Source organism: Lissotriton helveticus, chromosome 3_1, assembly GCF_964261635.1.
Source record: "Lissotriton helveticus chromosome 3_1, aLisHel1.1, whole genome shotgun sequence".
In the NCBI taxonomy this organism is placed as follows: Eukaryota; Metazoa; Chordata; class Amphibia; order Caudata; family Salamandridae; genus Lissotriton; species Lissotriton helveticus.
In genome coordinates, this window is record NC_136061.1 from 892,902,790 (window position 1) to 893,191,147 (window position 288,358).

Below are 288,358 nucleotides of genomic sequence, written 5' to 3' on the forward strand. Positions count from 1 at the left end.
CAACAAGAAAGCCTCCTGGTTCACCAACGACCTCAAGAACTCCAAGAAAACCTGCCGCACCCTCGAGAAAGCCTGGCGCCGCGACCAGACAGCAGAACACATGACAGCCCTCAAGAACGCCACCCGCAAACACCACCAGCTGATCCGCACCACCAAGAAGACAGCATTCAAAGAACGACTGGGCAACAACACCCACAACAGCAAGGAACTCTTCAGCATTGCTAAGGAGCTCTCCAACCCCAGCGCCTACAACAACGACATCGCACCCTCGCAAGACCTCTGAGACTCACTCAATTCGTTCTTTCACCGAAAGATCGCAGACATACACAACAGCTTCGGCGCACAAACCACGCACCCAACCACCGAACTAGCGCCCCCCCACCACCACCCTTTGCACCTGGACTCCTGTCAGCACCGAAGACACCACCCGCCTGATGAACACCATCCACTCCGGATCCCCGCCGACCCCTGCCCTCACCACATCTTCAACAAAGCCGACTCCATCATCGCACCCCAACTCCGGAACATCATCAACAGCTCCTTCGCATCCGCCACCTTCCCGGAGAGTTGGAAACTTGCCGAGCTGAGCGCCCTCCTGAAGAAACCCACCGCGGACCCCATGGACCTCAAGAACTTCCGGCCCATCTCGCTCCTCCCCTTTCCAGCCAAAGTCATCGAGAAGGCCGTCAACAGACAACTCTCCGCCTTCCTCGAGACCAACGGATCCCTCGACCCTTCACAATCCGGTTTCCGAGCAAACCACAGCACCGAGACTGCCCTCATCACAGCCACCGATGACATCAGGTCCCTGCTCGACAACGGGGACGCTGCTGCCCTCATCCTCCTGGACTTCTCAGCAGCCTTCGACACCGTATGCCACCGCACCCTGATACATTGCCTCAGCAACACCGGAATCCAAGGAGCGGCACTGGAGTGGATCATCTCGTCCTCGCCGGAAGAACCCAGAGAGTCCGCCTCCCCCCGTTCCGATCCGCGGCCACCGAAGTCATCTGCGGCGTTCCGCAAGGATCCTCACTCTGCCCCACCCTCTTCAACGTCTACATGAGCCCTCTCGCAGCCATCGCTCGCCAACACAACCTTAACATCATCTCCTATGCCGATGACACCCAGCTGATCCTCTCCCTCACCAACGACCCCACCACCGCCAAAGCCAGCCTCCAGAAAGGAATGAAAGACTTCACAGAATGGATGAAGATCAGCCGTCTGAAACTGAACTCAGACAAGACGGATGTCCTCATCCTTGGACCATCTCCTTCTGCCTGGGACAACTCCTGGTGGCCCCCTGCCCTGCGCACCGCACCCAAGCCAACGGACCACGCACGCAACCAGGGCTTCATCCTGGACTCCTCCCTCACGATGACCAAGCAAGTCAACGCCCGTCTCGCCCACCTGCTTCATCACCCTGCGCATGCTCCGAAAGATCTTCCCATGGATACCCACCGAAACCAGGAAGACGGTCACCCAGGCCCTCGTCACCAGCCGTCTGGACTACGGGAACACCCTCTACGCTGGAACCACAGCCAAACTCCAGAAAAGACTTCAGCGCATTCAGAACGCCTCAGCACGACTCATCCTGGACATCCCTCGCCATATGAATAATGATTGTTGAATAGAAATAGAGTGAAGAATTATTGATTTTAATAACTTGTATACTTTGTGACTAGTTTTGAGCATCTATTGTTTGCAGATGGCAGCGTTTTCTACCTCTCAAGAGTTATCTGGCAAGGTAAATTACACACTGTAAGATGGCGCCCACCAGGCACACCCCATTTTAATCACCCTGGCCATGGCCCCTTGCGAATCACGAACTAAATATCACAAGTCTAGTTATGAAGGACCCTCCTTCATGAGGCATAAGTAGCAGAGAATAAAAAGGTCTCCAGAGAATAACTGGCATAATGTGATAAAAATCGAAATCGGAACTTTTACAAATAAAAAATTAGATAGATCGAAAACACCAGCAGGTACGCGGGAGTGATAACATATGTATAATATATACACATAAGCTCTAAATATCGGCTTAAACTCTCACGAATAAAACGTCTTTTACTTCTCAATAGTCACCTTGCAAGGTAAATTACAAACTCTAAGATGGCGCCCACAAGGCACACTCCATTTAATCACCCTGGCCATAGCCCCTTGCAAATAACGAACTAAATATCACAAGTCCAGTTATGAAGCACTTTCCTTCGTTAGACATAAATAGTAGTGAATAAAAAGGTCGCAAGAGAATAATTGGCATAAGTTTATAAAAACCGAAATCGGAATATTTACAAATAAAAAATTCGCCAGATCGAAAATACCAGCTGTTATGCGGGAGAGATAATATATGTATGATATATATACATAAGCTCCAAATATCTGCTTAAATCCCTAGAAATCAAACGTTTTCGCACCATACAGAGGTAAAGTTGATAGCTCTAAGATTGAGGCTCCGCGCACAAATTAGTGCATCATGACGTTCATATGCGGAAAGACACAGCGAGCTCGCGAGATCTCGCAAGACAATCGGGTGGTTGCCGTTTGTGGTGCCAAAACTTACACTTAAAAAGGATGTCGGTGTAAGCTAGCTTAGCGGAGTAACCAGGCATGACGGCAGGACCCGACTTCATATCATCTCTCAAGTAGACAAGGTAAGACCGTAGGGGACCCCTATTAGAACGAGTCCATAACGCTAAGAAAGGTTAAATCATATCGGAAGTGAAACTAATGGGAGGAAATAACGTTTTATGCCCTTAGAAAACTCTGCAAAAGGCACAGAAGAATTTCTCTGGGAGCCGGAAGTAGTACAGATGCCAAAAAGCAAAAGTTTAGAAATGAGATCGGTGTAAGCACCCGTAGCGGAGCCATCTAGCCTGACTGCAGGACCTAGTATTACAACGTGGTCTGCCATTACACAAGGTAAGACGTAAGGGGGAGCCCTTACGTAGCAAGTTGAAAGCGCAATAATAGAGGAGTATCCTATCATAGCATAAATTAATGGGAGGAATTTATTTTTATGCCACAGCAGACATTATAAAATTTTACAAGGAACTTATCGGAAGCCAGCCTTGGCACAAGCGTCAAGGCAATACATAGAACTAAGGACCCCACATGGAGTGCTGTCATTGCATCCCCTAAGGTATGGAGAGGCTCTCAGTTAATAACCTAGAATTAGAATGCATTTAATAGCAAGAGTAGTTGCCTTACATCGTCGGTTGATTACATATGTGCCTTTACCCTCTACTGTATATCTAGCATCGTTGAACTCGAGAGAGGCAACCTCCTAGTGACTGTAGTCCACCGGTGAAGCCCTACAAGACAACATTGGAGAATGAAAGATATCTAGTATTAAGGTATACCGCTATCCAATGTTGTGCCTATAATAATTACAACATTTAAATAAAAATAGACCACTAACACTGGCACTCATATCATTTTCCCTTAGATAACCTTTTAATAACCTGACAAATAAGAGAAGTCAAAATCCTATTGAATTAGGAACGGAACGTCACAGTGCTTAAGCCCCTAATCCAGGTAGTATGTTGGCTTATGTATCTTACAAACTAGGCATCTAGAGAGTAATGAATATAATTTTTTCCACTAGGTTTAGTCAAAACCGAATAGCGTGAAATTCGAATCTCGCTCCAATCTGACCGTAATCAGAGTCTGAGAATCTATCTCTATAATACAGGTATAGCATATTCTACCCTAATGTTAGCAATGAAGTAAGCCTCTATGTCTTATTAATTATTAGCTCGGAACTATAAGATCTAGACTTCCTAGGCATGCTCTCTTTACCTTGTTGTCCATTATCAGTAGACTATTATGGCCTCGCCTGTTCTATTCAACTGTGTGATTTTCACACAAATTGCCCTTCAATTTTTTCCATATTTCCAACATAAATTCTAGGTTATTCGGCCCGTATACCATCTATGATCTCAGCTCCCATCTGCAATCATTAAAAACAAGTAAAATCATGGTATTTAAATAATTGTTGTAAATATTGTGTATATATATGAAATTGTGGTTTTAAGAAGTCACAGATGAGAAAATAGTAAAAGCTTTGTTTTTATATGTATAGTATGTAGATAATGTATTAAGTATAATCCAGCCCAGTTGGTAATGACCCCTGATCAGTAGGAAACCATTAGACGTCAAAAGTGACATAGAGATAAAAAAGGAAAAAAAGTATATGTTAGACGTTGTTTGTATTTTGTAAGTTTATATTCGATTCACTAAACTAATATTTTTCATAATTGTAGAATGAAGTACATGCAGTATTCAAAAATACAGATTTCCTGAGGAAGGCTACAAGCCGAAACGCGTTGGAAGGGAATATATGCTGTATTTATAAACTCAAAATCAGAAATTGCTAAGTGATGTATATCTAATTATAAACTGTTATCTCCTTTGAACTGTTTTTTTTAACAAAATTGAATTGTAATTTTTAAGATACATATGTATGGTTGTTACACAGAGATGAAATGAAAATATATCAATGCACGTTTTGCACAAAGGGGAAAAAAAACTAGAGGAATAAAAATAATAAATATAAATAAATAAATAAAAACATTTCCAAATCACGCTAACTCTGTGTAAGTTAATCTATCAAACTGCAAAGTCTAACTTACTTTAGAGTTATTGCACACAAAACCCGGTGTGCATGGTCAAATTTTCAAATAGCATCCCTCGCCACAGCCACATCTCTGCCCACCTGAAAGACCTGCACTGGCTCCCCGTTAGGAAGAGGATCACGTTCAGACTCCTCACTCACGCACACAAGGCTCTCCACGATGCAGGCACGAAGTACCTCAACAGCCGCCTCACCTTCTACACACCCACCCGCCAGCTCCGATCCGCCAGCCTCGCCCTCGCCGCCGTCCCACAATTTCGGAAATCCACAGTCGGAGGAAGAGCCTTCTCCTACCTGGCAGCCAAGACATGGAACTCCCTCCCCACTCGCCTACGGCTGACCCCGGACCATCTCGCCTTCAGGAAAGAACTCAAGGCCTGGCTGTTCGAGTAGTAGCGACCCCCCCTTCAAGCGCCTTGAGACCCTTACGGGTGAGTAGCGCGCTAAACAAATTTTTGTGATTGATTGATTGATTGGATGACTCGGATTACAAGGTTGCGTTCGTTTGCGCGTGTTTGCAGTTTTGTTTTAGTTAACATGTCTGTTTGTATTGATCATAAAATTTTTGTGTGATTCTGTGTCCAATTAATTGGTTTGAAATCAGGTTTTATTAATTCGTAGAGTGGTTTAACCCTCTGCGTAGTTTAGAATGTAAGTTCTTCTGAAATTCAGGAACCTAGAATTGATTGTAAGTTTTTCAGCGTTCTTGGAGCTTGGAGTACTACACACTTCTCTAAGAAGTTGTCTGCTAGGCTTTTGCCTTCACTTGATAACTCATATCCCAAAAATAGGACAGTGAGGTGGGCAATTTGTGACTTCTTAAAGTTGAATTTGTACCCTTCAGATGCGAACCTAAGTATAATGGTGTTCACTCTTTTCAAGTGTGTCTCCAGGACATCGTCTGTAAGATAGATGTCATCGACATAAGATAATGCCTCATCATCATACATTTGTAATTTGTAATTTGTAATTTGTAATTCTGTTACCCTGGGTGAAAATAATCCTGGGCTGTTCTTGAATCCCTGAGAGAGATGACAAAATTGCTTTTGGGACCCCATACAGGTGAAAGCGGTCAAATACCTGCTTTCTGGTGCAATGTTTTGGCAGAAGAAACCATTCGAAATATCTAATGTTGTTTTATATTTTTTGCGCACAATGTTATTCATTAGTGCTGCACTGTGTGAGTTTTGTACTGCAAATGTTTTGCAACAAGAGTTTAGGTGTCTGTAGTACAAAACTAGACGATATGAATCGTCTGGCTTGGAGACAGGAAACAATGGATTGTTCATTTGTGAGGTGCATGTTTCAATCACCCCCTGATATTCAAGTTGATCTAAGATCTCCCTGACTTGTTTTTTAGCTTCTTGCTTAACAGGATACTGCCTCTGTGCAGTAGGTTGATTTTATAACTGAATTTTACGATGAGGAGAATCCTCATCCCATCCTACATGATTTTTATATAATGCAGGGGCTTGGGCCACTGCCCATTTTCTAGCATATGTGTATTTTTTATGAATTGGAATGTGATTTGAGAAGGCAGGCATAATCGTTTCTTTGCCATGTGGGCACTCCATGACAAACTCTGGTGGCCAGTCTTTCTCTGCTAGCAGGATATCATAGCCTTTAGATAGGTTCTCCCAAAAGAGACCTCTTATTTTCCTAGTTTTGTCCCCCTCTATACGTAATGTTATTTCATATAATTTATGGGGTAAACTAACTCTGGTGTCTGTAGTTTCCACCTGAATGTATTCATTTGTGTCCACTGGCTCCAGAAGATTCATCAGGATCTTGCGAGCTATGGTCACTTCTGCTGCGCTGTCTAGCATTGTCTGGGCCCATTCTTGAGTTGTGTCCTCAGAATCCTCGGCATTTTTTATTTTAATACTGGCTACCTTCTTTTTTGGAAATTGTAATTTTTTACTTTGATGAGCAGGTTCCTTGTCTTTGGACTTGACGCGCTCTTCTTTATGTTCTGACCGTCCTCTTCTTTCCGATTTCTGTGAGGAGGTCTGAAAAGATCGAGAGGGACGTGTATCATTATTTTGATATCGGTCAGGTTTTTTTTATTTATCCCTATCTCTAAGGTTGTATCTTTTTTCAGAGGGCTCCCGTTGTGGAGACCTGCCCCCCCCCCCCGTTCTGGAGATCTATTTCTCCGTTGGGGATACCTTCTTCTGGACTGGAACAGTTTTTTCTCTGGGAGTGGTTTGTTTATTACCCTCCCACCTCTTTTTTGGAGTATTGAGATTATTTGTGATAAAGGTTTTTTCAGGATTTTAAGTTGGTTGTGGTTTTAGTGGTTTCCCACCCAAACTATCTCTTCCTAATTCTTCATAGGATTTTTCAATTATTCTGGCAAGTTCAAAAGGTTGTTCTGCTATATCTGTTTCTTTCAATTTTTGGCGGATCGCCACAGATGCTGCTTCTCCTTTTATGTTGGCTAGTTGCATAGCCGAGACTTGTTTGAAATCTTTCAGTAATTTCATGCCTAGATTTAAGGCTGGCTCTGGACCGTATTCATTTTGAATCTGTCTTAATACGTCTGGTATAACCGCCATAGACGGAACACCATGTGTTTTTGTGTATATTGAAGCAAAGACTGTTCCCCAAGTGTCACAGTCCTCCACATGTGGTGCGATCCCCATTGGAAGACAGATTGTCAGAATTCTGTGTTTCTCATTAGGTGTAGTATCAGGAAATACTGCCTCTATTTGAGTAATTTTTTGAGCAAACCAGAACGGAATTTGTTTCCGTTTTGCTGGTAATTTGCCAATGACTGATTGTATAGTCTGTGGTGTAATTTTATTTGTGTTCCCCTGGTGAGGGGTGTGCTGTGGAATTTTTATTGCTGGTTGGACTGTTAAAGTCCGCATGACATATTGGACCAATTGTCTATGTATTTTAATTAGTTGTTTTAGTTGAACTAAGAGTTCTCCGCTTGACATTTTTTCAATGTCAGGATGTGGTGTGTAGCCGGCTAGAACTGGCCATGTGGCTCCTGGTCTACTTAGTGGACCGATCCTGGTGAAGTGATTTTGATGTATTAGGGCGCCATTAAACCAGAGCTGATGCTCTTGGCAGATTAGTGGAATTTCAATGTCCTCAAAAGGAACGTATTCCGTTGGAGATTCATCTATTTTGCAGTAGTGAAAATCGCGTGTCACAGCGTGTGCTGCTGGAAAATGTATCCAGGAATAGAATACCTCTGTCTGCCGATATTCATTGCCTCTACCACAAATATAACTGTACCACCTCTTGATGATACTCCATTTTCTATAAGTTTGTAAGCTACACTCTTCCTTACATTGACTGGTATTATTATAGCCTTTGGGTCATCTTGCCGGAGACTTGTGTCTTCCGCTAAAAGTCGAGCTGCTATTCTAGCTCTCTCCCTTTCATCGTCACTTTCCGACATGTTTTCTGACAGAAAGTTTGCAGAGCAAGTTTGAAGGAAACAAAGATTAGGTGCACAATATTTTGGAACACTGTATACTTCAACGTTGACTAAACCAAAAACTAATACTTATTATTCTCGTCCTACTAAGTTTTGGCGGATATTAACCTTTCACCCACTCCAGACGTCTATTGGAGTTTTTACGGGAAAAGGGGTCTGTGTGAAAAGCACGACTGAGTTGCTCTAGTATCTAGCGTTAAACTATCGCCTTAACAGACGTTGTGCACCATGTAGTGTAGTTCCTATATTCCCAATAGGTTCTGCGCATTGGAATAACATAAACGATAGTTTAGACGTAGGACTGAGGTCAACTAGGTCTCTATTGAATGTGTTAGACTTAATTATGAATGCCAGCTAGCTCAGAGGTCACTAGAAACGTTCTCGAGTAAACAAGAAGGTGTTAACTTTCCTGAATAGACAAGAAGGGATTAGTTTCTGACAACTGCATAAACATGACAACTTTGCTCCCTCCAGAATAAGGAGTATATCTCCAGAGTCGCGGAAACAATAGATAACTATTTCACTCAGTCAATCGTGCATGCTTAGTTTCACCAGAAGCGCAGAGAAATAGAGAGACGGGTGTTTTCAATAAAAGAGGTTATTTATTGAACACTCTTCTTTCTCATGCAAGAGAAGTGAGTTGCCACAATTGCAATACTTATTATAAAGTCAAGTGCGTACAGTAAAAGGAGTATTACAAAGTAATACTGTAAAAGCATGGTATGGTTTCTAAACCATACAGTGTTTGAAATAAATAAAATATATACATATATAAAATCATGACTAAACGTACTCAACTGGTGCTTCTAAGATACGCCTACCCCGGTGTACCTAACCTAAGCCTAGTACGTGGGAAGGAGTAAGTGAGCTGCAGTTTAAGTTAAGATAGTTTTGCCAAGAATCTGAATCAAGAATTCTCTACGGGTTTAATCAGCTCCATACCTTGTTTATAGAATGAAGGAGGTCTTGTATCTCGTTCCCAGGACTCGATCTCCCAGCAACCCGCAAGGGTGACTGGAAACACTGGAGCTGGATTTCTCGGCAGGAGAAAAGACAGCGTCTCTCTCAGTGCGTCAATGAGAGGGTCGGCTTCCTTCAGCACTTGCTACAGCAGGGCGTCGGGCAAGTAGGAGCTGGATTTCTCGGCAGGAGAAAAGACAGCATCTCTCTCAGTGCGTCAATGGGCGAGTCGGCTTCCTTCAGCACTTGCTACAGCAGGGCGTCGGGCAAGTAGATAGCTGATCTGCTCCAAACCACCGTGTGTTTGCTAGGGCAGCTGTTGGTATATTTATACCTGGAAGGTTCCGAGTTTGACATAAGGTTGGACATAAGACGTCACTAAGAACTCGCAGTTCTTTTTAGGACTCCAGGAGTTCTAGGACAAATCAATACAGAAGCAGGGGGAATTCCCGGGCTGCTGGAGGCTTGGTTTGTTTAAGAATGTGTTGTGCTTTCTAGGAGTCTATGGGAGTAGCCTTGCCGTATTTGGACTGCAATGGCTATGACTAAATATGGATATGATTCTTATGCCTTTATAAGGATATGATTTGTTATAACCACATAAGGGCATAAATCGGGAATATTTCAATAGGGTCCTAGATGCGTTCACAATAGGCGCTGCAATGTCTAACAAGCACCCGTAGAGGGGCTCTTTATCGGAGATCTTTTGTTCCTGCCAGTTGGTGCATGTGGGTATAGGGGCTTCAGGGGGAGTATAGACGTGTGTGAAAATGGTGAAGATTAAAAAAGGTTAGTGAATCCAAGGTAATCTTTATTTGTGTGGTTCACCACCTTGCTAACAACAGTGAGGCGAAGATACACGCTGGTGCAACATCTAGCAGTGTGTGTTCTACCTAATGGTCAATATGTTTCATGCTATGAGAGCAATTCGTCAGGACCTACAATGAAATAGTGCTACACAGTGAGGAAGGGGCGAATACTACCTTCCTCTTGAGGTAGGAGCGCAGGCCGGAAGGTCCTGCTCTGTCTAGGTAGGACCTAAGAAAGGGCGACATAAAGGGATAAGAGATACCCCTCAGTGTGCTCTGTGGTCAGTGAAGGTCACCACAGCTCGGTTACAGTGTATAACACAGTGAACATGGGGCAGGGAAATACCCACTCTGTTCAGTCTAATAAAATTAGTAAAGTAAGTAAAGGATAAAAAATTGCATAGGCAATTGGTACGACTAAACTTTAGGTTACTGTAAATGGTGACATCAATCGAAAAAGATGAACTGTTACTAGATAATCTCACACTATTAAGACCCAGAAAAGGCGTCACCGGTCTTCTCTAGTGTGTTGGCACCAAGGTGGAAGGTTTTTAAGCAAAAGAGTACTGAGTTCCCCGGGGATAGATAAGGCAGGAGGTGTAGGGATATGGAGACAGAACAACGGCAGGGAACAAGGTGTTCCCTTGTTGGAACTAGGAGACCTCACACACCCAGAGACCTAGGTGTCATGCTTCATCATTGGTCTCCTGCTCCTCGTCAGACTGGCGCTGCAATGTCTGACGGGCGCCATAGGCGCTCTTTGTTGGAGATCTTTTGTTCCAGCCAATGGTTTGAGTGCGTGTGAGGGGTCTGGTGAAAGTGTAGTCGTGAGGGAATAGTGAGGTTTAAAAGAAGGTGAGTCAGTCCACAGGGGACTTTTATTCGAGTGGCTGACTCCCTTATTAAAATGGTGGGAGGGGAGAAAGGAACTGTTTAATTTACAGTGGACTAACTCAACCCTCTAAAAAGGTCGACATGTTTCATGCCTGTCTGGCAATTCTTCAGGACCTCGAGTGTTGGGTACTACACAGTGAAAAATAAGAAAAAAGTTAAAAATAAAGATACAACCTCACTGGGTCAATCAGGGAGCAGGCCAACTGGTCCTACTCTAGAGGGGAGACCTTGAAAAAACATGTGGAGGAGAGCCAATTTAGCATTAATAAAGGCAATTTCTTCTAAAACTAGGTTCCAAAAAAGCTCCATAAAACATACATAAACCATACATGAAGTGTATTCCTAGAATTACATCATAGTGGGCATATTCATGGTAATACGTCCACTCCTGACATTTGGGCAGTGTAATACAGGGTTGAAACAGATTGTAATGTACAAAAAACACGAGACGAAGAGATTATCACAGCACTAATTGATGACTGGGTTTGTGCTTACCCTAAGAACAACCCTAAAGGGCCCCACAGTCTGTTCCCGTGGGGCTGTTCGGAAAGGTAGAATACCTGTAAAAGAGGAACAAATACAGGCACCCAGAGGGTGTGTTCATATAAGGCATACCACAAAGGTGAGGCCAAGTAGATATGTAGACACATGGCCTAACTAGAAGGACTGGGAGTCAATGAATGGTGGAACCAGAGAGACTCATCTTAGTCCCCCTCTCTACCCAATTGGTCAGCCCTGCCGATGGTAAGCCCTGCTTGACATGCGTCAGGACCACGCGTACAGCCGACCCCGCCTCTGAGCCCGGGGCCGGACGGGTCCGCAAGGTCAGCGAGCACCACAGACCCATGTGGGGAGAGTGTATCATAGCTGTCCCCGGTATGGTAGGCTGACTCTGACTACCCGAACTAACCGGATTAAGTGCCGTCGAGTCGGACCAACCCGCCCGATCCCCGGCAACAGAGCCCGGACCGTCAACACACCCCCGCCCCTGATGCGGAATATCTTTGCAGGGCACCAGATGGCTAGGGGCATGCCCTCCAGGCCAGAGCTAAGGGTGTCCGCAAAGGTACTCTCCCTGGTAGAACCAATCACGTTGTTACAGTGCCAACTGCAAGTAAGACCATAGTGCCGCGACCACGCTTACCTGTAACACGATCAGCCAGGGTGAAGAACCTACCCCCAACGCGAGGCGCCCCTGCCGGTAGCGCGGAACAGCTGGTCCAGTCCCGGAGTGGACATCAGGACTAAATTCTGTTTGACCGCGAATCCGTGGCGTGACGCCTCATCAGACGTAACCCCGGCCGCGCCTGCGCGGCAGCATGGATGCGTGTAATGCGTCTGGGTTGGGAAAGAACGCCCCGACAGTGGCGGCCATCTTAACAAGGGGTGACTGTAAGGGGGACAATGCCCTGCTCGATGTATCGGATGGGAAGTGGACCGAAAAACATGTGGATAATGTGTTGACTGTAATATTCGGCAACAGTGTAAATAATCACCTATAAATTAAGAGGCCATCACTAGATAGTATAGAGAGGGAGGGAAGTTGAACCGTGACCAGGAGAAGGTTTAAAGGCAAGGTCTGCTTAATTTAGTTAAAAAACGGACCGTGAGGATCAACCAATGTAAAGGGGTGGATAGGTCGTGCTTGATTGAGTGCAGGCCAAGGTGGATAGACCCATACTGCTGGAACCAAGATTATTGTGTCCTCCTAACTTTAGATGTGGAGGCCCTATATACGAACATTCCACAGCAGGCCACCCTGGAAGCAGTTGAGCACACCCTCCGGCTGGAGGATTGGAGCTCACCAACACCCATCTCTTTCATTATGGCATGTGCCAGCATAGCACTAACTGAAAATGTTTTCCAGTATGGGTCTCAGCTATACCACCAGATCCAGGGGACCTCTATGGGTTCGACTTTTGCCCCCAGCCTAGCCTGCATCTATATGGCCACTTTTGAAAACCTCCACATCTACTCAGAAAACAACCCCTACAACCAGAACATCACACTGTGGCGCAGGTATATTGACGATATTCTGGTTCTATGGCATGGGAACCGGGAGAGCTGCGAAGCCTTCTGTGTGTGGATCAACCACCAAAATCAATTTCTTAAATTCACAGCCACGATCTCAGATATCAAGATACCCTTCCTTGATCTCACAATCAGTCTAAATCAGGAGGGACTGAGTACCTCCCTGTATAGGAAAGAGACGGACAGGAATAGCTTACTCCTCTTTGGTAGCAATCATCCTAGATCTCTACGGGAAAACCTCCCCTTCGGACAGTTTCTGAGGATTCGAAGGAACTGTACCACAACCTCTGATTGCAAAAAAGAATCTATAATGCTTCAACATAAACTGCAAGACAGAGGCTATCCCTCTAGACTGGTTAATAATTCACGCAAAAGAGCCCTCAATAATCCAAGAGAGGCCCTGTTGGTGACACGCCCAAAAGAGCCTGATGACGTAATCACCTGCGTGACTTGTTACACACAGAATTCCACATTTCTGAAGAAAACAATCAATAAACATTGGGGTCTACTGAACACAGGGGACCTAGAAATACCGCGCCCTCGCTTTGCCTTCAAGCGTACGGCCAATTTAAAAGACTCCCTTATTCACACACGCCCCAAAAAACAAATTACCACCAACCAGAGTACCCTGTGGAGGCTTCCACTGGTGGTTGGTCACTATCCTTGTGGGGGTTGTGTTGTATGCCAACAAACAACACAATACAAAGAGATCAAACTTTCAGAAAATTTTACCTGGCACTTGAAAAAACACACAAATTGCAATAGTTCAAGATGCATCTATCTACTGACCTGCCCTTGCAGCAAACACTACATAGGCATGACTATGAGACAAGTAAAATTAAGAATTATGGAACACAAAAGCAACATCCGTTGCTCCAAAACTCACACCAGATTGTACGAACACTATGCCCAACATGGCCACCAAGCTGACAACATCAAATGGCTGGTTCTTGAGTCCCACGCTTCCATCACCCACCAAGCACTGTTCAGAATCGAACAGCGATGGATACATCGCCTCCAGTTGAACACCCTGGGCCTTAATGACTCTGTGCCTTGGACATTATTAGCGAGATAACTTCACTCTCTGGCATAGAGTCATTGTTTTTGCGTGACTTATCCCCATCCATTTCGGTCCTTTGGCTCATGTATCCCTCTACAACACTGAGAACTACTGTGAGTTGCTCCTACAGGACTCATATACATTGAGGAACACCATAGTCTGCCACTACAGCATCTAGGTACATTATTGTACCGTTGCGAATCCTTCCACTGGCATATACAGCCACTCTTCCAATACTATACTGTCCTCTTTCCTCACCTCAATCTTGACCTTGTTCCATGGGGACATCCAATTGCCCGTGCTATTACAGCCTGATCAGTGCTGGGAGACACTAATCTTGGTTCCAGCAGTATGGGTCTATCCACCTTGGCCTGCACTCAATCAAGCACGACCTATCCACCCCTTTACATTGGTTGATCCTCATGGTCCGTTTTTTAACTAAATTAAGCAGACCTTGCCTTTAAACCTTCTCCTGGTCACGGTTCAACTTCCCTCCCTCTCTATACTATCTAGTGATGGCCTCTTAATTTATAGGTGATTATTTACACTGTTGCCGAATATTACATCCGATACATCGAGCAGGGCATTGTCCCCCTTACAGTCACCCCTTGTTAAGATGGCCGCCACTGTCGGGGCGTTCTTTCCCAACCCAGACGCATTACACGCATCCACGCTGCCGCGCAGGCGCGGCCGGGGTTACGTCGGCCACGCCCACTGACGAGGCGTCACGCCACGGATTCGCGGTCAAACAGCATTTAGTCCTGATGTCCACTCCGGGGCTGGACCAGCTGTTCCGCGCTACCGGCAGGGGCGCCTCGCGTTGGGGGTAGGTTCTTCACCCTGGCTGATCGTGTTGCAGGTAAGCGTGGTCGCGGCACTATGGTCTTACTTGCAGTTGGCACTGCAACAACGTGATTGGTTCTACCAGGGAGAGTACCTTTGCGGACACCCTTAGCTCTGGCCTGGAGGGCATGCCCCTAGCCATCTGGTGCCCTGCAAAGATATTCCGCATCAGGGCCGGGGGTGTGTTGACGGTCCGGGCTCTGTTGCCGGGGATCGGGCTGGTTGGTCCGACTCGACGGCACTTAATCCGGTTAGTTTGGGTAGTCAGAGTCAGCCTACCATACCGGGGACAGCTATGATACACTCTCCCCACATGGGTCTGTGGTGCTCGCTGACCTTGCGGACCCGTCCGGCTCCGGGCTCAGAGGCGGGGTCGGCTGTACGCGCGGTCCTGTCGCATGTCAAGCAGGGCTTACCATCGGCAGGGCTGACCCATTGGGTAGAGAGGGGGACTAAGATGAGTCTCTCTGGTCCCACCATTCATTGACTCCCAGTCCTTCTAGTTAGGCCATGTGTCTACATATCTACTTGGCCTCACTTTTGTGGTATGCCTTATATAAACACACCCTCTGGGTGCCTGTATTTGTTCCTCTTTTACAGGTATTCTACCTTTCCGAACAGCCCCACGGGAACAGACTGCGGGGCCCTTTAGGGTTGTTCTTAGGGTAAGCACAAACCCAGTCATCAATTAGTGCTGTGATAATCTCTTCGTCTCGTGTTTTTTGTACTTTACAATCTGTTTCAACCCTGTATTACACTGCCCAAATGTCAGGAGTGGACGTATTACCATGAATATGCCCACTATGATGTAATTCTAGGAATATACTTCATGTATGGTTTATGTATGTTTTATGGAGCACTTTTGGAACCTAGTTTTAGGAAAAATTGCCTTTATTAATGCTAAATTGGCTCTCCTCCACATGTTTTTTCTAGGTCTCCCCTCTAGAGTAGGACCAGTTGGCCTGCTCCCTGATTGACCCAGTGAGGTTGTATCTTTATTTTTAACTTTTTTCTTATTTTTCACTGTGTAGTACCCAACACTCGAGGTCCTGAAGAATTGCCAGACAGGCATGAAAAATGTCGACCTTTTTAGAGGGTTGAGTTAGTCCACTGTAAATTAAACAGTTCCTTTCTCCCCTCCCACCATTTTAATAAGGGAGTCAGCCACTCGAATAAAAGTCCCCTGTGGACTGACTCACCTTCTTTTAAACCTCACTATTCCCTCACGACTACACTTTCACCAGACCCCTCACACGCACTCAAACCATTGGCTGGAACAAAAGATCTCCAACAAAGAGCGCCTATGGCGCCCGTCAGACATTGCAGCGCCAGTCTGACGAGGAGCAGGAGACCAATGATGAAGCATGACACCTAGGTCTCTGGGTGTGTGAGGTCTCCTAGTTCCAACAAGGGAACACCTTGTTCCCTGCCGTTGTTCTGTCTCCATATCCCTACACCTCCTGCCTTATCTATCCCCGGGGAACTCAGTACTCTTTTGCTTAAAAGTTGACTGGACATATACTCTGGACCCCGTTAAACATTGTCCACCTCTGGTTCCTAATTTTGTACTGAATACCAAGGTGGAAGGTACCTTAATGGAAAGGGGAGATAAGATCAGAGTCAAGGTCAATGGCTATGCTGATAAGTACCGTGTGCAAACCACAACAAAGGGGCATCATTATGTTCGCCCCGGTTGCGAAAAACCAACCCTACATTGCTCACGTGGAAGGTATCAGAGGGTATGTCTCATGAGATGCTCTCAGAGCGGTTGCGGGTAGCAGTAGAGGACCCGCGCGTGACCAAGCAGATCCCAGGGGACTGCCGGGGGCCGCGGGCTGAACTCACGGTGCAAACGCTCCCGCTCGATGCATTCTAAGGACGTGGCTGCCATGTACTCATGGGACAATAGAAGGAGGCATGTCGCATCCGTGAAGCACCCAGAGTGCCACCCTCGTATATGTGCGGCGCAGGTACGGCAGCAGATAAAGTACCCACCCTTAATACATGGAGATTAAAACTATCTAAGATACAAGGGATGTAAAAGAAATATATATTAAGATCACTAGCAGTGAGAAAATATGAGAAGAATTGGAGTGTGTTTGAATGCTATTTCCTCTGCTATTACTCTTTACTTTATTAAAGTTAAGATCTGGATCATAACTGCTGGTGGGTCTAGTATGTTCCTAGGAATGTATGTACTTATGTATTTGATTAAGAAATCACTTGCACTTTAATGAGTTCAATTCAACACCTCCTTTCTTACATAGCACATTTCACTTTAAGGGAATGATCTTTTTTCCATGATTAGGAACTGTGACTGCACTATATAGTACCTGTAGTTTGCTATGTATGCATTTTGCATTTTGTATAACTGGAATTTTATATGAAACTTATATGTATTTTATATTTGTGTCTATGAACTCTCAATAAAAATAATTAAAAAACAAAATAGAAATAAATAAATATAAAAACACACTACATATCTTAGGGGGATAATGTATCCCCTGCCAAGCTGTGTGGCTGTTTATAGGGAATACATTCTGATGACTGGTTTCACAATGTGCAATTCACCCACTAAACTAGCATGCTTCCCTACCCTTTTACATGAAAAATTATGGTATTTGTTTATTTTTTTCGTACGCTGTATTACATAAATTAATGCAGTACATTGTAAATAAAGTTCACATACGAAGTCTTTTCAGAAAAAAAAATTGGAAGCTATAATATGGAAAGTAGGTGTAAGAAACTAGATTATTATTAAGGGTGGGCGCCTGCCCATCTAATTGAGTAATCGTAACTCTTGTCAGAAAGAACCTTTAAAGTCGCTAAATTAAGATGAGCTCAGCCCAATGGTAGCATTGGGACAGAGCAAACAGGTTTAACTTAGCATAATGTGTATTTATGTAGTAACACAAAGTCATAAAGCAACAAAAATCCCAAACCAAATTTAAAAAATAGAATAATATTTAATAAACAAAAGGACCCCAAAACAATAAAAAAAATCCATTAAGGGGAACCAGAAATATGTATTTCTAAAGTTTAAAATAGAAATAATGCCGAAAAGCTCAAAGCCACATTTATGGTCTATGGAAGAGGGAGAACTGGACCAAGGTGCGATTTGGGACTGAAGGCAATGGAGTCCTGATCAGATACAAAAAGCAGATTGATCCTGGTGAAAGTTTGGTGGTCAAAAAGCTTTTAAAAGGTTCTGTAAGTCCAAATGCAGATACAGACTTTGTCACATTATTGAAGAAAAACATTGACAGTCCTTCTAAATCACAAACTATCACAGAACACTAGTTCTAAGACCCTTAGCACCTCAGAGGAAGGCACTTAGAGACTCACAAGGTATTAGGCAGAGGCCAACTGCAAAGTCAATCTGCTTCTTTTGTTTTGTACGGCCAGAAAGTGCTCTGAGAAGGTTCTGGGAAGTTCCACAGCGAGGGTGACACATGGGAACTTCCTAGACCCTAAGCAATGGGGTAAAATTTCCCGGGGGCAACCCAACCAATATTTTTCAGTAGTTCCTGTTTGCTTTACTTCAAACACGTCCAAAATGCTAGGTGCCAGAGCATCTTTAAGATGGTGAACATCTTCGGCCACACTAAACTTGGCATCTGAGGCTGGAAGTGTGTCTGGGTGTGCCATAGGGAAATCAGCAGTGTCCTCCTAAATCTAACACTAAAACCCAGTTTGAAGCTGGACCCACAGCAAACCAGGAGTCAGAAGTCTGGTAGGAACAAGCATACTCCTGTGGCACCCAGACAAGGGGTTATTCAAGAATTGTCCAGACATTCCAGTTGGTCTCTTTCAACAGTGTCAAAGTTTTATATGTGCTTCAGACACACCTGTCAGGCAGGATTTGACACTGTTGTATGAACAGAATGTTCACAGCTCCTATCCTGAATATTCTGCTATGCTCAGGGGAGTCATCTTTTCCCATTCAGGCCAACCCTATGAATCAAGTTGACCTACTGTGTAGATCCTGTGAGGAATTTCAAACCTCATTCACACCTCATTCGGCCCAAGAACAGGCTGAGATTTGCTGGAGATTTAGTGTAAATTAGCCTCCAGGAGCTCCAGGCAGGGTAAAGATAACTTTTTAAAGCTATTTTTCTTTAACATTAATCAAAAATACGACTTCACTATTAAATTTGACTTTAAATAACTATTATAAATAGTAGTTTAAATCTTTTTCTATCTGATCCTTTTCCTGGGTTAGCAGTATGAGCTTCAGGTTTCTACATAGGACAGCTACGCCGGTCACAGTGAAACTAGTTTTTGGGGCCTTGTCACTGCAGGGACATGGTAATATTAATGTTATGCCTTTCCCATTTTTAAATACCATGCACCTTGCCTTGTGGGCTATCAGGCCTACTTAGAGGTGGCTTAATAATATTTAAAAGGGAGGTCTTAACTTATTAAAAGGGGTTATATTGCTTACACCACAGCAGTCAGGCTACACAGTGAAGGTCTGTAGTCGTGTTTGCATTGCCACCATAGTGAATGGCACAATGTGTGCTGCAGCTCACAGGTGGTATTTGACTTCCAGGCCCCGGTCGCAATTTTATACATCATATACTAGGGACTTACAGGCAAGGTATATGTGCCAATCAGGAATAAGCCAATTAAACCATGTCTAAAAGGGGAGAACAGACACTTTTCTCCTAACTAGCAGAGGTAAAGTGTGCGGAGATGAAAGGGTAGCTCGTTCCATGCCTTCAGGGGATTGCCAACCTCTATGTACTAGGTATTTGGTCAACAGAAATGCATATCTTACCATCGAGAACTGTACTGAGACCTTGATGTTACATTATGGGGACCAAAGAACTGTCAAATACAGTAGACATCAGATCAGATTGAATTGAGCTATTCCCAGGCCTTGCAATAATTTAACAGGCCTACCATCTTATGCAGATAGCAGGCATCAGTTCACCAGGAAAAGGATGTTGGTCTTAACCTTACTTTACAAAAGTCAAACAGCTGTCATTGATAGTAAAGAATTAAATGGAGATCATGATCTGACTTTAAAAAGGACAAACAGCTGACATATTGTATGCCTATCTGAAAGTAGGAGTTGAATGTATAATTCAGCCTTATTTCAATATTGACGAGAAGATGGCCTGTTTTGCTAACACCCAGTTAAAGGTAAGTGGATGTAGAACCCTATTTTATAAAAGAACATGTAATGTACATCTTGTCATCGGAAAATTAACTGAACTGAGTCCTCAATGATGTATGATAAAACAAGAGAGTAGAGACTAAAGAACAGACACATAAATTTGACATCCGAACAGTGTAAATTTAACCAAACACAAACTATAACTTAACATAACCCTATACCTATAACGATTATTCGATGAGCGTGATCTGAAGTAGAATTTAACCTCACTTTATAAATGTCGAACACTTCTCACCAAAAGTGAATATCTGATAATGAGATATTTGACAAAGACTGCTACCTTTACAACAGAGAAGCAGCTGACTGGTGCAGTAAATATGTGGTCACCTTGTTATTTTATTTTATTAGCATTTATAACGTGCAAAGCTACTCAATTGCTGAATAAATGATATTTGTAGCTGACGTTCAGTTATTATGAATTGGATGTAGTATGTAATCTTACAAAAGGGGGAACAACTGCCACTTGCAATGGACATTTTATCATCCATAATTGGACTGAAATACAAATGATTGCAGCTTTCCCTTAGAAAGGTTGAACAATTAACACAGGAAATGAGCGTGTTGTCATAGCAAATTCAACGAAGAGTGTAACCTTACCTTACAAAGCTTAATCGATTGAGACATGAAACGAACAGATGGTCATTGAAAATTGTAGGGAGAACTCTATCCTATAAAACGTAACTCATTCTCAAGATTCTCTCATACCACAATGGATTGCATTTGAACGCTGTTTACTAATGGATTTTCCATTTACTGATGTAGTTTATATGTCCAATTATACTTTTATTTCCAAAAACCTGATTCTAAAATATTCCCAATATCTGCTGTATACAATATTTTTTGCGGGCTTGGATTTTTATCAATGTGTTTTAGCGCCTTCTATTTGGTACAATAGGTTTATAAAATTATCCTCCTGACTCTGCACCTCTCACACCATTGACACCATTACATAATATAATATCGTTAATGATTCAATTCCCAAAGCTGCTTATTTATATATAATTTTATTGTGCCACCACTACTGTACGATCAAACAATTACTGAATTACCATGGGAAACTTACCGCTCTATGTCATTCCCAGTTCATCTATGGGACAAAATATGGCTTAAAATATTTACAACCTCCATAGCTGCACGCATCAGACAATCTCTTTTTTTATTTATAATAGATCCCTTCTTCATGATAGCTTCTTTTTGGAAAAAATGATAAATTAGGCTGACTCACAAGTCCAGGCATTTTTAAAGGAGGCAAAGTTACCGAAAAGGACAAGATATAAGACTATTAAAGATTATGTATTTAGACTACAGTCCTTTTTTAAAAAAAATCTTAGCTCCTCAGCTTCTCAGTTTTTAACGATTCGAGAATGTGTTGGTTTGGGTCTTCAAATTAGCAGTAGCCATATAATGAACAAGGAAAGAATGGGATTTCGGGAGATAAGGCACTTCTTTGTCCAGGACAGAATAATTACATGGCAAGAAGTTCTGGGTAGAGTAAGTACTCCCGGGTCTCCGCTGCTTCTCGAATATCTACAAATTGCAAATTTTTTACGGAACAATATAGGTGATCATTTAGATTTAATAAATGGGATGATGAAATTGTTGTATGAAGCCAAAAGTTGTGGGATAGGAAACTGGTACAAGAAGCTTTCATGTGAAGGACAACTCCCAATTATAGATAGCCATTTAGTTAAAATTAATGACTTAACACAATGCAACCTAACACGTAAAGATTGGGAAACGATTAGTCGGTTAGGTAATAGGTCATTGCGTGCCGCTAATTTTAAGAGAATGTCCTTTCTGTCTCGTTGGCTAGCATATTGAACTCCGGAGGCGTTGGGAAAGAGGTTTCCGGAGTTAGGGAATAAGTGTTTTAGATGTCTAGCTGACGGCCAGGGTAGGTGGCTCCATATTTTTTACACCTGCCCCCACTTGAATCTTTTCTGGGAGACGGTCTTTATAGACATTGAGGCAGCGTTAGGGAGGGCACTTTTGCCCTCAGCCGAAATGGCCCTTTTTGGGATTTGTCAAAATAGAGAGTGGTTTAAGGATGCTGAGGAAACCTTCATATTTATTTCTTGTACAGTTGCACGATCGTTAATCCTACAAAAATGGAAATCTAAAGAAGCCCCATCACACCTGAAATGGCTTAATAAAATGAGAAGGGCACGAAATTTTGAGGAAGCATATTCAAGCAGAGTAGGGGCTATTAGGAGATTTGAAAAGAACTGGTACTATTTGGAAAATTTGGAGGAAGCAAGGGGTCTCAATTGTGAACTTAAACTAGGAGTATTAAGTAGTCTCGAGGCTGGGGCAAGCTGAATATAATTGGTGTTTATGCTCTAGCACTTTGGGATATTAAGCACTTTAGGGGTTTTCAGCATTTGCATTTTAGGACTGCTAAGTTAGTATAGTACTGTATTACATCTGCACTTTAAAATAGTAGAGGTCTAGTTTCACTCGACGGTTTGTACTGTATTGTATTGCATTAGCACTTTAGAAATTTAAAATGAATGAATGGTTTTTGCACATGTACTTTAGAATCGAAAAGTAAAATATGGATTGTGCACATTTCTTGTATATGAATTAACAGCTATATTGATTGCTTTTGGTTTTAAAAGGAGGCTGTTTTTTACTCATCTTGCAACTTGCTTCTATTGGATGGACTGTATCGTACTGTATTATACTTCCACTTTAGAAAGTGAAAAATGTATTAATGGTTTGTATACTTGCACTTTAGATTGGAAAAGCAAAATATGGACTGTGTACTTTTTTTGTCTATGAAGTAATAGCTACATTGACTGCTTGATTGTTTGTGGTTTTTAGAAGAAGCTGTATTTTTCCTGTGACTTCTCTCCATTATTTTAAAGATTGGTTTTTATCCTTCCTGTACCTGCTTTCTGTTGTGCTCAATAAAATTTTTTATAAAAAAGATCCCTTCTTACTCCTGAATCTCTCTCAAAATTTGACCCAACCTCTTCTCCATCATTTTGGTCTTGTTCTACCTCTACTCGTACTATAACTTATTTGCTCTACTATTGCTCTAATGTGCTTAATTTCTGGAAAGCTATAAGGTCCAAATGTTCAAAGCTCCTTCAAGGTAGGATCCGGGTAGTTGCCTGAGCGCTCTAGTGCTCGGCTCTCACATCAGGTGAGCCTTTACTTAAGGCGAGCACTCCTAGTTGCTCGTCCTTTGGGAAAAGGGTGTTTAAGTTTCTTTACGCGCGCAGCGCTAGCGTGCTACCAGGACTGCAGCGCTACTATACTTTTTAAAAAAACCCGTTTTTACTATTTATGTTAAATTGTGTTATTGGCCCCTGTTTTTAAAGCTGACCATCGTGCCCTCATACCTGCACTTTAAACTGTGCCCTTCACCGCTTGTAGAGCGGATTACCTCCCTTTCCTGCAGCCACTCGAGGCGCCTCGCCGCCATCTTAGGGGTGCTGGAGACTAGGATCCGGGTAGTTGCCTGAGCGCTCTAGTGCTCGGCTCTCACATCAGGTGAGCCTTTACTTAAGGCGAGCACTCCTAGTTGGTCGTCCTTTGGGAAAAGGGTGTTTAAGTTTCTTTACACGCGCAGCGCTAGCGTGCTACCAGGACTGCAGCGCTACTATACTTTAAAAAAAAAAAAACGTTTTTACTATTTATGTTAAATTGTGTTATTGGCCCCTGTTTTTAAAGCTGACCATCGCGCCCTCATACCTGCACTTTAAACTGTGCCTTTCACCGCTTGTAGAGCGGATTACCTCCCTTTCCTGCAGCCACTCGAGGCGCCTCGCCGCCATCTTAGGGGTGCTGGAGACTAGGATCCGGGTAGTTGCCTGAGCGCTCTAGTGCTCGGCTCTCACATCAGGTGAGCCTTTACTTAAGGCGAGCACTCCTAGTTGCTCGTCCTTTGGGAAAAGGGTGTTTAAGTTTCTTTACGCGCGCAGCGCTAGCGTGCTACCAGGACTGCAGCGCTACTATACTTTTAAAAAAACCCCGTTTTTACTATTTATGTTAAATTGTGTTATTGGCCCCTGTTTTTAAAGCTGACCATCGCGCCCTCATACCTGCACTTTAAACTGTGCCCTTCACCGCTTGTAGAGCGGATTACCTCCCTTTCCTGCAGCCACTCGAGGCGCCTCGCCGCCATCTTAGGGGTGCTGGAGACTAGGATCCGGGTAGTTGCCTGAGCGCTCTAGTGCTCGGCTCTCACATCAGGTGAGCCTTTACTTAAAGCTCACCCCAACCGCGCAGCGGTTGACGCGCAGTGGGAACGCCTGACTCGAGCCTGAGTCTGCCCGTCTGCGCCCGTCAGCGCCAAGGAGGCGTGAGAGGCGGGAGACTCTGACCATTGTAAGGTTGCTGCTCATCCGGACATCATGGCTTCAGGTATGTCACGCGACTATCTACTATCATTCCAAGAGCCCCAAACATCTTGTAATTGTGTCATATCTCCTCCTAGTTGGCAGGGTCATCCCTGCTATACTCAGTGTCACAGGACTCTATCTCCTGAACCTCTGCTGGAATCATCTACAGGAAACATATTAGTACGGGGTGGATTAATTAATGCTCGCTCTTTAGCGAAGAATGCACAAAACATATATGATCTTATCACCGAATCACACCTAGACTGGATACTAATTACAGAAACATGGCTTAAGCCGTGGTGTAATCCAGACGTTGTGATAGGCCCTTCCTCCTAATTTTTGCATCCTACGGCAGGATAGACATGATAAAAGAGGAGGAGGTCTTGCTATCATTTTTCGAAATACCCTCAAATGCTCTATCCAAGAAATAAAGGATATAAAAAAGGCTGAAGCACTAGCCTTTTCTTTGAAAATTCATGACACTTTTGTCTTCTCTGGGGCTTTGATCTATCGCCCACCGGGCCCCCCCGCTAAATTCTTGGACACAGTAGGGGATGTGCTGAGTGACCTAACACTTAGGTTCTCTAATTTCTCGCTGTTGGGTGATCTCAACATGCACCTTGAGTCCCCCAGTGCTCTTGGGGTGAGTTGCTTTATGGACACATTTGAAGTGTTGGGTCTGACCCTTAGGAACCGTGAACCCACCCACCAGGCGGGACACCTCTTGGATTGTGTCTGTTCAAACTATCATAACTTGATGATTAAACCTCCTTGTCCTCAATTGTGGACAGATCACTACTTCATCCCTTTTAACATACTTGGAGCTCAGAGACCTAGTACAATTTCTACAAAAGGTAATAATTGTCGTAATATTAACACCATTACAGACTGGAAGGCACTAGCCAGTAGGTCTGATGTTATAGAAAAACTTAAGGATAGTATGCCAGTCATGTCTGGTAATACGTTAACAGACAATCAAAACCTCTCCAACTGGGTGGCTGGAGCGGGTTCTTTGCTAAAAACGGCAAGAAATCAGAACTTGACTCCTAGAAAAAAGAATGCCCCATGGTTCTCAACAACTTTAAAACTTGAACTAGGTGAAGTCAAAACTCTCGAACGCAGGTGGCGTAGAAATTATGACATTGACGCTCGTAATATCTACATAACAGCAAGGCGGAAATACCATATAGGAATTAAGTTGGCGAAAAAAACCTACTATCTTCAGGCCATATCTTTAGCAGGACAGGAACAAAAAACAATTTTTAAGCTTGTTAAGGAGTTCATGGACCCGTCAGCTCTATCGCAGGAGATTCCTCCCTCACAAGAGTTATGCAATGCGATATCTGATTACTTCGTGAATAAAATCCTCGACATTACTATCACTTTCCCACCAGCACCTACTACAACGATGGTGGCTGAAGTAACAGTGAAGACGACATCTTCTTCCTGTTTCGATAATTTTGTTCCAGTATCCTTGGAGGAAACTGCTAAACTGATTTCAGCCAGTAAATCGGGATCCCCTTTCGATCCCTGCCCCCCTCCTGTGTTGCATCTTTTAATTGAGATGGTGAACCCAATGATCAACCGGATCATTAACTCCTCTTTAGAGACGGCATCTATCCCTAACGAATGGAAACTTGCCGCTGTTAAGCCACTCCAAAAAAAGGCCATTGCCGATCCGACTACTCTTGCCAACCTACGCCCGATTTCCCTATTACCCATCTTATCCAAACTGACTGAAAAGGTTGTTAATAGCCAGCTCACCAACTTCTTGGAGAAGAATAACATTCTCCATCCTAATCAGTCAGGATTTCGGTCAGAACACTCTACCGAATCTGCCCTACTTTTTACCGCAGAAACATTAAGGGCAGCAATGGATCAGGGAAATAAGGCTGTCCTTATCCTATTAGACCTGTCGGCAGCCTTTGATACGGTCTCACATACCATCTTAGTGGACCGTTTGGCTGCCGCAGGGATAGGAGGACAGGTTTTGGCATGGTGTAGGAACTTCCTCACCAACAGACGCCAAATAACAGTGCTTGGCCCATATCAATCTGAGGTAAAAGAAGTCAGGTCAGGGGTTCCTCAGGGCTCTAGTTTGAGCCCGGTTCTTTTCAATCTTTATATGGTGCCCCTGATGAAGCTGATTGTGTCATTCAATATCAGCTCTATTTCATACGCTGACGATACCCAATTGATATTGGAGTTGGATAGGGAGCGGCCTGGTGCCGAAGAAGATCTCAAGGACTGTCTTACAGCAATTTTTAAGTGGATGACCATTAACCACTTAAAGTGCAACACCGGAAAAACTGAAATCCTTCCTGTAGGCAAGAATAACCTCTTTTCCCCAATAGCCTGCTGGCCAGCAGAGGCTGAAGTCCCCCCTAATACTATCATATCTGCCCGCAACTTAGGCATTAAATTTGATCACCAGTTGTCTTTTAAATCCCAGGCCGTGGCAGTAGCAGGTATGTGCTTTCAGATCATCAAAGCACTAAGGAAGTTTTTTGATCTTCTCCCGTTACCAGCGAGGAAAACTGTCGCAGTGGCCTTAATTAGTTCCAGGCTAGACTATTGCAATGGACTATATGCGGGAGCAAACAAATCTGTTCTCCATAAGTTGCAAATGGTCCAAAATGCGACAGCCCGCTTGGTATTACGCCTGCCTCGTAGGTCATCTGCCTCGGCAGCCCTAAACACTCTTCATTGGCTGCCAATAGGGAAAAGAATTCTGTTTAAGATTCTCTTAATCACCTTTAGGGCATTTCATCAACGTGGCCCAACCTATTTATATAATGGGTTCAAAAGATATCAACCAACTCGGTGTTTAAGATCTGCCCATCAGAACTTACTTACCCCCCCTCATTTTAAGCTGATGACTAAGGGTGGTAAATCCCTTTTTGTTTTAGGAACAAAGGCCTGGAATAAACTTCCTCCTCAGCTGCGATTGATCTCCCAGGAAGCCCCATTCAGAAAATCATTGAAAACTTGGATCTTCTCCCTGCCTGATTCCACCAGTGGAACCCTAGTGTAATGTGTGTATAGAAATTTAGTGACATTTTTCTCCCTTTCTTCCAACTCCTCCATCTGAGTTGTTTGGGCGCCAAGATACTCCTTGGAGTGAAAGTTGCGCGGTAGAAATGTCTCTTACATTACATTACAGGTATATTCAGTTATCAATTCAGAATGTGTTCATTGGATCCATGGCATCTGATTTTGACCATCTTTCACCAAAACCTATGTTGTTTGAGCTTTTTTTTGGCAGGCACGGCCGGTACAGGTAAGAGCAGTGGGGCAGTGCGGTGGGGAGGGGGGGGGGGGGGGGGTGCTGAGTCGACATACAACAGGATAGGGAAAATAAAATAAATAAAAAACTTAAAACCACTTCACTTGTGCTCATATCGCTGAGTCGGCGATGCAACTAGCGCAAGGTAAGTTGTTTTATTGATTTCTTTTATTTTCCCTATTCCGTTGTCTTTTGACTTCCCGCCCTACCCCACCGCTCTTAACTGTACCAGCTGCATCTGTTTATTGCACTTTCTTTCAAGGTTATACTTTTCTATTGTAAGGATTATTTGATTTGTAAAGAACATAGTGAGCCAATGTTTCTTTATTATCTATTTATCGAAAGATTAAATCAGATTTATACTTGATTACCCGTAACCACATACTTATCCCCTCACTTACCTGTAAATTGGCTCTAATTCTTTTCCCCTTCCCTTCATCTTTCTATACCTTTTCCTTTCTCTTTCTCTCCTCTTCGTTTCTTTTTTTATCTTTCTTCTTTCTTTTCTTTTCCCTTCTCCACTTTTTCATTCTCCCGCTGCTTTTTATGAAAATTAAACTGTCGAATTTATATTCATAATCTCATGTTACTGAATTTGTTATCTTTAGTTATTGTACTACTATGTAATTTTTATTGTCATGGTTTTGCATTTGTTATATATTATTGTTGATTGTTTAACTCTTCCATAATTTTTTTTTTATAAAAACATATACCCCAATAAGCTTACTCAAGCTGCACATGCCTATTTTAAGGAGCTGTTCTTAGACCTCAGTATAACTTTGTGCAGGACAGAGTTCTGCCACGCTTAATGGCCTGGGAATCGGAGACATACCTTAGCTCGATGACTAACACCAAGCCGCCCAGCTCGTTGTCGCTTCTTAAAAATAACTGCACGCACACACAGATTGCAAAGCACGTACACCCGTGCTCCCACTTTTCTTGCCCCGTAAACAAAGCCTTAAATCAGACAGCGTGAACACCTGCTCGAATCCATGAAACCCAGGCACGCACTAAATACATTTGACTACATTTCCAGAGCCACCTGTCACACCAGTGCTTTCATCTGGCGCGTGGGAGAAAGATTTAATTCACCTCGCTTTGATACAAAAGAAAAAAAAAGAATACAAGTCAGGATCCCTGTCCACTGAGCAATTTGTATTTCGAGAAGGCAGACTTTTGAAGCATTTCCCATTAAAATGTAAATTTGGTGAAGTTGGGAGGTATCCCATTTCCTGCCATACGGCAAAATGCATACAATATTTTCCCCCTCAGGCTTTTTCCTTCCAGTTTGAGTAAAGAGTCTGGTTAGAATGCACCTTCTTTATATTTCATTTAAATTGAGTATGACAGCACAACAGGGTTTCGCATCACAGAGACACATGCGAGGCTAATTCCATTCATTTTAACGGTGTTATTCTGCACTCGCATGATCTGTGAAGAGGCTTTCGTTTACAAAGCGCTTCGACGCCTCGCCGGGGGTAGTAAGCGCTACAAAAATACAATTATAATTACTATTACATCGGGGATGGTTTCCTTTTTAGGGTCACCCAGATCGTCTACGTCGATCAAAATGGACGCCTAGCTAAAAACAAACGAGGTCCGGGAACCTGCCTGCTGCCATCTCAGCGAGGTAAAATGATCATCTTTGTTAATGATGATATCCGGGGACTCGTATCATTGTAACTGCGGTAAGACAGAGGCATTCAGAACTAGGTCAATGGAAAACTGTCATCTGAATGGCAATGATTTTGCTTTAAAACATGGACTGCAAATAGAGCAATCTAAATGGTGAGGGGGGCGGAGGGGTTAGGAGATTAGGACAGGCAACATGCTAGGCATGTTCATACATGCTTTGTTTACCTTTGCCTAACACTGTGACATGAAAGAAATAGAGTAGCATTTGATGGCGCATATAAAGTATTTAAAAATGTCCTGACTTCGCATTTTCACACGTTCTCACTAAAATGGAAAGACATGTATTACCTCTTTATGAGCACAAACAATATCACTACATAGAAACAAGGATTTTCCATGCAATAGGGCTCGCATTTACCAGAGTTTGAGTTACTGGCATTGTAGATTACAATGCCTTTTATTAATGTCTTGGTTTTTTAAACAAATAGATAAAAGGCATTGTGATTTACAATGCCAATAGCATAAACTCTTGCAACTGCGAGACCTATTGCATTGTAAATATACAGGTTAGGCGTTTCCCTACAAATACAGTAGCTGGGGCTCACGACAGAGCGAAGTTACTACCCCCATTAAGAGGGTCCCCGCTTGAGGCTGTGGATTGATTATATCAGGTCGACCGGCCTCGGCAGGAATTACAACTCACTCGACCCGCTAATATTCAAAGTGTTCCTAGTAATTGGAATGTAGTAGACCCTTAAGACACTTCAACACAACGCCACTTCACCTGCTGCACAAATGATACCTACGCAGTTGAGAACATTGAGCAAAAATGCCCTGTTATGGGGAAACTGCTTTTAAATGGGAAACTATTGTGGCCGAAGTAGTCGTAGGCTTTGTAAGATGTCTACCCTAAAGAATCACCTTCAGTGTTCACCGCGTGAGAAACGATCAATGATACAAAGTGGAATGAGTGGTGTTCTGCAACCCCCACTCCAGCAGCTGAAGCGGGGGTGCCGCTTGGCTCACGTGCTGGTGAACTGGGTCCCACTAAAACTCTAATTGGCTGTTCCAGAGCCTCTTCCTTCTGCAGGTTTGCAGACCCTGGGCTCATAAATAACACTGTTAAGGAACACCATGAGTGATGGGTGTAGGCCTTGGGCTGACATGTACAGTAAAGGAAAGAGAAAAAGAGAAGTGATGAAATTGCATCGAGAGAGGAAAGAGAAAGAGTGACCAGGTGAAAGAAAGTTAAAAATACAAACTAAGGATGGCAGGGATAAAGATGGGTCGATTGGGTAAAAGGAGAACGGGGGGACAAAGGAAGGAAAAATGGACATGTCCATGAAATAAGCAAGAAAAGTGAAAGGCAGGATGGAAAAGAAAGAGAACGATGAATTGATGAAAAGGTGAAAGAATGGATTGATGGAACAGTCAAAGGACAGATGGAAAGATGAGAAGAAAGGAACCAAAAGATTAAAGGACAGGTGGAAGAGGGAAAGGACCATTGGCGAAAGGGTAACCAATGGATGGTTGAAAGTAAAGACAGATGGGTGGAAAGCATGGAGGAAAAAAGAGTGAAAAGATGGATGGGTGAAAGTATGGATGAATAGACAGATCCAGGGATATATACCGATAGGTAAATAGATGACTGCACATATGGAATGATGGATGTGTGGAAGTATATGGATTGGTGGGTGGAAAGGTAAATAGAAGAACAGTTAGATGGAGGAATCGATGGATGGGTGAAAGGATGGATGGAAAAGTATGCAGGGTAGGTTTGCTCGTTTTGCGAGGTTGGTGTTATTAGAGGTAAGTTTCAAAGAGGGTCTATTTTATTTTTCTGCTTACTCCCTTGCTTGGATTTTCTCAATATAACATAAAATACAATTTCTGTTCTGTGACCTAGTATGGCTGACAACTGGCCCCCTGGCATGAAGCTCATTCTCAGATATTCGTGATTCTAAGCATTCTTCGACTAGGGGAGCTGTTCTTGTAGGGGCAAAGCTGAAACTACACATCCCAGCATGCATAGTGTGAAGTCTGAATCGCCAGGGCTGGCTGAAGGTCACCTTATACCATAGGAGCGGCAGCAGCTGACATCTATAACATAATAATGACTTCTGTCACATGTTATATTTTGTCTTGAGCCCAATGGGAGCAAACCAAGGGTTTTCAGCAGTCAGTGATTTGCATACTACGTTTAGAAAAACATTTGTAATTTACCCCAGGTGTATAAAGTACCAGAGAGCTCCTTAAATTACTTGTATCCTCGGGCGGTGGGAATATGTTACCATAGAAAGAATGAAAAGGCACTTATTGTTTCCTAGGATGCATGTATGCTCTTAGCAGCACCTCCTGGTCGCAGCAAAACCGTTTGTGTTAAAATAATGTATGGGCGACTTAGTAGGTATGATAACATCAGAGCAGCACTCGTTGGAAAACATGACAAGTTATTTTGCATATTCAATTAGCTGTGTCCTATTTCTTTGTTTAGACGTGACCTTCACTCTCCTGGCCATTTACATATGGAACATATTTGTGATTTTTCACAGCTCTTACATCAGAGGACGTTATCAAGAGTACACACTCCTGTGCGGTGTATGACGCTACCTTTAAAGTGAACAAACCCAAAACTGTATATGTCTCTAAGGGACAGTGTTCTCTAAACCCAAGCCTAGATAGAAAGCTCAAAATGTCATAAAAAATACCAAGGATTACTGCAACGCTTTGTATGCAGAAATCAATAAGGGCCTTATTCAACGCCTTCAGAGCGTGCAGAACGCTGCGGCGAGGTTTGTGTTGGATGTTCCCATGTCCTTTTCTGCCACCTTAGCTAGGAAGAACCTTCACTGGCTCCCGATTCAGCACAGAATTGTTTTCAAAATTCTATGTCTGACTTTTGGAGCACTTCGGATAAATCCCTCTGATGCGTTGGGCTCCTTGCTAACCTGCTATCTTCCAGTCAGGTGCTTGCGCTCCTCCACCTTGAATCTTTTATGTATCCCGCGCATTAAAAAATCCAGATGGGGTGGTAGGGCTTTTGCTATCGTGGCCCCTCGAATGTGGAATGCCCTTCCTGCCGACATTAAGGCACAACCATCAATGTCCCTTTTCAGAAAAGCATTAAAAACGTGGTGTTTCACTAAAGCCTACCATTAAGCTTGCTTTGGGGATATCGATATATTTGGATTAGGCGCCTTGACGCCCTTTGGGCTTAGTAGCGCATAATAAATCGGATTTCATTCATTCATTCAAGTATTTAATATTCATAATTTCGGCGAAAATAATGAGTATTATACAACCTGCTTCGTGAGAATTGTACGGGAGGTATGCTCTGATGTACACCATACCTGCTCAATGCATTGGGCGTTCATCTGCGAGAAATATTATACTAAATGCATGTATAGGTTCTAAAGTCACAATGCACCCGACCGCCACGCACATGCAGTTTCATAGTTTCGGTAAGGCATTTGTCACTCAAACCGGTCTTCCGCAGGAGAAAATAACGCAAATATGTAACACTAGAAAAAAATACAACCTATGTGAAATACGTGCGCCCCAATAATTGGAATACACGCAAGATTATGTTTGCTTAATACAAATTAAACTTAGGACTCACAACGTAATGGTTTCCTTTGTTCTCACAGGGCAAAAACGAAAACATTAGTGGAAGGTGCCCAAGCAGTAATCGGTGTAAATTCGAGTTTGTCCAGCGTGTACAGCACATTCTCCCTGTCTTCATGTCAGCGTTTTGACATAGTTTTAAGCAAGGTATGCATAAATAAAATGACAGGAAAAAAACTCTTCATGAACTTTGCTGAACAGAGTAGTTTTCCTCTCCATCCTCAGTCCACGCACCCGCCTCCCCATCTGCAAGATGTCCTTGAAATGTTGATACAAACTACTTGACCGGGAGGTAGGCGGCCCCAGGGAGAGCTGAATACTGTCTCACAGTGGACGAGAGCAGATAAACACGGCATGTACCCACCCTCCCCCTCCCACCCACCTCCAATCAGAAAGGTATTTCGAGGACCTTTTGCAAGGTCTTGTAATTTCAGAGAGTCTTTCTTCTAACTGGACTTTAAACTAAAAGAACACAATCCGGCTATCTCCACATGTGATGATAAGCACATTACCGCCAAAGGGATTCAAAATGGCGACGTCCTTTCTGGGCTTTTTTTTTTTTTTAATAAATCTGCACTATGTGTCTCTTTGTGATTCCAGTCAAATATGCTTTCATTCTGCAGTTGAATCCAGACAACATTAAAGCAGCGGGTGGTGCAACCCCTTCAATCTGATTTTACTTTTGACATGAATAAAAGTTAACAAGCGATCGCTATTGTAAAAATAAACAAGCCCTCGAGTGGTGCGCGCGCCACTGCGATGCATATGTTTTTAATTATCGCACCTGTGTCTGGGCATGATAATTGAAAACATATGGGCTTTGGTGCGCCTAACAGACACCAATAGGCCATGGGTGGAGCAATGCGCACGCTTTTGGCCTATTGCGTACTCTGTTAAAAAAGCACACGTACACAAAGCCCAATAGCAGAACCCGAAAGGAAAAGCACACGCACGAGCGTGTGCGATTCCAGGGTCCGTTTTCAAACGCCAGACAAAAGGGCTCGCCTGCGTGAGCACTGCTGCGCCGTGCATCGCGAGGGGCGAGCCCTAAAAAAGACTGACACAGTCAACAGATTTTGCTTAGAGGCAATCCTTTTTAAATCTGGGGTTAATCAAGACCTTTTTTTTTTTACAAAAGCTATGTTTGCAATATACTTTTTTAAAGGGGCTTTCAGCCTTCTCTTCTATTGGCCTGATGTTACACCAATAAAATTTTTGGGCACCGACTTCAGCCAGTGGCCAACTTAACGTAACTGCGTGTGACAGCATTCCGCTCTTTCACGAGGAACACATATGCAGACAAACTAGTATTTGGGGCTACTATGGTAGTCTGTGTCTTTGAGACCAAAGACATTTTTGCTTTTAACAATTTTGTTTTATATTGTTGACGGTCAAGGAGCTTTACCAGCAATAATGTCTTACAAAATCCATGACAAACAAGCATTGACAAAGCCAACTACGATACTCCCACCAACATCACATCTATTGGCTTTGCTAATGCTTGTTCAAGGTTCGTGAGTAGAAAAGGTAGTGCAACAATTTTCCTTCTTGGGGTGCTGGACATGGACATAACTTTGCTAAAGCCATATGGAGTGTGAACATTTGTCTGAGTATGAGGTTAACATTCCACAAACCCATTTATTTATAGTGTCTGGAGGGGAGTAGTGAGAAGATCAGAAGGGTATTTTAAAGTTCATATTCACAAAAATGTGAATAAAATATCCTCCTGCAAAATGGACTTTGGTGCAGCTAAAAGCGAGCAATAACCACCCCTTTTGTTTTGGCTGGAAAGGAGTGAGGTTCTTTCTTACTTTTCAGAAATTAGGATGGTTTGTTTCGAAGAGACATCAAATGCAAAGAGAGGCGCCCACAGACCAAAGGCACAGGGCACTGTACTAGACTTAGCAGTCAAAATTATAGTTCCCTTGGAGGTCACTCGTCATTCAAATCAGCCAACACACATCCAATCTCTTCGCATACAATCAAGTTAATTTGTAGGAATTCATAAGAATACCACCTGCAATATGGTGTTCTTATGAATTCCTACAAATTAACTTGATTTTGTAACAAATGTGATTGTCTAATTTGTTGTCTCTCCCATTTTATATTTCCTGATTTCCATTATTGTATTCTTATAGGCTCTATGTACATGTTTTTATATTCGTTTTTATGTCTAATTTCAATAGATACATTGAAAATAGAAATATATTTCTAATTACATTTGTAGATTTAAATATTTAAATAATTGTGGATTTCCCTGCTTTTTCATGACCGGGTGATTATGTGAAGAGATTGGATGTTTGTAGGCTGCTTTGAATGACGAGTGACCTCCAAGGGAACTATACTTTTGATTGTTTTGAACAGAAACAGAAGTTTTATCCTAACTGTGGTGCCTGAATATACATTTTCAATCTATAGCCCTTCAGCTCCCGAGTAAACCAATACTACACCATCCTCATCTGTGGCTTGATCTGTGTGAATATGCAAAGTGTGTTAGGTTGTCTCAATCCACAATGCTGGTGTGCTTTGTTAGTTTAATTGAGAACCCCAGTTTCAAAACATTCAGCCGTTTGGGTTATCTGGAAAATTATTTCATTGTGCCTCACAATCTGGAACTGGTAAAGTAGCCTCCTCTATTTTTTTCTCTTGCTTGCAAGTCTATCCACTCGTTTGTAAATCATTGAAGCAAACACAGTGCGCCAAAAAGGAGACGAGCTGTAGCTTGCTGTTGGCTGTAGGACTGCGGAAAACGTTTTGCATAATTAATATTGGTTGTGGGGAGATCGTTTTCAGTGCTCATTATGGTCTTTCTTCGCTGTGCTCAAAAGTCGCCTAAAAACTCAAAACAAAAGAGAGATACCATACGATCATTTGGTCCATAAACTTTTTCAATATGCCTCCTCGGCAACTCCAAATATGTTTATAATCAAACAAAAAAAACATGGTGTGCCCAGTTTATGCAGTTTAAGAAATAGTCTCATTTGGAAATACTGAGCCAAAGCAGAAGCATGTCCATAGTAAATATGATGCCAGGAAAAGAAAAGGATATTAAGAAAATTGCATTTGTACAAAATAAAAAATAAAAACTTTTGTATGTCAAATGTCAGATTAGTACTTACTCGGGTGCTAATTTAGCAGTGGGCACCTTCACAGAAGGCCTCTACAAGCAAGCAACTCAGCCTATGTAACTCTATTACTCAGTGCAGGCTCTCTCTTGTTTCCTTTAAAAAAAAAAAAAATTATTCAGCTTGAAAACTCGGCAAAGTAACAAATAACAAATACATTTTCATGGATGTCATTATGAGAAAGATAAATGGGGAAACTTTGAGCAATCATATATGGCATCGAACATCACAGAGAAAAACAACAAAAAAAATCAAATAAATTGCACTACGTATTTGTCACAAGAAAATCTACAGTCTCAATTATTCATCCATTGAGTGAATGGGGTCCATATCTCTAGTCCCCGCTCCATCCTCCTCCTACCCCCCCCCCCATAGAAACACAGCTGATTCTAAATTATGAAGAGCTAGGATCCTTGCTCTCCAATTCACAAAAGTGGGGGCAATAGGATTAATCCATTCAGATGTTATACATGTGCGCACTAATGACATTGCAATATATATTAAAGCGGAGTTGGCCATTGGAGTGTCGGTCTCACAACCCAATATAACTAATTCAGGAGTTAAAACAACCGGAATGTTTAAACTTAAAGTAATGAATACTTGAATATCTCGAAGAAAGGCGTCAAGTTTGGGACATGTAAAAACATATGAATATCGTCTGCTGCTACTAACCCGAAACGCACGAAGCATGTCCACCCCTGGCACCCCATTCTGAGATTTTGGCAGGAGTATAATAAAGCTCATAAAGAGCCTGTGTGAATATGCAAAAAATATAAAAAGCATAGCTTTGGGAGTGGAGGCTGCCTGAGATTAGCACAGAATTCGATAGCTCTAATGCTTGAGAGATGTCAATACCTGCCTTGCCTAGCTTACTCGCCCATTTAGCATTATGTAGGGTAAATCATCAGGAAGACCTGAGAGTAAGCACTGATAAAGCTGGCCGATGTGAGCCCGCTTCCAAATCAAGTCCATTAATGTATACTTATCAAACAAGGTTGGAATTTTGCGTAACAATTTATCCAAATAACATCGGAGCTGCAGATATTTAAAGAATTTGTGCGTGTGTAAGGTGAACTTCTCTTTTAAAAACAGAAAAGAGACCATCTTCCCCTCTTGAGTTAGGTCCCCAAGGACGGTAATACCACAAACTCTCCAGCGAATTGAAATGTGATCTTGGAAGATAGAGGGTAACAATCTAGCTGCTGCGAGAGGGGTATAAAAATTAACGTTGGGAATTGACCATTTCCGCCGTACCTTCCTCCACACTGAATACATGGAGAGGACAATTTTGAATTTCGCTTTTTTATAATAGCTGGGTTCTAAAACCAACAGCAGGGTCTCCTTAGCATCCTCTACAAGGCCGATCTCATAAATGCGGGGTCTGCAGCATTCTGGTATTGCTGCTTTCTCTCCAAATAGTGGTACTGCAAAGTGTTGGAGCAAGGCTGTCCAACTGTAGAGCAAAAGATTGGGGACTGACCAACCTCCCCTATCCAACGGCAGTTGCATCCACTTTGCCGCCCTCCAAGGCTGATGGTAACCCCATAAGAATCTACTGCATGATCTTTCTGCACGTGCAAGGCTAGATTGGGCAAACTCAAGTGGAACGGTTCTAATGATATAAAGAAACTTTGGTAAAATTAACATCTTTTGCACATTCCGCCTTCCAAACAGAGATAAATGCAAATTATCCAATCTCTGTAAGGTGGAATCAACTGTGGCTATAATGGGTAGGAGATTCATGTCAGGTATCTTGTCTACTGCAGCTGTAATTCTAATCCCCAGATACATTGCACTTGCAATTACTGGTGCCTCAGATGGGCCCATGGCCGCAGTTTGGACCACTTGAGTCTTCTGTGCATTGAGCTTATAGCCTGAACAATAGCCATATTGTTCCGCTAGATTTTTAATTGCATGAAAGGAGGCCGAGACATCACTTGTTAGTACAATAATGTCGTCAGCATAAGTTAAGACTTTAATTTCATATGTATTACTCCTAACTGGCAATATGCGCGGAGAGCGTTCAAGTGGGCTTAAAAATGGATCTATATACAATGCAAATAGCAGAGGCAAACAGGGACAACCCTGTCTAGTGCCTCTGCTAATTTTAAAGGGTCTCGAAACCAACCCTGAGATAGATAAGGTTGCTTGAGGTGCAATGTAAAGTGATTGCAAGGCGTAAATGAAGTTGGAGGTGAACCCCTTCCAGTACAGAACTTTCCACAGAAACTCCCAGGCTACCCTGTCAAACGCCTTTTCGGTGTCTAACAGGATTGCACCTAAGGGAGATCCCGTGGTTTGAGCCCAATTCAGAAGTGCTATGACTCGGCGGATATGATCCGCCGTGTCCCTGCCTGGGATAAACCCATGTGGTCGAATGGACACTAGTGGAGATATTACTGACCCTAATCTGGTAGCCAAGATCTTTGCAAAAATCTTGCTATCTGAGTTAATTAATGATATTGGACGAAATGAAGCCGGGTCCAGCTCAGGTTTATCCTTCTTTCTGAAAAGGATTATAGTCGTATAACGCCAAGAATCTGGTATAGAACCATGCTGCGCTTCCCTGAGGATTGTTAAAAATTCCTCGCAAATTATAGACCGGAATATGGAATAAAACTACAATGGGATGGAGTCCGGTCCCGAAGCCTTGCCCTTGGCCAAAGAGTTAAGTGCCAGTTCAACCTCCTCCCATTCTATTGGTGCAGCGAGAATTGTATTCTGAGACTCTGTAACCTTCATCGAATTAAGCTCAGATACAAAAATATCAAACTCGTGGTCTAAGTTATATTCACTGGGTCCCTCGGTATAGAGAGAACCACAGAACTCAGAAAAAACTTAAAGGGCCCCTTCGGGAGTGTCTTGAATTTGGCCCTGGGCGTCCTGTATCTTAACAATACTGCTAGCCACAGCCCGCTGCTGAAGTCGTTTTGCTAGTACCCTGCCTGCCTTTTCCCCCAGCTCAAACATGAGCGGTACTGTAAATATTTGGCAACGAGGTTCTGTCCCAAAAATTCAAGCAGGGAAGTCTTAATACATGCTACATGTGCTTTGATTAATGCTGTTTCTCGTCTCTCCTTAATCGCATCTATGAGTTGGACCTCTGCAAGACGCAGTGCGTCAATACGTTCATTAGTTTGCTCCTGAATCTTTCTCTGGCGGGAGAATGAGAAGCACTTTATCTCGCCACGTATCGCTGCCTTAAGTGTGTCCCAAACAATGATACTCGAAGCTGAGCCTCTATTGATATTTAGGAATTCAGGAATCCAAGGTTCTCATGTGATCTAAGTATAACTGTTACGAGAGGAGCTTTCTCTCGAACGTCCAAAGTGTAGGAGCCTTCTTTATTTTACTTAAAGTACAACTTATAATCAGCGGGTTATGGTCGGATATAATACGTGGTGAGATTGAGATTAGTGTAGTATTGGCCAGTTGATCCGATACAAATACATAATTTAAGCGTACCATTTTATTGTGTGGAGCTGAAAAATATGTGCATCCATCTATATGCTTATGATGATGAAACCAGAGGTCCGTCAAACCATGTTCCTGCACTAGAGCTTGCAGGGCACTAAATACACTGGGTTTCCTACCTATGTAAGTTTGTCCCCCTGTAAAATCAAAATCAGCAGAAAGATTAATGTTAAAATCGCCACATAGATATATAGGCTGGTGCCATAAGGCAAGCTCTACCTTTAAATGATGAAAAACTGCAGGGTCATCCAGATTCAAGGCATATATCGTACATATAGTTAGTGGCAAACCATTAATCAGAAGCTCAGAGATTGCCCAACGACCCCCATTATCTTGAGCAGTTCTTGTACAGGATCCCAAACCCCGTCTAGTTAGTATTGCCACCCCTCTTATCGTTGATGACTGTCTGGAGCATCCTATTAGGTCCAGAAATTTTTAAATACTCTCGGTTGTTCCAGGGCACATGGGTTTCCTGTAAGCAGAGTACCTCTAGATGTAAGGCCTGAATCACACTAGTGAACAGTGCTCTCTTTTTCCCATTATTCAGGCCACACACAATCCATGATGCTATACGGATTTTACCCAACGCCATTTATTGTTTTATACACAGAAATCTGATAGTCACAATAATATTCAAAACGACTCCATGAACAGAAGAATTTTTCAAGGTTTGTTTTATTCATTCCCAAACCTCCCCCCACCCTGTCACAAGCCCCACGCACCCCCACTCCCCTGAAACCCACCCTGCTTGAACCCCCTCACACCACCACCCCCCAAAAGAGACAAAAGGACCGAGGTCCTGATGATGGGGAGCTGGCATGGGACAGAGACCCCCCCAGATCTGCTGTAAAGTTACCTATGCTAGAGGGCATGCCCTGGGAGATGTCAATAAATCACTTTTGCATTTAAAATTACTAATGAAATAACCTTAACATCCCCACTGTAGGGATTTGTCCCCAAAGAAATTTTCTGTCAAGAGAAAAAAAAGAAAGAAGAAGAAAAAGCAGCTAGAGACTTAGACCCATACTAATTAGTTTGCTAAATTGAATCCAAAAACGCCTTGGCCTGGATTTCAGATTCAAAAAATTTTGTCTGACCTTGGTAGATAATTTTGAGTTTGGAGGGAAAAAGTAAAAATACCTGTGCCCCTTTGGCTTGAAAAGGGGCGATAAGCTGGCGAAGTTGCCACCTCCGCTCAGATGGACAAAAATCAGGTCTTACAAAAAATTGACAACCCTTCCCCGCTCTTGGTCTATCAGGTCTAGCAGGGTCGTAGATTCTTTCTCTAGCCAGAATAGTTTGCATGCAAATTAAAATAGCGTGGGGTCTATTATCCGTTTGACCAGTTTGCTGTTTTGGTTTAAATGGGAACCGATGAGCGCGTTGAATTTCTAGCTGCCAATCCCACTCCTTAACCTCTGGAAAGGCTTCCGCAAATAATTCAGCCACAAACCGTCGGGCATCTGATCCTTCGATTCCCTCGGGAATCCCAAGAATTCTTAAATTGTTTCTCCGAGTCCTATTTTCAATATCCACTAGTTTCCACTGGACATTATCTATGCGGGATTGGAGTAGGTCTACTGTAGTTCTTTGGCTGGCCATGTCATCCTCCAGAGTAGAAATCCAGGTTTCTGCTTCGGCTACCCTTGTTGTAATGTCTGCGCAAGTTTTAATCACTCTACGAAGAGAGTTTTGGACCCTCCAACATGCCCCCTGTGCCCAGGCACTTTCTTGACGGGTCTCCTCGCATGGGCCATTATTATTTGGTATATGATTGTAAGTGTCATCTCCCCGGGGGTGGGCCGGAGCTAGAATCAAAACAGTTTGCAGCAGAGACATGGGGGAGAGCTTGTGGCCCAGCCTGCGCCGAGAATGAGTAATCTCAATGTAGGGAGCCCGCTTTGGAGTCTTGGGGTGCTTCGCGGATTTTAGACTGGCCTCAGACATACCGCCAGAGTTCAAAATGTCATTGGTGCGCCTGTCACCCACATCGCTTTCTTCATCATCGGTCCACTCCCTATCCGTTATCGTCCACTGAGGAGCCTGTATGTTCCGATAAGGAAAAGAAGTTGTCTCCATCTAGGTCACCCTCATTAACAATTGGTGCACAGGATTGGGGGACTTGGAGTGTCTCTATGAGGGGTTGAGCAGATTGGGGGTCTGTACAAGGCACCACCGGATAGGTAACTGCTTTTGTTTATGTATCAGAGGTAAGATCCGGGGGAGCTACAACTCCCAGCAGCCCACTGGGTTGGGAGATTGCATCCAGCAGAGCATCCATGCGCACTGGAGTTGGAACCATTGTGGAATTATCTCCAGGTACCCCCTCCTCAGCCTCCTCGACTGCTTGACAGTACAACCGTCAGCGCCCCCAATAATCTCTTTAGGTAAGGCTGATGTAAGCGTTAACAAAGGTAATAAAGGAGTAAAGTCTGTCTTACCGGTTGTGGTTTTGGAGGCATTAAGACCCGTGGAGAATGTATTTGTTATACCAACTGTAGCTGGAGTCTGTGGGTTCAGCGCCGTTTTATTTCCGCCTGTCCGTGAATGAAACATTGCCGGAATCGGCTTTTTCAAAATTTTGCCTGGTGCCGCCGCTGCTGCCGCCGCCGCCGTAGCTCCAGCAGTGTCTGATTTTTTGCAGCTTACGGCAGAAGGAGTAGCCGGTTGCAACATTGAAGATTGAGGCGTAGAGGAGCCGGTCTTCAGTGAGACTCGAGGCGGGTTCTTGGTCTGCCCCTTCGGAGGCATTGTGGAGTCCGCCAAGCTACACCTATGGGGCCGCCGGGATGAACACAGGCCGCTCCCAGGGAGAAGCAGAGAAGTGAAAATGATAAATGAAAGGCAGCGCCGGTAAGTGGGAAACAGCGGAGCATCTCCTGCCGGGATCCAACGGCGGCGCTATATGTTATTATCTTTGACGGATCCGCGCTATAGAGTAAAAATGCTCAGCAGATCATCTGTGGGGGGGGAGGGATGCCGAGACCAGCTCACTCGGCCTGTGGACCGGCCGCCATCTTGCCTCCCGTCCGTTTGTGGTTCGCCCTCTCTCTCTCTCTTGTTTCCTATGAATGTGGCAAGCAGGTCACTGCTCTCAGAGGCCCACATATGCAACGGAGGGATGAGGAAGGTGTGAGAGGATGCAGGGGCCATGACATCTGAACATACACATGATGAGACGTATGAAACTAGTACAGAGGCTTTTAAATCGGCACGTGCAAAGGTCAGTGGCTGATCAGAGATGTGTGTGTGTTTGAAAGGGATGTATGACGGTACAACGCGTACTGTCACAACGCATCCCTTTACCACGCATCCCTTACAACGGCAGTCGTTACCACGACTTGCGTTGGGGGCGCGGATTTCGAATAGTATAATTTACTATTCTAACACCAGTCCCCGTGGACCCTAGGGAAGGTGTTGGGATAGTAAATTTACTATTTTTAATCCTTTAGCGCCCTCCAGCGCAAGTCGTGGTAACGACTTGCGTTGTAAGGGATGCGTGCTAAAGGTACCGCGTTGTAAAAACTTCGTGGTAAACGATGTTTACCGTTTGAAAGGGCACTATATTTTTTAAATAACCTGCTTTCCAAATATCCAGCAAATTACAAATAAATTAATATAGAGATCAGTACAGTTTGATATAGGTGGTGTGTGTGTGATAATTTTTGTCACTATGAACCGGATTTAGAGATTGGAGGTGGGGGTACTTCCTGTACTGATACAGGCAGGTGAACCTTCAGTAATTTGATGACAGAGCCTACTCCAGCTGTGTCACTGAGATAGTTCTCCAAGGGTCCTACGGAGAAGGTGCCAGATGGGTTTTCGTGATTTGACCGCCCACCAGGTTTAGAGTGGGTGGTCAAATGGCCTGTTTTCACTATTCTTCACTGCCTGGTAAGGGACAGTACACATTTACAATCTTTGGGAGTTATTTTTTAAAGAACCAAATACGTGTTAAAAGTTTGATGAATGGCTGGAAATTTGACAACTTGACAGTACTGTTCATCAAACTTTTAACATATTGACAGGAACTGCCATCAGAAATATAGTTTTATAGAAGAATTCTTTTGTGAAATACCAAATCTCCTTGTGAAACACGGGGAAAACATGCATCAGTCGATGATGAAACATCAATTCCTGCAAGTTATTACCCAAAAATTGTACACCTTATTATATTTGTGTTCCAGACCTGCCATTACCACCTCTGTGAAGATAATTCGGGGGGTGAGGACGAACAAGTTTCTTACCTTCAGTAACACTCTTTACTCTTTCTGCTAGAGACTCTCCCTGGCAGCAGATTCCTAAACTTTTGAATATTCCTTAGGCAACACACTCAATCTGGAAACCTTTCAGCAGTACCTCGTCACATCATCATGTGGCGCCATGCAGTTTAGCACTGATGGCTCTTCGCTCCAGAAGTTACGTGCGGAGTCTGTATAAGCCCCACCTCTGAGTGCTGATGTAAGCTAGTTTTGAGGCTGTCTGTACTCTCGGAGGCAGAACTTCAAGAGCAAATTGGTTGTGAGTGTGACCAGTGTATAGATTCCTTGATATAGGTTCTTATTAATGGAGAGAGTTCAATCACAAAACAGGGAGGATGGAAGAGTCAATGTTAGCAATTGGGTTTATGTTTGAATGGAATGTAATTCCTGGTCAAGTAGCAACCACAATCCTAGTCAGGGTACTGCACAAGCAAACCCCAAATTAACCTGTGCTCAAACCCCTGGTAGCTTGGCGCAGAGGAGTCAGGCTTAACCTAGAAGAAATGTGTAATGTATTTGTGCAACACTTCAAACAGCAAAACAGTGAAAACACCACACAAAAAGATCCACACCATGTTTCAAAAATACAGATTAATTTATTAAATAAAACAATACCAAAATTACAAAATCCAATCAGTAGAAAAAAGTTATTAATTTTTAAAGAATAAACTGCAACATAGCATCTAAAAGCATATAGCAGCACCCACAGTTACTGGTCGCACTAGACCGGGTAAAAGTCAAATGTCCAGATGGACCACGCTGTAGCGAGGGTCGGATTCAATCCCAGATTAGTCCTGCTGAAGGTTTACCTTCTCAAGTTCTGAGCCAAAAGCCCTGTTATGCATTGGAGAGGGTCACAAGAAGCAAGGAGACATTCACAGGCGGCAGTCAGTATGGTGCCAACAGCAGGCTGGGTCTTGCTGTGCATTGGCGGCCCACCTTTGGCTTTCGATGCTGGTTAATGAAGAGACAGGCTGGTGGTAGCTCATGCTGATTTTTAGAGCGAGCAGAGCAGTTCCGGAGCGAACGGCCTGTTTGCAGTCGCAAAGAGCACAAAAGCTTCATTTAATCAGCTGGTAAGCCACACCAAGGGTCCAAGACCACTTGGGGTCAGGAATGCACATAATATGGGTCCAGGAGCTCTTGTGCAGCCTTTTATGTCACTAAGGCTCGGATCAGTAGGCTAGCTGACTGGCCCTTTGAGTTATTCTGGGCTCCTGAGTTCAAGATGAATTTACAGGTCCAGTTCTTCTTCCCAGACAAGAGGGCAACAGGTCAGTACAGCAAGGTAGCAGTTTCTTTAGAGCAGCACTGCAATCCTTCTTCCTGCCAGAGTATCCACAGGTCAAGAAATGTACTGAAAAAGTGGTGTCTGAGGTCATTCTTTTAAACACAGTTGTGTCTTTGAAGTCAGGAGAATCTTCTAGAGGCATCCATTTGAAGTGCAAAGATGACCTGCCTTCCCTGCTCTGTCTCCAGAATAACTGCAGGGGGTATGCAGTGGTTTGTGTGGAGGTAGGACACAGCCTATTCATGGGTAAGTGGGTCTGTGCCTAGCTCCTCCCACACATCCTGCCAGTGATGGTCCACCCAGTCACACCTAAGCCCCCATTCTGTGTGGCTGTCTAGGAGGAATACACAAAAATCAACTCTCAGCTACATCCAGTCATGTGACAAAGACAGGCTGCATGCTTCAAATGGCCAAGGGAAGAAAATGCCAACTTTTCAAAAAGAGACATTTACAGAATTGCATTTTAAAATCCAAACTCTCCTTAAGTCAGGAGTTTAAATTGTGATTCCAGAGACACAAAACATGAACTGCTTATCTCTTTCCATTTGGAAATGACACTTATAAAATATAATAAGCCAATGTTATTCTATGGGAGATATAGGCCTTGAAGTAGTAAAACATGAATCTAAGAGTTTTGTCACTGCCAAGACATGTAAAACTTGAAAGTATATGCCCAACTATTAAAATACACTGTACCCTGCCCTTCCGGGGTCCAGGCAGGGCCGGACTGGGTGTAGCGCGCACCGGGCATTTCCCCAGTGGGCTGGAGGGGAGGGAGCCAGTTTTGTGCCCGTGCAGGCCGGTTTTGTCACTGTGGACCGGGTTTGCAGCAGTGCTGCAATATAGGCCTCCTGTAACAAAAGCGGGAGCGTTGCTTCTTGCTAGCACTCCCCCACGCTACCAGGGCCAGTCAAGCAGAAATCTGCCACTGCTGTTTGTTGTTCCCAGTCCGGCACTGTGTCCAGGGCTTACCTTAGGAGTGACATATATATTTATAAAAAAGGATTATTTAGGAAGGTTGAAATGGCAGTTTAAAACTGCACACACAGGCTTTACAAAGACAGGTACGAAACATGATTAAAGTGGTACTTAAGTGGACGGCATAAACAATGCTGCTAGCCCACTAGCTTTTTCCAACAAAGCACCCAAGCTGATAGTCATTAAGTCAAAACTACTTTTTTGAAAAGCCAAGTAATTTAATCGTCTTGACCTTATTTTTGATTAAACTTGATTTTTCTATAATTCAAACATTAAACGTACACACTTAACTTATCCATTCAACAGCATTTGTATGAATTACACATTATTTTCAGCCCTTCTGAAAACAATAAACAAACTCTTTTCAAATATCACTAAGGGATAACATGATTCATACCAAATACATCATACTAAAATAAATACGACAGAAGTTGATTATGGAAAACCAGTCTATTAATTTTAAAGTGCTGGAGTTTCAATTATTATTTTTTATCTGTGGAAACAGACTTTATGTAGGCCTCCAGTGTCCCTTGCAAGACTGCCTAGACTTGGTTTTCTTTTGCACACAACTCCCCAGATTGGGTCAGGTCTACACGTTTCAAACCTCCCTCTACTTTCGGGTTCTCTTTAGGACCTTGACCGGATGTTTCTGTGAATACATTCATAAAACACAGTTGTTGTTCCTTCTCTTTTAATATCAGGACTTCATACCTTAGTCTCCACGAGTTTCGAAATATTACCTCTCCTATTCTGTGGTGGGTTGTTCAGTACTCCAAAGTGTTCTGGCTTATCTTTCTTGCCCAGCCTGCTTTCATTTTTGCCATTGTAATGAATGAATGAATGAGAGTTTATTTCTATAGCGCCTAAACTACTCGGAGGGCTCGTTGCGCTGGGTGAAATGAAGAACAAAGTAGGGTTAGTCCGCAGTGTAGGGCAAGCGTTCCAAACAGATGGGTTTTTAAATGTTTATGAAAAGGACAAAAGATTGTTGTTCCCTCGCAGGGTCTGGGGAAAGGAATTCCAGATTTTTGCAGCAGTGATTGAGAAGGAGCGTCCGCCCCATCTTACCTTCCTAATTTTCTTGGTGGCCGGCAAGTGTAGGGAGCTAGATCGTAAGGTTCTATGGGGGAGATAGGGGTTTATTAATGAATGCATTATTGGTGGACCAGTTTTCCACATGGCCTTGTGTGCCAGGCACATAGCCTTAAACTGTAACTTGCCTGAGATCGGAAGCCAGTGGAGCTGTCTCAATGCTGGTATGGCAGATTGACATCGTGGAATCTGAAGAAGCATCCGTGCTGCACAATTCTGAGTTACTTGGAGTTTATTTATTGTGGATTGAGGAGCTCCCAGGTACAAAACATTCCCATAATCCAGGTGAGACAGTTTAAGTGCTTGAACCATTATCCTTCTCGCCTGGAAAGGAAGGAGGGGGATAATTTTTCGTAGCATTCTCATCAATCAATAGCTGGTCGCTGAGAGTGAGGTTGCTTGATGTGTGAAATTAAGAGAGCTGTCAAGCCACATACCAAGGCTCTTTATCTGTGATCTCGGGGCGGGTGCAGGGCCCAAACATGCCGGCCATAAGGAAACAGAGACATTAGGTGGTGGATTACCCAACAACATGATCTCTGTTTTGTCTCCGTTAAGTCTAAGGTAAGAGAGCTCCATCCACCTGGCCACTGCCTCTAGGCAAGGCCCAGGGAGCTGGATGACCCCTCAGCGTGGTGTAAGGACACCACTATCTGGGTGTCATCTGCATAGCTGATGATCTTAATGCCAAACGGATGGACAACCCCCGCCAAAAGCCTCATGTAGACATTAAAAAGTGTGGGGCTCATGGCAGAGCCCTGCAGAACCCCACAGCTCAGCGGCAATCTTGAGGACACCACATCCCCCTCGAAGACCTGAAAACAGCGGTCGCTAAGGAAGGATGAGAACCATATTAGTGCGGCACCCGACACTCCTATACTTTTAAGTCGGTGGGTCAGAATGGTATGATTGACTGTGTCGAATGCGGCACTAAGGTCCAGGAGAATGATAGCAGCTATTCCTCCCTCATCTACCAACTTCCTTGCCTCTTCTGTCACCATAAACAGTGCCGTCTCCGTCCCATGTTGAGGGCGAAAGCCTGTTTGTGAGATATCCAACAAAATGTTGTATTCTAGATGTGTAACCAAGATGTTATTGATGTGTTTCTCTAATAATTTACTCAACATGAGGAGGAGGGAAATTGGGCGGTAGTTGGAGAGATTCTACTAATCCAGACTTGGCTTCTTCAAAAGAGCCCTAACCATCGCACACTTCCAAGAAAGGGGAACCATACTTGAGGTGATTGAGCAATTCAGACAACTGGGCAGATGGATTCAATAACCGAAATAAGGTGTTGTGGTGGAGCGGGGTCCAATGGAGAGCCTGAGGTTACTTTGGACAATACCAGATCCAGTGAGTCCGCATTTAGAAGGCAGAACTGTTCCAACACACATTTAGGTGGTGGGACAGAGCCACCTATCTCAGCTTCCACTGCGTCCGGTAAAGTGATGGAGTAAGCTGAGAAAATGGTTTGGATTTTTTGGTGAAAAAAGAACGCTAAATTATTACAGCATGCTAGTGCTCCTTCCATCGGTATAGGCTTTTGGGGGGAGAGATAAGTGACTCAGCTATCCGAAAAATCTCTTTTGGTGAATTAGCTGCTGTACTAATTTTGATTTTATAAAAAAGTGCTTGTGCAGCTTTAATCTCTGTTTTTTTTACAGCCTAACTGCCTTCCTATATTCATCCTTCCTATATTGTGAAGAATTTTGTCTCCAGCTTCTCTCTAGTCTTTGGCAGGATTGTTTTAAATCCTTCAGTTTAGGAGAAAACCATGGAGCAATGTTTTTCCTAGAAGGTCTTAGGGAGTATTACATCGAGAGAATCCTGAATCCAGCTGTTAAAGGTATTGTTTGGCACATTAATGGTTGCAGCCTTCAGAGGTTTTGAAGCCTCGAGAGCTGCCTTCCATTCCGTGGGGGAAAGTCTAGACCACTTCCTACCCTAAAATGCAGTTTGTTTTTGGACTGACCGACCAATAGTCGTGGCCCAGGTTAGAGGGACTAAATAATGGTCCATCCCAGGGAGTGGGATGGGGATCCCAACGCTAAGGTTGTCAAGATTGCTAAAAACTGGATCCAAAAGGTGTCCTTTATCATGTGTCGTGGGAAAGCCTTTTTGTTTAAAATCAATAGCCGCAAGGCTTGATAGAAGTCCACTGGCTGTGTGAATGGATAAGCCATCTAAATGTCTATTGAAATCCCCCAGCACTGTGAAGTTCGCGGAAGCAAGTGCTGAATTTGCCACTGAATCGATAAGATTGGGAATAAATTGTTTTAGAGCTGCTGGAGGGCGGTAAATCAGCAAACCAGTAAAGGTACTGGTATGCATGAACTCTACAGAGAAGGCCATGCATTCTCAGTCAGTAAGCATAGATGGTAAATTTCGGCACTTGTATATGTCTTTGTAGATAATTACTAGACCTCCGCCTCTTCCCGAGGTACGATCGATCCTGCATATTTCATAACCTGCGGGAAGGGCCTGAACAATAGCTGGATCGTTCCCAGTCTGTAACCAGGTCTCGGTTAGGAACAGAACGTCCATTTTATGCTCTTCTACTAGAAGTGCTATTTCAGTGAAATGCTTGGGCAATGACCTGCAATTTAGCAAAACATTTTTTGGGAAGTGGTGGCCAAGAGGTTCAAGGTGTGCATTGACTAATGGCTTATAGTTGCAGTGTAGACAGCATATAGGATATTCTGCAGGGTTCAGTACATGAAAACATTCCAATAATCCTTTCTTAATCTGTCTGAGAACATAATATTGTACAATGTTTTTTGAGGACTCTGTAAAGTTTTTTTAATTTTTAGCAAATCTTTTATTTAGGCATCGCTTAGTGCACATCGAATAGTACAAACAGCTTCTTTCAATGGCACATTACAAGACAGTAGGGTATAGCATTGCCGCAATTATGGTAAAAATAATCTGGGCACAATTCACAAAAGCATAATTATGATCATATACTGATTATATTGTTATTGAGTACCTGGATCACCGTCAACCCCTCCCTCTTCCCCTTCAACAGCCCCTCTAAGACTCTCATATATCTCAATAGGAGCTCCATTGACCCACACTGTATCGCATTTCCTAGAGCATCAATAAGCCCGATGTCTCCCTCCCATGCCTCTGGCAATGATCACACTGGGTCAGGAGAGTTGTTCATTATTTTCTTATATGTCAAGGAAAATATTGGAGAGAGGATGTAGCCTTACGGTTAGAGCGGTCAATCTCGAAGCTGGGGAACCGGGTTCGAGTCTCGGCAACAAGACTCAACATTCTGTTATTCTGGGCAAATCACTTAATCTCCCTGTGCCTAACAAAAATGAATGTGTCCATCTATACCGAAACCTGTGCTCATGTAAAGCGCTCTGATACCCAATGTCTCAAGTCTAGTACACGCTACAGCACAAACAGTTGACAGTGTACCCTGTAAAGGCCTAGCACCTGACCTGCTATCCCTAGTTGATATATGTTGAATGGGAATCCACCATCACTTATGTGTGCACACTGATAATGCACCCACTGCTGCGGTGCAATCCAATACAGGATTATGTCAGATTTTAAACAAAACACAAAGGTGCACCACTTGATAATAGAACAAGAAATAACCGGTCTGTATCCATAGAGTTTTATTTTGTTTCTTCTTTTATTCAAAAATTCTTGTTTAGAAAACACAGCCGACGAGTTTCGTCCAGTAAAGGACTTCTTCAGGGCTGTAAATGTAACAAACATATATACAAACATAAATATGTACATATACATATAACATCTAGACACCACAAAACGTGATCATAGTACAAACATATATACCCATTTAAGACAGGACTGCTATGTACGTAACTATTATTACAATAAACAACTACATGATCACTGAACCAACAATACATGACAACTTTACTTATATATAGTCATTTATATCCATCTTACTATATACAAGAAATATATACAAAAAGAATATCTTTCCATATATGTTGTATATGGACATTTCCAGAAGTAAAAAAGAAATAGAAAATAGAACAGAAACATAATAAAAAGGCATATAACGCAGAGGAATTTGACAAAGAAAGGGTGGGAAAGGTAGTGCCATAGTTCTTTTATCCTTGAGTGTAAGCTAGATAGTCAAAGCAGTCGATGTGGCAAGAATATCAGACACTGATGCACCTGGCATGAATAGCCAGTCCAATCCCAAGCAAAGCTGAACCCAATGTGTGCAAAAATAGCACACGTAGGAATATCTAAATACAATAACCATCTATTATATTATATGGAGTACCCACCAAGAAATCAGGAAATCAAGCACTGTAGGAACAGTAGGGGCTATCACCAATATCATCACCCTATTTTTGCCTTAAAATAATTTTAATCTTTTTACAGGCTGATTGAGTGACTATCCCGTTATCCCTGGCACATCTGATTCTGGTGTGGCCACAGAATTGGATCAACAGAGTGTCATCATACCTCTGATTGTCTATACAGACCACAGAAAAGCACTCTCTTCATGATATTTAGTAAGTCAATTTAGACTGGTGGTTTCAAATGGCTGCCCTTGTCAGGATATAAAGTCATAATTGCGTGTTTTTTGTCTCTCTCTTGATACAGTTTTTTCTGAAAATATTATGACCTCATCTGATCTACCCAACGTGGCAACTCTGTTTCAGATACTTGCAGAGTGCCTGATTTCCTGCTTTCTTGGTGGGTACTCCATATAATATGACACATGGTTGTTGTATTTAGATATTCCTACGTGTGCTATTTTTCCAAACATTGGGTTCATGTTTTTATGCAGCGCCAACATTTCTCACTACATCTCCGGATCAGTTATAAAGTATATAAAAATGCGGGAGAAATATTATTTCTCTGCATACAGGGTTGTCTAAAGATTCTCGCCGTCAGCACACGTTTGTTTCCTTTTAAACCTTTACTACCATCTCAAGATGGCTGCTGCTCCTTGACACCATCTTCCGCGATTTCATGAGCCTAGCACATGTCGGCCTCTGCTGTCCAGCATTATGGGGCCCGGGGGGACTTGGCACGAGCCAGTGTCCCCCTGGGATTATTCGCACAATGCGAGCTCCCACAGGAGGTGATTGGTAGGTTGGGTTGTGGGAGGGGCTTAGACGCGCTCGGGTGGGGAGCGGGAATACGTCGTCACCCGCTGTGAGGGAGGAGGGCGGCGTTGTTGTTTTTTGGGTGGCGCAGGTTCGTTTGGCTGCTCCCCCCCCCCCCGTTTTTCCTGTCAAACTGAATGTTTTCACGGAGCTGAACTGTTTTCTGTCAGCTGAGGAGACTCTTTCTGTCAAGCGTCGAGCCGTTTCTTTCTTCAGGCCGAGACGAGAGGCGAGTTGACATGACGGAAGCTGCTATCGTGAGGGGGGCTGAAGAGCGTGTCAATATGACGGACGTCATCAGCGCGAGGGAAGCTGTGGAAGCTTTTTTGAGCGGTAGGGAGAGGTGTTTTACAGCGTCTTGGAGCGGCTGTGGACCCGAAGGCGTCAGAGCGCTTCACATTAGGAACTGGAATTTACAAATGAACGAAATTACAACAGCAGGATAAGTTACATGGGGTGAAAGTGACAATTGTGAGCAAACAAAATACATGAGTTAGCAAACAGTGCAATACAGGGGGAAAGAGTGTCAAGTGTGCAGGTTACAAGAGAAGACAAAGTACACTTAGAGGTATAATACTTCATTATATGCTAGACAGAGGCACAAGAACGAACGTTACGTAGGCAATGGTGGCACTTGGGCAAGTATCAACAACAAACAAAATGTGAGAGGTAGCAAAACAGGTTTTACAAGAGAAAAGTGACGTGTGCAAGTTACAAAAGGGTACCATACACAGGTACAAGGATAATACTGCAATAAATGGTAAACACTCAAACTACCGGAACACACTGGGAAGGCCCTTCCATAGTCATGGAGAATAGTTTTTCAGTGATGGAAGGAGGGCTCACGGCAAAGCAGCGCCAGTGTTGTACATAGCCCCTAGCAGCTTTTTTATGAATGAAGAACCATTGGTTATAGACGGTGCAGCAGGAGTCAGAGATTCTAGCAAGTCCACAGCGGGGCTAGTGGTTGTGGGTTGAGCACTCACAAATGTCCACTAATGAGGCGTCTGGTCTACATAAGGGATCAGATAAATGGTAAGTTGGTGGCGGTTCCTGGCTGGAGCGGCGAGGAATTGTTAGCGGACTCTGGGAGCAATTCTGGGTCTCAGATTTTTCTTCCAGCTAAGGCAAAGCAAGTGCGGCTTTTGGTAAGTCAGATTATACCCGAGGCGGATCTTTGGCGGATCTGGCGGCTTCGGCCGGGTACTCTTAAAAAGTCATGTGACCTCATGGGTAAATTTGGATGGGGGTATTAGAGATGGAGAAAAGCCAAGTACAAAGGGCAATTTTGCTTGGGGCATAATACATATCATGGTTCTGATAACGAGATTGGGATATTAATGTTGAAAATTTGGTCCAAGAAGCGGCTCCTGTTTTGGTTAGTCAGGAGTTTTGGGTAGCTGGGTCAGTGGTCATTTCACGTTTGCTAGTTTCTTACAGGGATCTGGAGCGGATTTCTCATTTTTCATCATGGGCGTGATGTTCTTAAAGAAGTTGGGTAACGGGGGAAGGGGTTATTTCACGTCTTTTTGTTTTTTACAGAGATCTGGAGCGGAGTTCTCAACATTTTTCAAGGCGTCGTGGCGGACATCACTGGGCGTGATGCTCCTACAGATTACAAAAAAAAAAAAAAAAGGGGGGCTACGCAGTTACTTCAGGTAGGAACAAATGGTGGGCGGTGTGGTCTTGTTCTTGGCTGGGCGGCAATTTTGGGTTTGTGGGAGTTGACTTGCGGGGGGGGTTTCGGTTTCTTTGGTAGCAGAGAATTTTCGTCAATTCCCTGCACAGTTAAGTGCAGTGCCACAAACCGCTGGGGTGCCATTATTTTCATTGCAGTCCGATTATGAATGTGGCCAGTAAACGAGAGAGCGTGGCTTTGGGTCTGGCCGGGCGAAAATACCTTATACGGGATTGGCTATGTCATTGAGTACACATCTCTACGGCAGGACTGGTTACAAAATTTGGAACCACGATTTTGAGGATGTTTGTAGATTGTTGCGCAGAGTTCTGCAGGCCACAGAAGGTTCGAGAGAGGAGGAATTTAGGGTTGTTCCGCCACCCTAAGGTCCCCAGCAACGTCGGAAATGGACGGCTGCCTTTCTCATTTACACTAGTGTACTTGAGAGGCATCTGGAGAGGGTGGTGGCGCTAGGTAAATACATTGACATTCTTAGGGGGGAGCAATTGCAGGTGGGTAGATTGGACTGGCTCAATTATGCTGCGGAGTTAGGGCCAAGGTACATATTTACAATGACAAGCTATTGGGGGGAAGTAGACCAAGAGCTTTGGCTGCATGGGTTGCCTGTTCATCAGACATCGACGTTTATCCATACAGTACGTGTCCTCCCCATCATTTTTTCGGCCTTTTATACAATGTCCCGCTCCAATGGGGGCTGGTGGGGTTGGCAGAGCACAGTTGCCGGCAACAGGAGCCTTTTGGGATTTTAACCGCGGTACCAGTAGCCAATAATCTTGCATATTCAAGCACAAGTGTCCACAGTGTGTGGAAAGACACACAATTTCATAGTGTTTTTTTTCCAGTCATGCAATTTGGGGGTCCATGGGAGAGGTCAGAAAAGCAGGAGGGCCGGCGCATCGGTTGTCCCAGAGGCGGCCTCCCCATTTAGAATACAGGATATGTACAATATTTTGGTTGAGTACCCGGATGGGTAGCCGCCTTTGAGTTGTTTGGATTTGTTAATTCGTTTTTAGCATTGGTTACCTAGGCACTAGTGCTCAGTGTTGGACGGACAACTTGAAATCAGCAAAAGTTATCTCGGGTGGTTCGTATGAAATTGTGAAAGGTAGTGCACTTCGGTAATATAGCAGGTCCTTGTAAGCGGTGGGAGATGAACCGGTAATTTGGCTGCAGTTTTTTGGAAGATTTCAAAGGTGTCTCCATCAAACATTGTAGAAGATGATATGGTGTGGCAGTTTAAAAAAAAAAAAAAATTTAAGATGCCTCTGGGGATCACGGCTTTGGGCTCTTTTGGGAAGGACGTGGTGCTGAGCGCTGGCCGGATCATTGGTTCCATCAAGGTAGTAACATTGCTTTCATAGAGTTTTTTCCTATACTGGTGGCTTTACAGGTGTGGGGTGAGGTTTGCAGGGATTCGCTGTGTCCTTTTTCACGGTGACAATATGTTTTGTTGTGAACTGTGTCAACTGGCGGAATGCTAGAGACGTACGTGTTATGCATTTAGGCGGTTTTCTTAGGTTGCAAACTATGTAATGGAACATTGTGTTACGGTGAAGCACATACCAAGAATACTTAACTTCATTACAGATGCTCTGTCTCGTGGTAATTGGTAGACTGGTTGTGAGTTTGGGGATTGCTGAAGTGGTGGAACACCTTATGGCTCAGTCAACAAGATGCAGTTACCGCCAGGTGTGGTCCGAATTTTATAATATGTTTCTTCACAGGGCCAGGGTGATGCAGCAGTTGGGTAATGAGGATTTTTGTCATGTTACGTTTTGGGCTGTATCTGATGGGCGGGGTGAACAACTCAATCGCTGATGCTCTGTCTCGTTGCAATTGGCAGAAGTTCCGGTATTTGGCGCCAACAGCGACAAGAAGCAAGATGGTGATTCCACCGTCCATCTGGGTTCTGAGGGAGTGAGGATTGTGGCAATGGTGTAGCAGTATATTGCTAAGTCCACATGCAGGAGTTACCAGCAACCGTGTTCTGAATTTTGAATTATGCTTTGTCATATGCTTAGGATGGAGCAGCAGTGGAACATGAGCTAGATAAGGTTTTGTCGCTTTTAACGATTTCCGGCAAGTGGGCGGGCATTTCCTTTTATAGTCAATTAAGTTTTGGGTATGGTAGTGCGGGTTGGGTTTTTGTTGAGGATGATGCTGAAGGGGTTTGGGCTTTGCACAGTTTCTGTTAAGTTTTTTGAGAGAACAAGTTACTTTTGAGTTGTTATGAAGGATTTTAAGTGTGTTGTCTAATTGCTGCGATAGTGAATGGGAATTAGTTGGGTACAAGTTTGCATGGTCTGGATGTTCTTCGGGGCGTTCCGGGTTTGGAACTTTTGGGTTTAAGAAATCAACTGGGGATTCAGACATTCGGACATTTGGGGTGGGACTGGGGGAAGTTTTTACGGATCAGGTGGAGACAGTCAAAGACAGACCAAACAGATGTTGGAACTTGGATTCAGTTGAAAGCAAGTGGGGGTTGTGGGTTGTGGCCCATTGGGGGAGTGGGATTCCTTTTAATTCGGGTGTTTTCCGTTCTGGGGCGATTTTGCCAGGAGCAAGGGGAGCAGTTGTCTGGTTTGCAGTTTTTATCGGTACTGCGGAAAGGGCGTTCATTGTGGGGAAAAATACTCAATGAGTTTGGACACATTCTTTTCGGTTAGGTGCAGCTACGGAGGCTGCCAATTGGGTTGGGGGAGGGTGGAGATACAGGGTATTGAGAGGTGGAAGTCCAACTGTTGTTACTGATATGTGCGGTTATGACGTACAGTTCTTTTCTAGTAGGTTAATTAATTATGGGTTTTTTACTCATAGGTCTATTTTTGGATTTTTCCCCGAAAGCAAAAAATAAATAAATAAATAAAAACCGGTCATGGATTGTGGGCCATTCCTGGTTTAAATGGTCATCAATTTTTGCAGACCAGCAAGCTGTTGAAAGGGTTTGTTTTTGTTTGGAAAAGATCACGAAGTTTGTGGAAGGGTGTGGGTGGTATGAGGTGGAAAGACCTTTTCCCTTTCATGTCAACATTGGCTGCTGAGTGGGGTAGTCCAGATCTTCTCATTATACACCTGGGAGAGAACGTTTTGGTGGAATTGTCATGCCTCATCTTGATAAAAGAAATGAAGTTGGATCGGGCAGTGCTGAAACAAAAATTGGGTTTGAACAAGGGTTGGGGGGACTGGTTTGGTTTCATAGGCTCCAATGGAGAGGGGCGAGGCTACACTCAGCGGTGGAAAATAGCCAGCCGAAAATTGAGCCGAGCAAGGCAGTTTTGAAAAACAATGGGTATCACGGTATTGGTGCATGAGCATTTTCGAGCGAGATGCTTCATTTCTTCAGGTGCGATGGGGTACACCTGTCGCAGATGGGACAAGTGATTACCTAACGGATCTGCAGGATGTGCTGGCAAACCTGTGCGGTTTGATCTGTGGTGTTCTCACAAAGCAGTTTTATAAAAATAAAAAAATAAAAAAAACGTTTGTGGTTTATAATTGCGGGTTTTTGGGTGGGGCAGGAAAACACTGGAGGTTTTCTTGGGTGGCGTGTTTTGGGGATAGGATAGTCTAGAGCGGACATATCATTTCTCTCTGGGGGGTGGGGGAGGGTAGGTGGATAAGGAAAAGAAAAGTTGGAAGAAATCTTTGGTTGGGATATAAACAGTTTTGGAGTTTTTGGAAAAATGATGAAATCATTGGGGAATGGTGATGAAAAACAGTTGGGGAAAAGGTTTTGGAAAAAGGTACAAAGGGTTGGTGTTTTAATAAATAAATGTAAGGTGCGGAGGCTGTCTTTGGCTGTCCTAGTAATAAAGTGACCTTTTATGCTATGAACAGAATGTGTGGAGCGTCGTTATTTGTGCGAAGGTTACTTGTGCGATTTTTGTAACGTTAATACTTTTCAATAGCAAACATCCCCGGATCGGATATAAAATATATTAAAAAGTGGGAGACATAATATTTCATGGCCCGCAGGGTGTTTAAAGATCTTCGCCTTCAGTATATGTTCATTCCCACTCATACCTACACTACCTTCTTAAGATGGCTGCCGCTCTTTAACACCGTATTTCGTGTTCTCATGAGCCTAGCACACCTCGGCCTCAGCTGTGCAGCATTAAGGTTGCTAACACAGGATATTTAAACGAGGTGGTGCATGGGCATCTCCCAGACCGTCCACGCTCTACAGGAAGCGTTTCTCAATTCAGACCAGAGCCACACTTAGGTAAGGAGAATCTCTGCCCGGGGGAATTGAAGAAACTAGGTTATTAGACTTTTTTATTCACATACCGGTTGTTGGGCTGGTGCGCAGCATATTTCTCACTCCATGATTACATATCCCTTGGAAGGGTCCATTTCCATCTTTTGTCCCCCCCACACACTTTTATGTAATTATAAAAAGGGCGCTAGCCGGTGGGGGTGTCCCCTGTCGGAGTTATGAGACATTGTATTTACATGCATGTTCGGACACCTAGCCCGCACTAGGGAACTTGGATCTACTGGGTGCAGTGGACTATCTATGTCAATGTGCACCAATTCATGTGACAATGGAAGGACATATTATTTTGCTGCATCCTACACAGGTTTTACCATGTAAATAACCGTTACCTCTTGTTGCACTAGATAGGTTTTTTGTGCCACTATTGGAGCACTTATATTGGAAAATGTAGGAACAGTAGGGGCTATCACCAATAACATCACCCTATTTTTGCATTCAAAAACATCTACAGGTAGATTCGGTATACACCCGTTACAACGGATCTTTTACTCCGCAGACCCATTACAACGCGACCATTACTCCGCATACCATTACAACGCATTGCGCTGGGGGGCGCTCTAGGATAGGGAATAAGTATAATTTACTATCCAACACCTTCCCTAGGGTCCACGGGGACTGGAGTTAGAATAGTAAATTATACTTACCACTATCCAGCGCCCCAAGGCGCTATGCGTTGTAACGGTATGCGGAGTAAAAGTCGCGTTGTAATGGTCTGCGGAGTAAAAGTATGCGTTATAACGTCATACATCCGGTAGATTCATCAAAGACCCGTTTTGCGAGTCTTTAATAGCGATTCATAAGGAATCGCTATTAAGGACTTGCAAAACGGGATTCATGTAGAAATCGCTAAATAAATAGCGATTCCTACACATTCCTTATTTGCGATTAGCAAATTGCTAATCACAAATAAGGAATAACTTCCCATTCATTCCTATGGGCCTACAGGCCCATAGGAATGATAGGAATGAATGGGGAGTTATTCCTTATTTGCGATTAGCAATTTGCTAATCGCAAATAAGGATGCGATTTCAAGGGTGCCAGGGGTGTCCAAAGGACACCCTGTAGCACCCCTGAAATGCAAATTTACACAGGTGTTGCGCACACACATGTCCAAAGGACATGTGTGTGTGTAACATGCAACTGAAAAAAATGCACTAAAGTGCCTTTTTCTATTTTTTTCGCTATTTACCACGAAGTCTGGCTTCGTGGTAAATAGCGACCAAATATTGCGAATTCGCAATTTATAATTGGTTAATGAATTGCATTTAAGGAATCTCAAATAGAGATTCCTTAAATGTAATTCCTCGCAAATATGCGATTACGCTATTACCGATTTTTGCATTTGGGATGATGAATCCCAAATGCAAAAATTGTGCTCGCAAAGGGCCAGATTCTGAGAATCTGGCCCTTTGCGAGCGCAATTTCCTTTCATGAATCTACCTGTTAATCTTTCTACAGGCTGATTGGGTGACTATCCCGTTATCCCTGGCACACCTGATTGTGGTGTGGCCACAGAATTGGATCAACAGAGTGTCATCATACCTCTGATTGTCTATACGGACCACAGAGAAGCACTCTCTTTGTGATATTTAGTAAGTCAATTTAGACTGGGGTGGTTTCAAATGGCCGTGCTTGTCAGCATATAAGGTCATAGTTGTATGTTTTTTGTCTCTCTCTTGATACAGTTTTTGCTGAAAGTAGTATGTGCTAATCTGATCTACCCAACATGGCAACTCCGTCGCAGATACTTGCAGAGAGTGCCTGATTTCCTGCTTTCTTGGTGGGTACTCAATATAATATAATACAAGGTTGTTGTATTGAGATATTCCTCTGTGTTCTATTTTTGCACACATTGGGTTCAGCGTTTGCTTGGGATTGGACTGGTTATACATGCCAGGCGCATCTGTGTCTGATTTTCTTGCCATATCTACTGCCTTGACTCTCTAGCTTACACTCAAGGATAAAAGAACGATGGCACTACCTTTCTCACCCTTTCTTTGTCAAATTCCTCTGTGTTATATGCCTTTTTATTCTGTTTCTTTTCTATTATGTATCTCTTTTTTCTTCTGTAAATGTCCATATACAACATATCTATACTACTATTATAAAGAGAGAACTTGCACCTTTTGGCCAGGTAAACTCGGGAACCACAGCGCCAATCTACACACCCGATACATCTATGAAAATGTCAGGTTGTGTAGATGGACATAGGCTATATAAATAAAAATAAAAAAGTAAATTAAAAAAATTACGTTTGTAAACAAAGTAGTCCCCTGAAAGTAGCGCCGGCCGGGACCTAGCGCTGGCCGCGATGCGACGTGCGTGATGACGACGAAGGAGGAGGGCGGTGTGTAGTAATTGACTCCAGACTGGTTGAGGTATTTCATGTAGATTTATTGTAAGATGTTAAGTATCCTGGAACAAGTCTAAATCAAACCCCACCAGGAGCAGGCAGCTCAGCCCCATCATAACTGTGGCTTATCTTCAATCAGCACCCAACATTCCATGGTGCATCACAGTGCAGAGGCATTCCACTAGAAGGCATGAAATAGGTAAAGGCATGCATAGGAATATGCAATAGGTAGAATACAACATACCTCCTTTTCTTCCAAAACAAAACAATGAACAAAGGAGTATAGAAACTAAAAGAAGGAGAAAGTGTACCGATCAATACCCGCTGACACATCCACTGGCCAGACAGATGTGGCAGAAGGCACTGCACAGTATGGGACGTAGAAAATACAGAAAAGGAAAGAACGAATAAAGATCAGACCCATTCCTTTTCTATAAAAACTTAAAATGAAGAATACATAAATTAAAGCAATAAGACTAGAAGAGTAATACCAAAGGTGCAGTGACGAGCGGCTGTGCAGTGAGGAGCGGCGGCACAGGTAAGGAAAGGGAAAGTGAGACTGTGTGATGCAGGGGGAGACAAGAAGGAGGCAGCAGTAAATGAAAATGTCAGAGCGCGAGTGAGTCGGGGCGGGAGGGGGGCGCGAGTGAGTCGGGGCGGGAGGGGGGCGGGAGTGAGTCGGGGCGGGAGGGGGGCGCGAGTGAGTCGGGGCGGGAGGGAGTCGGTGCGGGAGGGGGTCGGGGCGGGAGCGGGTGTACTGCCCCCAGCCCCTTTCTGCCCCAGGCAACGCTGGGGCGGGCTGCTAGTATGGTATATAGTAAGATGGATATAAATGACTATATGTAAGTAAAGTTGTCATGTTGTCATGTATTGTTGGTTCAGTGATCATGTAGTTGGTTATTGTAATAAATGGGTAAATGTGTTTCTACTATGATCATGTATTGCAGTGTCTATATGTTATATGTATATGTACATATTTTTGCTTGTATATATGTTGGTTACATTTACAGCCCTGAGGAAGTCCTTTACTGGGCGAAACGCATCAGTTGTGTTTTCTAAAGATGACATTTTGAATAAAAGAACAAACAAAAAGAAAACTCCATGGATACAGACCAGTTATTTCTTGCTCTATTATCATGTGGTGCACCTTGCGTTTTGTTTAAAATCTAGTTCACGCTATATAAAACTCTTTCTAAAAAAGAAGGAGCTTGCTCTCATTGGCGTTGGATCCTGCAATAATCGGCCCTCCAACAGAGAGGACCCTGGCAGTTGTTTTTCCTCCAGCACACGGCATTGTATCGCATGTCCTATCTGCAGGTATTTAAACTGTGCTATATCTCCCATTTCATATTCCTCTTGTAACTCCACAAAGGGCAATAGTTTGCCCAATCTCCATATGTGCCCAAGATGCTCAATACCTAACAACTTCCATTTACGGAAGACTTGAAAATTCCCAACTTCCCGTAGGAGATCATTGTCCCATAACGTGGTCCTATTTGTTATGTTAATTTAATTTGCAGCGCGCACAGATACTCAAAAGTATCCTTTCCCAGCCCAAATGTTTAGTAGCCTCTCTCCAAGCCCTATCCACCACCTGAATGTGTGGCGGCAACAGTCTTGCTAATTTTTTACTATACAGGACTGACAGGTAACCTCTGTCCCCCCATTGCACCCCGATCTACTTGGTAGGCTGGTTCCTCAATGCCCCTAAACAGCCACCCATTCATTGTGGTCAATTGGTTGCCCAATAATATACTTGACTGTCTAGAATCGCCAGCTCCCTTTCATAACATTCTTTGCTGAAGCTTACCTTGCGAGTGCCAAGAGCTGACCCCATTCGACAATAGTTTGTGTAATTCACTACTTTTCTTATAAAAGAAATAAGGTAGCACCCTATAGGGAGTATTTTGCAGTGTGTACAGCATGTTGGAAAGGGTCATCATCTTAAAGAGCATTGTCCTCTCCATGCGGGATACTGAAAGTGCTCTCCAATGAGTCATGTCTTCTCTCAGATGCCTCAACTGAGAAATCAGGTTCCTCTCTATAAAGTCTGCAGTTTCCTAGTCACATACATACCCAAATATTAAAATCCCTGAGTTACTACAGGAGCCCCGCACCCAAACGGGAAAGCCGGTCGTCCCCCAGTAAGTGAAAAAATGAGAAACTTGTCCAAGTTAATCTCATAACCGGAGTAATTATCAAAAAGTTTAAAAATATGAAGAATTCTATCTTTTGAAAGGAGTGGCTGTGCTATATACAACAGAATGTCATCAGTATAGAGGGCGATCCAGCCCTCCCATGTGCCGTTCCCACAGATCCCTCAGAGTAGTGGATCTTGCCATATATAAGCCCCCAACAGCTCCAGAGCCAAGGCGAAAATCATCGGAGAAAGTGTGGAATACTGCCTTGAGCTCCTATGAGGAGTAATAGGGCAAGAATGTACTCCATTAACTCGCACCTTTGCCATGGGACCTCTATATAAGAGTTTAATCCAGGGGCAATACTTGGGAAAAGATCTAGGTCTGGAAAGGACACGAAATAGGTATGGCTACTTAATGCTATCAAAAGCTATTTGTGCTTCTAATGAGATCAGAACAGCATCCTCCGCCTGAGAAGTTGCCGTCGCATAGAGAATCCCATAAAGGCACCTCAAGTTTAATCTGGTGCCCCTGTGTGGCATGAGCCTGGATTGATCCGGGTGAACCACTCTTGTAAGTACCTTCAACAATCTATTGGCCAGGGCCTTCACTAGAACCTTGGCTTCTAAATTCAAGAGTGATATCGGCCTGTAAGCGTTGTAGCCCGTAGGTGTTTTATTTTTCTTGCGTATGACCACAATAGTGGTCAGTCGCTTATTCAGCAGAAAGGCACCAGCTTGTTTAGAGGAAATGTTAAGCATTTATGTGGCAACTTTATCTGCTACCCATTTGTACATTTCTGACAGACTGTAATCCCCGAATCGCCCCCTCTATCTCGTCAGCTGTCAAATCCTGTTCTAATTCTTCCCTGTCCTCTAGGGAGAGGGTTTGGAGGGAGAGATACTTCAATAAGTCAGTAAAGTATTCGATACGGTAAACCACCATATCTTGATTGACCGTCTCAGAAATCTGGGTGTGTCTGGAACAGCGTTTACTTGGCTGAGGTAATTCCTGGAGGGGCGATCCTTTCAAGTATTTGAGGGTAAAACCACTTCTAAGCCCTGGGGCCTTTTGTGTGGAGTTCCACAGGGCTCTTCTTTGAGCCCAACGCTTTTTAGCGCCTATATGGCTCCACTGGCAGAGATCATACAGCCTTATGGAGTGAACATCGTAACATACGCTGATGATACTCAACTAGTGGTTTCACTTAATCATCCTGATTCATCCACACCCCGCCTCTGCACCTGTCTCGAAGAAGTGGCTAAATGGATGAACTATTCCTATCTTAAACTGAACGGGAACAAGACAGAGCTTATGCTTCTTGGTAACCCATCACTATTTAGACCAAAGGAGATGTGGCCGACCGTAATAGGACCAGCACCCATTCCCAAATCAAATATAAAGAGTTTGGGGTTCTGGCTGGACTCAGATCTCACACTTAAAGTGCAAGCCAGGAAGGCAGTCGCTGCCTGCTTTGACATGCTCAGAATGCTACGCAAAGTATTTCCTCTACTTCCTTTCCAAGCCAGGAAAATTATAGTGCAAGCGCTTATTCTATCACGCTTGGACTTCAACAATGCATTCTATCTGGGTGCTCCAGAGGCAGTGCTTACTAAGCTTCAAATGATTCAGAACTGCGAGGCAAGAACACTTATGGGAACACCCCATCGACAGTCAGTCAAACCTGCCATGAAAGTTTTACATTAGTTGCCCATTCGGGAGAGAGTGCATTTTAAAGCTCTCTGTATTACTCACAAATTGCTTGAAGGGAAGGGACCTAAGATCATCTCTCCCTTAGTCAAAGAATATTCAGCTAATAGGCCTTTACAATCGGATGAACTGCACCTGGCCTTTGTCCCAAGGATCAAAAGAGCCAGAAGCGGAAGTCGGCTTTTCTCCTATAATGCCGCCAAGCTTTGGAACTCTCTTCCTCTTCAGCTGCTAAAGAAACTAACGATATGACCTTTCGCAAGCTGTTGAAAACCAGGCTCTTCCCCAGATAGGTCTCAGAAGCTTCTTTCATTCTTAGCACTGGGATGCCCATGGGTAGCCATGCGCTTCATAAATGTCACTTCTATTCTATTTTATTCTATTCTAGTTCTGACAAGAGTGGGTACTCCTGGTAGTGTATATTTGTGCATGATACTCCTTGATGTCCTCTGCCTTGGTCTTTCCTACGGTGTGGGACACTACAACCAAATTTTGAATTTCTACCACCCAGTTCCTACCCCTATCTCTCCTGTCCAACCAAGCGATAAGCTTACCGTCCTTGTCACCCACATCATAGAGTCATCTCTGGGTAGCCAGTATATGCGCTTGAGCACTGTCTTCCTCTAAATCTCTCCATTCCTTTTGTTTTAACCACAGACCCAGGTGAGTGTCAGGCTCCACCTCCATTGCTATTTCTAATTCTATGGAGACAATCCCCTTTCCTAGGGACTCATACTTAATAATCTGTTCTTTCCTTTTAACCCCTATGAGTGCTTGAGCTTGGCCATGTAGCACTGTTTAAAAGGCCTCTGATAAAGTACATCGTGAGTCCACCAATCCCACATTTTCTTGGAAGTAATGTTTTGTCTGGTCTGTATTGCATCTTGTAATTTTCTGTCTTTCATGTACCAAGAGGCTATCCGAGGGATCAGTATGTTCTCCTCAATAGGGCCCCGAAGTGAAACCACCACCAATAATGGATGATCAATTCCACATTCTGAGTTTGGGATCAAATTCCATTTTTTTTCGAAATTCTTTGTCTGAGGGCAATATGTAGATGCACAGACCAGCTTGTCTAGTATTCTCTTCTCTTTCTTTATAAGGAGGCACTCTCTTGGCGTGTACTATGATCAATTGAGTGAATGTTTGAGAAGTGTTTGTGGGTAGCCCTTCTCTTTTAATATTTCTTGAAGTAGATGCAGTTGCAAAGTGATCTTCTCTTGTTGTACAGTTCCTTCTTATTCTTAGAAATTAGCCGTAGGGAAAGTTTTCTTTTAAAATTGCAAGGATGGTAGCTTTTGAAGGGTAACGCATTATTTTTGTCCATTGGCTTATGTTTATGTGTTGTAATTAGCTGCTTTTCTACAACCTTGATTTAGACATCTGAAAACGTCACATTATTTTGACATGCTGAATTTGAATTCTGGGCTCCTATTACTCAGACACGTGTGGAATTGACCCAGAGTTTCTCCTTCCCCATTCCATATGTTCCAGATGTCATCAATAAATCTAATGCACCGGGCTTGTTTTTTAACATTTTGTATATTGTTTTTTGTGTTGCTCATGATGTAATGCCTACACGTTATGATTACACAAGTGATATGATATATATTTGTGAAATTACTACATTTTTCTTATGTGATTTTGATGTATAATCATGTACAAGAACATATAACTGAATACAATATCTGAACATAAACATTGGTTTTATTTTGTTCATCATATTATTGGAATTTTGGATTAATGAATAGGGTTCTTTAGTAACTCATTGCACAGTGCACAGTGTATCAACCCTGTTGGTTTTTAACTTTTTTCCTTGATTCACGATGCTTGAACAGACAGCAAGCGTGACACTGTTGCACCATTGGTAATAAATAGGAGAATTTGGTTTACAAATTTACATAGGTGTGCGCCTCCTTCCCTTCTTTGTTCACCATTAATAAATCTAAGCCACTTTTTTATATCTTGAGTAAGGATTGTTATTGTAGACAAATTTGTCTTTAAAGAGTGGCATTTCTTGTGTAAAGGTACAACCCTTGGCAGTCCCCTTTATCTGGAAGAATTATTTTTCAAATTTAAGGTAGTTCTTCTTTAGTGCTAAGCCTGCCAACTTCAAAATTAATTGTGTCTGGACTTAATGCAGTCTTGGTCTTGTCCCCAAGTAAAACTCAATAGCTTCTAGACCTTCAGTCTGAGGGATTTTATGTACAAAGAGACTACGTTTCATGTAATGATCCACTATTTATCTGGATGAAATTGGTATCCTTTGACTTCATTGATAAAATCCATAGTGACTTTTAAGTAAGATGGTACTTCATTGATACATGGTTTCAAAAATGTATTAACGTATTCAGAGATTGGTTCCAGGATTGAGTCACACCCTGAGACGATTGATCGTTCTGGGGGATTGTGTTCATCTTTATGTATCTTTGGTACAATGGTGTAACAAAGGCCCCCGCAGCCCCCGCAGTGCGGCGGGCCCCCAGCTTCATGGGGACCCCTCAGCACAATACCCTGGCCGGTGAACTCCTTTGTGAGTACGGAGGGGGGACGCTCCATGTACTTTGCAGTGGGGCCCCCTCAAGTTTTGTGATGCCAGTCCTTTGGTAAAAAATAAACTGGGATTCTTAACTTTCTTCGGAATTCTTTTGTGCCAATGTAATCATTATTAAATGCCTCCTGTAAAATTTCAAAGATTTCTTCTTGAATCTTTTCAGTTGGATCTGTTGGTATTTGATGATAGAATTCTTGTTTTTTTATCTGTCTCTTTCCTTCTCTTAGGTAGTTGTCATTTGCCCACAGTTCTACCTCACACCTTTATAAGCTTGTTTTATTACTATTGTATTGTTATTTTTGAGAACTTGCAACACGTTTTTTTTTTTTTATTATGTGATTTTTTCAGAATTCTTTTATCTTTTCTAGTTGACTCAAGGCGAAAAACATTATTTATTCAAATGCAATTATCTCTTTAGGAACAGTGTTGGGGGTGGGCAAAACATTGATTTTTTGCATAGGCCAGATGGTTCCTCTATTCTGTTGTACTTTCAATTAGCAAAAAATGCTTTTAGGTGAATTTGGCTGAAAAATTCCAGGGCTTCTGCCTGTAAACAGACACGGTCAGTGTTTTTCAACAGTATAAATGATAATCCTAGTTCTAGTATAGATTTGTCATGCCCGGTGAGTATCTTAGGTGACAAGTTCACAATTGATGTTTTTATTGGTTCTTGTAAAATTGCCATCTTGAATGCATTTCCCATGGTTGGTTTCTGTATCTTCCTCTTGTTTTTTGTTGGCCTCTCAGTAAAAAAGAACTTTGTCTTTGTGTAGTGACATTCTGGTTAAACAATCCTTCTCCTGGGTCTGAGCCTCCAGTAGACTCTGAAGATGAATTCTAAGAAAAGTGATGAATTTATTTTTTGATTTTCCTGGGTATTCTGAGAGGACTCTCCTTAACTTTTGTCTTGTGTAAAAAATCATCCTTCAGCCAGGGGTATTCTGTCTCAAAATTGAAAGACTTTTTATCTGTTTCAAATTTGTAGTTTTTCAAATTTATAGTGTTGTCTTTAAATTTGTTGATTGCTTTCTAAATTTTTTCTAATAGTGCCTTTGCTTCTGACTTCATTTGGTTGTCTTTTATGAACTGTTCCAATGTAAACATTTCCTTTAGTTGTTTTTTACAGATTCTTTGTGCTGTTTCTATTTAATGTACCATCCAGTCTTAACTGTATTAAATTCCTATGTAGCTAAAGCCTTTTTGGTATTTCGGGTCTTCCACAAATATGACCAGAGTATTGCGCACTTGTAAGCCTCAGGGAATTGTCCCTTTGTTTCGATGTTCTATTATAACATAGCATAACATGTAGCTCTGCCTTATGTGATTTTTTTTAAGTCTCATAAATGTTTCCACTTCATTCTGTTGTTTGGCAGTTGAACTCAACGTTATGGAGGTGAACCGGAGAGGGAGGGTTGATTAATCATTGAATGTGGCCTTTGGAATATGATAATGTTTCACTTTCAGACATCTTTTTGTAGCTTGCCTGTGTTGGCCCACTAGTAGCATTTAATTTACAGGCCCTGGGCGCATGTGTTGCCACTTTACTGGGGACTTATAAGTAATCTAAATATGCCAATAGGGCATAAGTCAATGTAACATGTTTTAAGAAGAGAGCACAAACAGTTAAGCACTGGTTAGCAATGGTAAAGTGTATAGAATTCTAAGTCCAACAAAAACGAATTTAGCAAAAAGTGAAGGAGTGAAGGCAAAAGGTTTTGGGGAGGACCCTGCATAAAAGGCAAGTTCAACAGTCGGTGAAGAATTTGTGGCTATAGAAAGCCTCTAACAGGAAGAGTGTTACAGAAGGTAAGCAACATGCTCTTTGCATGGAGACTTCTAGCTGCCGATTCCTTACCTTATGATTAGATGCCAAAGCAGTACCAATTTGGAGTTGTGTCTGTGAATGCACTCATACCAGAAAGTCCTGTTGGAACCAGTGGGGCAAAATGCTCCCCTTAGCGTACCAGACTGGCCAGACAATAGTGCTTCATGAATATATGAAGGGATGCCCACGTAGCTGCCTGGCATATGTCTATGACAGGGAATCTACATGCTAATTGGTAGCAGCTCTGGCACTGGTATAATGAATACACAGTCCTTCCGGATGCTTGTTTTTGGCCAATGTGTAGCAGATTTTAATACAGACCATGATCCAGTGGGGGAAAGTTTTCTTTCGCATTGCCTTGCTTTTTTTCACTCAAGAAACCCTCACAAGAAGCTGATTGTCCACCCGGTGTTCCATGGTACAATCAATGTAAATCTGAGCTCTCTTTTGAGATCTTTAGGGGGGTGAGGTGGAGCATACAATGCTGGTCAGGAAATAGCTTGACTGATTTGGAAATGCGTCACAAATTTGGGTAGAAATGATGCTAGCATCCACAGAGCCAGTAGGAAGGTAGTGTGTGGTGGATTGACAAAAAGAGTCTAAAGCTCATTTACATGCTCCACAGAGGTGATGGCAATAAGGAGCATCAACATAATAGTAACAAGCTGTAAAGGATAGCTGTGAAGCGGCTTGAATGTAGTGCTTATTAAATTGCCGATTCTCCTGCAACATCGACTCACCCCCCCTCGGAACCTAGCCATACCCACTGACAAATGAGAAATCCAATGCCTACTGATCAACGCCTGATCACTCCACAAACATGCAACAGAAATCTGGTACACCATCACCTCCCTCCCCCCAATATCATCTTCCTCACCAAGACATGGCTCAATCCTACTTATGCATCGGACATTGCCACTCCCAGAAGCTACAAGATTATACACCTAGGCTGAGTCAAGAAACACAGAGGTGGTATATCCATCATCGACAAAGAGTCCCTCCCCGACCTCTCCGCATTCTTCAACACCATGAAACACTACACCCTCCTACACGGATTCTATCAAATGGAGATCCAAGAAAATGCCCTAAAATGGATCACTTCCTTCCTTGTTGGAAGAACCCAGAGCAACCACCTTCCGCCTTTCACCTCAGCCCCAAATAACATCATCTGCAGTGTTCCCCAAGGGTTCTCACTGAGTCCAACCCTGTTCAATGCATACGTGGTCCCCCTAGCAAAATCCTACGGGATGAACAACATATCATATGCTGAGAACACTCAGCTCATCCTCTCCCTATCCTCAAACCCAACTAACAGAAAAAACAATCCACTAGTGCATGACCAGCGTAGCCAGCTGAATGCAATGCCCCACCCTCCTCCCATAGTATTCTTGATTGACTCCCCCTCCTGCGCGGTGCCCCTCGGTGAAAGGCGGGGCACGCAAAAAAAAAAAAAAAAAAGAATGCAAAACAATTACCTCAGACTCAACACTAACAAAACAAAGGTACTCACCTTCTGAAGCAACACCTACCCATTGGACAACTCCTGGTGGGCAGCAAAACAGGGGCCCTCACCCACTCCCACACACCATGCTAAAAAGCTTGATTTCACACACAACAAGCTCACCATGAAGAAAAAGATAAACACTTACTCCCCATCAACACCAGACACACCAACACACAAGCCCTCAATACCAGCTGACTGGACTACAGAAACTCCCTCTAGGTGGGCATCCCCTCATAACTACTGAGCAGATTGCAAACCATCCAAAATGCTGCTGCCAGGATCATCCTCAACCTTCAGAGAAAAGCCCACATCAACCCACCCACCTCAGAGTGCTCCACTGGCTCCCAGTCCAAAATAGGTGCCAGTTCAAACTGCTGACCCACATTGACAAGTCCCTTAAACAAAGGACCAGTCTACCTCAACCACAGATGAAACATCCACCATCCCAACAGACAACTACGCTCTGCCTCCCTCTCTGTTGCCCACACACCCTGCTTCCACAAAAGCAGAAGCGGAGGCAGCACCTTCTCCTCGCTGGCTGCCAAGACCTGAGATGGTCTCCCACTACACCTTCATAATGCATCCACCCTACAGTAGTTCAGAGAAGGCCTAAAAACCTGCATGTTCGACTGACAGCTCCCAGCAGCAGCACCCCCCAGCATCTGGATACCCTTACGGGTGATAAGCAGCGCTCTACAAATCATTGATTGATTGATTGAAATAAGTGAGGATCAGATTAGGGTCCCATTGGGCCATTATAAAGTGAGAAGGTGGTAACAAATTTTGGAGGCCTTTCAAAAAGCACATCACAACTGGTGACTTAAACAATGAGGGATGATCTGGCCATCGTAAGTATGCAGAAAGCCGTCAAAGATAACCCTTACTGTGCCCAAAAGTAAAGCCTTGCCGGGCAAGAGACAAAGGGCCATATGTATCAACATTCTGTTTTGCGATTCCTAAATAGCGATTTTTAAGGAATCGCTATTTAGAAATCGCAAAATGGTATGTATGAAGAAAATCGCTGGTTTTTAGCGATTCCTTAAAATTCCTTAATTGCGATTAGCAAATTGCTAATCGCAATTAAGGAATAATTTCCCATTCATTGCTATGGGCCAGGAGGCCCATAGGAATGAATGTGAAATTATTCTCAATTTGCGATTAGCAATTTGCTAATCGCAAATTGAGAATCATTTCAAGGGTGTCTCAAGAACACCCTGCTGCCCCCCTTGAAAATGACATGTGTGCGCATATGGCGCACATACATGCCCTAAGGGCATGTATGAGCGTCACATGGCACCTTTTGATGTTTAAAAAAATTATTTTTTAAAAGAATTCGCAACTTACCACCAACTAGAAGTTGGTGGTAATTTGTGATTCCTTAATGGCATTTTGGAATGTCTTTTTTCCTTGATACATTGCATTTAAGGAATCGCAAAATTTGCAATTCCTTAAATGCAATCGCAAAATAAGGAATGGCAAATTTAGCGATTCCTTATTTTGCACCACAAATGTTTCATACATACCATTTAGCGAAAATGGGTTTGCAAACGCTGGAATTCTGCGAATTTCGGCATTTGCGAACCCATTTTGCCTTGATACATATGGCCCAAAATGAACAATAGAATATCAGTTAATTTGGCCTGGGGGAGGCCAATCTGGTGTGTGCCACACCAAACCACAAATTTGTCAAAACAACAGGAATATAAAGGTTTTTTTTAGGGTCACCTGAGTTCAAAGATGATATCAACCACTTCAGGAGTAAGGTAGACGGTGTTCAGATGTCAATGCCCAATCTCCAAGCACGAAGATGGAGAGTGTGAAGGCCTGGGTGCCGAACCCTGCCCTGCTGCTGAGACAGCAAGTCCTCCCAGAGGGGCAGCCTGATCAGAGGACATATGCTCAAGCCCAGGAGTTCTGGATATCATACTCTCATGCACAATCTGGAGACACTAGGATGGCATGGGCCTGATCTTCTTGAGAACTTGGGGTAGGAGTGCTGTAAGCAGAAAAGCATACAGAAGTCTCATGTTTTACTCGAGGCAAAACACATCTCTGAGCGAGAGACACCTTGAAAACTCCAACACGCAGAAGCAATGACATTGCACATTCTCTGAGAACGTGAAAAGATCGAGCCGAGGTTCTCCCCATTTGTTGCAGAGACCTTGTGCCACCTCCAGATGCAATTGCACTTGGGGTCCACTAAGCATTGACTACTGGGTTCTTCCACCCTGGCATTCAAAGACCCTGCCAGGTGGTTCAACATCAGAAATATACCTTGGTCTATTCCCAGAGATGCAGGACCTCCTAGATTGTGGTCTGTGACCCAACGCCACTCTGTTTGTTGCAGTATCACGTGGCAGTGGTATTATCCGTGAGCACCTGTACTACCCCCCCTTGATGGATAGAAGTAAGGCTTACGAAGCCAAGTGGATGCCCCTCAGCTCCAGAATGTTGATATGGGGCCAGGACTCTGCCGGAGACCTTAGGCCTCCGATCTCTGCTTCTCCTAGATTGCCACCCCAATCCAGAGGTGATGCATCAATCACCACTGTCAACACTTGGTGGGGAAAGGAGATGGGCCTACCACTAACACAATCACAGTTCAGTAACCTGAAAGATTAAGATCATAGTCTGAATGTCCCGGACTCTCTTTCATGGCCAGAATGGCTCTGATAAAGAAGTGCAACTGAGAAGGAGTTTGAACTGACTTAGGCACACTGGTAGTCAATTCAACAGAAGATAGGCGCTTTGCCGCTGTCTGGAGGTGGTTGAAACCTGCCTTCAATAGCCTCAGTGTTTCCAGCATGCTACTGATACCAAACGGGACAAAGCAAACTGAAAATGCTCCAATCCCTGCACAAATTACAGGTAGCACCAATGGGCCAAAAGGACCTGACAGTCTGAGTGGTCTTCCCCTTAACATTTCGCTTGTTTGTAAGTGTCCTTGTAAATATGAGGCAGGAAGTTGCACCAATGGTGCGACACAAAAAGTGACTCACCAGTGATGCAATGGGCTTGTAAATAAGCCCCTAGGTTTCTGACCGAACTAAGACTGTAAACTACTGGACCTGTGAAGAACTGTGCCAGCAGAAAGGGCTGCTGTCTACTAAAAGGACAGCTGCTCTGCTGGACTGCTGCTCTGGAGGAGTGCTTTTCTACATGTACTTTCTTCCTGCCTTCTGCTCTCTGGCCTGACTGAGAAGGACCAAACCCACCTTACTTGAACCCAGAGTGACTTAAACTCACCCTGTTACAACACCTGAGCTTGCTTGGCAAGCAACACATCTTGCCCTGCCAATGGTGCCAACTCAGTCTTGGGCCCTTGAAAATGAGTATAAAGTGCTGCTTCAGCAAGAATCCACACATTGATGCAGTTGTGCCACCTGGAACCAGTGCAGCTGCATCAAAGACGATGCATCACTGCGCTGTGAGGATCGAGTACACCGCTTCACCGACTTTGCATCACAGCACCTCCATTCCTGATGCATCTTCGACTTTGCGCAGCTCAGAACCGACGCATCACCTCCATTGCAATAATATAAGTTGCAGTTCCTCTGCTAAGGCAGAGGAGTGTTGCCACACTGCTTTTCAGCAGTTTAAAAAAAGGAAAAATAAAATGATAAAAACTTGATGTATTACAGCCTGGGTGGAGAACATGCCCAGTCTCCCAGTCCTTGTCTGAGTGCCAAACCACGGGGCTCAGACCAATCACATTAGCTCAGGGGAGCCTGTTTGCTTCCTGTTTCTGTTCCGAGGAGAGACACGGTGAGGAGGTAAGTTTATTTTTCATTTCATTTCTACAGCCCCTCCCCTCGAACTGTGCCAGTCACCACTGAATGATCAATGACAACGCATTGCCTCCTCTGCTCCCCGCTTTGTCCTTTACAGCGAGGCATTCAAGATACTTTTTCAGCAGGCCAAAGTCGTCCCTGTATTTGACCCGTGCTCCATCGCAGACCAACTGAACTTTCAGATTTTCCCCGGGTGGTGCTTTATGCTTATAAGCACTGTAATTCAATATGTTCTGTAATAACTCATAACTCCAGTTACACTTCTTGGATTTCTGTCATTATGGTCTTGTTCTATTCATCAAATAATTCTCTATTATCTAACCTGATGTGGAGTGTTTTTGTGGTGTTTTCATTGTGTTACTGTTTGAAGATTTGCACGAATACTGCTCTGTGCCAAGCCACCTGAGGGTGACCATAGGTTAATTCTAGGGTGTGTTGTGACTTACCCTGACCAGGACAGTGGTTCCTGCTTGGACAGGGTGTATACTACTGCCAAACAGAAATTCAATTTCTAACAACAGGTGTATGCATCCTGCAGGTCTAGCGCAATCACCCAGTCTCCAGGCCAGATAGATCTGGGCCAAGCTGAGCATCTTGAATTTCTTCTTTGACAGAAAGACATTGAGAGGACACAGGACCAAAATAGGATAAAGGCAGACTGCTGTGCTTCTTGGGAGCCAAACAGTAGGGGGATTAACAACCACATTCTACTTCTGGAGCTGGCACACTCTCAACAGATTAATTCATAATGTATCGCATAACATAACTGGTTATTTTGTCATAGATCATAGAAAACCCCCTGAATACGCTGTATTTTATTACAGGAACTAACTCATCTGATTACAATATATACAATTATATGGCTTAAATTAGCAAGAAACGGGTAACAAAATTCAAAGTTGTACAAAACAGAGGTTACCAAAATCTTTCTTATCTAGATCCCCCAAAATCCATTAGATGACGCTGCTCGTATAAGCCAAACTGCATAGTGGAATCCTATATTAATAAACAAAGTATTTTACTGTTTAAAAACTGTAACAGAAAAACCTACATCTATTTTTTCCAGGTCGTATGGATATGGATTATTCTATGATTCTACAAAGTACATGCATTTTAAATACAAGTTACTGCCTACATCTCTTGATGGTTCACAGAAGCAAACTTAAAAACTTAAAAAAACAATGGGACTTATTTCGATGTCAACACCGTTGCGGAAATGGGACCCACTGACCTTCGGTCAGCGGTCCCGACAGCCTAATCATGATGCAACAGCACAAGGTGTGGTCGTCTATTTCAATTCCTATATGGGAGCTAGTGTTACGGCTGTAAACCGGCTGTAACTCAAGCTCCCATAGAGGAATGGGAGTCTTTGTTCAACCCTGCACCCCGTGGCAGACACCTCAAGGTGCCTACCACAAGCCGCAGGGATCAACAAGTAGGCACCTTAGGGCACCCCCTTGACTTCCAACCGGAGGCCTAAGATAGAAGGAGGCCCTTCTAGGGCCCGCCAAAGACACTGTATGACAGGATTTCCATTTCAGAAACGCCAGATTGGAAACCCTGCCAGAAACAGTCGGACCCAGATGGAATGACCGGCTGATTTCAATTCCAACTGGCTCTATTGATATAGCCAGGTTGGCATTGAAACCGACGATGAGTGTCGGAAAGGTCGGAGGCTTCCCGACATTCAACATAATCAGCCCCAATGTGTTTTCCCCTTCAGAATGTTTGCCTGATTAGGCTGGGCATATTTTATTGAGTTGCAGTGCTTTGAGTAGCATTGTTAGATTGTGTCTGAAGCAAAGTTTATACAGGCAGATTGAGAAGAATACAAGACAGATATCTAATTTAGTGAAAAACTGTGGGGCATATGCTACAAGCCCCTATCACAATGGGTACATCACTTTTTGTGACGTTCCTGTGTCGATAGGGGTTGCGCCTTATGTACATGGCAGCGTTAAGCCACTTAATGTGGCTTAACGCTGCCCCTTTCATGCTAAACATAGCATGAAAGGGGCGTGCAGTGGGTGTTGTGGTGGGTGTTCCACCGCAACAACCATTGTATTTGTCGCTGCCCCCTATGTACAAGGATGGCGTACATAGGATGCAGCGTCAAAATTAAGACCAGGGAAATCATGGTCTTAAGATGGTGAACAGAGGAGAAATGCATTATTTCTCCTCTTGTTTGCTTTTTCCATGTGTGCTGCTTTGTGCATCACATGTGGAAAAATCAAATTGCCATGTTTTGTTTATGTACAGGAAGGTATCCCTTTGTGTACACAAACAAACCTTTTAAAAAAATGCTATTTTTTAACTTTCATGTGTGCTGCACAAAGCGACACATATGAAAGTTACTAAATGGCATTTTTAGGATTGTTTATGTACAGGAAGGGGCGCGTTCCTGTACATAAACAAACCTCGCCTGCACACAGACACCCTTGCACTCTGGTGCAAGGGTGCCTGCATTAGCGCTAAGTTGTAAAACTTAGCTCCATCGCAGGGGGAAATGCATTGCGTCACCAGATTCTTGTAAATATGGTGCAGCCTTGCGTTTACGAAGACCAGGAAGCTAACAATACACTCCGCCACTTCGTCATGCATATGGCACTCTGGCCTAGATGCATCATTATTGCCGTTTGCGATTCCTAAATTGCGAAAATTAAGGAATCGCAATTTAGAAATCGAAACGGCAATGCATGAAAAAGTCGCATTTTTTTTGCGATTCCCTATTTTTCCTTAATTGCGATTCACAATTTGCGAATCGCAATTAAGGAAAACCTTCCCATTGATTCCTATGGGCCAAAAGGCCCATAGGAATCAATGGGAACTTTTCACATTTTGCGAATTTCAATTTGCGAATCGCAAAATGTGAATGCAATTTCAAGGGTGCAGGGGGGGTTCCAAAGAACCCCTCCCTGCACCCCTGAAATTTAACTTTAAGTGCAATTTGCACACACACATGCCCTCAGGACATGTGTGTGTGTAAATTAAAACTTTCAAAAATTTAATTTGTGTATATTTGAAAGTTTTCGGTAAATTAGCATGAAGTTCAACTTCATGTTAATTTACCCCTTCCAAATTGCGAATTCGCAATTTCAAAATGTTCATACATTGCATTTAAGAAATCTGAAATCGCGATTTCTTAAACGCATTCGCAATTTTAGAAAACGCAACATAGTTGTGATTCCTAAAATTGCGAAAAGCATGATGCATCCCAAATTTGAGAATTGCATTCGCAAACAGCCGAACATTGCGATTCACAACATTTGCGAATGCAATTCTCAATGATGCATCTAGACCTCTGTTCTTTCTCGTGACCTCAGAATGTTAGTACTATGACATATTGTACATATGTGTGCATTTAAAACTTCTAATTACTATTATCCGCTTCGCCGCGGCGGACATTCTGCTGAGGTGTGGCTGAATCCGATGCGTGCGCAAATCGGATGGCCAGGCGCACACACCCACCGTGATGTCGGACGGCCGGGGGTCGTCCGACGCATCGAAAAGGTTAAATAGTATAGTTGTGCCATTGTTTTAGCATGTTTTATGGACAGTTGTCCCAATAAACTTATGTTTTACCTCTAAACCTAAACTATTAGTATGTACTTTTTTTTAAATTTCCAAGTTTCTCATTGTGGTGCTGATATCAAATATTAAATCTGATTTGATTTGGAAAAGGTTGACTCAATTGAGACAGGTTGCACAGTTTAAAAATTGATTTAACATAATATAATATATTTTAATACAATTGTCAAATTTTAAGAACCATGGCCCCACTATACTAATTTTTTACGATTCACAAACCAGTCACAAAATGGGTAGTGACCCCAAAATTTACAATGTGGAATGTAGAAAGGCATAAAGGGAAAGGTTTTATATTTTAGCACAAGAAACAAAATTGATAACCAATCTAAATAGAGATTGCTCATTTGAAAATGTCCTAGTTGTCAATTGTAAACGTTAGGTAACAAGCATTTAGAAAATTACAAATATCCTCAAAACAAACTTTTTGCAGACTATGAAAAGCGGCTCTAATGCAACACACTTAAAAAGTCAGCCCTACATGCCATGGTGAAGATAAGGCGTATTTTTACAGCCTTGTAGGGGAGATTAGCAGTGAGTGGAGTTTCAGACAGTGTGTGGTACTGCTTGAATAAGCTAAATATAGGGTCAGCAGGCTTGCCCTGTTAGAACCGATTAATGAACTCTAGCCAGTATGGGGAAGGCAAACTCAGCACATCCACATCATACCCACACTTGTTCAGGTACTGTGCTCCCTATACCTGCTACAACCTGACAGTTACCAGGGCATAGTAGCTGTTGCACGTAGGATACCTCAAAGTGCATTTTCCAGTATATTCATGTCATTCCTCAATACCTTCTTATCAGGACACATGCCCATATCGTGTTCCTACAAACACAGGAGGATTTGAGGATTGAATTGCAGGAAATAATAGCAGTTTTTTTTTGCACATAACACAATGCCAAGTGTTAGGCTATGTAGATGGTACCCATATGTTGATATACCTGCATCAGGCACAGAATACCCTTAGAGTGAGAGAGAAACAAACAACATTCCCTAAAGTACAGGTATTATACAACTCTGGTTGCATAAGTACAGACCTTGTTACGTGCTACCCTGGCATTAGCCATGATTCTTCTATGTTTAGGCATAGTGTATTGTATGACTAATGTGCCAGAAGAGAACTTGTTGATGGGTGGATATTATGTTAGTAGCACGTCTGCACCTGGATAGGAAGGGAGAGGAGTTACAATAAAGCACACAGAAATACATGTTCAGAAATGAAACATGTCATTGGCCTGCTGAAAGGGAGATTTCATGTGATATACAAAGGTGGAGAAGCACTGCAGTATTATCCAGAAACCTTGTGCAAGATAATAGTGCGTTGTGCCAATCTACACAACATTGCAACAAGAGAGACCTCGTAATATAGGACCGGATGATGATGTTTGTGATGAGGATGGCCCTTCCTCACCATGTGCACACAGGTCTGATTGCCACATGAGCAGGTGCAGAAAGGCATGCCTGAAAAATGTTAACATCAACCGTTTTTAGGTTTCGCCTGGCGTCGGAGCTCCTAGCTCCGCCCAGGAGAAATCTTATGTCCCTACAGTGTAGGGCTTAGTCCCGCCCTCTGTTCCATTGGCTAGCTCCATAAATGGAGGCTAGCCATTGGAACAGAGATCTGTCCGTCATGGCCGGACCAGATTCGTGGGCGTTCCGGAGATTTTTTCGCTCTCCGCCTCTGCGATGTCGTCATCGCGGCCGTGGGCGGGGTTTATTTTTTTTGGGCGGCCGTTTGTTTTCTTTCCATTCCGCGACCGACCGCCGCCGGAAGAAGTCCAGGTGAGTGCCCGTTCCTGCCCCCCCCTCCCGCTGTCCGTGCCTTCCCCCCCCCACTGTCCGTTACACCCATACTGGAGGGGGGAAGAGGGGAACTTTCTTTGTAAACTTACTCCTTCATAAGTTGTATGTCTGGCTTTAAACCGGCCCAAAGAATACACCTTTCTGACTTTGCAAGCACCGATCACGCTGCGGTGCCGACCCTGAAAGGATGACGGCTCGGCCCAGTCCTGCTAGAGGAGACCGAACTGACAGCCTGATGCCTGGCCAGAGGTGGGTGGTTTAGACTGACCCACTCCTGAGTAGCACTGGTGCCCGTTTCAAGCCTCAGTCGGTGTGCAGGGGGCTTGCAAGTTTTGAAAGAGATGGTGTCCGCCCTTGGCACAAGGCTTGTTCACAAGTCAGTGTGGCCTGGTGTGTGCTGCCCGCCTTACCACACTCCACTGCATGCAGCGGGCAGCTGCTCCTGTGCCAGCTGTTAGAACTCCCGCAGTGCACAAGGGGCCTCTGTCCTTCGATACCCAGCTCGGGCAGCTGCTGACGATAACACTTGGTGATGCCTGGCCTGCCTCAATTCTGACCGGTATCGGTAACATCTAGCCCATGGTTTTCTTGGTAAGGATTTTGAGATTATGGATTTTTGGGGTATGGGGTATGGATTTTTAGACAATGCAATGGCAGAAATAGTTGGTGGTTGTCGAGGTTAAACCTCTCTTTTCTGCAAAAGGCACAGCAGCCCCGCTTCCTGTGGGCAGACCCCCTTCCTGTGGGCAGACCCCCATATGCCCCCTCTTCAGCGTCCTTCCTGCAGTACACGGCGGGTGCAGTTGTTTTTGAGGCTGTGCCAGCTGTCTCTAAAGGCCTGGCGTAGGAGCGCCCAGCATAGGCCCCAGAGATCCGCATTCTTGCAGCCTCTCAGGTTGTTCCCAGAAGATATTTGCCATCCCTTGAGTCACCAGCGGATGGTGGAGTCAGGTACAGACGTGAGTAATGCTTTCTTCAGAAACCCTGCCTCTTTCACAAGTTCTCAAAGGTCGCTTCTTTCGTTTTTCTTCTGTTCGCTGCACAGTGCAGGACATTTGTCCGGCTAGCCGGCTTGCCACGTCCTCTGTGTCTGACCCGGTGGGTCACCCCTCACCTTCGCAGGAGGAGCCGCTACACCAGTGTGACCCAGTGACGTGTTTGTACCGAGAAGGTTTTGGTGCTCTTTGATCTGCCGTGGTGATGTCACACTGCTTCATGCTGGTCATTGTGTTACTTGAGTGGGAACGGTGCTATTACGTACGTGGACGCACCCTATTGTACTTATTTTATTCCCACTCGAGGTCCTCACAGTAAGGCTGTTCAATAGAGTGTATGTAGTGTGAGGAGATGGCTCTTCCATCGACCTCCCATCACTTCAGGTGGGCACTCATTGTAAGAGCAGCCTCATTTTACAGGTGGTTGGCGCTTTACTTCGTTTGCGTGTGATATTTTATGTGTTGTCTCTTTTTTGCAGGTCTTGTTCTTTTTGTTGAAATTATTTTGCCTTTTATTCTATCTTATTTTATATGCAGTTGGCGTGTACTCTTTATATTGCCTTTTTCGTGTCTGTTGTTTGTCTTGTTTCCAGCGTGTTTTTAATATTACTGCTTTTACAGTTGTGTTGGTTTTGCTTTACATGTTGGTGTTTCTTGTACTGGTTGTTGCTGTGTCTTGACGTTGACTGACTGACTGAAGTTTTTATTAAGCGCTCGAATGCCGCGGCGTCTTGGCGCTGTAGGATAGAAGGTGATGTGAGACAGAGCAGGGCAGGGAGAACAGCCATGTTTTCAGGGATTTTCTGAATCTCAGTTTGGAGGCTTGTGAGCGAAGTTCGACAGGCAGTGAGTTCCAGAGTTTGGAGGCCTGATTGGAGAATGATTTTCCACCCCAACGCACTTTCCGGATTCTAGGCACGCAGAGCAGGTCTTGATTAGCCGATCTTAGAGTTCGGTTAGGCACATAGCGTGGGAGAAGTTTGGCCAGATCGTCTGATCCTTTTCCGTGAACGGCTTTGTGGGCCAAGCAGAGGGCTTTAAACTGGACTCTGCGCTTAATTGGCAGCCAGTGCAGCTCTCGGATGGCCCGGGAGGTGGGGTGACGTTTTGGCAGGTTCAGAAGAACCCTGGCGGCCGCGTTCTGGATAGCCTGCAGCTTGATCAATTGCTTCTCTCCCGTACCAAGATAGAGAGAGTTGCAATAATCAACCCGAGACATTACTAGGGCAGCAATGACAGTCTTTTTTAAGGTGGGTGGAATGAAGGGCAAGATCTTTCTAAGTACCTTCATCATATGAAAACAAGCTGAAGTGACTTGGTTCACCTGCGCTGTACAGGAGAGATTTTTGTCCAGTAAGAAACCGAGGTTTCTGACCTTCTCGGCTGGGATAGGACAACAGCCGGCTTCCGGGGACCACCATAGCTGACTCCATATCGAGGGCTTTTGACCGAATTCTATGATTTCAGTCTTATCAGTATTTAATTTGAGAAAGTTTTGGCTCATCCAGTTTTTAACACTAAGAAGGCAATTCCTGAAGCGGCCTGCGGTTGCTTCAATGGAATCGGAGACCGACACTATGATTTGTGTGTCGTCTGCATAAGACACTAATCTCAAGCCATGGGATTTTATCAGTTTCGCCAAGAGGGTGACATATAGATTGAACAAGGTTGGTGATAATGCCGACCCTTGTGGGACTCCTCCGGGAAGAGTGAATTCCTCTGATTTGAGTCCATCCCAGTGGACTTGTTGGATTCTGCCTGTCAGAAATGATGCTAAAAGGGCTAGAGCGGCATCGGAGATGCCCAGATTTTCCAGACGACTCAGTAGGACCGAATGATTGACGGTGTCGAACGCCGCGGTTAAATCAAGTAATATGAGGGCCGTTCTTCCACCGTCGTCCATGGTCTTCCTAATATCTTCTGTTGCCATGATAAGGGCTGACTCTGTTGAATGGCATGCTCAAAATCCATGTTGTGTAGAGTCAAGAAGATTATTCTTCGTGAGGAAAGTCATCAGTTCTAAGTTCGTTCTCTTTGTTGTGTGTGTTTTGCCTTTGCACCCTCCCCAATGGTGCTGTTCTCTTTGCTTTCTGTTTAGGGTTTATCTGTATTACAGAGCTGGCAAGTTGTTTCCTTACTGCAGACACACCTCACCTGCTAATAATGGGTCAGGACTAAAAGTGAAATGATAGGTCTGCAGTTTTGTGCCACATTTCCTGCCATTCCGTTTCCCACCCATGTTTTAAAGAGTTTTATTGCTGTGCCTATGAGTTGTGCCTCTCTGCTATTTCTAGGATTCTGTTTGTTGGAGACTAGTCACTTGTAGGGCGGGGGAGTTCTATGGCTTCATTCACAAACCATATCTCACACCGAAGTTTAACATTTGTGGGCTCAAACACTATTTGCGAGGGTACATTCTGAGTGCTGACTCATAGGAACAGTATTTGCTGAATTTAGCTCCAGAAAGTGCATTTGTGAATGAACAGGTAAACACTGATTATCTCACACCTTTGTGGATATTGTCTGAGGGGTGGGTGCTTTAAAAAGGGCCTACTCCACACGCCTTACCTAACCCTAACCCCACAGCGTTGAGACACACCCACCCTGTCAGTTAGGCTAGTTCAGGTTCCTGGGTACCAATGCTCAGAGAAGGTATTCTGGGAGTTGTTTTCGTTTGAGTGGCAGGCCGGATACCAATGGTTTGTTCAGAATAGCCAAGCACTGGAAACATGGCTGTGCTTGCTTCCCTGGCTGTGCTTGCTTCCCTGCCCCCTGGCTGTGCATGCTTCCCTGGCTGTGCATGCTTCCCTGCCCCCTGGCTGTGCTTGCTTCCCTGCCCCCTGGCTGTGCTTGCTTCCCTGCCCCCTGGCTGTGCTTGCTTCCCTGCCCCCTGGCTGTGCTTGCTTCCCTGCCCCCTGGCTGTGCTTGCTTCCCTGCCCCCTTGCTGTGCTTGCTTTGGGTGGGTGTGTGTGGGTCTGTGTGTGTGTGTGGGTCTGTGTGTTTTTGTGTGGCATTTGCCAGAGATTAAACTATTGGCATTTATAAATGTCCATGCCATTTATTTATCTGTTTTCAAAACCAACACATAAATACAAATTTTGTCATTTACAATGCCAGTAGCTCAAACTTTTCAAAAGGCGAAACCATTGCATTGTAAATGCTTGTTCAGTTAAGTGGTGGCACGCATTTCTAGAAAAAAATATACAAGGATTTTGTTTCTAACGAGCTTCCTGTTTAATCATAGTTTCATTAATGAATGGATCAAAAACATTTGCCAGTTTGGGGTAATTCTTAATGAAGTTCTGTAAGTAGTCCGAAACTAAATAAATGTTACACCACAAAACTAAATCAAGCTACTTTAGTTTCTATCTCTGTACACCTAAATGCTCATCTGTTCCTTCAGCATCCCTACTTCCCCTTGTAACGTGGCTCCTGGTTTTCACCCTATAAAGCAGCACCGGCTGACAGATGCTGCTTAGGTTACGTTGCTCTTTACTATCAGGAGCAGCTGCAATCCCAAAAGTGGCCACATTAGGCATTAGCAGCTCTTCCAATGTTGATGCTACCTGCACCAGACACCTATTTACATCACTGCTGTAGTTCCCCATGTCAACCTGGAAGAATGACAATATGATGGGAAAGTAGTCCAGTTGCATTTGCAAGCGTATAAACCGACGTGCTTCTATCCTCCGATGCAGATGACGTTGCCTGCATCTTTGAGAGAGGGTTTCATCATGGACACATTAATGGTGCTTGTGTTGCCTTTGATCTCACCTTTAGATATGTCACAAGGACATTTTGGCCATCATTCATGGCCCGGAGAAACTTATTTAAATCAACTTTCCTCTTACCCAGCATGCATAAGTGTTGGATTTCTTGCCTCAGACATCAGCATTAATGAGTGTAGTGACTGGCAGTGGCGAATCCTCTGCTAAGTTGGATGAATGTCGCCCCACTGCTTCAACTGCAATACAGACGGTCAGAGACCACACCAGTGTTGGTAGGTTTTCAGTGGGCCCCTCTGAGGTGCCCTCTGGGCACATGGTACAATAAATCCCACAATGGCATCTGTGTTAATTTATTGAAAGGAATAATTCGGGACCAAACACTCCTGTGTTCATTTAAGCCATCATGGTTTTGTGAAACTCGAGCTGTTGATTTACTCTGTATGGTTTCCCAGGCACTTAAGATATCAAGGAATGGCCCCCAATATTGTAGGGACATAGCTGCACCTTTAGCTATGCCTTCACCTGCGGTACAGTGCACCGTGCCTTAGGGCTGTGAGGCCTGTTAGAGGGTGGACTTACCTATGCCTTCAGGTAGTGCTGGTTGGCATAACACACAAGCAGGGTGCCATGTCGACTTTGTTGTTTTCCTCTTTAGTGAGGCATGGAAGCTGCAAGGGCAGTGGCATGGTCTCAGGAAGGAGGATCCATGTGGACCCTCTTCAGCTCCCAGGCCCCAGGTACTCAGTGTATCAATTACCATGGGCTTACAGAGGGTAGTAGTACCAATTGAGGATTTGTTCTTAGGGAAGGGTACTGGCACAAGGAACCTAGGACCCTGTGCACTACAATTGAAACCACATCAACACCAATCAAAAAGTAGGGGAATAACCATGCAAAAGAGGCACTTTCCCAAAGCATCAAACTGCAGCAGCTCGCGTTCTGGTCATTCATGTTGTACCTGAGCACTAAATGTTTGCAAAGAATAGTGCATAGTTACATGATGGGACATATCATGTCATTTCAGGAATTTAACATAACATGTGTAATGCTAAATTACCAAAACTATTGGAGCTTGAGTTTGTGCCTAAACTTAATCCCTATACCTGGGATTTATGGACCTGACATCCGCCTTTGACTGGGTGCAAAGGGGGGAAATTGTGGGAAAAAAATGCTCCTTATGGCCATTAATCCTTCAATTGTCCAATTTTTAGCTGCAATGCATTAGGGTGTCACAGGTAGAGTACGCGACGGAGCAACTGGCGAGCTTACCCGACCCATAAAGATGGACTGTGGGGTCCAACAGGGATGTGTACTCGCCCCTTTCCTATTCTGTTTATATATAAATGATTTAGAAAGTCACATCGGAATTGGAAATGTTGATACCCCCACAATAGTTTGCAGGACCTTACCAGCCCAGCTATATGCGGATGATTGTGTCCTAATGTCGAGAACTGGGGTGGGTTTACAAAGGTTTTTAACTAGTTTTAATGAATTCATGAGTGATCTTGGGTTAAAAACAAATGTTGCCAAGTCACATGTCTTGGTAGCAGGAAAGATTCCATTTAAGTCAAAAACTTTTTATATAAAGAATGAAATATTATGTCAGGTGCCAACGTTCTCCTATTTGGGTATTCTTTTTAACAAAATAACTGTTGGTCTCATCTAGTTAATGTCAGGATTGGGGGCTTCAACAAAAATATGGAGGTTATTTTAAAATTTTCAATAAAATTAGGTTCTCGCCCCATAAAAGCAATTGTTGATATCAACAAAGCACGAACCTGCGCGGGTATATGATATGGCGCTGGAGTTTGGGGCTGCTCAAACACATCGGGCCTCCAAAGAGCAGAGAACTTAGGGCCAGATGTAGGTCACCAAATACCGGTCGGTAACGGCCGATTTCCGCCGTTACCGACCGGTATTTGGGATTTGACATGTAGGTTGCCTTAATTTTACCGATTCGGTAAATTTACAGATTCTGTAAAATACCGAATCGGTAAAGTTACAGAATCGGTAAATCCAGATGTAGGTGGCACTTTAAACAGTGCCATAGGCCATTACCGATTCGTTATTTACCACCAATTACTGTTTGGTGGTAAATAACGAATACCTGTGTACATGCACATCTGTGCATGTACACCTGTGGCACAGGTGTACATGTCACATGGCACACAAGCCAAAATCAGGGGTGCAACAGGGTGTAAAATGTAAATTGATACTTGTATAGCGCACTACTCACCCGCAAGGGTCTCAAGGCGCTTGTACGAATACCGCTGTGGAACCCATCCTGGCTCTCCCTGTGAGGTGTCCACTCCTGGGCACCCCCAAGGTGGAGGCCAGGCATCCTTAGCATTGTGGGGGCCGTTGTGGAGATTAAGCAAGCTGTTGCCCAGAGTTGCAGAGTGGGACTCCATGATTGGAATAGGCACCGAGGCAAGAATTATCAGGTCCGTGGAATTTTGAGCCCAAGACCCGCCGAGGCGGGGAATTGAACCCTGGTCCCGGGCTAGACCTCTGCATCAGGGTCTGCCGCTCTAACCATTGAGCCACACTCCTCCACCTAGTGACACCCTGTTCCCCTTGACAAATCGGTATTTTTACCGAATCGGTATTTACCGATTCGGTAATTGACATTGATTCCTATGGGCCTCAAGGTCCATAGGAATCAATAGCAATTAACGAATCGGTAAATACCGATTCGGTAATTACCGAATCCTACCGATTCAGAAAAAAAATACTGAATTTTTAGCTACATCTCATTTACCAAATCTAGAATACCGAATCGGTAAAATTCGGTATTTTAGAATCGGTAAATGAGGATTACCTACATTGGGCCCCTAATGTTAAAACATGTGCTGACACTACCCAAAAGCATGACTGCCACTATGTGTCATAATGAACTAGGTGTTACACCCCAATCTTTTTGTATACAATTAGCACCATTGAAGCTTTGGCGCAGCATTTGGGTAAAAGAAGCACCAGCCCTGAATTGTGACATAATTTTAGACTGCTTGAAATTGGATTATGTTAAAAAAATCCCATGGCTCTCTAATCTGGAAGATCAATTGGAGAAACTGGGATTGCAGGATTGTTTTAATCGTCCCTGAGATATATCTGCAATTCCTAAGGCTAAGCTTAAAAATGACTTTCTGTTATTTTTGAAGCAGGAAAGAGATAGCCTAAAGTTGGTAAAAAAAGGGTTGTAGAGCATTCATTGTTAATTTGCTCCCCACAAATTGAATCCTATCTTTCTTTCTATTTTAACCAAGCAAAGATGTTTTATCTGATCATGTTCAGGATGGGTATTGCTAATTTACTGGTCTCATACCCACATGATGTATATTGCGATGCCAAATTAGACCTATGTCCATGTAATTCAATTTCCGCACAAAGCACTTTGCACTTTATGTTTTTTTGTAAATTGTATTCTAATCCTAGACGCATCTTTTTAAAACCATTATTAAGATGTATAAACATTAGAAAGTGTCATTCCGCATTATGTCATTTACTTCTTTTAAACAATGAATTTACTTGTCTTATGGTCTATAAGTATATCTCCGCTGCAGTTCGACTTCGTAATGTTGTTGGTGAATGAATTCCTGGGTATTATTTGAGTCCGTTGAAATCCAACTATGTGTATTACTGCTAAAATAGTGTTTTATCTGGTCTTTTATGGCTGTCATCAAGCCGAATAAAGATTTTGTGACTGACTGACTAATGACTCTGCCAAGCGCAGAGTATCGCGAGGCGCGCCCTTAGGACCCGGCGCCTCCGGGCCCCGCTCCACAGTTCTTATGGTTGGGTGGCCGGGCGGCCAATCGGCGGCCGGCCGCCCCTTCTACTTCCGGGTCACGGCGGCGCGCATCCGGAGTGGTGGGGGGGCGGAGACCTTTGGGCCTATTTAGGGTCAGGCACCTGTGACCGGGGTCTCTGTTCCCTCCACCACTCCGAGACTGCGTGCTGCCCTGCTGCTGCCTTCTCCGCTAAACCCGGCCTTTGATTTTAACTCCTGACCTCACGCAGGCGCCGAATCCCTCTCTGTGACCCAGGCCGGCCTTCTGGAACTGCGATGGCGGCAGCGGAGTACGAAGACCACCAGCGAAGTGCAGCAGCGTCCTCTTAGCGGGTACCGGCTCGACAGGTAGGGTGTCGGGGGTCCGAGGGAGCTGTGGGCAGCCGTGGGGGGCTGTTCGTGTGGAGCCGCTGTGCTTTGGGGTGCCTCCTGTGTACCGCGGCTGCCTACAGTGTCCCGCGTATCACTTGGTGTGCATCGGGCTCCGGCTCCTTCACCTTCGACCTGGTGGGGGAGGTTTTTGGTATCAGGGGCATTGGGCGGAATAATCAGATTGTTTAACGCGGGCGGATGGGATCATATCTAATTATGTTAAGGGAAGTTGTTACCGTAGGCGCGCCCGCTCCTGGGAGGGGGAGGAGCTTGTAAACTTTGCCCCAGTAACCTGTTAATGAGTAGCTCCTGGAAACAGCAGCATTACAGCACGAAGGTTGTTTTAAGAACGGTTTATCATTTTGTTATTATATACTGCTGAGAGCTAATGCACCTGAAGACTTCATGGGTTCATGGGCACGTGCTGCGGGGTCTACCTCTTCATCCTTCAGCGGTCGTTAAACTGAGTACCAGGGAGGTGGGCAATAGCAGATGGGTGCAGCGCCAAGATGCCTTTCAGCTTATGCGCGCCACTACTGCAGGTTGCTTTATGCTTCTCGAGAAGGGGGGTTTAGGTGTCTGCCCAGCCTACTGCCCGGTTAAGAAAGACGAGCCGGTGAGTCCCTCGGGAGAGGGGGGCTTCCACTGCTAAATAGGAAAGGGGTGAGGGGGCAGTGGGGGGCTCTAGCGGGGCAGAGGTTCTGGGAAGACCAGTGATGAAAGGCCAAACTAGACTGTACGCTCGACACGCTGTGTAGCTGGGAAGGGAGTCAGTTCGACTAAAAAGGCGAGGTCAGCCTAGCCCCCCCCTTTTTCTGGATCGTTAAGATAGGAACGGGTGTGGGGCCCATATGGAGTTCTTCTCGGATGGAGGTTGGCGCCGTGTAGAAGCTAAGGCTTTTTGATGTTAGGGTGACTGAATGTGATTTTAAGGTTGACTCCTCCTCTTTTTCCCGCAACCGGATGTCTAGGTTAAACATGCTGTCGCGAGCTCATACCTCTCATTCACCATGCTCCTGTCATGATAGCTTTCTTACTGAATACAGGGATCTTTGTTTATGGGTTTTGATGGTTATGTATTTTACAACTAATTTTCCAGGGTTACAAGTGCTCTAGGGAGGCTGAGGACTACTGGGGAGCCAGTATACAGCCTTAGGTATCCCATGCATTAGTATACCCCCCCTTTTCTTCAGAATTATCGATGATCCCAAATTCTACATTTGTGTGGAGCATATCCGAAATAGGAGTTCAGTCGGGGGTTAGATCTGGGTGAAATTTAATGAATACGCTGGCGCAATTACGGCGAATTCAGGAATTTGGTGTCACACTGGTTACTCATTTCCGGTCGGTCCGGGTCACCCGGTGCCTTCGGGTCCCGCCTTGGGGGCCTGGTGTATCACCTGCTCCCGGCAATGGGCGGGTCATCAAATGGGGGGCGGTGTTGCATGGCTTCGTTCAGAAACGGGGAATGTCCCGGCCGGCAGGGCCCCCACCGGGCGTCTGTAGAGAACATGCGGATATCCCATGTGTTGAGTAAATCTGTGGCAGCGCGTAGTAGGTTGATTGCGAACATGGCAGAGCGCCAGTGCGGTGCTCGCAGGGCGGCCTTTTTTCCTTGGCTAGACTGGTCCTCCTTGAGCACCAAGGCGGTTGGCCTGGTGTCGATGGGCATTTCTTGCTCACTCGGGCACTTGCGGGGATGTACCCAGGATCTGTGGGGGGGGGGGTCATATATGTTGTGATGCCCCGCCATCTTCTAGCGCTTGCGAGCAAATGGGTTAGGTTGCATAGCTCGAACGAGTCGAAGCTTATAAGAACGAAGTGAAGCGCGTCACGAGGTAGTGGACGCCATTGCAAGGGTCAACCTAAACCCAGAGGATAAAGGGGGGCAATAACGGTGTCGCAATAGGTACTGTTATGCTGCGTGATTTGTTTTCTTGCCGCCCTTTGCAGAGATCGACTGGTCACCATTTTCGTGCCTTGTTGCTACCTCGAGGTGATAAACTGGTCGTAAGTGGTCTAACCAACCCCGGAAGGGGGAGCAGTGGTACAGAGGAGGTAATATTAGTGCTGCAAGAGGTGCTGTGTATTGCTGCATCAGTTGTGTTTTCCGCACTTGGCATGGGGGGACCGGTCACCTTTAGGTCCCTTGTCCTTAGCGTTGAGTGTTCAACTATGACTACGGGGGCCAAACCAAACCCGGTCTGGGTTCGCTGCATAGTTCTTTGGCGTGTCAGTAATACCTGTATAAACTACATGGGATTACAATAAGAGTGTAAAAAGGTTTCAGAAGTTACAGCTACTTTGGAGACAGTGCCGGTCACTACAAACGCGAGATTTAGGGTTCCAATACTTTGCCGGGGTTCTGGGAGTGGCGACGGAGGTAGAAGCACCTGAGTTGGGGTTAAGCGAGGGGTTCGACGATATAAGGACACATTTGTTGTTCAGAACCTCCATACGCACATCCAGAAACCGGGTACCTGTTAATATCCACGATGTGTCCGCAATATTTCCACACAGACAGGTGTGAGGGTGACTGGGGCTGCCTCCCCCCCCCATGCTACATACAAACAACAATGCTTACACGTCCACTTGGTGGGGGGGGGTTGTAAACGGAAAACAGGCGCTCTACTGCAGGAGGCATAGAAGGTTCTCGGACAACGCGAGCTCGATTTGGTCATAAATGATTAAATTACAACCATTCGCTTGGGGGGTGCTACTAGGTAGGGTCTCTTATGTCGTGATAATGGGGTATCTGCCTTGGGTGCATGAGGGCTAGAGCTTGACAGTTTGTCTTAAACCGAATCATTTGCATAGTACAGAAATCTCCATACATGGCGGTAGTAAAGCTCCTATATTCCCCACAGGCAGCCGCGCATTGGAATAGTATATGCGACAGGGTAGAATAGGGACTGAGGTCGCCGCGGTCTCTGTTGACTTTATTAGACTTAATTGATTTGCCAGCGAGCTCAGAGGTCGCTACAATCCTTCTCAAATGTATCAGATGGTGGGATGCTCCTTACTAAGACAAGAAGGGATGATTTTCTGACTACCATACAACATGACAACTTTGCATCTCCATGAAGGTTGAGGGTATTTTCGGAGTCATGAAAAACCAGTAGAGTGAAGGTTACTCGGGCATTCCTGAACGCTTCGCTTCACCAGGAGGGCAGAGAAAGAGAGACAGGCGGTTTTCAGTGAAAGATGTTATTTATGGAACAGTCTGTGGTTTCCCACAGGAGAAGTGAAAGGCTGCAATGGCAAAACTTGTTAAGTAGAGTGCGTACAGTGGGATGAGTATTATGAAATAAGACTGTAAAAGCATGATTTGGTCTTTAAGCCATGAGATACATGGAAGACGGATAAAATATATACAGCAATAAAAGGACTGAATTGACTCAACTGGTGCTTCAAACTAAAAGCGTATCCCGGGGTACCTATCTTACTCATAGTACTGGGAAGAAGTAAGTGAGAAGGACGTTAAGTGAAATAGTTTCTGCCAAGAATCTAATCAGCTCCGTACCTTGTTTAGAGTGTGGCAGGTCTTGTGGCTCTCTCTCAGAACTCGACCCCACGGCAACCCGCGAGGGCGGCCGGGAAACACGGTGGTCCGATGGGTATGAGAAACACATTTGACAGGAATGTTTGGGCCAAGAATGCTGTCACGGTGGCCATCAAGCGTTTTAATTTTTCTATTTTCTCCTGTGCAGGGGAAGGCCCGAAAATGCGGTGTGAGTGCTGGGGGCACTCGTTCGTGTGTCACGCTACGATGCAACTATAGCGGCGGCGAGCGGCAAAGCCGGGAGGCTGGACGGCCAGGTTGCGCTCAGTGACGGGCCGCCTGTGTTGTATCCTGCACCAGATGGTCGCCGGTGGGGTGATGTATCACACGAATGGAGTGCGGTCACCGGACATGGTGAGGCGACTCAAGGAAGAATTCGGCAGGTAGTGCTCAGTGAATGGGCCGCTCGTGTCATATTCTGCGCCAGATGGCCGTGGTTGACCGGGGACGCCTGGCGGTCAGGGAGGCCTTACTGGCAGAATTTGCATGGTTGGGGCATAATTTTCCATCAACTAGATTGGCCTGGTCAGGCATGTTGTCATGCAGGTCATGGGGCTCGGAAGGGCGGCCCGGATCGTTGAACGTCCACTAAGGCAACTAAATGGAGAACTGGCAAGGTTGTGCTCAGTGAAGGGCCGCTTGCGCTACATACAGCACCGGATGATTTCTGGAGAAGCAATGTACCATCGTCATGGGGTGCAGCTGTCGGACTTAGGCACAGATACTTCTATCAAAGAACTTTGGTCGTTTATTTTGAACGCAGGTGGGGAGGGTGGCAGACCTGAGGGCCTTGGCCACCCTTGTGGTGGAAATGTGACCTGCGAGCAGTAAACAGTGATTGATGGGAGGCCGCTTGGCGTACTCCAAAGGCCAGCTCTGAGGGGGGATATGGTAAGCTCTCCGCTGGGAGGAAGTCACCACCGGCTGGGGAGGCTAGGGCGACAGAATTCGAGCCTCCTGGGCGTCCCAGGGCAGCCGGGTGGTAGAGGGGTGGGCCCTGGTAATACCATACAAGGACCAGGGGTGCGGGCCCACCACTCTAAGGAGCAGGTGCACGACACCTGGCATAGGATACCCAATGCGAGATGCGAGCCAGATGGGGCTCCTCCCTTAGGGCTGGGAATGTAAGAGGAACATAAAAAGCTTTGAAAATGTGATTATGAATATCAGATATGCATGTTATTTGCTTGTCATGTTTATTCAATGTGCTGATTAAACATGGCCTCTTTTACCCCACAAGAATCTCTTGGTTATTGCAATGTGGGGAATACTGCATGTTTGTGTTCATGTCAAGGGGGAGGCGGGGGCAGAACTGGAGGGTACGGGTCCTATGCCAAGCCCAGAGTATCGCGAGGCGCGCCCTTAGGACCCGGCGCCTCCGGGCCCCGCCCCACAGTTCTTATGGTTGGGCGGCCGGGCGGCCAATCGGCGGCCGGCCGCCCCTTCTACTTCCGGGTCACGGCGGCGCGCATCCGGAGTGGTGGGGGGGCGGAGACCTTTGGGCCTATTTAGGGTCAGGGACCTGTGACCGGGGTCTCTGTTCCCTCCACCACTCCGAGACTGCGTGCTGCCCCGCTGCAGCCTTCTACGCGAGGCCCGGCCTTTGATTTTAACTCCCACCCACCCGTCCCTGAGATTAAAGGATTTGAGGGGGGCGTTGTTGCGGAAATGTGACCTGCGAGCAGTAAACAGTGATTGATGGGAGGCCGCTTGGCGGACTCTATAGGCCAGCTCTGAGGGGGGATATGGTAAGCTCTCCGCTGGGAGGATGTCACCACCGGCTGGGGAGGCTAGGGCGACAGAATTCGAGCCTCCTGGGCGTCCCAGGGCAGCCGGGTGGTAGAGGGGTGGGCCCTGGCAATACCAGACAAGGACCAGGGGTGCGGGCCCACCACTCTAAGGGGCAGGTGCACGGCACCTGGCATAGGATACCCAGTGCGAGATGTGAGCCAGATGGGGCTCCTCCCTTAGGGCTGGGAATGTAAGAGGAACATAAAAAGCTTTGAAAATGTGATTATGAATATCAGATATGCATGTTATTTGCTTGTCATGTTTATTCAATGTGCTGATTAAACATGGCCTCTTTTACCCCACAAGAATCTCTTGGTTATTGCAATGTGGGGAATACTGCATGTTTGTGTTCATGTCAAGGGGGAGGCGGGGGCAGAACTGGAGGGTACGGGTCCTAATTTACTGTCTAACCCTATGTAGGAGTAGATAACTTTGGCTGCTTTACTCTGCACTTGAGTTTAGAAAGTGTTTACTCTGATTACACAAGATGACGGCTACAAAATTTGAAATAGCTTTACAGAAGTATATTACCTTCTTTAATTTATAGTTCATTAGACCACAGAAGGAAATTAGTTATTATGAAAACAACTGCCAAAACTGAATCTTTTTTTGGATAAGCTAGGCACCTTGTCATTGTCCTACAGAGGTGAAAAATGTCCAAGTCAAGCTTTTCAGTGACATTGTATACCTTTTGCACAAAGCATGAGTCTCCACTCCTCATTTATTTACCAGTAACTCTGAATTATTCAAGAAGCTCATCTTCTTTATTCCCAGCTCCAAGCAGCTCTCTGCCTTGGGAGTGTTTGCACAGCTTTTGTAAAGTGATCCCAACTGTGATATGTGAATTATTCTAAGTGAACCACGATAGATATCATGCAATTCCCCTCTTAATGTTTTCAGTAATACATTTCCAGTTTCTACCCCAGCTAAGCATTTTATGGCCAAAGTAGGCCAACAAGGCTTTCTTCTTATCTTCAAGATGCAGTCTCCTTCTCCCCTAATAGCTCCAAATGCCAACATCCCCTAGTCCTTTGACCTCAAAGCTGAATCCTGCCTTTTTTCAGCAGATCCCCCTCAAACACATGGAAGGGGAGGCTTCTTAAACTATGCACAATCCCTTCCCTTCAAAGCTGTCAAGTGTCAACACTTCCTTTGTAATTTTAAAACCAAAAGAGGACTAGAGAGCAAGAAGGCTTTGTCTATGGAAAGATTTGATAAGGGCCCAAAAGCCTCTTTTTTCTGGAACGAGAATAGGGGAGCATAGTCTTTAAATGTCTGTGATCCATAGGTGTCTAAAACATTAGTTTTTAGCAGTTTGCAAGTACAAAATACAATGCAATACAATACATTTTAAAAGCGCACAGCTACCTCTCAAGTGTCCCGGTACTGGCTGAAAAGATTGCCACAAAGTCAGATTATGAGACAATAATTAGAGGTTAGGAAGTAGGTAAAGCAGAGTCGAAGAGAAGGACTTTTGGTCCTTTTCTGGAAGCCATTTCAGAAGGACAACTTCTCAAGGCCAGAGGCACTGCATTTTAAAGTATGGTCATAAAGTAGGCAAAGGAACATCCACCTTTTCTGGACTTATAAATGCGGCGAGTTTGAAACAGTTTGAGGTTGTTAGAGCTCAATGAGTGGACCTGAAAGGACACATTAAACTGGTGCCTAAGATAAAGAGGTCCCTTTAGATTAAATATTCTAAAGGCATGAGTGAGGGCCTTAAACTGGATCCTTCTGTTAATTGGCAGTTTTGTGTGAGTTCAATTAAAAAACAATTGTATTCATCCAGTCCATAACAGATCTAAGGAAGGACTTAACAGAACTCAGAGAGGAGGAAATGTTTTCAAGAAAGGCGAAAAGAAGTTGAGTGTCATCTGCATAGGAAACCAATCTCACTCCTGAGGACTCAACAATAGTGGCCAGAGATGACATATACACATTAAAAAGGGTAGGGCTTAGAGTAGCAGTGAGTTTTAAACTCCACTCCACCGACAGAGATCACTGAGTTTTTATCACTCTGCATTCCGCTTGGAGGGCAACGGAGTTTGCGGGCACTCACCATTATAAATATACTTGCAATGCCAGTTTTCATCTGTTCAGGCACCCCATCTGTCAGTGCCTCAGTCGCTGCTGCACATGTGCGCGTATTTCACTTCAGGCAGGTGCACTGATAGCTCGTATTATAACTTTGCCCACTTGGTATGGTGCAAGGACAGCTCCGGTGACCTCCATCCAGCAGCAAAGATGCCAGAGCACTGGGATTAATGGAGCTTGGGTGGGAATGGAGTTTGAACTCTGTCCCCAGTGAAAGGAGCTTTCGTGCCTTTGTAGACCCCTGCCCTGGGAGTGCAGGAAAGTTTTGGAAGGAGACAAAGGGGGCTCGTAGTCATGCTGCAGCCTTTGCTCTGTACCTCAGAGAAGGCGGTTGCCTGTGATTTATTTTCTACTTGCATTTCCTTTGCTGTAAAAATGTGACTCAGCATCCCAGATGTCAGGAAGGGAAGTGAGAGTGCCAAAGCAGCACCCAGTATGATGCTGGAGAAGTTCTTGTGAGTTGTGTTTCTATTCCATTAGCAGCAGATCTTGCAGTGTCTTATTCAAGCATACCCCTTTTCTCCCCAACACAGATTCCACGCATGCCCGGGAGTAGTAGTTCATCTATTCTGATCATTTATTTTGCATTCCTCTGCAGTTTTGCTGAGCTTGTTATCCATGCAAGACCACACATCTCAGAATGCACAAACGATTCACACCCGGACAAGCTGCTCACATAGGACATGAACATATTGTGAGCTCTTGAAAAACTTCACTGAGCCACTTATGGTGCAGTTTCCGTATTCACTCAGTCAGTGTCTGTACAGCATTTCTGTTTGAGGTGCCTGGAATTTGCTTTTTTTATCCCATGGTGGGAATGGTCATGTGCAAGCACACAGATGCACTGTCAGATCTGTGTGCAGGTTCCAGTATTGTCACAGAGATGCACTGTCAAAGCTGTGTGCAGGTTTTATTCTGGGGCAGCAGTGGTTATAGTTGGCAGGACAGAGGTGCCAGAGGGGCATTTACAGAGCTATGTGTAAGAGTGGGTTAAGTTGTTGGGCAGACATAAAATACACATAACATAAAACTGACAGGTAGTCACACAATTACCATCAATCACCCCCACAACCCCCACCCCTTCTCCCAACAGTCAGAGAAGGGTCCATGATTTCTTCTGTTTAAGGTGCTCAGTTACACTGTCAGGCACTTATATGGGGCACATTATTTGCCCCCTGAGCCCCTGCAAAGAGATTAGAGTAGAGCTATAGTGACGCAATCGAATACAGCAACACTTGTTTGTTTCGTTAGGCTAGGTTTTACTTTGCTGCAGACCTGCCCTCTTCCAGGCCAGGCCACCCTGCATCCATGTGCCAGACCTGTCCCTTTCCAGGCAACCTTAGCCCACTGTTCTCTGCTCCTTTCAACCCCTTTTTTTTTTGGACGGCCAGCCCATGCTTCTTGTGCGTCTTCCCAGTCCCTTTCTCTGTCTCTTTGCCAGACCTCCTCTGCCCCACCCACTGCCTGTACCAACCCACAGTGCATTCTCTCTTACTCTCTATGGCACTGTCACCATCGCTGTCCTTGTCCTCACAGGATTTAAACGCAGCAAAAAGTTCCCCCTTCCTTCTTTGGCCAGAGGGCGTCCCTTGTTTGTACACGAGTTTTAACATGACACCCTGGGTAGACTTGGCAGAGGGAGGGAATGCCGGTCATACACCACGCATCTCTGGAAACCTTTGCATATCTATTAATACCGGGCACAGATGGTCACCCTAAGCACTTCATATTGAAATCTTCAGTTTTTGGTAGAAATGCCGACTTCATCAAGATCAGAATAGATTAGTATTTTGTTCTTGTATTTTGCATTAACTTCTCCAACGCAGCAGCAACGCCTTCAATTTGCTTTCATAAATTAATTCTCACAGAAATAACATAGGGGTGAACAAGTGGAACAACTCTGCCCGCATGTAGAACTCTGCGGAATTCCACTGAGTTTTTATGCAACTCAGCGGAATTCCACATAGTGCAACTCTGCGAGCTCCGCCTACCCCTAGTCACTACCCCTGCACTTATAAAATCACCATGCACTATCTTTCCACTCCTCTAATCACACAAGCAGTACCCATGCACTCATGCAATCATCCAGGCACTACTCTTGCACTCATGCAATCATCCAGGCATTACCCATAAACTCGTGCAATCACTCAGGCAAAACCTATGCACTTACAAAATCGTCCAAACAATACCTGTCCACTTACAAAATCACCCAGGCACTACCGATGCACTCCTACAATCACCCAGGCACTAATCATCAACTCATGCAATAACCCAGACAGTACCCATACACTGCTCCAATAACCCGTGCACTACCCATGCACTCTTTGAATCACCCAGCCTGTACCTATGCACTTATCCAGTCACTCCACCAATACCCAACCACTAATAAAATTAACACCTACTACCCTTGCACTCTTACAAACACCCAGGCACTACCCATACACTCATGCACTTATGTAATCATCCAGGTATTACCCATAAACTCATGCAATCAGTCAGGCATTACCCAGGCACTCTTCAATCACCCATACATTACCCATAAATTACCTGTACACTCATACAATCACCCAGGCAGTAACCAAGCACTTACAAAATAAGCCAGGCACTACCCATGCACTCCTCCAATCACCCAGACACTACCATTGCAGTTATACAATCACTCAGCCATTATGCATGCACTCCTTCAATTAGTCACACACCATAGGTTTCAGGGATGTTATAGTTATAAATTAGCATGTAAAAAACCTTAGAAATTAACTGAAACTGCCACAGGTTTCAGGGATGGTATAGTTAGAAATTAGTATTTCAAAAACCTTTGAAATTCACTGCACAAAACACCGATTTCAGGGATGTTATAGTTAGACATTTTACTCATACAAAACCAGAGAAATTCAGCCGTTATAGTAAGTTGAGCTAACTATAACTTGCCCCCCCCCCGCAATGCACTGCTGATGACATGACATATTACATAATTCATGACATGGTCAGTGACATCACTCATTACATCACTGTTGACATCTCAAATGACATTACTGATGACATCATCAATGTGATAATCTGATGCATCTCCTCACACCCTAATTTAATCTTTGCAACACCCACTCTAAAATACAGACTACTATTTTCGAAACCATAGACACATCAATACCAGTTACTCCATACCCATTCACTAATTCCTAGGTCTACACACACATCCACTCATTCACCCATCCAGTCACTCATACATGCAGTCACTCATCAATACAGCACTAACATATGCACTCACACACCTATGCAGACACTTTAACACCACCACTCACCCATAGAGTTAGTCACACAGGTAGTCAGTCATGAAAAGAATCAATCACACTCCCATTTACTCACCTATACAGTTATATACACACCACTTCACTTATTCATACAGATACTAACACATACTTACTCAATCACTGATACAAGCACACACTCATCCATACAGCCACTCTCACAATCAGTCTCACATATAGTCATTTATATACTCCAATACTCACGTATACTGCCTTTCACATATGTAGTTATTTACACATGTACCACTGAGATGTCCATTCACTCACCAACACACCCATACACACACTCACCCACCTATACAGCCCTTCACAGATGCACTCTTGAACCCATACACCCATTGAAAAACTCACACATCTATGCACATAGTCACACACCCCCCACACCTCCCTCACACACACAGATAATCAGGCACCCAAAGAGATGCTCAGGCAACCAATCAATAACCCATATAGACACCCATGTAGCTACTCACCAACCCATGCAGCCGCTTACACACCAACTTATACAGTGAGTCACTCAAGTACTAAATCATCCATTCAGACACTCATACACCCACTCATTCTTCAATACACCTTGGTGTATATATATATATATATATATATATATATATATATATATATATATATATATATATATATATATATATATATATATATATATATATATATATTACCTACTGGCAGTCGCCAGTAGGTAGTTATAGTTAGGACCTATTTTCCATAGGAAATCCGCAACATTCTATTTGCAATAACTTTGGCGCTGGTTGACGAATCTTTGTGAAATTTTCAAAACTTGGGGGTGATTTGTCTAGCGGGGGCCAAGAAAAAAGGGGGGTCCCAAAAGTGCTTCCCCATGCAGTTTTCCGTAGGAACCTTTAGTCGCAGCTACAGCCCGAACTTCTGAACGGAATTACACCAAATTTGGCAAAGAGGTAGTCCTTGGTTCAGACTCATGCCTTTTTGTTAAATGGTTTAAATCTGTTCAATAATTCTTTAGATATTCAAGGAAAAAAATGTATATATCTGGATGGAGCCTAACCACACATCTCATCGTGAGATCTGATCGGCTGTCAGCACTTCATCCAAGAAGTCTTGGCAGCCATTTCAGGACCAATATATATGATAGCACCTCATTAAAAAGCATTGCTGTGAATTATTAAAGGGGTTTATATTAAAGGGGTTTATAAAGCGCCTGGTGACGCCATCCCGGCGTATCCCCGCGCTGTGGAGCGAGAGTCAAGAGGGCAGAAACAACCATCCCTAGAGGGCAAACAAATGTGTTTTTAAAAGTTTCCGGAACATAATTTCCGTTTTGGCTAGTCTGATCACAGCTGGCAGGCTGTTCCATTGGGTGGCTGCCAACACCCGAAAAGAGCGGCCTCCCATCCTGGCCCTTCTTACACGAGGAACTGTAAGGAGACCCATACCCATAGAGCGAAGTGCTCTTTGGGGCAGATAGGGGATGGCCAAGTCCTTCAAATACTCTGGAGCTTTTGCAGAAGTTATCCTATAACAAAAGAGTAGGGCTTTAAAGAGGATTCTTTTCTTTATAGGAAGCCAGTGAAGGGCAGCCAAAGTAGGCTTGGATGCTGTTCTTTTGGGGAGTCTGAGGACTAAACGGGCCGCCGTATTTTGCAGCACTTGCAGTCTTCTCAGGTTCTTCTCTGTAGTTCCTAATAGCAGCACATTCGCGTAGTCAACACGAGAAGTGACCAACGCTTGGGTCATAGTACGTCTGGCCTCAAGTGGCAGTAGGTCCAGAGTACGGTTTAGGGTCTTCATAACCCCAAAGCATTTCCCCACCAGTTTGTCAACATGACTCTCAAAAGAGAGTTTAGGGTCAACCCAGACCCCCAAGTTCTTAGCCTCACTGCACGGGATGGGCAGAATAGAAGGTGAATAGAAGGTTTTAAGCCTTTAGTTACATTATAAATCATTTGTTGACAGTACCATACTCATTTTACGAACTGTGGTGTGTTCTAAGGTGATTTTACCAAGTGAAAAAGCCTTCTGCTGGGATATCCTGAATCATGTTTGAGAGAAAACTATTTTCTCGTGCTTTTGCCACAGAGGTTTCGAAGGTGACCTATAAGCTAAACTGAGAGCATACTTTCTTTAAATTCACATTATCTTTCTCAATCATGTGAGAATGAAGTCTGACATTCTCAGTAAAACATGTACATTGAACAAGGACAGAGACTGTCAGTTTACTCCTTTGTGTTCTACTGCAGCTTCCTAGAGTGTTCTAAAGAACAACTAGAGCGCTAACAGTCTTAATTATCCAGTATTACGGGTGTCTTTCATAGATTCACATGCCTGAATCATTCCCCGTCGTCGAGATGGGAGCCCCGGTACATAGAAAAGTAATGTCCTATAGACATACATAGAGAAAAGTAGGCCTAAGAGCCTTGCCTTAGTAGCCTATCTATGTCATTTTGTAAAAAGGACCAAAATCCTGAGGGTAACCAATCAGCTACCACCTCCCTCTAGAACCTTCCTGCCAGGAGCCTCAGTCTCTCAGATTTTCTACCGCACGTTGTGCTAAGGAGTCCCCACCTGAGCTCTCCTCAGGTTTCTTGGATTTATCTCTTTTCTACAAAAACTTGGATTATTGGTTTCAACAATGGCTGAACAACAGAAAAAAGGACTGTTTAGAGCATGTTTATCCTGTGGTAAGAAGAGACTGCACATAGATGACAAGCATGAAACTTGCCTCTACTGTCTTTACCCTGATCATTCTCCCAAAGAATGCAGGATTTGTAGAACATTCTCTACTAAAACTCTTAAATACAGAGAAGGAAGACTGCTCCTCTGGTTGAATAGACTCAAAACCATAGAGGATGATGTGCTGTCCTCTGAGGGCAGTGAAATGGCTTCAGTTTCTTCGAAACTGTCCTTGAAGAGGCCAAGGGAGGCTTCCCCTAGCCATTCGGACGTCCCTCATAAAAAGACTACCTCAAAGTCTTCTGAGGTAAGATCTGATACATCTGTGAAGGATGCTACTCCCTTCAGAAAGCCAACGCAGTCTTCATCGTCGAGTTCGTCGACGTTTTCTTCGAGAAAAACTACCTTTGTCACCACGTCGACGACGACAGTTTCGACGACGATGGCGTCGTCGGCCTCTTCATCGACGACGACGACCACCCAATCGTTGACGACGGGTAAGCCACTGTCATCGATTGTACTGATTAAAAAACAGTCGACGTTTATCAAGGCTCCGTCAACGTCGACGACGACGCAGTCGACGACTAAACAAAAAACGGCGACGCCTACGCCGTCGACGAAGATACCATCGTCGTCTGGCGCACCGTCCACGAAGTCATCGACGACGGTAGGAGCACCGTCGACGCCAAAGTCACCGTCAACGACAAAAGCACCGTCGATGACTAAAACACCATCGTCGACGAGAACACCGCCGACGACGAGAGTGCCGTCGACGACCACATCGTCGACGACGAAAATGCCATTAACGACCGCACCATCGACGATGACATCGCCGACGCCCGCATCGACGACAAAGATACCGTCGACGACCGCACCGTCGACAATTGAGAAACGATCGACGTCAACACCGTCGACGACACCGTCGACGACCTCATCATCGACGACAACATCATCGACGCCATGGAAAAAAGCGGAGTTAATTCCATCAAAAAAGGTCACCAAACTCCCCATTACTCCAGATCTGACTTCACCCAGTAGGGTTCAAAAACTGCCACCATCTTGTTTATTACAAGATGATGAATCAGAGGACGACCAATTTGATCAGGCGACAAGTCCGTCGGATCTCAATGTCAAATACCAGAGTACAGACGATGATGGAGATGATGTCATCGTCACAGAGGAATCTGTTCAGACTCAAGTACATACTCAAGTTACTCCGATGATATGTCTTCCGGCTGCAATAGTCACTGTTAGAAACGGGACCTCTGGCTGGCCAAGGCTCGCGTCGAGGTCAGTCAGGGATCACCATTTCCAAGGTCAGGGCTAGGGAGTCACACACCAAGATAACCCCCGCTCACCCTCTAGGTAACGTGGCGCGAGCAGCAAGGCTAATCTCAGAGGCGATGTGTAAAGCGTTTGCGCGCGCACCCCAGCGACAACAACCAAAGGCCCACCACAAAGGAAACTCCACACAAGGTTATATCAAAAATAGCCTTTGTATTATAATAATAAAAACACATTAGATAACACACACACTTTACAATGTGCCAACAGGCACGGGCAAGATTTACAAAGGATTATGTACAGGACAGGGCCACCTGGACCACTGTCAGGGGTATGCACTTGTTAGAAATAATACTTGTAGGTATAACACTTTAGCACATAAACATATAATGACTGTAACACAGAAATAGAAAATGTAGCATACAACCAGTAACTACTGGTAAAGAGAAAATACCTCCTACGCCACCCTAGTCTCTGTAGGGAAATCACGCAGGGAGCTAGGACCTATGGAAGGAAAACCTATCACCTACTACGCCACCCTAGTCTCTGTAGGGAAATCACGCAGGGAGCTAGGACCTTATCATCAGGACCTATGGAAGGAAAACCTATCACCTCCTACGCCACCCTAGTCTCTGTAGGGAAATCACGCAGGGAGAAGGAAACCTATGGAAGGAAAACCTATCACCTCCTACGCCACCCTAGTCTCTGTAGGGAAATCACGCAGGGGGAAGGAAACCTAAAATAATCACCTAGGCAAGTAACATTTAGCAAAGGCAATTAAACATCAACAATCCTCTAAGCAGGTCACTTTTAGCAAAGGGGATAAACACATAAAGAATTACCTAAGCAGGTCACTTTTAGCAAAGATAATAATAAACAAGAATTGCACATGTAACATTAAAACACATTCAGAGGTGCAGGTTAGAACTTTTGCGCAAGAATCATATAGCAAAGAAATCACAATGCGCAGGGTGCATGTAGCACAACACTCAAAATGTCCCTCAGGCCAACTGGCCTCGAAAGGGGCGGAATGCCCTGAGTCTCAGTGTCAGGGGGTCTGCGCAGGCAGCACAGACACAAAAGCCTAAACGTAGCAACTGTCCACTAAGTGCTGGACAGTTGTGAATAGCGAGTAGGCAACGTTGGAGCCAGGTGGGCTCAAGAACAATGACTGGCACCCAAGAGCCTCTCTGGGGCTCTAGAACAACTGTGGGCGCTGTGAGCCTTTCTGGCTCTAAATAAATCAACTGCCCCCTCGAGCTTCTCTGAGCTCGCAAAACAAAGTAGGCAATGTAGAGCTCCTGCGCTCTAAATTAATCAAATGCCCCCAGAACCTCCTGTGGGCTCTAACTAAATAGGGGCGAGAGCCTCGTGGGCTCAAAGAACAACTAGGGGCAATGAGCCTCGCCGGGCTCGCAGAACAGAATGCCCCCTCAGAGCCTCATGGCTCTCAAAAACGAATACTGCCCACGTTGGAGCGGCCCTCTGCCAACCGGGGCCGCTCAGAGAACCAAGGTATGCTGCTTTGAAGCCCTCGTGGCTTCACTCCATCAAATGGCGCGAGATCGCGCTACCGGGGGGAGAGGGGGCGGACACCGACAATGTGTCCCGGCGCCCCTCCCTTCTGCCTCACTCACCGGCTATCTCAGGGCGGGCGGGGCTCCTCTCGTCCCGGGGCTCCTCTCTCCACTCGGGGAGCCTCGGGGACACGACCGGCCGCCTCGTTCGTCTCCCGCCTGGCCTTGTCTCCTTTCCCTCCGCCTGACTTCCGCCGGGGCCGCCAATGGCAGCGCGGCCCTGGGGGTCAGGAGGCGGGACTTCCGGGTCGCAACAGGCAGCGGCCCGGCAACGGATTTCAGGGCTCCCGGGCTGCGGCGGTGAACACGGGACAATGCGGCGTGGGCAGCCGCTCTTAAACAAATAAATACCACGGGGCAATGCCGGGTGGCACCGGCCTTCAAAATAAAGGTAAAGCGAGGTAGGCACTCGCTAGGCCAAAAAAACGGCAAAAAGCGCTCCACAGCGCTATAATAGAAATAAAGCGCACCCAGCGCTTAGGGGCTAAAGGAAAGCGCTCCTAGCGCTACAGATATCAGCAAAGCGCTATTGAGCGCTGTGGCACCAGGAAAGCGCTCCTAGCGCTATAAATCAAATAAGAGCGCCCCCAGGCACTCTAAGTCAAAAGCAAAAGCTCCAGCAGGGACTGGAGGCAGGCAGAGGGGCAGGGCAGGGCCAGAGCCAGCACACTGGGTCTCCAGGCAGGGAGACAGCCAAGTGGCGGTCCTCTTGGCCCCAGCAGCAGCAACAGCCCCCTCTGGCAAGGATCCACAAGTAGAACATCCTCTGTGGGGACACAGCCCCATATTTATACAGAGAATTCCTTTGTTAGGAGGTGCAGGGTGGGGGGAAACCAGTTGCAGCTGGCTTGGGAGTACCCTTGATGGCCCAACCACCCCTTTCATTCACTGGGGAGGCTAGGGTCATTAGACAAACCACAGGGGGGCGGAGCCAGCATTGTGTGGGGAAAACCCAGCCCATCCAGGACACAGATCTACTCCTCCCACACATCACTCATGCTGATCTCTCACTCACCACCGGGCAGACCCATCCAGACTTCCTGGAGCCTGGCATGCCAGCCAGCTCCAGCCAATCACGCTCCAGTATCCTCACTGCACACATACATCAATGTCCAGAAGTAGCACTTCCCTTCTAGACACATACAAGCCGCACATACCATTGCGCAGCATTCACTCTCACGAGTTCATACATACTAAACTCGAGCCTGCACTCCCCACACATCAGGAACTACCAGGGCACACACATTCCCCATGCATTCCTATGGGAGAGCAGGCCAGCCATACTACACGCACGCACTTTCACTCTGGGACACAGGGAAAAAGTGCGCCAAGACCCAAAAATCACTACACAGGGTCATAAATAAAGGCAAAAAGATTCGGGGTGAACCTGCCCTAAGGCCCAAGTCTAACACGACCCCCTTCCAGCCAAAACGCAGGGCAGACAGATCACCACCGTGATGGGCTTCCCTGCTTGGGGCGATAAAACAAGGACGCGGGCCCACAACTGCAGGGACACCTTCCTGTTTTACGCCACGGTGAACCCCTAGGGTTCCTTCTAAAACTACTGTAGGGACTAACTGGGGTACCCCACTGATACTCTCCAGCTGCCCTCGGCCAGGACCAGGCCCTAGGCCACCCAGGTACCACTGGATCCTGTATACTCACAAAGTGGGGGGTAGTAACCCCTGGCACATAATAGCCATGCTCCACTCTTCCTGTCTGCAAGACAGGGCTAGACTTCCACTGGTTCTCCAGCCTAGGGTCTACAACCTTAGGTGGACCAGGAGTCTCAGGGAAGGCTCTCCTCCCCTTACCTCTTCTCCTAGGGTTCCTCCTCCTCCTGCGAGGGGTACCCTCTAAACAACATTCTCCCAACCTAGGGTTTAACCCCTCAGGTGGTACTGGGGTCAGAGGTGGGCTCTCCCACCCTCTGCACCCCCTTCCAGAGTCCTGCTCCCTCCCAACCGGGGCGGTACCTCTGGAGAAAGAACTGGTTAGGACACTGATTACAGTAGTCCCACCCTTCAGGTCAGGCTGATCCTGAACCTGGCCATCCAACCTCTGGTCTAAAACCTTCGGTGGAACCAATGCCTGGCACTCCAGGACTTCTGGGGATTCACACAACATCCCCAAATCACTCCTTTCACTGGACTTCTGTACTCTCCCTCCTGGAGCGGTACTGCCAGCTTCTAGGACCATAGAAGCTCCGCTTACAGATGCTCCAGGTTCTCTACACACTAGGAGATCTCCCTCAAGTGAACTAACAGGCAAGTCTAGGTTCCTTTCCTGGTGTTCCCTAAAGGAACCATCCAGGCTCTGTGACAAGGCTTCGGGCGTCTGGGGACTCTCGGTCACACACTCACTCCCGCTCCACTGAGACAGGCAGTCAGCCCCTACACCCTCCTCACTAACCAAGGACCTAGCTGGGCTACTCTCACCCTCCTCCACCACACTGGGCTGGAAGACACCTGACCCACTATTGTTGGAATCACTCACTAGTGACTCAGAAGAACCTCTCGCACTGTCCCATCGCTCTGCTTCCGCTGCCAGCTCACATGCGCCAGACAATCCACACCCCAACAGGTGTGTGCGCAACCCTGGGGAACAACAACTGAGCAGGTGCTCTTTGACAATCAAATCAAAAAAGATGTCAAAATCATCTTCCGTGTGAACCTTTACCCAATCAAACAGTGTCCCACAACATTCGTCCTCAAAATCTTCCCAAGACTGGTGAGGCAGTTTTCTAAGATTCCTGAATCTCAACCTTAACTCCTCTTCTGGGAAAACAGGCACCATACTCGGGGAACTGAGAGTGGGACTGTCTACACTTATATTTAAAAAGCTGCCACCACTGGACTCCACCCTCTCTGGGGAATCCAGACGATTACAACTGTGCGCAGGGGAGAGTCTATCCTCTAGGGCTGCTCTCTCACGGATGATGGCCCTTCTCTCCACCTCTATCCTCTCCTGCGCTAAGAGTCTTTCGATCTCTAGCTGCGCCATAGCCTGGGCATGCTCTAACATGAGCTGTTCCATCGCTAACTGGTGCTCCCTTTCTTTCTCCCTATCTTCCCACTCTTCTGGGGACAGGACAAGGGATGGGGCGCTGGTACTGACACTGGGCCCAGCAAGGGACTCCCTACCTATGGGGTCCTCACTATCTGCTGGGGCCCAACCACTGTCATCATCCAACTCACATTCTTCATCAGAATCTTCAGGGCTCCCCACAGACTCACCACCCTCATGGCATGTGGCCTGGTCCCTTTCCTCGCTGCGCTCAAGATCCCTTTGATCCTTATACCATTGGATCAGGTGGTTCCTAAGTTGGTTCTCAGTATCTGACTCATCCACCCCTATGTCTCTCTCTCTACAGAACCTTTCCAACTCCTGCATACTGTACCAAACTAGATCACTGAGATCAAAAACAGGCTCCATTTTGGCAGACGTTCTAGAGACGAGATCACACAGGGAACCTGGGGGTCTGAGCTAAACAGGAGTATACAATCAACAAAATTCAGCAAGATTCCTATCTCAGAACTTGCACTCCACTGTCCAGTGTAACACACCACTCATTCACACACACCCTCCCCTCGGACCGGTAAGGCAGTTTCTACCACCCCTGATTATCTCAACCTGACCACTAGCGACACAGGTACCAAACTCTGGGAGCAGGGCGGGGAACAAGGTACTGGACAAAATACAAATGACACCTTTCAGGAGAAGCAAAACTGAACTTCCCTACAAAACAATAATCCCAAAAATGTGGTTATCTAAAATTGCAGAGTTTTGAAGTGTGGCCCGTCGCCACTGTGGTACAACGCAAACGCAAGTCCAATCCGCACCGCTAGCCACCAATGTTAGAAACGGGACCTCTGGCTGGCCAAGGCTCGCGTCGAGGTCAGTCAGGGATCACCATTTCCAAGGTCAGGGCTAGGGAGTCACACACCAAGATAACCCCCGCTCACCCTCTAGGTAACGTGGCGCGAGCAGCAAGGCTAATCTCAGAGGCGATGTGTAAAGCGTTTGCGCGCGCACCCCAGCGACAACAACCAAAGGCCCACCACAAAGGAAACTCCACACAAGGTTATATCAAAAATAGCCTTTGTATTATAATAATAAAAACACATTAGATAACACACACACTTTACAATGTGCCAACAGGCACGGGCAAGATTTACAAAGGATTATGTACAGGACAGGGCCACCTGGACCACTGTCAGGGGTATGCACTTGTTAGAAATAATACTTGTAGGTATAACACTTTAGCACATAAACATATAATGACTGTAACACAGAAATAGAAAATGTAGCATACAACCAGTAACTACTGGTAAAGAGAAAATACCTCCTACGCCACCCTAGTCTCTGTAGGGAAATCACGCAGGGAGCTAGGACCTATGGAAGGAAAACCTATCACCTACTACGCCACCCTAGTCTCTGTAGGGAAATCACGCAGGGAGCTAGGACCTTATCATCAGGACCTATGGAAGGAAAACCTATCACCTCCTACGCCACCCTAGTCTCTGTAGGGAAATCACGCAGGGAGAAGGAAACCTATGGAAGGAAAACCTATCACCTCCTACGCCACCCTAGTCTCTGTAGGGAAATCACGCAGGGGGAAGGAAACCTAAAATAATCACCTAGGCAAGTAACATTTAGCAAAGGCAATTAAACATCAACAATCCTCTAAGCAGGTCACTTTTAGCAAAGGGGATAAACACATAAAGAATTACCTAAGCAGGTCACTTTTAGCAAAGATAATAATAAACAAGAATTGCACATGTAACATTAAAACACATTCAGAGGTGCAGGTTAGAACTTTTGCGCAAGAATCATATAGCAAAGAAATCACAATGCGCAGGGTGCATGTAGCACAACACTCAAAATGTCCCTCAGGCCAACTGGCCTCGAAAGGGGCGGAATGCCCTGAGTCTCAGTGTCAGGGGGTCTGCGCAGGCAGCACAGACACAAAAGCCTAAACGTAGCAACTGTCCACTAAGTGCTGGACAGTTGTGAATAGCGAGTAGGCAACGTTGGAGCCAGGTGGGCTCAAGAACAATGACTGGCACCCAAGAGCCTCTCTGGGGCTCTAGAACAACTGTGGGCGCTGTGAGCCTTTCTGGCTCTAAATAAATCAACTGCCCCCTCGAGCTTCTCTGAGCTCGCAAAACAAAGTAGGCAATGTAGAGCTCCTGCGCTCTAAATTAATCAAATGCCCCCAGAACCTCCTGTGGGCTCTAACTAAATAGGGGCGAGAGCCTCGTGGGCTCAAAGAACAACTAGGGGCAATGAGCCTCGCCGGGCTCGCAGAACAGAATGCCCCCTCAGAGCCTCATGGCTCTCAAAAACGAATACTGCCCACGTTGGAGCGGCCCTCTGCCAACCGGGGCCGCTCAGAGAACCAAGGTATGCTGCTTTGAAGCCCTCGTGGCTTCACTCCATCAAATGGCGCGAGATCGCGCTACCGGGGGGAGAGGGGGCGGACACCGACAATGTGTCCCGGCGCCCCTCCCTTCTGCCTCACTCACCGGCTATCTCAGGGCGGGCGGGGCTCCTCTCGTCCCGGGGCTCCTCTCTCCACTCGGGGAGCCTCGGGGACACGACCGGCCGCCTCGTTCGTCTCCCGCCTGGCCTTGTCTCCTTTCCCTCCGCCTGACTTCCGCCGGGGCCGCCAATGGCAGCGCGGCCCTGGGGGTCAGGAGGCGGGACTTCCGGGTCGCAACAGGCAGCGGCCCGGCAACGGATTTCAGGGCTCCCGGGCTGCGGCGGTGAACACGGGACAATGCGGCGTGGGCAGCCGCTCTTAAACAAATAAATACCACGGGGCAATGCCGGGTGGCACCGGCCTTCAAAATAAAGGTAAAGCGAGGTAGGCACTCGCTAGGCCAAAAAAACGGCAAAAAGCGCTCCACAGCGCTATAATAGAAATAAAGCGCACCCAGCGCTTAGGGGCTAAAGGAAAGCGCTCCTAGCGCTACAGATATCAGCAAAGCGCTATTGAGCGCTGTGGCACCAGGAAAGCGCTCCTAGCGCTATAAATCAAATAAGAGCGCCCCCAGGCACTCTAAGTCAAAAGCAAAAGCTCCAGCAGGGACTGGAGGCAGGCAGAGGGGCAGGGCAGGGCCAGAGCCAGCACACTGGGTCTCCAGGCAGGGAGACAGCCAAGTGGCGGTCCTCTTGGCCCCAGCAGCAGCAACAGCCCCCTCTGGCAAGGATCCACAAGTAGAACATCCTCTGTGGGGACACAGCCCCATATTTATACAGAGAATTCCTTTGTTAGGAGGTGCAGGGTGGGGGGAAACCAGTTGCAGCTGGCTTGGGAGTACCCTTGATGGCCCAACCACCCCTTTCATTCACTGGGGAGGCTAGGGTCATTAGACAAACCACAGGGGGGCGGAGCCAGCATTGTGTGGGGAAAACCCAGCCCATCCAGGACACAGATCTACTCCTCCCACACATCACTCATGCTGATCTCTCACTCACCACCGGGCAGACCCATCCAGACTTCCTGGAGCCTGGCATGCCAGCCAGCTCCAGCCAATCACGCTCCAGTATCCTCACTGCACACATACATCAATGTCCAGAAGTAGCACTTCCCTTCTAGACACATACAAGCCGCACATACCATTGCGCAGCATTCACTCTCACGAGTTCATACATACTAAACTCGAGCCTGCACTCCCCACACATCAGGAACTACCAGGGCACACACATTCCCCATGCATTCCTATGGGAGAGCAGGCCAGCCATACTACACGCACGCACTTTCACTCTGGGACACAGGGAAAAAGTGCGCCAAGACCCAAAAATCACTACACAGGGTCATAAATAAAGGCAAAAAGATTCGGGGTGAACCTGCCCTAAGGCCCAAGTCTAACAGTCACTGATCTACAATTCTTGATCGAAGACTATAAAAAACGATTCCCGGAATCGCCAGCGGCCCCTTCCACAGAGAGATCTCAAGCGTCATCCAGACAACAACACTCTCCAAAGTCAAGGCCACCACCTTTGCACATTCCTCAAGAAAGGGAAACAGTTCATAACATCCAATCTTCGGATGAGGAAGAAGATGTACCTGAAGAAGGAGAGGTTCGTGACGACCTGTCCCATAACAGGGACGATGAGGATTATGTTGCACATTCTCCAGCCACACCGGAACCCAACACTTCGGACTCTCCACCAGTGGATATCGGCGGATTCCACAACTTGATAGAGAGAGCTGCAACTAGATTCCACATGACCATGGAATCAAAGGAAACAGATTGTTTCTTATATGACTTTAAAGATCCCATAAAAAAGACGGCTAGATCAATTCCCATAGTAGATCACATCTGGGAACAAGGTCAACAACTCATGCAAACACCTGCATCGGTTTCGATAGTGGTGCCTAGACTAGATAAAAAGTACAAGGCACCATCAACTGCACCTATATGCCTTAACGCTCATCCCAAGCCGGATTCGGTAGTCACACAAGCTGCTCAAAAGAATTCCAGAAATCCATCCTCGCCACTGTCAGCACCACCAGACAAGGAGGGCAGGAAATTGGATGGCATCGGCAAACGTTTCTCCACAACATCAGCTATGACTGTAAAAGTGGCCAACGCTATTGCACTACTGGGCAGATACAATAGACAATTATGGGAAGATATTGTTTCATATCTAGCAGATGTTCCCGAAGACTTGAAAGATGAGGTCCAGTCACTCCTTAAAGAAGGACAAATGTCAGCATCGGAGATCATTGATTCCGCTGTAGATGTTGCCATGACGGGCTTCAGACAGCTGGCAGGCGCAGCAGTTTTGCGCAGACAAGGATGGCTCAAAGCGACATCCTTCCGACAAGAGGTCCAAACCAAAGTCCTGGACATGCCCTATGACGGACAACACCTATTTGGGGAAAAAATAGATGAGGCCTTGCAGACGATTAAGAAAGACACTGACACTGCAAGAGCACTCGGGACTTTACAATTTAAGAACCAGTCCTTTCGAGGGCACAGAGGAAGGGGTCAAACATCATACAGAGGATCATATCAGGGAAAATCCTCTTATTCCTACAATCAAAATCGCTCACAATATCAGCAGCGACAGCAGCAGCAAGGTCGCCAAACATCCTACAGGGGATCGAACTTCAGGGGTAAATCCCAGAAGAAAACGGCAGGCGGCAGACAATGACCATTTCCAGCAGCCAGTCCCCCCACCGTCTTATCCACTCAAGATTGGAGGAAAATTAACACACTTCCTCCACAATTGGAGAACGATAACGACAGATCGGTGGGTACTCCAATTAATTCAGCACGGTCACACATTGGAATTCAACTCAATCCCACCATTAACTCCTCCTCGCAAACTTCCACACAGGCACCTTCGTTTACTCCTCCAAGAAATCTCTTCAATGTTGAAGAAAGGAGCAATAGAGCGAGTCCCATCAGCTCAAAAAGGGAAGGGATTTTATTCCCGCTTCTTTTTAATTCAGTAGAAAAAGAAGAAATGGAGGCCCATTCTATATCTCAGGGCACTCAATACATTCCTGAAGAGCCAATCGTTCCGAATGGTGACTATCCAGGAAATCCTAGGATCCCTAGAGGAAGGAGACTTTATGACGTCTTTGGACCTGCAAGACGCATATTACCATATCCCAATACACAAACGCCACAAAAAATTTCTACGATTCGAAATAGCAGGTCAGCACTACCAATTCTGTGTCCTCCCATTCGGTCTCAAATCAGCGCCACGCATTTTCACAAAGTGCCTGGCTCCTGTGGCAGCTTTCCTGAGACAGCAGGATCACCAGGTCTTCCCCTACCTGGACGACTGGCTGGTGAAAGCACCATCTATCATAGACGCTCAAACGTCTTCCAACGCCTGTCTCGCTATTTTCCGCCACCTAGGTCTGACTCTCAACTAAGAGAAATCGACCTTACAACCTACCAAAATTATAACATTCCTGGGGGCGACTCTAAATACGATCTCTTCCAAAGCCTTCCCATCTCAAGAAAGAAAAACACAAACTGATGGCTCTGGCTACCGCAGTGTCTTCAAAACGCACCATCAAAGTCCGAACTTTCAAGTCCCTTCTAGGGATGATGTCTTCTTGCATACTACTCATCCCCCACTGTCGGCTCAGAATGCGCCCCCTTCAGGAGGCCTTGACCAAACAGTGGACCCAATGTACAGGTTCTTGTGAGGATCACATAGTCATCACTCGACAAATAACCCAGGCTTTACTTTGGTGGACAACGAACAAGAACTTATCGAAAGGTCTAACATTCTTGATGCCAGCAACTCCACATGTCATAACAACGGACGCTTCCTTAGAAGGATGGGGTGCAGTCCTTCAGGAATTGCAAATCAGTGGCAAGTGGACGGAACAAGAGAGGACTCTACATATCAACCTCCTAGAATTACGAGCGGTTCTACACTCTCTACAAGCGTTCCTCCCTCGCATCAAAAACTCAGCAGTGCTTGTGCGGACAGACAACACGACCACAATCCACTACTTGAACAAGCAGGGAGGGACACGTTCACTAACACTGTCTCACGAATCGCAAAAAATTTGGAACTGGCTACTACACAACAACATCAAATTAACAGCAGAGTATGTCCCAGGAAAAGACAACGTCATTGCGGACCCTCTAAGCAGGCAGAGGTCAATGTCCCACGAATGGGAACTGGACCAACAAGTTCTAAACAACATCTTCTCGGAATGGGGGAAACCGCAAATAGACCTCTTTGCCACCAAGGAGAACGCCAAATGCCACAGCTTCGCAAGCTGGCATCCCCAACCGAGGTCACTAGGAAATGCATTTTCCATCGCATGGCGCAACGTGTTTGCGTACGCATTTCCGCCATTTCCCCTGATAACCAGAGTCATTCGGAAGATGAAAATGGAACACTGCACATTGATTCTCATCGCCCCATACTGGCTGAGACAGCATTGGTTCACGGACCTCCGTCGCCTCTCAGTCCGACCTGCAATCCATCTGCATCAACATCCCACTCTACTCTCGATGTCCAAAGGCCAAATACTCCACCCGAATCTGAAATCTCTCAGATTATCGGCATGGCTCCTGAGTACAGAGAGTTCTGTCACCTAAACATCCCGCAGGAGTGCAAGGAAGTCCTAGCCAAGGCAAGAGCAGTTAGTACTAACAAAACCTATTCCTTGAAATGGAAACGCTTTTGTGTTTGGTGTAAAGACAACAATATCCATCCTTTCAAGATCACTCCAGAACAGTTACTGCCATAACTATTACATCAGGCACAATCGGGACTTGCACATGCCTCTATTAGAGTACATCTGACAGCAATCTCACGCTTTACGAGAACTTCAAGTGGACCTTCCCTATGGTCCAACAGATAAATAAAGCAATTCCTTAAAGGGCTCTATAGATCATTTCCAAGACCACGACGAGTTCCACCAACGTGGCACCTTAATGTGGTACTCAACCAATTGATGAAGCACCCATTTGAGCCCATACGTAGGGCTGATATCAAGTACATCTCATGGAAAACTGCACTGCTTTTAGCCTTAACCTCAGCGAGAAGGGTCAGTGAGTTGCAAGCTCTTTCAATACAAGATCCTTTCATGCAGTTCAAAGAGGACAGAGTGATTTTAAGAACCAATCCTCGCTTCATTCCTAAAGTCCCCTCGGACTTCCATCTAAATGAACCAATTGTGCTTCGCTCATTCTTTCCGAACCCCAGTACTATGGCTGAAAGATCTCTTCACTCTCTGGACCTAAAGAGATGTCTAAAATTTTACCTATACAAAACAAAACATTTCAGAAAAACAAATCAGCTTTTCATCGCCTTTAGCAGACCTAGAAAAGGCATGCCACTCTCCAAACAAAGCATTTCAAGGTGGATATCAGCGGCAATTACTTTTTGCCATGACAAAGCCGGACGTCCATTACATTCCAAAGTCCGAGCACATTCCACAAGGGCTGTGTCCACATCGGCGGCACTATTCGCTGGAGTATCGATTCTGGACATCTGCAGAGCGGCGACCTGGAAATTGCCGCATACATTTACCAGGCACTACTGCCTGGATACGGAACTGATGCAGGATGCAGCTGTGGGCCAGGCTGTACTTCGCCATCTATTCCAGTAAGATGAGCCTTCCTCCTTCCCACCGTCCTGCAATGGTATGCACATTTATTTACTTTATTATTTGTATTGTTGATGATTACTAGTCGCATGATATGTATTATCTCAGACTATTTCTTGTGTTCCATCACAAATGTGCATAATGTATTGCTTGCTATTCTGATTCAGGCATGTGAGTCTATGAAAGACACCCATAATACTGGATAAGAAATGCGTTACTTACCTGTAACAGCAGTTATCCAGTATTGGTGTCTTTCATAGATTCACATGCAACCCTCCCACCTCCCCAGGAAGGACTCATCTCTCACTCCAGAACATATGTTACGTCTACCTAGCTTGGTGCATACGAAAATCTGAGAGACTGAGGCTCCTGGCAGGAAGGTTCTAGAGGGAGGTGGTAGCTGATTGGCTACCCTCAGGATTTTGGTCCTTTTTACAAAAGGACATAGATAGGCTACTAAGGCAAGGCTCTTAGGCCTACTTTTCTCTATGTATGTCTATAGGACATTACTTTTCTATGTACCGGGGCTTCCATCTCGACGACGGGGAATGACAACATGCTAACATTCAGAATTTATGGCAAATGTGTGACACATCTGAATGCCTTCTTGATGGAATAAAAGTAAAAAAACTGAAAGTATTTCCTGCTGAGGAGACTGTAGTAAATGAAAAAAATAGGAAACTTCATAACAATTAAGTCTCCCAAGATGGCCACCAGTGACAAAAGAGCCCAAATATAGCACAAATATCACCCAGATGTAGCCCAACTATAGCCAATGATAGAATGTCCCAGAGTGTTCTAAAGAACAACTAGAGCGCTAACAGTCGTACTTATGAAAAAAGTATGGAACACCTGAAACCATCTTGATTGGAATAAAGTGGTAAGACTTAAAACATTTAATTTGCAAAGGAACACAATGAGGGGCTTCATTTTGCCATAGAAATTATGATTAGTGCTGCAGAAAGAAACATTATGGCACATTTTGACTTCTCAAATCCTCTTCTATTTCATTAAAAAATTCTAACATGCAGACTGAAACATGCACTTTGAATACCAGCAGCAGACTTCCCTGGTGAGCAGTAGCTTTACTACAGTGATCTAATGAACAACTAGAGTGCTAACATTCGGAATGTATGGCAAATATGTGACACATCTGAATGCCTTCTTGATGGAACCAAAGTAAAAAACTGAAAGTATTTTCTACTGAGGAGACTGTATTAAATGAGGAAATTAGGAAACCTCATAACAAATAAGTCCCCCAAGATGGCCATCAGAGAAAAAGAGCCAAAATGTAGCACAAATATCACCCAGATGTAGCCCAAGTATAGCCCAATGACAGAATGCCCCAGAGTGTTCTAAAGAACAACTAGAGTGCTAACAGTCTTACGTATGACAAGAGTATTGAACACCTGAAGCCATTTTGATTGGAATAAAGTGGTAAGACTTAAAACATTTAATTTGCAAAGGAACAAAATGAGGGGCTTCATTTTGCCATAGAAATATGATTAGTGCTGCAGAAAGAAAAATTAGGGCACATTTTGACTTCTCAAATTCTCTTCTATTTCATTGAAAAATTCTAACATGCAGACTAAAACATGCACTTTGAATACCAGCAGCAGACTTCCCTGGTGAGCAGTAGCCTTACTACAGTGATCTAAAAAGCAACTAGAGTGCTATCATTTTAAATGTATGGCAAATGTGTGATACATCTGAAAGCCTTCTTCATGGAATCAAAGTAAAAAAACTGAAAGTATTTACTGAGGAGACTCTAGGAAATTAGGAAATTAGGAAACCTCATAACAAATAAGTCTCCCAAGATGGCCACCAGAGACAAAAGAGTTCAAATGTAGCACAAATATCACCCAGATGTAGCCCAAGTATACCCCAATGACAGAATGTCCCAGAGTGTTCTAAAGAACAACTAGAACGCTAAACTCTTACTTATGACAAAAGTATTGAACACCTGAAGCCATCTTGATTGGAACAAAGTGGTAACACTTAAAACATTTCATTTGCAAAGGAGCAAAATGAGGGGCTTCATTTTGCCATAGAAATTATGATTAGTGCTGCAGAAAGAAAAATTAGGGCGCATTTTGACTTCTCAAATCCTCTTCTATTTCATTAAATAATTCTAACATGCAGACTGAAACATGCACTTTGAATACCAGCAGCAGACTTCCCTGGTGAGCAGTAGCTTTACTACCTTTACTACAGTGATCTAATGAGCAACTAGAGTGCTAACATTCAGAATTTATGGCAAATGTGTGACACATCTGAATGCCTTCTTGATGGAACCAAAGTAAAAAAAATGAAAGTATTTCCTACTGAGGAGACTGTAGTAAATGAGGAAATTAGGAAACTTCCTAATAAATAAGTCTCCCAAGATGGCCACCAGAGATAAAATAGCCCAAATGTAGCACAAATATCACCCAGATGTAGCCCAAGTATAGCCCATTGACAGAATGTCCCAGTGTTCAATGGTTGTGTTGCGCAGCACAAACTGCATCCACCGACTGCTCACCGAAGAATATAAGTTTCTTTCACTTCATGCAGTGTTGCTTGAGAAAGGCAATTTCTGGCCTAATGTCCATTGCATGTGTTCCTGAGGACGCTCCAGATGTACTTGCCACAGCAGGTGAGGGGTTCAAAGCAGCTGGCCTCATTTCCTCTCAAGCAAGATTGAGAGGATGTGTGGTCCGGAGATGCTTGTACATAGAAGCTGTGCCACAATAGTATTTTTTTTCACTGCCTCTTGACAGGACTCAGTCACAAATTTTGTAAATCACCTTTCTCACATTTACTTTCTTCTCTCCAGGTGGAAAAGTGAAGAATTTCCACACAACAGATTCCGGCCTCTGTGGACGTGGTGCCTCCTGCAAGAATTTATCTTCAGAAGATACTTGCTCCTGCTGTCCAGATGCCATTTTGTTTGATATTTTTTGAAAACCCCCCAAAAGCAAAAAGGGTTCTTGTAGAAAAAGAGATGTCTCTTTAAAGATGCTCCAACCAGAATGATTAAAATGGGTGGGGTCCTACAATACATACAGTGGGAAATGTTATGAATCAATTAAATCTTTTTTTTTAGGTCACATGGGACCCGCGTACTCTGCATTCACGAAGCACGCACCCGACGCGACTTTCCAAAAATATATTTAAAAATAATATAAGTTTATTATAAGTACAAATATATTATTTGTATGAATATCTTAGATAATCTCTTGCCCTAATATGTATATTAAAGACATATAAATATCATTTTAGAACATAAAAAAATTAGCGGGATTCGCACACCAAGAGTGCCTCCCCAAAAACAACATAGGTTTCAGGGACGTTATAGTTAGTTGGACATTTCTCTCGTACAAGACCATAGAAATTCCCCCGTTATAGTTAGTTCAGCTAACTATAACTCGTGCCCCCACAATGCACTGCTGATGATGTCACATATTATATCATTCATGACATGGTCAGTGACATCACTGATGACATCACGGATGACATCTCAAAGGACATCTCAAATGACATCACCGATGACATCACCCATGTGACAATCTGATACACCTCATCATACACTAGTATAACCTTTCATCAGTCACTGTAAAATACAGAGTACCATATTTGAAACCATTGACACACCAATACCAGTTAATACATACCCACTCACTGATTTCTACACACACAACTACCTATTCAACAACAGAATCACTTATACATGCAATCACTAATTAATAGAACACTATCAAATGCACTTATACACATATATAGACATTGACACATCAGCAGTCATCTTAGCCAGTCATGCAGTCATGCTACTCACTCATGAAAAAAATTAATCACACTTACATTTATTCACTTACACAATTATAGACACAACACCTCATTTATTCAAACACATAGTAACTCATAGTTAATATATTAAAAAATCACCATTACAATTATAAACTCATTCATATAGTTACTCTCACAATCACTGACTCTTACATGTACTTATTTATATATACCAACTCCCATATACAATGCCTTTTATTTTTTTACTTTGTTGAAGATGTACAACATATATTCACTCACCAACACACACATAAATACACTCAGTCACCCAAACAACTGTTTCCACATGCACCCTTAAACCTATACACATAGTCAATTAACCATTCACACATCTATGCATAGAGTTACACACACCCCATCCAACCACACACAAACTCAGTGTCCCATACAAATACTCACCCAACTAATCAATAACTAATATACACACTCATGTAGTTTGTGACCAGCTAATGCAGCATGTTATACAACAACAGAGACAGCGATGCACACATTCACATAGTTTAGTTACTAATCCATGTATTAAGTGAGACACTTTTAATTACTCGCTTAAACAGACAGTCAGACAGCTACTAAATCCTCCATGCAGACTGTTATATATCCACTCAATCTTCTATACAGGTTGGTATATATAACACATATTTAAATTTCAAACTAAACCACATTCACTGGATGATGTCATCAGTGATGTTATTTGAGATGTCATCAGAGATGTTATTAGTGATGTCACTGACCATGTCATGAATGATGTAATATGTGACATCATCAGCAGTGCATTGCGGGTGCGCGAGTTATGGTTAGCAGAACTAACTATAATGGAGGGATTTCTATGGTTTTGTACGAGTGAAATGTCCAGCTAACTATAACACTAAAACCTATGATTTTTTCTGTGAATATATATATATATATATATATATATATATATATATATATATATATATATATATAAAACCTATTTAAACTTTACAGAAACATATAGTCACTGGATAATGTAATCAGTAATGCCATCAGGGATGTCATTTGAGATGTTATCTGTGATGTCACTGACCATGTCATAAATGATTTAATATATGACATTATCAGCAGTGCATTGTGGGGGCACAAGTTTTAGTTAGCTCAACTAACTATTATGGCCGAATTTCTCCGGTTTTGTACGAGTAAAATGTCCAGCTAACTATTACGTCCCTGAAACCTTTGTTTTTTTCAGTGAATTTACAAGGTTTCTTAACTGCTAATTTCTAACTATAACATCCCTTCAACCTGTGGTTGTTTCAGTGATTTTCTAAGGTTTTTTAAATGCTAATTTCTAACTATAACGTCCCTGAAACCTATGGTTTTTTCTGTGAATGTCAAAGGTTTTTTAATTGCTAATTTCTAACTATAACATCCCTGAGTCTGACTAATTGAAGGAGTGCATGCATAATGGCTGAGAAATTGCATAACTGCAATGGTAGTGTCTGGGTGATTGGAGGAGTGCATGGGTAGTGCCTGCCTTATTTTGTAAGTGCTTGATTACTGTCTGGGTGATTGCATGAGTGCACAGGTAATGTATGGGTGATTGAAGAGTGCGTGGGTAATGCTTGACTGATTGCATAAGTGAATGGGTAATGCCTGGATGATTGCATAGTGTATGGGTAGTGCCTGGGTGATTGTAAAAGTGCAAGGGTAGTATGTGGTAATTTTATAAGTGCTTGGGTATTGGTAGAGTGACGGGATAAGTGCATAGGTACTGGCTGGGTGATTCAAAGAGTGCATGGGTAATGCACAGGTGATTGGAGCAGTGCATGGGTACTGCCTGGGTTATTGCATGAGTTGATGAGTAGTGCCTGGGTGATTGCAGGAGTTCATTGGTAGTGCCTGTGAGATTTTGTAAGTGGATAGCTATTGTTTGGATGATTTTGTAAGTGCATAGGTTTTGCCTGCGTGATTACATGAGTTTATGGGTAATGCCTGGATGATTGCATAAGTGCAAGGGTAATGCTAATTTCTAACTATAACGTCCCTGAAACCTGTGCTTTTTTCGGTGAATAAATATATATATATATATATATTACCTACTGGCGGTCGCAAGTAGGTAGTTATAGTTAGGACCTACTTTCCATAGGAAATCCACAACATTCTATTTGGAATAACTTTGGCGCTGGTGGACGAATCTTCATGAATTTCTCCAAGAAAATGGCCTGCTCGTTTCCGCTCCTTCCCTGAAAGTTTGGGGGTGATTCGTCAAGTGGGGGCCCATGCAATTTTTCATAGGGACCTTTAGCCAGGGCTACAGCCCGAACGGCTGTACGGAATTACACGAAATTTGGCAGAGAGGTAGAGTTCTGTTCGCAGATTATGCTTTGTGTTAAATGGTGTAAATTCGTTCAGTATTTTCTGAGAAAATAGCAAGAAAAATCATAGCGATATCTAGAGACGGAGTTCAGCATGCGTACTGAAATCTGTTCAATTACAAGCGCGAGCTGCATGCTGATTGGCTGTGCACTGCCTGTCAACACTCGAAAACAGGAAGTGTTGGCGGCCATCTTGTGCCTCACTAGAACCGAGTCACAAGAAAACAGTAAAATAAAGTTCAGAAATAAGAAAAGGGGGTAGGGTAGAGGCATTCTGACCCTCTAGGCTTGCTCAGGGGGTCGTACATGGATGTTTAGGCTCTATTTTGTATTTATTTAATTTTAAAGGAAAATTGTGGCGTAGGCGTATGGAAATACATACAATTATGAGCAGGAGCTGCATGTGGATTGGCTGCGAATACTCCAAACCAGGAAGTGTTGGCAGCCATGTTGTTTGTCGGGAAAGCAGAGTCAGAAGAAAACAGTAAAACAAAGTTGAGAAATAAGGAAACGGGACAGGGAAGAAACATTCTGAGCCTATAGTCTTAAAAAATAAAAAATGGCGGGGTACTCGTGCAGTACTTGTTTGCGGTGGAAAAGGTGGAAAAAAAGTAGAAGTCCGTTTTATTCATTAGGTCCCGGGGGACAAATTACGGGGGCAATTTTTCTGCATAATGGGGGCTTGTAAGGTACCCCGAGCACTGGGGAACAGCACTCCTCTGGTTTTAATTTTGAAGTATGCGGGGGGGTTACAGCCCTACTCCCCGCAGTCTGGGTGAGCGGCACCCCTCGGGTCTTTTTTAAAAAATATATATGTTTTGAGCTCTCTCTCCCCGTACACGTTGTGGAGAACGCCACATTTCTGGAGCAGTGATATGTAAAATGACCTTCCAGCTCCGGGTACCTGCATTGTCTGGAGTTTTTTAATAATGTTGGTAGGGTGGGCTTGATAATACGTCCTTGTTAATTCCCATAGAAGCCTATGTTCTGGTGTTAACATGGGCTTCTACGGGTAATAACAAGGCCGTATTATGAAGCTCATTTTTGCCGTTTTATCAGCAGTTTCCTGCCAATAAAATGGCGATAATTTTAACACCGGTCCTTGATAATATGCACGTAAGTTTACTGGTCAAAAAACAGAGCAATGGGCCATATTATCAACAAAAGGCGATACATTATCGTCGCTTTTATTGGCAGGAAACTGCCGATAAAGCGGCGATAATGGGCTTGCTAATATGCCCTTGTGAATAACCATAGCAGCCCAGGTTAACATCAGAACTTGGGCTGCTATGGGAGTTTCTAAGGGCCTATGGTTTTTTATTATTGTTGGGAGGGTGGGCTTGATAATACGTCCTTGTAAATTCCCATAGAAGCCTATGTTCTGGTGTTAACATGGGCTTCTATGTGAAATAACAAGGTCGTATTATCAAGCTCATTATCGCCGTTTTATCGGCAGTTTCCTGCCAATAAAACGGCGATAATTTTAACACCGGTCCTTGATAATATGCACGTAAGTTTACTGGTCAAAAAAAGAGCAATGAGCCATATTATCAACAAAAGGCGATACATTATCCTTCCTTTTATCGGCAGGAAACTGCCGATAAAGCGGTGATAATAGGCTTGATATTATGCCCTTGTGAAAACCATAGGAGCCCAGGTTAACACCAGAAGATGGGCTGCTATGGGAAGTTACAAGGGCCTATTATCAAGCGCATTATCGCCGCTTTATCAGCAGTTTCCTGTCGATAAAAGCGGCGATAATGTATCGCCTTTTGTTGATAATATGTTCCTTCATTTCTATGATAGTATGTAAAGCTTTCCTTTTTTTTTGGTGTAGCAGTTGTACTCTCTTCGCATGCTCAGCGTCATTTCGAAGCCCACGTTTTCTTTTCCTTCAAGTTCAACAAGCAAACCTTTCTTTATATCCGTTAGTAAATCTGTCGCTTTCTTTTCCCGGTTCGTGTGTGTCATCCGCTGCTGTTCTTTTGTACAGTATTAATAGTCAGATTTTTTATATATTTATTTGAAAGGTAGTGCCGAGGCACCAAACGTTGATTACGTACTCCGTCTACCGCCATTTTAGTAGTTTCTCACCATTGTTTTTATTATATCTGTTAGTTAGAACTCAGTAGTTTTCAATCCTAGTCTTCAATATCTTACTATAGTATTTCAACATTATTTTTATTGTGGGCCGTCATACCCCTCCCCCACAAAATAAAAGAAGTATGTAGTTTTTTTTAATTAACTTTTATTAAACAATAAAAATAAACGAAGCTCAATTATAACTATATTAGAACTGGAAAAATATCTTAAACAATGTTATAAACAAATTGTGAAATGGATCCCAAAAGGTGTCCGATTAGTAATCTGCAAAAGAAAAAAGAAAATTGTAGTTTAGAACTATGTAGATGTGAGTAAATGAGCTGAAGCATTACGGGGCATATTATCAAGAACGGCGATAAAATTATCGTTGTTTCAGCGGCAGGAAACTGCAGCTAAAGCGGCGATAATGGGCTTGATAATTTGATGTTGTGAATTTCCATAGCAGTCCAGGTTCTGGTGTTAACCTGGGCTACTATTGGAATTCACAAGGGCATATTATCAAGTCCATTATCACCGCTTTAGCGGCAGTTTCCTGCCGCTGAAACGGCGATAATTTTATCACCGTTCTTTATACTATGCCCCTACAAGTTTTGGTAACTCTATGGTTTTACGTGTGCAATGTGACTCGTACATTCCAGTTCTGTTATAGTGCCGCGTTCAAGTGGTGTCTATATGGAAGTGCCTACTGCGTTACTGACACCTGTTATGGCGACTTATTTCTAATGCATTCCTATGAAGGCTTTGTAGATCTTGGCCTCTGTGCTTACCGTTGTATAAACCTTGCGGGTAAACATTTCTGGCAGTTGGTGTCACAACTTATTTTGAACAATTCTTCTACACGTCTACACATCGAAGACAACAGTGTCTAAGTTTAAGAGAGAAAGAGAAATGATGTCACAGAGAGTGAGAGAGAGAGAAAACAACATTAAAACTGTGTCGCAGAGTCTGGAGTTGAGATTTTTTCTTAAAAAGTGAGATGTAGATTTACTAGCTCCTTGCATCACTTTACCAATGTTAAAAGTGACTCAAAAGTGGCGTAATAAGGTTGTGGATCTGTTTGTCAGACTGTTGTAACATATCTGTTGTCACTGCTCGGAGGTAATTACAGATTTTACAGAGAAGCTGCTGTACACTACGCACTCTGGGCCATAATATCAAGCCTGGGCGACAAAATTATCGCCACTTTATCGGCAGGAAAGTGTTGCTAAAGTGGCCATAATGGGTTTGATATTATGCTCTATGGAATTCCAATCGAAGCTCACGTGAGATATCCTTCACATCTAACATGAGCTTCGATTGGAATTCAATAGAGCATATTATCAAACCTATATGGCCACTTCAGTGGCAGTTTGCTGTCGATAAAGTGGCGATAATTTTGTCGCCCAGGCTTAATAATATGGCCCTCTCTCATTTCACAAATAAAGCTAACACTACAGTTTTACGAGTGCAGTGTGCCTGGTACATTTTACTGGTTATAGTGCCGCGTTCAAGTGGTGTCTATATGGAAGTGCCTACTGCGTTACTAACGCCCGTTATGCCGAATTATTTCTAATGCATTCCTATGAAGGATTTGTAGATCTAGGCCTCTGTGCGTACCGTTGTACAAACCTTGCGGCCAAACACATAAGGAAGTAGACTTCACAACTTCACTTGAACAATTCTTCTACACGTCCAAGCAGACAGCAGTGTCTAAGTTTAAGAGAGAAAGAGAAATTATGTCACAGAGAATGAGAGAGAGAAAGAGAGAGAAAACAACATTAAAACTGTGTTGCGGAGTCTGGAGTTGAGATTTTTTCTTGAAAAGTTAGACGTATATTTACTAGCTCCTTGTATCACTTTACCCATGTTAAAAATGACTCAAAAGTGGCGTAATAAGGTTGTGGATCTGTTTGTCAGACTATTGTAACGTATCTGTAGTCACTGCTCGGAGGTAATTATAGATTTTACAGAGAAGCTGCTGTACACTACGCACTCTGGGCCATAATATCAAGCCTGGGCGACAAAATTATCGCCTCTTTATCGGCAGGAAAGTGTCGCTAAAGTGGCGATAATGGGTTTGATAATATGCTCTATGGAATTCCAATCGAAGCTCATGTTAGATGTCCTTCACATCTAACATGAGCTTCGATCGGAATTCAATAGAGCATATTATCAAACCTATTATGGCCACTTTAGCGGCAGTTTGCTGCCGATAAAGTGGCGATAATTTTGTCATCCAGGCTTGATAATATGGCCCTCTCTATGTTCACAAATAAAGCTAACACTACAGTTTTACAAGTGCAGTGTACCTGGTACATTTTACTTGTTATGGTGCCGCGTTCAAGTGGTGTCTATATGGAAGTGCCTACTGCGTTACTAACGCCAGTTGTGCCGAATTTTTTCTAATGCATTCCTATGAAGGATTTGAAGATCTAGGCCTCTGTGCTTACCGTTGTATAAACCTTGTGGCCAAACACTTCAGCCAGTTGGTTTGACAACTTTAATTCAACAATTCTTCTACACGTCCAAGCAGACAGCAGTGTATATGTTTAAGAGAGAAAGAGAAATGATGTCACAGAGAGTGAGAGAGAGAGAAAGAGAAAACAACATTAAAACTGTGTCGCAGAGTCTGGAGTTGAGATTTTTTCTTGAAAAGTTAGACATATTTACTAGCTCCTTGCATCACTTTACCCATGTTAAAAGTGACTCAAAAGTGGCGTAATAAGGTTGTGGATCTGTTTGTCAGACTGTTCACAAGTAAAGCTAACACTACAGTTTTACGAGTGAAGTGTACCTGGTATATTTCATTTGTTATAGTGCCGCGTTCAAGTGGTGTCTATATGGAAGTGCCTACTGCGTTACTGATGCCCGTTATGGTGACTTATTTCTAATGCATTGCTATGAAGGCTTTGTGGATCTAGGCTGCTGTGCTTACCTTGTATAAAGAGTGCGGCCACCGGAGTTCACCATTTGACTTGAACTCTGCTTCTATACGTCAAAGTATATTCAATAAGTTGCAGAGAATTCAATTGCTGTTGCTCGATAGGCCGTGGTTGCTTCTGAACGATGTTTGGTGAAGGAAACAAAAGGACGTTTTGATTAGTCATCGTAAACTGAGTTGCGTAACTACTATCAAAAGTGAATTTTAATGTGGGTTCTTAATATTCCGTAGTTAAACTGTTGCAGCTCCAGCAAACAATGGAAGATCAATAAGTTAAGAGAGGCCTGGGACGGCCTTGTGACGCAGAAAAAAAAATACTATCATGGACGTATAATTAATAATAAAAGAGGCCTAAGCATGTGGCGTAGTACAGAAATATGACACAGAAATGTATGCACGCACAATTTTTAAGATTAGAGGTATATAGGACCTCGTGACTTATAAAGAAATATTTCAATTATGTAAGAACAATTTAAAACCATTGAGGGGTAGGAAAGCCATATGAAGGATTAAAAAATAGCATTATGCATATACAATTTACAGTGGAGGCTGATGTTGTGACGTCTTCTCTTACCTTTGCTTCTGTCGTCTTTTGTCGTGTCTTCAAAGGCTGCGGTTTCACTGAGTCTGGGGTGTTTTCGACAGTCTGTCTGTCACCGCAGCAGAGGCGGGCAAAAGAGAGCGTGCTCACGTCAGTGCCCGCATTATATGGGAACCGTGGGGGCTGAGCAAACCAAGCCCAGAGCCGTCATTGGTAGCGTTTTCGCAGTCTGTAAGAATGATGGCCCTGGGGGCATGCCATTGGGTAATGCATTGGTTTCCAGGCTAAATGATAGCAAGCATGCTAGGTGGTGGCATGTGGGTAGTGTGGGTGGACGTGCACTGCGCATGTGCAAGTATGAGTGCGTGTACTAACAATTGACAACATGGAGAGATGGGGGCGGTGTTATAATGTGCGCAGAGGCAGGCCCAGAATCGGATCTGCATTGAGTCAGCACTTCTAATCATTCTCCTTAGCGCGCCCTGATCTCTGATTTATCACTGAGAGTGTGATCGCCCCATAGTTTGTACTGCTTATCATACTCAGCGCGTACCCGCCCATACGGTACAAATATGCTTTGACGTTACGCGTCGCATTAAAGCTTCGGTGTGGCGTCATGTACGGCATTCTGTACGCGAAAGGGGGCAATGTTTCTACTTGGTTTAAAACATGTATGTATTTAATGTACATACTAAGGGCAGACATTTGGGATAACTATGATTTTTTTTAATACTTGTAATAATCATATATTACTTTTAAAAAGAATTACACAAATCGCGGTAGAACATCATGCGTACTCATATTGAAAGAGCTGCGCAAGCGCATCATAAGCGTACTCAAAGCCATGTGACTTTAAAAGTAGAGATTTGATTGGTTCATAACTTTTCCTATTGCGACTATTGAAAATTCGGTCCCATTATAATTATTCGACTTTGACTTTCTAAGAAGAAGCATTTGTTCTGAGAATCTTCTCAAATAGAAGGAAGATCACAATAATAAGAGCAATAGAGTAATCTTCCAGCAGTTCTTCAGAGGGAGATTTCATTCCTGAAGAACGTCCAAAGAAGAGGAAAGAAGCTCTAATTTGGAAGTTTTTCAATTTTCCAGAAGGTCAAAAAAAGGTTAATGCTCCAAAAGTAACCTGTAAAATTTGCCAAACAACTCTTTCAAGGGGTGATCCATGTACAAAATACTCCTTTGGCACAGCAAATATGATGTGACACGTGAAGAACTTGCACCCCAAGAACTTTGCTCGAGCTACAAGACGGAGGTTGCACGAGAACCCACCTGCTGCTACACCAAGCACATCAACTGTGGCAGAAGCATTTTCAGCAAGCAGTCCACACCCACATATTGATTCTGACTTTGCTAAAGTTAAAATTCTATGCATTTATTGCAAAAAACGTTTGTGTTATGGGGAACAGTCTATAGACTTGAGGAAACGCAGGATGCAGGATCATTGCTGTCCTCGACAATCGTTGTTCTTTTTTTCATTCTTTTGTTCCGCTTGGAATTTGTTGAGAAAACACAAAAAAAATACAAAACAAAAAAAACAGTTCTTTTTAGAACTACCTTCACTGGTCAAAGAAAGAACCACCTGGCAGATGCATCAACGTAGTCTTTTGCTATTCCTAAATAGCGATTTTTAAGGAATCGCTATTTAGGAATAGCAAAAGCCTATGCATGTAGGAATCGCTATTAAAATAGCGATTCCTAAACATTCCTTAATTGCTATTTGCAAATTGCTAGTCGCAATTAAGGAATGCTGTCCCATTCATTCCAATGGACCTACAGGCCCATAGGAATGTATTGGAGATTGCATGAGCAATTTGCGAGTACCAGTAGGTACTCGCAAATTGCTCATGCAATTTCAAGGGTGCAAGGGTGTCAAAATGACATCCTGTTGCACCCCTGAAATTGATCTATGCACATATGTTGCACACGCACATGCCCTAAGGGCATGTGTGTGCGCAACATGAAACTTTGAAAAATGCACAAAAGTGCTTTTTTCAAAGTTTTAGCAAATTTCCATGAAGTCCAACTTCATGGTAATTTGCTCCCCCTATTAGCGAATTCGCTATTTTTTTTTACTTTCATGCATTTCATTTAAGGAATCTCAATTTGGGATTCCTTAAATGCAATCGCAATTTAAGGAATCTCAATTTAGAGATTCCTTAAATTGTGATTTTTGCATTTGGGATGATGCATCCCAAATTCAAAAATACCGGGAGCAAAGGGGCAGATTCTGAGAATCTGCCCATTTGCTCCCGGTATTTACTTTGATGCATATACCTGCACATTTCTATGGTAGTGTGTAAAAGTTGGTAAGAATGAATGTGTAGTTCATAAATGAATGAATGAATATGTTACTAGTGTATGGAGAATGTGAAAGTGCAGAACTATAAGGAACTGCTACAGCATAAATCTATAAGGTGTTTATCTATAGTATACTGTAGTATATCCAAATCACTTTAATGTATCATATGTACATAAATATGTTACAAGTGTATGCTTAAATTTGCGCTGAGGGTGAAAGTGCCTGGGTGAATTTGTATGTGTTAGGGGCAGATTTACAATCACCTTGTGCCTCTTTTACACAGCCGTTGCGTCACTTTTGTGACACAGCGGTGGTGCAAAAGATGGTGTGTGCTATTAACAATGTGATGCATCTGGAGGGTGTATTACATTGTAAAGTGCTGCCCCAGAAGAGGCTTTCTTGTGCAGAAGGGGGTGCAGCAAGGCCTCGTAAAAGTGACTGAGTGAAATGTATAACATTTTATTCAGTGACTTTTGAGCTTATGCTGCGTCAAAACCTTGCACATGCTTGAAGCAGGTGTAAGGATTGATACAGCATTGTGAGCATAGGGCCCCAAGAGAATTGCTGGAGCTGTGTTATACTTGCAACCGACGTCAAGGTTATCTTACAGTAAGAGGAGGCCTGCCACAAGGATGATGTCATCAGTGATGTCATCAGGGATGTCATTTGAGATGTCATCAGTGATGTCTCTGACAATGTCATGAGTGATGTAATATGTCACGTCATCATCAGTGCATTGCGGGCGCGCAAGTTATAGTTAGCTGAGCTAACTATAACGGAGGAATTTCAACGGTTTTGTATGAGAGAAATGTTCAGCTAACTATAACGTGTGAAACCTATGTTTTTTTCAATGAATTTGCATAGTTTTTTAAATGCTAATTCCTAACTATACCGTGTGTGAAACCTATGTTTTTTTCAATGAATATATATATATTGTCGGGGACCCAAGGAGAGTGGTGCACACGCCGGCAGAGCACACCGGCAATTCAATCACTCAAAAGTTGCAGCAGGTTTGCGCGCTCTCAGAAAAGAAGGCTCCGCACCAGTATAATTCCCCTTCAGTGTTTAATTTCACAACACATTTCGATTTCCCCAGAAACCTTGATCACGAGAAACGTGCATCATAGAAAAGGTGACTATAATAGCCTGTAAACATCAATGAAGGACCACCAGTGTGGCTCAGGCGGACATGTTGGAGTGGTAACATACAATATAAGCATGGTCATTATTACATAATGCCGAATAACGGTAAGCCAGAAAATAGTATAAGTGTTCTGTCACACATCACATCCATCTTCGTGCTACATCTCCTATTTTCAAATACATAAACCCACACTCTGCCTGAGATCAGATCCTCAGATCAACATTGGGAAAACTTTATCAGTATCCTGACTCCTGGACAGAAACAATTGTGCATGAAATACATGTTCAAACGGGTTCGTGAGAGGAACTGATTCGAGTACTGCCCCATTGGGCACAATGCGACCGTAACCAAAATAAAATAGATGGTGCAGAGTGTGTGGCAAGTGTAAACTGCATATTGACAAGAATGTGTGTCAAGGGAGTGTGGTGGGCGCTAGGTGCGAAAAAACACAACAAGTGTCTGACCGGTTATCGGTGCCCTAGCCTGATTGTGCTACCATGTCAAAAATTACATGAAAGAGACATGAAAGGCCAACACGCGACTTGACCATGTCATAGAGACGCCAGAGGTATCTCGGCGGGGTATGGGGCATCATTGCAACAGTGTGTTCCCATGATCAAATACCCCTCAATCATAGTGAGACAGTGATGGGCAAGTGTCCTGATACAAGTTGATTAAGTGCAATCCCATAAGTCAACAAAGAGGAAGTGCATGACCCCTAAGAACACCAAAAAGGCTGTTCTCCCCTCACGATTAGAGGAGTTAACGGAGAGTATAAAAAGTAGAGGATCAAAAAAACTTAAAGAGAAGAGAATAAAGATTACTCCTTCGCTGAGATCATATTTTAAAGTACAGCAAGTGGTACAAGTGAGAGGTGGAAACCAAGATCAGGCTAATCACACGACTGATACAACAAATACAAAAAGCACATTAGGGACATTGCCTGTACAGTTTTCAAGTATTACAGCAGGCACCCTGAACACTAACCACAAGCTGGGAAAAGAAGTTGGAGAGCTTGTAGGTAAGGAAGTTTTGATAGGAGGAAATATGCAGTCGGTATCTCCACCTGATCCTTTCTCAAATATGACCTTTTCAATGGATCAACCATTATTAACAACTCAACCAGCACAGCTAATTTCTTTAACTCAATCAAGTACAAGTGCCTCACCACAAATTGAAATCGAAAATGACAAAGAGTCCCAAGATCCCCAAGAGAATCACGAAGATGAGCATGAAAGCAGAGAAAGAGGTGCGACAGGAAACCTCTTAGAACTGTGTTTGGATAAAATGATGGATAAAATAATGGGGGAAATGCGAGAAAAATTCGCAATTTCTGAGTCGAATCAGAACAAAATACAAGAAGCAGTAGAAAGCCTAGATCAAAAAATAAATGACTTAGGGGTCAGAGTCACAGCAATAGAGAGCGAGTTAAGCTCACTAAATAAGAGAGTAGACAACACCCAAAGAGAGATAAGACACTTGAAGGACAACGATAAAATAGTCAAAGAGAAACTTGAATCTCTGGAAAATCAAGGAAGGAGAAATAATATTCGCATTTTGAACGTCCCTGAGAACTCGGAGGGAACGGACATTAAGACCTACGTAATATCTCTACTAGAAGAATTTCTTCCGTGGACAAAAGAATACAACTTAGCGGAAGATATCCAGAGAGTACATAGAGACCCCTTTAGGAAAAGCAAAGAGAGGAAAACCCCGAGAAAAATCTTGGTAAACTTCAGAACATACACCTTGAAAGAGAAAATACTGAGCGAGGGTTTAAAAATTGGAAGTTTCAACAAAATGAGCTGGTCATTTCGCATCAGATCAGATATCTGCAAAATTACACAAGATCGGCAATGGGAACTGGGGCAGTATATGCAGGAGTTAAAAACACTTGGAGCAAATGTACAACTAAAATTCCCTGCCTCGCTCAGAATAATGTGGCGAAATAAAATGCATAACTTAAGGGACCCAAAGGAGGTAGAGAACCTTATTCAATTAATAAAAGATCAAATTGGAAGCGACAACTAAACAATGAATAATCACCAAACTAAGGGCTGACTAAAACACACTCGATATATTCGATATATTAAAATAAGAATGAACTAAAAATCATAAAGACGTAGAAAAGAAAAGACAAATAGAAAGTATATGGGGTGAAGCAACCACTAATTCAAACTCAAAGAAGAAACTACCTGGAGAAAACGGAGCACGAAAACCGGGTGAAATAACACCTGGAAGAAAAAAAAAGGAGGCTTCCCCGGGGAGGGAAACTGAAAAGGAATCACAAAATGCAGAATTGTAAATACACATGGGTGGGGAGCAAAATAGGGAAAAAAACAAAAAAAATCCTCAAAATTTGGAATATGAAAAGATTGGCAAGGGAGATATAAGATGCCTCAAATGCAAAATCAATTTAAAATGGCAAAAGAGAAATCTATAAAAATCCTAACATGGAACGTTAACGGGCTCAGAACACCATCACGAAGAAGAAGAATTATGGAATACCTCAAAGAAACAGAGAGTGAAATCATTATCTTACAAGAAACCCATTTAACAAATGAGGAATGGTCTCAATTAGTAAAAAATCTAAACTGGATTGGAGCAAGTATACATACCACGCAAGAGTGCAATATAAAAGGGGTAGTAATTATTATAAAGAAATCTCTCAAAGCCAAAATAGAGGAGGACAAGGTGGACAGTAAAGGCAGATGGGCAATCGCTAAAGTCAGAATTGAAGATCATACATTGACTATTGTGGGATATTATGGACCCAACAGGGACGACGCGGAGCCACTCCAAAAACTTTATTCTGAGCTTTTATCGTACCCAGCTCCAATTATAATGGGAGGGGATTTTAATCTCATAGGAGATCCTAAAATTGATAGATCCCCCACCAACAAAACAATGGAACCTACCGAAGATGAGGGAGTGGTTAGGGTTCTACAAAAAAGACTTATTGCTTGAAGACATGTGGAAATCAAAAGGAATAAAAAACTACTCATACACTTTCCATAATAAAAAATTAGGGCATAAATCAAGAATAGATTTTTTTCTATTAAACAAAAATTTGAGAGATAAAGTTAAAAGTATTGAACATTTACCCGCTCATTTATCGGACCATTCTGCCGTTCAATTAAATATAACATTACCGCAACTACATATGCCTAGCAGGTGGACAGTTGACCGCACAATCTTAAGAGACGACCGATGCGTGGAGGAACTTATATTAACTACTCAACAATACTTCCAAGATAATGCAAATAGCACGGCAAAAAGAATGATATGGGATGCTTATAAAGCGGTAATCAGAGGAAAATTGCTTAGTCTAGGCGCTCATAAATACAAACAAAAAAAACAGGAAATTAAAAAGTTGGAAACAGAAATCAAAGAAGATGAATTACACTTGGAATGTGATGTTCCACAAATACAAAGGGAAAATCTGGAAGAAAAACTTCGTAACTCAAAAGAAAATCTGACAGTTTATTTAGAGAATATAGTTAAAGAGAAATGGGAGAGCAGTAAATTAGCGAACCATGAGTATGGTGAAGGATGCGGAAAACTCCTAGCTTGGAAAATGAAAACAGATCAATCCAGAAACAATATATTAAATATATATAACCAAGATCAATGATCCACTCTCTCGGATGATGGTGCAATTAGAACGGAATTCTTTAATTTCTTCACCTCAATATATAAGGAAGACACAAATCCTACGGAGGAAGAAATCAAAAATTATCTTGAGAAGATTCAACTCCCGTGTCTAACAGAAGAAGAAGCGGAATCGGTGAATTCCGAAATAACAGTAGAAGAAGTAAGGAGCGCCATAAGTCATCTAAAGAAGGGAAAAGCTGCAGGCCCAGATGCTTTGCCCAATGAATTTTATATCGCATTGGAAGAAACATTAATCGAACCTTTAACTGAAATAATTAATAAAACATATATAGAACATGAAAGGCTCCCAGATTCATGGAACGACGCTACGATAAGCATATTATTAAAACCCGGAAAAAACCCGAAGAACTGCGCTTCTTATAGACCAATATCACTCTTGAATTGTGATTACAAGATCTTCATGAATATAATAGCGAAAAGAGTATCTAAGGTTATGGCTAAATTAATTGATACGGACCAAAAAGGTTTTATTAAGGGAAGACAGATACAAGAAATTACACATGAGCTTATAGCAACAATTGATATAGCTGTACAGGAAAATCTGCCCCTTACACTCTTTACTTATGATGCTGCTAAAGCCTTCGACCGGGTTAATTGGGCTTTTCTAACCAAAAGCATAGAGAAAAGTAATTTTGGGAATAATTTTAATCACATGGTAAGTGAAATATACTCAAGCCCAAGAGCAAACGTAGCTGTTAATGGCAATCTCACGGAAAATATTGAGATTCAAAGAGGCACACGTCAGGGATGTCCCCTATCTCCGCTTCTTTTTAATTTATATATCGAACCCTTGGCATGCTCGATCAGAAATAATACTAATATTACACCTTTTAGATACTCACAATGGACAAGAAAAGTAGCGCTCTACGCAGATGATCTAATGGTGCTCACAGATAACTATAATAATTCTAATCTAGCAATTGAGGAAGAGATGAATAAATTTGGTAAATAAGTATCTGGATATCTGGTTAATATCGATAAAACGGAAATAATGAGCTGGAATTCACAATTAATTTCACCACTCTTGAAGGATAAAATAAAATACTTAGGAATCATCATAACACAAGATCTTGGAAAATTAGCAGAAACAAACCTTACACGCGTTATGAATGAAACGAGAAAACTCTTGAAAATCTGGTCAGGTCTACCATTAAGCTTCCTAGGTAAATCCAATATAATCAAAATGTCAATCATTCCAAAATTCACATACCTCTTTAACAACATTCCATTAGAATTTAAAAAGGAAGCCCTAAAAAAGATACAAGGAGAAATAGCTAGCTTTATTTGGGCATCCAAGAGCACAAGAATCTCATGGAATAAACTTAGGAGAAAGAAGGAACAAGGGGGCATTGCAAGTCCGGATATACATGAATATTACAGATCCTTTCAATTCAAAAACATCAGAGTCTTACTAAAAGCACATCAAGCATATCCAACATATTTGTTTTATTTGACAAAGGGGGAGGATTATTTCCTCTTCAAATTCGGCCATCCGAAATTTTTCAAAAAAGTCAAACTAAAGGTTCTGAACAATGCTGTTAAGATCTGGAACCAAATAAGATCAATCACACAGATCCCATACTATAGTAACTTGGCTCCAATATGGGAGTCCCCAGGCACTCCTGACTGTTTAAAAGATTCCTTATCAAAACCTATTAGGCAAGCTGGAATTGAAAAATGGGGACAACTTCTATCTGGGAATTCCTTGTTATCATGGGACCACTTGCAAATAATCGCAGATCATAAAATTTCGAGGTTTAAATATTACCAATTGAGTAGTTGGGCAAGCACCATTCCAAAAGGAGATTTAGACCCGGAGAATTTAGAATCAGAAATGATTAGCGAAACGGCAATAAAGAAAGAAGTATCAAAATGGTATTGGGCATTAATTGAAACAGAAAAAGAAGACCATACAACTGTTGAAAAGATATGGAAGAAAGACTTGCAAAATGAAGTTTCAGATTTTTGCCAACTTTGGAACAAATCAGTAGAAAAATGTTGGTCATGTGTAAAAGCCGCTCCATTAAAAAGAAACCACCTTTTCTCCATACATAGAGCGTACTGGACTCCTAAAAAGCTGTCAAAATTCAGAGGAGCTACAGTAAAATCATGCAGTAAATGTGGAGAGGAAAAAGCGGATGATATACATATGTTCGGTGGGTGCCCTGCGCTTATATCATATTGGCAAGAAATTGGTAAGACTCTAACTACAATGCTGGCAACTCCAATAACTGTGAGTACTATTTTAATTATTTTTGGGATACACTGTAATACTCAATTTAACCAGACAATGCTAGATAAACATCAAGAAAATTTATTATTTGTCATGATTCTCTTAGCACGTAGAGAGATATGTATTAACTGGATAAAACCATCTCCCCCAACACATGAAAGCTGGTTAAACACTGCAATAAGAATTAGTAACCTAGATAGAAAAAGGAAACAAAACAAAAATATGAAATATTGGGAGATCTTGGAAAAGTATATCGAATCTAGACAATAACTCATTTTTCTTTACCAGAGGCCCCTTTGCTGTGTTTTTCCCTTGTTCTTTTACTCTTTTTTTTTTTTTTCTTTTTTTTTTCTTTTTTTTCATACTTTTTTTTTTTGATTCCAATGATTAAGCGGACAATAATTCCTGGCATGACTGGAAGTCTGCCAATTATCTAATGGGTCAAAGTTCTACCGAAACGATGGAATTATTGAATAAGATGGAGGTATGCAGTGGAGAACGGATCAGACCAAGTATGAGGCCTACCCCTTGAACCCCCCGTTAGACGATCGGGGGCGGCCCAATTTATAAAACTTGGCTCGTTGGATGCTGGTCTCCCAAATGCCTGTCATTCTTTCCCTTCAACCGCAATATGAGGATTAAAAGAAAAAAAAAAAAAAAATCCCATAAATCCTAATTTCCAACTTAAAGTCAGCTAGGCAAGTGCCGGAGAACAAACTACAACATGTCCACGTCAGTGGAGGTGTACCAGATGGTAAAATGCTGAGACAGAACCCTGGCTGAGCATACTCCCCAAACCCACAAAGAAGTATGAGTTTACCAGCTAATAGATAAGTGATCGTGTAATCATGGGGAAAAAGGTAGGAGGCCTGTGCAGGTGAGTACAGGTGAGTGGGCCTCTTCATTTCGTCCTACAAAAAAAGCAAAAGAACAGAAAATTGTTCAAAAACATGAATCTCTCAATCCAGACAATTAAATTAAATGTGAAAAATATCACTTTACAGCATATTAACTGCTATTCTAATGCATACGAAGACAGAAGAGAGACAAAACGTTGCAATAGTAGAGTCACAAATGTGGCACAGGGAATCACCAGCGCTCAACCAGATACAGTGTAAAGGATCCACATATGCATCAAAGACGAAAACTTATAAAAAAGGAAACATATAAAAAACATGTAAACAATAGATGGAAAACATATCGAAAATAGAAAACCGGGATGATGACAAGGGTTAAGAGTGTAACAAAGGTGGGGGCTATTTCTCCTTCAGGTGTATTGCTAGCTCCTCATCCCGATTCAACCACCCTGGACTCTTGGTTTGGAAGTCTATGATGTATTTAGACTCCCTCTGCCTGAGTTTGGGAACCCTGTTACCACCTCTGGGATTTCTGTCGATTTTCTCAAGGATGAAGAAACCCATGTCTGATGTGTTTGAAAAATGTTTCTCTTGGAAATGTCGTGCAACAGGGTATTTCGGATCCTTATTCGTAATAGCCCTGTTGTGCTCGAGAATGCGTTTCCTAGCCATGAGTGTGGTACTGCCGATATACCAAAGTTTGCAAGGGCATTCAATGGTGTATACAACAAATGTTGAACTGCACGTAAGGAATTGTGATATGTCTTTGTTGACACCATTGTAGTTAGCCTGTTTGCAAAACCTGCTATTCCTGCAAGTCTTACAGTGGCAGCAGTAGAAGAAACCCTGAGGCCATGCTCTTTTGGGATATATGGTGATATCGCTGCGCACAAGCCTGTCCCTGACATTCCTGCCTCTCCTGTATGTTATACTGGAATGGTCCCCCGATGATGTTATCAGTTTTGAGGATGGCCCAGTTCTTGGACAAGATCTGCTTAACGTCTTTAGAGTCAGAGCTATAAGTGCTGATCATCCTAGTGTTATTGTCATTAGTGATGGCCGGCATGATCAGTTCATCCGAGATGGTCTAGACTCTACTGAAACCATCTGCTCTTTCAGGGGGCACTCAGTCACATAAACCGTATACTGACTCTTGCAAGTTGTTCGTTCCTGGATCTTCCATACTTTATTGTTTGCCATTAGGACTTCTGTTATAGGTTTAGCTGTCCGACAGACCTTGCAGTTATGGCATTTAACAATGTTTTTGTTATTGTAAAGGGATGGTGGACTAGAGCTATTAAAAAATCTAGGGAGGAATGTCTCATATCCAAAAGCACGGAGAACAAATTAGAACCCGAGCTAATAAGATTAATCATGGACTTCTAATAAGAATTTTAAAAAATCTAATATCTTGAAAAAAAAAGGAATATCTTGCACCTGGCCAATACGATACAGAAATTAATCAGAAAATATCCAACCATTACCTAGCGCGGAGCCAGAAATCTAAAAGATCGACTAGTATACAGCCACTTCAAAGGGAAAAAGAAAAATTACTCTTGGCTAAAAACCAAAGGCTTTGTTAAATGCCATAACTGCAAGGTCTGTCAGATTGTGAAAGGTTATAATGTATGGGGACTACATCTCCCATAATTCTTAGAGGCGCCTGTATTGATTGGCAGCAAAATGAGGCTATAATGTTCAAACGTAAAGAACAAGGTTTGTTCGCGCCAGAACATGACCGTTATCAAGGTATTATGTAATGCCGAAACTAGTTGGTTTGTTTGCCTGTATTTCTGATTAAACAAATTAAGAAAATGAAAAAACAAAACTGAAAAGGCTCTGGGAGAGTGTGACTTGTTGTTTCTTTCAGTAACGAAGGATTTGGAGGTATATTGAGTGGTTTGGTTCAATCGTGGAGGTTCCGCACCTGGATTGAGTGCCATAAACACTGGACAAAAGTGAACAACTTGGATGGATATTTATATATATATATCTGTTACTTCACTTGCCTGGAGTGCCCACCTTTGTTCTTTTGTGTAAAAGTTCTTGAGGTAGATACAGACTGGTGACGTTCCAGTCGTGCTGCACCCATACGCTGATGAATGAGATCGCTTCGGACAGAGTTTTTGAATATATATATATATTCAAAAACTCTGTGCGAATCGATCTCATCCACCAGCTTATGGGTGCAGCACAACTGGAATGTCACCAGTCTGTATCTACCTCAAGAACTCTTACACAAAAGAACAAAGGTGGGCACTCCAGGCAAGTGAAGTAACAACGAAGAAACAAGTTGAATGAATAAGTTACTTCTTTATTCTGGCAACCCAGAGTGTAGCCCAGGCAAGCAGCGTAATCACCAGCACCAAACATCTGACACAACATTTTAATACATGAGAATACATACGAGGAATTGTTCTGGTTCTTAATTCCACAGAACCAGAACAATTCTACAAAAGGAATTATAATTAAACAACATAGTAATGAAACCCAAATACTACACATCCCCCTTCTTACAGAAACAAAACAAAAATAAAAACAAAAAAAATAAATGGTGAAACTGTACACAAGAATACGATATTTATGAATCACAAACATAGTCTTCAAGTCGCTTAGGTTTTACAGTACTTCTACCAAAAGTACTAACTCTCTTCTCAGTAAACTCACTTTGCCCAGAGTCAACCTAGGCTCAGATCGAGCTTCAGTCGAAAGATCACTCTGACCATCCCCATTCTGAAAACAAAATTCGGAAGATCTGACGTGGATGAATTCTCAGGGTGAACACTAATCCACCAGTAGTCATGTGTAGGACCAAGTTGTTTGGAATGCTTCAGCATGAGACCATGAATATTCTTAACTAAGGATAAATGGCTCATGTGACACACATTACCACCAGCTAACTTCACCGTGTTGTTCATGACCTTGACAAGTTGTACAGGAGAACTAAACGTATTCTGACCTTCCTCCATGACTTAACATGAACCCATTGACCAGCAGTTAACTTCACAACACGAACACTGTGTTTGTTACCAAACATTTGTTTGTTCTTAGTTGGGAAGCTAAAATACAACTCCAGATTCTCTGCGCATCCCATTCTACTTGTTTGCTCCTATCTGTCAACCTGGATTGACCTTGGAATAATGAATACGGCCTCTCATTACAGCAAAGGGACTCTCACCAATGAAATCATGACTAGTAACTCTGTAGGTCCAAAGAATTTTATTAAGTTCACAATCAAAATTCTTCCAACCTTGAATAGCCACTTGCAACACACCCTTGATAATGCGGTTTACCCTTTCCACAGCACCATTTCCCCAAGGATGATAGAGTGCAGAAAATCTATGCGATATGCCTGCCACTTCAAGAAACTCTTTCATTTCAACAGACTTAAATTGGACATCATTATCAGTAATTTTGTTTTTGGGAAATCCTTCACGCACAAAAGCACTGTCCAAAAAAATCAATAACATTACTGGTATCAGCTCTACTGACAACTTTAAGTTCAATCAATTTGAAAAACAAATATACTAACACAAGGATATACTTTTGTAACCTATCATTCCACACGACAGGACCCATAATGTCCAACACCACATCATCCCAGGGAAGAGAAGGGCAACCTAAGGAACTTAAAGGAGGATTAAAAATTTGCTGTGACTTATCAGAGGTCTCACATTCAATGCAAGCCCTTACAAACCTTTCAGTTTCTATGTCACTTTTTGGCCACCAATAATAATGCCCCAGGTGCTAGCTGTTCGCTCTCGAGGCTCCGGCATAATGCCCACACACACTGGCTGGTCTGCCTCGCTCCCATGGGAAGCCCTTGATGTGGGCCCTCACTTAGCTGTGTGGGCCGCCTCGGGTAATCATGAGCCTTACCTATATGGACTGTCACTGGCGTAACAAAAGTTGAAAGGGCCCACCTGCAAGGTACACAGAGGGGCCCCCGCTCCGGATTTAATACGGAGTTATGAGGTGCGAGTACTGTGCTGAGGGGGCCCCCTGCAACTATGGGAGCGCACCGCGGGGGCTGCGGGGCCTGTATTACGCCCCTGAAGACTGTATCATCTTTTGAGGCTGTCTCTGCAACGCATATCTGCAATGCATCTTTTGGGAGCACTACCGCTGACTCACAGCAGATCTGATGTCGGCACTCATCATACAATTTCATTGGTAGCACACTGGGGTGCTGAGTCTGTTTCCTACAGTGAAGGTCTGTGTGACGTCAACATACCGTTTCAGTGGTACGTACTGACTGTGTCATTTCAGTTGTAGGCACACTGGTGCGCTGAACTTGTTTCTGCATTGGATGTTTGCGTGCTGTTTCAATGGAATGCACACTGGGGCCTTGTTCTGCAAGTAACAGTTCATTTTTGGAATTGTGGTGGTTTAGTTTGGATACTCCTTCCACTTTGCGCTAACAACACTATTCTTTTCTCCTGCATTCTGCAGGTGTACTCTCATCGATGCACACATTATACATTATTTTCTTCCTTCTCTTTGTTCGGAAGGGTATGCTCAGACGTGAGTCCCTTGCTCACTGCACCATCAGGATTCAAGCAAGCCGGGCCGAAGACGGCTGTAATGCCAGAAACCGGTCCCCGGAAGCTTGTTTCCTTTCCAGTGAAGAATTGGCTTGGTAGTTTGGTCTGCCCTGTTCCCATGATGCACTGGGCCAGGGACAGACTAATTTGCATATAGCCAGGTTCTGAACTGGGATGGTGCAGTGAGCTAAAAAACGGTGATGGATCAAGCCCTGATCTGTTGACTGGGTAGGAGTGTTCTGATTAACTCAGATACTCTGTCCATCACCACCCCCTTTTGAAATTATTTTGGCCAACACAAGTGTGGAAGGGTATGCTCAGACGTGAGTCCCTTGCTCACTGCACCATCAGGATTCAAGCAAGCCGGGCCGAAGACGGCTGTAATGCCAGAAACCGGTCCCCGGAAGCTTGTTTCCTTTCCAGTGAAGAATTGGCTTGGTAGTTTGGTCTGCCCTGTTCCCATGATGCACTGGGCCAGGGACAGACTAATTTGCATATAGCCAGGTTCTGAACTGGGATGGTGCAGTGAGCTAAAAAACGGTGATGGATCAAGCCCTGATCTGTTGACTGGGTAGGAGTGTTCTGATTAACTCAGATACTCTGTCCATCACCACCCCCTTTTGTAGTTATATCTTTGCATCATATTTGTATAAATTTAACGTTTTTAGTGGTTATCTTTTTTACAGTTATGTCTATACTTTTTTCATTTAAGTGAAAACTTTACAGTGCTTACGCTCTTGTCTATGTTTTGTTCTTATTCTCTCACATTTTCTTGTTAACAATGCAAAACATCACACCTCCGCCATTCTGTCTGGCAACCAAGGCCTGACTGGCTGCTGGGCATTTTTTGCTGGGGTGACAAGGTGGGGTCCAGGTACACACCTGAGGGGCTTATTTTGTTGCTAGTGAGTGCCCGGCACTTCTAAACAAACACTGCAAAACAAATAGGTTTAAAGCAAACTTTTTAAAACATTTGTTTTGCATTGTTTATTAAGGAAAGCCAGGTAGCCAGTATGGCCCTGCTAGCAACCCTATGTTCTCCTCCACTGAAATGGCAAAAATGGAAGAAGGTCTTTGAAAGGTATGTTATAGTTTGTCACACAACTTTGAGTGTGGAAAGAAAGGCGTCTTTCTTGATACACTGTGTTTCCTCAAACTTCTCAAGCAGACGTAGAGGATCTGAATGAATATGAATTATGTTTAAAAAACTTGATATTCACTTTCTACCAAAGGTCAGCCCGATTCTTGAACGTTACCATTTTGTGTCAGAACAGTGGGGAGTCAGTTAAAGATTATAATACAGATTTGCACAGGCTTGCTTCTATGTGCAAAATTGGGTACTTGACTGATGAATGTGTTAGAGATCAATTTATGGTGGGATATGGAATGGAAAAGGTCAGAGAGAAACTTTGGCAGGAGAACGAACATACTCTGGAGGAAGTCCTTGCTGGGGCAAAACGTGTGAAACACTCCATTGAATGTATTGGGGTCATCAAAAAGGGAAAAGAAAGAGATCAAGGAGTTAATGCCATTAGGGGAAAAGTTTTTTAAAATCGCACTGAAACAGGAAGGGAGTGGAGACAAAATCAGGACTGCATCTGTGCATAAATGCTTCCTGTGTGATGGAACTCGTCATCTTGGAAATGACAATAAATTTCCTGCACTTAAAGTTGTATGTCCTAAATGCAAAAAGAGAGATCATTTAGTTATTGTTTGCAAAACAAAAGGGGTAAACCCGAAGGTTAAAGAGATTTTTGTTGAGAGTGATTTCGGGGGTGAAGATACTGATTTTGTGTGTGGACAGATAGTGCTTCAGGTTGGTGATGATAGCAAACGGAAGCACAGTCCTGTTGGTACCATTTCTGTGGAAGGGGAGACAAAGTCAGTTTATCTAAATCTGATATCAAACCGTGTACTTACGGAGGTGAGCTCATAAAGTTGTGAGGATACTTCACAGGTGTAATTGAATACAAAGAACACATTACAAGTGGTAAAATCTATGTCTCTCAGAAGAGAGAAAGAATAACTGTTGGTCTCACCAAGGAGACTTAGGGGTAATACTTGATCCTGGCAGCACAACTCGCATTAGACTCAAGGATGGTTCTTCCTCTGAAGCTAGTATCGTTACTGAGGTACACTTGCTTTGTCAGCAATTCAGTCAGGAATTCCCTAAGGTGTTCAGGGAAGGTTTGGGGTGTTTGAAGTCTTACAAGCATGAGATCCGTCTCGTAGAGCAAGCAAACCCAGTGTGCTGTAAGGTCAGGAATGTCTCCATTAGCATTCATGAGGAGTTGAGAAAGGAAATAATGTAGCTTAAAGCTGAGGGTACAATAGAGGAGGTAAAAGGGACTGAATTATCTGCTCTCATTGTTACTGCAAGGAAGACATTATGATTAATTACTTTGCAAATCCTGTCCTAAGACATTCCCGCAGCAGTGGAGCCATGTAAATCTCAACTTAGGAGTACATTTACACTAGGAAAAGGTGACTAGCAAAAAAAAAAGGGTGAAGTTACTCCTAGGTGCAGGAGTAGATTTACTTATAAAAACATGTACATGTGTAAATGTAGCTTTGTGAATGGGGCCTTCAGTATCCCGCCTTCCCATGTCCATGGTGATTGTAAGACTATGGTCTAAAGGTTGCCTAACTGGTGCTCATCTACTTTGGGATGTCTCCAGGAGCACAACAGAGGATTGGGAGGGAAACCCTGCTCAATATTTTTGACTCATTCAGCCAACCAAAATTCTGGTCCTATACAAATTGCCAATTTTCTGTTTAGGTTGTCAAGATTGATTGCTCTTCCACCCCTTTCAACATTCATGAGGTGTGTTTACACAGCAGTAGTATTACCCGCGCCTTTTAAAAGGTGCATGACCAATGCCTACATCACTAAACCCTATTCATGCCCATGTAGCATCTTTTTACTCATTTTACAGCATTTCTGTTTTTCACATGTGTCATATGGATTACTCGGCTTCCTCTGATTGCGTCTTCTTTTTTGGGTGCGCACACAACACCTGGCTGCCCCTCTGTCTAGGTTCGTGTTATGTAACTCTTTATGGGCCATATGTAGGAGCCGAAATACCGGTCGGTAACGGCCGATTTTGGCCGTTACCGACCAGTATTTAAGATTTGGCATGTAGGGGCATTCATTTTACAGAATCGGTAAATTTACCGATTCGGTAAATTTACTGATTCTGTAAAATACCGAATCGGTAATTTTACCGATTCGGTAAATCCAAATGTAGGTGGGACTCTTCTGAGTCCCAAACGCAATACAGATTCGGTATTTTACCACCCAATTCAATTGGGTGGTAAAATACCGAATCAAGGTGTGCATGCACATGTGTGCATGCACACCTAGCCATGTGACAAACAGACATGCCCTTAGGGACACATGCCTGTATTTTGGGTGCAAGAGGGTGTCAAAGTGACACCCCCTGCACCCTTGCAGAATTCGGTATTCACAGCCCATAGGAATCAATAGGAAATACCGATTCGGTATTTACCGAATCGGTAAATACCGAATATTAACGATTCGGTATTTCAACATCTGGAAATACCTACATCTCCCCCCTTCATATTTACCGATTCATAAATACCGAATCGGTAAAATTCGGTATTTATGAATCGGTAAATAACATTTACCTACATCTAGCCCTAAATGTTTTAGTCCCTTTTACAATTATAATTTGTGCACCTTTTTTTCGCACTTCCTCCCCCCACTGCTAGGTGCTGCACTCCAACACAAGATAGGAACACCACTCTGGCCGCTCAAGCATGCCACAAAAGTGATTCCCACATAGGATCACAACAAATACAGTACTCTGCCAACCACGCACTACCCCATGGTGTAACGTGCTACCTGAAAATGTGCATCGTCACCCAGCAATGTTGTTTAGAATGCTAAATACGTGCAGCATTACAATACAATTGAACGTTAGTGTTACATAACGCGCAGAAATAGTTAGCATAAAGGTGTACTGTCAGTGTTTCTGACATGAAGTACAAGCCTGTGTGGAGGCTCACAAGTACTTTCGAAACTACACTACATGCGTGTCCAATGTAGGTCCCCAAGGGTCAGATCTATGTCTAATTTAAAGAAAATTTACAATTTTTATCTTTATTTTCAAATGTATGAAAAATGTACACATGTGATAAAAGGGAATCATTTAAATAATGAGAGGTTACCCTGAAAATGCATCCCTGATTGCTTCCCCTTCGGCTAACTTTAGACGTTTGTATTTGATGCATAATTTAAGACATTGTCCTTTGCAATGCATAAAACATATCTAAATTAATGCAGTATTAACGCCCGAGTAAGCGAATGGCAAAAAGCGAATGCAAAATGAATTCTGCTATTGTTTTAATGAATTTCTCAAGAATTACCCTTTAAAAGAATAGGAAAACGAAGTGTTCACTTCATTCTCTAAACCTACTTTGGATGAGATGGACTGTTCCATTACTTAACAGCAGAGAAACCAGCTGCAAGAACTTGAAGGGTACTCAGAGGGTATCACAAGGGACCGTGCGAAAGAAGATGTCATTATGTTAAATGGAAAATTAAGATCCTTTGATGGTCAGCTACACAAAAATTAATAAAAAGCCTCGATAACAATTCTAATGCAGTTACAGTGGAAATTCTATTTGACACGGTATGTCAAAGTCACTCTGGAGGAGGACTGCTGCGGAATTAATTTACAATTTAAAGTGAATAATTAACTGCGGTTTTTCCCTGAGGGACAATTGTAGGTGCACAAATTTGAATGACTTTGTTGCAAAGCAACATTAACCAATTTTCTTGACCAGTGGGAGGTTAACTAAATACATCTCCTGCTGGAGGTCGAACTCCTTGTTTGGTGCCTGCCAAGGATATCTCGTGTTTATTGATGTCTCACCTGATTCTAATTGTACCACTGTGAGAAATCTTTATTCTGAAGCTTCAGGCCATAGTTTTAAATCCCACTCTTATTCAGTGTTTCTTTTAAAGCGTGCATCTGTGAAATGGGAATGTCCAAGGTAGGACTTCATAACTCACTGGGTAAAACCCACTCGCGTCCATTACCAGGCCCAGCATGATGGTCTGCTATTTATCACACCCATTAAAAAGCCATAACCTGGGGGTTCAGAATTCAAGAGCTCAATAAATAGTAATTTCAGCCCGCGGAAGGGGGAATAAGATTTGTTTTGTGTGCTCTGTGGACTAAAGTCTACATTTTCTGATATTAAACTGGCATTTTCTGTCCTTACAACTCATTTGACCTGCCAAACTTCTCATGGGGAACAAATTGATAGTGAGGTCTTTATTGCACCTGATATTACCTGGTTTATTAAACATTGCAACACTTGTAATTGCGGCCCCTGCGCAAACAGGAGTTTGCACAAGCATCACTCATATTCTAGGTCGAAGTGTTAAGTTGGGTCAATGTGTGAAGGTTCGAGTGGGTGGTAATTGTGCAGAAGATTCTCAAGCTCTGTATGAAACCAACCCCATCATTGCTAGGAACGTAGGTTCACCTGAGCTGTTTGGCACATAAAAAAATAGTTTGAAAACACATGTAGTCTATCTGTGAGGGGAGAGAAGGTCTGTAAGAGAGGAAATAGCTCTTTGAGGATGTCTCCAAGCCAGGGACAGACAGAGAACACAAAGCAGCCCTTGCAATTCTATCGGACCGGCCCACTGGGGTGGGGGTCAGGGATCGGGGAGGGTGCTAGTGTGAAACATGTGCTGCTTATCTAAACCTGGCCCCAGCACTACTGCTTTTGTTACTTGGGGCTGATATTGCAGCACTGCTGCAAAACTGTCCCCAGTAACAAAAACAGCTCCCTTCGAGCCTCGGCGGGAAAAAGCCTGAATCCCGCTACGGCCAGTCCAGCGCTGCTTCATGCAATCAAAGGAGTCCTATTTCAATAAGGCATGTGTGAGTCCACTCTACCCACTTAACACAAGACAGATTGGCCACTTAAGAATTGATCTTGATGCCAACTGCTGTTTTCAAATATCCACTGAGCCTCACAAACTTGGCACTAGGCGGCTGTTGCACTAGAACGGCTGCTACAATTGTGAGTACTCCCCTTCCTGCACTGATATTTCCTCCTCTTGTTATGCCCTAACATGTGTGCAGTTCAACACCCAATTGCCTACCCAGCTGTACGGATCTTGTAACCTTTGTGGTGAGTTTCATGCTTGTATGCCTCCAGGCGCATTAACCCCAAGGTTGGGGTACCTCCCTGGTAACAACAAAGTTGACAGCTATGAAGTCCGAGACACTGTTCCCTCTCCTTGCAAATGACCTCAATACATTTTTTTCATATTTTAATCGGTTTTACATTATTAGGAGCAGTTGCGCACGTACATTCCTAATACTGTACTGTAAGTATGGGTCATTTAGATGTGTAGTCAGTATAATGGCAAAACCCTGCGCAAATTCCGAAGAGATACAAACTATCCTGCTTTGGCTGGAATATACCAATAAACTGTTACCTAAAATGTACTTAGACCTTCACAAAAAGTATCCATCTGCGAACCTTGTGTTTCTGTGCATGCTGTGGAAACTGGTACCTTGTCTCTTCCGGTCTAGGGGTGTTTTTAGGTCGAGCATTCGGAAACTCTTGTATATACTTTAGTATATACTTATATGTGTATTTACTTTGTGGGCTCTGGAGATCAGCCCTAGGACTTGTCTGCTTCCGCTTAGGGACTTTTGTTTCTGGTAAACTGCCTCTATTTAACTGTCTGAATAGAAAACGACCTGCTGAGGTCAGGAAAATACCAGAATTGATTTCTGCTTGTTCAACTGCCTCTGTTTAACTGTCTTGATAGAAAACGACCATTAGAGGTTAGTAAAATACCAGAATTGCTTTCTGCTGAGGGGCTTTCTTTTTTTACATTTTTCTGGCAACTGCCTCAATTTAACTTTCCTGATATAAAACGACCAGCAGAGTTAAGTAAAATACCAGAATCACTTTAGCGTTCTCTAGATTCCAGTCCATAGAAATTGTCTTCCACAAGCACCCGTAGACAATAATATTTTTTTCAAATCTTGTATTTTCAGTGATATGACCACTGAAGGCCCTGATTTTATATTGAAAACAGAGCTTTGGACTATATCATTTCCCACTGAAAGGAAATATTTCTTTCCATGTGTTCCCATACCTGTCGTGTCACGCAGTTTGATGCTTACTTTCCCTCCATGTTAAAGAACAGTAGATGTTTCAGCACCCAGGATAATGTGCTGCCTAGCTAAATACATATAAGGTCCCACAGGCGAGACGGATTGCATTGCAAATGCTAGTTTTTGATTAGTGATGCTTTGTAAACTTTAACCGAGAGAGAGCATTTTATAGTGTCTTAAGTAAGAGGCCGTGGTTTAATTAATGCATGTTGAGGAACGATTTAACTGCTAGCAGCTACACACTCAAGAACAGTGTTCTAACTGTGGGATTACAGTTTCATTGCACCATTATTGTGATATACCAATACTTTTTAATTTGTTTTGTATCCTATAATTAGTCGAAACCCACTTTCTGCTACATACTGATTACTTCGAGCACAGATTGTTGCACTCTGAGATTTATTTCTCTAAAGGAGCGCAGAACTCCCAATAAATACTCACATTAGAAACTCAACCTAATAAAGAGTTTGCACAATTTAGGGACCCCTAGAGAGGTACACCGAAATACAGCCATTTCAACACATCAGCTTAGATTGTTTCTCAGTGTAGCATATTGAGTTTTATATATTCTGGCGTGGAAGAGACTATTTAATGCTTTCCATTTCTCCTCACGTCGTTTTTCTGTGAACTCATAAGTGGGACTCCCTCCAAATTTCAACTCTGCCTCAGTCCCTCCTTAATCAGTCCCTTCAGATACAGCTTGTTCCTGCTGGTTGATGTCCTGCCGTGATGCTAAAGTCTCAATCATGACAGGAATTTCATCCAGCCCCGGCTCCTCCCCCTTTTTTCTGCCCCTTACCAGCCTGCCTGCATCAAAGCCTCATCTTTGGCAGAATAGGCAGCTTAAATAAAGCTGCATCCCAAATGTCCAGGGAGAGAAAGAAAAGACTGTTTTTGGGTAAAGAAAAAGGTGTAACATTTCTGCAAGTCATGATTTGGGTAGATTGTTGCCCCAGAAAATATATTTTAGTCTAATGTAATTGGATGGAGGAGAAGAGAGGCTTTATTAATTATTTAATCAAGGCAGACAGAAACCGACATTAACAGGCTTTGATAAGTCCAGCCTTTTCTGACTGTGAATGCAGTTGCCAGCAGCCTGAAATAGTGTGTACACCTAAACAGGTAACTAAGAAGAGAAAGAATTATAAATACTCAGCTGGTTATTCTTAGCTATGATGAGCATGGTTCCAGGCAGTAGTACAAAGACTGTACTATGAACCAGATGTACATATGTTCTGACATCCAATTTCCTAAATGGAATTGTTTGCAAATCGCAATTAGGTAATCACAAAATAAAATGTAAGATTGAGATATGGCCACATTTAGTGACTGAGCACACAGCAACACAGTTGCCTGTACTGATATTACTTGATCAATATTTCATTAGAGCACAGGTGACAACTCAATGTGACCCAAAACATCTGTTTTTATTTCTTTTGTTTCATTTTTTAGAAAGTTCATTTTTTTCAAATCTTCAGAAATTTCCATAGGTTTCTACAAGAACAACAAATAAACTAATACATGAACAAACCACAGACTCAGTTTTGACACATAGACTACAAACAATTGTACAGAGAAATTATTAAAATTAACATTAGACAAGGCCCAAATATGACATAAACAGTACATTCAAACTACGAATGAATAAAGGGTTAAACACAATGAAAAACGAAAAGAGTGAAGACATAAGTGAGACAAAGAGACAATAAAGCCCAAAAAGGTTGAAATATATGAGACTGACTTTTTTTCACAACCTTTAGTAAGGCAAGGACCAAACAATGCTCTGTTCAGAATACCCTGTGCATTTCCAAAAAATAATGAATTCCTCACACTTGTTAGGACACTCAGCGGTCAACACGTTTCGAACCCTAATATGACTTGGTAGGGTTCTCTTCAGGACCGAAAGCTAATAAAGAGCTGAAATGAAAGAAAAAAGTGCACATATTACCACATACGTCACATCATTTTTCAAGCTACACCTACCTTACATAATAAGGTGTTAACGATTACCTATTTTGAGATCAGTTGATCTCATCTGTTCAGGTGAATCAGAAAGCAGCCAACTATTCTAATCCGAATGCTACAATGAAAACGAACAAGAATGAGAAAAAGCAAAATTCAGTCATGCGTCCAGTCAAACCAAGTCAGTGCCTGTGAACAGCCCGAATATTTAAATGCTTGGTTCTCTATAAGCAGGTAAAGAACTGTTTTCTGATATTAGACAGCTTACGTATAGTCTAATGATGTTATTTTTCAAGTAAAATCTTCCCATTTAATCGTGCGTGGACCATTAAGGAAGGAAGGCAAAAATCCCACAATTTCTCCTTGACATATGTGCGATTTCACGAAGATCGTAAGAAATCGACATTTCGATCACATACCTTAGAGGGTATCGTTCAATCATGTTTAGCGACTGGTATTTTTATTGCTTCTTTATTTAGGTAATCGCATTTTGCAATTACAAAATTGTTATCTTTGTCGCAAATTGTGAGAGCAAATACAGAGAAGCACTTCCTGTTTCTGGGTAAGGAACTCTAAACCAGGAAGTGCTTCTCATTTCAATCCTGAAAAGCAGACAGAAAGTAGGTGGTGCACAGCTTCCAGTGCAATTTGCAAACGTGAGCACCAAGCCACAGCTTGCTACCCCAGCAATGGCAAGCCTAGAGCTTGAGAAAGAGGCCAGGGCAGGAAAAGAAAACTCAAGTCCTTCGAGAAAGACGTTGACATTAACAGAAGAGTGCTGCAAAATCGATGACCTACTGTTCGGCAGATCTTCCGTGACTGTCCCAGAGGTGCAGAAAGATGATTATGTTTGGAGATGCAGCAATTAATGCTGTGGGAGTAACGGAGCACTCCATTGCTGAAATTAGAAAGAGGTGGCATGACCTGTGGTCATGCACAAAGGAGAAGATTGCAACTCGTCTCAGTTAGTCCCAGGCAACAGGAAATGGCCCCTTTTCTGTCCTCCTACCCACTGCACTGGAGTCAATGGTGAAGCCTACCTGGGAGACAAAGGCTGTGTGGGTTTAGCAAGGATTGATTCACCTGCTCCTGCAGCATCTCAAAGTAAGTGTAATGTTTTTTTATTTACACATCTGTTACCCTAACACTGCTGTCTACATGCATTACTTATTTATCATAATGCAGAGTTGCTAGTAAGGAATCTTTACACAACTATCATAGTGCATTCTGGGACATGTAGTCAATAATTCATTCATTGTTGGTAGTCTTAGAAATATATTTAACAAATGATAGAAAATAATATGACGTGCTTTTCACTCATACAGCCTAAGGGTCGGATGTATCAGTATTAGGAATGGCGCTTACCTATTTGTGATTTTCTGCAAATCACAATTAGATAATCACTATTCCTAATGTATAAAACTCATAAGTTTCATTTAGTGGTTCCTGGTGGGTCGCAAATCGACCTACCCCATAAATATTAATGAGGTAGGTTGTAATTTGCGACCCATTAGGAATCACTAAAATCAAAGGGGTGGTGGTGACCTGCTGGAGACAGCAGAACACCATATCTGTAATTGCTTTTAAATAAAGCAATCATTCATTCTGTTAAATGCAACCCGTTTTCCTTAAAAGAAAATGAGTTGCATGTGAAAAAGAAAAATGATAAGTTTTCTTTAAATTTTTTATGAGTAGACAGTGGTCCGTGGGACCACTGCCTGCTCTTAAAAAAATGTTTTTCCGTAAATTTGCAAAGGAGAAGGGGTCCCTTGAGGTAGGTGTTAAAATACAAATGTTTAGCAACCTCTTTGCGGCTGCTAAACATTCTTGCATACCACCGTGATTCTGTATTAGGAAGAGACGCCCTAAACACGACCCTTCCTAATACCGAATCGGTATGTATTCGCAATTTCAAACTGCATTTTAATAACATGTTAAAGAATCAAAATTTGGGGATTATACATACCAAAATGCATTTTTCCGGTTGCAAACGTCCGATTTTACGAATCAGGCTGCTTGCAACCGGAAAAATGCGTGATACATACGGCCCTTAATCTCAAATTAATTCTTTAATCAGATCAACCTGAGGAAGTCAAAGATGGCACAAATGTTGAGGGACAGGTTGACTCACAGATGGTGATGGAAGATCCCATTAAAATAGACAGTCAGCCAACCACACATCAAAGCCACTGTAGCAGTGTGTCTCCCCCCCACACCCATCATCACTGAATGAGAATGATGATCAACAGCCTCATAGTCCAATACTGCAGCCAGTTGTGAGGCCACAACACCAGTGTGTCACAGTGCATGCTATCACTCGTCGCCGGGAGGCATCTCATGCCAACCAAGCATGGTTAGCAGAAATTTCCACTGCAAATACCCAGTAGTTTGGGGGGCTTGAGGGTTCCATGTTGCAAGTTCAGCATCTGCAACATAAGCAGATAAAAATGCTTAACAAAAAACTGAAACATGTCCATAAATGCATTTCATTTGGCCTCAATAATGTGGTCAATGAATTGGCAGAAACCAAAGCAAAGATGGACAAAAAAATGGACAGCCTCGCCAATGCTCTTGAGAAATGATCTCTACAACTGCCAGAGGATAACACCAATCAAAGGCATAGAGGGAGAAGCATGGCAGCATGAATGGATGGTTTAACCCATTCCACTGGGAGATTGGCGAATGCCAGTTCAACCTTATTGTGACAGACAGTCAATCTCCAAGTGAAAATGGGCCACTTTAGTGGGGACATCCCAAGGGGGTTGGGGCTGATTACCTCTGCAGCCAATGCACTACAAACTGGTAACTGTCAGATGCTAAAAGATGTAAAGAGCACAGTACCTGAACATGGGTGAGGAGAGAATTGCTGCATATAGTACTACTTTCTAGATGTGGCTTTAAAAGTGCAATAATCTCTTATATGTCAGCACTACTTAGCCTGTATTTGTCATACATCTCATCCTCAGTTTGTTGGAAATTGGTTAGCATAACTCTGAAAGTCCTCTCCTGTTTCCGCTTTCTCTTGTGCAAAGCAGCCAGTTTTCACATCCTCCTTGAAATAACATACAAAGCAGCCATGGTGAACACCCCTGATGAATTCAGGGACAACGCTTATAGTTTGCACACAGGTGCCACCTGAAATTAGTTGATAGTAAATGGCATGTGCAAATGGGCCTTTTTGCGACTAGTCACTAAGTGCAACTGCCTTAAACATAAGGCTTGTGAGTCGCAATTATAAATTGATCATATGCTTTATTTGGGCGTATGCTATAAAGCACAAATACAAACAAACAAGATTAAAATAAGAAGTTATAGATTATATAAATAAATATCACAAAACAGAGTCGCAAAAAATAGCAATTACAAAATGGTAGCAATCCAAAAAAAGATGGCAAATGGCTTTCCTACATTGCAAAAACCCACTTTTTCATTTGCATAGCCATTTACAAACAAATTGAGATTCACAAAAGTTCGTACATCTGGCCCAATGCTCCCTTCGACTAAATATTTTCAGTAATAGGTACAGTGTGCACAACAAGATCTCAGGAGATGTTCAGGAAGATAAGTATGCTCTTCAGTATCCATGAATTCTGTTACAGGAAAGGCTGGTGAGGGCCATTATATATCGCATTTATAAAGTGTGAACCTAGCTCAGATGCTACAGAGTGCTATACACTACTTAGACGAATGAGTGATGATCTACAAGATTATGTACATCAAGTAGGGATTACACAAATAGAATTCACACATTATATTTCATGCATTTAGATTAAGTGATTTGCCAACAATCGCACAATGTTAAATCAAGCGCAGAGTTCAGGATTCAACCTGGGGTTCGCAGCTTCCAAAATCAGCAGCTCTAGCCACTACGCCACATCTCCCACTGCATTCAGTTATTAATGAGTTAAGTAAGATATAATAGGTCAGGGAACAGCATGAACATACCTTCTCTCTACCTTGTGGGGTTCATCGATCAGCCCACTTTTGTTCAACATCTATTTTATCCCTCTCTCAGAACCCATTAGATCATCCAACTTTGAAACAATGTTGTACACGAAGGACACCCAAATTGTCATCTTACTTGCATCAGTTCACTGAGCAATTCTATGATTGCATGAGAGCATAGGTAACTGGATGGTGAAAAATAGCCTCAAATTGAACGCCTCCAAAATGGAGGTGATGGTGTTTGGAGCACAGCCATCATTCTGGATGCCCAATTGGTGGCCTGTCGATCTTGGCCCCACTTAGGAATTCTATTGAATAATAAACTTTCCTATATTGATCAAGTAAATGCTGTTACCTCACTTCCTTATTTTCTTTGAAAATAATTTTTAAAACATTGCCCAATTTACCTGTTCATCTCCAAAAAACCTTTGTCACCTCCTTAGTCATCCCAAAAATAGACTACTGCAATTTGATTTATCTTAATGCCCACAGTCAGGTTCTGAACAAATTGCAAACATTACAGAATTCGACAGCGTGACTGTTTTGTAAAATCCCAAAATGCCAATCAGTGTCTCAATTCATTGCCAAGCTTCATTGACTGCCGGTGAAACAAAGGATACCATTCAAAACCTTGTGTACTGTATACAAGGCTCTGCACGGAACTGGTCCTGAAGTTTTGAAAACATCCTGTACTTAGTTCTCACCCTCCTGCTCATTTAGATCTGCATTAGCCAAACTTGTCTCAGTCCCTAGAGTTACATTTGGCAACTGGGGAGGTAGAGGTTTTGTGTTAGGAGCTGCTAAGGCTTGGAACAATATCCATTGGCACATTAAAGCACAATATAGTATGGCCTTCAAGAAGCCCTCAAAACTTGGCTTTTGGTCTCCTTTTAAAATTCTAATCTACTCACTCTTCTCACTCACCTAGCGCCAAGATGCCCTTGGGAGGCATACGAGTGCTTTACAAAAACAGCTACCACCACATAACATATTGTCTGTACAGGGACCCAGCACACAATTGGCTAATCACAGGTGTATGGAATTAAGTCAGCTTTTTTAATGGGCAGAGCCTGGTACCCTCCTTCCATGATGTCCCTTCGATCAAGTCCATTGCTCTTTGACCTGCCAAATCTTTCATATTCTTAAATGTCCCCAAACTGAGGGCACAGTAAGACTTAACCATTTATCCTGTAATCTCAATAATAAGGGACTCTACATGATGCTGGACCTCTATCTGATGCACCATACAATCACTCAGAATCCAGGAGAAAATGTGTTCATCAACACCCCTTTTGGTTTACCTCTTAGTAACACTCTGATGCACAAACGCAGAGTGTTGGGAATAGATGTCTTACCCAAGGGACGAAATGGGCCACATCAATTTATTGGTCATGATGGTACTGTCTGGCTTCTGGGACAGAGCTGTGAGCACGCTAAGGGCAGGAGCCTCACACAAGGGTTCTACAGATGAGGGTAAGGGTTTCCCATGGGCCAGTTCAGTGACTCAGGAGGCTGGTGACAGAGGGGTACAGTTAGATTCAGGAGGGCCGCTGCATAAGTGGCTGCTTGTCCCTGTCCTACTGCCTCAGTATGGAAAGTCACCAAGGTATTAATTAGTCTGCCCTAACTTTCTACCAGGGTTGGGAGGTCATGTTGAAAATGTGCCCTTTCTGCAGTGTCACCCCAGGTTTTTGTTGCCTTCTTTTACTGAACGCAATATTGTTGGCCATGGAACTTTGTGTACCTCTGCTACTTAGTGGTATGGTGTAGGTGCTCTCCTCTCTGAACTTTTTATAATTGGTATAAACTTGATAGGTGCATTTAATTTACTTGGAAGTCCCTAGTGCATGGCACTGCATGTACGTTGGGCCAGTATATTAAATGCTGTAAGGGGGCTGCAGCACTCATTTTACAACATACTAAAGTAACACTGTAAAACATATCACCTGTTGTTCCCTTGCAGTCTGGGTGTTTATTTTTCACTGCTATTGTGACCTGGCAAAATAAACATTTTGCAAGGCCTAAACCTTCCTTTTTAATACTTGTAAGTATGGTTCTTAGTTTTCCATTTTTACTAATTTTTACAGATCTATACAGGTATAAAAGATCTATTTTCCTCTTTGCAGTAACATTGAATATGGAAAAATACAGAAAATAGGTTTTCTTCTGGGCATCAGTCATGTGTGCTATGTGAATAGCTATGCATTATGACAGGTAGGGAAGTTAAAAATAAATATTTTCTAAAAAAGCTTAAATAACTGCAGTCCCGGTGTTTCAGGTATTTTACATAGCTTTTTTTTTTTTACATTTTTTTTAATTTGGCAAACAAGTCAAAAAAAAAAAAAGAAAGGATATACAATACATATTCTTAAACATACAAGTTTTGATTGATAAACAGGATATGTCATGTATACAGAATGTACAGCAAGCACTAGACAAGGCCCATTTTACGTTATATAAAAAAAAAGAAAAAAAAAGAAACCAACCAAAAAAACAAAGAAAAAAAACAAAAAGACGTTATGTTCAGATTGTGTCCTTCAGAATTATAGAAAGTTATTCCATATTTTTTCAGTTTTCGCTACAGACATTCGACCTCTGCCCTTAGCAAGGGCCTTTTCCATAGTATAAATTTCATGTAATAGATTTAACCACTCCGTCCTGCAGGGTGGGTTTGGTGAAATCCAAGCTCGAGCTACCACCAATCTAGCACAAGACAGAGCTATATTAAGCCAGCTAGTATTATTGTTCCCCATCGTGTGTAAAGAAAGTAAAACCACAGGTGCGGAGAGTGATGTATGAATCAGTTGTTTTTGACTTAAAGTATTTTATATTTCTTTACAGTAGTTTGCAAGCGTAGGACAAGAATAAAGCATGTGAATAAGATCTGCTGCCACCAGATCGCATTTAGGGCATTTAGTGCGGTCATTGTTTAGATTATTCTGTGACCATTTGGATATTTTTAGTGGAGTATGATATAATTGACTGACCGTCCTGTATAGTTGTAATTTTAGGCTAGAGGAGTGTACTAATTTGTTAATGTTGACGAAAGCGTTTGAAATATTCTGTGGAGTCACATTGATTCCTAGTTTTAGCGTCCACTTATGTGACAATCTTATGCAGTCATCCGCATTATACTGACTAAGAAGTTTATATCCCATTCTGATTAGCGACTTCTTTTTAGTACTATATAAACAACCCCAAATGTCTGAGCTGGCAGTTTTTTTCAGCTTCATAGTCCATACTAAGTAATCTTTAATTTGCATATATTTGTATGTCATTGCGCCAGGTAAATTATAAAGCAGTTGAAAACTGGAGGAAACCATCTGAGCCGTATAAATCACCTAATGTCTTGATTCCGTAAGTGGCCCATTCCCTCCCCATCTTATCATTAAAGATAGCAGGTAACCCAGGATTACCCCATAGTGGTAGATCTGTGTGAAAAAAGGAAGTATTGCAGTGTTTCAGAATCAAATTAAAGATCCCTACTGCATCTCTTGCTGTCTTAAATTTCACTCGTTTAAAAAAATTTGGATCATGTGCTCTTGCTAAGAACTGGTTTGAGTTTGTGCCTAACATAAACTGATAGAAAAAGAAAGTTTGGTTTTTGTCTAGTAAGCTCTTAAGCCGACCTAAAAATGATGCAAAGAAATAAGACTTAAAGTCCGGAAAGTCCAGTCCCCCCTTTTCCAATGATAATTTTAGTATGGCCATTGACCTTCTAGGTTTGTAGGTATTTTACATTGCAAACTAATTTTATATGACTATATTGTACTGTAAATGGCTAAAACTGATTGGACATTAAAAAATGAGTAAACATTTGCTGGTTAAAAAACGAGGAACTACTCCCAATGCAGCTGTACTTTTTACTTTAAGCATGTAATAAAAATGAATAAATACAGATAAAATGAGCAAACAGTTTGCGACCACAGGGTCATTTAATCCAGTGTTGCTTGTATTTGCTGGAATGTCACGTATAAATGTAAGTGATGTGCCACAAGCCCTTTGACCTACAATGAGGAGACACATAAACAGCTACATACAGTTCATACATAATGACGAATTAGCCAATGTGAAGGCAGAATAACTTGAATTGGGCCCAACATAACATTGTGTTGGATCACATGATTGCACACATATTGCATTAGGACCAACCCATCACAAGAAACAAGTTCAATGAAAGGCACATAACTTCCATCCTATCCCTGTGTAAGCTGTTTTGGTATCGGCTTTGTACACCAAAACTCTGTGACAGACATTCCCAGGACCAGTCCATGTCCACTTCATACATCTGAACAGCATCATATACCTACAAATGTTACAACTTTAAACTGTCCAAATGAAGATGCTTTGGTGAATGAATCTAAAACAGAACAACACAGAGAGGGATTAGCTAAGGAACCATACATATGCCCCAAATCACATTGTCAACTCTTAGAGAACACAGTACCAGACAGCATTTACAACTAAACAAAGCTACACTTCAGTTTCAAAGAACTTTATTCGGTTAAAAACAAGTAACCATAAAAGTGACAGACATAAAAACAGATTACAATAATTACAGCTCTTAATGTGAGTTCAGTGAGGGGGATCAATAGACAGTTATTCGGTTATTACCATTTGTTTCCGTAATTTAGAAACACTTTTTAGGAAATTTAAAACCACAGTTACAGTTAAAACCGTATCACTTCTAAAAAAGCTGGGCGGCATCTGGTTAAATTCATTTCTTTTAAAAAAGGGACGACAATTTTTCTACGAGAGGCACTATAAAGCCTGCAAAAGAAAAGGATATGGATATCCGATTGATGTGAGGTGCCATCACACGGGCAAGTGGGCAATATACGTATCCATGAGTTCATACTAGGAAAGGACACCAATCTAAAAAATATACAAAATCTAAAACAAGTTAAAAGAAAGCGATCATAGTTTGTCATGGGCAGGGATAAGTATGGCTGTACAGACTTAATCTCACATAAAGTAAGGAGGTGGGAATGTACTGAATGTTTCAAAGTTTCAGCTCTCCTCCTCTTATCCTCAAGATGGTCCAGGCAGAGGGCTTTCAATGTACTCCTTGAGATGCTATCCATTGTAGATGGATCCGAGTAATAAGAATAGCACCCAATCTCAGTCAGGAAGCACTTAACATATCCCAGCCATTGTGATCTCTCCACGTAATCCAGGCTGAGGGTATCCTGTAATAGGGCCCGATTCATAACGCATTCATTTGTAGTCCATCCCCTGTGCCACAACAGGATAGGTTGAATTTTAATAATGTCTGTTATGTGAGGTTGAGCCAGTTCAGCGTGACAGTTAAATGTGGCAACACACTGTGGAACTGCAAGGACTTCCCTCATAAATTTGTTTTCCACCACCTGGATTGGATCAACATTTGCGTACCCCCACAAGCCTGAGCCATACATAGCCACGGATAAGCATGTTGCTTTATATATAGTTAACATTTCTTTTATCGGCTTCCTGCCCAATTTTCTAGCAAAATTCTTTAAGGCCATGATCGTTTTCATAAATAAAAGAGTTCTGGCCTTAATTGCACTTGTCCAAGAACCTGACTCATGGAATAGAATGCCCAAATAAGAAAAGGTTGGGGTGTTATCTAGTGGAACATTATTTAGAAATATCCGTTTCATCGGTTTACCTGATTTTGGACCACAGTTCATTGTAAAAGTTTTACTACAGTTTACTAGCAAATCAAGATTCAGCATGAAGTTCTCAAAGCTTACTACTAGTTTTTGCAGAGCCTGAGGGGTACGTGCCATAAGCACGGCATCATCCGCATACATGAGCGCAGGGATTGCCCTCCTCCCCACCCTGGGCATATCTCTGCACTCCTGCAGCAGATGATTTTCGAGCCCATTAATGTAGAGGAGGAAGAGAAAAGGTGCTAATACGCAACCTTGGCGCACTCCACGACCCACACTGAATTGTCTGGAGCATTCGCCCCCCCTACCGTAGCGAACAGAAGCTGTGGCTCCACTATAAAGTTCCCTCAGGAAACAGATGATGGTGTTGTCCACTCCCAAACTTTTCATTATTGCCCACAATTTGGTGTGTGACACGCAGTCGAACGCTGACGAGAGATCCACAAAGGTAAAATACAAGCGTTCTGACTTAATCCTTATATATTTATGTTGCAATAACATTAAATTTAGGGCTTGCTCGATTGTGCCAATCCCTTTTTGAAAACCAAATTGCAAGTCGCTCATGACTTCATTTTCCTCCGCCCAGCTTTGGAGTCTTGCCAAGACTATTCGTCCCAGGATTTTTATTGAAGAATCAAGAAGGGAGATTGGCCTATAACAGGCACAGCTGTTTCTATCCCCCTTCTTGTAAATAGGGCCGATGACAGAGGTGAACCAGGAATCTTTTAAGACCCTCGATAAAGCCGCATTAAAAAGTTGTACCAACATTGGACCCCAGATTTCAGTATTTACTTTGAATAAGTCCGCAGGGATCCCATCAGGCCCAGCTGCCTTTCCTCCTTTGGTAGCTCTTAGGGCGAGCAGTACCTCATCAAGTGTTACAACCAAATTTGGGCCTGGTTGTAAATCCAAGCTGGTCTGAGGACCTCCACTACGAGTATCATCCTGAGCCTTGTAAAGATTGGAGAAATGGTCCACCCAATTATCCTCATTTATTGCGATCTCAATTCACGCCGTGTGGGTTTCGTAAGGGAAAGGGGTGTTAATTACTTCCCAAAATGCGGCAGAATTTTTAGTTTTTGAAGCCTCGCAGAGTGAATCTATTGCCTCCTTGTTTAGTGCAATTTTCCTTACTTTAAGGGCCTGGTTATATGCAGACCTGCATGTTCTTATTTCATCTGTGTCCCTGGGGCTTCTGTGCACTGCATGTTTTAAATTTTTCAGCGCCCTGGTACATGCATTGTCGAACCAACTCCTGGATCCCTTACCTCTACGTTTTGACTCCACCCGTAAGCCACTTTTTATATTTGTAGCTATAATACCAAAGTGTTCAATTATTTGATCACTACTAGAATTATCTCCCAAACAGGTCATGAAGCTAGTAGAGCATACCTCCCAGAGTTCCTTGAAGAATGTTGCGGGGATTACTTTGCTCCAGTTAAGTGTGTACCCATTTTGTCTCCCAAGAACCACATCAACCGCTGCCTCAACAAGAGGCGCGGCCGAAGATGGGTCTGGGAATAAATCTGCTACCTTAAGGCATTGGGGGAGATGATCACTTATAGGCATTGGGATATTTGTAACCCCCACAACTCTATGATTAAGATTACTGGAGGAGATAATAAAATCAATGGTTGACACCAAACCTCTACCAACAAAGGTCGGGACAAAGGGTGTGGGTTTTAGCGCTGTTTCATTGGCAAACCCCAAGTCAAACATGAATAATAATTCGTTCAACAAATCCCCCATTAAAGTGTGATCAAAGTGAGTCAGATTCATGTCTCTCTCTGTCATTAGGCCACATAGGCCCTGACTCCCTTTGGTACACAGTGAACAGTTAAAATCCCCCCCCCTAAAATTACTAGTTCTCTGTCATTTTTATCTACCTCTAACTGAACTTCCTCCTTGAGCTGCTTCATCGCAGCCGCAATTTCTTCCCTCGGGACATTATTATAAAAATTAATAATGATCACCTTTGCTTCTTTAAGATCTCTTAGAATTATGAGCTGAAAATAATTGGAATATAAATGACATTGGACCTGTTTGATTTTAAGTTGATTTGAAACAAACGTAGTCAAACCACCCCTTGCCCTTCCAAAGCGGCCTCCAACTGCTGGGGTAAAAAAGGTTCTATAACCATTTACGTGGATTGGGTCCTGGATCCATGTTTCTTGCAGGGCTACTATGTCCTGGCCGCTTATTACAGACTCCCAGGCTGGGTTAGTGATTTTTTTCCTCAACCCAGCTACGTTCCAGAAAAGCAGTTCACAAAAGTCACTCTTCACCTGTATCGGGCCATTACCTGTCTTTTCTCTACTCCCATTAATGTCGCCTACGATAGGTTGCATCTGCTCCAGTAGATCACTGTCACAAGGTGTCAGCCTATCGAGAGTGAGGGTCTTATTTACTATGGGAGGTTCTTGAGATGACTCAGTGGGGGCCTCGGTGTTATTAGAGAAAACCCCACCCCTAGTAAGAACTTGAGAAGCTGGGGGAGAGGGCTTTTTCCCAACCACAGTTTCTATGGGAATCTGGGCTTGCTGTCAATCTACCCCATCCAGACCAGAAAAGATCTGGTAGCGATTTTGGATCGGTAAATTATACATATATGGAAACAGTCCTCTATTGTTCCATGGTCCACCTTGAGTAAGGTTGGGTCCCAAATATGGTAGGTAATGATTACTAGGAGGGGGTTATTGGTAGACCTGATGCTCATCTCTGGGGTAAAAGTCCTCCGGCATCTGAGTGTAAAGAGAGGGGCCTTGACCACTTGGATAACCAGAACTACCCAGCATAGGCGGTACTCCCCCAGGCCCAACCCTATCCCATGGTCTTACATTTCCAAGCCCCCGACGTTGATGGAATGGCTTCTTAATAAGCTGCCTGTCCCTGCCCCAGTTATTAAAACTTTTTGGGGGTGCATAGGGATAGAAATAGGAGAGAAGATGTGTGGAGATGGAATCGCTACTTCTAGCATCGAACCAGTCCCCAATATGCCTCACGGCCCTATGGTCCTTAAAATTGATGATTATAACATCACCATTTTTATCCTTTGGCCTGGCTCCCACCCAGTTGGCACGCCTTAGACTTATAATTTCACCATTTATTGATGCAGGTAACGGTCTATTATCACGGAGCCAGAAGACAACCTTATTCCGTAGTGCACCATGATCTTCCCATTTACCTGCAGGCAATTCTGGGACCCCTGCCATTACAATAACATAAGGAGCGGAATCAGGGGTTAAGTCTATGACACAATTAGTTTTTCCGGGAGCGATGGCCAAAACATTCCCTTTACTTGTCTTGGTCGTTAGTAAGTCCTTACTACCACCTTGATTTTGGATTCCCCCTGGTTTAGATGTTTGCTCCTTAGTTACAGGAGCCGCCAGTTGAGATATGGCCGTTTGTGGGGTTGGAGTTATTAACGTAATCACAGGGCTACCCGATCTTACCCCCTCTTGCACAGATTTCTGTTTTTGTACAGGTACCGGTGTTGTAGATGCTGGTGTTATGGGTACTAGCATTGGAGGGGGAGCTGTTGCTATGGATTTTGCAGGTGGCTTGGCTCTTAATAAAGGGTTCGCCTTATGTTTCTCTAGCCCCTTTACCAGGTCAAATAAGAGGAGGGAATTCTGTTCGACCTTCTTCTCTATTTGATCTAGGTGTGCGCACATCATAATTGTCTTATCTAGGAGTGGTTGCGTCACACCCCTGATAAGTTCTACAATTTTGGCCATCATGACCGCCTCACATCCTGGGATTTGGCCAGTTTGTGACTGGGGGGCATGAACAGCCCCTTTCCTTATTTTATGTGCTCGATTTCCCAGTGACTCGCCCCCACTTTTTTTGCTGTTTGTCGTAATAAGGGGGGATGTAGGGGACATGGGCGATGGCTCAATAGGGAGTTTTGGGGAGCCCGATAGCCTAACACTATCATTCCCAGTAAGTAAGTCCAATGCAGATGAACTAGTGGGTGTACTAGACAAAGGATGATTACTTATCATGGTGGGGTCATCGGAAGTGCTTTCAATATTATCTGTGACCCCTGAGTGTGATAAATCGATAAGAAGCAAAGAATCTTTAGGGCGTTTGGACGCGGTGACATCCCCTATTTCTCCTAGTCTGACTGATCTGGTTTCTGTAAATAGTGATGAAGATCCAGACTCCCCCCCCCCTCCTTGTGTAGTTTTATGGTTGATTTTCCTTTGCTTCCCCCTGCGTCTCACTCGGGCTTTCTTAAATCTTCTAGGGGATTCCCTTGCAGCAGGCTCAAATATTTCAGAAGAGCCTATACCTGTCCCCATGAGGGCTTGGACGTTAGAATCCTCATCGTTCTGACCCGCATGGACCATGGCAACTACAGTAGTTACTTTGCCTACAGGGGGAGGGGGCTCCTCTGGCACGGGTGTATCTGTGACAGTAAATGGAAGCTCAGGTGTAATTGTAGGAGAATGCTCCAACCCCAGAGACGCCCTTCTATTGTTGTTAATTTGCGCAACCTTTTTAATTAAAAAGTTGTCCATAGTTACCAATTTGGAGGGCATAATAGAGGATAATTCCTGACTTAAATAGGGAAAGGGGTGTGGCCCCGGCCCGGCTCCTTCGGTCCCCGGAGGGCCACAGAGGGCCCGCCCTTTGCCCGGGCTTAGCCCCGGGCTACGACCCGCGCGCGTCCCGCGATGCGCGTTAATGGAGTCACTAAAATTCTTGTTTGGTGAAAGGGGGCGGGGCTCTGGGAGGGGGCGCGGCTCACGCGGGAAGAGGACCAGCTGCTGGTGTTGATTGCTGGTCCTCGCAGTCCCGGGGCCGCGCCTCTCACCTCCACTGCGGCCTCGCTGGTCGGCTCCTCTGGACGCTGGACTCCTGAAGGGCTAAAGGCAAGTTGGCTACTCCTGTAGCTTCGCTGAGGGTAGAATTATGGCAGGACCTCTATGCGAGCGGCTCCCGCGTAGCGGGGGCCGCGAGAGGTTAAGAGCACTTCGATGGGGGCGGGGCTCTGGGAGGGGGCGCGGCTCACGCGGGAAGAGGACCAGCTGCTGGTGTTGATTGCTGGTCCTCGCAGTCCCGGGGCCGCGCCTCTCACCTCCACTGCGGCCTCGCTGGTCGGCTCCTCTGGACGCTGGACTCCTGAAGGGCTAAAGGCAAGTTGGCTACTCTTGTAGCTTCGCTGAGGGTAGAATTATGGCAGGACCTCTATGCGAGCGGGGGCCGCGAGAGGTTAAGAGCACTTCGATGGGGGCGGGGCTCTGGGAGGGGGCGCGGCTCACGCGGGAAGAGGACCAGCTGCTGGTGTTGATTGCTGGTCCTCGCAGTCCCGGGGCCGCACCTCTCACCTCCACTGCGGCCTCGCTGGTCGGCTCCACTGGACGCTGGACTCCTGAAGGGCTAAAGTCAAGTTGGCTACTCCTGTAGCTTCGCTGAGGGTAGAATTATGGCAGGACCTCTATGCGAGCGGCACCCGGATTCACATTCAAGCTTGGTTTGATTCAAGTTGTTTCCATCGGCCACAAACTGGCATATAGAAAACAAACGACAGCCTCTTTGACATGCATACAACTCTTCTGCCTGGGGAGAAGTGTGTAGTGGGTAGGTCAGCTGGCAGGTACCGTGGCAGGAGAAAGAGTCACCCAACACGGAGTTGAAGTCATCCGAGGGAGAGGGCGAGTCTGCATTAATCGTCAAACAACTGCCTAGATAAAGGAGGGTGCTCACTTACAAAGTAAACATCTTTGCCCAGGTATTGCCAGATCCATATATTCCTCAAGCCTTATGTATGAAGGCCTTGTGACACTTTTTCACCGCTGTTGCGTCACGTTTTGTTGCACAGTGGCGACGTAAACAAAGCAGTATGTTGCTCCATCTGTACAAGGTGACACATCTAGGCAGATGCATCACCTTGTAAATCCCTGTGCCACATTATACCTGCATCATGTATGATGTATGCAAGGTGGGCGTTCCCATGTACAAAAGAGTTGTATCTATGAGATTTCACTGCAACACTTCTAAGATGCCACTGCATCAAAATTTTACTCCTCCCTCATGGCAGGCATAAGGGTGACATGGTGCCATGGACACGTGCCTACCCAATGCATTGCTAGAGTTGCATCATTCTTGCGATACAACTCCAGCAATGCATGACTTATGCGGCGACAGATACATCAGGATTCCACAGTAAAAACTGTTGCATCGCTGTTTTTTCGCAGAGATGCACCCGTTTTCATAAATGAGGCCCCTAGTATGTAGCATTAATATCCTCTTCACAACATCACTACAAGTGTTTCAATAATAGTTAAAGTCATCACATCTCACGCCATACTTACACTCAGGAGAAGAAGTTTCAGTTGCATCTTGATGCAAGTCCATTCCTTCCTCTTCACCACTATCATCATCATCATTTGGCATTTCAGGATTCTCATCCATTGGTTCTTCATGGCCTTCATCTTCTGCAATGAAAGGGATGTTTTGTTGCTGGGAAATGTTGTGAAGCATGCAGCAGGCCACTGTGATTTTACACACTTTCCAGGGTGAGTAGAGGAGGGCTCCCCCAGTCTTGTCCAGACATCTGAATCTGGCTTTCAGGAGCCCAAAAGCCCTCTCCACTGGTTGCTGTGTTCTTCCATGGGCCTCATTGAAACGGACTTTCCCTGGTGTGGTAGGATTCCTCAGCAGTGCCATCAACCATGAGAGATAGACAGAAGTGCAACAATGAGTTACACGCTTTCTGATTATACTACCTGACATTACCCACCCAAAACTAGGACAGATTCCACTTACCTGCAAGCCAGGCCCTCTCAGGTAGTAGTTGTGCCATGAGCTGGGGTATGGTGCTGTTCTGTAGTATGAAGGAATCGTGCAGATCCTGGGAACTGGGCACAGACTATTGAGATGTACAAATCTGGTAAGCAGACAACTTGCACTCACGCGGCCCCCTTGAAAAATTAACAAATAAATAAAAAAAGGTCAGGCCCCAAGGAATGGGGTCCCGGCAAACTGGGCCCTGGGAAGGGGGCCACAATGTCCCCTTCCTTTTAAAAAAAATATATATATATGTATATATAATCTCAAAACCCCAGTCGTCAAGCCAGTGAAGAGATACCGCACTCAATGAAGATGAATACACAGTATTTTTATTTTACCGCATAAAACTGAACAGTAGCCCCCCTTCCTAAAATAGGAAAAAGAAATTAAACTGACAACTCGCCGGAGGCCCCACTCCTCTCTGCACTACACTGCAAACACATCTCCTGGCGCACTCTTGGTTGGGGGATGAAGACCCCTTTGCAGCTGAGGGTCATTAGGGGACAACTAGACCACCTATCACTTCCAGCAAGCCCCACAAAGTAGGATTGCTGGGATATGGTCGTAGACCACACCCCTTTTTCCACCACTCTGCAAATATGCCTTACAGCACACTGCTGGTGGGGAGATGAGGTTCCTTTGTGTCCTGAGGTCCTCAGGACTAAAGTGGATTTCATCCCCCCAGCAGCAGTCTGCCAGGAGGCGCGTTTGCAGAGTGGTGGAGAAAGGGGGCATGACCTCTGACTTTCTCTCAGCAATCCAGCTGTGTGAGGCTCACCAGGGGTAACAGGAGGGCTAGTTGGCCCCCATGGATCCTCAAGAGGCAAGGAGAATTCATCTCTCAACCAAGAGCACGCCAGGAGGTGCGTTTGCAGAGTGGTGGAGAAAGGGGGCGGACCTGGTATCAGAACTCCGCAATCATTCTGTGTGGGACTTACTGGAGGTCACAGGAGTGGTAGATGGCCTACAAGGATGTCCTTGAGCCAACTACCTCTCTCATTACCTCCAGTAAGTTCCACACAGTGGGATTGCAACAAGGTCTTCGGAGGCCATGCCCCCTTTCTGCACCACTCTGTAAACACACCTCTTGGCATACCACTGGTTGGGGGATGAAGTTCACTTTACTCCAGCGGTACCTTGGGGGACAAGGGGCCCTCCTGGCACCTCCTGTAGGTCCTATTCCTCTACATTCCTGAGAGTTAGCCGGTGATGTCATTAGTGATGTCGTTAGTGATGTCATTGACCATGTCATGACTGATGTAATATGTGAGGTCATAACCAGTGCATTGCAGGGGCGTGAGGTATAGTTAGCTCAGCTAACTATAATGGCTGAATTTCTCTGGTTTTGTACGAGTGAAATGTCAGCCGTGAATTTTTTATATATATATATATATATATATATATATATATATATATATATATATATATATATATATATATATAGAACGCAAATGAATGTCAATGCGCACTCAGAGGAGGTAAAGCAATCACCAGTTTATTCCAGATTACCGCTACCCGTTCCGGCGGTGTCTTGGTCACACGATACTTTTCGTGAAACACAAACGTGCATAAATAAAGTTTTCACATACAAGTGTAAACATAAACAAGGTTCGAAAAACCATTACAACGTATCTGTAAACGGAGGCGCCATCTTTCAATGGAGGACACGCTTCAATATTTCTTGAATGCTCATTGTACAACACAAACTTTTATGTATTAGCAGCAATAAAATTATTTCACCGCATTCTGCATGTTATACATTGCATTCAGTAAACATGACATTTCATGGGCAGTACATACCAAAAAGTATGAAATTCAGGCAGTATTTTGCACCAATTTATACTCTTTTTATACCTTATTCAGTAATAGGGGGTGAAACGACTCAATTGGTCCATCATTTCCATTTAAATGGACTGTACTGAGGCCCCTTAATTCATGTGTGGTTTAAAAAACCCAGTACCTTAGCTTTTAGCCATAAATCTGGGAACACGCAACTATCCCCTACTGGGTTTTGCTGCTCATATTGTACTCGGACTAGTGCCATAAGTATACACAATTATGATCTCGGACTAGTGCCCCCTTTGCTATACAATGGATCAAATACAGTCCTCCTTATGTCATAGATGATTGGCTTTAGTTCACAGATATCAGTGTTGTGGTAAAGAAACCTCGAGTTACAAAAATGCAAGAAAAAGTGGTTAAGAATATGAATAATGGTGATACACATGGCTGCCTCAAAAGCAGACTCATATCATACAACCTATTTTCATTATCTTCTCTTAGCTTATACCATTTGAAGGTTGGATTTTATGAAAGACAAAAGAAGAATGGAGGAAGTGGTGATAAAGATGAACCGTGCGTCTTATACAAGTGGAAGTGAAGAAAAATCCCTTCCTGTTCTTCCTGCACAACCTAAACAGAAAGAAAGGAAAGAAAGGTTAAAAATAAAAAAGTTTAAAAACCATTATACAAAATCTTGCATCCTATAGACTCACACATTATATTTACATTTACAGCACACATTATATCAGCATGTGTCCCAATATCATCGCTACTACTTAAATCTTGTGGAGGTGAGTAGCTAGTTCCTCGTCCAAATTATGCCCTCTAGGGGATCTAGTCTCAAGCTCCATTATCCATTTGGATTGTCTTTTTCTCAGGGCTATGAGTCTATTGCCCCCTCTTCTGCTTATATTCACTTGTTCTAATGCAAAATATTTAAGCAGGGCATTGTTGGACTGATGGTGAATTTGGAAGTGGCGTGCTATGGGATAATTTGCATCGATGTTTGTAATGGCGCGGAGATGTTCTTGTACCCGCTTCTTTGCCATACACATCCTGCTGCCCACATATTTTAGTTTGCACAGAGATTCTAGAACATATACAACATAATTACTGCTGAATGTTAGGAATTGATTTATATTGTACTTTCTACTTGCTCCCGGTATTTCTACCTCTTTAACCATGGTGCTCGATCTTCATGCACGACAATGGCCACATGGGTAGAAACCTTTCAGGTTGTGCTAGCACTACCTCTAGGACTGATATCTCCTCTCACTAGGATATTCCTCAGACTTTTTCTTCTCCTATAGGTAACAGAAGGTCGATCGCCGAACTTGGAACCTATAATGTTATCAACTTTAAGTAATTATCAGCCAACACTTTACTCACGTTCCTGGAATCTTCATTAAAGGTTGTAATAACTCTAGTAACAGATGCTGTTTCTGGCATGGTTTTTTTGGCTCAAGAGTACTCTCCCTTGATTTTCCACTCATTTTGTTCACTGCTTTAGATAAAACCCAATCAGGGTACCCCCTCTCACGAAACCTTTTGAGCATATTGTTCTTTTCTCCCTCATACAGGCTCTTCTCACTACAATTCCGCCTAGCTCTGAGGAGCTACCTATAGGGTATGCTCCATTTGAGGCTCTCTGGGTGGGCACTATAGGTGAGTAGTAGGCTGTTCCCCGCTGTTTCTTTTCTATATATTTTCGTTGTTAGACGACCTTCCTGTACCATAACCTTAGTGTCCAAGAACTCTATACTCTCCGTACTGATGTTCGCAGTGAGTGTAATATTGTACGGATTTCTATTCAATTTGTTCCCCAAATCCTGGGCTTCCACATCGGACCCGCTCCATATTATAAATAGAACGTCAATGTAGCGGACCCAGGTTCTAACTTTACCAAATTCAATACTGAATTGTTCATCTTTGCGAATCTCCTCCTCCCATTTGCCTAGAAACAGATTTGCCAGACTCGGCGCAAAGCTAGAACCCATGGTAGTTCCGCACACTTGCTTGTAGAGATCACCGTTGAACATGAAGATATTGTTGTAAAAGCATATCCTCATCATCTCTACAAGCATGTGCGTGTGTCCTAGGTAAGCTATGTTTCTCACTTGCATGAAATGAAGGCATGCTTCAATGCCTTGCTCATGATCTATTATTGTATAGAGAGAACTCACATCCATAGTCATGAGTGTGAGCCCCTCCTCCCATGTTATGTTGGAAATTTTATTGAGAAAATCTTTAGTATCCTCAATATGTGAGGGTAATGTGGTAACATAGTCCCTAAGGAAATGATCGATATAGCGAGAAATATTCTCGTTAACACTGCCAATTGAGGACACTATAGGTCTCCCTGGTGGTTTTCTAGGATCTTTGTGTACCTTTGGAAGAAGGTATAGAATTGGTTATTTGGGGTAATACTTTTTGAGATAGCAGTATTCATGCCAAGTAATGAGCCCATCATTCTGCCACCTTTCCAAATTCTCCCACGTGTTGGTGATACTCCGATTATATTCAACAGTATTACTTTTACAGTAGTAATTTACATCATTAAGTTGTTTATAGGCTTCTGTGGTGTACATATCTCTCCCCCACAGCACTATATTGCCTCCCTTATCCGAGGGTCTGATGATAACAGATTCATCCCCTGCTAAGGATATATATATAAAAACATAAAGAAATGAACACATCAATAGCAAAACATTAACTAAATCATCAAATAAATTAAATATATAATAATGTAATCCAAAAAAAGACAATTGATAAAGATGTCCTAAAAATGCATGTGTTTTTGTGGTATCTGTGTGTATGTATATATATATATATATATATATATATATATATCTCCACCAAGACGATCCAAAGGCTCCGGGCGCACAACTGTGGGTGCTCTGCAAAGGGGCCGGATCAGGGCCCTTTAACAATTTTCTCCCCAATGATGCGGCACTCAGCGTTTATGGGTTTATAAACAACAATTCCTTTATTTCTCCAGCTCGGACCAACGCGTTTCAGCCATCACAGGCTTTGTTCACGGTAAGTGAGCTTTTTTTCTATGTCCACTATTTATCCCATTTCAAACAGTTATGGTGCATTATGGGATTTGTGGTCAAGTTACATTTCATGTTTATGCAAATTGCAGATAGCAACGTTTTTAGTACTATTTACAGATTTAGAAACAAACGCTCTGCTTTACGCGCTTTAAACATTTTTATAGCCTCATATTAAATGCATATGTAGACATTTTCTCAAGTGTAGGGTATCGTACCCTTTTTCCCTCCTTTGTTTACAGTTCTCATTCAACATTATACTTTTCCCAATGTCTGTTGACTACTCGCTGTTATAGTATAAGTTATTCAGGGATTGTTCTGGATGTCGAGTTTTCAAACCAGCATCATTTATCCGGGTATAGTACCCTATAGTACAGTGATCGAATCTTAGTCTGCATATGAATCAAGTCATTGTTTACAATTATTCCAAATGTACATAGAGTTCCTCATCAAAATTCATCCCTCTCGGCATCTTGGTCTTTAATCTGATTATGAATTTGGATTCAATTTGTCTTAATTTGCGCAGTCTGTTTCCTCCTCGTTCTCCCAAGTTGACCATGTGTATGCCATAGTAGGACATCGATTTCCAGTCTCCTTTTTGACATGATATCATGTGTTTTGCTGTGGCATATGCCAGATTTTTGTTTTTTACAGCTCGGATATGTTCTAGGATCCGTTTTTTCAGGGCACAGGTTGTGCTTCCAATATAACGTGAACCACACTTGCACTGTATCACATAGACTACATATGTGGAGGAGCAGGTAATTTGACCTTCTATGAGTGTTCTTTTGCCATCCGATTCATCATATGTGTTTGTATTCAGGCCAATTTTACACGCTTTACAAACATTGCATTTACGGAATCCATTTCGTTGGTTGGTTAACCAGTTATTTGTTCCACCCGGTTTTCTCAATTTAAAGTGACTCTTTACCAAATGATCCTTTAGGGACATGGGTTTTTTGTAGCTCATTTTTGGTCCGTCACCTATGATTTTCTTCAAATCCGGGTCTCCTGAAATCAGATGCCAGTATTTTTGGATCTTGTTTTTAATGATGCCACTTTCTTTGCTGAACGTTGTCACGAATCTCGGTGCTTCATCAGACTTTTCTTTTACTCTTTGTGTAGACATTATCATAGGTCTTGTTTTCAGTTCCACTTTTTTCTTACTCTTCTCAAGTGTTCTTTTGCTGTATCCTCTCAATTTTAGCCTTTCTGTGGTTTCCATTATTTTCTTTTCTGCATCCTGTTCTACGGAGCAATTTCTTTTCATGCGAATAAATTCGCCAAATGGGATACTCGCCAGTAGAGGTTGTGGGTGGAAGCTTGTCCCATGGAGGATACTGTTGGTAGCCGTTTGTTTCCGAAAAAGTGTAGTTTGTAACTGCTCGTTCTCTACGTACACTTTTATATCTAGGAAATCGATTTCCTTTTCACTGATGGAGTGAGTGAATTGTAACCCAATGTCATTGTTGCACAATTTTTCAAAGTATACCTCAAAGTCCTTTTTGGTTCCATTCCAAATTATGAACAGATCATCGATAAATCGGACCCACAGTATTATTTTTTCCAGGTCTGTTTGGTTTGCGTGATCCCATGCAATGGTCTTCTCCCACCATCCCATAGTCACATTAGCATAGTTGGGAGAAAACGAAATCCCCATAGCAGTTCCACACTCCTGTTTGTATAGTTGGGTGTCAAATAAGAATACATTGTTGGTTAAACATAACTCAATCATTGTCATGAGCATTTCTGTATGTTTACGTTCTCCGATGTTTCGTTGCTTAAGGAAATAATTGCAAGCCTCTAAGCCAATGTTATGTCTTATCGAGGTGTACAGTGAAACTGCATCTATTGTTATCAATAAGTAGTTCTCATTCCAAGCAATATTATCCAAGATCTTTAAAAAGTCTCCAGTGTCTTTAATATATGAACTCATGCTTTTGGCGATTGGCGCCAAAAACAGATCCACGTATTGTGAGATGTTCTCATAGAGGCTTTCACACGATGCCACAATAGGTCTGCCGGGTGGGTTGGTGAGGGTCTTATGAATTTTCGGCAGAAAATAAATTGTGGGGATTATTGGGTGCTCATTCTATGTGATACAGTGCAAGTGTGGTTCACGTTATATTGGAAGCACAACCTGTGCCCTGAAAAAACGGATCCTAGAACATATCCGAGCTGTAAAAAACAAAAATCTGGCATATGCCACAGCAAAACACATGATATCATGTCAAAAAGGAGACTGGAAATCGATGTCCTACTATGGCATACACATGGTCAACTTGGGAGAACGAGGAGGAAACAGACTGCGCAAATTAAGACAAATTGAATCCAAATTCATAATCAGATTAAAGACCAAGATGCCGAGAGGGATGAATTTTGATGAGGAACTCTATGTACATTTGGAATAATTGTAAACAATGACTTGATTCATATGCAGACTAAGATTCGATCACTGTACTATAGGGTACTATACCCGGATAAATGATGCTGGTTTGAAAACTCGACATCCAGAACAATCCCTGAATAACTTATACTATAACAGCGAGTAGTCAACAGACATTGGGAAAAGTATAATGTTGAATGAGAACTGTAAACAAAGGAGGGAAAAAGGGTACGATACCCTACACTTGAGAAAATGTCTACATATGCATTTAATATGAGGCTATAAAAATGTTTAAAGCGCGTAAAGCAGAGCGTTTGTTTCTAAATCTGTAAATAGTACTAAAAACGTTGCTATCTGCAATTTGCATAAACATGAAATGTAACTTGACCACAAATCCCATAATGCACCATAACTGTTTGAAATGGGATAAATAGTGGACATAGAAAAAAAGCTCACTTACCGTGAACAAAGCCTGTGATGGCTGAAACGCGTTGGTCCGAGCTGGAGAAATAAAGGAATTGTTGTTTATAAACCCATAAACGCTGAGTGCCGCATCATTGGGGAGAAAAAAAAAAAATATATATATATATATATATATATATATATATATATATATATATATATATATATATATATATATATATATATATATATATATATATATATATATATATATAGAGAGAGAGCCCAAACCTTTTAGGCGGGTAATCTCAGGAACCACAGCACCAATCACAACACCCAATACATTGTTGGAAAGGGCAGTTGTAGCAGAAGGACATAGACTATGCAGACGCCCACCATATACATTTAAAAGGTAAAAGAACCGTGCCAGCAAAGTAGTCCTTTGTGGGCGTGTCTGCGTTGTGCTGTGGGCGTGTGCTGGGGGCGTGACAAACGCTGGGGGCGTGTGGTACGTTCCGCCCTTCATGCCATGTCTCATATCGTGTGCTGTGGGCGTGTGCTCGGGGCGAGGGCGTGTGCGGGGCGCGGGATTACGGAAAAAAAAGCGAGTGCTGTGCCCAATATTTCATTGTTTTTTCTTCCCATGTTCTGTACATTCCAGCTCCGTGTGTCCACCCTGCTCCCTTTAATACCCCTGCACCCCATAATCATAACCCACCCTTACTCCTTAAAATACCCCAACACCCTTAAACACTAACCCATCTTAACCCTATAAATATTCCCTGTACCCCAAAACCCAAACCTATCCCTAAACCCTAAAAATACCCCTGTACCCCAAAACCCAAACCTAGCCCTACACCCTATAAATACCCCTGTACCTCAAAACCCAAACCTATCCCTGAACCCTAAAAATACCCCTGTACCCCAAAACCCAAACCTAGCCCTGAACCCTAAAAATACCCCTGTACCCCAAAACACAAACCTACCCCTATACCCTAAAATACCCCTGTACCCCAAAACCCAAACCTAGCCCTGAACCATAAAAATAACCCTGTACCCCAAAACCCAAACCTACCCCTGAACCCTAAAATACCCCTGTACCCCAAAACCCAAACCTAGCCCTGAACCCTAAAAATACCCCTGTACCCCAAAACCCAAACCTAGCCCTGAACCCTTAAAATACCCCTGTACCCCAAAACCCAAACCTACCCCTGAACCCTAAAAATACCCCTATACCCTAAAACCCAAACCTAGCCCTGAACCCTAAAAATACCCCTATACCCCAAAACCCATACCTATCCCTAAACCTACCCCTGTACCCCATAACCCAAAACTATATCTGAACCCTTAAAATACCCAAACACCCCAAAACATATACCTCAGTACCCTAAAACATATACCCCTATACCCATACTTACCTTATCCAAACATAAAAAACATGCTTTTACCATTCATGCATTTACAACGAATTTTGTTGTAAATGTATGCATGGTAAAAGCATATAACATGTAATGCCATGCGTTATAATGGTGTTGCGGAGTCATGGTACTTTCATAATGAAAGTTTGCGGAGTGATGGTATGCGGAAAGAAAGTTGCGGAATAATGGGTGTTTACCCTCCCCCGGTAAGTACATTGGTGGCACGGCGGCCCACATCTCCAGCAACATACTCATATTTTTTCACCACCGATTTGAAGAATGCACTGGTCTCTCTCATTGATGGCCAGCACCGACATACACTTTTAGACACACCTCCCGCCACAAGTTCTAGAAATGCGAACTTTAGAGCTGGGGAGCTACGTTCGAATCTCGGCATCAGCTCAACATCCTGTGATTCCAGGCAAATCGCTTTGTCTCCCCATGCCTACCACAAATGAATGTGTTCTTCTGTAATGTAAATTGTGCTCATGCCATGTTGTCGAGTTTGCGCTATATAATATTGCAAGGAAAAATAAAGTAGGGAAACTCAAGTTCACACACTACTGAACGCGCACTCTAAAGTGCATCAGCAGTGCACTGTCAATCGAAGTGTTTCACAGGCCTGTCACAGATAAGAAATGCTATCAAAACGAAATCCTACAAAACAATATACTACTGGCAGGCAGCAATTCATACCCAGACGACGTCGGGACGGGCTGGCTGCTAGTATATATATAATGTGTGTGTGTGTATATAGCCCCTCAGATTACATATGCTGGAAACAGTATCTCTTATTAGTAGTACAAAAATAATAGTAGTTTCGCTTATAAAGTAGCTTAGCTGATATCTTTAATTCTAAGAAACGTTTACAAAATACTCACTGTATGATGCCATCAGTGATGTAATATAGATGTAAGCAGTGATGTCATTAGTGATGTGACTGACCATGTCATGAATGATGTCCATATGTGAGGTCATAAGCAGTGCATTGCGGAGGCATAAGTTATAGTTAGCTCAGGTAACTATAATCACTGAACCTCACTGGTTTCGTACGAGTGAAATCTGAGCCTAAGTATAATGTCCTTGTAACCAATGTTTTTTTCAGAGAATTTCTAAGGATTGTTTTAATTCCATTTCCTAACTCTAATGTCCCTGTAACCTTTTTTCAGTCAATTTCTAAGGTTTTTTAATTCTGTTTTCTAACTGTAATGTCCCTCTGCCCTTTGTTTTTTCTGTGAATTCTAATCTCCAAACTATAACATCCCTGTAACCTTTATTTTGTACACTGCTTTGTGCAAAATGTATACCCAACTAGAGTAGTTTCCATTCGTTGATTAGTAAGTGCTACCTCATTGGGTAAATGTGTATTCATATTGTATAGTTCAGCTGTGTACTGGACCAGGATGAAATGTCTCCTGAGACCTTGTGTGCCTTTCAGCAATGTGATTGTTCCTCATGCATCTTTTTTTCAGAAATGTGTGATAACATGGAGAAGATAATGAGACTGGAAAGAGGTGTATAGTTACAATAATGTAAAGGGAGAACCACATATTCTACTCTCAAGAGAGGACAACAATGAACTCACTCATCACAGTCACTGCAAATTGCACTCTGATAGATCAATATAATGCATTCACATCAACCTAGAATTTGAGATCCTATTTTAATGTGCAATTGCTGACAAAACACACTTACTTTGCCTTTGCAAAGCCCAGGAAATCGGGATTATTTGAATTGTATAGAAATATTCTATCTTGCAAGTATGTGCACAGAAGCCTTTTTTTCTTCCTTTCATTTATGTTCGCGAATTCGTCGTGAACAGTTGTGATAAGTAAATTCTGGTACTGTGGTTATTCACAAACTCAGCATGATTTTTAGAAAGTGTAAAAAGCATATATACACATATTGTAATTAATTTTTGTGAACAGACGTTTACTGATATAACTTGTAAAGTGATATTTTCATAAGTAATTGTATGTTTTAACTTTGTATTATTCCATTTCCCAATATCATGAATACGTCGGTGTTTGCAAATATAGTATGACTACAAAGTAAAGGGATTTCATTTGAAAAACCACTTTTCAATATTCTAGAAAGGATGTCCCCTCCCAGTTTTCTTTTCTTTAGATTTCCAGTGCTGAGATTGGAGGTTCACATTTCAGCGCCTGTTTCTTTCCAACTGGAAAATTATTTTGTAGGGTTTTTTTGGTTTCAATTTAGAAATAAAATATCATCTGGTGGATTTGGAGTTCAGGAGCCATACCCTGGGGAAAGCAATTCATCAGAGGAGGAACCATTGGTGAAGTCTCAATCCATTGTGTGGGACTTTTTTTTGCCATCCCCTCCAGAGTAAAGACATGTGGGACGACGCTTTCTAGGGTTACCTCGAAAAAATATTTGTATGGTGCAATAAATATGCTGGCACACCTAAAGACCTCGTAAAATAGAGGAGGTGGGACCGGGAGCAGTTATTCAAACAGGTCCTGCACACAAGGCTCCTAGTAAACTGAGCTACAAGTGGTATGCAGTTCCTAAAAGGAGACAGGGGAAGGACAGGTCTTTCTTTGTGATGCCTTCACAGACACCGAAGGATGTCATGCTTCATCATTGGGCTTTGCTACTCGTTGGGCCGGCTCTGCAATGCCAGGCGGTCTCATCGTAAATGGGGCTCTTTGGCGGAGATCTTTTGAAGAAGCAGTGGGGTGCGTGGGGGTAAGAGGGTAAGGATAGTGTAGTGCATAGGTAATGGATATCATAATAAGTCTGGAGCAGTCCTGTTCAGAAACAATTTTAATGGTTCAGGTAGTTCCAACTTACTTAAAAAGTATGGGGACGCCCTATGTGGATTCAATGTTCCTAGAGGGCTATCACTGTGTGATAGGTATACATGTTTCGTGCCTTTATCGCTCCTAACGAGTCGTGTGGCACTTCATCAGGACCTAAATACATAAGTGGTGCACTACTAGAGGTTTGGCTCCTAAAGTGCATGGTGTTAACCAGACACAATAGAGTGAAGCACTAGTAGACCTATACTGGACAGTGGAAGACCTGTAGGGGGAGGCAAGGGGAGAAACAGACAACAACAATGGAGGTTAAGAACTGAATAGACAGGAGGTGTCTCAAGTATGAGACCTCACACCTGGCTAAACACCTAAAGACCTGCCACTCCAAGCACCTAACCAGAGCAAAGAGGGAACACCGTTCAAAAGATGCATCCACATCAAGTGTGACACAAATTGAACCAGGGGACCCTATGCCAACTGAGGTACAGAAACAGCTCCCTGAGAGGTTAAGAGAGCTCAAATCATATGGCATATTTTGTTGGACTGCAAGAAAGCCTCACTGCAGGGGAAGAATCTGTTGCTGCAGTTCGTAGGGCGGCTAAAGTCCTCAAGTGTTAATATTTTTTTTAATGGCACTTCTACCACCAATTTTCAGTTTTCTTAGTTAAAACCTTTTCCAGTGTCCATTTTAGTTGTAAAAAAAATACAAAAATAAAAAAAAACTCAAAATGAAATTCTGAAAAATCACTAAAAACTATAGGTTCTCGTTAGGACCTTCTTTCTTGTTTTAAAAAAAGATAAAGTATATGTGAGTATAAGAAAGAGTATAAATGTGTTAGTGAGTCAGTGGATGTGTGTTAGTGAGTCAGTGGATGTGTATATTGTAGAGTTAATTGGTGTCTGTGTGAGTGAGTGGGCGTGTCAGTTGCTGAATGGATTTGTGAATGAGTGTGTGAGTGTTTGAATGGGTAAGTGAGTGGGCTCATGAGCAGCTGTATTGGCGAGTGAGTGCGTGTTTAAGTGGGTGTATGGGTGTTTGAATGGGTTTGTGAGTGGCTTTTTCAGTTTGTGAATTAGTGTGTAAGTGTTTGTATGGATAAGTGAGTAGGCATGAGTGGCTGTAAATGGTGTTTGAGAGGGTGCATGAGTGGGCATATTGTTGAGTGAGTGGGTGAATTAGTGCCTGTATCAGTGAGTGAGTGGTTTGTGAGTGTCTGTATGGGTTATTGAGTGAATGTTGTAGCACCTGAATTAGTAAGTGAGTCTATATATTACTGATGTGGAATTAGTGAGTGGGTATGTGAGTGCCTAAATGGGTGAGTGACTGGATGCATGAGTGGAATTATCGATGTGTGTCTGGATGTCTCTATGGTTGTATGAGTGTCTCCCTTCATAATGTAAGTTTCTTGAACTACAAAGAAGTATTAAGAAGTATACACGAAGTATTAAGGACATTACTTTACCACAATAGATGGTGTCATTCATTTGCTTGAAAAGAAAAAAACCATAAATATAAGTTGGTATTACTTTTTTTTAAAAATCTACAATAAACCTTTAATTTAAGTTTGTACTATAATCTAAGCAATAGACATTCCTTATGCTGTAATAGTACTTCACATTATTGTAAGGCATTTCCTCTCCCCTTTTTTATTGTTCTCACCTTTTGTACTTGTATGAAAAAATCGATAAACTGTATAAAGACTCATCCTAGAACAGTGGGGAAAAAGCAGTCATGAAGATGTAGAAAAAAAAAACAAGCTCTTTTTTCAGCACTTTATCTTTTCTTTTTGGAAATTTATTTTAGTGAGTTTTTAGAAATTATTTACAAAACAAAGTTGCTTTTGGTGGTATCAGCAGCCACACCCTGTTGAACACAGTTGTTCGGAAAAAGTACACCCGGTAAAGCGGCAATCATTTGCACTGGAGTTTTTCACCATTCCCTCCAGCGAAAAGTACTCTTTTGCAAGAAGACTCTTTCCAAGGGGTTTGTCCATAAGTATTTGTGTGGCACAATGAGTAGGCACAAACATGTAAACATGTACCACTCCAAGCACAGTTGAAAAAGAAAAAGAACACAAATACAAGTTAGTATTATATTTACAAATATCCAGAAATAAAACAGTACACATTGCTTATTTTGTGATAGTATATCACATTATAGTAAACCATATTGCCCTTTGTGAAATGATGGGACATGTGCTTGGTTAACTGACGCTGACTTTTACCTTGGTATAGCGCTCATATACCTTAATCTCCATAATTGCATATGAGCTGGGTCTTCTTTGGTGTAGGATTTCAGCACTCTGGACACTAGAAGCATGTTCACATTTGTTTATTTACACATTAAACATGGTTTGATGAAGCAGAGAGGCCAGCCGCTTTAGGTATTGATTTCACACCTCCAATGGTGTCTCTGTAATGGTCTTTGTAATGGTAAATTGTTTTAGGTAGGGCCAACCGCTTACACGTTTACCTTGAGTGCAATAATAGCATTTTAAATAACCTTGGGCGGTGAACTATGCTCCGCTCGCGGAGTTTGCGACGTTTCGACAACTTCGCACTTCGTGGTGAATGCAAAGTTGTCGAATACTTCGGAATCTACAGTGTAGCGTAGTTGTATTTTTCCTCGCGTGCTCAATATGCGTTCTTGCATGTGCGGTAACGACTTACCGTGGTTCTGTGTTTGCGACTCGATTTTCTCTCCCGGTCGCGTGCGCAACAAGGTTTGGAATCCAGCCGTACAATCCTGCGAGACTGTGCGAACGCGATCACATCATTTGGACGCACAGACAGGTCATTTGGACGTGCGATCTTCCTTCCGGCGCAGTGTTGGTAAGATCGCGTTCCCGGACATGCAGAAACTATAATCTGGCACAGAATATCTCTTGAGCATGATAAAACATCATTTTGCTCAGAAAACCCCCTCAGATTGTGATTTGGCTGTAGTCTTTTGTGCAAGGAGTCCTCTTTTTTTCTACTCTTTTTTACAAGAGGAAGGAAGTGCCCCTGAGTCTCCAACTTCCTGTTCCAGTCCTGCAGGCTCCTCCCAGTGCTCTGTCCATGTGCTGTTCACTTTCATTTGGATTCGGAGCTTAAAGGATCACTTTTTGTGTATGTCTGCTGCATCATATCATTGGATTGGATTTATTGAGGACTTTTGGGTTTGAAATTTTATTTTACAAGTAAGTTGGAGAATTGGTGTACATGTTTGTTTGATTTGGGCTTTTTTTTACCTACAGTTTTCTGGGCTTTCAATCCTTGTTAAAAACTATTGATGTGGGAGGCCTGTACTTTCATGAGGGGCCAAGTAGTATCTCTTTGAAATTTCACCTAGTAGGCCCAGAGGTACCCATGGGTCTAACCATGTTTCTGTGGTGTCTGTTGAATTTCAAGTTTTTAAACATCATGGATGGCATTGGATTCAATTGCAAACTGTGTTTTTTGGAGTGGAATTTCAGTTTTTGGGTGTGTGTTAATTAAATATTGGCTTTTCAGCCAATAGGTAACCCTAGGAGTTCACATAGTTAGTGTAGTCCTGCTTGAGTTCATTGTAAGTACTTTCTGTGGGTGTACTGGCCATGTGGTGGTGGCCATTTTGTGGGACCAACCACTATGCTTTTGCCATAGGCCTCCAAACTTGTGGCCTACTCTTGCTTGATGTAGCTGTTTCTATGTTGTCAATTGAATGTAAACATCATTTAGGGCATGGATGGCATTGGATTGAATTCCCAAATGTGGTTTTTGGGGTGTTGTTAACTTTTTGGGTGTGTGTTAATAAATGCCTTTGTTGTATGTGTTGTTGTTGTGTAACTTTCCAACCTTTTTAGCCATGTGGATTTTCTTTTTTGCATGAAAGCTGTGATGTGCAACAGGCATCCTCCTTTGTCTGGCCATATAGGCCTGCTTGAGTTCATTGTTTTCTGGGCTTTACCCATGTGCCTGTGATTAGTGACCATGTGGCTGGGGGCCGTGGTGGTGATAGTAATAGTGTGCTGTTTTGTTTTTGCCACATAGGCCTGTGTGTCTTTCCATTGTTCCTGTTGGTTTATTGTTTCCTTCCCCATTTTTATCTGCTGCAGGTCACTGATGCTGCATCCATCCGACATGATGCACAAATTAAGGACAAACAAGTTCCACTTCCACTACATTTGTATTTTAGTTCTTTTCTATTCTTACTCTTACTGAGTGTACTTACACTACTAGTAACTAAAATTAAAGCACAACAAATTCCACATTTGACTGATGTTCTTCTGCCTTCTTTGCTTGTAGGTGCACCCAAGTCTGAGGAGGTGGTGTCTGTCATCATTCATCGCCCGTTCTACTGCCTGACAGACGTCCTTCTGTTGTACGTGATTTGTGGTGTGACCTGACCAGACATCTCTGCGACTTGTGCAACTGAGTGCTGCTGACATCTGAAGAAGATGGGCCAAAAGAAAGCAGGTACCAGGTCCTCCAAGCCCAAGAAAGTTGCTGAGAAGAAGAAGGAAGAACAGAAGAAGGAAGTGACACTTAAGTCTGGTGTTGACCCCAAAACCTTTTTTGGGAAACCAAAAAATACGCCTGCAGCAGCGGTGTCCGGGGATCAAGCGGGGGGCAGCACCTCCGCATCAGTGGGCCCAACCCACCAACCCAGGCCCAAGCAGATGAGTGTGGAAGAGGTAGCCAACCTAATGGTGGAAAGCAGTGATGCTGAGCCTGACCTATCTCAAAGTAGTACACAATCAACGCATGAGGGAACACAGCAGATAAGTGGGGAACAACCGCAACCACACAATAGTAGTTGTTGTTCCTCCCAAAGTAGGGGCAGTTCAGGAATTTGAGCCTCATGCAGAGCAAGAAGAAGAGGAAGCCACTCATGCAGGATATCTATTTTCTTCCAAATCCCCACCAAGGAAAATGAGGGTTAGTCCATTGAGTTATTCGCCAAGTATCCTTTCGGATGATCTAGATCTCACTTGAGAGCCACAACAACCTGAACATGAGAGGGAGACGCATCCCAAGACCAGGCTAGGGAAAAGGAAGGTTCCAGAAAGCCTTACACTTATGGAGGTTGATGTAGAACAGCAGGATAATGATTATGATGAGTCTGACCCAGTCATCACGAGCATAACTCCCGGGCCCGAGGACACAGAGACCAACATTTTTACCCTATCCAGAATGGCTGCGACTAGTAGGGATGTAGCACGCATACCTCCAACACAGGCAACACCAACACGACCTCCAGCTACCATATTTACATTAGCAAAGGGCTGGCAGCTTCCTACATCCAACACAAGCACCACCTGAGCAGAAGTAGGTAGTGGTACTACTGCGCAGCCACATAGTCAAATTCAACACACACCCTCCAGTTCATCCGGCATTGGAAGTGGTACCTCTAGCAGGAGACAAAAGTTAAGCTCCCCAGTGTGGGACTTCTTTATGGTTAGCGTAAAGGAGGAGAACATTGCTATATGTTCCATTTGTCATTCCTCTGTTAGTCGTGGGAAGCTTGGTACAAACTATGGTACCGGAGGCCAAATGACCAATTTGAAAAAACACCACAAAATCAATTGGGAGGACCACCTTCGGAGCATAAAAACTGGATCCATTGATGTTGGTGGGGATAAACGAGTACAAGGTCCACTCACGGTCAAACAGGAAGAAGAAGAAGAGGGAGACATTCTATCTGGTAGTGGTACACCAAGTAGCCCTGTCCCCAGCACTGCAGTGGTACAGCCCACATCCTCTGCATCAGCAACATCTCAGTGGCACAAGAGTAAGATTCAGCCGGAGACACCAAGGAGTACTGCAATGCAAAGTCCTGCGTTGAGCCGAACAGAAAGAAATACCATGCAGCGTACCATTCTTAGCATGTTTACTAGGCAGAAGGGTAAGTATGAACGCAACCACCCAATAGCGAAGCTGGCTAAAATGTTAGCACTGGACCTTCTCCCGTTTTCTTTTGTTGAAGGGGTGGGTTTTCTGGAATATGTGACAACCATCTGCCCAAAATGGAAGGTTCCCAGCCGCTACTATTTTGCCAGAGTTGCTGTTCCAGCACTAAATCAAAACTTGCTGGAATTGCTTGGAATAGCCTTACATCAGAGTGCTGTTCATAATATCCACCTGACAACAGACATGTGGACCAGTTGCCAAGCCACTAATTACATGTGCATCACTGCACACTGGATCTCTTTTTCAGGTGTTACAGAAAAGCTATCGGCAGGCATTGACACTGCTGAGATTTTTAATGACACTCGCAGACCTGCAACTGTAGCCATGTTTGCTATGGAGAAATCTCATACTGCTGCAAACATTTTGGCTGAGTTTAACAGCAAGGTCTTTGAATTGCTGCGACCAAGAGGGCTTAACGTTGGTTTTGTTGCCACTGACAATGACAGTATTGTAGTTAAGGCCATGAAAGATGGTGGCTATTTCAGGGTCCCGTGTTTGCCACACTTCATTAACATTGTTGTTCAAGACTTTCGGAAAAATGAAAGCAAAGTCAGCAACTTACTGACCACCTGCAGAAGAATATGCTCACATTTCAACCATTCTTTTAAAGCCCGGAAGCAGCTAAGGGTCATTTAACGTGAGCATAAAATGCCAGTCAAAGCATTCATTCAGGAGGTGACAACACGTTGGAACTCAACTTATTACATGCTTGATCGTCTGTTTGAGCAGTACATACCATTTAATGCTTATGTCATGACAAGAAGATTAGAGGATCCTACTGTGAAAGCCATGACCATTAAGATGTGGCAGTGGGACCTCATTAAATGCCTGATAGAGATGCTACTTCCTTTTGAGGTCTTCACACATGCAGTCAGCAGGAAGGACTGTACTATGGGCCAATCTATCCCATTGTTGTACATGCTAGAGCAACAGCTGAAGAAGGTGTCTGAAACATACGAAGGAGTGGAAGACAAAGTAGACCCATGTTATTTGGCGAACGCCTTAGCGGTCCGCATATCTGAGAATACAAGGATTCAAAATAAGATTGTGTAACATCGACATTACATTACTGCCACAATTTTGGATCCACGGTACAAATTATTTATGAACAGTAATGCAGTAATTCCTTTTTCAGAAGGGGATGTTGCCAAGTACAAAACTTTAATAGGTGAGGAAGCCACTGTTTTAGAAAACAAACAGCTCTCAATTAGAGGCCTGCCAGTGCCAGGCCAGGACAGTGCAAGTACTACAGGGCATCCAGAGTCTAGTTCTTCTTCAGAGCTTGAGAGCAGTGCGTTTGCTTCCCAGCAGTCACCAACACTACCAATAACAACAACAGCACCAACATGATCTGATTCATCAGACACAGCAAAAAAAATAGCTGCTTGGTTTCTACAGAAAGGGATGGGTAAGTCCGTTGCTGGTGCAAAGTCAAAAGAGGCCAAGCAAATCGGAGCACCCCTGAACATTGAGCGGATGGTCCAGGCCTATCTGGATGACACAACAGAGGTCTTCATGGAGCAAAGCCCATTGGCGTATTGGTATGGGATAAGAAGCCAATGGCCAGTGTTCAGCAGGCTGGCGATAAAGTATCTGGCTTGCCCTGTCACAAGTGTCTCTTCTGAGCGTGTTTTCAGTGCTGCTGGTGCCATTGTAACTGTGAAAAGGACCAGTTTATTGATCAAAAAGCTTGGAGAGATTAACCATGATCAAAATGAATCAGCAGTTCATTCCACCAGACTACAAAATACGTGAATCACAGCAGGAAAAGGAGAGCGACTCTGAAGACATAAGTAGTGGGTTACATGACCTACTTCTGTCTAAACCACCAGAGTTTGAGGACGAGCTCCTCTGCCCTGACAACTAGGCTTTCAAATTGTTACTTTCGCCCTTCCTTTATTTGTGTGTATGTCTGTCTTTCTGGTTCAAATCAAACCACAACAAATCAATCATCACAGTCTCTTATTTGTATTTACCCATTGGAGTTGCACGTCTGTGCATTTAACTGTCCACTCCACTCCTTAGAGTCCAGCTCCATCTTCCTGACTCGCCCTAAATACATTTCCATCTTGCCAGACATTGGATGGAGATGGAGAATAGTACAATAATGTAGCCTCTAACAGTCCCTCCATAACAAGTTAAGCGTACGTGACTATAGCCATCTTCTGTTTTGTTTCCAATCCGGTACTCATCACTGTCCTAAGGCTACCACCTCTGTCTGCAGGCATACCCAACTCTTCACTGTCAGAACTTGAGCAGGCATTAAAAACTAAAGTAAACTCATCATCACTTTCAGAAGGCTCGGCATCTCTGATCTGACAGCCAAAGAGAAAAGCAAGACAGGTATATGATTAATGAATGATGCCATGCATTGCATTCGATGCTTGCTGACTCTGAGCAAATGTGCATGAAGTCGAACTATACTAGTAGTTAAAGTAATAACAAAGTAAAAGTGACTCAAGTGATAGTCAATGTTTCCATGTTGTTTAATAATAACCAATTGTACTCCTACTACTGCAGGTGCAGTCTGGACTTACTTAATCGGAGTCACTCACTACAGACTGAGTTGGTGTTGGTCTGTTGGACAAAAACACGTACACGTACCACACCATGATGATGATGACCATACTATCTTTGCACGCAGTCAGTCAGTTGAATTTGAGATGATTGATGGAATAACAGCATTTCATGAACTGGCATAAAGGTAAACACAACCATTCAACAAGAACCACAGCAGACCTAGGCTACATGTACGTGCAGTGGTGGAGTTGAATAGTGGTATGATGACTGACGATGGCACATTGATTTAGTCACTTGATTTGGAAAATGCTAGGTTGCTTTATATGCCTTTTGTCTGGCTCTGTCAAAAATTAAGGTAAATGGAGTTTGGGTCACGGCCCGGTGCGGTGGGCCTGTTCTGTGCTGGCTCCTGTCCTGTTGTTCTTATAGATTAATGCTGTGTAAATAGTAGAGAAGACACAATGTATCCAAGCCGCCTCAGTCTGAAAGTCTTCTCGCTCAAGAGTCTTGTCTTTTTACAATACACCGTAATTGATGCTTTTTTTAAATTCATTTATTTTTCAATACTCCTTTTGTTTTTCCATCAACACTTACAGGCCGGCCTTTTACCCAGTGCTAATATACTTGGAGCAACAACTCACACTTACCTTACCAATCCTCATCAGCCAGCCAGTGGCACCCAAGAATGATGTTCAGAGTGTCCATGGAAGGGAGGACCAAGATGAATGACGAGATACAACTGCACATTTGGACCTGGATAATACAGTAACTTTAGTATCATATTTTGTCTTTTACATAATTTGATTCCTTTTTTCTCTTCATTCATTTTACGACTGTGGGACTTTGTTTGCTAATTGCTCCCTTCAACTATTTTTTAATTTTCTTTGCTAGCTTTTAGCCCGGTACCGCAGGTAATAAGAGTTTTTTGAAATACAAAGTATTTAGCTCTGTTGGTAGAATCTATATTTATGGATACACCATTATGATAATGTGGTAGAATCGAATATTCTTATTTGAATGTTAAATAAGTTTTTCGCACTAATGTAGCAACGTATATTTATTAATATTGTTTCGTAAATCCAACCAAGTTATAAATGAGGAAAACAGCATATAGATGCAGTATTACAAACACATTATAAGATGACGATCAACATTGGGCTGTAGTCCACTTTTCGTTTTTATGGTTTGTTTGATCACGTGCGCGCAACTTGTTTAAATGGATGTCAACTTGCAAATGCTTTAACCCGTGAGCAAGGCGGCTTTAGCCGAAACGCGTAGGCAAGGAACATTTCATATAATACTACTTCCCTGTACTGTCTAATTGTGTAGTAGTAGTTAAGTACTACTTATTAACCATCAAGTTATCTTCATCATGCATGCATTTCGTTTTTCTCCCTTTATAGATTTATAGATTTATTGGATAGTGGATCATCGTCGTCTCCTCTTTTCGTTTTTTTGGTTTGTTTTGATCACGTGCGCGCAACTTGTTTAAATGGATGTCAACTTGCAAATGCTTTATCCCGTGAGCAAGGCGGCTTTCGCCGAAACGCGTAGGCAAGGCAAATTTCATATAATACTACTTCCCTGTACTGTCTAATAGTGTAGTAGTAGTTAAGTACTACTTATTAACCATCACGTTATCTTCATCATGCATGCATTTCGTTTTTCTCCCTTTATAGATTTATTGGATAGTGGATCATCGTTGTCTTCAAATATTGTTTTGCTTTTGTTGTCTCCATGCGTACTGTTTTACTTTGTCAAACCTTTCCCCAAACCCCTTCCCATCCATTCATCAAACCCTAACCCTCTTCCCCCGGGCTGTGTGATTTTATATTGAGGTGTTATGTGACTGCATTAAATGTACACCAACAATTGATCACACGCTTGCTGGGGCAGACATGGTGAAAGCAACACTAATTAAATGTCAACGAGGCAGGGCGAGGATCTTCTTCTGCTTGCCCACCCATGCTCAGTCTATGTACAAGCCAGTTCATTTTCCAAAGGGACCCACCGAATACATCATAATTAATTGCTGACATTGATTGGATTTACAGCATTAAAGTTTACGAATTACGATTGTGTTAAGTCATTCCTTCGACACAACTACTACTACTTCTTGTACTAGGCCGTCCCTGCCACCATTATGTTTTCTTTTAGTTGAGCAGTTGCAATATTGTTTGTTTGGCAGTCTTCTTATGTACTGTACTTTTCTCCTACTCCCACAATCTCTCTCAGGCATGTGACTGTCTCTTTTTGTTTGTTTTTTTCTGTTTGCAAATGCTAGTGCCCATGTCTACTACTACCACCACAACCATGGCATCTTCTCCATTCTCTTGGGAAACCATGCAGCCATTGCTGTGCCGAACTTAATCCTCATCAATCACAGGTAAGACTCCTCCTCCGAATTCAAACCCCCAGGAATTCTCGTTTTTAGATTCAAAATGTACTGGGATTCCAGTTGTCTAAGTTTTCGTATTCTGTCACCTCCTCTAGCACATGGCAACACTCTATCAATCACAAAGAAGCATAAAAGATCACAATTGCTTCTATGTAATTCTTCAAAATGTCTAGCTATAGGTGAAAGTTTATCTTTGTTCTGTACTAATCGCATGTGCTCAAGAATACGTTTCTTGGCTGCAAACATGGTGCTGCCCACGTATTTCTTGGCACATGGGCATATCAGAACATAGACACAGTGATCAGACATGCAAGTTAGATGTTTATCAATAGGTTTCTGTATATTCTCCATAGGAAAATATACCTTCTTCACATTGCTGCTATATTTGCACGCCTTACATGACATGCATGTGAAGAAGCCCTTAATATCTGAACTGGAATCCTTTCTTTTTGTTACATCATTACTGCACAACTTGTCCTTTAGAGAGTTACTCTTCCTGTAGGTGACATTGGGAAAGTTGCCCACTACCTCTTCTAAAGTGGTCTCCGTTTTTAAGGACTTTCAAGTTTCGCTAAGCTATGGCATTGATACCTTTGAAATCCTCATGATTAATGATCTTAAGAAACTAGCTAAAAACAGGTTCTGGCCCAATGATAATCTAACTTTAGCCCAGAGAACGGTAATTAGATCTCTCAGGGAAGATAACAACACAGTGATCCATCAATCGGATAAAGGAGGGAATGTGGTGGTTTTAAATGTGGAAGACTATATTCAAGAAGGTTTGAAACAGTTAAATCAACAAGAATGTTATGAACAAGTCCCCAAATCTAGAATAGAGGAGTCAAGTGCCAAATATTACAGCATGTTGAAGGGTTGGCACACAAGTGGCATTCTAGAATGGGAGGAGAACGCCTTTTTGCTAAATAGGAACCCCAAAGTAGCGATTTTATATCTGCTACCAAAACTACACAAAGATCCAGCTAGACCACCAGGAAGGCCTATCGTCTCTTCCATGGGTTCCCTGTTAGAGAACACGTCGAAGTATATTGACCATTTTTTACATCCTTATGTGGAATCCTTGCCCTCATATTTGAGAGACAGAATGGATTTCGTTAAGAAGATTAAGGACACTGAATGGCAAGACAGCTTCCTTCTTATAACCCTGGATGTGTGTAGCCTGTACACCTCAATCAGACATGATGATGGTGTGCAGGCTTGTGAGTACTATCTGAAGTCAGGCTCGATCTCATTTTTGAAACATAATGAGATAATTTTACAGATGATTAGATACTGTCTTGATAATAATTTTTTTATCTTCAATGCCATGTGCTAGAGGAGGTGACAGAATACGAAAACTTAGACAACTGGAATCCCAGTACATTTTGAATCTAACTGCGAGAATTCCTGTGGGTTTGAATTCGGAGGAGGAGATGGCATGGTATTTGGGAGAGTAGAGATCTTGCTATTTGTCTGCCTGTAAAGTACTGTTAGGCTAAAAAATCTGATGAATTATAGGCTTATAGTTATATCCCTGCTTGTATTCTGCTATGTTAAAGAAATGTTTTTAAGATCACGAGCACTAATATTTTATTGTAGATAGGGTAAAGTTGTTGCCATTTGTTATTCAATATGTTCAATTTGGTTGGACGATCAGGTACATATACATTTCTTTTGTCTTCACGAACAGGTATGCACAGCATGTGATGCGGAGGATGGATTACTCAAGATTGAAGATTTGCTGGAACTTTTCTCTTCCCACTTGGGCTTATGTGGTTATTATGCAGTACGTATGATGGTATTGGGCACAATAAGATTTACCCACTTGGGTATAACTTGCACTGTTGGACTCAATCGTTATGGTGCAATTGATTGAGCGTAAAACAGAAATCCCAATTAATTGAGTAGAAGAGGTTGTTCAGGAAATATGAGATATGATGTGCATATTTTGTCATTCTCCGATACCTGTTATTAATATAATGTTTATTTTTGGAGACAAAGGGAATGTATGAAGTTATACGTTCTGTGCGTTTATAATTCTCGATCTGAGAGGCATGAACTAGAATTGATGAGTACTGAGCAAGTTTCAATTAACTTTATTGAGAGAGAGAGAACGGACGAATGTGGTAGCATGAAATACAAAGTATTTAGCTTCTGTTGGTCGAATCTATATTTATGGATACACCATTATGATAATGTGGTAGAATCGAATATTCTTATTTGAATGTTCATCCGATTCCTGGCCGAGTTGTGAGGGTCCTTTTTCCTGCATAAATTGCCGATATCAAGCTACTCATGTCAGCCCAATAACAGATTGCTCACGTGATATCGCCACTACAGAGGTAATTGGCCATCCCTATCAGCGACCTTCCCTGTCCAACGAAGTGCATACATCTAATGTTAATTCTGCCACTGATAACACTCATTTGGAACTAAAGTCTTTTTTATTAAATGTTCGCTCCCTACCTAAACATTATTTACATTTATGGGATCTAATAAATACAGACAAACCGGATATCTGTTTCCTCACCGAGACCTGGCTTAAACCACACACCATCCCTGCAATTATGCTAGGAGTTCCTGTGGGATATAAGATTCTGCACTTAGTCCGAATTTCCAAAGTTGGAGATAGTGTGGCTGTGGTCTATAAGGAAAGCTTTAAAGTATCAATTTTTGACCAGCAGTGCTCGGCTCAGATGGAAATAATGATATTCAGATTCTCCCTTTCCCAGAAATCACAATGGAAAGGAGCACTGGTTTATCGCCCCCCCGGCCCATGTTCTGCTTTCTCCTTAACACTAATGGAGTTATTAGCCCAAGATCTTAAAGCCCATGATGATTTTATTCTCCTCGGAGATTTCAATATTCATGTAGATCTCCCTCATCTCCCTGACAGTAAGTCTCTATTGGATGATCTCTCTAGCCTGGGACTTCGAGTGCAGAATAAGGGCCCTACTCACTCGGGTGGCCATACACTTGACTTAATTTTGACTAACTGTCTGAAAATTAAATGCCTCCCAACCACTATTATCAACTGGTCAGATCATTACATGCTAAATTTTAACTTACTTGGTTCCTATCCACCCCTACAAAAAAAACGCCTCCCTGCGATATGGAAACAGAAGTGGCACAAAATAACCCTTGAAAAATTAGAAAAAGTATGGATAGAACCTGTGATTTTAATTGAAGACAATATTGAACAAGGGCTTGCCAAATTTCAGAAAGCACTTTTGGAAGCTATTGACGTGTTGGCCCCATTAGAATTACAGAAGCAGGGACCGAAAACCAAGCAAGAAGCATGGTATACGGAAGAGTTAAGAGCTGAGAAGCAAAAATGTAGAAGTTTGGAAAAAAAATTGAGGAAAAGACATACCCCCATTAGTAAAATGTTTTATCTAGAGGCACAATCCAATTACTTTAAAAATATAAAAAAGCAAGGAAATATAATTTGGAAAAACAAATAACGGAGGCCGGAAACTCCACAAGAGAACTTTATAAAATCTTGCAGACATTCGTCAAGCCCATCGCCTGTGAAAGCTCGGACAATTTTAGCCAAACCTTGTGCGATGATGTCTCTATATTCTTTGAAAACAAGATTAACTCCATCTACGACAAAATCACCAAGGTAATCAAAAATGGAGAAATGATGTGCCTTCCTAACCCTAAGCTAGACAAAATGGATAGCAGTACGATCACCTTGACTACAGTCCCAGAAATCAGTTTAACAGAAGTCACCACCCTACTTAATTTAATAAAAACTGGCTCTCCAACAGATATGATACCTGCTAAAATGTTGGCCTCCCTTGAAGGCTTATTAGCTCCGAGCTTTATGTCATTAATTAATCTTTCCCGCAAGGAGGGAAATATCCCTAATGATTGGAAAAAAGCGGTTGTAAACCCGGTTCGGAAGAATACCTCCTTACCATGGTCTAATCTTAACAATCTCCGCCCAATCTCCCTTCTGCCCCACCTGAGTAAGATGACTGAGAGACATGTCAACCTTCAACTGTCGAAATTCATCGAGGCAGCGGACGGTCTAGACCCTTCACAATCTGGGTTTAGACCCAACCATAGCACAGAATCAGCTCTCCTCTCTGTGACCAATACCATCAGGATGGCACAAGATGGGGGAGGCTCAATGATTCTAGTGCTATTGGATTTGTCCGCTGCCTTCGACACGGTGTCTCATGACATCCTCATCAGTCGTCTTGAAAAGGTGGGAGTGGGTGGAGTGGCCCTATCATGACTGCAAAGTTTTATCTCAGGCCGCTCACAATGTGTTCGCCTGGGCTCCCACAGTTCCATCTATAGGGAGCTCACAAAGGGGGTTCCACAGGGCTCATGCCTGAGCCCTACTCTTTTTAATATATATGTGGCCCCCTTGGCGAATATTGTGAGAGAATATGGGTTCACACCAATATCCTACGCTGATGATACTCAGCTTTTATTTCCTTTCCAGAATATGACAACTGAGGTGAAAGACTCATTTGCTGCTGGAATGAGAGCCATTGCCGGATGGATGACCTCCAATTGCCTACAGTGTAATGTGGGCAAGACGGAGGTCATGCTCTTCGGTAATGCTCCGCTTCTATGGTCTCCTGAGTGGTGGCCGCCTGAACTGGGCACGGTTCCTTGCCCTAAAGAAAATGTAAAAAACTTGGGCGTTAAACTGGACCAATCCCTAGTACTCAAAGATCATGTCATACAGGTTACAGGAACCTGTATGAGGGTGATTGGCCTACTTAGAAGAGTCTTCCCCTACTTAGCAGAACAACATAGACGTACACTAGTACAAACCCTGGTAATCAGCAGGTTAGATTACTGTAATGGACTACTTATATCAGCCAACGAAGAACAATTAGGGAGGCTACAAGTGGTACAAAATACGGCCGCTAGATTGATCCTAAATGTTCCTGCCAGAACTCCCTCCCGTCCCTTACTAAATAAACTCCACTGGCTCCCCATTCGTATGAGAGTGAAATTCAAGATTTGTTGCACCATCCACAAATGCTTGTTTGGCATTGGACCCAGATATCTTGTAGAAGTCTTTAAGCCTTACCAACCAGGTCGTTTTCTACGATCAAAACATCAGGCTCTACTCTCGATCCCCAGAGTTAGAAAAGAGAGACAAGGAGGTAGAGCCTTATCTTACAAGGGCCCTACTATCTGGAATTCCTTGCCACTCACCCTCAGACTAAATTCCAATCTACCTGCATTTAGGAAATGTTTGAAGACTTACTTATTTTCCACTCAATAGCTCCCTTCTGCCAATCATCTACTTTTTGTCTAGTTACTGTCTTGGTCTTGGTCATCAGATAGAACAAAGCCCGGAGATATCTCTCCGGAGATCGAATTCCTGCGCTATAAAAGAACCTAAAAATAAAATAAAATAAATAAATAAGTTTTTCGCACTAATGTAGCAATGTATATTTATTAATATTGTTTCGTAAATCCAACCGAGTTATAAATGAGGAAAAAAGCATATAGATGCAGTATTACAAACACATTATAAGATGGCGATCAACATTGGGCTGTAGTCAACTTTTCGTTTTTATGGTTTGTTTTGATCACGTGCGCGCAACTTGTTTAAATGGATGTCAACTTGGAAAATGCTATAACCCGTGAGCAAGGCGGCTTTCGCCGAAACGCGTAGGGTTTGTTTTTTGGCTTCATTAAACCAATCATTCCTTGAGAGCTAAAGCTGATTATCGAGACGTTTTTTCTCACCTGGAGTGCTTGGCATTGTTTGCGCAGTGAGTAGTATGGAGAAACCGAGTTACCTCTGACTCGGGCTGCACCGCGTTTAATTGTGTCCCGGCGTTCTCAGAGGCTGAGAGATTGTATATATTTATATATATATATATATATATATATATATATATATATATATATATCCATCCTTCCAACTGGCGGTCGCCAGTAGGTAGTTATAGTTAGGACCAAGTTTCCATAGGGAAAACATTTTTTATTTTACTTATAACTTTGGCGTTGTTTGATGAATTTTCCAAACTAATTCTTTGTTCATATCAGCTCCTTTGTTGTTAGTTTTTGGGGGTGATTCATCAAGGGGGGGGGGGCGAGATAAAAGGGAGGTCCCAAAATGTGTTTTCACCATGAAATTTCCATAGGAAACTTTAGACAAGGCTACAGGTCGAACAGGTGAACAGAATTACCCCCAAATTTGGCAGAGAGAAGGGCCTTGGTCTAGAAAGCATGCTTTTGTTTATCTGATGTAAATCCATTCAGTCGTTTTGGAGAAATATCGAAATTTACAGATATTGATATTTAGGAATTCTGCCATCTGATTGCCTGGGTCGTTACAAGCACGAGCTTGCAGCTTATTGGTTGCGAGCGCTGCGAATGTTTGCAACTAGGAAGTGTTGGGCGCCATTTTGTGATTTCGTTGAAATGAGTAAGGGGAAAAAAGGGCGACGAGAGTAGGAAACAAGAGGGTAGGAGCACTGTAACCTCTTGGAGGAGTGCAAAGTGAAGTAGTCACTCCTACCGGTCTGAAAGTGTGTGTTGCTCAGAGTGAATAGGTGCGGAGATGTGATGCTGCTACACTCGGTCTATGAAACTGAGAACCTAAACCGTGAGCTCATTGCTGTAAAGTGATGTGCTCTGGTCTTTGTAGCATATGTGTGCAAGTAGCGTTAGTAGGCGTTTATACCATTCAGGGAGTGGGAAGCGAACTGCTGACCGCTACTATGCGTTTATACTATACAGGAAGTGGGAAGCGAAGTACTCATGCCTACCGGTGTGAAGACTCTGGGTTCACACCGAGTTGATTGCTGTAAAGTGATGGGCTTTAGGCTCTGTAGCGTACTGGCCGCTGTAGCATACCTGTGGAAGTAGTGTTAGTCTGCGTTTATACAATACAGGGAGTGGGAAGCAAACTACTCACCTCTACTGGTCTGAAGACTCGGGGATTAAACCATGAGCCTAAATCGTGAGCCCATTGCTGTAAAGTGATGTGCCCTGAGCAGTGTAGCATACCTTAGGAAGTAGTGTTAGTTTGCGTTTATCGAATATAGTGAGTGGGAAGCGAACTACTCAACCCTACTGGTCTGAAGACTTTGGGATTAAACCGTGAGCCTAAATTGTGATCCCATTGCTGTAAAGTGATATGCTCTGGGCACTGTACCATACCTGTGGAAGTAGTGTTAGTTTGTCCCTACCGGTCTCAAGACTCGTGGATGTAACCATTAGCTCATTGCTGTAAATTCATGTGCTCCATGTAGTATTTCAATGTAAGTGATAGTCAAATGTTAGTATGTAATTCTACTAGAATGTAAGTATGTAATGTTAGAATGTAGGGCTGTCATGATGGGAACCTTGGAGAGTTTGTACACGGTGCTGGAGAAGATGGTTGCCTTGCTGTCTGCTCCTGTTGGTGGCTGTTTAAGCTGTCTTGTTGTATTGCAATAAATCTACTTAACGGATGCACTGCTATCTGCTTCTTCAGTACATAAATTTGGTGACGAGGGGGAGAAGGTAAAAAGAAGGCAGCACTCACCAATATTTCGAGGTTGCTTGGGTTGTGCTGAAGACCCGTTTTGTTTGTGAGGCTGTTTATACCCATCCCAGGGTCGTCGGCTCATTGAACTATGTCATCCAACCTCTGGTAAGATTTATATGTTTAGATTTTGCGCTTCTTCTGCCTTTTCAGTACACTTTGGTCACTGTACTACACATGTGCAAGTAGTGTTAGTATGCGTTTATACTAATTCTGTAGTTATGCAGTAACCAATGGATCATGGCCCTAGGAAGCGCCACCTTCCAGGCGCAGCTCATACAATGTCCCGGGGTGTACATCCGTGGGACATTTATGTTTGCTATTCGAGGGTGGGTGCATGGCTTCCACCCTGTGATAGCAAATCCTTGTTTGCCTCTTTGAAGCGAGAGGAGGAAAACCTCGTATCACTTTAGCGGATCCAGATGGTAAAAATGGGGGAAAACAAATGCAGCAGGTCTCACCCGTTCATTTAAATGAGCCCCCTGGTGGGTAATGTTCTGTGACTAATCATTTTATTATATTGTGGGGTCTCTGCAGGACTGGGGACCTTAATCTCACATGTAAATTAGGCGCGGGAGGGCACAGAGACATTTTGCAGCCTAGGGGATCGCCACCTCTCCGGGTATTGTTTACTAATTGTTCGGGGGGCTTCGAGGCCAACTGAAGTCTGGGGATCGTGACCCCCGGGGCTTTACTTAAATATGCAGGCTGGGCCTCGCCAGTCCCTGAAGCCTCGGTGGTCCTAGGCAGTGCCTTATTGGTTCTGTAATCACACGGACAGTCCTCATGGTGTTGTAAAGTGATGCACGCCTAGAACCCTTGCAGTTGAAGAATTCCGCAGGCTTCATTTATGTAATAATCTGTTGGTTTATATTTTATAGGTGCACCACATAATTACAAATACATAACCTCCTTTAAACAGCCGATTTTCACATTAAACTACAGACAAGTGTTGTCAGAAAAAGAAGACCTTTACACTCACTTATTTATTGGTAAAAAAATAGCCTTTATTAAAACAGCATAAATAAATGGAAACGCAACTTTATTCAAACAAACAACAGTATAACATGAAATAAGTGGGTGGGACTCCTCCGGAAGTAGTGTACAAAACCCGCTAGACAAAAAAGAAACCTATGTATGTGTGCCATATCCAAGAGAAAAAGAAAGGTAATCAGAATGAAAGGAAGATAGTGAGAATGGGACAGAGAGGGAGTGGGTGGAAGGGAGAAGGGGAGGGAGAGTCAAAAGAACAGAGGGAGGAGGAGACAGAGCGTCGGCCTACTGCACCAGCCCTTACTGTTTACCTCATGTCACCCGTGTGTCTAAGACGCTGGGGTCGGTGAGAAAGAGTGCAGTCCAGCAAGTCCTAAAAAGGAAACAGATATGAATGAGGCCAGAGATTACATTGTTATCTATGGCAACATCGCTTTCCTGCACCTGTGCACCCAGGCTGCTGCACCCCAGCCCCCTCTCTCGCACTGTGCTCAATTGCAGCTCCTGCGCACCGAGGCTTCACTGCTCACCTGCCACCACTGGTGTGTCCAACGACGTGCCGGTGCATGCTCGGACTCCGGGGTGCCTCTCTAGGGTGGCACAGCAGGTCTCCGGTCGGGGATGGTGTCTTGATACCACGATGGAAGGCATCAGAATGCTGAGGGCATCATCACGGGGTGACCACCCGCTCCGCAACCAATTCAGTGTATGAAAAGGGAGAAATAATATAATGGTGGAAACATCTGGAGGTAAATGAAGGTGTATTTCAAGCTTAATAGAGAACACCAGTTGAGTGCATCCTTCCTTCTTGAAGTACGATCTACCAACTGTTAGTTGTAATCGTGGTTTAAAGAGGAGTTGAAGTGCATGAGAATACACAAAGTTTAATAATAATATGTTGTTCCAATGTTCACATACACAGGAACAGAGCACATGCTATAAGCATAATGTGGGCGTGTAATGCAGTGGTGCAAGCCTGTGTTCATGTACACTTAGTAATCAGTTCACTCAGGTCTACAGTGTGGTCCAGCAGGTCCTTAACCCCTTCGACGCTGATGACGAGCTGGGCTCGTCATGAGGTAGCCTCCTCGCACGCTCATGACGAGCCCAGCTCGTCACGTAAAGTGCGATTTTGAAAACCCCAGCGTACGGGCGGAATTCCGCCCGCACGCATGCGGTTAAAATAAGACATACATGTGACTGAATGAGGTCAGAGATCACATCATTAAGCACGGCAACATCGCTTGTTTGCACCTGCGCAGCCAGGCTAAAGCACCCCACCCCTCCCGCAGCCCGCTCTCAATTGCAGCCTGTGTGCACACAGGCCCCACTGCTCACCTGTTGTCATTGTTGTGTGTCCAAACATGACTGGCAGCAGTGTTCACAATTCAGATGCAGTGTTGATTGCAGGATGGTGTACACCTCATGGATCCCTTTCGAAAACGGACATCCAGTCGGGTTCATAAATCATGTCCAGTGTTGATTGGCAGGATGGTGTAAGCCTCATTGATCCCTTATTTTTTATTGTGCATTGTGATGTGCGAGGTGGATGCGGTCATATCACGTGAGGCAGTGTGGAAGAACTGGGATGTGTGACGTTTTCGTTATCCTATTTATACGTACGCAAAGTGGGCTGGGCTTGCATAAGCCAGGCCAGAGTAGGGGTGTGAATAATTGTTCCGGGGACCTGGGCGTTGTTCAGTTCCTGCCTGGCCAGGAAGTGTACTTATGTGTGTTTCTGTTGCAGTTTTGATGTTGCAGAATGCGCAATTTACATTAATGTATCATGTACCGGGAGGGCGGCATCTATCGTTAATGGGATGCCGTTCGAAAACATTGAATGGACAACATCACATGTCGTTGTTAAGCTTGTGGATATGCGCAGACACGCATCTATATGGTATGCGGTATTATTGAAAGTGTTCCTATCGCGAAGCGCACACATGTGAATGTGCTCGGATAGAGGAAGGATCAGCAGTGTGACTACGTCATACATAGTGATAACGTTCATTACAGTCAAGCAATGCATGTCAAAAGTGAATCTGAAAGTCTCACATATGACACACTACTATACTGGTAAAGCCTAAAACAGAGCATACTCAACACAAATGTACACATTACTCTTTACTGTTTGTTATATGTGATCTAGGATGTGCACTCTGTCCGTGGCTGATGATACGCCTTCAAGCCACCAATACCCAGGCCAAAAGGCAGCACAATAATGAGCACACATGCACACCAGGGACATCGTGTAGCACACATTTGTTTTTTGATGTAACGTTTCAGATGCATCGCCATCACACATGGAAGGCTAATGTACAGACCTTGAACATTGATCAAAATGATCGTTGCATGTTGCTTGTAGTATAAGATATGTGGGCACAGCAAAAAAAAATCAAAAAAGCTCTCTAAGCAGAAGGGGTGTGTCTCATCAAGCGCTGTAGAGAGAATGACTAAAATGGGTGGGGTCCTCCAACTGTTACAATGGGAAATGTTATGAACTAATCAAATGCTTTCTTTTAAGGCCACATGGCAATCACGCATTGAGGGCGCAAGGAGGCCTCAACCCACGTGATTTTGAGAAAATAAATTTATCATAATATAAGTTTATTACAGTTAGAAATATATAAATGTTTAAAAGATTTTAGATTATTGCTTGCTCTCATATACACTTTAAAGTTATTTAGATATAGTTTTGAGACATAACAAAAATAATGAGGGAATGGCGTACCCGGCGCAACACCATACTTCTATGACGTAACACAGGGCCTGGCAGCGTGCACTCGTCGCATACACAACGCGCAGTGGGCGCACCCCATACGTACATGACGTGACGCATGGCTTGGTACTGCGTACCCGTCGGATACCAAAGTAGCAGCTGGTGCGACTTCATACGTATATGATGTTACGCGGGACGCGGTGCCGCAAACCAGTCGGATATGAAATGCGCATCATTTACAAGTTTAGCAATATGGGGTATAGGATTCATCAATCAATCATAACACTTGTATAGCGCGCTACTCACCCGGGAGGGTCTCAAGGCGCTGGGGGAAGGGGGCCGCTACTGCTCGAACAGCCAGATCTTGAGTTGTCTTCTGAAGGCGAGGTGGTTCTGGGTCAGCCGAAGGTGGATGGGGAGGGAGTTCCATGTCTTGGCTGCCAGGTAGGAGAAGGATCTGCCTCCGGCGGTGGCTCTTCGGATGTGTGGAACGGTGGCGAGGGCGAGGCTGGCGGACCGTAGCTGGCGGGTGGGCGTGTGGAAGGTCAGGCGGTCGTTGAGGTACTTGGGGCCCGGGTTGTGGAGAGAATTGTGTGCGTGGGTGAGGAGCCTGAACGTAATCCTCTTCATGTGGTGATGGAACTTGGTACACTACCGGTATGGGACTGCAGTTTTCAAAAAAAAAATATATACATATTTTTGGGGGAATTTATAAAACATTACATAATTTTTAAAGTTAAAAATAGAAGGATAATAGAGTTCCAATATATTACAAAACAAATAGAAACATATAGGTTTTATGAACATTAAAATATGAAATTAACATTTAGCAAACATTTGAAATTCACTAAAAAAAAATAGGTTTTACAGATGTTATAGTTAGTTGGACATTTGACTCATATAAAACCAGAGAACTTCGCCTGTTATAGTTAGTTGACCTAACTATGACTCGCGCACCCACAGTGCACTGCTGATGATGTCACATATTACATCACTTATGACATGGTCAGTGACATCACTGATGACATCTCAAATGACATCACTGATTACATCAATCATAACATCATCCATATGATCATCTGATGCATATACTGATGTCCTAATATAAACTTTGATAGACCCATTCTAAAATGCAGACTACTATTTTTGAAACCATACACACAAGAATGCCATATACTACATACCACTCACTTTTTCCTAGGTCTACAAACACATCCAGTCACTTATACATGTAGTTACTCATCAATACAGGACTATAATATGCACTCCTACATCTATACAAGCAGTCACACTATGCCACTCATCCATAGAGTTACTCACACACCTAATCAGTAATGCATAGAATCAATCACATACCCATTTACTCATGTATACAGTTATACACACCAACTCCATTATTTATAGACATACCACATCATTTATTTATATAGATACTACAACAAATGTACTGTCTTATACAACCACTGATAGAAGCAGGCACTTATTTATACACCTATTCTTCAAATAACTTAGTCTCATGTATTGTCATTTATATACTCCAACACTAACATATAGTGCCTTAAAACATATGTAGTTAGTCACAGATGTACCGAGACATTCATTCACTCACCAACACACCCTTACACACACTAACTCACCCATACAGCCCTTCCCAGATGCTCTTTTTAATCCATACAACCAGTGAATCACCAACTCAGACATCTATGCACAGACTCATCCCCCCCACACAGACACTCAGGACCCATAGAGATACTCAGACAACAAATTAATAACCCATATAGACACTCGTGTGGCTAATCAGCAACCCATGCAGTTGCTTACACACCAACTGAGAGACTAATACAGACTTTCACACAGTTTAGTCACTAACCCATGCATTCAGTAAGACACGTTCAATCACTCATTTATACAGTCAGTCACACACCTACTAAATAATCCCTTTAGGCACTTGTAAATGCATTCATTCTTCAATACACCTTGGCATAGATATATATGAAAAATATTTAAACTTTACAGAAACACACATTCACTGGATGATGTCATGAGTGATGTCATCAGTGGTGTCATCAGTGATGTCACTGACCATGTCATGAGTGATGTAATAAGTGACATCATCAACAGGGCATTGCGGGCGTGCGAGTTATAGGTAGCTCAACTAACTATAACTGGTGAATTTCTTTGGTTTTATATGAGTCAAATGCCCAAATAACTATAACATCCCTGAAACCTATGGTTTTTGTAGTGAATTTCAAAGGTTTTTAAAATTCTAATTCCTAACTATAATGTCTGTAAAACCTGTGGCTTTTTCAGTGAATATATATATATATATATATATATATATATATATATATATATATATATACACACACATACATACACACACAAATAAGCTAATGATATAACTCTAAATAATACATTAATAACATTTAGAAAATTATTGGAGTCTGGGAATATTAGATATACTATTCCCACTCCAGTTTAAGCAACAGTACAGAAATCATAGGCTTTCAAAGGGGTCATATTTACTATTCCCGCTCAAAACAGGTCAACAGTAGGGAAAGTATATGACTTACGAGGGGTAAGATGTACTATTACAGCTCAGGTCTGTGCAAAGACTTGGCATTCAGAGTGTTTAAATTTACTATTCCCACTCCAAGGAAAAGCGTTGGACTTCAGAGGGATTAAATGTATTATTCCTAATCCAGCCCATGCAACATTAGGGAAAGTGTTGAACTACTGTGTTTATTAACTCCTACCCATCCATAGTCCAACGTTTTCCCTACTGTTGCACAGAACGGAGTTGAAATGTAAATCGTACCCTTCCAAAGTCAAAGACTTTCCCTACAGTTGCACGGACAGGAGTGGGATTATTTATTATTACCCCTACAAAGTCCAATGCTTTCCCTACTGTTGCACAGACTGAAATTAGTACATCCAATCCCTCTGAATTTCATCTCTTTTTACCTCACAACGATGACATCACTGTCCCTTTGCCTGTGACATCAGAACTGCTGTTTACAGGTCCCTGCCCACCTCCACCAAGAAGGGATAACTCCACTGCCTGCTGATTAACACCAGATCTCTCCATGGCCACGCAAATGAGATTTGGGATACCATTATCTCCCTCACCCCTGTCGTTGTCTTCCGCACTAAGACTTGGGTCAACCTGACATCCGCACCCAACATCACCACCACTATACCCAATGGATACAAGATAACACCCCAGGACCGTGTCAATAAACACGGAGGAGGAATAGCCTTCATACACAAAGAATCTTTCAACTGCACAGCCACCACCAACAGCACCACCCTTATCATGGAACATCTCAACTTGTAACTCAACAGAGAATGCAAGACAACAATCGGAGGCACCCTGGCCTATAGACCCCCAGGACCAGGCCCCACCTACTGCGAGGTCATCCCCAACCTCATCACCCCATTGGCCATAAACACAAAGAACTTTATCTTCCTCTGAGACCTCAACTTTCACCTAGATGACCCCAATGACGTCAACACACCCAACCTACTTGAAAGCATGTCCAACCTCGGCCTCTCCCAACTATTCACTGACGCCACTCACAGCCAGCAACAGAATCGGGTACGGCCATGTCACCAAGCTCACCTGGCCTGACCACTCTCTGGTCCATTTCACCATCTCGGCACCCCCACCACCTCCACAAACCATCCCAGCATCACCCACAGTAGCTGGATCAAAATACCCCAAAAACAATGGCCAAACACCCTAAGCTCTTCTCTGATGGTCACTTCAGAACTAAAAAAACACCAAATGCAACTGCACAGGCCAATAAATGATTTGGCACTCTAGCAAAGAGTCTAGCAACCGCACCATCTTCACGCTGGCACTGAACGACTACCACCAGCACCTGAGAGGCACAAAAAGGGCCATCCTGGCTGACCACCTCAAAGCCAGCTCCAACTAAAGCAAAGAACTCTTCAACATTGTCAAGGAGTTCTTCAACCCCCCCAGCTACTGAAAACATTATCACACCTTCCCAAGATCTCTGCGACACTATAGCAGACTTCTTTCACAAAACAATTTGCCACCATCTACGAACACTTTGACCCCAAACCCCCAACTCCAGCTTCCTCAGCCTCCTTAACCTCACCAACCCCCAGACGGACCCCAGGATCACAAAATAGGACCTACTCACACAGACCATGTCTACCATCATGAACTTCATCCACTCAGGAACACCCAGGGGCCCCTGTCCGCACCATATGTTCAACCTCGGTAACAACACCATCAGGAAAGAACTCACCACCAGCCTCAATGCTTGCATCACCTCTGCCATCTTACCAGAGGAATGGAAATGCGCTGAAGTCAAACCACTCCTTTTTGACTTCAGAGTGATCAAAAATCCTTACTCAGGGGGCGTGGCTAGCAGCCGGAGATGGCGGCGGCATAGAAGGCGAGCTCCGCGGTTGAAGCGGCCTCCTTGAAGATCCGACTACTGATCCGGCGGAAAATAATTCCCTGCGGGAAGGTACCGAGGCCCAGGACCGGGCGGCACAAACGGAGACAAGCGGAACGCACATCCGACGGAGGGAAGTGAAGTTTAAAGTGTAACCCGCTCAGGCCGCTAAGGAGAACTGAAGCCGGGGAGCTGCCTGGCGCGAAGATCGGACAGGAAGTGCAGCCGGCGGAGCGAGGAAGCACCGGAAGCGCCCGCTCGTGGATGAGCTCGGGTCGACGGAGGGAACCGCGAAACAGCGCCGACACCGGACTGGAGGTGCCCGGGTTCGGGAGGACAAGCATCGCTGCCGGCGACTCAGCAAGTAGCGGGAGCGCACCCGGCCAGCAGACGGAGGCGGACAGACCGGCCGACTCTAGGGCTGAAACCACCATCTTGAACGCCGAGCGCTGTTAAGCCCGGGGCGTAGGACTGTGAGAGAGCCGCACCAGCCTGCACGAGACCCGGTGAGAACGGCAGAGATTGGGGGGTGTCATCGCACAGACCACAATATACCCGGTAAGAAGGGACACTGACCCCAGGGCTTCCATCGGACGGTGGCGCAACTGCAGGTGGTGGCGCACCGGCACATAACCCCGACACAGCCACCATTAAAGAGACGCTGTATCCCGAACTCGGACTCAGCCTCTCAGGGCCCCGCACCCCATCGTGTGCAGCGGTGCCACAGACTTCCATACCGGGGCAAAGGTGCAAGCAACCCAGCTCTTCTGCCCTACTGCAGGGCGGTTTACATTACAGACAGCGGTGCCCCTGAGCGCGGCATTTGAGCAACGCCGCATACGCCTTTACAGCGGCAAACACGTTGACGCCTCCCTGCTGTGGCCGAAGTGAGACCGGCCGTAGACCTGAAGCGACCGCAGGCGGCGCCTGCCATTAATTGCAAAAGGGGGGCACGGCAAAGACGGCGTCCGGGGGCTGCTCCACACCAGACACCAATGCCACAGACAACGTGCACCAGGGAATCATAAGTAGGGGTGCGCAGCGGAGCATCAGGCGACATAAACACTCTATATAGACCGCAAACAGTCTGCATTCTGAGCGCGGCAAAAACAGTGGTCGCACCCACCAGTGGCTTGGTAGCAAGGAGAGGAAAGTCCGTCGACTAGTGGACATTGTGTTGGTCGACCCAAACAAATCCGGGGGTCTCGGGGGACGCTGAAGGCCTCCACCGGGGTTGCATCCCTACAGACTCAGCTCCACTAAAGACACTACTCACAACGGGCAGTCTTCTGCAGGACACTACGGAAGTGATCACCAAGATGACCGGTAAAGGGCCGAAGGGAGGGGCCGCACAATCCCGTCTGGAAAGATACGCTTACGATAAAACAACTTCCTCCCCAACGGACGCTAAAATACAGGCCGGGAAAACCGCGGATATGGCGGGGGGTAAGAAAGCGACATTGGATGATGTGATGCGGGCCCTAACTCAAGTGCAGGCAACAGTGGGATCGATCTCAGCGGAAATAACACTAATAAGAGCAGACTTCCATAAAATGTCGGAAAAAGTGAATACAATGGAGATAGTGACCAAATCCTTAGTGGAAGATGTCTCAGAACTGCAGATAAGTATGGAATGGATCTCGAAGGAAAACAAGGAACTGCGTGACAAGCTGGATTATCAGGAGGGGCGCTCGAGACGGAATAACATCCGCATAATAGGGGTTCCGGAATCGGAGGACACAAGAGCGATGGACCTGTATGTCGAAGAGCTGATCAAACAAAAACTTAAGCCTAAGGGTCTCTCCGATTTTTTCACAGTGGAAAGGGCGCACCGAGTCCCGTGGGGTCGCCCGAAAACGGGCGCTACCCCAAGGCCGATCATTGCTCGGCTCTTCAATTTCAGAGACAGGGATGGGATCCTACAAGCAGCAAGAAACTCACCCCCCATTAAACTCCAGAACTCCACATTGGCATTCTTTCCGGATTATACGACGGAGGTAGCACGTAGAAGGAGGACATTCTTTGAAGTGAAGAAAGAACTTAGGGCAAGAGAGATTCCTTACTCAATGCTCTTCCCAGCCAAACTAAGGATAGTGGCCGACAATAAAACATGGTTCTTCGACACACCGGAGGCAGCACAGGACTGGCTGGAAGGCTGGAGACCAACGGGACAACCTCGTCGTTCCAACAGACCGAACAGGCACCGCGCCAACGGATCCCGTCCAGGCTCCCAGGCATCCGGAGGAGAAGCGGAACTGCACTCACCTCTGAACGAACTACCTGAAACGGAAGATAACGAAGAACAATGACTTCCCGATGTTACCTTTGTAGGCCAAATGCAACGCTGACTGGGCGAGCCGCCAAGGACACTGGGCTGAGGTCCTCCGTGGCCAAGGAGGGGGGCCGCCGACTCCGGAGAGTCCTTCACCCCAGCGAGCAAGTACTGTGTTTTGGGTTTGGGTCAGGCACTCTGCTAAGTTGGGGGGGCGGGCAGTTTTAAGCCCGTTTAGCAGGGGGGCAGGGAGGGGGGGAGTTGGGGGTTGGGAGGTTTTGCAATTTTTAGACTGTTCCACTGGTCGAGATTGGAATTACATGGCACATACACGTAGTATAGCTAGAACCTGGCTACTCAATCGAATTCAGTTCATACGGCAAGCAGGCACTTTCAACCACAGACGCTATGGCACACACCACACGAGCTGACGCAGGGAGGGGGGAATCTACTCTGGGGCAGGTGACACCATTGCAACTCATGTCTTGGAATGTGAGGGGACTGGGGGACAAGGTCAAACGAGGATTAATATTGCAAAGTATAAGAAGAGTGAGTCCAGCCCTGGTCCTACTACAGGAAACGCACTTAACCGGCACAGCAACACAAGCCCTAGACAGGAAAGGCTACCGTATGATTGTTCACTCGGAATTCACTAGGGGGTCCCGTGGTACAGGGATTCTAATGCACCGCTCTTCTAGGTTCATAGTCCAGTCCACGAAAATAGACACGCAGGGACGCTTTGCAGCGACACATGGCCAGTGGGAAGGGAGGCCACTAAATGTGGTCTCGGTGTATATTCCGCCAGCACTGCACGCAGTCGCTCTCCCAGACTTGGGAAGATTTCTGTTGGAACTCCCGGAGGGGGATCTCATCTTAGGAGGGGACTTTAACACGGTGGCACACAACACACATGACAAATTCCCGGTATGAACACAGACCCCCGGGCCCTCCCGGCTGCATGGCTTCCTGGAAGCACAAGGTTTGGTAGACCTCTGGAGGCGGTTCCACCCGAACGACCAACAGTACACATACCACTCAGCGGTCCATGATAGTCTATCACGGATCGACTACTTCCTAACACTGGGACACGGACTCCTCGCTGTCGACGACGTACAAATTAAGCCGAGGGGTGTCTCGGATCATTCCCCGTTGACGCTGGTTCTTTCCAACCCTGGGCGGATCCGAAAGCGCATCTACCCGATCTACCCAGGGTACCTTAAGGTGCCACAAGTGGCTAAAACACTGAAAACAGAAACGAGGTCTTACCTCGCTGAGAACGAGGGTTCAGTGGCGTCTCCCTCTGTCATATGGGAGGCCTACAAAACGGTTCTTCGAGGGCAGGCTATCTCAACTATCACGAGATATAAGCACACCCGGAAACAGGAACTATTAGACTTAGAAGACAAACTCGCCAGGGCTAACGAAGATCATGAGGCTGACCCGACGAGGGACACGCTGCACACGCTCCGGCTGTGTCAGCAGCGTCATACCGATCATATACGCCGCAGAGTAGTAGACAACATAGCGACTACAGCGCACAGGATATACGATGTAGATGATAAAGCTGGTAGGCTCCTAGCCTGGTTGGAGAGGAAACGGGGTGGACAGAGGAATATACTACAATTGAAGGATCCTGCAGGTATGCTACAAACCCGCCCATCACTGATAGTTGAGATCCTGGCAGACCATTTTCAAACAGTGTATTCCCCTGAATTAGATGTTACACGGGAGATGGCGGAGACATCTCTCATGGGAGTACCCACTCGCACCTTGTCGCAGGACACAGTGGAAGAGCTGGAAACAGACCTGACCGCTGAAGAGATACAGATAGCTATCGCAGCACTACACTCGGGGAAAGCGTTAGGTCCCAATGGGATACCGATTGAGTGGTACAAAACCATGTCGGAGACGCTTTCTCCACCCCTACTCAACATGTTTAAGGAAAGTCTGGAACAGGGACAATTTCCGCCTGACCAACGTGAGGCGACCATAATAACGATCCCGAAACCCGGCAAACCACCTGAGGAATGCAGCTCATACCGTCCAATATCCCTCCTTAACGCCGAAAGCAAAATCTTGGCAAAACTACTGGCCAACAGATTGTTGCCTCATCTGGTGCACCTAATACATCTAGATCAGTCGGGATTTATGCCGCACAGGAGTACGGCGATGAATCTCAGACGATTGCATGGGGTGATGGCACAAGCCCCGTTCTTGTCAGAACCCGTAGCAGTCCTTTCGCTTGACGCCAAAATGGCGTTTGACCTGGTAGAATGGCGCTACCTCTTCGCGGTCCTGACACATATGGGTTTCGGCCCGAAATTCATATCATGGATTAGGTTATTGTATAAAAACCCAGTGGCGCGAGTGACGGCAAATGGTCATATCTCGAGAGAAATACCATTAGCGAGGGGTACGAGACAGGGCTGCCCGCTCTCGCCGCTACTGTTCGCCTTAGTGCTGGAACCTTTGGCCACTATCATTAGGACCACCCGGCTACTGCGGGGTATAAATTGGGGAGACGGCTGGGAGGACTGGGTGTCCCTATAGGCCGACGATATGTTAATATACCTAACGGACCTGACAGTGGGTATTCCAGTGTTGCTGGCGTTGTGTGAGAGGCACGGGATAGCCTCCGGGTACAAAATTAACTGGACGAAATCGGTGCTTTACATGCTGCACGGACCACCGCCGATCCTAAGTGAGGACTGCCCATTAATATTGGAGACCGTCTCTTTCAGGTACTTAGGGATCCAAATCACACGAGATCACACGACCTTTCAAGACCTGAATCTAAGGCCGCTGCTCGAAAGATTGAAAACGGATGTGCGGCACTGGAAGACCCTCCCATTAACATTATTAGGCAGAGCGGCACTATTCAAGATGATGGCGCTGCCCCGTTTCCTATATGTCTTGGAAAACACACCAGCGATGGTCCCATCGTTGTTCTTCCGACTGATATCGAGTCAACTGTCAGGCCTATTATGGGGGAATAGACCAGCTAGGGTCGCACATATGAAACTGATTAGAGACTGGTACAGTGGGGGGATAGCGCTCCCAAATTTGGAACTCTACTACTGGGCGGCTCACCTCAAGGTGATCAACCAGTGGATACATGGACCACAGGATGACCCGGCATATTCGGCAGACAGACGACAGCTAGGTACTAACACCCTTCTGGCCCCACTATACAACAAAGGACTGACGGCAAAACTGAGCGGCCCAACTAAACACACTGTGACGCTATGGCATAAAGCCCAAACGCGACTGAAGTGGGAGGGTGTGATTACACGACTTACACCCTTGTGGGACTCCAAAACCCTGGGTAATCTGAGGCACAGCAAAGGCTTTACTCAATGGGACAACATCGGGATTTCCACTGTGGGGGATATGTGGACGAAGGAAGGGGTGGTTCCATTTGAGACTCTGAGGGAGCAATACGATCTGGGCATTAATGAGACATACCGATACATACAGATTCTACACGCATTGATGACAGCAATAGAGCCAGGTACTACTGTCCCGAAATCGGCTCCGTTGGAAGACCGACTACTCACAGATTACATGGAGGCCAACGCTACCTCCCTCACTTATCGCAAACTGATAAACAATCTACCCGACCCGTTGCAGAAACTGAAAGAGAAATGGGAGGATGAGGTAGGGGAGATAGATGAGACGAATTGGAATGCTGCCATGGCGTCACCTAAAGAAGCCGGTATCTCGGCGAGGATTCGGCTAGTGCAATTTAAAATACTACACCGAGTATACTACACGCGCACTACCCTACATAAAATCCAAAGGGCAGACCACCCGTACTGCTTGAGAAACTGCAGAGAAGAAGGCACATTGTTCCATACCCTGTGGTCTTGCCCCAGCATGATAGATTACTGGCGGCGTGTGACACGCACTGTCGCCCAAACTTTACAAATCCCAGTCACGCCTGACCCTAGGGTTTGTTTGTTGAATATGTGGGGCCCAAACAACTTGACGCCGCACGGACGGCAATGGGTGGTGATCGGAATGATGTTGGCAAAGCAAGACATAGCGCAAAAATGGGGGGCATCGGAAGCACCGACCCTAGCACAGTGGTGCAGGAACATGGATATGCTCATGCTGGTGGAGAGGGCGGTGTATCAACAGAGAGCCAACCCACGTAAATGGAACAAAATATGGTCACCTTGGAACGCATATAGGGGGGAGCTGTGTGAACCACTGCCAGAGGAGGAAGACTTAGACAGTTCAGGGGAGGAAGATGAAATAGAGTAGGGGTGGGAAGGGAGGTGGGGGTGTGCTACAGCTGGGTAGGATCCAAGAATTCCCGTGCTCGCCTGGCTGGGACAATAGGTATGAAAACTGTGGGGTACAAGGCTTTAACCGCTATACTGTTACTAATTAGCAAGGCAATGTTTGAATTGAGCGCTGCTAAATGTCCAATCAATGACCTGTAAAGTTGGAAGTTTTATTAGAATAAAAAATGGAAAAGTTGCACTAGCGGTTGGTGGTTGCGGAATGTTGACGCTGCACAGACGAATGTATACTCCTGTGAATATGATTGTGTTAATGCAACAATAAAAACAAATAAAAAAATAAATAAAAAAATCCTTACTCAGACCTGACGGTTCTCAAGAGATACTGGCCCAACTCTCTGCTCCTTTTTCTCTATCAAAGTCCTGGCAAAGGTGAATAACCACCAACTTACAAACTACCTATTGAACAAAGACCTCCTAAAGCTATTCCAATCTGGGTTCCTTTCACAGCAAAGAACCCACCCTAATAACAGCCACTGACAACATCAGAACTCTTCTAGACCAGGGAGACAGTGCTGCACTGATCCTTCTTGACCTCTCGTCAGCCTTCAACACCATGTATCACTACACCCTCCTAAAAAGGCTCAACCAGATAGGGATTCAAGGGGAAGCACTCAAATGGATTGCATCCTTCCTCACTGGAAGAACCCAATGTGTCTGCCTTCCACCATACTCCTTGTTTAATGCCTACATAATCCCACTGGCAAACACTGTCAAGACCCATTGACTGAGCATTATATGATATGCTGATGACACCCAGCTCATCCTCTCTCTCTCTCTCTACGCAGACCCCTCCACCGCCAATACCAACTTCCTCCTATGCATGGCCAGTGCCATTCACTGGATGCAAAGCACTTGCCTCAAACTTATCACTGACAAAATGAATATACTCATCTTCGGAAATGACATATCCCTATGGCCTGCAGAACTAGGACCCACTCCTGCAAAACACACCAGGAACCTCAGCATCATACTAGACAGCAAACTCAACATGAGAAACCAGATCAACGCAGCACCCTCAGCCTGCTTCCTCACTCTTCAACTGCTTTGGAAAGTCTTCAAGTGGGTCTCAGTCAGCACCAGACACACCTTCACCCAGGCCCTTGTCTCTAGCTGCCTGGACTACAGAAAGACACTCAACGTGGAAATCACCTCACACCTACTAAAGAGACTGCAGACCATAGAGACTGGAACCGCCAGGCTCGTCCTCTCAAGATCGGCCCATATCACTTTACACCTCAGGAATCTACACTAGCTCCCCGTCCACAAGAGATGCCAATTCAAGATGCTCACACAAGCTTACAAGGCCCTGCACACTCAGGAACCGTCCTGCATTATTCACCATCTGAATTTCCTCCAACCCTCCAGACACCTGCACCTTTTCAGATTATTATAATGTCGTTTCATGGCATAGGTGACCGAGGCAGCTTTAGACTTTAAGTGTGCATGATATTTTCTAGGAGAACCTTTGTCGTCAAACCAGACTCCAAGTTAACAGTACATTCTTTGTCTCTCTACTGTAATTTCCCCAATGCGCAACCTGCTCAACCTACAGTGCTTGTCACTGAACAATAACACAGCAGATTTTTGGGGGATTCATTCTTAATTAATTGGTGGAATTATAAATATTCAAGGCATTGAAGGCTTTCTGAAGGCTTGCAGCCATATGATCAAGTTCATTGAGGTATCTGCATATTGCAGGGTCTGAAGATACAGAGAGGAAAGCTTGTGGGGGTAAGACCCTTTGAACTTATTAGCATCAGAAAAATCCTCTGTAAATAGATTAAAACACAGAGGTGCTAGCAAACAACCCTGTGTGAGACCTTTATTGGCTATTATTTTCTGTAAATATGACCCTTATGTACGATGTTTAACTTGAACTCAGTATATTGCCACCGCATAGGCCCTCATTACAAATTGTGTTATTTGACTGGGAGGGTTAACTCCTGGTGAAATAACACAATTTGCAATTAGGAGTGCAGTCCAGCCCAGAATTGTCAGGTCTGAAATCTTTGGACTCAATAATTCTAGTCCGGCAAACACTGGGCATCTTCCAGAGGGTGCGAGGACTGGGGTTACGCAAACGCCATTCCACAGCCCAACCCACTGCCTGCAGCAGTCTAGGAAGAGCAGTCCATGGCAAATTATAGAAAACTACCCGTAAAGCACTCAGTAAACCTAAGTGTGAGCTATTAAATCCCATTTTGAATAAAAACATATAATAGTTTAATTTTGAAGCGGAGATACCAGCTGATAAATTTAATTCTGGCCCTCTGGTACCTACTCAAAATTGGAAATTCTACCCGACTCCTATTTAGACCAATAGTTTGCTAACAGAGAGTAACACATTTTCCAAAACAAGGCATGGAATAACACTTAAGCTGCACGATATGTTGATTTTGATCCATTGATACAGGGAACTTAAGATGAAGGGAACTCACGGAAGCTCCTGTTCTGTGGATATAGAGTTCTGTTTTTGTTCCACAGCAAGATAATGAAAGAAAAATGAGGTGCCTGTTTAAAAGATAGCGGATCTATGTCCATGCTAAAGACCTATGTGAGTCAAGAATAATATGTGTGTAAATGATTCTTCATGGGGCTCCTTATGGAAGGAATTACTTTTCTCAAATATGGTTTAAATCCGCACAGCGTTGACATAAATATTTAAATCAATATGCATGCAGAAACCTGCAATATACCTATTTCAAATACATTAAAATCATTCAAATAAAACTCCTGGTGCATAACAATATTTTATATCCACCACACTAATTCAAAAAGCTGCCATAGCATTTCCAGTTTGTCACAAATATAGTAAATTTAAGGCTGTTTGTCAAGCTTCAGAGTACCTCAAAATGCCCGTGAAGGAAAAATAATGCATATTATCCATACATTGTAGGTGCTATTCTCTCCGGAAAATTGTTTCTGCAAAAAGAAGAGGGCTTTAAAACGAAGCAACAATCCGCTGCTTGTGGTGAGAAAGGTTGCTGCATTTACAGATATGAATCATAATCACTAGTAATGTCCAACAATCCCTTTGAAGATCTCTTAGCTTTTCATGAGCCGCAGACACCAATAGTTGCATTAAATTTTCCGATGAAATGAGTATCATTGGTGGATGACTATATTAAGATCACAGTTTTTCATGGACACTGGGCCCAATGGTTCCATGAAGAAGCTGAAAACACAAAGAATAGTGGGGATTACCGTTTGTTTGTGGTAAAGGGACATACCTGAGATTGTCCATTGTCACTAGTAAAAGAATGATTTTGCACGTCCTATTCACATCCAAGTGAAAAGGATGTTGAGAAGAATTTTTTGGTCGGTTGTGTTGAGTACTACTAATAGGTCCAAAATCAATTGTCATCGTAGTCAATAATGTCCAAACTCTCATTGAGATGTTTGGGTTAATGTTTCTTTGATTCAGGATACAGGTTAGAACAAGCTTAGTAAGCTGTTTCTCAAATTAGGGAGGGAAATTGAAGTAATACAATGTTCTCCATAATTTCCCATAGGAACAGAAGTATGGAAATGGCTCTGAGATTTTGAAAGTCTTTAGCATCTATGTTCATCTTTTTAGTAATAATGTGAATTCACTAGATTTAAGGGAGGGATGAAACTTGCATTCTTCAAGTGATACAGTCTGCGAATAGTGGTTTGCAACGTTGTAGTGTTCATAGGCAGCACAATGAGTTTAGGGTATAGCTTAAGAAGCCAGATCCCCTCCCAGAGGGAAACATCAGCTTATTTTAATGATGAGAAATGCCCATTATCTATATTGTAATAAGAATAGTTTACCCTAATGCCTAACAATAGCTTTTTTGTGTAACTTAGCAGTGTCCAGCCTCCACACACAGGGCTACATACCCTCTGCAGTTAGTCAGGAGCCAGGGCAAGGAAGGCAGGGCACCTGTGCACTTTAAAGCCATTCCTCTAGAAGCTTCTCCCCACTTCAGTGGCACTAGATACAAATACTGGACCTCAGACAACAACACTTCGCGACACTTCTGGACCTGTGGAGATTCTGTCAGGAAGGGGTACTGCTGTGCTGCTGAATGGACTGCCACTGTGATGGACTGCTGCTCTGAAGGACTGCTGCTCTGCTGACCTGCTGCCTGGTGCCCTCTTTCCTGGGTGAGAAGGACTGGATCTGTATCTGTTGAAGCCAGGACCCCATGGTTGACTCCAAGGTCTATTCGGCTGGCCTCCTGCCTTGAACCTCAAGGACAGAAGGCTCCTACAACCTCGACCCTAGCACCTGGACTCTGCTGTACTGGACCTTTGGAAGTGGGCCTAGGGTGCTCTGCCAGAGACTGTGGATCCACCAGAACCAACACATCTCCTCTTCTCCTTGGCAGAACCGCTGCACAGCAGTTGCTACATGGATCAGTACATCCACAAGGACCCACATTACATGACAGCCTGTCGCACCATCAGAACTGCCGCTCTGTCACGCATCTTTGGTGAGGTCCCTGATATACCTTGTCAACAGCAGACGATGATGCTGGATTCCTCATAGCAGACTCGCAGTTCCTCTAAACTGACGCATCGCCTTGACTATGCACTGAATCCTCAACGCTGGACTTCTCATCTCAAGCCCTCATCGACAGGATTCTCCACGATGATGCAGGACCTTGCATTGCAGCCTCAAGGCAACTTGGAAGAGACGCATCTTTGACGAAGCTCCTCACAATGCTCTGCAAACCAGGATTTAAGGTACTTTGTTCAGCTGGCCTAACTGGGTTACTGTAGCCGGCCTGCAATCCATCATGTTGACCTGAACTTGTGACTTTTCCCGGTTTGGCACAACCAGAGATCCAGAGCAGGTGCTTTGTGCTTTTTGATGTTGCTTTCACTAAAATCTTTAAAACTGCAAATGTCTAGTTTTACTATTTGAATGTTTGTAATGTTGGTCTTGTTATATTCATTAAAAACAACTCTATTTTTCTAACTTAGTGTGGGATCCTGTGTGTGTGTGGTGTTTTACTTAATTACTGTTTGAAATGTTGCACAAATACTTTTCACATTGCCTCTAAGTTAAGCCTGACTGCCATGTGCGAAGCTACCAGCGGGTTGAGCACAGGTTAATTTAGGATTGGCTTGTGCCTCACTCTGACAACCATTGTGGTTGCTCCTTGACCAGGTGTCATACCCCAGTCAAGTACTACATCCGGTTATCGCCACAGGTTGCCAGAATGTGCAGCGCACTCGCTGCTCCGATACGCTTCAGACAGGACCACGCACCTTCATGTTAGCCTTACTCCGGCTCCAGAAGTATCAACCCATGCGCCGTACGACCTAGGGCTCCAACGAGGAGAGGCACCCCTTCGATCCTGTTAACAGGTCCACTTATCTCTGGACAAGTACACAAATCCTAAGAAGAACATTTCCCAGGCCAGCCGGGACGGAATTACAATGGTCGGAGAGATCGATCACCACCTTGCAATTTTGCCTACAAGCCCTGACGAAGTCTTGGGTTACCACCCAGACCAAACACGTGTTGGCTAGGCAACCAATCTGAAGTAAAAACAGAGAACACAAGAAACCTTTGGGTGTTCTCTGGATTTCATGAATCATTGTTATTTGTTTGTTTTGCTGAAATAACTTAAAGTATCTCATACACAGATTCTGTTCCGCATACAACGTAGATGTGTGCACAGGCCTTTTGTAAGCTTTGGAGCCTTACCTGCCTCAGTGACATTGTCAATTTCGGTCACCCTTGTGCTGATTACAACAATCCACATAACAAGAGGTCCAATTATAATGCCATTGTAGGAATGTTGTTGAGAACAATTTGCCGGTGGCAGTCCAAATTGTGTTTTCCAAGCTGCTAAGTGACCTTTTGTTATATTCCAGTGCATTCACTTACTTTGAACAAATATTGCTCTTGTCTGTCTCTTGCCCTCTGTGGTTCTGTGACAATTAAATATTTTGTGAAGCCTGGTATAACCCTAACCAGTCAGCTTGCTAGGTGTTACCTCTGTAATCACCCATCCCTGCCTCCTCTCCCTGACAGAGTTTTTAGCTAGAGACATCTAGCCAGTGAGAGGTGAAGAAGAAATGTTTGGGCCAAATGAGGAATTATGAATGATACTGGAAGACGTATGTATGAATGTATGTATGCTGTATATGAATGAGGGGTTTCTGGAGGAGGTTAAAGAACTGAATGAAGTGGAAAAAGAGTGCTACGTTTAGAAGAGCAATTAGGTTCAGGGTATGAAAGATGACTGACTACGTTTAGTTCTACCTGTATTCTATTGTGTGCTTTGTATGTGCGTGTGTCTTATTTAGTTTGGAGTAGTTCGTGGGTTTTGGTGTGTTTCTTAAAATCCACATTATTTTATTGATACAGTTCTTATTGTATTGTGGGTGTCAACTAGTGTTGTCTATTTTAACGTATAGGATGTGGGGTATATATATATGATACTCAGGATGATTTTAAAGCATTATTAAGATGAGTTGCCATGTCTGTAAGAAAAAGTAAAGCTAATTGGTCTCTATGTATATGTAGCTAACTGGAATAAAGATCCAATGTGTATGTTGTTGCACCACTTCTTGATTTTAAAAACCTTTGTACGCCCAGTGAATACCCTTGATGTAGATGAAGGTGCAAGGACATGACAAGAGTCCAGAAGGGGTCATGCTTCTCTACTCCATAGGCTCACACAGGAACGCTAGCATGCTCCTGCTTCCACTGAGACATGCAGGTTCAGCAGGTGGGTAATATGAGCTAATAGAATTGTAAAATTAAATCTTGAATAAGAGAATTAATTTCCAACCAGCATGAAAAATTCAGCCAGATAGGCTTATGCAACAAATTGTACAAGATGTAATTCTAGACAAGAAAATGATTCCTACCTTGAGTAAGATGACAGAATCTCTTAAAGGCTCAATTACAAGGAAGAAATAAGAAGGGTGATTAAAAATGTGTCATCAGGTATAGCACCGGAGAATGATAGCTATTACTAGAACCTTATAAATACTGCAAGGGATTCTAGTCTCTGTTTCAATCAAATCATTTCAAGATGAGAATGTAAAGGTTACTGCTACAAATGAGTTTCCCAAAACATTCTTGTTGGTTCTTATGGCAGGTAGGGACAGATTATAAAGACTATAATATCATGCAGCTGCTTAATACCAATGTGACCATTTCAGCACACATCAAGTAGAGTTCCAATGACTGGTGCTTTGTTAACTGCTCCAATGCTGCTCCAATAGAAGACTCACCTCTTTAAAGAACACTACATCACAGTGCATTAACCACCCACAAGCCATCGTCCTCGCCTATTACTTGTTGACTTTATGCTTATTTTTGACCTTGTAAAGCACTCCCCTGCCTTTTGGCTACGTTTGAGCAACAGCAATGCAATATGCATACTAACGTACACACTGACTGTCGTTGCCGTGTATAGACCATGATACGACCTGTGGTCAGTGCAGCTCATTATTAGCAATTGGAATAGTCCTATTTACCTATGACCTAGGATGGCGTAGCAGTATACTGGCAATTCCTAGTATTTCCATGTAGCCTGTCCTCCTGTGCGTAATTTTCATATACCGGGTCTGGTGGCTCAGCGATCTAATGCATCGACTCCAGACACCTGTCTTTGACCTCATGCCACAGGTTCGAATACAGTCCTAGTGTGTCCACTCAGCCTTTGGTCCTTGTGAGGTCGATAAAATGTGTACAAACAAGTTGGGTAACAATAAACGCCTATTATCAGTACCAAGATGCCCAGAGGATGAACATCTGTTTTACAAATATACATGTTATGTCATGAAAGAAATGAGTACTCAAACAAGGGAGCTCCCACTGTATGTGTTGTCCTGAGAAGGTGCATTGCCATATTAAGGAATGGTTTCTGTTGGCTTTCTCTTCTGTCCCATGCCTGCAATACTTAGGGGTACATGCATCAAGCCCGCATTTTGCAATTCCCAAATAGCGGATTTTACCAATTCGCTAGTTGGGAATCACAAAATGCTATGCATGTAGGAATCGCAAAAAAAAAATGTGCGATTCCTTAACATAACCTAATAGCGATTCGGAAATTGTGAATCGCTATTAGGTATTGTGACTACATGAATTCCTATGGGTCTACAGGCCCATAGGAATGAATGCTATTGCATTCGCTAATTGCGATTACCAAATTCTTAATCACAAATAGCGAATACAAATCCAAGAGTGCCTGGGGCCTTAAGGACCCCCACAAAAAACAGGTATGTGTGCACATGTAAAGCACACACATGCCCTAAGGGCATGTCTGCGCTACATGGCACTTTGAAAAATGCATTTTTGTGCATCTTTTCAAAGCATGCACATATTACCATTAACTTGAAGTTTATCGTAATTAGTCTTTCCCAAATGCACAGTTCGCATTTAGGAAAGGCTACATGCATCGTCATCAGCAAAAAATTGCGATTACCTAAATTGCGAATGCCAAAACCAACATGCATAGGAAAATGCCTTTTTCCATTCGTGAATCGGCCCATTTGCAAACTGGAAAAGGCTTGATGCATGTGCCCCTATGTCCTTACCACAGTCTCCCCATGAGCCACTATTACCAGATTTTTTTAGGTCTTGTTTGAATTTGGAAATCCCACAGTAGAACAGCAAGGGGCTCTTTGGGCCCGATTCACAGAAATAACTTAAGACAAACTCCTGAATGTGCTACTTTTGGTATTCACCGAATGCACTTACTACTTTTGGTATTCACAGAATGGATTTACGACTACTAACTTTACGTCCGCACTCGTGCTGGAAATTCTGACTTGAAGACGGAGCTTCTGGCTTGGAGGCGGAGCTTGCGGACCAGAGGCGGGGCTTACAGCCCAGAGGCGGAGCTTCCAGCCCACAGGTGGAGATTTCAGCCATGGCTAAATCCCCACCTCCGGGCCGGAATTTCCGGCCCGAGTGCAGACATAAAGTTGGTAGTCGTAAATCCATTCTGTGAATACCAAAAGTAGTAAGTGCATTCTGTGAATACCAAAAGTAGTAAGTTTAGGATTTTGTCTTAAGTTAATTCTGTGAATCGGGCCCGTAGTGTTTATTTGTTGGTGTGAGCTGTTGTGAGCCGGATGGTCGCGACCTACACAATACAACACCTACAAAAGAGTCACCTAGGGAATGGCTATTTTCTCTGACCTGGAACAATGGGATTTGTTGTCTGTTCATCTCTGTGTCCTGGGTTTAGCCTGGACAAGAGAAAGGAAGGACCAGCAACAGGCTCTTACTGCTTGAAACTTTTCGTCTGTATATACACCCCTTGAAGGTATTAGTGGATGTAGGCCATCAACAAGGATTATGAAACACTGTGTGTAGTACAAGAAACCTGCACTTGAATTTGGTTAATGGTATCTTAATGTGCTGCTCAATACTTGAATGCATGGTTGTCCCTGCACCAACTACATTTAACTACAGCTATAAAATGGCTGTTATATTTTACTATATTACTATTCATCCTCATGCTGGCTCGTGGGTTTGCCTGAGGTCGTGATGGCAATCTCCTCGTGCTTCCAAGCCCAGAGTTCTATCACGAAGCCGTTAGTCTTGCATTCTGCTGGTCGAGTTTCCTCGATGTTACTGATCATGAATAAATATTCCTTTGTCTACCAACGACTTCCTGGGTCGTGCTTACAACAATGGCCCTATCCTCTGGAATATCAGTTGACCTTTCTTCTTCAATGAATTTTAAAACACCAGTGCAGTGGGAAAAGATTGAACCAGGAATAGACCCAGGGACTGAGAAAAAGCCTGTTGGTGATACGGTCTTAGGAGAAGGAGGTAGAGTGATATGTGGGCTGATAATCTTCCCTAACTTTTTCAAAGAACTGCTAGGCTTGGTTCCTGTGTGCCCTGCCACAAAGTCCTGATGACTGAAAGAGAGACATCTACCCATGATGAGAGAGCTGGTGCCATTCTCCAGCCTGACACAAAAAACACTAAACCAAGACAGAGATTTTATTTCATGTATGGTTATGCAGGGAGTATGTTTTGCTTCCCTCTGATGCCGCATAGTTTGATAGCCCTCTCATTCACTGAGGAATTGTATTTTCTCCAATCCAATGTATCCTGTGTTATCCAGACAACTGTGTCACTTCTTTTCCTTCTAAAAGATGTGTCTTTTTCATTGGGCTCATCTTGTGAGACCTTGCAAAGAAACAGGTAGCTTTGTCTAACCAGGCCCTTGAGGGACACTGAGGGTAAATGCATCATTGCTAAACCAAGCAGTCAGACACATTTCTGGGTTGTCCCAGTGCCTCTCAACTGAATGGGACATAAAAAAATCCCTGGTTATAAACTTAATGGAGATTCCTGAACAAATTGAAAGCACCAAGCACAAAGCTGTAGAAGACTGGTGTGCCATGGTCAGCAATGGGAGAACCCCCTGAAATTGACCTGTTTCAAGTGTCTCAAGCAGGAAGGAGTGCACCAAAGCAAACCCATGGAGTCAACTGTAGAAAGCCAAGAAACACCCACGTAAGTTGTTGTAGGCCTGTGCAGTACGGACTGACTCATCCTGTGAATGTTTTTCTTTTTAGACTGGACTGATGCAAAAGATTGACATCCGCAGGTTGTGCTAATACAGTTCCTTGCAAGAAAGATCTATATGGAACAGTAAAGAATGAGATGTTAATGAAATGCTGTAAATTACTGCTTTGGTTTTTTTAGCGTGACTCATGACAGGGAAAGGATATTGGAACATTGTGTAATTATAATCAGCCCAAGAATTTCTTTTTTCCTCAGACACATTTTAGTGTTTCCACTTTCCTCTTCCAACATCATAGTGTTCCATTCTTAATTCTGAAATACAGTATCTTAAAGTTGTTTTAAAAAAAATAAAAATATTAATTATATTTTATAACAATGCACAACATGCATCAATTATTCCATCGTTGCTGATATGAACTGTAGCAAGTGCATGTTAACAGTCAAACAGAACACCCCAAACCCCCACCCCTCCTCCAACAAGGCGAGACATCCCCTTATGATTGCTGAACTGGTTGTTGCAAGTTACATCATCAAAGACCTGTACTAAAACACACAATTGCACATGGATGCACAGTCCCACAAGAAATATAGGAAGGGTTGTAAATAAGTAAAATATACAGAGATCCCCAACAACAAATATTGAGGTGGCCTTAACCCCTTCCATGCTGATGACGGCCCCCGTCCGTCATGCAACACGGTGGGCATGTGCTGATGACGGCTGGGGGCCGTCATGAACCCACCCACTCTTCAGAAGTGCCGCACAGACGCAGAATCGCGGCCGCGCCCAAGGGGTTAATAACAGTGACAGCAGTGAGAACAATTCCCCTCCAGCAGCAGTCTACTCCCCCTCCCTCCCCCCCTCGGCTCGCCCGATTCTTTCCCATCTAAGGGGCCCATTAGGATGGCGGGCGGACTCCGCCTGCTACCCTAGCAGTGCTGGGACTGGACGCCAGTGGTGCGGCAGTCCCGCACCGGCGACTAGGATGCCACCGCCACTGTGGCGGTGGCATCCTCCATTCCCAGCATTGTGGCGGGCGGGGCTCATTGTCATCCACAAAGTAACAGGCACTGCGAGGTGCCTGCCACCATGTTCATGACAATGCAGGGGGGTACCAAAGGTACCCCCATGTGCACCCCCACCCCCCCGCAACGGGCCACCGTAAGCAAATTCTGCATGCCTTGCCATGGTGGCAACGCCGCAACAGAAAGGCTTGTTCCCGCTCCCATGCTAATATGGATGGCGGTATCTAGCAGACACCACCACCATATTAAACCCTTTTCCGCCCGGTTGATTTGTCGACCGGGCGGAAAAGCGGCGGACAGTCTTCCCGTCCGCCGCGGTACCCCCGCCATACTAATATGGCAGGAGGAAATGGGTGGCGGTCGGGGAAGGATGTAGGGCAGATTGCCACCGCCATGTGGGCGGTGGCGATCCACCCTATATCCTAATGGACCCCCAAGTATTACTGATATAAGTCTCAAAAGCCTTTAGGGCGACAATGCTGGGGAAGAAGTTTGTTATATGTGTCGGATTGTGTATTGCAGTATAGCAAGTCCGAGTTCCATTCATGAATGAGTGGTGTGGGACCATTTGCCCTTCACATTGCAACCCTACGTTTGGCCAGTAGCAATCCCATAGCAACCATTTTACTGCAATCAGCCTGGATATCCCTGTTATATCCCAGTAGCGCAACTAAAGGACTGGGCGTTAATGGTTGTCCAACGATCTCACTCAGTACAGAGAATACTTTCTCCCGAAAAGACAAGATCTTAGGGCAGGCCCACGCCACATGGAGGAATCCAGCATCCGGCTCTATGCATCTCTCGCACTTAGCATTCTCCCTCAGCCCATATCGCACTAGCCTGCGTTAAGGTATTTGAAATGGATCAGGTGGTGCCTGTCATTCAGGGACAACCACTTTGTGGCCTCATAACAGTACGTCCAGCACCTGTTATCCATTACCATGTCCAGATCTCCTTGCCACTCCATCCTGGCTCTGTGTAGCTGTCGTTTCCGAGGCTCCTGGGCCAGGGAATATAGAACTGTGATAAGTTTCGCTGGTGTATTTGCTTTTATAATGTAAAAGAGCACCGGGAATTCCACAGGCTCCTGCTTATCCTCCCCCAGCTGTTGTTGCCATGCATGTCACACTCTGAGCTATTGGAATTCATCCAGTGGCGAGAGTCCTTGCGAGCCCTCAGTGTAGTACTCCCATCTGCGCAGTGTCCTATCCTGACAAAGTCGCCCAACGTGAGTATGCCTATGTGTGTCATTGCTTTGAGGACAGCATGCTCCCAGCACGTCGGAAGCCAACTGCACCAATCCAAAGGTGTACAAGAGTGCTCCCGACTGTGTCTAGTAGTCTGCTCCATGCGTGTACTGTGGAATGTAGGGAGTCCATGACCCCTTGTCTACGGACTGGGGTAAAGTGAAATTGTGGGAGAGTCAGGGGGGCCCCTGCGTTCCATTCCAGACACAAATGTGGCAGGTCACAGGACTGTGTAGCCAACTGTATGCATGCAAGGCCTATGTGGCCCTATATTAGAGTTCTCAGTCCGGCATCCCAGTCTTCCCGCCGCATATGGAAGTGTCAGTGTATCCCATTTAAATCGTGGCTGTTTCCCAGCCCAGGCCAATTTAGTCAGTAGTTTGCAAAGGAGCCCAAAGACAGAGCACAGGAGCAATATCGGAATACTGAGAAAAAGTAAGAGGAACCGAGGCAGGACAATCATCTTCATTATGCAACCTATCAGGGAGAGGGGTAATTTGTTCCACCTCTTGATGTCATCCTCTAGTTTGGAAACTTCCCTCCCGTAGTTCTCTGCTATGACAACTGCTGGGTCGGTATGTATTTGAACACTCAGGTCTAGAGTGGCTGGGGTAGTCACTGGGGTTAGAGGAAACACCAGCGATCTGGTCCAGTTAATGCGAAGTCCTGATATACTCCCAAATAGAACCACCTCTGCCAAGACTGGGTTGAGGTTGTTCCCTGGATCACAAATGTACAGCAGGGTATCGTCTGCATAAGCAGAAACTATTAACCGATATCCCAGGAATCCCAGTACCCTATGTATATAATATTCTTACAGAACACAGGCAGGAGGCTCAGCCACTAGGGCGTAAAGGAGCGGTGTCAAGGGGCAACCCTGTCTGGTCCCTCTAGTTATGTATATAGGGGGTGTAACTCCCCTGCCAAGCCGGACCCGTGCAGTGGGTTGTGCATACAGAGTCATTATTAATAGAACAAAAACCTCTCCACCCCAATTCTTTGTAAAACTCCCTTCATGAAGGCCCACTCTACAGGGTCAAAAGCCTTCTCGGCATCTAAAAATACCGTTGCTGCTTTGACCCCCGGGTCGAGCCTCTGTATTGTGACAAATATGGTACATAAATTGGAAGTAAGGCTCCACCCTAGGACAAACCACGACTGTTCCGGGCGAAACACCAAGGGCAGTATTGGGGCCAATCAATTAGCTAAAATGTTGGTGCATATCTTGATGTCAATGTTTATTAGGCACAATGGTCTGTACGAGGAGCAGGCTTCTGATGGCTTCCCCGTCAGTATCTTAAAGTTTTCATAGTTTCCAATCAGACACCTCAAGCTCCTTTTTCATGCCAGCCAGTGGTGTAAAGATGAATGACTGGTTGGAGGTTAGGGCGCCCTTCTGGGACTGTGTGTTATGTGAGGAGACCAACTAAACAGAGTGTCATGAACGAAGCTCAGCACTATTAGATGGCCATCAAAATAAGTATATGTAATAAGAAAGGGTACCAATCACTGCAAAGTATTAGAGGCACCAATAATTTCAGATGAGTGGAACTTCCCAATATGACATTCGCAGAGTGACACCTGACCTCGTCAGAGTTGGGCCTCATACACATGTTTGCCTCCAAACACCCTTGGAGGCTCCCTTAATCTTACAAGCCTGTATGAAAATAATATGAATGCTAATTGTCTGCGTCTTTGCAACATTTTCACTACTTGTGTTTTTGACAACTGCTCTTGTTTCAGACTATCATCTCTGACAATCTTACTATCCTATAATATGGTGTATATGCTTTCTGTATGTCTCTAATTCTTTTGAAGAAATTCATTGGTAAGAGATCCTTTATGCCTGTCTATGATTTCCGGAGTGTATCTCAACCGGTGGGATCTAAATAGCAGTACCATATTTTGAGGTTAAATCTGTTTTCTTGTGCCATATTAAATGGTACCACCAGAGGTACCTGCCCCTGTGCTTAACACCTGCACCTCATACGAATGTCAACCTCTTTGGCTTTAATCTCTATGGGAGAACACTTTGGCCAAAATTATGAGTGGGTCAGTACTTTCTGAACCCTACAAAAGCCCCTGCTTGCTCAGGGGTCTGTAGTCCGATCTGTGTGGCATTTTCCACACCTAGTAATTATCAAGTGCGTCAAATTCCTCACCATTTGTTAAATTTTGGAAAGTCAAACCTGTTGGAATTTAACACAGGAAAACAATGCAGTATTTACCATAACATGGGGATTTTACTGCACATCTTCCAAAAACTTGGAATAGGTCCTATTGATTGTACTTAATACATTCCAAACAACAGGGAGTTTAATTTTATTAGGTGTGATAAATAGCACCTACTCCTCTGAAACACTCATAATCAGGGCCTTATACTGACGCATGGTGTTGGAGATATACTGTTTCTAACCAAGAGAGCCTTGTGTCTCCAAGGAGCCACAACCCTTACAAGGATCCAATCACTTGTGAAAATAGATATGCACACAGCTTTGACCTTGGTTTTTACTTTAAAAATGAGCTACAATTATGCTACCTCTGGCTCTGTTATTCAAGGGCACCAGGATATTCTGAGGCCTTCTCGACAGACCTGATGGACAAGCTTGCTCCATGTCAGTAGAGCTAATTTTATGTTTTTCAGTGATTTCAATCATCATTATGATGATCTTTTAGATAAAATTTCAAAGCAGCTTGTTGAAAGTATGTTATGCTTCAACCTTAGACAAGCGATGGCACAAGCAACCCACTCCTCAGGACATTTATTACATCTTCTATTCTCCAGTCTGGAGAATCTAACTTGTGGAACACCTTTCTGCTTAATATGGACTGATCACTTTACAGTGCCTTTTACTGTCTCTCCCAGAGTGAATATAATTAACAAGTCATCTCAACTTAATTGAGTTTAGACTTTGACACTAGACAGAAGAATTGGCCTTTACAGCGTCCTTATTAGCAAATAGACTCCATGTCAAGGGATTTTGAGGCTGACTAAGCCACATATTAGTAATGGATCACCTCAGTTCTCTATACCTTAGCTCCACCTGTATCTGGGCCTGGCAAGTTTTGTTATCGGAGTGCCCCATTTTTCAAGAAAGTATTACACAGTATTAAAAGACTGTGTAGACAGTTACTTATAGATCTAGGAAAAAAGGACTATCAGCAGGCACTAAAAACTGTCCTAAAAAAATTCAAGCTGAAAAATTACTTTTTACAGTCAGCAAATAATGTCTGCAAAAAATCATTACTAGAACTGGGGGTCACTAGTTGGCAATGATTTGCACCTTTGTCCAAATAGGGCCTCTTGCTTCTAGTCAGGGTAAGGGGGTACACTCCTAAATAACCCATTCTCAACCCTGCGGTAGCGTGGCAAGAGCAGGAAGGCTTATCTCAGAGGCTGTGTCTAAAGCATTTGTGAACACATACAGTAATACAGTGAAAACACTACAGATGGACACCACACAGGTTTTCTAAAAATACGTATTCTTTATATAGACGTAACACAAGACCCAAACGACAAAAATCCACAATACAGTATTAAGAAAATGACTTTTAAATGGTAGAAATAGCTTAGTTCAAAGATGATGGTAAATGCGACACGTTTCTCACAAAGTACCTTTGGATGCGTCAGGCAAGATAAACAAAAGTTTCGCAGGGAGAACGATGCGTTGATTTCTTGCTTGGGGGGAGGCAATGCGTCTGTTCCTCAGTGCTTGCGCAAAGTAGGCGAAGTGTCAGTTCCTTACTGGAGAGGAGGTGATGTGTCGATCTCGTGTTGTGTTTCCGTTGCGGTGCGACAAGATGGTGCCTCAATGCGCTGCGATGCGATGATCCGGTGCGATAAAATGGCGACTTTGAATCGATGCGATGACGTGAAGGCGATGCGTGCATGCACGACGGCTGTGCAGTGACTCCGGGACTTCTGAGCCGCAAAAAGGCCCTGCAACACGCTTCTCCGGTGATGCGACAGTGACCCTTGCGGGGGCGACACGCTTCTCGGGTGATGCGGCGAAAACAGCTGCGACGGAAATACTCTTCTCAGGTGATGCAAGGGTGAACTTTGCAGTGGCGAAATGCTTCTCCGAGGACGCAACGGCAACAGCTGTGGATGCGACACGCTTCTTCTCGTTGAGTCGTGCTTCCAGCTCCCAACAATACGCATGCTTCTGCAGACAGAATTACCAGCAAGGAAATTCAGGGGGGAGATGGTGGTGAAGTCACAAGCACAGTTCAAGCCCTTGGAGATTCTTCTTCAAGATGCTGAAAATTCAATAAAAGTTCCTTCTCCTTTCCTTGGCAAATAAGCAACCAGTGCAGGACAGCCCCAGAAAAGAGCACACTGGCACAGGGGCAGTCAACTCCTTCAGCTTCTTACGATTCCTCTCCTTGTCAAAGGTTCATCTTTATTCCCAGAAGTGATCTAAAGTATTGGGGTATGGGCCTCAATATTTATACTACTAAATCCTTTGTCCTCTGAAGGCAGAGGATTTCTATACTTAGCCAAATCCAGGGCTGGGCAGCTTCCTGGCAGGAGGTGGAGACAGCATTGTTGAAAGTGGACCTGGCCCAGTTAGCTGAAAGGAAATCTCCTCCCCCTACTCTATATTCTATCAGGCTTCAGGGGAGTGAAAGGAAATCTCCCCCCCTCTCTATTCAGCCAAGGTCCTATTCAGCCCAGCCCTGACTCATCAGACTGCTGAAGCCCAAGCTCTCCTGTCACTCACAAACCAGACATACAATACACAACCTAGCAGAGGTAAGCTGATTGTTATGCCAGAAAATACCCACTTTCTAAAAGTGGTATTTTCAAACACAGAATATTAAAACCAACTTCACTGATGTATTCATTGATGTATTTTATCATTCTGAGTTCTGGCATACTAAATTTGTTTTTATACCATGTTCCCTGGGTCAGTTAGGATTATAAGATTTTATAATCAAACTGCCCATTCTGGCCTATGCGGACAGGTAGCCTTGCAATAGTGAAAAACTAAATTGGCTGTAATTCACTATCAGGACATGCCACACACACTGGGGCATGTCCTCCCTTTTACTTACAAGGCACCCTGCCCAAGGGCCTACCTTAGGTGTGGCTAACATGTAGAAAAGCAAGGTTTAGGGACTGGTAAGTGGGTGCACTTACCAAGTCGACATGGCAGTACTAGACTGCACACAGGGTCTGCAATGGCAGGCCTGAGACACACTTTACAAGCTGCTTCTGTGGGTGGCACAGTCAGTGCTGCAAGCCCACGAGCAGCATTTGATTTACAGGCCCTGGGGACACATGGTGCACTGTACCAGGGTCTGACAAGTAAATCAAATAATCAAATCATGGAGTCACTAATCCATTACAAAAAAATTTACAATAGGGAACGCTTGCATTGTGGCACTGAATAACAGTGGCACAGTGCCCAAAGCTTCTAAAACCAGCAAAACATATTAAAAACAGAGGAGACAACAGCAAAAAATGGAAGGGAGACTCACGCCGATGGTACCAGGTCTAACAATCATCTAACAAAGTGTTTGAGATTGGGTTTCTGGTTGACAGAGGTATGCACCTTATCCAAGCAGGAACCACAATCCTAGTCAGGGTAAGTTACAACACAACTTATATTATCCTGCGCTCATTTCCTGGTAGCTTGGCACAGAGCAGTCAGACTTAACTTAAGAGGCAATTTGTAAGGTATTTATGCAATACTTCATACAATAACACAGTAAAAACACTGCAAAAAGACTCTGCACGAGGTTAAATAAATCGATCATGATTTTATAAATAAAACAAGACCAAAACGGTAACAATCCAATAAGTAGAATTCGAGATATTCATTTTTAAAGAATAAATGTCTAAATGTCTAAGCAAAAAGCGCTTAAATGGGTTAACTGGTTGCCCTAGACTGGGTCAGAATCAAAAGTTCAGGCCGACCGCGATGGAGGGTGGGCCAGATACAGGGACTCACTTGGGCCCAATGAACCATAGTACCTTGATCCAGGATGCGTCATAGTCGACGAGGATCCGAGGTGATGAGTCAGTGTCATGCCATGCAGTCAATTTTCTCCACACAACTGTGGGGATGTTTCGGGTCTGAGTGCAAGGCGCTGGTTTCAGATGTGATGCACAGCTGCTGCTCCCACAGTGGTCGATGCGTCAATTCCGAAGGCTGGTTCCAGGGGCATTGCACCAGGTTCGTTCTGCCAATGACGAGGATGCACTGGTTCCAGCTCATGCAAAGGCAAAGATGCACCGGTTCCTATGAGGATGCATGGGTACTGGATGAAAAAAACACCCCTCACTTCCAAGAATTCAGGACAGGAGTGGCATCACTTAGCAGGGCAGACTCACAGTTTGCAGAGTCCAAGTGCAGATGCAGGTAGTTGAAGTCTTTGATATCCCTGAAACTTGGAACAAGAGGCGATCCTTCAATCTCTTGGAGTTGCTCTGGATTCAAGTGATGCAAGTCCAGTCCTCCTCACTCAGGCAGGAGAACAGCAGTCAGCAAGGCAGCTCACCAAGGCAAGAGCACAGCAATGCAGAGTCCAGCAACAGCAGTCCAGCAGAGTTTCTGTCCTTTCAGCAGCACAGCAGTTCTTCTTCCTGGCAGAGTAGGCACAGTTTAAGAAGTGTACGGTTCTAGACACACTACAGGGGTTAATCATTCCTTTGTGTGGGGACAGGACACCGCCCTTTCAGGTGTGTCAGCTCCTCCCTCCTATTTGGAATCCTGGAATCTAAAATCCAACTTCACCATCAGCTGTGATTTTAAATTTTGATTTCAGTGACACCAAACTTGGAAAGCCTATCTCTTCACATGGGGAATTACTCTTAAAAGATGTAATAAGGTAATGCTAATGTTATCCTACAGGAGACATTACCCTTGCAGTAGTGGAACACCAAATTGATAGTTTTTCACTTCCAGGACCTGTAAAACTTAAAAGTACATTTCCTGCCTTTTAAATACATGGCACCCTGCCCTGTGGTTTAGATGGGGCCTACATTTGGGATGACTTATATGTATAAAAACAGAAGGTTTAGGACTGGCAACAGGGTTACCCTGTCGGTTCAAAATGGCAGTTTAAACTGCACCTACTGGCTCTGCAATGGCAGGCCTGAGCAGTGGTTAGAGAGCTACTTAAGTGGGTGGCACAATGAGTGTTTCCGTCCCTTTAGTAGCATTTACTTTGCAGGACCTAGGCACACGTAGTGCACTTTATTTGGGACTTAAAGTAAATAAAATATGCTGATTTAGGATAAGCCAACATTACCATTTTAGGGAAGAGAGCACAAGCACTTTAGCACTGGTCAGCAGTGGTAAAATGCACACAGTCCTGAAACCAGACAAAATGAGTTCAGAAAAATGGAGGGAGGCAGGCAAAAGGTTGGGGGATACCACACTAAGGCTGTCAGGTCTAACAGGATATCTTTGCAGTAGTAAAGTCCATGAATCACCCTAAAGCTAAGGGCATGAGGCTTTTCCTCATTCTCAAACTGTTTGTGACAAACGATCTTCTTTTTCCTTGAAAGATTCAGTCAGATCTAAAGCTATTTTTCCAGTTAAGATATGGACACTTCCAAAGTGGTAGAGATCACACTATCTAAGATAGTCAACCCACTTTCAAACTTCGCACCTATCATGCCACATGATATGCTAATGCTAACTTTCAGTTGCAAATCAGGATCACCTAAGAATCCATATTCCCATTTCGTAATTCAACGAGAAAGTGCCACAATTGTGTAACTGGTTTGTGAGTTATTGAATTCTCAAGTTGAATCTGCCATTACTCCATCCATATGGATGTACCTATCTTTAAATAACTATGCAGATCCAAACTTACCAGCTAACTATAGAGAATCTCCCCACAATGAGCTGCAACAAAAATGTTGGAAAATCACGTTAACTCTAAGTTGATGAACCTCTTCAAATCCTATAATATATGGTGACCTGGCTGCCTTGGTCCTATTAGGCCCGCTAACAGTTTTGAACACCACATCTCATTCCATCCTGATGCCAACACTGGATGGCATTGATGTTGTAGGTCCTACATTGGCCTGGCTCATCAACTTCTTTGCCAATAGATCTTAGACTATTTGTCTGCCTCACTGCACATCAACACCTACTCAGCTAAACTGGAGGGTCACAAGGATCACCATTGATTAACACCCTTTTTAATATAAACATGTCCCCTCTGGCAGTGATACATTTCAGATTTGGATTCAAAGTGGTTTTCTAAGTGAATTGCACTCAAATCATTGTTGCACTACCAAACAAAGAGGACTCATCACAGGGAAGATTCAAACAATGCTTGAGGAAAGTTTGGGTGCAGATAAATAAGAATCATCTAAAAATTACTGCTTATAAGATGGAATTGCTGATATTTGGCAGGGATCAGAAGTCCCGGAATGAGTACTGGTAACCTGTTGATATGGTTCCTTGATCTATGCCATCTTGGGGTCAAATTTGTCAGTGCTGCAGGACTGAACTGAGAGCACAGCCCACTCGCTACTACCAATTCATGTTTACGAATCAAATTAATGTAGTCACAACAGCCTGTTTTGGTAATATTAAAATGCTAAAAAAGAAAATCTATTTCCTTACCTCATCCACTAGGAGAATTGTCATTCATGCTTTAGTCATGACTGGGTTGGACTATTCTAACTCTCTCCATATCGGTCATCCTGTCTGTCTAATAGTGCAAAATGGGGCAGACAGAATTCTTCTCAACAAGCTTAAAACAGACCATGGGGCATATTTGCAAGGGCTTATCGGCACCAGAACGTCACTTTTTGTGACGTCTGGTGGCAATAACCCCTCACCTTATTTGCAAGGCCGCATTACTCCAGTTAACGTGGCTTAACGCACCTTATAAATAATGTCCCTTTCATGCAGCACTTAGCGTGAAAGGGGCGGGCAATGGGTGTTGCAGTGGGCGTTCTGTTGCAACACTGATTGCTGTTTTATGCTGCCCCTATTTACAAGGGCGGCATAAATATGGAGCAGGGCCAAAAATAAGACCAGGAAAAACCTGGTCTTAACCTGGTGCAACGAGGACAAATAATTAATTTCTCCTTATTTTTGCTGTTTCTAGGTTTGCTGCATTCTCCAGTAGTGGTTGTTCATGTAAAGGTGTCCCTTCCTGCACATAAACAATCATTAGAAAATGACGTGTTGCAACTTTTATGTATGCTGCGCAAAGCAGCACAGATAGAAGTTACAAATCACCAGAAGTGATTGTTCATAAGCAGGAAGGTGTCCCTTCCTGCACATAAACGAGCATTAGAAAATAACGAGTTACAACTTCTATATGTGCTGAATTCTGCAGCACACATAGAAGTTAGAAATTGCCATTAGTAATTGTTTATGTGCAGGAAGGAACACCTTCCTGCATATGAACAATGATTCCCTGGAACGCAGGCACCTTTGCACTATTGTGCAAGGGTGTCTGTGCTGGAGCTAAGCTGCTAAACTTAGAGCAGAGCACTAGGGGAAACACAGGGTTGCGCTGTATTATTGTAAATACAGCGCAACCCGGTGTATCCAGAATGATGGAGCATGGCATTACCAATTGTGGCATAACACCATGCTCCGCCATTCTGTTGTGCATATGCCCCCAGTGTCCTCAAAGCTAAAACACCTTCATTGACTGCCAATTGCTAGCAGCATTCAATTTAAAACTATACCACATATCCTTCTAGCGATCTATAATTATGGTCTTCTCAGTGTGCAAAGCCTCTTGAAGTTTCATTCTCTACCCAGGTCTTTGAGATCTTCTAACGCCCAGCTCCTTCTACCGGCCAGATTCCAGCTGTCTCTCAGAGGAGGGCGCTCAATCATTGAGCTTGTGGTATCACCTTCCTATTACATTGAGAAGTATTTCTGACCACCTTAGATATTGGAAAAAGTTGAAGATTTGTTGTTTCGCAACCTCCCTCTTACTTGTTAACACCTAATCTGCGTGCTGGATAGTTTAAAGATCCCTCAGGACCTAGACGCTCTTACCAGAGCATTAGTTGTGCCTGATAAATAATGTTACTCTACAATGCATTACATATTTCCTACAACTATATGCTAATTTGTGCCAGAAATTTGCCGGTATGAAAGAATGTATTCTTCTAGCTAACAATAGTCAATTCACTTTTGGGATTTTTGGCATAGTTCAATATGTCACTGATGGTTTGGAAGCCCTTTTTATTACGCTTTGAGCACCAGTACGGAATGGCCTCCCCGCCATAAGACATTCCTCCCTTGGAAAGATTCTAAAGGCTTATCATTTCAAGTTCTAACGAGATCAAAGAGTGTCCCCCGGAAGCCCACTCCTATGAACAAGTAGATGCTACACTTAATCTCCCTGCTCACTCTTACAGCTGTTGTATGTCATTATAATGCTGCTGGTATCTGTGGGCACTTGGAAATCACTTTTATATTTGATGTATTTATTTTTAACTTGTCTTTATGCCATCTATGATCTGTCTATTTCTATATTATGGATTGGTTTTATCACATTGCATATTGCAAATGTTTTAATAAAAGAGTGTGGGATTTGTAACACTGCATCTATATGTTCGGAATGATATCTGATACATAGTAATGCACTATAAACGTGGCAGGCTCCATGCTGAGGATCTTGGAGTCCACAGGAATTTTCACTGACCACCTGCGAAAATAAAGAAAACGAGAAAGGTAGCAAAACAATAGAACAGATGTGGACAAAAAAGGTTGGCTGGAAGAGTGAAAGGCCGAGCAAAGCTCCATATTTATAAAATGCGTCCACATGTGTTCTATAGAAATTGGAAGTAAATGTCCATTTAAAATCGTCATGGTCTTATTATCGCAGTGGAAGGTCATTGCCGCTGCCCGAGATAACCTGGCTCTGTTTTCTAAAAGACCTGACACAGTGTCAGTGTTTTCTGGAGAAGGGATGAGATTGTAAATAGCTTCCCAATGAGCAGGCATGCTTTCCAATCTGCTTTTCCATTTCACATTTTTAAAAACCCATCAGCGAGCTGCAAAGCGCTTGTAAACTGATTTTCAAGAAGCTCACCGAGGCTCATGCATAAATCCCCAAGCCCAAAAAAAGAAATAGCCTGTTTTAGCTCAAAAGGACGAAGGTTTTGGAATAATGGCATGGAATGTGATCTACTCTCTTTGGCAGCTCACAACTGTCATTTCCTGTGTTCAAACAAACATCTTTAGTGTGGTATTTAAAGCACTAAAGCTCTTTTATGAGGGCATTATGAGTGGGGCAGAAATAGGCCAGGTTTTTACACCCCTGAAGTTACTGATACAGCGGTACCTTAACTCAGGGGGGGTGGAACAACTCAGCCAAATTGAAGTGAGCCCTGAGGGTCCACTAAGAACGGGGAATTACTACAATAATCAGTAATTGGGAATTCCTGCCCTGATTCTCCTGGTAATTCATAATTTTCTACCGACTTTCAACAGCCGCAATCTCTGTATGAAAGTGACAAATACAAAATTCCGATGCGGCCGGTAAATGCGATCAGAATTAAGAGGCCCCTCATAATGAATGCCCAAGTATCTAGTAATGAATTCAAGGACTGCAATTATATACAAGTGAGCAGTAATTTGGCATTATTGCCTGCTGCTGCAGATGTTGACAGCAGTTCATTGACGGCCTTTCAATTTCTAGCCCTGGGCAATAGGAAAGGTGAGATATAATGAGAGAAAAGGGCAATTAGCCGCCTCTAGCATTCGGCAGCAGATGGTGAAAAAGCCTTTTTGCCCGCCTATCCCCAACGTTTGCCCCCGCAAGCAAACACATATTTGAACCACCTGAGTGTTCTACATGTCCCAACTGCTCGTTTTCCCTGTCCTTAAGTTCAAGGCAAGCACAAATTATTAAATCGTCTATCTCTGAATATTGAGCCAATCTCATAAGGGCAGATGATAAATAAAGAATTAACGTTCTAAAGATAACTTCCCATCGCCCAAGTTATGATTCTGGCTGAAAGTGGGTCCCTATAACAGCAAAATGCTTATATCTCATGGTAATACCCTACAGAAAAGTCATCAATGCTATCGAACACGAATTAGCTCATTTTGAGACTCGAATTTAAAAAAAAATAAGCATAAGCTGTGTGCTATTGATTCATGTTTTTGTGAGGCTATATCAAGTACCGCGGGGAGGCAAAGCGAATGATCGTAAATGGGACTGCTGGAAGTGCTGAAGCTGACAATTGTCACAGTAGGCCCTTCCACCCTCGACCTCCCACGGAGTAAGTAGGATAGTTATCGAGGAAACGCTCACAAGTAGGATAGTTATCGAGGAAACGCTCACACTAGTACTATACTGATCGGGGAGTTTGATTCTCACTACCCTCGACCCTTTAGTGGTAGTTCCTTTTTGCACTACGTGTGGATAGGTTGAACCCACAATTTTAAAAAAACCACACTGGTCCTGACGAATGCTTTGTACCCTACGTGGACACGCAAGCAGAGACATGTTGACCTCACTTAGGACTGCTCACTTCTTTTAATACCATGCATTTGCTCCTTGAATAAAATTAGTTTATTGACAAATGTAAATGGTTTTTAGATCACATCTCACTTAATCACTGGCCATCACTTAGCTTTAGAAGTGCATCCCTGTCTCCAGGTGTATGCCCTCCCTATAACAAACCGAGTTTTTAGAGGGCGAGGTCAGCCTATGATGAAGCATGACCCTGGTCGGTGTGTGAGGCCAGTCCGTCACTTTTTATGAGATGCCCCCACTGGTGACGCATCTCGAGGAAACTCTGTAGGAATCAATAAGAGCCTGTACTAGGCACTGCCCCATTTTGTGTATACATATATCAAGTACCAGTCAGAGTGGAGTGACAGGTCAATGAATATCTTGAGATGAGCTAACCAGCAGGGACATGCCAAGCTATGGGCGTCGTATTTCGTTTGGCTGGTGGAGCATCATTGCATCAGATTCTGAGTTGTGGAAAGAAGGTCTCATTTACTGCCGATTGGGGCTCCTTTCTGCGTCACTATCTGGGCTGGTACTGCTTGCTGGATCCACTGACTATTCTAATAAGTAGCCCCTCTGGAATGCCAACTTTGGCTCAGCTAGGGCTTACAGCACAGACACAAACTCATTCTGTTTATTGGCATTATCAGCAGGATTTTGCCACTTTGCAATTTTATAAAAGTTTGCAGGCTTCAACCTCTGTGACTCTAACAGATTCAGAGGCCCTTCCTGGTAGCAGAACACTGTTCGATGTCAGGAAAGGCTCTGGATGGACCGGAGACACTAGGAAGCCATCACCCATCAGAGCAGTTACATTTCATAGGTCGGGCTTCCTGCGACGCAAATAATCCATGGGGTAAATTGGAACACATTGCCTGCCTTAGCCAAGCAAACTTTTCAAATTTAGCCTACTTTGTGTGCAAAGCTTGTATCTTTGCTCGACCCGAATGGCAACATCAGTGAAAGATTATTAGGTACCTGGAGCAGATGGAGAGGGCTGTTATTGTTAATTAGCAATTTAGGGTATACGTGCTAATTGTCATATTCTGCATGGTATTACTAGCTGATTTTGCTCTGATCATATACCTCCAGTATGGGTTCATAATTGTGGACGAGAAATTAATTAATTAATCCACCCAATTAACGTTTAACCTCTACTGAGCAGATATCTGAGAAGAACTAGGTGGATTTTAGGTTTTAAGAGTGCTGAATCTTTGTCTTCAATACTTACCCAAAATATAAATGTTGTATTGTCTTAAGATTTAGCAGTCTTCAACCCTTGTCCGAATTTCCAAACTACAGATCTAAAATGTCTCTTTTATCTCTCTTCCAACAGCCCATTAGGTGCAAGGCAGCCCAAAGTGTGCCAGCGCAGGCTGCCCCGTATCTGCTCTCTTCCTTTCACACAATGTAAAAAGTTGGCACATTTCGCCCCCTTAAGTTCCAAAACGGTCACAATCTCTACTGTTTTAAACAATATGACTCAATTTCACTTTGGATTATACTTTGCATCCTGACTGCAGACAACTAGAACAATGGCACAATGTGGCCCTTATGATTTACATAGTCTGCTTACTATGGTACTCTGTGTGACTCTATATAAAAGAGGAAAAAACATGCAGTCGTGAAATGTCAAGCCACACTGGGGCGAAGTCAGGACACCGAACGGCTCCTCTGAATTTCCTCCCCTCTGGGTCTGACTCTCCATGCTATTTTACGCATTTTGTGTTTATATTTTGGGACCGTTTCTGCTGCATCAGCAATGGAATGCCCCCGCCTTGGCATCATGTTCTCCTCTGACTGTCACTTCTCATCAGAGAATCCATTAATTTCATCAGTTGCCTGGATACATATTGGCACTGCCACTCTGTACCGTGGATCCTGGGTTACGTCCAGCATCAGGGCACACAGGTCATGGTGCTTTCCAATTAGAGGCAGTTGCATTTTCAGCATCCAAGCTAGTGATGATTTAAAGGGGCCATCCAGTAAAAAGAAAAAAATAATCATTCCTCTTTGCCTAGAGGTGCTCAAGCAGGCAAAATAGTAAATACTACTTTGACTGAGACTCTTAAAACACTTGTACTATTTATGTCCTCTTTTGTTATGTATTTGGTAATGAGGCATTTCCAGATTGCATTAACGAGATATATGCCCAATGCATGCATTTTTTAGGTTTCAGGATGAACCTAATTATGAACCTGAAAAATGTATTTTAAATCTGGAAGTAGTCATGGGTATTTTTTTTACCAAGGTACATAAAAGGAAACTATAATTAATAAATCTGTATATTGTACAGAATGCATTATTGAGAAAATACATTTATGCAACCAATATCTGCTACAGCATCTCTGTGTCCACCAGGACCACCCCAACGCTTCTCCACTTTTGAAAAGAGATGAAGACGCACCTCTTTAAAGAACACTACGTCACAATACAGCAGCAGTCCACTAACCAGCTACCTCTCCTATCACTCTTCGACTTTGTCTTTAGAGTTGTATACGGCTGCGCTGCCTTTTCTTTAGGTTAGCGCTAAAGAAGTACCTGATACATACATAAAAGAAAGAGAAGTACCTTTCTCCAGGATATTGTTTAAGAAAAATACTCAAATAATACCAAAGGTGTCCTTTAGGAATGGAGAAAATGCTTGTGCAGTTCATCACTAAGAAGGCCTTAATTCTCACTGCCACAGGATTCTGGAATCGGGCACAAAAGTGTTAAAGTCTATTCCCAGTTTTCTGCACGATCTCTAATTTCAATCTTGGAAACTCTTTAAAATCGACCTGGGGTACAGTTACAAATTTACTGCTGGGTGAATATACTTCTTGGTAAATCCGTGATACCTAAGTGCACAGACAAGTAACAGAATCAGAGTGCATGAGATATCGAACACATATTTAAGTCATCACATGGGACTGATCTGTTTGAGTCTACAGCCCTTTCTCTTCTGAGAAATATCACATCTTCACTCTTGACTACAATCACAGTACTGAGGAAGCACTCATATCAGCTAGACATTCACATCTCTATACTGCAAGATGTTGTCCAACATATCATGCACAGTGCTTCCCAAAATTAGAAAAATAAAAATCTTTTATCAAGTATAAATCCATCTAAATAGGAAACAGTCGACCTTTGCTTAAACCGTGATCAGGACCGTGGTGCCTGTGCAAATACTAATGTTTTACGAAGATCTGTGAGTGTAGAGCATAAGGAAGAATGCAGCCCTTTAAGGGATAAACAACAGTTCAGCCATTGGCAACCAACAGCCCGCTAATGGCAGATAAAACTGATTCAAGAAAAGATACCAATAGAGAAGTCAAAGATGATTCAGAGGCTAGAGATGAGGGATTACCTAAAATAGAGCCAAGGCAGACATTTGTACTAGGAGCAGTAAGAGGCAGAAGCACATACAATGTTCAACAGTCTTATTTGAAGGCATCCTTTCCTAACAATTCAGAGACCTCTATCACTCAAGGCACTCCTTTGTCTAAAGGGGTAGCACATTTATTTGAAACAGCGGGGGTGGGGGGCTGAAACTTTTTTCAAGCATCAACCATAATTCTTCTCAGGGTGAAGTCACAAGCAAACCTTAAATTAACCTGTGCTCATCCCTCGGGTACCTTGGCACAAAGCAGCCAGAATTAACTCAGATGCAATATGTAAAGTATTTGTACAACCCTTCAAACAGTAATACTGTGAAAACACACCACAAAAGGATCCCAACGCAGTTTAGAAAAATAGACCAAAATGTAATCGGGAAAATCAGACCAAAAAAGCAAAAATCCAATCAGTAGAGCGGGAGTTATGAATTTTGAAAGATTTTGTGAAAATAGCGCCAAAAGGCACAAAGCACCAACTCAGGATATCTAGTCATGCTGGACCGCGTCAAAGTCACACTTTCAGGCAGGTCGGCTATAGTCACTGGGTGAAGCCTGCTGAAGTTTACCTTTTCAAGGCTATACCAAGAGTCCTGTTTGCATTTAAGATGACTGTGAGGAGTAGGGGGAGAGTCACAGGAGGCTGTTGGTTTAGCGCACAGAGAACCAGCCAGCATCATGGGTGAGCATTGCTGGAGCTTTGTGTTGGCGGTCTCAGCGAGCAGTCAATGCTGGAGCACTTACAGTCAGGCTGATGGAGCCTGGCGCTGGATCGTGGTGTGAGCGGTGAAGTCTCGGTGTGATCCATTTGTGGTCGCAAAGTGCCCAAAAGATTGAGTTTAGCTTGCTGAGCCACATCAAGGGTCCGGAGCCAGGCAGGCATCACTTGGGGGGGCGCTGGAACTCACTGAAGCTGGTCCAGGGGTTGGTGCAGATATAGGTAAGCCTTTTATGTCCCTGAGGCACAGATCATTAGGCTAACCCTTGGAGTCACTCTGGTGTCTTTGGTTCATGATGAAGTTGCAGGTCCAGCTATTCCTCCCCAGGTAAGAGAGGAGCAGAAAGCTGGTCAGCACAGCAGGGCAGCAGTTCCTTTAGAGCACCTGTCCAGCAGAGTGGAACTTCATCTTACTGGTAGAGTATCCACAGGTCCGGAAATGTACTGAATAGTTGGTGACTGAGGTCCAGTATTTATACCCAGTTGTGCCTTTGAAGTAAGGGAGAGGCCTCTGGATGTTTCTCTTTAAAGTCCCCAGGCATCCTGCCTCCCTTGCCCTCACTCCAGACTTAAAACTGGGGGTATGTGGCCCTTTAGGTGGAGGCAGTCTATTGAAGTGTAAATGGGGATGTGCCCAGCTCCTCTGTCCCAAATTGCAAGTGACTGGCCATCCAAGCACACCTAAACTCCCTATTGTGTATGGCTGTCTCAGAAGAATATACTCTGAGAGGTCAAAAGGGCAGTTTAAAACTGTGCACACCTGCTGCAATGGCAAGCATGAGACATGTTTAAGAGGCTGCTTAGGTAGGTGGCACAATTAGTGCTGCAGTAACATTTAATTTGCAGTCTCTGGGGGCAGAGACTGTACCACTTTACTAGGGACTTATAAGTAAATTAAATATTTCAAGTGGAAATAAGCCAATATTACCATGTTTTAAGTAGGACGTACATGCACTTTAGAAATGGTTAGCAGTGGTAAAGTGTGCAGAGTCCTAAGGCCAGCAAAACCGAGATCATCAAAAATGGAGGAGGAAGGCAAAACGCTTGGGGAAAGACCACCTTAAGGCTGACAGGCCTAACAACCAATCAAAACTAAAGCTATCTGTTTTATTCCCTACGTGTTAATGCCCCAAGAGTAGGGAATCAACCCAAAACCCTCTAATGATATTCTAAGCAGTAGGAGTTTGACCGACATTTTCCATAACTTCATTCTTAGGCCCTTAGATATATATATCTGAAGTGCCTCATGATCAGTTCAGCTGGACTAATTTAAAGCTCTTTAACAGGATTGCTGATTTAAGTGACCTTCATTCCTGTTGCATCAAACAGATTGAATGTAAGTTCAGTTTGCAGGACATTAGGGCCAGGGTCAAATTACATCTGATCAGTCTCATCATTTTTAAACTGCTGGGCAGCCTGTAAAATTGTCATATTTTGCTCCTTCTTATCTTTCTTTGCTTGCTTAATTTCTTTCTGTTTGGCTTCCTTACGCCATAGGCGGAAAGAGTCAAACATTGCCGGCCGGGCTTTCCTTTTAAACAAAATCGCTTCCAAATTATTTAATATGTCAGGCTCAAAGCTACCATTTTGTGGCCACTGTAGGACACCATCTTTATTTGTATATTGGATCCATGTTTCATTGAAAATAATAGGACCAAGACCATGTGTCGAATAGAGCTCGTAAGTGGGAGTTCCAACCGGAGGAATCGGACAAGAATCCTCTAGCCGGGAATCCCTAGAACAACCAAAACAGCAAAATTTCTTAAACGTACTAAATCCAGGCATTTCGTAACAAACTGGATTTTTTTACAATCTTCAAGGAGTTTAAGACAATATAGTCACAGCACAAACGTACTTACCTTTCAGCTTCGATAAGTGCACTGATCGAATGACAAAAACAAAACAAAGAATGGGCGCTACTCACAAATACTTAACTAAACGTTTTCTGATGCCAACAGATGTCCGTCTAACGTCTCGCGATACCAATCATCACCAAGAGGCCAAGGCAGGGCGACAGTCAGGGCAGCAGTTGTCAGCAGCCGTCGGAAAGGAGTAGCCGCGCTGCAAAAGACTTTCGGTCCACTTCGACATACAGGGGTCGCTCTCGTGGTTCGCGAATCCTCCAGAATTTTCTTGCGAAGCTCCTCACGTCCCTCGGGCTGAACTACTACCACTGAAGTCGCCCACACGTTGGGCGCCAGTTGGAGAACCGGGCCTTATGGGCCGGGCGGCGCAGGGCACGCCTAATATCTCCGGGTTCACCTGCTTTGTCAGACAGAGACAGAAGACACTCTGTTAGGCGTAGAAAATCAGATTTATTAGCTGCAGCTAAGCACAGTTGTCCAAGAAGTTACAGAATGTAGATTCTTAGGAGACTGCCACTTAACTCCGTGGCTTACAATCTCTTATAGTTCACATGTTTACAATGCCCACTCCCAAAACATACAAAACCAACGAATAGAAATAGTTCGAAAACAAGCTATCGAGTATCCAAAACACACCCTCCTTTCAGACCCCGTGTGCTCTCCTCCCCTCAAGTTAATCTACAATAGTGCTCGTAATTTAATTTGCAGGTGGTAGAACATGTTCGTATGCTTCAAAGGATAGTTTATGTAATAAGAGAATACACAAAGAGAATAGCGAAGGCCAGTCAAAAAAGATAAAGTTAGAAAGGATGGTAGGACTCAAACAGTGGAGTACGGCAAGGATTAATCAGTCTAGACATGGATTTAACAAACTCGGCCAGGCCCTGACATCGGTTTCGTAATCAAGGACAAGGGGTTACTTTTTAACAGACGAGACATGTAGCAGCTGAAAAAGCAAAAACACTGCGTTCGCCGTGCTGCCTGAGTGAGGCAACACAAAATGGCGACTGGACACAAAATGGCGGCTAGTTACGAAGTGGAGTCGAGAACCACGAAACCTCAATATAGCTAATTATTATAACATGAAATACAAATGAAAAATGATATTGAAATTATAGCCCACTCATCCTGCATGCTACTACTGGCAGTGGAAGATGGGCAAGCTTATACTCTGTAAATATTTCTTTGCACACATGCTTTTTAATTTAATTATATACTCCTAAGAGTCAGACAACAATTAAATAGATACTTATGATGATACAATGTATTTCTCGAGTACTCTAAATCCCTTATTTCTTAGCACGATTTATCTATATCCAGATTTTATCTGCTTCCTCTGTTCTATTTGGGATTTTAAAATTCATTTGAACACTAAGTAAGGGGCCCATTAGAGTGTCGGGCGGATCACCACCTCCCACATGACGGTGGCGATCTGCCTGACATTCTCTAACGCCCGCATACCATTCCCCCCGCCATATTATTATGGCGGGGGAACCCCGGCGGACGGAAAGACTGTCAGCCGGTTTTCCGCCCGGTCAATTAGTTGAGCGGGCGGAAAAGGTTTTAATATGGTGGCGGTGTCTGTTAGACACCGCCATCCATATCACAATGCATGCGGGGATTTGCCTTTCTGTGGCGGCAGCACTGCCACAGAGAGGCATGCAGTCTTTACTATTGGGGGACTCTAGCGGGTTGTGGGGTGGGTGGTGCATATGGGGGGTACCTATGGTACCTCCCTGCAGTGTCATGCACAACATGGCAGGCACTGCGCGGTGCCTGCAGCGTTGTGCATGAAAATGCACGACATGCCTTTTTTGGCATTGCAGCGGGCGGTGCTGAAAGCACCGCCCGCCGCAATGACAACAATGCAGGATGTGCCCGCCAGTGTGGCGGGTGCATCCTAATCACCCCCACAGGACTGCCGCACTTATGGCGAGCGGTCCCTCTCTACGTCAGGATGGCGGGCAGACTTTGTCCGCCCGCCATCCTCATGATGCCCTTAGCCTGGCACAACTAAGCTTTAGATATTGAATCCAGTACGTAAATTAGTTCTTAAGATCCATAATATCCAAAATAACAGTTTGAGTAAGAACACCACACTTGTTATTCTAAAAGAGTGTGCACAGCAATAGGTAGGATATTAAAATATTGTATTCATAGCAGACCACGGCGAGGTACTGGTGTAACACAAATATTGATGGTGATTGAGGTATTGTCAATAACTGATGCACACATCTATTTCATTCAATTTGTAACGGCTGAGATGTACTATAAACCCATATCCCTTTCCCATCCAAATCAATTGCAAGTGGCACTATAGATATTCAATATTTGGACTATCGGTTTCCTACCAAATGTTTTCCCAAAAATGAAAACTGCCCCTTTTAATGTTGATATGGACTCTTTTCTCGGGGAGAATAATCACGGCTAACCCCAAATATCTAAATTGTGATTCTACCTAGATAAGACTATTTTCTAAGATTTTTCAGATTTTTCCACCCTCTTCCAATTTAAGAAAGAGCTGAAGAAACATAGCTTTGGTATGGTGCGTGCACATCATACATAAATTGCTGCAGCCAGAAATAATATCTTCTATCACCCATTGAAGTATAGAATGGAAAATCTACACCAAATGAGATAATATTTCTGTAAACGATATTTAGGATATGATATTTCATTCACAATATTTTTGATAACGATCTTCTGATATTGAACCCACTCTTGCAGAGAACACTACATCACGAAGAAATAACAGTCAACTCCCTCTCTCAGAATGCAGCTAACCCTCCAATTTCCTACCCAGTGATTGTATGCTTGTCTTTGACAACATTATGCAGTCTTTTAGCTGGGTTTGCATGGTACAAATACTGCATTAAACAAACATACAAAGTCTAAAGAAGCCTTAGTTGAGATTCCTGCTTCTGGGGTGCCCTGTAGGACAGACTTGAACACCACCTCCTTCTGTAATTCATGGTATGTAATAATGAAACATTTATAGCATGCCACATGAAATGAAAACGAAGGCAGAGCACTAGATGAAACACTAGCAATGGAATTCTAACCTGATACAATATTATTGGACACAAATGCATGGCTTTACAAGTCTCTTCCCAATCAGATATGCTGGGTGGGGTGTCAGGGGAGAGTGTTCCAAAGGGCGGACGCAGGAAAAGAGAAAGCACTGACTGGGCTCAATTTGCCCTTCAATGTCAAACACATAGAAAATGTACAGACACTGGAAATCTTGAAACAGCCATCAAAGGAAGCCAGGCACCAAGACTACATCCGACTCGCCCCCTCTCATCGGTCCTGGCAAAAACATCTTTGCCTCTCCCATTTTATTAATGCTTGAGAGTGGAATTTAACAGTCCATAACAAGAAATTGCACAATTTGTTGAGCACATAAAACTCAAAGAAATAGAAAGACATCTACAAACATATAAATGTGTGTTGCCCCAGCTACTGTAAGTAAACATTTACAGTAGCTGCACAACTGATGCCTTGTGTGGGTATTTTCATTCCACCAGAGATGAGTCATGGGGCCAGCTGTTTACCAACCTTTTCTCTGTTGAAATAATGAACTTGCTACCTCCCTAGGGAATGCCTGTATTATCACAAGCTTATGATGAGACATGACAAGATGATTATTCCACTTTGCTAACCTTGGAGAAACACTTCTGAACATGTCCAATTTTAGCGAAGAAGAGCTGAAGGAACTTCATGCGTCAGCTCCCCGTGGGACTCCCCGCTGGTGGAAAGTGCCTGCGCGACCGCCTGGCTAGCGGCGGTTTATCTGACATCTTCCTTGTATAACGTGAAGGATATTTTATTTTCTGACAAACAACGTTCGTTGATGAGGATGCTAGCAGAGGGAACTGACAAGCAGGTCTTTATTTTCTTGACATGAAAAAGAACATGTTTTTCTTCCTTTTGAACAACATTGTATAAGTAATGACATATTCAGAATACAAGTATGGCCTTTGTTTGTTATGTCTTGAACACTGAGATTTTGCACACGGAGACAGTAACTTTGTGAAATTTCTGAGCATGCGAGCTTTGTTTTATGCAACAAACAATAAAGTGATGGAAGGAATGCTTGAGCTAATCTCAGCTAGTGACAATGGTTTGGGGCTGCATTCCAGGCCATCATTATTCACCCACTGTGCCACTCTGTAAAGGAACCAGCCATATGCAAATCAGCCATAATCCCGCTCAAATGGGAACAGGCCACCCTGAATTGTTAGTCCAGGTCCACTCCAGACAGGAGCACAAGCAACCGCAGGCTCGTTTCGGCCTTATCACTGAACTACAGAGTAAGCCCTGCTTCACATCAAGCAAAGGACCCACTTCTGGGCATACCTGGCACAAGTTTGGCATCTACTGCAAAAAACAAGCGATCGAAGGCATGCTTTTCACCCACTCTTTTCTCATTGGCAGTACCCCTAATTATTTCCTTCCTTTTCTGAAAATGATTCATGAGTGAAATGATTCTTTCTATATTGAAAAATTGTTCCTCAGCAAGTTGTTCCACAATCGTATGGTCCGAATATTTTATTCATAAGGTGATGTAAAGGGGGTTCATAGGAAGAGCATTATGTCCCTAGAAAGGAAGTGCAGAAGATGTACCTTTCATGTAACAGACATTTCTCAGATGTGGCAGTCCATTTGTCTGTAAGTGAGCATATCTACACTGAGCCCATGGTCAATCTGTGCTCTTACAAATTATGCATAGAAACAGCAAAAGCGATTTGCGAATGCCTCGTTTCACTTCTTTATCATGATACCTCAGATCATGCTAGGGTTACTACACTGAGTATGATGGCACGCCCCGCTCAGTGTTATGCCTAGATATAGATCGAAACAAGTGTTCATGACATTCTCAACATACTAGGGGGATAGGATGCTAGCTGGTCTTTAAAAGTTCCCCTTAGACCCTCCTCACATTATTTTGTTTGATATTACCAACATACTGCCTTTACATGAAAATACATTTTTGGGTGTGCAACAAGGCAAACATTTCTGGAAAAAACTCTCATGCTTTCATCTTGCACACCAAAATATTAAAAAAACCTAGGGCTATATGTAGGTAATCTACATTTACTGATTCTAAAATACCGAATTTTACTGATTCGGTATTTTAGAATCTGTAAATGCTGTGTAGGAAAAAAATCTGAATTTTACCAAATCGGTAACAATTGGTAATTACCGATTCGGTAATATGGAGGCCCAAAGGAATGAATGAGAATTACTAATTCGGTAAAACCCGAATCGGTAATAGGGGGAAGACTTACAAGGGTGGCAGGGTGTCACATTGACACCCTGTTGAACCCCTGAATAGTGCATGGGTGCACATGTGGCACACATACATGCCCTAAGGGCAAGTATGTTTGCCACATGGCACTTTTGGAAAAGCACAAATTGCTTTTTCAAAGGTTTTTGTTACTTACCACCAACTTGTAGTTGGTGGTAAATAACGAATCCTTAAATAAAAAATGCACTCACTTGAGTGCTCCCTACATTAAAGATTCGGTAATTTACTGAATCGGTATTTAAGAATTTGCTGGCAGATGCATCAACGTAGCCTTTTGCTATTCCTAAATAGCGATTTTTAAGGAATCGCTATTTAGGAATAGCAAAAGCCTATGCATGTAGGAATCGCTATTAAAATAGCGATTCCTTAACATTCCTTAATTGCTACTGGCAAATTGCTAGTCGCAATTAAGGAATGCTGTCCCATTCATTCCTACGGGCCTACAGGCCCATAGGAATGTATTGGAGATTGCATGAGCAATATGCGAGTACCAGTAGGTACTCACAAATTGCTCATGCAATTTCAAGGGTGCAAGGGTGTCAAAATGACACCCTGTTGCACCCCTGAAATATATCTATGCACATATTTTGCACACACACATGCCCTAAAGGCATGCGTGTGCGCAACATGAAACTTTGAAAAAATCACAAAAGTGCTTTTTTCAAAGTTTTAGCAAATTACCATGAAGTCCAAATTCATGGTAATTTGCTCCCCCTATTAGCGAATTCGCTATTTTTTTTACTTTCATGCATTGCATTTAAGGAATCTCAATTTGGGATTCCTTAAATGCAATCGCAATTTAAGGAATCTCAATTTAGAGATTCCTTAAATTGCGATTTTTGCATTTGGGATGATGCATCCCAAATGCAAACATACCGGGAGCAAAGGGGCAGATTCTGAGAATCTGCCCATTTGCTCCCGGTATTTACTTTGATGCATATGCCTGTACGTAATTTACTGATTCCTTAAATTACCATTCGATAAATTACCGAATCCTTAAACTTGCCTCCTACTTCTCAAATGCCCAATACCGGTCGGTAACGGCCGAAATTCGGTAATTTCGGCCATTACCGACTGGTATTGGGCTACCTACATCTGGCCCCTAGTGACTAAAGGTGGCCTCCTTTGAAAGGTGCGGTACAAAAGGGGGTGGTGATGGACGGAGCATCTGAATCAATCAAACACTCACACCCAGTCAAAAGATCTGGGTTTAATCCATCACCGTTCTTTAGCCCATTCTGCCACCCCAGTTCAGACATGGCTATATGCAAATCAGTCTGACCCTGTGCCTCATGGGAACAGTCCAGCCCGAACTGCCAAGCCATGCCTTCCCTGGACCGGAAACAAGCTTCCGAGCACTGGTTTCTGGAATTCTAGCCGTCTTCAGCCCGGCTTGCTTGAATCCAGTGGCAAAGTGAGCAAGGGACTCACGTCTGAGCATACCCTGCCACACTTATGGCGGCCAAAAGCGGTACAAAAGGGGGTGGTGATGGACAGAGCATCTGAATCAATCAAACACTCACACCCAGTCAAAAGATCTGGGTTTAATCCATCACCGTTCTTTAGCCCACTCTGCCACCCCAGTTCAGACATGGCTATATGCAAATCAGTCTGACCTTGTGCCTCAGGGGAACAGTCCAGCCCGAACTGCCAAGCCATGCCTTCCCTGGACCGGAAACAAGCTTCCGAGGACCGGTTTCTGGCATTCCAGCCGTCTTCAGCCCGGCTTGCTTGAATCCAGTGGCAAAGTGAGCAAGGGACTCACGTCTGAGCATACCCTGCCACACTTATGGCGGCCAAAAGCGGTACAAAAGGGGGTGGTGATGTAGGTAATCTACATTTACCGATTCTAAAATACCGAATTTTACTGATTCGGTATTTTAGAATCGGTAAATGCTATGTAGGAAAAAAAATCTGTACATTTTACCGAATCGGTAACATTTGGTAATTACCGATTCGGTATTTACAATTCGGTAATTCCCATTCATTCCTATTGGCCTGGAGGCCCATAGGAATGAATGAGAATTAATAATTCGGTAAAAACCGAATCGGTAATAGGGGGAAGACTTACAAGGGTAGCAGGGTGTCACATTGACACCCTGTTGCACCCCTGAATAGTGCATGGGTGCACATGTGGCACACATACATGCCCAAGGGCATGTATGTCTGCCACATGGCACTTTTGGAAAAGCACAAATTGCTTTTTCAAAGGTTTTTGTTATTTACCACCAACTTGTAGTTGGTGGTAAATAACGAATCCTTAAATAAAAAATGCACTCACTTGAGTGCTCCCTACATTAAAGATTCCGTAATTTACCGAATCGGTATTTAAGAATTTGGTAATTTACTGATTCCTTAAATTACCATTCGATAAATTACTGAATCCTTAAACTTGCCTCATACATCCTATGGTCGGTAACGGCCGAAATTCGGTAATTTCGGCCATTACCGACCGGTATTGGGCTACCTACATCTGGCCCCTAGTGACTAAAGGTGGCCTCCTTTGAAAGGTGGTCAATGAACTGTATGGTAAAAAAATAATACGGAACTGCACTAAATTTGCAACCGAATTTGGAAACAATGCAGTTGCTAAGAGAGTAATGGTTCTATGTCACAATATGGAGGTAATAAATATAGATCTGCAAGAGTATTAAGTGTGGAATATCGACTACCGCTCACCTATACGGATAAGTGTAAATGTACTATTCTTAACTGAACATATGCATACTTTGAAGACATACATATCTTCAAGGTATGCAGATGTGAAGTGGAGGCTAGTTAATATAAACTAACATACGCATCTTGGACAAATATATATACGTGTATGTAGGTAAGTATATATTTACTAGCCGTAACTCCATGTCTATGTACCTTGAAGAAGCTTTGGCTAGTAGTTCCTTATCTATTGATACATACCTTTATAGTATAGTGGTAGTTGATACTTGGGATTCGATATTTTACTAGATTGATGTGAAAATCTCAAAATGTTGATAGTACACCAACAGGAATGGGCAACTTTGCTTTGATTTTGAAGTGAAAATAATTGTATCTTTGGATAACAAGAGGTTGATCCAAACACTGTTTGATGTATCATGTTCCATGGAACTATTGAAATGAATATTGCCCATAAACTAGGAAGCAATTTGATTTTATAAAATGTATCAAAAGTAGATAATAATAGAGTTCCAATCTAAAGTTCTGTGCTTCCCATATTATGGGGAATTGTCTTTTAAGAATCGTAGGGGCTAGAAGCAGAAGCAAAAGCTATATAGGAAGGACCTGCTCTAAGTTTTAAATTATAATTATTTTCATAACATAAACATTTCTTTACATGCTGCAAGGGACTTGATCAGTCTAGCCACCTAAATGGGATATAGTCGTAACACCACTGCCTCAGCCACACTCGTTCCGACATCGCAAGCATGACCACGCTTGCATTAACCACTCAAATGCGTGGTTAGGGCATATGCACAGTCTATTTGCTGGCTGCAGCTCCGTCAAAAACCAAGAAGTTGAAGAGGAAGGATCGGGATGAGGCGGTGAGGTAAGTGGGGTTTTGGGGGGGAGTACTTTGTAAGGGTTGGGGGTAACTTTCAGGGATTGGAGGGGGTTGGGAGTTTTAGGGCTCAGGCAGGGAACGGGGAGGAGGTAGTTTGGGTTGGGGTAGTTTTGAGGGTTGGGTAGTTTTCAGGGCTGGTGGGTCGGGAGTGTTTGGGCTCAGGGCAAGAGACAGGGATGGTGGTAGTTTGTTTGGATCGGGGTAGTTTTCAGGGCAGGGGGGTTGGGTGTTTTAGGGCTCTGTGCAGGAGGCAGGAAAGGGGCAGTTTGCAGGCTCTGGGGTCAACTGGGCTGGTGGAGGAGGTAGATGGGGTAGATTGTAAGGAAGGGGCTGGTTTTAGGGCTCACGGAGGGGGCTGGGGTCGGAGTAGTTTTTAGGGGGCTGAGTTTTAGGGCTAAGGGCAGAGGACATTTAAGTGGCAGTTTTCAGTTCGAGGGGGCAGTTGGGCTGGGGCAGATGGGAAATGGTGGTAGAGTTTAGGGGTGGGGGCTGGTTTTAGTGCTCAGGGAGGGGGGTTGTGGTCAGAGTAGTCTTTAGGGGATGTGGTCGAGTATTAAGGTTCAGGATAGGGAGTCGGGGACGTTCAAAGGGCTGGGGCGGGTAGAATAGACCGCAGGAGGGCCACATTTTAGGGCTCAGGGCAGAGGGGCTGGAGTGTGATCTTTATCACACATGTCCCTTTACCAATTACGTCTTTACCACGAAATTGCTTGGTAAAGGCATTCGTGGTAAAGGCATTCATGGTAAAGACACGGCCATGGCTAAGTCTGTGTGATGCAGGCATGTGTTGTTGAGGCATGCGTTGCTCCAATACACAACCACCTAATACTGTTCAAAAAAACTTTACTAATTTAATTTGGAAATAGTCTGAAACTCATCCTTAATATTATCCCCATATTGGATATGGTAAGCAGATATACTATTGAGTTTTAAATATCATTGTGTGATAGTATCGAGTTTTAAATGTCGATAGTAAAAAATATCGTTGTTGATATCAATGTCAAGAATATCGATTTAGTGTGTTGTGTAAAATATCGATTTTGAAGATATCATTATTAAAAAATATCCATTTTGTAAATGTAGTGAATTTTTTATTATAAGATACATTTCTCAACATCATAATAATTTTTAATAAATTGGATATGTTTAATAAAAAAATTGTTTTAGGAGTGGGATGTTGGATTTTTAGGGGATAAGGGTGGGGAGTGTTTTCAAAAATAGTTTGAAATTTTTTTTAAAAGTAATATTAAAGAAATGTAAAAAAGTTTTTAGGAGCCGGATGTTGGGGTTATAGGGGATAAGGGTGTGACGTCGTTTGGTTTGACCAGGTTTACGATGAGATGGGATTTAATGTGCTTCATCAATTTCACGTTTTTGGGGACATTTTTGATTTAAGAGACTAGGCAGTGCATTCTCAAGGTAACATGTACAGTCATTGTACTCTAGTTCAGGGGTCTCCAACCTTTCTGTAGTAAGAGCTACTTATGTCCAAATTATCCAGAGCTACTAGTAATAATTGAGTTGTAATAGTAAACACATCAAACACATTTACATTAAAGATTGTCAGTAATGAGCACCTCAGTGCATCAGCCAGGGCTGCTAACTATAATGCAAAAAGACTTTGTCAATTATTTTAGCCTCTATATATGGGTAACTCATAAGAGCCACAGATGCAATGCATGTGGCACCAAGATAATAATATGAGTAATAAGTCTCCCGAATGCGGCATGTTTTATCACACATATCAGCATTAAATATATTTTCCAAACTGTTTTTCCTCAAACAGCAGCCTCTGAAAAAAAGTTCTGAAAATACACACATTTTCATCTTGAATACACACTTTCAAATTATTGTTCACATATATTAATTAAACCAACAAAAATTATAATTTAATAGGCGGGGTGCACACAGGAGAGCTACTTACAGGTAGTTCCTGAGCTACCAGTAGCTCAGGAACTACGTCTTGGAGAGGCCTGCTCTATATCTTCAGGCAAATAAAAAATGTGCAAGTTAAATTGCCTGTTTATATTTTCTAACTCAATCACTCTCATATTGATCTGAGGAATTTTATGGGGCAATTGGCATTAGCTTATTAATGCTTTCTTTTATTGTCATTTAGGTTAATTTCATTATCTACAACCTGCATTGAAAGACCTGCCATATCCTTATATTTATATTACATTTCCATAACAATATTGTTAGCCTGCAGTTCCTCCAAAGTGGTACTAAGTGAGGGTTACGATGAATCTGATGCTGCTTGTTTACACTTAGGCACTGAAGGAGTTGAAGCTAGGCTTTCCATGTTAATAAATCAGTATAGATATATATATATATAATAAATAGACGAAAAATATAAATGTAAGTAAATATGCCAAACAGGTGTAGAATTGAAGTAAAATTCCCGGTGCGGCAGTTAAAACAGATCGAGGAGGACTTCCAGGCCGATGCTGCGCCCTTTCCTAACGAAATCCCCGCCTTCTGGACAGTAACTCCACGGGCAGAGTAGTGAGGAATCTCGGTGCAGGAGCAGTTGAGTGGCCGATGATGCAAGCAAAAGCTAAAGCCACCCAAAAAAAACAGCAACCTCCTCAACACATTGGGGTACACATTGGGATACGGAAAATGTAAAAAAGGAATGACAATGACCTGTTAATTTGGCAGAAAAAGCAAATCGGAAAAACGGGCATGCCGGAGCTTAGCGGCCTGTGGCCACCTCGATTCACAAGCTTGTGTGCCTCCACAAACACCTCTTTCACTCAAATTCTAAATTATGGGGGCAGCATTCGACTATAGGGATGTTGCAAAAGGCTTCATAAAGAGCATCATTTAAAATATTAAACAGAAAAGAATGATTAGTAAAAAACACAAAAAAGTCTTCATGTATTTCATTTATACCAGTCAGAACACATATTTGTTTAGCATCGGAAAGATGTAGGCATGATATTAGGGTAATATTCAGCTAGAAACTCATACAAAAATATTGTATATGTAATTAGGCTTGGATAATATAATGCAGAGCTTTGCTACACAGCCAGAGCATCTCTGCATGGAGATGAGGCGAAAAAAACATCATAAGTGATTTTGAATTGATGTGAATCATGATCAGCCCGGTTGTAACATTACAGCACAGCGTGGTGCTTGTAATGAGGAGTGCCCTCAAACATTAACTAACACAACAAACTATAAATAGCAAACATTACTAACCTCTCAAAACTGAAACACTAAACAACTGCTGAGCATCGTCAGTGAGAGATACTAGAAGCACACCAAAACCCACCTGTAAAAGCGGCCAGAATTAAACGAAAGGACGCCTTTATTGAAACAAACCAAAAGCGTTTATTAAGTCGCGTGGTTACTCTGACAACCTCAGCCACAGCCAGTCTCGAGTCCGCTCAGCTTCGCCCCGGCGCTCGCCTTGGAACGTGGGTCGCGGTGACATTCTAAGTGATGTCACCGCGAGCCACTCCATTACATGCGGAGCCGCCGGGGGGAAATATAGGTGGGAGATACCACACATCCCCCTCCCCTGCGGAATGAAGCATGAGGATTATAAAAGAACAAAAGCATTACAGAGCATCACATCATGACATAATGATCAAAGTATCTGGGGGGTCTGGTAACTCTCCTGCTAGACCTACAACCATTGTGGGGGACCAGCAACTGCTTCTTGGTGCTAGGACCCTTGCTCTCCCCCACCTCACTTTCCCCCTCCTTTTCACTATACAAGTCATGGCCGGGTGGGTGAAATCTCACTACTCTTCCCATTTACCAGATTTTCCCCTCTTGGGTCTTGACAGCGTTCTTGAACAGTTTAGTGATCTTGGTGGGACTACTGTAGCCTGACCAACTTGCTCTACCAGTAGGGGTTCTGATCTTGATAGTGTCCCCAACTTTGAACCCGGCCTCCCGTGTTGATTTGAGTCGGTCATATCTTTCTTTCCTTTCCATCATGGCCCCCTCTTGTTTTTCCAGGCTTTTTGCTTCTTTGGAGTGGTCCGACCATCCCTTGTGCCACCCCATCCATCCTGGGGATAGTTTAGTATTAGGTACTCTAGCCCGGAGCAACTCGAAGGGGGTGACCCCCGTTGTTTGGTGCGGGTTGAACCTGTATGCTTCTACGCGCCTCCATATTTCTTCCTTCCAGTTTAAACCACTGGCCTTGGCTAGTTGGATGCTTTCCTTGAGGGTTTTATTAAAACGCTCAATCATGCCGTTGGTCTCAGGGTGATATAGGGCGCACCGTTTGTGTGTGATACCTCTCACTTCCAGGAAGTATTCCATCTCTTTTGAACATAATTGCACCCCATTGTCTGTGAGTAGGCTGCTGGGTAGCCCTTCCCTGACAAACAACTCTTGCATGAACTCGATGACGGCCTTTGTTGTGTCTTCACTCACTACTCTCACCTCCGGCCACCTAGAATACATGTCCATGAGCACCAGAATATACGGTGTGCGCACTTCTCCCGACAATGGACCCACAATGTCCAGTGCTAATTCCTCCCACGGTCCTGACGGTGGCGGCCTGCATACCATTGGAGGCGTCAGTTGTTTCAAAATTTTGTCACTGTTGCTGCACGGAATGCAGTCCCTAATTTTCCTTTCAATTGCAAGGTCCATGCTTGGACACCAGTAGTTCTCTCTCAGCCTTTGTTTTGTCTTGGTGATGCCCATGTGGCCTTCGTGGGCTAACTCAACCAGGTTCTCTCTTACTGTCGCAGGTGGTACTAGTCTAGTTCCCCTGAACAGGCATTTATCGACTATGGACAGCTCGTCTTTGACAACCCAGTACGGCCGCAGAGTCTCCACCTTTTTATCATCATGTTTCCACCTACCCTTTATTCTTTTGCACACCTCCTCCAAGGTTTCATCTTCCTTCATTGCATTTTTCCATGTTTCTTCTCCTAATGCCCTCTGGATAGCGCAGACATTTTCCATCTGATTCTCATCCGCTTCATCATCCACCCTGTCATGCGTCTCCTTCGCTTCCTCTTCATTTACGAGTCTTGACAAACAATCTGCTGCAAAATTGCGCGATCCCGGAACATACTCGACGCAGAAGGTGTATTCCTGCAGACTGACCACCCACCGCCTGATCCTGCTGGAGATGGCATCCATGCCCTTCTTGCTGAAGACTTCTACCAACGGCTTGTGGTCAGTACGCAGCGTGAACTGTGTGCCCCACAGGAAGTCTCTGAATTTCCCAAATGCCCAGAATACTGCCAGAGCCTCTTTTTCTATCACTGAGAAGTTGTTTTCGGACTTCTGGAGTGATCTAGAGGCGAATGCTATCGTTTCTTCCCCGTCCTTGCCTACTTGAGTGAGGCCTGCTCTCAGCCCTTTCGCGCTTGCATCGGTGGTGACCACTGTCGCCCGGTTGGGTATGTAGGACTTTAGGCTGGGGGCTTCTGCTAGTGCCCTCCTTACATCTTCAAACTCCCTCTGACACTCCTGACTCCAGTTGAACTCCGTCTCCTTCTTCAAAAGCAACCTGATAGCGTACGTCCTTCCTGCAAGGTTCCGTATGAATTTCCCGTAGAACTCTAACATTCCCATAAATGACTTGATTTCGTCCTTGCTTGTAGGGGGCATCAAACTTACTATGGTGTTCTGGAGCTCGGCCTTAGGGTAGATTCCTCCGGCAGTCACCTTGTGTCCCAAGAAGTCGAGTTCTGCACAGCCGAAGACACACTTTTCTTTTTTTACCGTTAGTCCTTGCGACCTGAACCTTCCCAGCACGCGCCTCAGCCTCTCATCATGCTCTTCGTGGTCTTTTGCAAATATCAGCACGTCGTCCTGATAACACACAACGCCTGGGATGCCTTTCAAGATGTTCCCCATGAGCCTCTGGAACACGGCGGCCGCCGAGACCAATCCAAAAGGCATCCTTTTGAACTTGTACGCGCCCATGGGTGTCACAAACGCCGTGAGTTCTTGCGACTCTTCGTGCAGTTTGATCTGGAAATAAGCCGAGGTGAGGTCGAGGGTAGAGAACACTTTTGCTCCCTCTAGCATGCTCATCATCTGGGTGATGTTCGGTAGGGGAAATCGATCGACCACGACCTCTCTGTTAAGTGCTCTCAGGTCGATGCAGAGTCGAACCGATCCATCCTTTTTCTTTGCGGCCATGATGGGTGCCAACCATTCCGTCGCTTCCACCGGTTCGATGACTCCAGCCCTGCACAATTTCTCCAGTTCAGATTTCACCTCCTCTTGGATGGCGATTGGAAGCTTCCTGACCTTGGCTACAACTGGCTTGGCGTTCTCCTTCAACTTTATTTTGTGACAGTAGTTCTTTAAGCATCCTAGCTCTTCTCTGAATACTTCTTTGAACTCAGACACTACATCTTCCTTTTGTTCCTGTATCTCCTGTATCAAGATCTGGGGAATGCTATTGGGATTGAGAAAGACCCCCAACTCCTTCTGTGCTTGCCACCCCAAAATGTTATCCCCGACAGTAGACACATACACCTTGGACACTGTTGACCTGTTCCTGTATTCTATCTTGCCCCAAAAGTACCCTTTCATTGAGATAGGGCGCCCGCATACCCTCCAGGTCTCACATCCATTTTCCTCATTGTTATCTTCCCCTTGGACACACAGGCGAATTCTCTAGCATTAATGATTGTTATTCTAGAGCAGGATTTAAACAATGCCTCTAATTCAGTGTTTCCCACTTTTATGGTGTCCTTGGGGCTGCTGACTTGACCCTCATCAACCTGCACCACAATTTCTTCACAGATGGTGTCATTACGGCTCTTGACCTGACTTTCATTGACCTGCACCACAATTTCATCACAGACTACGTTTGTCCTGTCTCTACTCTGTCTGCTGAACCCTTGACCACTCTTACAATGCTGCTTAAAGTGACCCTTCTTCCCACACTTGTTACATGTGAATCTAAGGGCGGGACACTCTATGTCATTGGCAAGATGCCCCTGTTTGCCACACCTGTAACAGGTGCCCTTGAATGACCCTCCCACTCAGTTCTCCTTCTGCTCTCTGCCTGTTACCTTTTGGCCTTTGATCACCGACACGGCCTCACATTCTGTCACCACTTCACTCACACTTGGCTTGTCTTCGTTCCTTTTATCCCCTGTGTCTTGCTTTATTTCCTTGACGCACTGCAACATGTGTTCAACTTGTTTAGCAATAATTAAAACCTCTCTCAAGGGCGGATCATCCTTAAGCCATAGCTCCTCACGCACCCGTTCCATTCTGCAAGCCAATACAAACTGGTCTCTGATCCTTTCTTCACTTGCACCTCCAAACTTGCATGTCGCAGCCAGTTTCCTTAACTCAGAGACAAAATCTTCAATAGATTCCCCCTCCTTCTGTGTCCTCTTCCCAAAATGATACCTCTCCATTATGGTGCTCCTTTTGGGGAGGTAATGTAAATCTAATTTCTTCAGACTTACTTCTAGCTCATTGAGGCCCCTCGCTTCCTGCGTCCCTAACTCTGGGAGGTGATCTAGAACTTCTTCTCCTTCTGCACCTAGGTAGTATGCTAGTAACGCTACTTTCCTTTCTAGCCCAAGGTTTGGCCCACATACAGTGGCATAATTCAAAAACACTTTTTTCCACTTTTTCCATTGAATACTCGGATCACCTGGGTTAGTCAGGAAAAAGGGGGGAAGAGTCACACTCTGCATAGTATCGTGTATAGGGTGTTACCGCTACAAGAAACCCCAATCCGTATATGTATTGCTAGGCTACACTGATGGGTGGGGAACAGTGTTAGATATAGTGTCAAAGGGCGCTGTAGCAACAAGAAGGCCAAAACACTGGGTAAAACGCTATATATTGAGTGCAGGTGGGGCAGGGTGTTATTCCCAACCCACTAATAAAATGGGATGATAAGAAATAACTACCCACACATTCCTTTAGTGAGTTTTTACAACCAGTAGACACCGTGGCGAGCACGCCAGTCCATGGGGGCGCAATTCACACTATAATGGATACCCTTCCTTGAAGTAAATACAAAAATCCTGAACACGCAGTGAAGGGCCCCCAGTTACGATCATTAGTTCCCCTGAGGCGTCATACACGGCCAACACCCCTCAGGCAGGATGCCACAGGCCAAAGAGGGAAATTCTGCACCAGTTCCAACATTGCACACAGCCTGTGGTTCCCGAAATCAAAGTGTCAGTGTCAAATACCAAGATGGGAAGTCTCAAAAAATTTTCTATCCTCTCGTGTGAAACAGCAGGGAACTATACGCTGCTACCCTGCCATGCTCTTCGTCCAGTGCGTCAACATACAGCTATGACCACAAAGAGTGGGTCCTGGTGCGCTGACGACATCCTGATGAAAGCAAATGCGATAACTAAAGCAGGCGCGAGGCTGGCCTGGCAAAAAATCACACCGTGCAGTCATTAATCACGTTATCTACACTCTCCGAAGACATCACAGGCCGCACACCTTCTTCCCTTCCTTGGCGCTACGCAGAATGTGCTGGGACAGAGACTAGAACAGTCCGCTCACAGCGCTCCCGTGACAGCCTGTTACACGCTCACCTCAGATTCCTCTTGTGGGTGAGGGAACTGCGCACTTCACTTCTAATCTCAACTGGGACCCAGATGCCGGTTTCATTAGATGCAGCTGGCGCTATGCTTCACAGCCCGATGGGCATCCGCAACAACATTCGCCTCAAACTCTTGGCTGACCCCAGTCACGAGTTCAAATCTGCCAGCACATTACTCCCGGATTCAATCAGCGCGCGCTGAGAACAGCTGATGGATGTACCTTACTTTTGTTAGCGCGGACAGGAGTCTTTCTTTTCACTTTCCTCTGACCTGAAGTCGGTGCTCTTCAGAGCTCTAGCCGCACTTCAGTCTGCCATGGACTCTCGACACCTCGTACCGACACTTCCTCTGACGACACCGTCTGCTTCTGTTGTGTCAAAATACACGCTCCCCCGTCGGCTGTCACTTTCCGTGTCTTCACGCGTGTTGAGGTTGCAGGTAGAAACTTGTCCTCGTCGCCAGTGTAAAAGCGGCCAGAATTAAACGAAAGGACGCCTTTATTGAAACAAACCAAAAGCGTTTATTAAGTCGCGTGGATACTCTGACAACCTCAGCCACAGCCAGTCTCGAGTCCGCTCAGCTTCGCCCCGGCGCTCGCCTTGGAACGTGGGTCGTGGTGACATTCTAAGTGATGTCACCGCGAGCCACTCCATTACATGCGGAGCCGCCGGGGGGAAATATAGGTGGGAGATACCACACCACCCTTGAAATAACTCCTTAAAGAAAGCTCATTAGCAAAGAAAGCATGAGGTAAAATATAAAGAATTTTACAAGGTTCGTCAAAAGTGTAGATTATTTCCACCGTGGTATTGTAAGTGAAACCTCAGAGAAAAGAATCAAGTATTGGGCTCAGGTTCTAGGGTTAGAAATACCACTGTTTAAGTTGCCCAGTAGCAAAAGAAGTACTGTTATAGATCAACAGAATACTACATCATGATACAGCAAAAGTTCACTTCCACTCTAAGACTCCCATGACTCCTATTATTCATTGACAGATTGCCTTCTTTTTCGAATAGTTGTTACGCTCACTTCTACCTAAAGGATCTCGGAGGGGGAATTTACCTGTTGTTTCCTGCCCCTGCTGCGGAGCACTGCTCCCGGTGTCACTCTGGTCCCCCTCCCGCCGCCGTAGTCAGCCACCTTAACGGCCGCCAAGTGGAGGGAGACTACAGCTACCAGCCTGCTTTGCTGGACACCGGAAGCCGCCACTGCTGGTCCCGCGCTCGGAGGCGCTTCAAAATTGCGACAGTCCCGGTGGAGCGGGTGTTACGCTCACTTCTACCTAAAGGATCTCGGAGGGGGAATTTACCTGTTGTTTCCTGCCCCTGCTGCAGAGCACTGCTCCCGCTGTCACTCTGGTCTCCCTCCCACCACCGTAGTCAGCCACCTTAACGGCCGCCGAGTGGAGGGAGACTACAGCTACCAGCCTGCTTTGCTGGACACCGAAAGCCGCCACTGCTGGTCCCGCGCTCGGAGGCGCTTCAAAATTGCGACAGTCCCGGTGGAGCGGGTGTTACGCTCACTTCTACCTAAAGGATGTCGGAGGGGGAATTTACCTGTTGTTTCCTGCCCCTGCTGCAAAGCACTGCTCCCGCTGTCACTCTGGTCTCCCTCCCGCCGCCGTAGTCAGCCACCTTAACGGCCGCCGAGTGGAGGGAGACTACAGCTACCAGCCTGCTTTGCTGGACACCGGAAGCCGCCACTGCTGGTCCCGCGCTCGGAGGCGCTTCAAAATTGCGACAGTCCCCGCGTCGCGAATCACGCGCAGATCGCGCCGGGCGAAGCCCGGGCAAAGGGCGGGCCGTCTGTGGCCGTCCGAGGCTGACTGAGGCTGGGCTGGGCCCATTCTCTTGCATTCAACTTCGAACCCCCTGAAAACCGATATGTCTGCTGCTGCTGCTACAGGTATGAGTCCAGAAAAGACAACTACAGTCAAGGTGGGAGGTCTATCACTAAAGGGCACCCTTGACAATTATTTTACCAAACCACCAAATGATGTAGAAAAAGAGACCATACTCGCAGAACGAAGGATGGAGCGTCGACGCTCGGTAGAAAACATGAAACATAAAACAGCCATAGATTCTACGCAGACTGGAACTGAAGACCTTACCTTGCCTGAGAGCGTTCCACTCTTGCTGCGAGACTGTACCCCTACATCATGTGTCTCTCCAGGGCAGCCCTCGAGTCCTACTCCCCCCACTAGTTTTAATAGCAAAAAAAATGATCCCGTTGGAACAAATCATATATCTGATAAAATAAAACGTAGTAAGAAAAAAAGATCTATCTTGCCTCTAGTCCAAGGTCCACCGCCCAGTAAAAGAAGACGGAAAGAAGGTGTAAAGCATAAAACCAGGACCAGCCATTCAGACTTTGGTAAATCTAACAAACCAGGGATCTTGGTTGAACAGGCCCTAGTTGTTGCAGAAGACTGCCCAATAAATCTGGTAACCCAGCAATCACCTTTACATACTGGAATGGACATCAGTACTAGCGTACCCAACGATGCTCCCACAGAATCTGCACTGAAACCAGCATATACAAGTGTTTCACTAGATAGCATGGAACATTTAATTAGATTCTTTATTTTATCTATCATGGGCTAAAAATAGTGGAGAAGCGTCTAGAGGTAATAGAGTTGGGAGCTAGGGGGAAGGATAGCTCACCTGACGTCTCAGTGAGTGAGGTAGTGCCGCCTTCAATCCCGGCTACATTAGCTGTGTCTAATACCACCAAAGTTTCGCTTAAACCCTCTGGGGCTAAACCTAACCCTTTCAATTCAATAAGTTCTAGTCAACATAAGCTGACTCCCTCAAAACAGACAATAAAATCAGTTAATATTCCTACGAGTAACACTGTGAGAGTCCAGGAAAAGGCCTCTGAGGGGAAAACTCGCGAAGTAAGGAGAGGCCCTAGTTATTTAGGGGGTATAAAGAACAGAGGTCCACCAGCAGAGCTCCCCCCAGAAGCAGTGCCATATGTGGTTGTTTTAACAGGGGTTCCTATATTGGCTGATAATAAAAGGGAAGGATATGCCCAACTTAAGAACAAAATCATGCACTGGTTGAAACTATACAGACCAATTACTAGTAACATCTATGGTGAAATAGTTCATGTTCGCCGATTATCATGGCTGGGTAGTCGAAGTAAGGATACCAAAGGAGATGTGGTTGTAGTCAACTTCAGAGACACGCGTGTAGTTGACTACATATTAAACTGGCCAGCAGGGAGAGGTAATAACAGCATTGTGCCTCGTCCCTTAACTTACTTCTACCCCAGATCCTTAGTGTTTGGCCCGAATCACATAAGCAGACAAACAAATATCCATACACTGTTCCCAACTCCATTCAATATTGGGTACATGCCACATATACAACATTAAATGCCGGTCCCAGATCCCTATGGGTGGAACACTGTACCATCCAACGCCAATACAAGTTCTAACAGACGTATGGATCATCTGATGCCTTTTACTCCCCTGGAGACATATAATAGATTTGATATCTTTAATGAAATGGACGACTGTGATTGAAAGTCACAGACGGGGATGGGTATGGGTGATCAATCTGGTGTTACAAATTCAGATAACTTAGCCATGGGGGTTCTAGATGACATCATCCTGCATTCTACATCAAATATGTTCTTAGCGCAGGAAAAAATTGTTAGTCGCACCCAGACAGGGGAGGTAGATACAGAGTCACAGGTCGGTTTACTAAGTAACATCCCCATCGAACTCAGCAACAAAATACAGAATCCAGTCTTGTTAAGGGATGTGGAAGCACAGTCTGATTTGGCCCGTAGAGACTTGAGATATGACAAGGCTGGTCACTATTTACTGTCCTGGAACATCGCAGGCCTTAGGAACAAGATAATTTCTCAGGACTGGCTAGATTTCATCGACAATTATGTCATAATAATTATGCAGGAAACCTGGGCAATGGAATCTTACCACCGCCTAGGCTACCTAAACTTTTCTATATCTGCGACCCAAACACAGAGGGGCAGGCCTATGGGGGGTCTGACCACTTGGGTCAAACAGGATGCCAGGTATACTACGGAGCATATAGACTCCAATTCGAAGGATATACTAATTGTGAAACTCTACTCGCCTGAGTCTGGAGAATTAATAATTTTTAATGTATATGCAAGGGGTAATCCGGGCAGTAAACCCTCTGAGACAGTTAAACAACTGTGTCAGTGCCTAAAACAATACAGAGGTAAGGCGAACATAATAATAGGAGGAGACTTTAATTGCTCTTTCGAGCCATTGGATCAATTCTACCTTGACCTTACAGAGGCAGAGGATGACAGCTGGCAAATCCCTTCGTTAAACATACCACCTATAAAGAAGTGGACCCAAGCAGCTATCCAGCTTAAATCCTTTAGTCTCGAACATGGGATAAGAGCAGTTAATGGTAGAACTAAAGGGGATAGGGATGGAAATTCAACTTTTAACAATGGCATTCGCTCAAGTAGGATTGACTATATTTTTGTTAATCTGGAACATTGGGCGGCTATCACTGATATGAACATTATTCATAGAATTGAGAGTGATCATAACCCTCTTAGCTTAGAGTTCCAGTTTCTCACAAATATGGGAGTCCCTGATACAAATACATCCAATGATATAGTCCTCGCAAATGATACTAGAAGGATAAAATGGTCGGAGTGCATGGATAACTGTCAATGCATCCCAGAAATGGAAGAAATGGTCATAAATGCAACCAGTGAGTTACAACGTTGCATGCTTACTAATGATTTTGAGACCAGGGTGGTCCATATTCATACAACTTTATTCTTAAATCTTGCTAAATTTTTTACAAAGGAAAAAAGTAATCGTCCACTCAAAGGTAGAAAGAAACAAGAATCTTGGTATGATAAAAGATGTAGAACTGCATATAAATCTCTAGCAATGGCCGTGAGATCAAAGGACAGGCCCTCTATATGTGATGCGAGGCGACACTATAAAGTAACCCAGCAGGAGGCAAAAAAAAGCTGGGATAACAAATACTGGGAAGAGTTATATGAGGCATGTAAGGCCAGAAACATGATAGGATTCTGGAACCTAGTGAAATGGGGTAAGGAATCAGGTAGAACACAGCCCGAAAACTCAGTTCCACCCGAAAGATGGATATCACATTTTAAATCCCAGTTTGCAAACACCGAACGGGTGAGTGGGGAATGTTTGGATCTCATAACTAAAAGTGTAGGGACCACCCCGCTAGTGTTCAGTCGTAGTGAAGTGGAGCACGCTTTAAACACTATTCCGAGAGGAAGAGCCCCGGGTCCGGATAAAATTCCGGCAGATCTTTTTCTTCATTGCAAAGAGGTATGGGTGCCATACATAGAGTGCTGGCGAACGCAATCTCCAAAGGCTCCCCGATTCCTGATGTCTGGAGGGGAGCCGAGATTATTCCAATTTTTAAAAAAGGGGATCGCGCAGACCCTGCAAACTATAGGCCAATTAGCCTAATTGCATGCATCCAGAAGGTAGTGGCAAGGTTGGTATTGCACAGGATCCAGGAATGGGTTGAAGATTCCAGGGTTATGTCAGCCCTACAGGCTGGCTTTCGACCCTTCACCAGTACCGTGGACCAAGTTTTTAGATTTTCAAATATTTACTGGAAGTGGGTTATCCTTGGGGGGGGCACTCTTTACGCAGCATTTGTCGATTTGAAATCGGCCTTCGATTTAGTTCCACGTTCAAGGCTGTGGCAAGTGCTTTTTGACCAAGGTATGCCACAAGAACTTCTTGCATTCCTAATCAAATTCCACCAAGATAATTACGCACAGGTCAGGTGGGGTAACCAGGCCCAGGTCACTGACAAATTTAATACCGAAAGGGGAGTCAGACAAGGGTGCGTTTTAGCAGCAACTCTGTTTACATTATATATAAATAGGGTTATTGAATACTTTAAGGATGCCCATACAGATGCACCTAAACAAAATTGCATTCCAATACCCCTGTTAATGTCTGCAGACGACACCCTTTTAATTTCAAAAACACAGGAAGGGCTACAAAAAGCTATTGGTTGTTTTGAGGGCTTTTGTAAAGATCATGGCTTAATCATAAATGTGTCCAAAACCAAATTTATGGTTATGCACAGACATAAGAAAGTGAGGGGTACAGTTTTCATGAATGATGAGCTTTTGGAACAGACAGACAGTTTCAGCTACTTGGGCATTACTTTGGGATCCAGGCTGGAATGGAAGCCACATATGACCTACCTGACAGTGAAACATGCACAGTTAGCAGGTGTCCTTTTTAGAGAATTGAGATCATCAGCTATCCAACCATTAGCCCCAGCTTTAAAAATATATGACACGAAAGTCAGGGCTTCGATGTTATATGGGGCAGAATTATGGGGGGTCACTGACGTTTCCGCTCTGTCTAATGCACAAAACAAATTTTTGCGGTGCATAACCAAACTTCCCAAATCAACACCATTGCTACCCTTGTATATGGATTTGGGATGTCAGAAAATTAAGGACATAGCGAGTTTTCGTCCAATGGCTTATTGGAGGAGGCTTTGGGTTACGCCCGAACTAACACATTATGCTTCGGCACTTCTTGAAACCAGAAACATGGACACAGGGGGCAAAATACCATGGTTCAAACAGGTCAAGTCGCAATATAAAGCCCTGGGAATGGAGCAACTTTGGGATAATCCATCGGAAAATACCTTCCCATCACAAAAGGCTCTTAAAGAGATGTATTGGACAAACATTACCCAAAGGGAATTTCAATCAAACACAGATGCATCATTAACCAGGGCTTTTCTGGAACTCAAACATATCCCTGAATATGAGCGATATTGGGACCTTATCAGCATCCCTAATGACAGAAAGCTATTTCACCAATATAGGGTAGGAACTCTCCCTATTAACACATTTACAAGTAAATGGTCAAGTAGCAAAGATCACCATCAGTGTCCGTTCTGTACTGCCCACTCAGAAACCTTAGCACATGTACTGTTCATATGTTGAGCTTATAAAGCTCCACGTCATAAATGGATCAAACCTATATGTATACAAAAAGGTATCCACAGTGGTACTGAGGCACTCAGGATTGTAAGAACTGACTGTTCCGATAGCATGGTTATTGCACTTGCAAAGTTTTTAAAATGGATGTGGGCCATACGAAGAGACAAAATGAAGCAAAAATAGACTGTAGTGTCCTATCCTGACCTTTTTTCTAATGAAAGTATTAGTTTTTAACTTTATAACAATTTTAAATGGTTTACTCAACCTTTGAAGATATATTATATTTATTATTTTATAATAATTCTGTCTAGACCACCCTGTTTAAAGTACGATTAAATAGCCAATCCATGTTTATTGCTGATCGTTAGGACATTTGAATGTAATAAGTATGAAGTGTTCTATATTTTAATTGATTGTTATTTTATTGTATTATCTTTTATGACTTGTGTCGCAATAAAGACTTATTGAAAAAAAAAAAGAATAGTTGTTTGCTCTACAAATACAACATACATACATGAAATGTAGTAACAATCTCCAGTAAAAAGGCATGCTATAGGCAGGGGTGTAGCTTAGTATGTAAGAATCAAGGGGTGTGAATCTCACCTTTCCCAACACAACAAGTGGGAAAAACCAACACAGGCATAGCAGATCCGATTCTGGGCCCCAAGACCCAACTGCCAAGCCTAAATTACCTTTATTGCATTCAGTTTCCTCTATGTTTCTCAGAAATTGACTTTCATGCCATTGTCACTTGCCAAATTGCTTCAGAGACAGAGCGGTGGTTGGTATCTGGAATCTCTCTGGCGCTGACTATAGAATTCTGGGGTATAATATTGTGTTCCTTAAACAACTTAAAATTTCCAAATCACCACATCTCTGCTTTTCCTAATTGATATATTATCTGAAGAGCACTGCACAAAGTCAAGAGACACCTACAAATACACAAAACAGTATTGGGATGACTTTGTAGACATCTTTTTGAAATCACGACAGGGCTGGGTGAATGGAGTAAAGTAAATACTTATGATGGGCTATGCCCTTGGTTATGAAGGTACAAAAGGGGGTGGTGATGGACGGAGCATCTGACTCAATCAAACACTCACACCCAGTCAAAAGATCTGAGTTTAATCCATCACCGTTCTTTAGCCCACTCTGCCACCCCAGTTCAGACATGGCTATATGCAAATCAGTCTGACCCTGTGCCTCATGGGAACAGTCCAGCCCGAACTGCCAAGCCATGTCTTCCCTGGACCGGAAACAAGCTTCCGAGGACCGGTTTCTGGCATTCCAGCCGTCTTCAGCCCGGCTTGCTTGAATCCAGTGGCAAAGTGAGCAAGGGACTCACGTCTGAGCATACCCTGCCACACTTATGGCGGCCAAAAGCGGTACAAAAGGGGGTGGTGATGGACGGAGCATCTGACTCAATCAAACACTCACACCCAGTCAAAAGATCTGAGTTTAATCCATCACCGTTCTTTAGCCCACTCTGCCACCCCAGTTCAGACATGGCTATATGCAAATCAGTCTGACCCTGTGCCTCATGGGAACAGTCCAGCCCGAACTGCCAAGCCATGTCTTCCCTGGACCGGAAACAAGCTTCCGAGGACCGGTTGCTGGCATTCCAGCCGTCTTCAGCCCGGCTTGCTTGATTCCAGTGGCAAAGTGAGCAAGGGACTCACGTCTGAGCATACCCTGCCACACTTATGGCGGCCAAAAGCGGTACAAAAGGGGGTGGTGATGTAGGTGATCTACATTTACCGATTCTAAAATACCGAATTTTACTGATTCGGTATTTTAGAATCGGTAAATGCTATGTAGGAAAAAAATCAGTACATTTTACCGAATCGGTAACATTTGGTAATTACCGATTCGGTATTTACAATTCGGTAATTCCCATTCATTCCTATTGGCCTGGAGGCCCATAGGAATGAATGAGAATTAATAATTCGGTAAAAACCGAATCTGTAATGGGTGAAGACTTACAAGGGTAGCCGGGTGTCACATTGACACCCTGTTGCACCCCTGAATAGTGCATGGGTGCACATGTGGCACACATACATGCCCAAGGGCATGTATGTCTGCCACATGGCACTTTTGGAAAAGCACAAATTGCTTTTTCAAAGGTTTTTGTTATTTACCACCAACTTGTAGTTGGTGGTAAATAACGAATCCTTAAATAAAAAATGCACTCACTTGAGTGCTCCCTACATTAAAGATTCTGTAATTTACCGAATCGGTATTTAAGAATTTGGTAATTTACTGATTCCTTAAATTACCATTCGATAAATTACCGAATCCTTAAACTTGCCTCATACATCCTACGGTCGGTAACGGCCGAAATTCGGTAATTTCGGCCATTACCGACCGGTATTGGGCAACCTACATCTGGCCCCTAGTGACTAAAGGTGGCCTCCTTTGAAAGGTGGTCAATGAACTGTATGTTAAAAAATAATATGGAACTGATAAAAATGCGGCAGGGGGAACAGCACTAAATTTGCAACCGAATTTGGAAACAATGCAGTTGCTAAGAGAGTAATGGTTCTATGTCACAATATGGAGGTAATAAATATAGATCTGCAAGAGTTTTAAGTGTGGAATATCGACTACCGCTCACCTATACGGATAAGTGTAAATGTACTATTCTTAACTGAACATATGCATACTTTGAAGACATACATATCTTCAAGGTATGCAGATGTGAAGTTAATATAAACTAACATACGCATCTTGGACAAATATATATAAGTGTATGTAGGTAAGTATATATTTACTAGCCTTAACTCCATGTCTATGTACCTTGAAGAAGCTTTGGCTAGTAGTTCCTTATCTATTGATACATACCTTTATAGTATAGTGGTAGTTGATACTTGGGATTCGATATTTTACTAGATTGATGTGAAAATCTCAAAATGTTGATAGTACACCAACAGGAATGGGCAACTTTGCTTTGACGTGAGTCCCTTGCTCACTTGGCCACTGGATTCAAGATAGCCTGGCTGATGAGGATTATGAATCCGAAACCGGTCCCAGGATGCTTGTTTCCGGTCCATGGAAGACATGGCTTGGCAGTTCGGGCTGGACTGTTCCCATGGGGCACAGGGTCAGACTGATTTGCATATAGCCATGTCTGAAATGGGGTGGCTGAGTGGGCTAAAGAATGGTGATGGATTAAACCCAGATCAGTTGACTGGGGGTGAGTGTTTGATTTGCTCAAACGCTCCGTCCATCATCCCCTTTTGTATCGCTTGGTTATGAAGGAGCACACCTTAAGTAATTGTTCTGCAGAATTGCACAAGCATCTATTACTCTCTAAATAGACACCAGGAAGCCTGGAAGGACAGCCAATTTGTGGGCATGTACTAGGCTGTCCCCGGGGGTTGGTTAAAAGAAGAGGGGGTGGGTATAGACCTATAGTAGGGAAAGGAGGGGAACAACAAGGATAAAAAAGAGAACTCCTTTCGGCCCCAAAATGCTGACAAGAGTAAAGAGTCATAAGCAAGATGGGAGCCTAGGGAGAACGAAGAGCTTTGAGAAGGGCAGGTATTTTGACTTTTTTACAGACAGGTCACAAGAGAGGTGACTCCTCATGCCCAGGAAAAAGAAACTCACAAGTGGGCACTCTGCAATGGTGGCCAGTGTATCACTGGAAGTGACCCAGTGTCCATTTAGTGGGAAATGAATCCAGAACGTGAGTTTGTGATCCCAGAGGGTGGCAGGGATCCCTTCCAGAGGGTCGTAGTGAATTGGGTCCCTGTCCCTGCTCTGCAGGATACTTGTGCCAGCCAGTCTCTGGTTCTAAAAGAATGGTGCCCCCTTAAAGTATTTTCCAGGGAAGGTGTATAGGTTAAAGAATGTCCATGAGGGGGAATCTGACTTCTGTGGTATCCTTCCAGCGGATATATTATGATAATCAGGTTTTTTCCCTTTTAGATGTTCTCTTTTTGAATTATTGGTTATGGTTTATGCATATAAATGTAGAAATATGAAATGCACAAATATTCATGCTATTATTCACATAATAATCAAGTCTGCTTGAATACATTCATATTATTCCATACCAAAGCCTTTGTTCTAGTGATAGTTATGAATGAAAGGCAAGGGTTCAGGGAAACTGGTAAGCTTGCATCTCGATTATTGATTTTAAACAAAGAGCACAGTTCCACAGAATGTAAGTGAGTGAAAATGTGCCAAGGCCTTTTCTGCTAATTGTTTATGCTAAAAGATTTAGAAATGAATAGACACGTTATTGAAAGAGTAGAGTGTGAAACGATGAAGGCACTTTTGTGCCAGAGACGCAAGACAGAGGCCATACAGAATCATGTCACCTTTCTTTGCTGACGGCTACTGGAAGGCATACTCAGCCTTCACTCTGTGGGCGTATTGGCCTTACTTTCAGCATACACCATAACAACAGATGTTGCTACATCACTGAACATTGGCTTAATTGTTCAGAGGAGTTATGCAGATGTGCTCCATCTGTGAAACACAGGATGAGGCTTTCTCTTTGGTTTTAGAGGCCATTTAATTAGCCAAAGGAATGAGGGTGTGGCTAGAGATTTTATTCTAAAAGAATTTCAATAATATATTATAGTATATTTTAGTACTATTTGTTTTTCCTACTATCTGTATGTCTATGCCGTTCCAATATTATTAATCTTCATAATAGTTTTGATTCATATTGTGTGTACTAAAAAATAATTTTTAATTTAAGATACATCTTTAAAGTAGATTCCAGGTTTCCTAGTGTTCTTGATCTTCCTTTCCAATACGAAACAGGTTTTGGATTCTACAGACTGTACCTGTGACATGTCATAGGATTGATTGTTACCTGAAACGTATCCCAGTCACATTGCGATCAATGGGTTGCGGGGTGGTTGCAGTCCAACTAGCTTTGGGTCTTTGGTTGGTATGTTAACAAAGTCCTTAGTGCCAGGGGGTTGAGTAAGCCTATTCCCAGGCTGTGTTCTGGAATTAGCCAGAAAACATATCAAATGGGGGTTGTGCCCAACAAAGGGCAGTTGTATGTTCCTACCTGCCTACAGGTGTTTTGGGGACCAGTGGGTGGGAACACCCAAATTGGTCAACCGCAGATCTCTGAGACTACTGTCACAAAAGGTTAGGGTACAGAGATCCAAAAAGGAGAATGAGGGGCAAGAGATTGGTGCCACCCACAGTGGAGGAGCCAGGGGTTACCTGCTCTGATAGGAGAAGACCCACATACTGTCATTGGTGAGGCCACCCACTCCTGACTTCAAGTTCAAGTTCAAATAACTTTATTCGATTGTTAACATTACAATCATAAAAGCACAATTCATAAGCATACAGTTAAAAACAAGTGATCCATTCCATTTGTGAAACGAGAGGTTACATGAGCAATATAAAACAAGGGTAGCAGGCAGAATAAACACTTTAAAAATATAAATAGTTATAACAAAAATAAAAAGTTAACAATATACCTAACAACAGCAGCATAATTATCCCTCCATACTTTTCCTGAATGTAATTGCTAATTTCAGAAAACTGCATACAAATAAGGTGCAGTCATAGTTCAGGAGTTGAAGGTAGTAAAGTGCTGGTTTAATCTGTGCAAATTTCAGTTCTTTGAGGCATGGTTTTAAGTATAGCCTCCGGGGTACTATGTTATAAGGACAAATAAATAAAAAGTGCGCCAGATCTTGCAGAGACTTTCCGTCGCAGCCGCAAGCTGGCAACACTTGACCTCGATGGGCACCACTCGGTACCGCCAGTAAAAGATGAAACAAATCAAAACGGAACCTTGTTAATAAATAACGTTCATAGCCAGTCATGGGCCATGATAAGTATGGTTCCATTTGTAGACAGGTTTTAAGTAGTGCGTGTTTCCTAACACTGTCTTTCTGTAGCTCGGCCTCTTCCCGGGCTAAATACCTGGTTGTCATGAATGTATTTTTCACAAAGGTGACATCCAATTTAGTGGTAGAGTCTGGGGTTAAAAACAAATCAGGCCGTCCTATTTCAGTAAAACAATCATTAATGTACTTCAGCCACGGAACCTTAAACCTACCCTCCCATGTTAGGGCTTCTTTTAATATATCATGGGTAAGAGGTATGTCATTATTTAGCCAGCAGTTCAACCAACACAATAGGGGATTAGCTGCTATTCTATCGCTTAAATAGGGCACCCCTAGCTCCTCATGTACAGAGAAGTTTCCAGTTCCCCTTGGCAGCCTCAATATCTGCTTCAGGAAATTATTTTCTACAACCTCCAGGTCCCGCATCTGGCTATATCCCCAGAGCTCGCTTCTGTAGCAAGCAACGGCGATGCTCTTTGCCTGATATAATTTAAGCAAGGCAGCCACCGGACTATTGCCAATTTTTCTTGCGAAATCAAGTATGGCCGCATTGACGCGGGTTACCTCGCCCTTCTTCCTCAAGACAGCGGGGCCCCAAGATAGTTGGTAATCAAAAAGGACCCTGAGGTATGAGAAGGTTCTGGTAGTTGGAATTTTTTCACCATTTATATTAAAAAGGTTGGATTTTCGTGACCCCAGGCCTGTCTTCATAACATAAGACTTAGAGTTGTTAATGCTTAAGCCTCGAGACTCCATGAAATCAAAGAAAGAATTTAAAAGTGTCTGGAGGCCGATTGCTGTCCTTGAAATAAGGACAGCATCGTCCGCGTAGAGCAGAACTGGGACGCCTTTTCGACCTACGTAGGGGTAATCTGCTCCGGTTTTTAGCAAGTATTCCTCTAACTCGTTGATATACAAATTAAAGAGGAATGGAGCTAAAATACACCCCTGTTGAACACCCCGATTAATTCTGATATCCCCCGTCACTTTCAGATCTTGGGTGTATCGAACATTAGCTCTTGTATCGGAATGCAGGTCAGCCAGTAAATTAATTAGATTCTGCTCTACACCCATCTTTAACATGGTGTCCCATAACTTGCCTCTGTCCACACAGTCAAATGCAGACGATAAGTCCATAAAAGCCATGTGGACTGTTCCCTGCCGGGCCATGGTATATTTACCTATAATCAAATACAGGTTCAGGCACTGGGTAACTGTCGAGTGACCAGGTCTGAAGCCGTATTGTATTGGGGATATAACATTGTTCTCGTTTGCCCATGCAGTTAATCTATTCAGGATTACGCCCCCTACCACTTTGGCTACAGAGTTAATTAGAGATATTGGCCTGTAGCATAACGGACTTCTACGATCACCCTTTTTAAACACGGGCACTATAGTCGATATCCCCCACGACTTTGGGCATCCGGAGGCCGCAGCTGCATTTACTACAGCAATAAGGACAGGGGCCCATGATGAGATACAAGATTTAAAAAGGTCCGGAGGCAAGCCATCCGGGCCAGGGGCCTTATTACTAGTTAACCCTTGAATACCCTTCTCTACTTCATTGACTGAAAAGCACAAAAAATTCTCCATAGGAGTCGAAAAGCCGTGTTCTGCCTGCTGCTCATTGCTTTTAAAAATTGCACTAAAATGAATGACCCAATCCTCCTCTGGGATGTTATTGCCAAGTGCGATGTCACTGAGATCGTCAAACAAAGGTTTATTAATAATTTCCCAGAATTTACTACTGTTACCCAGGACTAATGGATCAAGCAGAGACTCCCAGGTGCCTTAATTTCTTTTTTTCATTTAGCAAGAGATTTCTTATAAATCAATCGCAGGATTTTGATTTGGCCTGAATCTCTGGGTTTGGTTTTTAGCGCCTTTCTCAAATCTCTGCTTGCCTTAGAACAAGAGTGGTCAAACCATTTAGAGGTGTTTCTGGTTTGTCCTTTCACTGGGACTGTTAACATGGATCCTACTGATGACACCACAACCTCAAAAACAGCTAGCGTTTGCTCTGGGGATGTGGCTGGTGACACGCAAACCGCAAGTTCCTCACCACATGACCTATTGATTTCGGTATACAGGTTTTCACAATTTACCATTGACCATTTCAATTGACGTTTACCATTTATACATTTCAAGGTTCCCCGGCCTTCACAGTTCGTTCGCTGTTCAAATACTCCACCACCCAGTCTAATGGTTATGGGATTATGGTCACTATAGATGTTTGTTTTAATAGTGAATCTTGGAGGCCTGATTGGCGAGATCAGCAGATAGTAATATGTGATCTATAAAGGACCCATGGCCTGAACCTTTAAATGTAGAGACATCAAAAACCTTGGAGTCCGGCACCATAGACATAGCTACAGTTAAGTTATTTTCATTCAACAAATCGTTGAGACAAATTCCACGCCTAGAGTGGTCAAAATGAAAGCCGTTCACACTATTACAGCCCAAAGATCCCATGGGGGTAACTCCTGGGTTACCACACGGGTGAACATTAAAATCACCTGCAATCAATAAATCACGTGACAGAGTGCCTGCTCCCTCTCTCAGTATCTCATTCAAAAGCAGTATATTACATTCCCCTTGACTATGTATAGCATTGTAAAAATTAATTAAAGTCAAGGCATGTTTGCCTCTCTTCAATTCCAGCACTAGAATATTCCAATTTTCATGATACCGATTACTTACTTGACAGGTAAGTGCCAGATTAATAAAGATAGCCAGGCCCCCCTTTGCTCTTCCACTGATTGAGGGAGCTGCTGGCCTAAAAAACTTTGATAACCCTCAATAAAGGCATTATTGTCTTCCATCCATGTCTCTTGGAGGCATATAACTGCGTGTTTCTTAACGAATGCCAACCAGGCAGGGTCACATATTTTGTCAACCAAACCCGCTATATTCCAGGAGACTAAACTCGCATTACAAACGTCAACAGGTTCTGTTCCAATGACAAGCTCTGTGGTTATAGGTTCTAATAGCGATCGATTAAGTTGTTCTGCGTATGTGTCTCCCTGAATTTCAATTGTGGAGGGGTTAGGTTCTACATGGATTGGAAGAGGGCTAAAAGCCTTGTGCAGGTCATGCGATGTACTGGTGTACTCATGTAATGCGGGGCTATCCGTTAGAAGATCTATATCTAACTCTACCTGACTATTGGTATCTAATTCAACAGCTGGAGAGGGAACAATTACTGCTTGTATGGCCCTAATTTCCCCATGTACTAGATTGCTTTGCATATGACCAGTATGCATTAGTGTGGTTGGAGCAACATATAGTCAGTCGACCCCCTCCAAACCACTCTGATCATAGAAAGCGTCAAACCTATTTGAAATAGGTACATTATAGTAGATATTAGGGTATGTTAAATGAGAGTGATCACGGTGGTGTTACATCCCGTGTGAGGCCTCCCGTCTCTCGTGATAAATTGCTGGGTGGTTAACCTGTCTGGTCTCCCAGGATATATCTCTCCCATACTGTCTTTGATCTCCTTCAGTGTAGTGTCCACGATTCCTTGGAGTTACTCCATCATGGTATTGATTAAAATTATCATAAGTTTTCTCCTGCTCTAGTATGGGATATGGGTACACTTTGCCTAGACTGTGATCACTTGAGGGATAAAAGTAACTTAGATCCATGGTACGGATCAAACTGCTAATCGGGCCATCCTTCCAACTAGTAATGTGCCTTGCCACACGATTGTCCTTGAAGTTGACAACAATGCAATCACCCTCAGTAGATTTAAATCTGTGCCCCACCCAGTCGACCCTCCTGACATTTATTATCCTGACTTGGAAGTGTTGCCTGTGGAGTTACAGAGACAACAGACAAGAGGCCTTAGCAAGGCAGACCCTTCCCCTGACACGAACAGCGTGCCCCTTGAGAGGGACTGTAAGTCCAACTTAGAAGTATTGCACTTCCACCTACCCTAGAGGTGGGAGAAGTGAGGAATCGTATGTCTGCAGCTGGAGGGTGAATGGCCTGCGTTACCAAACATAGGAGGCCTGGGTGACCTCAGGAGCAAGTGGGTGGCTCATTGCAAGAGCACAGGTTGAAAGTGTGGCCTACGTAAGGTAGTAGATTGAAGAATCCACCTAAAAGTGAATGGGCAGTCGCTCAATTTCTGAGAAGGAAAGTTATCAGGTGCCTCTGTTGGTTGCTTGTTTTTTATCAGAACTGGACTGAAGTCTGCCCTTGGGGAAGGATATGCCATATTGCCTTATTGGGCATGGTGCGACTGTTCACCTGCTGGGATGCCTCTGTGATAGTTTATAGGTGGTCCTCTCCCAGTTGGCGTCTGCAGACAAAAAGGACTCTCCCTGGGTATGGTTAGTGGCTGAGCTTAACATGTTGTGTTAATGAAGGCTTTGGCTTAGTTCTACAAGGTTTGACTTTCCACCCATTGATGTCTGAACTTAGTTCAGTGCACCAATGCTTGAGCATAAAGGTCCTAGTTAATGTAGCCTCACACAACCCTGCTCAACATACTTGATGTGGTGTCAGTGCTTTCCGGGTTACTAACAGTGCTTTAGACAGGGGTCAGGGATACTGTGGTGATTCAAAACCAATTTTGTTTTTAAGACTATCACAGACAAGTACTGCACTAAGAAAAGACACTTTATACTTAAAAGTGTTTATTTCAACAGCCTCAAACTGTTGCTTAGCCATGGAGCATAACTACATCCAATATTATTAAAACAGAACTAATTCATGTCACTGACAGCGTCAATAGTAGCATGGTTGGAATTTCATTGGGCAACCAAACACTCCAAAGACTGCTTCTATATGCTATACTATGAGACCATGAGCTAACCTGCATGTAGAGTTTCTTGGGATTTAGGGTAGAACATACCTGTTTACAGCAAGAAGCTGGCATAATCAGAAGGCTTTTATCCTTGAAAAGAAGAAAACATACATCAGCTGAGATTAACTCTTCTCCTCTCAGAATTGGCTCGGTATCATCTCTTAGCACAGGAATGTATTCTGCGGCAGTACCGCAGTCTGGAAGCTTCTGTCAGGATCTCGTGTGACAAACTGGGGTGAAGACTGCTCTGAGTCAGTGGCCACTTCATGTTTTTTTTATAGTATTGCCCAGTGACCTTTACCCTACATGTGGGGATTTCAACTAAATTCTGGACATTACCTACATGCATCAATATGATAGTCTAAAGATAAACTAGTATAAACCAGTATGACAAAAGTTTGTCAATTCAGACTACATGGTTTATGTTATATATTCACTATTTAATCTTGAAATATAGATACAGGGAACTGACATCGCTTAAGGTGTTTTGTCAAGGTCGCTGCCTGGATCATTTGACACTTTCACGGGATCTTTGGAAGATACAGGCAGACAGTATCTAGGTCTAAAATAGACAGGCCACTGATCGGGTAAATAATTGAAGGGCACATTTATGAAGAAATCATGCAGCACAGCAAGCCACCTTGCTGTGCTGTGTGAATTGAGCTGCATGATTGGGGAAGAGCAGGAATGTGTAGTATTTAACATAATATGGTGCATTCCTGTCCTCTCTTAGTGCTGGCACTCTTTTGGCTGTTTAGAGCTAACGCAGGCACCCTTGCTCAGTGATGCAAGGGTGCCTTCATTGAAGACAGGATTGTTTTTGTGGTGCAGGAAGGGGCCTGTTCCTGCACAAAAACAAACCTCAGAGACATTTTCCTCTTTCTAAGACACATAGAAAGAGGAAGTAATGAGGAGAAACAAATATATGTGTCCTTGTTACAACTCACCTGGCGAGGCATAGCATTTTGACATATTCTCAGGTCTACCAGCAATGGTAAATTTGGGAATGCATCAAAATCCAAGGGTGGATGCATGGGAACTCACATACTTCACCTATGGAATGCCTACCTGGGGCAAAGTAATGCAACAAAGTGATTTGTGCAGCATTAAATTACTCTAGATTTATCGAGACACGAAACTTAGCCTTGCGTGGCTTGATAAACCTAACTTAACCCCTTCGATGCTGGCCCGTTTCCGCCGCTGTGCGGTAAACAAACAAACAGGGCGGGCCGTGAAGAACCCCAGCCGTCATCCGCACACGAGCACCGCGGAGCGTGACGGCTGGGGTTCGTCACCAGCATGTAAGGGGTTAAAAGTTGCATCGCTCTTGTAGCACCTTGCATGGCGCAAGGATGGCACAACATCATATATAAATATGCCCCTGAGCTTTGGCCTGCTAAAAATGGAGTTTGGCTTTTGGGTCTTTATGACAGACTGAGTTGCAGTACTGTAAAAGTCAGACACTGGGGGAAGGTTCAAAACTCTTGAGGTATTCCCTTTCTCTACACTTGACAGTAGAATGTGAGTGTGGGTCTGACCACACTAATGCACATGGATTTTCCACATTCCTTCTGCTCAGGCAATGAGAACTGCCAAGGGAATGGCCCACTACTGCAGGGGTACTTGCCAGGTCTATGCCTCTCTGAACCAAACTGGATCCCTCTGTCTATGCTCTCTGGGACTACTAATCTAATCCATGGGGAATACTTCTCATTACCTGTGGACCCCATCTGTGCAGCACCTAACCTTAACTTGCTCATAGATGCATCCCTTTAGGCATACAGTACCACCAAGGCCAACAGAGTGGTGTGACCCATTCCACTCCTTGAGCCTAGTTTCTATCCCCAACCCAAGGAAAAGTCTTTCTACAAGGACAGCAACCAACAGAGGCTACTGACAGCTGTCAGGGTCAAGAGCCAGGCCCCAGGCCATACAGGGGTCTCGGTCATCTGTGATTTCTTAAAGTGGGGGACTATATCCACAGGTGCCTTGCATCCTTTCTCCACTCCTCCTTCCACCAGGGTAGGGGTGATAGCCTGAGCTTTATCTTCTAACGCAAGGTCTGCACCCTTAGGCTGAATTTGTGCCAAGGACTATCAGGGGAGTACAACCCCCTACCCCCCAAGGAACCAGACTCTGCATGTGTTGTGCAAGAGTACGCCTGGCACAGGTCACCCGACATCTGTCAATGGAACAGAGCATGAGCCCCTCCCGGCCAGAAGTGGGCTCACCAGGGTCAGTCTTGGTTTGTTCTGATCTCAGAGCTGGCAACTCCTGAAACCCTGTTCCTCCCACAGGGGACTATCTCCAAGTCTTATCCCTTCACCTGGGCTTCTGCACTGTCTTATGTGGAGTGGTACTGCCAGAAATTGGAAATGGTAGGACATTTATGGCAGCCAACCCCCCCCCCACTCCCAAAGTCCCTGGCCAGTGTGAGCCCGCTCTGAATAGATGGTCTCTTGATACAGACCAGGTTCCACTGCTTGTGCTCCCTCTCGGAACATTCCAAGCTCTGGGGCTGGAAATAGGGCATCTAGGACCTCCACCCAGCCCCACCTGTCTTCTAACTCTTTAATGGACATTTGACCCGTTTATCCCATCCAGTATACTGGGACCTGTCTGGATTACTGTGAACCTCCCCCATCCTCAGTTGGGGGGAACGTGAGCCATTCTCCTTAGGACCAATCCCAAATGCCTTTTCATATGCTCGGGCACTTACCCAGAGGTCTGCCTCCTTTGTAAGTTCCTTAGGGTCAGAGAGCTCACACTCAACCTGTGAAATCAGTAAGAAAAGCTTCTTTTATTCCAGGCCTCAAAAACAGAAGAGGAAGAAGTCAAAGAGAAGGAGGAGCAACTGATGGTAGGAGAAGATGGACTCTACGTTAATAAAGAGGAAGCCTGGATGGACTGGGAGATGAAAGGAGAACTGAAGGTGGAATACACAGGAAACGCACAATACCAGGAGATCAAGTTGGAAAGCACAGAGCAGTCCTTGGAGCCCTACTTTCCGCAAGTAGAGAACAGTCATAGGACCATAGGCATTCCGGTCCACATCCCCACCCGATCTTCGCCAAGACAAGAGTTACGGCCAAACCTCTCCACGTCCCTGGAGGGGAATGGTTATCCCAGGAGGGTGCCAGATTGAAAACGTGGGCCCGGAGATGCGGGACGAGAGGGTGGATGAGAGGAGATAACTGAAGCGTATAGTGGAAATTGGTTATGGTTAAATTTCTTGCTCTAATGTTAATTGAACAGTACTGAAGGACAATGAAAGTCCCAGGAAGTGTATGGAAAAATATTAGTTTTCTATTTGCTATCCATTCTTTCCTTGGCAAACAAGGTTGATGAAATAAATTGTGAGAATTGTAAGCATAGACAAATGGGGAAATACAAAGGGACCGATAAGCTATGGACAGTTTTCCCCAATAATTTTTTTAATATCTTTTTGTGTCAGATTAAAAGAGAACCAAGATAGAATAAAAACCCAGGCTAAGGGAGAAAATAGAAAAGAAAGAAATAGGGAGACTTATTTTTTGTTTTCTTTTAAGCTTTATTATTTACCATAGCTTTTTTTTTCAAGGGGTATGCTGTCCGGTACTATACCTGCGGAAGAAGGAAGAGAAGCAAGTTAAATCCATTACCCTCCAAGGCAGAACCAATAACAATGACCTCATCAAAAATATAGAACTAACAATAGAATCACAAACGTTATATTTTGACCTGTGTGATTTAAGGAATACATAAATACGAATCGATCTAAGGAATACATAAATATGAATCGATCTCGCATATCTAATACTCAACTTTGTGCCTCTTCCCTCATCCTTATCCCACAAGAACCTGAAACTCAACAAGGGAGACCTGGAGAAGAGAAGCCTTTGTTTCATGGGCCATCTGCAGCCAGATTGACACCAATCCAGTGTGAGTGGAGGTTGCTCCCAGAACTAGTACCCCTAAACACACCTCTGAATAGGACAACACCACCATCCAAGAGCAGAAGTATGCTGCCAAATTCGAAGACAACACTGTGGAATCATTTTTAGTAAAGCAAATGTGCTGCACAAGTGGGAAAGGTTGCCCCTGGGAGGTTCTGTCTCATTGGTTAGGGAGTGTCCAGGAGTCACTCCTACCCGCGTGTTAGTCAATTGTACAAAAGTGGCACCTCACCCACAGCTCATCAGAACACGTCTGGCCTGCAGAAGAACTGATGAGGACTGGACATGCTGTCTGTGACCTAAGTGGAGACCTGAAGGGCTGGACTTGCTCCCATATGTGCCCAGGACTGAGAAGTTGACTCCAAGAGTTAGTTGATGAAATCCCTGTGCAGCCACATAGCATGTTACAGTAGCATATTGCCCTGGACTGAATTTTGCTGGTGGTCTCTGATAGAGTGAGACCTAGCCCTTAAGTACTGTCCTTGAGGTTCTGGTAGCCTTAGAGGTGACCAAGATGAGCTATTACAGGAAATTGCTTTAAATGTAGGGACTTGAAAAATTAATGTACTTACAAGATCTCCAGAGCATCAGCAGTATCTCAAGCCAAAGCTGTCAAATGATGACAAGACTTTGTCCTATAACAGTGCCAATCTTGCCTCATTGAAGGATTCTGAGCGCGTTAAAAATGACTAAATGTAAAGGCACAAATTATGACCAGGTGTAGGCACGAAAAGTATCTGCCCTACATGGGACCTCTGCTCCTGTGAAATTTTAATTTTGACACTCAGAGAAATTCTTGCCAAAACCAATGGGTTAAGTGGGATGTCATCCAGCAGCTATCTGACATTGAAAGGACTTCCAAGCAATGGAGTCATCAGGCTTTGCCGCTAAAAGCTTTAAACTTCCGTTCCAGAGTCAGAAGGTAACATCTTTGATGGGACAACTCATTTGGGGTATTCAACCTCTGGTTGGACTGAAATGACACCTAGGTGTCGGTCCTCTGTGAACACTGAACTCTTACATTCATTTCTCACTATGCAAGGTCTACCTCTCTCCTAGGTTAAAATTGTGGTTACATTACTACATGTGCCATGCTGACGCTTCCAAATGGGAGCAGGAAACCAGTTAATGTTTGGTGTATTTGGAATCGCAATGATGATTCCTAACTTATGGTGAAGTTGGATTTTAAATTACAATTTTGAAAAATGCCACTTTTAGAAAGTTGCATTTTACTGCCTTAGCCATTTAGTGCCTGTAGCCTGGGTCTGGGTCTGGGTCACATGACAGAGTGTAGCTAATAGTTGGGCTTTGTATATTCCTCCTAGATATCCACACACAATACAGAGCTTAAGTGTGCCTAGAAGGGCTATCACTAGCAGGATGGAAGGGCAGAGCTGGGCCCAGCCCTACTTATAATTTAATAGACTGTGTCCTGCCTCCACACAAAGGGCTGCATACCCTCTAAGGTTAGTCTGGAGCCAGGACAGGACATCAGGATGCCTGGGGGTTCAAAGCGAAATTCGATAAACTTCTCCCACCTTCCAGAGGAAGTGCACCAGGAATAAATATTGTCCATAAGACCCCACCTCTTCAGTACACTTTTGGATCGGTAGATACTCTGCCAGGAAGACAAGGACTTTTGTGCTGCTGAAAGGACCTGTGTAAGACAGACTGGACCTACATTAGTTGAACTCAAGATCCCAACGTGATGCCAAGGGCTTCTTGGCTGGCCCCCTGACTAAAGCCTCAGGGACAGAAGGCTCCAGCAACCTTGAAACCAGTGCCTGCCATCTATGAGTCTACCCCTGGCAAGAGGTGCCACCCAAGTCCTGGACTCTTGGAAGTGTACCTAAGGTGCTTTGCCAGCCTCTGTGACTCCAGTAGAACTGATGCATCTCCTCTGATGCACAGCGCAACCCCGAGCAGAACCAATGCATTGACACCTCTGTGTGAATCATAATTGTCACAAAAACCTGCATCACCTTGCAGCTTATCGCTTCATTGGAACCGCCAGTGTGCGATGTGGCCTCACATCTCTTTTCAACAGCAGCCTTGTCGACGATACCAGACTCCGCATTGCAGCCTCACAGCTCCTCGGAACTGATCCATCACCCTGACTGCACAACGCATCCTCAAAGCTGGACATCACATCTCACACCCTCAGCGATAGGATCCTTGATGATGATGCAGGATCACGCACAGCAGCAGTGTCGTATTTCGGAACCGACACAATGCTTCACTATGCGATGCATCTTCGACGCGGCCCCGCTTGAAGGAAGTGACCCGAAAAGGGTCACCCGGGTCACCACTGACCTCCTCTCAGCCTTCTGTATGAAATGAAGAGTCGGTCAGACAGTGGAGAATACAAACTAATAACTGTTTATTCATATACACTCAGAGTGCAGCCCATCTGTACAGTCGCTAGGAGTGCTACAGAGAAAACTGAAATCAACAAGCATAGAGATTCTTATGTACATTTCATACTCAGGCGAAGGCACGACCACGGTGGAATTTTCCAGGTAGATGCAAAAGGACAGTGAAACAAAAAAAAGGTTTCTGTTCACGTATCTTGCACAACCTAGCACAGTCCAAGGCCGTTCCCCCCAGGCCCGCCTCCAGACAATTGGGAGAGGGTCTCTATCTATTCAGAGAGCTATGTGCTGACATGAACAGTTTACTCATTTCTGAAACAATACATAACATTTCAGAAACAAAACCTAGAAGAGAGCATTTCTCAGAAATGAAGATCAGTTTTAAATAGCCCAAAATGGCACCTGAGAATAAAATGGTGCAGTAAATGCTAACTAAAACATAACATTACGTAAGCATTCTACGGGCCTAATCTAACACACTCAATGCTCCACAACTCAGGACTTAATGTACTTTGTTCAGCAGCCCTAACTTAGTCAATGTAGCTGGCCCGCACTCCATTGTGGTCGACCTGAACATTTGCCTTTGTCCCAGTCCAGTAGAACCTGTTATCCACAGTTGCCACATTATGCCCTTAGCCCTGTTTTTACTAAAATCTTTAAACCTACACATCTCCAGTCCTACTGACTGGATGTTTGTCATTTTGGTCTTGTTTCATTTATTAACACTTGCTCTAGTTTTCTAAATCTATTGTGTGATCCTTTTGTGGGGTGTTTTCACTCCATTACTGTTTGAGTTGTTGTACAACTGCTTTACACAATGGCTCTGAGTTAAGCCTAACTGCTCTGTGCCAAGCTACCCGAGGGTTGAGCACGGGTTGAATTGGGGTTTGGTTGTGACTTCACCTTGAGAAGAATTGTGGTATTGTGGTTGATGCTTGAGGAGGGTTTCACCCCCCTCAACCAGTAACCCAATTTCTTATAGCCCCAATGAGTCTAGCTTATTTACTTCAACAACACCTAGTCTTCGGGCATGATTCACAAAGCGATTTTGATGCTGAAGTCTGGTCTGTGGAAATGGCTGGGTTTACATCTTGATTTGTCTCACAGAAAGGACCATTCATTAGGTAATCCTTAGTCAAGGATACATGGCAATGGAGTGTGAATCCTTACGAATCCAACATTTGGTTCTTTTTCAAAAAGATGTATTTGGAAGTTTTGCTCTTTCTTTAGAATGAATAGTCACAGAGAGTGCTCTAACAAAATGTGTGTGCAGAACCTGACACAATTTTATTTTGTGCTCACATGCAAGCATACGTTGATTGTGATCCAGACTGTAATGACGTTGATTAACCAAAATTCCGGAGGTCATGAAATTCACATTATACATTATTAGGCCCTCTTTTTACAAGAAAACAGGACATTTGATCTTAATAACTTCACAGGTAGAGACATTTGATCCTGATGCTATCAAAGGAAGTGACTTTGCTTTTGAAAAGGCATCTGGTGAGGGACATTGATCTATGACTACTCACTCTATCTGCATGTGACCCTGATCAATATGTCCTTGTGCCTTTGACAAAACAGCACTTAACAAGTTAAAAAAGAAATATGACATGAGTGAATACCTTCTTTTAGAATAAGTTTGAGTGGCCATTCTGTATGTGTACCAGAGTTTAGTGCAAAGGTGGTTATGGAAGCGACAAATTTTTATTTCATTCATTCAATAAACTTTATTTCGGTTAGTTTTAACCATAAAAGTACGTAAAATATACATTATCATTATTCCACAGTTCATTTTTGAATATAAAAATTAATATACATCATATGCAGTCAGAGGGGAGAAGGCAAATTGTTAAAACCATTAAAAAATTTAAATATTTTTAAAATTATATTGTTTAAAAAGATTAAGACAGCATTTGTTGATCCCAAATAGTTCACACGTCTCATCGGATAAGAACATAAAGTGCCCTATTAATTGAGTAATTTCCTTCGAATAGACCACATAGAAAACAGAAATTTAGTTATAGCAGACACTATCATAGGGTTCGTGTCAGACTTCAAGATCCTAAAGAAGACTTGGTAGTCCCTTATACCCATATTATTACATAATTGTTTTATCCATTTTTTTCGTATATGTAAGTAGGCTGGACAGAAGAGAGTAACATGCAAAGTGGTTTCATTTTCAGTTCTACAGCCGGGGCATAAATGGACTGGGCCCCCCGTCCACCTATCTGTCATAGAATAAAGGGGCAGTGTTCCAAATCTAAACTGTAAGTACAGCTTCTTCGCCAAAGTGGGTTGAATTACATCTATTTCTTGTTCAAAGCTGTATGTGGACTTATGGCTCAAGAAGGCACCAGTCAGACTCGTTGTTGATACTGAGCTAATGGTCCTTCCGAGACTAAAGTCCTTCACAGCACCAGACAGTGTTTTCTTTGAAATAGATAGAGAAGTGACCTCAGGATTTAGCCAGAGATTTTCATAACCAATTTGGACTAGAGACTGTCTTACGTAACTTAACCATGGAATTCTACCTGCTCCTGGTGAGGCTAGAACCACCTTCAATTCCCTTCTGTAGCTTTCCAGCTCGGGGGTGCTCCACAGCCTCCTCCAATAAAGAAGGGGGCGTGAGGCAATAGCTTCGGCTATAGGCCTAATATTCAGGTCTAGCCTGAGTGGGACTAGGGGGGTACTTCTGGGCAAGGTTAGAATTTGCCTAATTAAGTTGTTTTCTGTAGAAGTTAGGTCGGTGGAAGGAACATGTCCCCAAAGTTCCGCCCCATAAAGGGAGGAAGATCTTGCTTGAACTTTGAAGATTTCCAGTGGGGCACTTATGGTTTTATTCGCACAATTTTTTGGGACTTTTAAAATTCCCCCGGTTGTCTGTACTAATTTTAAGTTTGCCTTGGCCATTTGTGCTCCCCAAATTTTTATTTAGAATATACACTGTTTGCTCATCTCTTTATACATCGAAAGCCACAGACTGTTATTACCCTTGCTGGCTTGTAGCTAAATAGTCATTGTGAACAGTAAAGCTGTATTTCAATACTTCCACATACATTAAATGAGTAGTTCTAAAATCATGTCTCCTTTTAACCATAGATTGGACAGGTAGTTTATGTGCCAATCTTTTGATTTGTCTAAGTTGAATGCAATTGCATTGCCACCAACATCGAAGTTATTTTATATTCAAGATGTGCAATATCTCCTATTTCTGAACAAAGGAACATATCTTGACATCCACTGAACAAGGTTCTTAATTTCTCAGTACAAAATGCGTGCCGATTGATGATGGTAGGCCCCATCAGCACTT